Source organism: Thalassophryne amazonica, chromosome 21 (assembly GCF_902500255.1).
Source record: "Thalassophryne amazonica chromosome 21, fThaAma1.1, whole genome shotgun sequence".
NCBI lineage: Eukaryota > Metazoa > Chordata > Actinopteri > Batrachoidiformes > Batrachoididae > Thalassophryne > Thalassophryne amazonica.
In genome coordinates, this window is record NC_047123.1 from 30,606,061 (window position 1) to 30,884,127 (window position 278,067).

General features: G+C 41.2%; 2 protein-coding genes across 4 annotated transcripts; one reads left to right on the forward strand and one right to left on the reverse strand.

Annotated features, from left to right (window-relative positions):
* Nucleotides 1-7,744: 7,744 nt before the first annotated feature.
* Nucleotides 7,745-190,315, reverse strand: LOC117503614 (1-phosphatidylinositol 4,5-bisphosphate phosphodiesterase beta-1-like). Of its 3 annotated transcripts, none has more exons than XM_034162872.1 (33): nucleotides 190,030-190,311; nucleotides 166,884-166,961; nucleotides 122,790-122,858; nucleotides 85,174-85,314; nucleotides 84,319-84,398; nucleotides 80,358-80,411; nucleotides 76,132-76,207; nucleotides 71,161-71,261; nucleotides 69,476-69,642; nucleotides 61,221-61,367; nucleotides 59,876-60,033; nucleotides 56,344-56,426; nucleotides 56,099-56,183; nucleotides 49,479-49,653; nucleotides 47,368-47,451; nucleotides 46,925-46,995; nucleotides 44,315-44,411; nucleotides 43,933-44,017; nucleotides 43,411-43,535; nucleotides 42,776-42,930; nucleotides 42,511-42,675; nucleotides 42,020-42,119; nucleotides 41,833-41,937; nucleotides 41,636-41,751; nucleotides 39,392-39,530; nucleotides 38,290-38,343; nucleotides 36,792-37,011; nucleotides 36,360-36,528; nucleotides 35,191-35,267; nucleotides 35,015-35,104; nucleotides 34,843-34,900; nucleotides 34,657-34,743; nucleotides 7,745-11,275 (listed from the first exon to the last, which is right to left on the reverse strand). In XM_034162872.1, exons 1-33 carry the CDS (start codon nucleotides 190,126-190,128, stop codon nucleotides 11,051-11,053), a joined length of 3,735 nt encoding a protein of 1,244 aa, XP_034018763.1. In that variant the 5' UTR covers nucleotides 190,129-190,311; the 3' UTR covers nucleotides 7,745-11,050. The 3 variants fall into 3 exon arrangements, 2 of the variants coding, with proteins under 2 accessions (XP_034018763.1, XP_034018764.1); XR_004558591.1 differs by having other exon boundaries at nucleotides 11,220-11,275; nucleotides 35,026-35,104; nucleotides 190,030-190,315; XM_034162873.1 differs by lacking the exons at nucleotides 122,790-122,858; nucleotides 166,884-166,961; nucleotides 190,030-190,311 and adding exons at nucleotides 93,465-93,468; nucleotides 106,213-106,218 and having other exon boundaries at nucleotides 85,174-85,316.
* Nucleotides 190,316-234,169: 43,854 nt separating this feature from the next.
* Nucleotides 234,170-242,340, forward strand: bmp2b (bone morphogenetic protein 2b). Its single transcript, XM_034162545.1, has 3 exons — nucleotides 234,170-234,617; nucleotides 235,235-235,602; nucleotides 241,271-242,340. The coding sequence occupies exons 2-3, from the start codon at nucleotides 235,248-235,250 to the stop codon at nucleotides 242,182-242,184; spliced, it is 1,269 nt and encodes a 422-aa protein (XP_034018436.1). The 5' UTR covers nucleotides 234,170-234,617; nucleotides 235,235-235,247; the 3' UTR covers nucleotides 242,185-242,340.
* Nucleotides 242,341-278,067: the final 35,727 nt, after the last annotated feature.

Here is a 278,067-nt window from a genome sequence, read left to right on the forward strand (position 1 = left end):
CTCTCTGCCTGTAAGAGCATCGCTGCGCTGTGTCACACAACATGGAGCAGCGCACCCTTGTATTGTGGTTTGTCAGTCCTCTACCTCAGGAGATTTTGTTTTAAGTTGTGTTGTGTGATATTTTTTTAAACAAAAATGTTGAATGTGATAATAAAGTATTTTGTTGTCACATACAATGTTTGGCAAAATTGTATCCTAGATCTTTTGGATCCTATAGGGAATAGGGAATGAAAATTCACACTGTCAATGTGTACAAGAGTATTTCGGGAAGGCAACAGCTATAAAATTAGGCAGGGGTGGTGGCCAAGTGGTTAATGCACTTGGTTTCAGTTCAGAAGGCTCCAGGTTCAAATCCCACCCCTGCCACATTTCTCCATGTAATGTGGAGTTGCGTCAGGAAGGGCATCCGGCGTAAAACCTGTGCCAATTCAACGTGCAGATCCACCTTGGATTTGCTGTGGCGACCCAGAGTGCAAACAAGGGAGCAACCGAAGGGACTTTACGGCTATAAAATTAGGCATTCATCAAGGATGTGTTCTGGCTACTCCACTGTTCAATGCTGGGTGCTCGGTAGGGTTGTGGAAACCATTGGCTTGATTGTCCTTGATTTCATAGACAATACTGTAATCTTTGCAGAATCAAATTGCAATTGTCCTGGATCAAGTATAAGGTCCAAGATTTCATTAACTTTGTGGCCTCGGCCATCAGAAGTGTATTGTCCTAGTGTATACAGATGGAAATGGGTACCAGCCTTGACTGGGGAAGTAACCCGAATCAGACTGGTATCCCATCCCGGAAATCTGGGGATAAGCACCAGCACCAATGGGTCTCAAGGCCTATACAGGGCTGACCTCCTCAATCAATGACGAACTGTGATTTCCAAGGTTGCTAGGTGGCTGAGACAGCTCCTACATCCAAATACTCATACTAGCATACTATACGAGGTCTGTCAATAAAGTATAGGTCCTTTTTATTTTTTTCAAAAACTATATGGATTTCATTCATATGTTTTTATGTCAGTCATGCTTGAACCCTCGTGCGCATGCGTGAGTTTTTCCACGCCTGTCGGTGACGTCATTCGCCTGTGAGCACTCCTTGTGGGAGGAGTCGTCCAGCCCCTCGTCGGAATTCCTTTGTCTGAGAAGTTGCTGAGAGACTGGCGCTTTGTTTGATCAAAATTTTTTCTAAACCTGTGAGGACACATCGAAGTGGACACAGTTCGAAAAATTAAGCTGGTTTTCGGTGAAAAATTTTAACAGCTGATGAGAGATTTTGAGGTGATACTGTCACTTTAAGGACTTTCCACGGTGCGAGACGTCGCACAGCGCTCTCAGGCGCCATCGTCAGCCTGTTTCAAGCTGAAAACCTCCACATTTCAGGCTCTATTGATCCAGGACGTCGTGAGAGAAAACAGAGAAGTTCAGAAGAAGTCAGTTCAGCATTTTATTGGATATTCCACTGTTAAAGGAGATTTTTTTGAATGAAAGACATGCGGACGGATTGCAGCGTCGGCTCGCAGCCGCTGCGACGCTCCGCCACAGGAAGAACACCTCTGTTGGAAGCCTTAAGGACAAGTTGGAACATGTCCAGCTGTTAAACAATTTCTCATATACTCATCCAAAGCCGCCTGGATTTTACAAATGGTTATCAACACGGAGGTGTTTTTCCTGTGCCGCAGCACCGCGCCGGCTGATGCGCGGACCCGTCCGCATGTCTTTCATTAAAAAAATCTCCTTTAACAGTGGAATATCCGGATAAAATGCCGAAACTGACTTCTTCTGAAACTTCTCTGTTCTCTCACGACGTCCTGGATCAATAGAGCCTGAAATGTGGAGGTTTTCAGCTTGATACAGGCTGACGATGGCGCCTGAGAGCGCTGCACGACGTCCCGCTCTGTGGGAAGTCCTTAAAGCGACAGTATCACCTCAAAATCTCTCATCAGCCGTTAAAATTTTCACCGAAAACCAGCTTAATTTTCGAACCGTGTCCACTTCGATGTGTCTCACAGGTTTAGAAAAAAGTTTGATCAAACAAAGCACAGTCTCTCAGCAACTTCTCAGGACAAAGGAATTCCGACGAGGGGCTGGACGACTCCTCCCACAAGGAGTGCTCACAGGCGAATGACGTCACCGACAGGCGTGGAAAAACTCACGCATGCGCACGAGGGTTCAAGCATGACTGACATAAAAACATATGAATGAAATCCATATATTTTTTGAAAAAAATAAAAAGGACCTATACTTTATTGACAGCCCTCGTATAACAGGCAAAAAGCAATACATCATAATTCATATAGGTAATCACAGCACTCAGTAGTCAGGCAGTACTCGCTGAACCGTCTACTACCTCCACAGTGTGCAGACAGAGTAAACTACATGATACCTTGAGGCAACTGGAACTGAAGAAGTGGCACCCAAGAGGCCATCCATCCATCCATCCATCTTCTATACCCATTTACTCTAGTTAAAGGTCATGGGGGGCTGGAGCCATGGGTGTGACGCAGGGTACACCTTGGACAGGACACCAGTCTATCACAAGGCCACTTATAGACAGACAAAACCATTCACACCCCAAGCGGCCATGGTATTGTATAAATACACATTTATTAAGTATCAGGAACCCTTTAAAATACAGGTTTTCAGCAGCAGCGTGTGTATGTGTCACGTGTAAACTTCTGGGTCAAAAGACAAATAAGATGGCATGTAGGGTGGTACATCCAAACAGTGTCCCTACTGTATGCTCGCTTACTTCTGTGAGTACTATAGTAACGGTTGGGTAGTAGGTTAACAAACATGACCTCATCCTGAATATTTTGATGCAGGTTTCAGGCCCCTGTTCTGATTCCAGAGTTGTAAAAGGGAATCTAACAAAACCATCTCTCTAAAAGAAAGGTTCTTTTTTTTTTTTTTTTTTAGCTTTGAGGGCTATTTTAAAGACAGAATTGTTACCATACGTGATAGACTGACGGTCTGCCCAGAGTATGACTGCGAGGACAATGGCCAACCCCCTGTGATCCTTAATTGCAATAGGCGGGTATAGAAAATGAATGAATTGTCACAGAAATTAAATTCTGACTTAATCACATTACATTTTTGGTGAAATCTTGGATTAAGGATTATATTTGGATTAGACTTTCATTTAGTTTAAAATTGGGACAATAGAGATAGCTGGGATTAAGAAGTACAGACAATAAAGATCTTGTGAATGTGTGTGAGTGTGTGTGACTCTTCACTGTACCTTTCAGAAAGCACCACAAGGTCGACTTCTCTTCTGCTGTCCTGGTGCGTCTCAACACCTATTCCTCCTCCTCCTTTTCATCCCAGCAGTAGCAGCAGATGGACAGACACAGGGTGATAATATTCCCGGGACTTCGGAGGGGCGTCGCTGTTTGTATAACCCAGAGACTTTTATTAAAAATCCGCTCTCTCTTCCGTCTTGAACTTGAGGTTAATTAGCTCTCTTCCTCGCAACAGCGAGGCCTCTGGACGGTCACAGTGGTCGTAAAGGGCGACCGGGTTCATCTAATCTCCTGTTGACTGTTGGGATTCTGATGAAGAGCAGAGACTGAGAAAGATAAAAAAAAAAGCAGTGAAACACTCACAGGGTGACACACAGACGAATAAACGTTAAAGATGAAAAACGAGAGCGCATATTTTTGACAGTCGTGCTCTAACCAAAGGTATTGCACTACTGGTACATTTGTCTGTTTGTTCCCCTACACATCTCAGGTTGGTTGCCCATTTTCCATGAAATTTGATATGTGGATGATGGTCAACCCTCAGAAGTACCCTTCCATGCTTGATCAAATTTGCTAAAGGTCAATCACTGTCTGTTGGCAGACTCCTCCCACCCTGTTTTGCTGATTTCTACCAATCTTGGTGTAGCAATGAAGTTCAACCCCAAAAGTACCCTTAAAGAATGAAAAGTCAACCCGATTTGGACGAATTGTGGCACACACTTAGGTGGATTCCAGAACTGCCTTGGCAAGGTCAGCCAGAGCTCAATAATCATTAGGGTCAAATGTCAGATTGTTGCCTCTGGGTGCCTATGGATACTCTTACTGACTTGTAATAATGAAGGCAAGGCCATGATCATCACAGAGGCAATCTGACATCGTTCAACAGGATATTTGATAGAAAGACCCCATGTGAATTTTTAAACCAATATTCAGAGAACCAACCAACATTTCTACAATTCTGTAGCTCAGTGTGTGATAAAATTTGAATTTCACTGTAAAGTAGAAGGAACACATGGTATAGGGGACAAGCAGGTTTGTTTAAACCCGAATAACTTGTAGGGTTCTAGTGGGATTATGATAAAACAATATGGGTGTAGTATATTTTGTATTTTCCGGAGTATAAACCACTATTTTTAAACTAGTTTTGGAAGCCCTGTGACCTATACTCTGGAAAATACATCCATTCTGTGGGGGAACCACAATGCCAAATTTGAATAAACTCTGTATAAAAACAAAAAACCTCTTCGACCATAATGTATAAGACCCTCTGATTAACCAACCTGCACCAATATTTCCTCTCAACTTATAGGTGCAACCTCCAAAGGGGAACACGGCACGTGCATACTGTACCTGCATCAAGGCCAAGCAATCCTTGAATTTTGCATTGGGACTGCATTGGGCTTTGGAGCCACGTCACACTGTGTACACCTGATTCTGTCTGGTCTCCAAAGTTAAGAAGAGTCGGTCCTGATTAGTATTTAGTTGGGAATACCAGGCGGGCACACGTTTCTCCATGTAGAAATGGGGTTGCGTCAGGAAGGGGACATGGCATAATACCTGTGCCAAATCTCACTGCAGATGTCTGCAGGCTCTATTAAGATAGAATCTTCAATTAAATGTCCCATCTTGCCAAGTAACAGCCAGTGTTATCCAAATCAAAATTTCCGCTTCACAAGCTGCGAGTTTTGCAGCAATCACATGAAAGGCCTTTACGTAATTCTCATACAAGACAAATCCAGCAGGAAAATATGACAGCAGTTACTTAGCAGAGGTATGCACGCTGAAGGGTATTTTTTTCTAAATGCTGTTCACTCAGTCGTACTAGTTTTATGACTAAGTTTGCATTGTGCTGACAAATGTAAGAGCTGGTGCATAATTTAGACATGTATTTCAGTCTTCCAGTGATTCATGCAGGTGTTCAAACTCATATAGGTTCATTACCGAGGAGATGATAGGAAGTAATTTCCTACTCTTGAATTCTGATAAGACTGAAATGATGGTTCTTGGTCCAGCCAGACATCGGCATCAGTTGGCGCTTAATTTGGGTTTGTGTGTTGTGCATCATACGGACAAAGTGAGGAATCCTGGAGTACTTTTCAATCCTACATTGTCTTTTGGCCCCCACATTAGAGACATTATGAGGACTGCCTTCTTTCATCTGCGAAATGTGGCGAGGATTCGTCCCACATCCTGTGTTTGGCTGATGCTGAGACTTTGATACATGCGTTTATTTCTTCCAGACTGGATTATTGTAATGCTTTATTTTCTGGCCTGCCGCAGTTCGAGGTCTTCAGTTGGTACAGAATGCTGCTGCCAGACTTTTGACACAAAGTAGAAGGTTTGACTACATTACTCCCATTCTGGCATCTCTTCATTGGCTACCGGTTTCTGCCAGATCGGATTTTAAGGTTTTATTGTTGTTTATAAAATTGTTCATGGACTGGCACCTTCCTACCTGGTGGACTTGGTTAAGCCCTATGTACCTGCGAGGCCCTTGCGTTCGCAGGGTGCAGGGCTTCTGTGTGTTCCGAGGATGAACAAGAAGTCTGTGGGGTATAGAGCCTTCTCCTACCGTGGTCCGACTCTTTGGAACGATCTACCTGCTGTTATTCGGCAGTCTGACACGGTGGAGACTTTTAATTCAAGACTGAAAACCCACTTTTTTAGACTGTCTTATCATTAATTTAATCTGTTTGTGCTTGCTTTGTAATTTCTTTTTATTCTGCTGTGTTTTATCTTTTTATTGTGCTTTTCTTGCTTTTAATTTTGATTTTAGATTAACTTGTGTTGTGTATTGTGTGAAGCGCCTTGGGGTGACTTTGTCGTGAGTTGGCGCTATATATATTAATAAATTGAAATTGAAATTGAAGTAGGTAACTAAGGTTTCACCTTGCTTCCCTGTAACCACATATGTTCACACTTGCCACACTTGTGCATTACTACACACCAGCCCAGTCACATCAGGGAAACTAGACTTCGATCATGACACCATTGTGTGGTAGCCCATGCTGGAGTATTGTTTTTGGCGCTGTGTATATGCGCTTGTATCAGTAAATAAATAAGTAATCATAATTCAAATTTGGATCAAATTTGGTGGAATGATTGGGGGTCAGCTAAAATTGCTTGACTTTGAGAAACATCGGTTAAAAGTCGAGGTGGCAGACCAAGGTCAGACGCTTTTAGACTGGGGGTATGTATAATTGCTCTGTTTCAAGCAACTGGTCAAACACGGTTCCCTGGTGTGTTTATTGGTAACTTACCAATAAACACGCATATGAATATCTATCTATCTATCTATCTATCTATCTATCTATCTATCTATCTATCTATCTATCTATATATATATATCACCTTTTTCTTGGTTATATGACCTTTGACATTGGGTGACTTTGAAAGGTCAAATTCATTTAGAATGGCTAGTTTGAGTAATCGGTTACAGATTCACCCATGTTTACTATAAACACTATTATTAAGTAATATCTTATTATTGGTGACAAGACCTTTGACTTTCGGTGACTGTGAAAGGTCAAATTTAAGGTGATAACTCTGTAACTGAAAAATTTTAGTGTCATATCTCATCTGCGTGTATTTTCTTGTGGTTTTTGTTGTCATGTGTTTGCTCAGAGCTGGAATTTAGCTTGGAGGGTTTTGCAATATGCTTTTGCTGCTGTTTGAGTTTTGGTTCAGTTTCACGCACCTGTTTGGGTTTTATAGCTGTGTGTGTTTGTTTGGTTTTACCCCCATGTGTGCAACCATTTGGTTTGTCTTCACACCTGTTTCTTATTTCTAATCACACACCTGATTTGAGTTTTAATCCAACCCTATTAGTTCTGCTTATCTCAAGTCTTTGTTTATGATTTAATACTTGTGTGATATTTATTTAAAGTTACACAAAACCGTACGTTATGGTATTACTGAATCACAAACTTGTGTGAATCCATGTCAAAGGTGCAAAATGTGGATTTCTTCAAGTGTTCTAGTATTCACTTTGAAATGTGACACATTTCATCACATTTTTATGCCCTTAGTTTTTTTGAGTGTCTAACATTTCAGACAGACACTTGGACAAGCACATTCGAGTCTAGGATGTTTTGGCCAGAAAATATGGCATAAAGTGGATGTTTCAGCCAGAAATTACATCTTTCACAACCTTTATCTGTTGTAACCCTAATTCTTTGTTTGAATAGAAATGAATATACAGTATCTTTTCCTCATGATGGAAAAATAAGGATAAGAATGATTACTTGGGTTTTTAGTGTATTTGAATGACTAATTCTTATATTATACCAATATTTATCTACATGTCATGTCTGTGGCTGGAATATCCTAGGCTGGAATATTACAGGTGAAAATGCCCTATGGCCAAAATATCTTAGTCCAAGGCACCTGTGGCCAGAACTTCCTAGGCTGGAATATCATAGGCCCAAATGTCTTAGGCTGAAATGGCGGAAACATCCTCGGCCGAAACATCCACCAACCCATTTTTTCCACTTTCATTATTCACTCTTGACATTTGAAATTTCCATTTAATGATGACACAATAGAACATGAAGATGTACAAAATCCAAACACAGTCGACAGCAGACTGACCGAGGAAACGTGAGAATAATAGTAAGACATGCACTTACAGACACGCACGTTTAAGGCCAACAAATAAAAACTGAAACACTGGGTTGAGACCAGCGACAAATCAAAAGACCCACAACTTCACTCCGGCAAAGTACAATAATAGCCACATTTATTTGAATTACAGGCAAGTTCCCTTTACACTATATATATATATATATATATATTTTTTTTATCACCTTCATGTTTTAAGCTTTATGTTTTACATACATTTACATTTCCAGAGTGGATACACTTAGGGTGATGATAAGGAGGGCTGTTAAATAAAGTGGTTCGAGACAAAAAAGACGAACATCCGACATTTCTCATGAGACATCTCAAATACTGCTCATCACAAGCATTACTCAGTAGTGGTACTGTACTAAAAAAAGTGCACATGGTCTAGTCAATATCAGACAGCTTCATATCATATAATACAGTGGCAATTTAAACAGTGATGCATTTCACACATTCAACATCAAACAAGCCAAACCTATTCAAAGACACAGGACTCTCACATCAACATGACACATCTTTATTTTGCTAAAAATAAAAAGAAATTGTACTTACATGTTAGGTAGTCCTTTGCTTTCAACTTGTTTTCAAGAAAAAAACAATTAAAATATACCCTTGACTTAAATAGCTCAAGTTAGTTTGTTAAAGAGGAAACAGACCAATTATTCATAAGACAGAAATCAATAATAAGTTTTACTTTAAAAAATGTATTCCAGTAAAGTTATTTATTATTACTTCTTAAAGTATGGCCTCTTTAAAGTGAGTGTGTAGGACCTAGTGCCATCTAGTGGTGAAGTTACAGATTGCATTAGGCTACTGCCAGTCACAATTTAGTTTCCCTTCAATTTTTTGCTTTCTTGGTGTGGCAGATTCACAGTTCCTTTACTTCCTTTATGACGATAAGCAATATGTATGATCCCACACGTTACAAAAATGAGGGTTCTCAAACTTGCTAGCCCACACTAGCAACCAGTATACAGTGTATAGGGGATTGCTTTCCATGAATTTTGCATTATCTCAGTGCCAAATGTGCACTGAGGCAAACGACAACAAACGGTACACCAATTACATGGGTTCGTTATTTAAGACACCAAACTTTAACAAACAGAAGAATTAGCTAACGTGAACAGTAATGATTCCCCTTTCAATGGTGAAAGATTCACACACTGTAAGCATTTCCCCTCTCGCACTTGTGTGGTTGTTTGCATGTTCACAAGCATCTATAAATGTTGTGGATTAGAAGATTCTTTAAAAGTGTAGATCCCTTGAAGAGCGAAGCCATTTCCACCAAATTTAACTGCAAGATAATGTTCTATAAATGTTCAGTAATGTGTTGCAAGGGTATTGGACTGAAATTCATTCATGATTTGGCTCTACGCAGCTTTTATAACCAGGGAACAAATAATGGTTTGATGCTTTTTTCCACTGTTTTCTGCATTTAAATGGGCACAAACTGCACTTTGTCAAGGAAAAGGGAGCAGTGGATCCTTAACCCTGTGACATGTTTAGTTTCAATATCTGGTTATTAGCATTAGGTCAGCTAGTATTTATCCAGAGAACCACTGGAATGACTGTGTCCAATGAGCAGTTCCTTAGAGAAACCATTGTGAGGCAAACGGTCTTGAAACTTTGTTTTTAAGCTGCTTTCTTGGCCAGGCTTCCCTTGGAAAAGAGATCTTTGTGTCTCAATGGGATTGACCTGGTTAAATACAGTTAAAAAAAAAAGTTTACAATAATGTCTGTCCACAGTCTGTCTTTAACCCCCTATGTTAACATTGTTAATATTGAAATATAAATGTCATATTGATTTGGAGTCATATCGCCCAACCCTCCCTTGAGGTCAGCCTGCTATTATTTAGGATGGGTCGTGACAGACATTTGTTCGTGCACAGTGTTCAAAGCCCTTCTAAGAAGACAGTCTTCAGAATAAAACTACAGTTGTATCTTCTCAATCTCAACATCCTTGTTAATTCAGGCCAGTGAAAGTTTTATATATATATATATATATATATATATATATCAAATAATTCTCTGAGATCGTACATAGCAAAACTGCCAGTGTTAAATGAACCCCAGAAGTCATCTATCTGTGTCCATGCTTTTTAGTGTTAAATAAACACTTCAAAAGTGTAAATGCAATACTTCCTGTGTTAACACAGAGTGTAAGTTTAAAACGGACACTGAAAAAGTGTTAATTTAACACTGTTGATTTTGCTGTGTAACTAAGGGGAGCATTGGTACTTCCATTGCTCCACTTGTCACACATCACATTGGGGCCAGTGTTTTGTTTCGCAAAAATATTCGTGAGAAAATGGATTTACATTGAATTAATACTTCTGCTAAAGACCTACCAAACATTTAAAGTTGTTCAAACACATGCAGACACTGTACAACATAGTTTCCCTTCACCTTCTTCCTGGGCAGCGTTGCCCGTTTTTGTCAAAAGAGTGACAAAAAAAAAAAAGAACAACGGAACAATCACTACGCAATCATATCACTACGCCACATATTATACAACCCAGATGATGATTTAAAAACAAACAGCTAATGTGTATTAAAAAATAGCAGCAACACATAAGCTTAGTTCTGTGAGAACAAAATCGAGAACCAGTAAGCCACCAGTGCCTCTGGGTTAAAACAACGTTACATGGTTACGTAGTGCAAATATGCTAGGTGACTATTTCAACCTTCGCCAACTTTAAAATGAAACATTAAAAGCCTGAAAACGCAACGTTGGGCTTACAGTACAAGTTGACTCCACTTGAATGGTAAATGCCCACCAGAAAACGTTAGCTTGGCACCACACATCTTACGGACAGCCACTACTGTCAATATTATTCTAAAAATGATAAAAAGAAACAATTCTCTCTGTGCAGTAGTTCAAGTAAATTACAGTATTTTCTGTAAATATTTACTGCTTTGCAACACTTGGTGTGGCCGTACCGAAAGAGACGACAACATACAGTGAACATACAAATACACAAATAATACTATTTACATGACACGGTTTTCTGGACAAGACGGCACTCAAGGTAGAGAGGACCTCTACTCACCGATCCAGGCTGAGATTTGATCTAATCCTTCCAATGGTTAATACAAGGACCAAAGGTGGGGCCAGTCTCGTCCTACACGTGTGATCACAATTATCCACCAATCAGTGTCCCAGTGTGAAGCAAATCGCACGTGAGCTCTCTAAAGGGGCGTGTCGTAGACCCGTTCTGAAGAACCATCCTCTGTGTCGTCCTCTGACTGTGTTGCCTTATGGTTGAGCTTTTCCGCAGTCGTAGATGCGGACAGAGTTACATGGGGGCCGTCGTCGTTAAGTTTGGCCTTGCTGCAGTCCTGGACGAACTCTTGGATTTCAACAGGTAGCCGACGAAACTTGTCCTGGTATTCTTGGTCCAGATCGCTCTGGAGCTGCGGAGAGAGGATGGAAGCATCAACTGATATGTCAGCCAGGGGTTTGCAACTCTTGAAGACTGATAATTTGAAGTGAAGGCCACAGGTTAATAAATGACGTGAAAATAATATTGGGTCATGGACTGACTTGTCAACAAGTCATCTGGCTCTAAAAGTGTTGTTTACTGCAGTTGTGTTGTATTAAATGGTGTGTGTACTTATGCAATCCATGCTTTGTGTTTCATATTTTTTTATCGATTGCTTAAAGAAGCGGATGCCTAAATTTACTCAACTGACCAGGACAGGCTATAGATCAATTTATCTATGACTTTACATTTTATCTGAATGAACAGACATGATTTAAAAAATATATTGAGTCAAAAAGGGCAGTCTAATCTAAACAAAAGCTCTGTCCTGACGGACAAGTAGCTTCCCTGGAACAGATATTGTAGAGTCGAGGAAGAAGTGTTTGGGCGCTTATTGACATTTGAATACTTCTTTTTTTGATCCAGAAGAAGTTTGTCAAAAACGTGCACAATATGGCTGCTGAATGAAGCTATATACTAAATATCTTGTCTCTCCAATGATTTGGTGTCCTGTAGCCTAACTGCGAAGTTAAAATCTGATCCAGGTCTTCTATTGCATGTGTCATGTTGTGGGCTACAAGGGGTGACTGAGAAGTTTTGAGAGTGACCCAGGAAAAGTAGGGTGTGGCTCTCCATCTTAGAAATTCTGAGAACCAACATTTCTCAAGACTATATGAAGTTTTGACTCACTAGGTACAATGCTGAGAAATGTCGGTTTCTCAGAATGCAAAAGATGGAGAACCACGCCCTACTTTTTCTGGGTCAGACTCAAAGCTCCTCAAGTGCCCCTTTTATATATGCATTGACCCTGATTTGGTCCAGAAGAAGTTTATGCCCTCTGAACTCACACAAGAGGGTTGTGAGATTAATTTACAGTAGTGTTCAGAATAATAGTAGTGCTATGTGACTAAAAAGATTAATCCATGTTTTGAGTATATTTCTTATTGTTACATTGGAAACAAGGTACCAGTAGATTCAGTCGATTCTCACAAATCCAACAAGACCAAGCATTCATGATATGCACACGCTTAAGGCTATGAAATTGGGCTATTAGTAAAAAAAAAAGTAGAAAAGGGGTGTTCACAATAATAGTAGCATCTGCTGTTGATGCTACAAACTCAAAACTATTATGTTCAAGCTGCTTTTTTAGCAATCCTGTGAATCACTAAACTAGTATGTAATTGTATAACCACAGTTTTTCATGATTTCTTCACATCTGCGAGGCATTAATTTTGTTGGTTTGGAACAAAGATTGTGCTCCTTTACTAGTGTGCTTGGGGTCATTGTCTTGTTGAAACACCCATTTCAAGGGCATATCCTCTTCAGCATAAGGCAACATGACCTTTTCAAGTATTCTGACATATCCAAACTGATCCATGATACCTGGTATGCGATATATAGGCCCAACACCATAGTAGGAGAAACATGCCCATATCATGATGCTTGCACCACCATGCTTCACTGTCTTCACTGTGAACTGTGGCTTGAATTCAGAGTTTGGGGGTCATCACACAAACTGTCTGCGGCCCTTGGACCCAAAAAGAACAATTTTACTCTCATCAGTCCACAAAATATTCCTCCATTTCTCTTTAGGCCAGTTGATGTGTTCTTTGGCAAATTGTAACCTCTTCTGCACATGTCTTTTATTTAACAGAAGGACTTTGCGGGGGATTCTTGCAAATAAATTGGCTTCACACAGGTATCTTCTAACTGTCACAGCACTTATAGGTAACTCCAGACTGTCTTTGATCATCCTGGAGCTGATCAGTGGGTGAGCCTTTGCCATTCTGGTTATTCTTCTATCCATTTTGATGGTTGTTTTCCATTTTCTTCCACGCATCTCTGTTTTGTTTTTTTTTTGTCCATTTTAAAGCATTGGAGATCATTGTAGATGAACAGCCTATAATTTTTTGCACCTGCATATAAGTTTTCCCCTCTCCAATTAACTTTTTAATCAAACTACGCTGTTATTCTGAACAATGTCTTGAACGTCCCATTTCCTCAGGCTTTCAAAGAGAAAAGCATGTTCAACAGGTGCTGGCTTCATCCTTAAATAGGGGACACCTGATTCACACCTGTTTGTTCCACAAAATTGACGACTTCACTGACTGAATGCCACACTACTATTATTGTGAACACCCCCTTTTCTACTTTTTTTTTTTTACTAATAGCCCAATTTCATAGTCTTAAGAGTGTGCATATCATGAATGCTTGGTCTTGTTGCATTTGTGAGAATCTACCGAATCTACTGGTACCTTGTTTCCCATGTAACAATTAGAAATATACTCAAAACCTGGATTAATCTTTTTAGTCACATAGCACTACTATTATTCTGAACACTACTGTATTTGCCAAATATCCTGGGTCATTGATGACTTTGACTTCAGTAATCGTGGTGAAAGACATTAATGCAACACATATGCAAACACAGTAGGTGTCCGAATGTTGTACACTGACCTGTATTTCACCCAGAAAAAGAAGGTCAAGGTCAGTGCCTTCTGAACTCATATAAGAGAGTTATGAGATGAACTTATATCCCAAACATCTTGGGTCTGTGACAATTTGGTGTTGAACTCTTGCATGACTAAAGTCAATTTTTTTACATGCTGGACTGAATTTTGTCCAGAATAAGTAAAGTCAAGCTCATGCGAAAGATGTGAGATAAACATATTGTATACCCATAATATTTTACATCAGTGAGGATTTGGTGTTAAGTAATTGCATGGCAAAACTATTTCTAGAACTCCTGCTTTGTGGCGGGAGCAAAAACTGTATATTTAAAATTCTAAATACAGAAAATATTGAACTGGTAAAAAGATGGTTTTTGCTTTGTAATTCCCACAACACAGAGAACATTAAGACTCATCGCAATAAGTCAAAAAATGACCCCACCTAGTTAAAATTGTCCAAACCGCCACTGGTAAAAATCATCGACTGAGCCAATATGTCACTCACTCACTCACTCACTCACTCACTCACTCACTCACTTTCAAACACTTACACAGGACTGGGTCACGGGGAATTTGTTGTACACTTTGACAAAAGCAATGCTACATATTTTTATAGTAATGTTTAAACACATGCAAAACTTTTGGAAGACAGATTTCTGCATAGGTGCAAGTTCTGCTTCCTTCTATTACACACGACAGCCACTGAACACACAGATTACAGACAGAGTGAATAGATGCAAATACGGCCTTTAAGTGTAATATTCTGCACTGATGAGCCTCCATCTGCTGAGGTAGATGAGGGCCTCGTCTGTATTGGTACACTCCGACAGCTTGTGAGAAGATGCTGTTTTCTCTCAGGCATAGACGCCCCCCCAATGATTACAGATGACATGATTGTATTCGTCTCATTGTGAGCCAATAATTGCTGTAATGCTGATTTCTCTGTTTAACTACCCGGCCGGCTCCCACAGGAGAGCAGTAATTAAAGAAAAAAAAAAAGCCAAGATGAAGCGTGTCAGAGCCTCACAGCTCAATATAATCATGTCAGCATTCAGAGAAATAAAAATAAAAAATAAAAAATTCAGTGAGAATTTCGTTAAAATCTACACTTTTCAGAAAACTTTATTAATTTCTCATTATGAATGCACAGATGAATATATAAGAAAAGAAAATTATAGAAAAAAATAAAGATATATAAGAAAAATAACTATATAAGAAGAAAATAAAAATATCCAAATAAGAAAAAAAACTATTTGGCGCTGAGCCTGAATTATTGCACCTAACCTTAATGTTGCACATACAAATGATTTATTGTGCATTTTGAGTTGTTGCACATATGAGCAGCTGCAGCAGCTTGTTAATATTGCACATTTATATTGCGTAATACTTGTATGAAAGAAGTGCTGATGAGCTGCAGTAAGGCGAGGAGGGAGCAGCTATTGTGTGGATGAATGGCTGAGGTGGAGTTGGAACACTTAATGATCGCTACTCTTTTGCTAAAAGATCCACTAGATCAACTCGGGTCAATCCACTAGATTAGAGATCCACAGAGGTCAATATTGTAGCACTTCAAGTTTTTAAAACACTAAATCAAGTTAAAAAATGACTAGAAATGGGACGGTACTTTCTGAAACAACTGCTTCAGTCAGTGGTTTAAAGGATTCCAGCACCCCCCCCCACACACACACACACACACTCACACTCACACACACACTACCCTTAATTGGAGTAAGCAGGTACAGAAAATTAATTAACAAATTCTTCAGAGCATTTGAAAACAAATTTTCCTAAGCAAACCTTTTCATTCATTTAGAAGGAGAGAGCATATCTCACCCATATTGGTCTCTCTTCATTGGCTTCCTGTTAATTCTAGAATAGAATTTAAAATTCTTCTTCTTACTTATAAGGTTTTGAATAATCAGGTCCCATCTTATCTTAGGGACCTCATAGTACCATATCACCCCAATAGAGCGCTTCGCTCTCAGACTGCAGGCTTACTTGTAGTTCTTAGGGTTTGTAAGAGTAGAATGGGAGGCAGAGCCTTCAGCTTTCAGGCTCCTCTCCTGTGGAACCAGCTCCCAATTCAGATCAGGGAGACAGACACCCTCTCTACTTTTAAGATTAGGCTTAAAACTTTCCTTTTTGCTAAAGCTTATAGTTAGGGCTGGATCAGGTGACTCTGAACCATCCCTTAGTTATGCTGCTATAGACTTAGACTGCTGCGGGGTTCCCATGATGCACTGAGTGTTTCTTTCTCTTTTTGCTCTGTATGCACCACTCTGCATTTAATCATTAGTGATTGATCTCTGCTCCCCTCCACAGCATGTCTTTTTCCTGGTTCTCTCCCTCAGCCCCAACCAGTCCCAGCAGAAGACTGCCCCTCCCTGAGCCTGGTTCTGCTGGAGGTTTCTTCCTGTTAAAAGGGAGTTTTTCCTTCCCACTGTTGCCAAGTGCTTGCTCACAGGGGGTCGTTTTGACCGTTGGGGTTTTTACGTAATTATTGTATGGCCTTGCCTTACAATATAAAGCGCCTTGGGGCAACTGTTTGTTGTGATTTGGCGCTATATAAATAAAATTGATTTGATTTGATTTTTCAAGTGCTTTGATATGATGAATCATTTTCTGTTGTGTTTCTGAAGTATTATGGAACAACTATTTAATTTTTGAGTGTTTCAAAACAGTAAATGGTCATGATGCAACTGGTTTGTTTGGTTCAAAGATTCAAAAACATTTCAAAACATATTGAAATACAATGGCTGTCTGAAACAACTGTTTCATTTTTGAGTGTTTAAAAAAACAGTAAATGGTCACGATGCAACTGGTTCATTTGGTTCAAAAACATTTCAAAACATATTGAAATATAATGGCTGTCTGAAACAATTGTTTCATTTTTGAGTATTTCAAAACAGTAAATGTAAATTGTCATGATGCAACTGGGTCATTTGGTTGAAATATTAAAAAAAAAAGTCAAAACATTGTTTCAATCTTAAGGGTTATTCCGTATGAAATCATCAGATTTTACAAAATCTTCCTGGGTCACCGACTCGGATTGTCATGATTTTTTTTTTTTTACACGAGTACCCACATTCGTCTGATGAACACATGCAAAATATTTCTGCTTAATTCCAAGTAGTTTTTTAGATCTAATTTTTTAATCAGGGTACCCACAATCCTATTTTACACTCATGAATGCATTTTGAGATTTTTCATTTTTAAAAGGCATTATCTCAGCTAAAAATGCAGATTTGAATGCTACAAAGTACTTGTCTCTGTGCTATTAACGTGCACCTCACGTAGAGAAAGACAGGAAAGATGCATGTTGAAGTTGTGCCGTGTGGAAAGCAATCGCACTCTTAAACAGGCGGATTTTTAAAATTTTAACAGCGCTTCCACCTTCAAACATGCAAATGAGCAGCTAAATTTATGAGCTTTTAAAATTCAAGGTTTTGGAGAAATCCACACGCCCCTTTTTAGTCAAAGACTGTCCAAAGTATCACTGAATAACACATGAAATTGGACGTGCACAGTTTCTGTCAGACTAGATCCTGTAATTAGAATTGAGCAACATCTGCAGTCAGTGCACACATTCATGTGTGAAAACGCCAAACCAGAGTGTGATGCTGCTTTGACGTTGCATCCAGACTTTCCAAGGTTACCTTGTCGACCACACGTCCTTCTCCCTCTGCATCTCGCGGCACATCAAAGCCACAAGATGCATCGCAGCCTTCCCCTCCTCCTCGCCTGCACCACGTATGACCTACTTAAGGGCGGGACAGTCTGCGTACACCGTGTGTGTGTTTGTACATGTGCCGTGGCTCTGCTCGCTGAAGCACAAACAGGATCTGATTAAAACTGCCGTCTTTCTCCCATCTGACGACACCCTCACACGTGTGAAGGAGGTGGGAGCAGGGGCCAGGAGACTATGAGAAGGAGCAGGTGGAAGCAAGCTCAATGTGTGCATGAAATTAGCAGGGCAGAAACCAACAGAGGCAACCATCTGTTAGAGACTGAGGGCAGGCTGAACACTTTTACTGAGGAATTAAAAATCAAAAAATGATCAAGAAATCAAAGAAGGATGGATGGAAGAGACGGATGGATAACCAGCATTTTAAAGCTATTTCATGATCTGACGTCATGCAAAATACACGTGCCGTTGCCTCTACTGAGGTTATGTCCTCAAGAGTCAGTTTAACCACTCAACAAACCCCGTTTTGATTTTCATGAAACAGTTTCATGGAACGTATTGCAAAGTTACAAGATCCACAAATCTGGAGCCACGATGAAACTAATAATGCATCTGTAGTGACGGGACATAAGGTGCAGTCCAAGGACCATGCAGGTTTTCAGTACCACTTATCTCGCCTTAATATACCATGTTGTACACAAAAATGTATGGTAGCCATCCCAAAGTGCCAGCTAAAGCCAGGTAGGGGCAATGAAGGATTACACAGGGGTCAAATTTGGGAAAAAACTCCAATCATATTGAGAAGTATGCTGCATTATTAGTCTGATCATGGGATTCCAAAAAGCTATAGTTTGGACTATCTATAACTGAATGTTATGGAGTTATGGGGTGAAAACAAAGGTTGATTTCTGTTTATACAGGCGTCAAACGTTAAAGTTAATCCAGTTTTGGTAAAAAAAAAAGTGATGCAAATTATTGATTGAGCTAATATGATTAATAAACGGAACAGTTCTGACTGAGACTGCTCAACTGCAACTGACTGAGATTGCACCAGAAAAACTACTGGTTGAAGAGAGATTACATGGGATCCACAGAGACTCATGCATAGGGACTTTCTGCAACTCCAAAGGCTTACAAAGACAATCAAATATTTTCCAGCTCTGGCAGGGGAAATCAGCCGCAGTGGGTAGGTACCGTCTGTGAGACAGATTGATTTACAATAAGGCTGCAACAGAGCCTTTTGTTTCTACTTTAAGCTGCTACTTGGTTATACTAAAGTGCTGGGACACCATACCAATGCAAAGTCCCAATACCATGATATAATATCAGCAAAATGTATAATTTGGGTCTGTGGGCATTCTGAAGTAGAATATTATATGGTTTTTAAGTTTTAGTTCACCGAAGAACATTCATGATTAACTCACAGAACTGAATTCTGTCTTTGAGTTCAAAAGTCAACTTTAACAAGGCTAAAAATTCCGACAAGGCAGGATATTAATATTTGTGCCAACATAAATGTGTAAATTTATTCCTAGGCTTTGGAAAAACAAACCCCATATGTCTGACATTTGCTGGATGCTGGATTGATGATGGATTAGGAGCAAGTGTGGCTGTCAACGAGAGACACAGATAAACTGTTTGTGCACAGAAATGTAGTAAATCAGAGAAGTAAACAGTTTCTAATTATTTTGTAATAGTTATGATCCAAACCTCAAATCACAGCCATACCTCAACAAAACCTTGCAGAAAGGATGTTGTATGAAGTTTGCTAGCTGAAAATGAAAAAGAGAGCGAGGGAGATGATATGCAGAGACTGAGGTTCGTGAGCGAGAGAGCGTTTCTGCACAGAAATGGATTAAGTCACAAAAATAAAACGGTTATTTTTTTTCAGATTGTTTCACAGTGCTTCGAAAACACAGTTATAAATTCATATAGCTGTACGGAAAAGATTCTATTTTAGTGTAGCTGAAGCAGACACTTCTTCCTTCTCTCTCTGTAGCTTTTAACATGTATGTTTTTAAGTTATACAACCCCTGGCAAAAATTATGGAATCACCGGCCTCAGAGGATGTTCATTCAGTTGTTTAATTTTGTAGAAAAAAAGCAGATCACAGACATGACACAAAACTAAAGTCATTTCAAATGGCAACTTTCTGGCTTTAAGAAACACTATAAGCAATCAAGAAAAAAAGATTGTGGTAGTCAGTAACGGTTACTTTTTTAGACCAAGCAGAGGAAAAAAAATATGGAATCACTCAATTCTGAGGAAAAAATTATGGAATCACCCTGTAAATTTTCATCCCCCAAATTAACACCTGCATCAAATCAGATCTGCTCATTGACATTGACCCTATGCCATGACATTGACCCTATGTGTCTTTTTGCAAGGAATGTTTTTGCAGTTTTTGCTCTATGGCAAGATGCATTGTCATCTTGAAAAATGATTTAATCATCCCCAAACATCCTTTCAATTGTCCAAAATATCAACATAAACTTGTGCATTTATTGATGATGTAATGACAACCATCTCCCCAGTGCCTTTACCTGACATGCAGCCCCATATCATCAATGACTGTGGAAATTTACATGTTCTCTTCAGGCAGTCATCTTTATAAATCTCATTGGAAAGGCACCAAACAAAAGTTCCAGCATCATCACCTTGCCCAATGCAGATTCGAGATTCATCACTGAATATGACTTTCATCCAGTCATCCCCAGTCCACAATTGCTTTTCCTTAGCCCATTGTAACCTTGTTTTTTTTCTGTTTAGGTGTTAATGATGCCTTTCGTTTAGCTTTTCTGTATGTAAATCCCATTTCCTTTAGGCGGTTTCTTACAGTTCGGTCACAGACGTTGACTCCAGTTTCCTCCCATTCGTTCCTCATTTGTTTTGTTGTACATTTTTTGATTTTTGAGACATATTGATTTAAGTTTTCTGTCTTGACGCTTTGATGTCTTCCTTGGTCTACCAGTATGTTTGCCTTTAACAACCTTCCCATGTTGTTTGTATTTGGTCCAGAGTTTAGACACAGCTGACTGTGAACAACCAACATCTTTTGCAACATTGCGTGATGATTTACTCTCTTTTAAGAGTTTGATAATCCTCTCCTTTGTTTCAATTGACATCTCTCGTGATTCATGTCAGTCCACTTGGTGCAACAGCTCTCCAAGGTGTGTTCACTCCTTTTTAGATGCAGACTAATGAGCAGATCTGATATGATGCAGGTGTTAGTTTTGTGGATGAAAATTTACAGGGTGATTCCATAATTTTTTCCTCAGAATTGAGTGATTCCATATTTTTTTCCTCTGCTTGGTCTAAAAAAGTAACCGTTACTGACTGCCACAATCTTTTTTTCTTGATTTCTTATAGTGTTTCTTAAAGCCAGAAAGTTGCCATTTGAAATGACTTTAGTTTTGTGTCATGTCTGTGATCTGCTTTTTTTCTACAAAATTAAACAACTGAATGAACATCCTCCGAGGCCGGTGATTCCATAATTTTTGCCAGGGGTTGTATGTAGCTTGAAATGAGCTTGATTGTCTGTTCCTGCCTTCATTTCTGATTTCAACTGCCTAGGTCTGATGGCTTTGAGGCCATCACAGCCTGTGTGTGTACGTGTGTGTGTACATGATCCAGTTTTGACACCAAGCAGCAGCACCAACATCTCTGAAGACCCTGTGAATCTGTCAACAAACCGTATATGGGATATTTCTACCCTTCTTAAAATACAGCACTCGCTGACCTTCATCACCAGCTGTCCTCATTTTCAGACAATATCGAGGGAAGCAGATAAGGCCTCAGAAGAGCCAAATGAGTACATGGTTTGGAGTCACGACATAGCGCCTCGAAAAACCCTCCAGCTGGTCGCTCTGGCACTTGCATATCGCTCATTTTGAAAACCAGCAAAGCAGAACCGAGACTGTTTGATTTGTACAGATGTCGTGACACGGAGAGATGCTGAATCATCAAACAAAGCCCAATTAGGAGGCTAAAACCCAAGATCTCATATGCAAGGACCAAGACATGCTCATGATTCTGTCAGGATTTAGATCCACTGTACGGTGTGAGAGAAGTTTCATTTAAATTCTTTCTACTGTATCTATCTCCACTGTGAAAATGAATGGCAGTGGGCCATTGCAAAAGAAAATATAAAAAGAGAGAGACAGGAGCAGCTGTTGCTCAGAATGGAAACACTGCATGCAGCGATCCTTCTATGTTTCTGTGTTTCCCGAAGATTATTCATCGGCTGTCTTACATCACGTTTCCTTCAATTCCATGCGGCATATCTCGATCGCTGACATAATTGTTTCCCCTAAATGGATGGGTTCAAACTAGAAGGTTAAGTGTGAAACAGGCCTGGTGTTATCTTGATATTGTGTTTGTTTATTTTAATTAAGATGCTTAACATTATAAAATGGTGACATCAACAGTTTCAACTTCATTAACAAAGTGTGTATTTTTGGACTTTTCTGTGACATAATGCAAGTGCAGTATGACCACATAATATGGTTAAACAATCTGTTGTGCCTTAACAGAGACTCGGATGAGAACCACTTGCATTGTCAGGGAACATCAGCTATGACGTTTTTGGCCACGTGAGGCATTTCTTTGGGTATGATCCAGTATGTAGGTGCCTCAGCAACTGCAGAAGGCCAAGTGGGTGCCCACATTCCACCAGGTTGCAGCAGAGGTAGTCCATTGGCCAAACGGGTTTTTTTGGTACTACGTAACGGCACTAAACCACATTGGGTGGCAGTTGTAGGCAGGTAGGTACAATGTACATTTTGCAGAGTAAAATTTACTCTGCCTGAACTACATTTGGTCCCACTCTAAATATAGTTATATGAATGGTATGACAGAGTGAAATCAACTCTATCATAGTAGAAATGACTTATTAGTGTTGAAGAACTTAATTTAGTTCTATGACAGAGATGATTTCATTCTGTCATAGAGTATACTGCAGTTGGACCCAATGTTGTCCCGGTAGAGTAAATTTTACTCTGCAAAATTTCTTGCGTAGGCGTCAATGAAGGGGGTCAAACGTTCAAAATTCTTCAATCATATTGAGAAGTACAGCACATTACTTGTCTGATCCAAAAATAAAGATTCCAAAAAGGTATAGTTTGGACTATTTATGACTGAATGTTATGGAGTTATGCAGCAAAATTGGAAACAAAGGTCAATTTCAGTTTGTACAGGGGCCAAAAGTTAAAGTTGCTCCAATTTTTGTAAAAAGTGATGCAAATGGTTTAGGTAGTAGGATTAATAAATGGAATAGTTTTGACCATGTTGAAAGCTTGCTCTCCAAATAGTCAACCAACATTGACATCCATTGGATTCTCTGTCATATACTTGTATATTACCCCATAACATGACAACTAAGCATTGGTGCACTATTCCTTTTTAAGACTGCATTACCTCAACCAATAATTTGCATCACTTTTTACCAAAATTGGAACAACTTTAACTTTTGACCCATCTACAACCTAAAACTGACCTTTGGGACAATTTTAGCTGTTTCTACCCGACAACATTCATGAAATCAATGTCATAGATAGTCCAAACTATATCTTTTTGGAATCATTGTGTTCAGACAAATAATGCGTTATACTTTTAAATATGATTGGAGGAGTTATCCTTCAATCACGCCAACCTTGTTATAGCTGTCACCCTAGCTTGGCCAACATACATTTTTTGTAGGACATAATATACTGGCTGGATTGTAAGTGCCCTTAAGTGCTACCAATTACGTCAAAATTGGCTTCCAGCTTAAGGACTAAGGTAATGATGGACCGCTTGCCAGTCTGAGTGGTTGCCAAAGACCCATGATGATTCTGTAGTGTAAGCTCCCAGACCTGACCTAACCGTTGCCCCATCAACATTCGTTCATGCCCACATGTATGTCCTTGGTTCTGCTCAAAGCAATGGTTCATCAATCTATCCTCTTGAAGATGGTGCTGTATCTACAAAAACCCTTTCAATGCACATCCATTAACATTCTCCCGAGTGCCCTCTGGTTATTGTGTGTTCCCCTCTCAGGCTTCTCATTTGAACTTTGCTTTCTCCTGGGATGCAGACAGAAATCCAAAGAGTAATTCAGAGGGCCGTTTCAGTCAGAGTTAAAGAGCAAATGTTCCTCAGACAGTGAATAATATTGCAGAGTTTCATTAGCATCACCTCATGTTGCAGCAGGATAATGCACGGCCCCATGTTGCAAGGATCTGTACACAATTCTTGGAAGCTGAAAATGTCCCAGTTCTTGCATGGCCGGCATACTCACCGGACATGTCACCCATTGAGCATGTTTGGGATGCTCTGGACCGGCGTATACAACAGCGTGTACCAGTTCCTGCCAATATCCAGCAACTTCACACAGCCATTGAAGAGGAGTGGACCAACATTCCACAGGCCACAATTGACAACCTGATCAACTCTATGCGAAGGAGATGTGTTGCACTGCATGAGGCAAATGGTGGTCACACCAGATCCTGACTGGTATCCCCCCCAATAAAACAAAACTGCACCTTTCAGAGTGGCCTTTTATTGTGGACAGTCTAAGGCACACCTGTGCACTAATCATGGTGTCTAATCAGCATCTTGATATGGCACACCTGTGAGGTGGGATGGATTATCTCAGCAAAGGAGAAGTGCTCACTATCACAGATTTAGACTGGTTTGTGAACAATATTTGAGGGAAATTGTGATATTGTGTATGTGGAAAACGTTTTAGATCTTTGAGTTCATCTCATACAAAATGGGAGCAAAACCAAAAGTGTTGCATTTATATTTTTGTTGAGTGTAAAATAGCAGCTAGTGCAACAGAACAGAAGAGCACCCGAGCGTGCTGCACCTGCACGCATGCACATGCACGCACAATGGAATCAACTTCGCTGCCTCTGGTTTCCACTCACAGTGTTCCCCATAGGCGCCGTGTGCACGCGTGCACACATGCACGCACGCAAGTGCGTTACTGATGCCACCCTACTGGGCAGAGACGGCGCTGATCAAAGAGTGTGACGAGGAAAAATAACGTTCACACTACATCACCGGTCTCTCACACACACACTACTTCCTCCCTTGTTCTTCTGCAGGTCTCCAACCTGTTTGCTCCGCCCCCACCCCATCATCCTCCCTCCTCCCTCTACCTTCCACCTCCAGTAACCATCACTGAGACTGCATCACACAGACTTGGTTCCAAATTAACAGATTGCAGAGAGTCATGAAGGACAGCAGACGATATACGGAGGAGGAGAAAGGGGACCTGTGTTTCCATGACAACTGCACAGGACTCCCGTGAGTGTGAGGTTCTGTGTGTGTGGGGCCTCAATGGGTTTTGCCGTGGAATAAGGGAGAATCTGCACGTCTGTTACTTATTAACTGACAGTTCACAGCTCACACACACACACACACACACACACACACACACACACACACACACACACACACACACACACACACACACACACACACACATATCTTTGTGAGACATATTGCCTCATCACTATGTTATGACCACTTCACAGCTATAAAAGGTGGGCAGAGGATGACGAATACACACAAACCGGCTTTCCATCCTTACTGGAGTCTCACATCTACTGTACTGGGTCATAGTACCCATGAAGAACATGAAGACAGCAAGAGTACAGCAATTTGACATTTACATCCAATGTTCTTGACCTTCTCCCAAATGATTGACCTCTGGCTGATCTTGCCAGGACACGTCTGGAGTCAACCGAACTATGTGCTACATTTTATCCAAATTGGGTTGAAAATCAAATTCTTTGATCTTGACCTTTGCACAAAATGAATTCTGGGTCAACCATAACTGACATACTAGGTTTGGTAGAAATAAAGAAAAGGACCTCAGGGCCCCAATGATTGGCCGTTTGGTAAATTTCACCTGGCTGGGCTATTTTAGAAATGACCTCCATATGTGTGCCAAATTTGGTGCAAGTCAGAGTAAAAAAGTTACTTTTTGACCTTTGATCCCAATAACCTTAACCCCCTGACTGGCATAGGACAGGTTAGGATAGACAGAGTGGGGAAAAAAATCAATAGTTTGAGCTTTGACCCCAAAGACCTTGACCATTGCCAAGACTAACCCTAAAAACTGGTGGGGAGTTGGGAAACCAACAGACAGATAGGCATTGCCCAAATTATAGTATGATGAATAGCAGAAATCCATTAGACATGCCTGCTACAATCAGTGAGATTTCAAGACACTCTGGTGGCCCCAGACAAAAAAGATCTGGGAGGCACTACATACCCCCCACCGCTCCCCACCCCCCATCACAGAATTTAAGGGGGTTTTCATAAAAGTGTTAGTGGATTATGTAATTGTAGAGCTATTGTACCTGCATTAATGGTAATCATCCACCAGATGGAGATATTGCTCCATTTTGAGAACCTTAAGTACAGGCTGCTGTGGGACACAACAACAAATCAAGCATTCTTCGGAGCCCCCTTCCAGCACTGGGGCTCAAGGTAGTTGCCTAGTTTGCCTACACTGTTGCAATGCCCCTGTGTTTGACTGCCATCCTTTGAGTACAAATGTGTTACTGTAAAGCAGGAAATCCTGGTGCTAACAGTGGATTAGTCGTGACATCTGGCCATTTTGAACTTTAAATTTGGAGTGGGCATGGTCTGCTTTTAATTTGTCCCAGAGACTCAAAGCTTCCATTGAATTGGGTCTAAATATTCCTGTTAGCATTGCTATGAGTCTCGTTTGACTCCTGAGCCTCGGGTGGGGTACACTCTGTGAGTGTAAATTGTTGGTAGCACAGCAACCAGAGAGAAACAGGAATATGCTATGAATGTCAGTTGTTACGACAACAAACCACTTATGCGATACATCTTTATTTCCTTGTTTGTTTCAACCTCCGTGAAGGAGGATTTTATTTGAACTTCACAGGCTGTCTGTTTGCGGAGTTGACAGATTTGCTGTGTTATCTCCTTCTCACAAATGCCATGTCATGTTTGCCAGTATGAAAGCTTCATATTGCAAAAATCTATTGTTTTAACATCCTCACACTCTCACAGTTGTGTGTGTGGCTATGACTGGAGGAACTCTTCTGCTATAATCAAGGAAAAGCAATGTTTGGCCTGAAACATCTCCTTTTAGGGTTTTGAAATTATAATTGCGCTTGATCACAGAGAACATGCAGGAAATTGCCATATTTGAAATGGTGGTGCTATTTAAGGAGGGGTTGGACTCATTTATCTATCTATTCATGCAATGCATTTTACAGGGTATCTGCATAGGCTTTTGCTAAACAGTTGTGGTTTGCAACTTTCAATGGGTGGTAGATGACAACAGATTTGAGTCATGTGTTCATCCTCTGGCCCATTGGTTCTGGTGCTTATCCCCAGATTCTGTAAAGTGAAGCGGGTGAGGACGAGACACCAGCCCATCCCAGGCTACTTCCCAATTACATCTGGGTCGACTGAGATAATGCAAAACTGTCTTATTCAAGGACACCAATGGGTATACATGCCGAACTAGCTTCAGATGAATGGAAGCAGGGGAAGGGGGTTGGGTTTCAGGGCACTCCCTCCTGTATTATAATGCCTTGTGTCCATAAAGCAGTTAATTTTATGTATTTTTCTGGTGGAAAAACATTGAGACAGCACCCACAAATGTTTCACCCCAGTGGTTTCAGCATTTTCTCTGTGTGGGGGGGAGGGGGGCATTGCAGGGGCATGCTTCTCATGGGATTTGTTTCTATGACAATAAAAACAGCTATTGGCTAACTTATAATGTAAGGTGATAAAAAGTACTCACCCACAGCAAGAACCAAGCATCTGTCCAGTGTGCTATTAGAGATGAGGTTTGCTTTTGTTTAATTTTTTTGTTCTCGATTGTGATCGACTTTGCGTTACATATCAGCAAAAGAAATCTTTTCCTCCTGTTTGCCTGAAAAGGTGCTGTAGTGATGTCACAGTGTCTTTCTGAAAAGTTCAGGGATTTTCAAGTTAAAAGTGCTCATAAAAAAGAAATCCGCTGTGAAAAAAGAAGGTTGGGTGCTGCATTTTTTCAGGATCCATGCGGGTGCATATGCTCTGTTCTTATTTCGAGCAAGTGAAAGCAGAGGGTGGCGCCAAGGAAGAAAAAAAGACGCTATATGGACACAGGCTCGAAGGCAATCTGGGGAGCTAAATATGGACTCTCTTGCCATCATTAAAACACAATCTTCCCTTTAAACACTGTAAATCTCATTCTGAATGCAGCAGTGTTCATAAAGCAACATTTTTTTATGACCTTACGCATATCCCCCCACCTCACCCCCCCCAGATCCGTCACTAAGGTAGCGTGACCAGGAATCGAACCGAGGTCTACATACTGGTGTTCCACTGAGATAGCCGCTGTGAAACTGATGTTGGTTGCTCTACTGCACATATGAATAAAGAAAAAAAAAAAGAAAAGAAAAAGCTCTCACTGTCTCTTGGAACCAACCCTGGCGAGTTTCCCACCTCACAGCGCGCCCACCAGACAGACTTACAGTCATCAACTTGCAACTTACTCGAAGCTCAGACGAGGAACTGGGTCAGACATACTTCACAGAGAAATATGTTGCATGTCTGACTCATAAAGAATAACATTTTTATATTAGCCTGACCCTCATTGGCACTGTCTGTCTCCTGACATTATTTTACACATCTCTTCTACACATTTACAGCTGCTGTTCTCATTCATCTGCAGGTCTTTCTGCAGAGCTTTTCTTTAGTTGTAATATTGTTTGAAGATAGCTATGAAGCATTAATGATGTCACACTTCTTCTCCCTCATCTGGGTCTGAATTCACTGAGTGTGTCTCGCAACGCCATACATATGTATATGAGCTGTGCAATGTGTTTGCTAATCTGCATAAATCATTAATGCTTTCAACTTCATGGAATACGTGACAATGACGTACTTTCAGTTTGCAAGGACACCCAACAGCAAAACTGATGTCTATTTTTTTATTATTATTATTATTTTTAGATGTGCATATATTTATAGATGTGGATTTTTTTGTGGAAAACCTTTCTAGATCCACTTATAGCAACATTATTATGAAGTATTACATTTTTACACCTGTAAAAATGGACCAAACATGGTGGAATGATTAAGGACCAGCCCAGGACAAATGGATTTATTTTTAAGAAAAATTGGTTAAAAGTCAAGGTCACCAGCCAAGGTCAACATTTGGGCCCAAAACTTCTATATAGGAGATATTTAGAAATACTCTTCTGAGAAATTGGATAAACATACACCCATGGTTACTATTAACAATAATATGAATTCCTAGCTCACCTTTTTATGGGACTCATGATCTTTGGCATTGGGTGACCTTCGGAGTCTAACAGTTTAGAGCCTATTTGGATTAAACGTGATGGAACAGTTGTGTATTAGAAAGGATTAAAGTCATGCAATTTTAGATAGAGTAAATCAAATGAATCTATGTGTAACTTATATCGAACTTATCTCCAATGCATATTGACGTACGTAGACATATTTGACATGTTACGGACGACCACAGAAAGTACTGAACATGTCAGCTGCCGTATAATGACGCATTGGCAGCATTTTTGATGCGTCTGCATACGCTGGCTAAATCATCATAGTGTGACAGCTGCATAACGTATTCAACGTAGCCAGTGTATTCAACAAATTTTTCATAAGTCGACATACGCTGACTTATGTCGAGGTGTGACAGGCCCATTAGCTCGCTATCTTAGATAACAGGAGTAATAACAACCCCAAGCTGCATTTTTGATCCCAACCACAAATTTGGGCAAGGTCTTAGTCATGTATAATTTACAGCTGCTTGTTTCATCATGATCCGTGAAATCTTTGTGATGCTATTGCGTACATTAGGTTTGAGAAACTTGCGCCAATGATTGCCACAATTACAACAGAATCACCCCCAAGTAAAAATTTTTTGAGATCTTCAAATCATGTCCCAATTTTCCCTTTGATACATGAAGTCTTTGTTGAGATATTGCGTAGCCGTCAACCACACGGACACACCAACAGATGTGTATTCACAGGGTCAACCAGTTGTTAGATCTGCTCTGTCTTCGGCAATGTGGGTAAAAATAGTCACTGTTGACACAGTTGTGTTTATCCAACATATTTAGTATGTTGCTACTCAAATATTGTCATAGTAATAATCATATGATACAAAGAGAGACTTGAACAAGAACAGCTGATCCCACAAAGTCTATCAGTCACTCTGACGGGGTGCTGCTATTTGAGTCTCTTTGGGCAGACCTAAATTCAACAAATAGCCACTTCCACGACCGGAACCTCACACACACACACTACAAGGGTGAAAAACTGGGTGAAACATTAAAGTAGGGCAGCCAAAAGCTGCTACACACAATCTTCAGTGCACAGTTAGGAAACGTGAGGTACTTCAACAGTCAACAATCCCATCATTCACCAGGGTTTTCGTCACACTGGTGCACTGTGGACTGGAACCGATTATATGTGATGTTCTTGGGTAGAATTTAAAAGCACAATATCTTCATTTAAAAAAAAAAGCTTTGTGGTCTATATACAAAGGAATGATGATAAGGAAAGCTTGTTTTACGGCTGTGTCACTGAGGTCTACATAGAGCATGTGCGTCTTTATTCCATATTCACAAAATGCTATACATTACTAATTCTTTCTCCTTTGATTTAAAGACTATTAACTAATAAAGTACCAGTAAAGGCAGAGAAAACTCACTGATAAAATACAGCTGGGAAGATAGACTGTGCTATAAACTAACAATCAATGTGTATCAATGAAAATAAGGAGCTCTTACAACTGAAATATCTGCCTCCGAAAGTCAGCATTTAAGCAGAATTCGGCGATTTCATAAATGCCGCCATTGACACAATGTTAACCAATCAGAAAATATCCCTCACGGAAGTGCTGTGACGTAGCACGAGCACAGAAAGCTACACGTGGCAAACACGCACTGATGTAAATGCCGCAATTACCGGACTATAAGCCGCTACCTTTTTCACACGTTTTGAACACTGCGGCTTAAACGATGCGGCTAATTTATGGATTTTTACAGGGTTTCTCATAAGTGGAAATATGTCAGTTGATGCTGTCCATTAACTGGCTGAAAGCTGCAGCCCTCATGCGGCGTAAATTCACACACACAATAAATATCAAGTCTTACCTGTTAGTTTTAGTGGATTCATCAACACGTCTTGCAGAAAACAACGTCTTTTTATAGTCATTACAGTTGTGGGTGTTTCTGAAGGTGTCTAACAGAGTGCCTCTGATTAGGATCTTATTTGGGCTACTTCTTTATGCTGTTAAACGTTTATGATTCTACAAGTAGAGACATTTATAAAAAACATGCAGCTTCATCACGATGTTGAACATTAAGTCAAGTGGCATTGACACCTAATTAAATATGCCCAAAATTTAAATCATTTAATTCGTGATGAACACCATGTTTAATCCATATTGGCTGCAAACTGTTTGAATTCAACAGTTATGACCTCTAGTTTGATCTTTTCAGGTCACAAAAAGGTTAAAAATCATGTATCCAATGGAAAATGACATATAACTTCTTATTAGTGATTAATATAAACCACAGGTGCATTTTTAACCAGTTCCTTGGAATAGCCTTTCTAAATATACCCTATACATAAGTAATGGTCCAAAATCTTGACCTTAGCCTCTCACTTTGAATTTTAACTGATTGTTTCCCCAAAATCAAACCAGTCTATCCTTAGCTGGTCCTCAATCATTCCACCAAGTTTGGTCCAAAGTAGATCAGAACTGTTAACAGTGAAATCACCTGCCCAGGTGATCTGTTGTAATGACAACCTGCAGAATGTCTGTCCAAAGGTCAGCGCACAGTTGCCTGTCCCTTAAGAGCACACTACGACAAAAGGCACACACCACTGTGGAATTTATAAGTATGGTGGTGTAATCTGATCCCAAAATAAATACAATAAAAAAAGCACACAACTAGTTTTTCAAAGGTCACAAGCATGTCCATGATGACAGTTCCTTATACATGTTTCAATGTCTGGTGAATTCCCCAGTCCTGCTCTATATGTTAGCTCAGTCACCCTCTAGTGGGTAAAATGAAGCACTGCATGCACCTGCTTGCAATATTCATTTGTGACCAGCAAAATGATGATCTGGAGAAGTTGGATTTGATCCTATTTTCTTTATTGTGGTACTAATCCGAGCACACTGTGGAAAGTGTAGGGTTCGCTCTTGGCAGGTTGCCGGTCTGTGTATGCATAATCAACCATATCATACTTGCAATCATCAATTACACTAACCTGCATTGGCAACCACTAGCGAAGAAAGCTGGTGTATCTGACCCAACTATGGGTCAGGTTGGAACCCAAGAGGCAGTAATGCCAACTAGGGGTGCACAATACTAGAATATTAAACTTGATAACAATACTAAGGAAAATACTTAATACCATTTTCAATAACACAGGGGAAAATTACACAAAATTTAGGCATTATATATATATATATATATATATATATATATATATATATATATATATATAAGTTAGAACAATATAAACAATAATGCCATTGACAACACTATTTTTAAGTGGTCTAACGTAGTTGTTCCTGGGTACTTGGGGTTGTCATGCCACGTTGAGTACAGGTGTACATTGGTATTTGGCAAATTTCACTCAGGATGTCCTTTCGGATGCAACTCCAGTTTTACAGGGAGAAACATACACAGCCCCTGGTCTTCCCAAACTGTCTCCTAGCCAAGTACTAATCAGGACCTACCCTGATTCAATCCAGAGATCTGACGGGATCAGGTCTTTACAAAGCATGATGGCTATAAAAGTGGTCTGATGTAATGCAAAACAAAAATACAGTAAAGTAACTGTAAGATGTGTGTGTATGTACACACACACGTGCGAGCGAAATCACCTGCTCAGGTGATAAATTGTAATGACTACCTGCAGAATGTTTGTATGTGTGTATATGTATACACACACATATACAACCCCTGGCAAAAATTATGGAATCAATGGCCTCGGAGGATGTTCATTCAGTTGTTTAATTTTGTAGAAAAAAAGCAGATCACACACATGACACAAAACTAAAGTCATTTCAAATGGCAACTTTCTGGCTTTAAGAAACACTATAAGAAATCAAGAAAAAAAGATTGTGGCAGTCAGTAACGGTTACTTTTTTAGACCAAGCAGAGGAAAAAAATATGGAATCACTCAATTCTGAGGAAAAAATTATGGAATCACCCTGTAAATTTTCATTCCCAAAACTAACACCTGCATCATATCAGATCTGCTCATTAGTCTGCATCTAAAAAGGAGTGATCACACCTTGGAGAGCTGTTGCACCAAGTGGACTGACATGAATCATGGCTCCAACACGAGAGATGTCAGTTGAAACAAAGGAGAGGATTATCAAACTCTTAAAAGAGAGTAAATCATCATGCAATGTTGCAAAAGATGTTGGTTGTTCACAGTCAGCTGTGTCTAAACTCAGGACCAAATACAAAAAACATGGGAAGGTTGTTAAAGGCAAACATACTGGTAGACCAAGGAAGACATCAAAGTGTCAAGACAGAAAACTTAAAGCAATATGTCTCAAAAATCCAAAAATGCACAACAAAACAAATGAGGAACGAATGGGAGGAAACTGGAGTCAACGTCTATGACTGAACTGTAAGAAACCGCCTAAAGGAAATGGGATTTACATACAGAAAAGCTAAACGAAAGCCATCATTAACACCTAAACAGAATAAACAAGGTTACAATGGGCTAAGGAAAAGCAATCGTGGACTGTGGATGACTGGATGAAAGTGATATTCAGTGATGAATCTCAAATCTGCATTGGGCAAGGTGATGATGCTGGAACTTTTGTTTGGTGCCGTTCCAATGAGATTTATAAAGATGATTGCCTGAAGAGAACATCTAAATTTCCACAGTCATTGATGATATGGGGCTGCATGTCAGGTAAAAACACTGGGGAGATGGCTGTCATTACATCATCAATAAATGCACAAGTTTACGTTGATATTTTGGACAATTGAAAGGATGTTTGGGGATGATGAAATCATTTTTCAAGATGATAATGCATCTTGCCATAGAGCAAAAACTGTGAAAACATTCCTTGCAAAAAGACACATAGGATCAATGTCATGGCATAGGGTCAATGTCAATGAGCAGATCTGATTTGATGCAGGTTTTAGTTTGGGGGATGGAAATTTACAGGGTGATTCCATAATTTTTTCCTCAGAATTGAGTGATTCCATATTTTTTTCCTCTGCTTGGTCTAAAAAAGTAACCGTTACTGACTGTCACAATCTTTTTTCTTGATTTCTTATAGTGTTTCTTAAAGCCAGAAAGTTGCCATTTGAAATGACTTTAGTTTTGTGTCATGTCTGTGATCTGCTTTTTTTCCACAAAATTAAACAACTGAATGAACATCCTCCGAGGCCAGTGATTCCATAATTTTTGCCAGGGGTTGTATATATATATATATATATATATATATATATATATATATATATATATATACACACATAAACAAATATTTTGTAGTATATTTTATGTAGGTATTGCAAAAAAGCAACAAAAAAGTATTTTTAGGTTGTTTAAGGTATTGCAAAGAAACAAACAAACAAAAACCATTTAACAACTTATTTATTGAGAGTTTGAATATGTTACTGCAATCATCCATATTGTATTCTGAGTTCATGAGGTGAATGCTGTTTTTGGAAGTTTTCAACATCAGATTTCTGAGTCGTCTTGAAAACAGCATTAGTATGAAGCTGTTAGAGGACCTGGAAGTCACGGCTTAAAGACCAAATGATACTTAAAACACCGGTCTGTGACTTTTTTCTTTGGCCAGCTTTCATTTTTATTCTGAACGGATAATGTTGGGGAACAGCAGACCGTCTCTGATTCTATCTTACCGAGGTGTTGTGAAGCAACTGGTTCTTCATCGGCTTTGAACCAAAAGGAGAGTAATCAGTGTGGGGTATTTTTTTGTGTTTGGAATTTAGATTGTGGGGAGGGACTGTGTGTTTGCCTGTCTGTAGCGGCGCTATGTGAAGTTGTGTGTTCACTTTAGGAGGTGAAAATGGCACTGGTGGTATCAATTCTGTTGCAGAACCAGCAACGATCACTTCGTCATGTTTAAACTGTGATCAAAATGAATGTGGAATCTGAAAGTTTCACCTTTGGCCGTTCGTCTAAGATCTGCTGGCGGATGTTCTTGTGTTTCTCCAGTAGTCTTTCCTGTCTTTTACTCTGTGCGTCTTCCAACTGCACACATGCAAACAAATGATAAGGCCTTTGCACGTCAATAACAATACGAAAGTGTGGAGAGGGGAGGAGTCAGAAGGAAAGAAGACACACTCTTACCCGTTTGATGTACTGAACCACTTCATTGACAAACGATCTGTTGATCTCCAGCTTCTCTCTGTGGGGAAAATTTTAATAACGGTCAAATTGAGCAACCAGTCACAGCTATATTTTCTACTTTGGCGACATCTAGTGGCCATGCAGATACAAGAGCGATGGAGTTTCTCCTTACTCTTCTGTTACATTTTTGTCTTTAGATTTGACTTCATTAATCTTCTCTTGCCGCTTTTTATCCATTTTCTTCTTGAGATCTTTCTTCTCCCTATAGAGGGTTGAATGAAGCAGATGATGTGTAAGTATTAATGTTAAGTGTGCATGTGGCATTCAGCATGTTGAGGGTGGGCTTACTTCTCACAGATGTCTCGGAGTTTCTTCATCTGAATACTCTGGCACTCCTCTGCTATGGAGGTCAGCCTCTCAATCAGCTGGACAGACACACATCAACAACAGATGTACATTCTACTTTATGTGTCAAGTTGATGCCAATTAAATCACAATCAGCGGATGGAACATTGACCTGCAGGCGCTGGAGCAGCACATACTAATTTTTCCAACTGCACAAATGCACAGATGGCAAAATGACGGCTTTAATATCCAACAGTAGCGTCACTCTGAGTTTAGCGTAATTAATGTGTTCATTGGTCTGGTGTGGATTGCATGCGTTAGCCTTTCTGAGAATTAGGACACTGTCAGCAAATTATTAGCTCCATCGCAAGCCAGAACAAGTTCACAAACTGTTTGTTCTTCTGCGTGTGTGCTTGTTTATTCTGCAGCTACATATGCACGTTTAAGAAATGACTATCTGTACCAAATGTGTAGAAATGCAATATCAGGGTTGGAATGAATCAGGGGCACAAAGAAAATTACTGAAAAAAAAATCATATGTTTAATCAACAATAATATCTTACATTATAGCCCAAAATCCATCATACACATTGAGGTGATGCATCCTAAAAAAACATTTTCAGGTCTCTAAGAAACAACCAATTTATGCACCTGTTGCTTTAAATGTAAAGGAGATGCTACTTACTACATCCCCACTCCAAAAGAAGGGGAAGAAAGACCAATATCATGCCTTAACAGAAAATCTCAAACACACATTATGACAGAGCACTTCCAACATGCACAGACACAGAATTGTGGGATTTTGTCATTGTTTAAAGTAAAACCACAAACATGATTAACTGTAAAAGCTAGATATTAAACCAGTTTTTCCATAATATTTCCTTGAATTTCCCTCTGGGATCAATAAAGTATCTATCTATCTATCTATCTATCTAATATGACACCTTTAAACAATCAGCTTTGTGTCTGACTACAAAAACTGAGCCTTGAAAACACTTTGACCTCAAACAAGGTAAGTTAACCACTTACTGAGAAATTACTATGCAAACATTGAGGCACAGTGATAAATGTAGCAGTCATCAAACAACTCTCAAGCAGCCAAGAAATGTGGTGTGACAGACTGTAATGTTAAAAGACGGTGAGCCTAAAAGGACCACTACTCTTGACAGTACCTGCTTGATATGTTCTCGTTTCTGGTACTTCTCACTGTAGTACTGCTCTTGTCTGAGCGTGAGCAGCTGTTGCTGCTGCTGTTCCTTCAGTTCTGACAGTCTCAGGCTGCACTCCTGTTCCAGCTCATTCATATGCTGGTCCAGGGCTGACAGCGAGTGCTCGGACCGACTGGACACAAACAGAAAATGCACCGGTTATGTGATCTGCTTTAATGTGCGAGTGGCCTGTTAATTATACATTAGTGACGTAAATAAATGCCCGTGATAACCACCTTTAAGGTGAAATCAAAAACATCACTTGTTTTACAGCGTTCCACAATTTTTTGGTACCTATGTCTCATCTTGATGATTTCCCTACATTTGGTTAGTTTCCCTGGATGGTCATTTGTGAAGAGTTGAAGCTGCTGCTAAAAGGAGAGGAGGACCACCTACCTTTTCTTACCGTCTCGTTTGTGGCTCTTCTGCACTGAAGAACGTCGCCGCTGATACTGACTCTGTAGCTCAGACACACGGGCTGTCTGCTCCTTGATCAGCTCGCTGGTCTTGCGGTGGTGTTTCCGAACAAGCTCCTTCATCTCCTTGTACTGTTTCCTCTGTTCTCGAACGAAGCCTTTCTGCTGCTTCAGCTCCTCCAGTGTTTGGGCCTCCACTTCTGAAAAGCGGATGGACAAGGTGAAGAAAGTACACAGCAAAATGAGAAGCAGACTGTCAAACACTTGGTAAGGTTTTTTAGTATGGCTCTTGTCTCTCGTCTTTGATCTTGATTACTGGATCAAATACAGACAAATGGCAAAGAGAATATAACTTCATTCAAGGAACTGAAACGATCAGCGCTCAAGATCACAGCTCAGTAATCACGATCAAAGATCACCAGTCTGTTGTAATATCTATGATTAACATTGATGAAGAGCGATGAAGATCAAAGATGAGTGATCAGGACTGATGTTCCGCAAGTAGGATCAAAGGTTATGGTTAAAGTTGAAAGGTCATGTTTCCATGAACATCTAGCCATAGGTGTTCTTTGATCCATATCCAGATAATTGTCCAGATTTGGTGGACAAAAATCAATTTTTCAGATAGGGTGTTCCATTAGAGGAGCCCAGAGAAGTACACCCACATGTCCAAAAGGTAGTAGCTGATGTTTCCTCACAATGTCCACAAAATCTCCAAGTACGTAACCATTTTTTTGACAAAAAGTCATTCCAGTGGTACCCAAGGATTCTCCAAAATGATCTAGTACCAAATACATTCAGTCACTGCTTTAGGACACTGATTAGTGTCCAAGTCTCACAACCACATAGAAAGACAGGAACCACCAGGACCTCAAAGATTTAGACCTTTGTTCTCCTGCAAAGATAAGGGCATCGACAAATAACTCGGTCCAGAGAGATCAATTCCATAAGATCTTCCCAGGCATCTCTTTATCTTCCAGGTTGAGGCGCAAGAGACGTAAAAGTCTACGCGATCTCGACATGTTCAACACTTTCTCTGTATAGAGATGTGTTTCTGAAGTGTGGATCCAGGACAATGACCAGCACAGACACTCTGCCTCCTTACTCAGTTCTCCGAGTGCGTTCTAATTTTGCACTAAGTTTGCCAACACTGTTTCTTGCACTATTGTGCACAGCAAACAAGATGTCATAAAAACAGAATGATAGAAATCCAAGGAAAAAAATCAGTAAAAAGAAGAAATTTAGCCAAGACATTGAAGGAAAACATTGTTTTACGATGTTAAAGATGGAAATGTATTGAAAAGCTTGGAGGCAGATTCTCATTACCACCAAATTTTTATGCAAGGGCCATTATTCTACACCATTTAATCCAAATTCTTCATCTATTTTGTGTTTAACAAACACAAGTGATCTGGGACATGTCAAGTAAATTACAACAACCACAGAGTGAGACATGGCAGTAAATAATAAATGTTTACCAGTAAGAACGCTCTGAATAATATCTTCAGTCTTCACAGATGGTTTCAAAGAACCTGTTTAAAAAAAAAATAATACAAATAAATAAATGCAAACACTTAATTGAGTAGCTATGTTATTAATGGAGTTTTACTTAATGGTTCACTGAAGATAATTCTTGGAATTATAACTAATATTTTGTAGTTTCATCTTGTAAATTGAATAGTTTTTGGCTGATAGACTGTTTGTTAGATAAAATAAACCATTGGGTCAATGATATTTCATAATGAATAACAAATGAACTGACAATAAAAATAATTGGAATTTGCAAATTTAAGTACAAACACTATCTTTTCTGCTCAACATTATCTTTTTAATTAATTAATTAGTTACATTAATTTTTTTAATATTAACCAGCAAATTATAACTGCTTGGCATCACAAAAGATGATTTGCAACAATTAAAGTAAACCAAGTAAAGTTACCAACCCCTGGTTGTGGATACATTGCGAATTATTATTCAGAACAAGCTCAAGTCAGTGTAATTTTGAATTTCATAATTCAGGTATTTTTGGACTACAGATTAAGGATTTGACATTTCAATATAAACTGCCATTGTTAGTAAGAAGGCTAATTTTCAGATGGAATTCAGTGACAAGATATTCCAAAAAGCATACAGTTTTTGCCTAAACATGGTATTTGATTGACAGTAAGTTATTAACATACTGTATAAGCAGAACAGAGCAGGACCCAGAACAGATCCTTGGGGTGCACCCATATAAAGCGATGATAATATTTTGCCATCAGCCCTTTCACACTGACCTCTTCCTTTTAAAATAATGCTTAATCCATTCAGAGTACTCGAGCAAAATGAAAATGAAACAAATCTGAGCAAATGTTTCTGCAACTTTTAAGAACATAGATAATACCAGGTGTACACTTGTGCCAATTCAACACGCAGATCCTCCCCGGTTCTGCTGTGGCGACCCCGAGTGAACCACAAGGGAGCAGCCGAATGGACTTACTGTACTAGATAATACCAGGCTTATAAATAGTCACATTTACATTCAACTCAAAGCTTTAACATGCACTAAATAACTTTGTGGGTTGGATGAATACAAAGTACCTGCAGTCTGAGGTTGGTGTCCAACAAGTGAAGGAGGTTTAGGCGCAATGATAGGAGTGTGGCTCAGACCATTCTCTGCAGGCAACGCCGCCCTAGGGTCCACTTTAGATTCGGAGGGCGCACTGGTTCCTCCATCCACCTGTCCATCCCATTAAAGAGTCAATAATTAGCTCAATCCCACATTGGACACCAATGAATGCAGGTCTCTATGTTTTCCAACATTTCTATAATGCAAGCATGAGGACACCTTGTTACAACATTGTCTTCTCCTTGTCTTTGTTTAAACTTCAGCATATATACCTGTGTCCTGCAAGACACTTTGTAGACATAGCTTTGGTAGCCCACTCTCAGCATGGCGCCCGTTGCAGAAGCTCGGCTTAATTCCTGCAAATTCCAACCTATATGTTGTTCCGTCACAAACCTTAATGGAATTATTACTAATCTCTTCTGCTGTCACGCTGCTCAGACCTTCTCTCTTTCCTCGCTCTCTGTGTATTTCACCCTCACGGCTCTCTGCCTTCCCATACTCTGGCGCTTTGGATGACTGTTACCATGGCCACGTCATGAAACAGCTCTCCTTCGACCGTACCCGTGGGTAATTATATCAGCTGCCATAGATAAAAGAAGTCCCTCAGGACCGACCCTTCTCTCCAGCCCTCTCTTGAAATATCCAAAATAATCTGTTGTGTTGCCTTCACAAATTCTAGCCTTCTGTTGCTCCTCACTGGAGTCACGTTTGACAGTGGCTATTTGCCATTTGTTGCACATGACAAAATTCTTTCCCTTGGATATGTGGGTGTATCTTTAATTGCCTGTTAGGGTGGGATGTTTGCAGTTGTGTGAGATATTTCATGGGACATGTCCTGTGTAATTTTAAGACTGCATCTATGGATCTATGATTTGATAAAACTCTCTTGGCATTTGGGTTATGTTCAGACTCTAGTTTTACTGTTCATGGGTCATAGCATAGGTTGCACAAGTTGCTCATCAGCAAGTAACTAGGACTTAATGCTGTCAAGTTTGCAAACTGGACTGGACAACTCACACCAACCACCTGCACAGGAAGGGACACAGCAGGCTAGACTTCCTGAGGAGGCTGCGGTCGTTTAACATCTGCAGGAAACTCCTGTGGATGTTCTACCAGTCCATGGTAGCCATCGTCCTCTTTTACACCGTGGTGTGCTGGGGGGAGCACATCCAAGAAGGACACATTCAGGCTGGACAAACTGATCAGGCAGACTGGCTCTGTGGTTGGCATGAAGCTGGACTCTCTGGTGACGGTGGCAGAGAGGAGACGCCTGGACAAACTGCTGGACACCCTCTGCACACCGTCATCAGAGGAGCCTCTTCAGCAACACAGACTGCTCCTTTCCAAGTGCAGGAGCAACAGACTGAAAAACTCCTTTGTTCCTCAGGCAATCAGATTGTACAACTCCTCACTCAGGCTGAGGAGGAGTAACAGGAAGACAGTGGATGGGAAGGAGAGGAACAGTAGTAGCCAGTAGTGAGCAGTATTTCTGATATTTATATTTGTATTTACATTTTTGCAATTTGTTTTTACTCATCTTTTGATACTCTGTGTGCTTCTTACACTGTGTGCTGCTGCACAATGCTGCAGAAACCTCAGTTTTGCCGAGGGAGTTTTCCCAAGGGATGAATAAATTTCTATCTAATCTAATCTAATATTGATCTTTCCCAATGTACTACCACTGTAGTTACTGCAAATCAGGTGATCACGATTTCCTTTCCAGAGTTAGACAAGTACAGTTTTCCAGTTTATAGGGGTGATACCAGGCAAACAGGCAATGTATTTGTATACTTGCCAGTTTGTCATACTATTGAAGAAAACACTTAGACACTTACAGTGATCTAACAATAGCATTTCAAGCATGGACACAAAAACTGGATTTTTTTTTTCCTAGTGGATGGAAGCAGCTGAGTGGTCATCTATGATTAAAACGCCCTTCACTTGTTTCTTTTGAGTTATTTCCACTTGTTTCTTCCATTGAATATAATTTTAATGAATAAAAGCTTCTGTCCTTATCTTTCCTGCCAGACATTTCACATTTCTCAACTCCTTTTTCAAAATGAGGACAGCATCCAGTTGGCTGAGGGAGCGCTCATCACGCTCAGTGACTAATTCGCGGCAAAGCTTTTACACAGAACAAACACTGGGCTACATACGAGCGCATACACAAGCCAGATTCGTGTGTAACTGAGTGAACACCGCAAGCGCACACGCACCTCTTTGTCACCTTCCTCTTCCGCTCCCTCCTCCAAAGTGAGAGCAGCCAGCTGATTGGCTCTCTGCTCCATCAGGTTGACGTAGCGGATGGGATTGGACAAGGCTTCAATGACGTCTGACAGACACAGGAAAAGAAAAGGAGCTTGAAGATGAACTCGGCAGCGGTTTCTGGATGAAACGTTTCACCCAGTCGTACCTGCAAACGTGTCAGGGACATAGTCCTTCACTTCCACGTACACAAACAGGGCAGGCATGGTCAGGGACTGGTTCTTCTCATTCCTCAGGCTGATGTAGTGATAACCTGGAGGTGTTTGACTCACATTTAACATTTTTGGACAAAAATGGCACCAATGCAGCCAAATGAAGGAATACAATCAAGTCACCTGGACGGATGGCTGAGACAGGAATGATGCGGTGTCCAATGAACTTCCCTCCTTCTTCAAACACAGCTATCCTCAAAGAAGCAAGCGTGGGCAGAACAACCTGAAGAAAATGTAGAAAACATTCTCGTCATGGGGCTTGTAGACTGAGGTTCAAGTACAACGTCGGAAGGAAAAATAATTGGTCAAACAAGAGGTGAATTTAAAGTTTTAGGAAATTCTTCAATTTGGATAAAACTCGGTCATTGTGTCCGTGGGCACGAAGATAGTAAGTGTCACATAATTAATTTAATCCTCATTAATATGCAAATATATGCACCAAACAGCTCTAAAATCTAATCACCTCATCTGCAGCACGTCGAATACAGATGGTGAAAGTATCAAGAGTCTACCTTGTGTTGTTAATAAGTTATTACGTTCACAAGAAGGTGTCCACAAACAAGTAGATACACATACTAATACATTGCTGCAATTTCGGTGTCTTTCAGTCAGACCTTCTTAAAGACAATGGCCTCCTCGTCCCAAACGGGGTTGATGGCATTGCCCTGAGATGTCTTGGTCTTGAAAGCTTTCCTCTTGGTGTCCACAGGTAAGCCGAACATGTCAATTTCCACATATGTGCCCACTTTTTTATCTGACAGGAATTGACCTGAGATGATCTGGAAAGAAGGATTCAAAAAGAAGGAAATGGGCATTCAGGAAAATGTAAAATCAGAGAGATAGACGGGCACCAGCAAGAATGGCAAACGTTAAACGCACCTTCACTGACAGCGTGTTGGCGACGATGCCGTCCACCGTGCTCTCTGTGAAAGGGTCAAAGTGTTTGTCCGGCCGTCTCATAAACTCAGGTTTCAGTCTGTAGCCACACTTCCCGTTGTACTCATACATACCCAGGTTCAGCTGCATGGACAAATCTGAGGACAAATGGACAAATGACCCCAACCTGATATACTGAATGCAAGAAATGCTCCGCTTTCAAGCCAAACATTTATTCTGAGGGGGGAACCACTGACCATGAGACGTCACCATTGTGGTGTTTCAAGCAACTTGAATCATTTGGTAAATGAACAGCTTCGCAACAATAAAAGAGATCTGGATTCATTACTATTGCAAATAAAAAGTTTAAAAATAAGTACATGAAAAGTATGTAAAAAAATATGAAAATAACTCATAGTTAATAAAATTAATTTTGTTTCTGTGCAGATCATCTTCCTCATCATAAACAATATTTCAGCAAATGTCTTAAAAACATGTGAGTCATTTTAATGCAATGTGTTTAACAAACAGACAAACTGAGGCAAAAATAAAAAATAAAAAGAAAAGAAAAGAAAAATCCACCGCAGAAGTAAAATCCTTAACTGTTAAATACTAGAAACCCTTGTCCAGTCACTCACCAATTGTCTGGAAGTTTAAAGCCACCAGCTGACAGCCGGCGTTCCAAAACAGCTGAGGGTTGTAGTTGGATGAATCCACTCTGGTGCCTTTGGGATAAATCCGGCTGAGCTGCAGCTTATTGTACCTGAACAGCTCTGTTAAGGACGACACTTATTACACATACAACCAGCATTACAACACAACATCAAGCTGATTTCATATCTGAAAGATGTACATTACATTTTACTACTGAGGCTTTTTAAAGGGGCAATTTCATGCAAACTTTCTATTATATACAGGTACATATGGTTGGGGTTTGACATCAGCTGTTTCCAAATTCTTACAGATCTGTGACGATAAAAATTATACCGCTTTAAACAAAATTCGGGCCTGCAAAAGCTTATTTTAGACTTCTGTGACCTATGTCACAGAAGTCTTTGTCTGGAATTGCTTCCTGTCTGCTGTAAGACATAACCAGTGACCTCTTGATGTATATCAGTGAGATATGTTTTAAAAGTATATAGGAAATCAAAAAAAGATACTCCACAAACTCTACAGGCGACTTAGTCAGTTGCTCCAAAGCTTTGGTCTCCACAAAGGACGACATCTGGTAGCTGCGATTTATCTCTGTGAACAAAGACAACGATATGTTGACCACAGTGTGTTTTTTTAGGAGCATAAATGTATTTCTGTCCATGGTGTCAGATTGCTTTAGATCCAAACTTTATTCACACAGAATACGTTTGTGAAGAACATCACAAAACCTGATATCAGTCTTGAAAAAGAAACAAAAATCCCTTAATTTTTATTCTATGCAAAAACACATTTCTACAAAATGTGGAACTCGCTTAATAATTTGCCAAAATATTCAGTATGAACACAAATCTGGCTGCGTATTTGGGGTCAGGGTTTGTTGAAACATACTTTTGGAACCCTCAAAGGTGTTGAACTTTACTGGCTGGATGTAGATGACCAGATTGGACATTTCCTCTGTGGCAAATGCTTCACTGCCTGCTGTCCCCTGTTTCACAAGCACACAAACATAAATGCAATGCAGCATGCGTTTTCAATTGCATTCTCTGTGAGTGTTTTAAGACGGTTGAAATCATGTGCACAAGAGTAAACAAGCAGCAAAACCACTCCTGCTCTGAACTGCCATCATGCATTATTATTCTTTATTAGTCTGATCATTGGGATTCCAAAAAGGTATAGTCTGGACTGTGACTGAATGTTATGGTGTTATGATGGTCAATGTCCAGCGGATTCTATGACATGCAACTAAGCAGAACCAGATTCACTCATAAATATTAAATATTATTTGCATCATTTTTAGCCAAAACTGGAGCACTTTTACATCTTGACCCTTGGAGAAACAGATATTTGCCACCACTTTTGCAGTTTTTACCTCAAAACTGGAGTCTTTGTGATTGGACAAGTGTATACTTTTCAATATGACTGGAGCATTTTAAAATTTTGACTCCTGTGGAAACCATTCATCAACCTGCCTACATATAAAGCAAAGTATGGGTGGTAATTTTTGCCACTCTAGATGGTTTCAGGGGTCTGGGAAGCTGGGTCTGAGAAGCTCTATGCTGCAGTGCACAGAGAGGAATTAGGTGTAACTGTGCACACAAAGACGTTTCGAGATCTGTTTTGACTAACGATTAATTGTTATCTAGGCAACGATCCTTATACAGGTTTTTTTTTTTTTTAAATCAGACATCAAGATATACGAGGTCTGTCAATAAAGTATAGATCCTTTTTATTTTTTTCAAAAACTATATGGATTTCATTCATATGTTTTTACGTCAGTCATGCTTGAACCCTCGTGCGCATGCGTGAGTTTTTCCACGTCTGTCGGTGACGTCATTTGCCTGTGAGCTCTCCTTGTGGGAGGAGTCATCCAGCCCCTCATCGGAATTCCTTTGTCTGAGAAGTTGCTGAGAGACTGGCGCTTTGTTTGATCAAAATTTTTTCAAAACCTGTGAGGCACATCGAAGTGGACACGGTTCGAAAAATTCAGCTGGTTTTCGGTGAAAATTTTAACAGCTGATGAGAGATTTTGAGGTGATACTGTCGCTTTAAGGACTTCCCACGGTGCGAGACGTCGTGCAGCGCTCCGAGGTGCCATCGTCAGCCTGTAGCAAGCTGAAAACCTCCACATTTCAGGCTCTATTGATCCAGGACATCGTGAGAGAACAGAGAAGTTTCAGAAGAAGTTGGTTTCAGCATTTTATCCAGATATTCCACTGTTAAAGATTTTTTTAATGAAAGACGTGCGGACGGATTGCAGCGTCGGCTCGCAGCCGCCGTGACGCTCCGCCACAGGAAAAACACCTCCGTGTTGATAACCATTTGTAAAATCCAGGTGGCTTTTGATGGCTTTCAGTGGAGTGAGTATCTGAGAAATTGTTTAACAGCTGGGCATGTTCCAACTTGTCCTTAAGGCTTCCAACGGAGGTGCCGCGACAGTCCGTTCGCACGTCTTTCATTAAAAAAATCTCCTTTAACAGTGGAATATCCGGATAAAATGCTGAAACCGACTTCTTCTGAAACTTCTGTTCTCTCACAACGTCCTGGATCAATAGAGCCTGAAATGTGGAGGTTTTCAGCTTGAAACAGGCTGAAGACGGCGCCTGGGAGCGCTGCGCGATGTCCCGCTCCGTGGGAAGTCCTTAAAGCGACAGTATCACCTCAAAATCTCTCATCAGCCGTTAAAATTTTCACTGAAAACCAGCTTAATTTTTCGAACCGTGTCCACTTCGATGTGCCTCACAGGTTTTGAAAAAATTTTGATCAAACAAAGCGCCAGTCTCTCAGCAACTTCTCAGACAAAGGAATTCCGACGAGGGGGCTGGACCACACCTCCCACAAGGCGTGCTCACAGGCGAATGACATCACCGACAGGCGTGGAAAAACTCATGCATGCGCACGAGGGTTCAAGCATGTCTGACGTAAAAACATATGAATGAAATACATATAGTTTTTGAAAAAAAGGAAAAAGGATCTATACTTTACTGACAGACCTCGTATGTGAGGAATTTCTGATCCAATGAGGATGCCGCTTATAATCGAGCAAAAAAGGGAAACTACTTTGAGACCAAATTGATCATACAAACCCAACGACAAGATCAATGTCACTTTGCAGTTAGAAAAGCTCCAGGCAGAAAGACAATAAGGAGGACTGTAAAGAAATTTCAAACTGTTAGAACTGTTCACAATGTTAACAAAGAAAGGAGGAGCGATGCACACATTGAGCACATCTTGTGAATGGCAAAACTCTTAGAAACTGAGGTAAAATTAGAAACGAACAGCAGAGATAAAATCCCCTGATATATGCTTCAAAATGACATATGACAGATATCAGTATCCAAAAGTGTGTCTATTTTCTATGGCTTTCTTTTGGTGGCATTTTTTTTGGGACACCCTATATATTTGAATTGATGCTCTGAATCGTTTGTCTTGTAAAACAGCACACTAGAGGGCAGCATCTCCATATGTCATGCAAACTGTGCACAAATCAAAAACACTTACCTCATCCATTGAACCCTTCTTACAGTCATCATCATCATCATCTTCATCCTCACTTTCTGCCTCCACCTCACCTAAAATGAGTCACACACTCAGCGGCAGCTCAGAACTCACTGCTCACTGCCCCCAAGGAGAACAATGTGAGGATTTGAAGATTGACATCACACGTCAAACAGTGCTTAAATAATGTAATATGGGAATGAAAATAATTAGAATGAAGGAGAACGCTGGATTTCTATGCGTCATGAATCTGCTTCACAACTTCTGCGATGAGAGATCTGTTCAATATCTCGCGTCTGACTCTGAGGTGAAACCGAGTGCCGACGTTCATTAGCTGAGTAACAGCGGCACCCCGGCTGACCTCCAGCTTATGCACTAGCATACTTAAGGGATTTTGCTCTATAGATTTCCTCGTGGCTCAGAGGTCACAGTGCCGAGTGACTCACCGATCGACTTTCTGCTCTGCGGCCTCAGGCTGAGCTCAGCGCTGTCAGGCTGCGAAGAGTCCGCCGTCTCCTCTTTGGTTGAACCTGCAAGTTAGGGGCAAAAATAAATAAATAAAATCCCCCCAAAATGTATGCCAGTCTTCTGCAGCAACGCAAAGTCACGCAACGTGTACGTCAGTTTTGTTACGCCATTATCTCACAAATAGAAATCCACATTAAAGCTACAGCGTGTATGATTTAGTCTAGTGGTGAGATTGCAGAATGCATGATGGCATCATTTTGTTTCCCTTCACTTTTTCGCTTCTTTGGATATGGGGAGTCATCCTTGCTTGCCTTTAATGGTGGCCTGCGCTAGCAACCAGTAGATGAAATATAGGGGAGAAACCACTTGTTTGTTCCTCAGCCTTCGCTGCAAAATGTGAAAGTTGGAGTAAGTATGTCCCTTTTGGGCTACTGTATCAACATGGTGGTATAACATGGCGGTCTCCATGACAGAGGCTGCTCCCATGTGGACAAACGCACTCATTCTCACTATGAAAACATGCTGGTTATAAATGCTAACTCCTACACACTGCAGCTTTAAGCAATTCTATATGACTCAATTTATAGCAGTTGTGTTTCTTATTTACTGACACCAGGGGGCAGTGTGTGCCACATGTGCAAAGCTTGAAGATCAGCCAAAATTATGAATGAATGAAATCCTAGACATAGCTTAAACAAATGTTCTTTCACATTTTATAACATATAAAGCAAACATAGAATGCACACAATAACAGGAAAAGAACATTGATTAGTTATGAGGTCTTCATGTGTACGTCTGAAGACTGAAGACTCAAGATCAAGCTTTAACTTTATTACTTGTAATATCCCAAATAAAAGCTAAACAGAGATCAAATCAAGATAAAATATGCAACCTTTAATAGAAACATGAGAGAAATCAGACAATAAGTAAATCTCACACAAAATGAATAACTGCGATAAAAGATGCAAACATGTAGCTTTGGAAGTAAAATAAACTGATAAGCTAATTTTAAGCAAAATTTAACTTTCATGCACATGTGATTGAACACGATGATTGGTTTATTGGATTTTTCCCTGCAACAAACCCAGCTACATCCAGCAGGTGGCAGTCTACAGTATGGTATAAAAGCAAAATAAACTTATTTCCATTGCTGCGGTGCATCAGTTAATCAATGTTTTATTCTCATCATACAGTCTTTTAATTTGGAGACTCACAAGAATTTTGTATTTGAGTCATCATGTTAACAGACTGGAGGGTTGGACTCAATAAAAGGTGTATTCATTCACTAGGCTCTCAGGTCTTCCAACGGTCCAAGGACTGAACCTTGCAGAATCCCTAACATTTTTTTTTTTCAATTAAAGTATAAAAAACCCCAAATTATTAACATGACAAGACACACAAACTGAGGGTTAAAGGCGCTTGATTAAAAGATCATGACTGTCGATGTGAATAGAGGAAGTGAGATTGAGCTCTGGATTTAAAGATAAAATGTGGTGTTTGCTGAGAAATGAAAACTTTGGTAAACAGTGGGCCTGTAGTTACTAATTACAGAGCTAGAGGTGTTTTTTTCTGGAGGAAAGGCGACATAAGTGCATGAACAGGAAAGTCCCATTCACAAACAAGTGTTAAAATCATCAATATATCATTTGTAAGACAAGGCAGTGGGGGTGGAGTTGAGGGAGCTTAGTTGCTTGATAACTTCATCCAGATCAGATGTAGAGTGTGAAGTACAGATCTTCTCGCAAGAAATGTAAACATGAACAATCATAAAAAGTTGTGGGAATACGGAACTTCCTGAAGTGTGAGACTAGACCGCTACACTGTGAAGTGCACACACCGGCATCCACACAAAACTTTGACTGGCCAGTGTTTAAGAGGCTCTTGTGACAGGAAGTGTATGCAACAGCCAATAACACCTTCTGGTGATGAAGAGAGCCATGAAAATGATGAATGATACCAAAGCACTGTTTCGCTCCAGTGGTTCAGTTACTGGACAATGCAGATGTGTTGGGTCCAGAATACAGATGGCCCATCTGAGACATCATAATTCAAAGTATGACTCAGAGAGTGTGCGTGTCCTCGCGCGTACCTGCACTGGGGGAGGACGGCTCGCACACGCTGGAGGAATCACTGCAGGTGTTGGAAACCTGCTCGGACAGTTTCTTCTTGGTGCTTCCATCTGCCTTATGGTGTTTTTTCTTGTTCTTCACCAGGATCTTCCCCATCAGTTCCATCGGGCTTGGCAGCGGCACACCAGACTCCAACTGGATGGTAGAGTACAAAGAGAGAATTAAAAAACAAGAAAGACACAACACCGGCAACTTACACGTGACACCGTTATACAGTAGTGTTCAGAATAATAGTGGTGCTATGTGACTAAAAAGATTAATCCAGGTTTTGAGTATATTTCTTATTGTTACATGGGAAACAAGGTACCAGTAGATTCTCACAAATCCAAGACCAAGCATTCATGATATGCACACTCTTAAGGCTATGAAATTGGGCTATTAGTAAAAAAAGTAGACAAGGGGGTGTTCACAATAATAGTAGTGTGGCATTCAGTCAGTGAGTTCATCAATTTTGTGGAACAAACAGGTGTGAATAAGGTGTCCCCTATTTAAGGATGAAGCCAACACCTGTTGAACATGCTTTTCTCTTTGAAAGCCTGAGAAAAATGGGACGTTCAAGACACTGTTCAGAAGAACAGCGTAGTTTGATTAAAAAGTTGATTGGAGAGGGGAAAACCTATACGCAGGTGCAAAAAATTACAGGCTGTTCATCTACAATGATCTCCAATGCTGTAAAATGGACAAAAAAAACAGAGATACGTGGAAGAAAACGGAAAACAACCATCAGAATGGATAGAAGAGTAACCAGAATGGCAAAGGCTCACCCATTGATCAGCTCCAGGATGATCAAAGACAGTCTGGAGTTACCTGTGACAGTTAGAAGACGCCTGTGTGAAGCTAATTTATTTGCAAGAATCCCCCGCAAAGTCCCTCTGTTAAATTAAAGACATGTGCAGAAGAGGTTAGAATTTGCCAAAGAACACATCAACTGGCCTAAAGAGAAATGGAGGAATATTCTGTGGACTGATGAGAGTAAAATTATTCTTTTTGGGTCCAAGGGCCGCAGACAGTTTGTGAGACAACCCCCAAACTCTGAATTCAAGCCACAGTTCACAGTGAAGACAGTGAAACATGGTGGTGCAAGATATGATATGGGCATGTTTCTCCTACTATGGTGTTGGGCCTATATATCGCATACCAGGTATCACGGATCAGTTTGGATATGTCAAAATACTTGAAGAGGACATGCCCTTGAAATGGGTGTTTCAACAAGACAATGATGTTGTGTGGGCCGCTGAAGAGGAGGTACTGCTGGCCCACCACCACCAGAGGGCGCCCTGCCTGGAGTGCGGGCTCCAGGCACCAGAGGGCGCTGCCGCCTAACAAGAGCAGCCAGGGTGACAGCTGACGCTCATCATCCTCGACAGCTGTCACCACTCAACAGGATTAGCATTGGTATATCAGCCAGACGACATCTCCACCTCTTTGCCGAGATATCGTTCTACCTTGAAGGTAACGTACCTCAGCTGGTTGTGAGATAATAACCCTTTGTTGCTTGAGCGTTTTTTGAACTCTTTATTCGACGAGAGGAGGAGGTGGTTTTCCACCGTACGTTTTGCTGGGTGCACACGCACCCACTTCTAACTGTGTTTGCTCCTCGCCAGCAGTACCAGATCCGACACGCGGAGGCAGTGGCCACCTGGGAGTTCGGGACTTGGCGGCTCCAGTATTCCCGGGGTTCGGTGGCGGAGGAAATCGTGTGGTTCCGGTTCGACTTCGGACTGATGTCTCCTATCTTCGAGCCTGCCCACATGACATCTTGTATTTGACTCACTATTGTAATCTGTTGTTGTTGTTGTGCATTTTCACAACAGTAAAGTGTTGTATTTGGCTTTATCCATTGTCCGTTCATTTGCGCCCCCTGTTGTGGGTCCGTGCTCCTACACTTTCCCCAACAAATGACCCCAAGCACACTAGTAAACCAGCAAAATCTTGGTTCTAAACCAACAAAATTAATGCCTTGCAGATGTGAAGAAATCATGAAAAACTGTGGTTATACAACTAAATACTAGTTTAGTGATTCACAGGAACATAATAGTTTTGAGTTTGTAGCGTCAACAGCAGATGCTACTATTATTGTGAAAACCCCCTTTTCTACTTTTTTTTTTTACTAATAGCCCAATTTCATAGCCTTAAGAGTGTGCATATCATGAATGCTTGGTCTTGTTGGATTTGCGAGAATCTACTGAATCTACTGGTACCTTGTTTCCCATGTAACAATAAGAAATATACTCAAAACCTGGATTAATCTTTTTAGTCACATAGCACCACTATTATTCTGAACACTACTGTATATGGATCTGTGTGACATTTGATCAAGTCTGTCCAAAATTGAGTCACTTTGTTTTCAACGAATACCAGGAATGGCACAATACCTCCTTTTCTATGTCCATTACAGTACCGATACTGGAAGCTTTAGTATCTGCTGATATCGTCAAAGGTTTGACTGCCTGTGACCATGACTTTCAATGGCTTTCTCTCAATATAAAATTCCTTTGCCCAGGGCAGATCCTCATTATTTTCGTTCTTTTGCTTGTTTTTAGTTGCTAGGGGCCACAACAACGGACTCGGTAGAGATCTCCATTGGGATTTGGCAAAAAAATTTTTTTATCCAGCTCCAGTTCCACAAGGAGGAACACGTACATAGCTTCTGGTGTTCCTCAGTAGTCTCTAAGCCAAGTAGTATCCAGGCATACTCTAAGTCCTGAGATCTGGCGGGATCCGGTGTTCAGGGAGCAGTGCGGCTGCTTGGTTGGCGCCAAATCCCAGCATTGTTTGCACATGGATGAACATCATGCAGAGTCGAAAACAATTCCCCGCAAGATTAGATTTTGTGAATAATAAAGTAGACATGTACAAAGAGGATTGTGAAGTCTGATTTAAATATTTCTTTTTAAGAAAAAACAATAATTGCAAAGTTTTAAAAAGGCTGCAGAGCCATGACAAATTGGCTAATGAGAAGGAAAAAAGCAAATCTGCAGTTCTGCATGATTTTGTTTTGTGGAATCAGTTATTTTACATTAGCTTCATGGAAAAACTAAATCCTGCACTGTTCAACATTAAAAAGAGCATTTTTTGCAGAGTAGACACTGTTAGTGACCGCGAGGAGCAGCACTGATATAACAAGTCAAAAGTTTACACTTTCAACTGTCAAAAAAAAAAAAACTGCTTCCTGGAGGGAACTGACTCTTAAACACAAACACACCCTCTCAAGGGAGTTGGAAAGAAGTAGGCAGACCTCTGATTTATTTATGGGGTACACTGCTTTTGGATCACAGTGTTTAGGGATATTAATAATGCATCACTGAAGAAATCAGCAACGATGTAGAATGCACACACATACATGCAGAAGCACAGTGTTTACAGCCATAAACACAATCGCACTTCAAACATTTCTGACTTTTTTTTGCACAAACTCGAGCCAAGCGTTTCCCACCCAGCGACCTGCTTTCCCCAGTGTCACACCCCTATCTGTGCAAGGTTACCACCATCATCGGAAAGTGAGAAAATAAAGATCTATGATGTTTTTATGGATTTGATTCAAGCCCTCTGGATGCAAACTCTAAACCTGACTGTACTCAAATGCACGGTGTAAGCAGCCTTGGATTTACCTTTAATTCATATATTATATGTATATACTGTAAAGATAAACTGTAATAACAGGCTGAAAAGATCGCGATAAAGTCAACAACAAAGTTTGCAACTGGAAACATTTTGAAGTGCATACAAAAGACAAAATCAAGAATATATTTTTCGGTGTATGTGTATGACAATTTTATAAAATCAACCTTAAATGAAAGGAAAAGCAATCCTGATGCAAACCCTGAACAAACATGACTTCCTTTTATGACTTCATCATGACATCACTTATACCACTCAATCACATACTTTGATGATCAATATGAACCTTAGATCATCTCTGTAGCCCTACTGGTTGCGGAGATACAGCTGAAAATGTTTTTCGCACTGTGTTTTTGTTGCCATTATCTTTGTCCAAACCTTTACAAAAGTTAATCATCTCAAAATATATGCCCAAGTAAGAGTTCCACCATGTCTGGTGAAAACCCACCCAGTCGAGTTTTAGTTTTTTGTTCACAGACAGACAGACACACACAGGAATGATTACACCACCACTTCACTGGTACGCAGGGTAAATGTGTAATAGTACCAGTGACACTAATCTTCATCCATATAATTGACCGCCGTCTGACATTGCCAAGGCAATTCTGGAATCTGACTTTGTACCATATTTGGTTCAAAATGGATTGAAAATCGAATTCCTTGACCTTGAACTTTACCAAAAATAAGGACAACATTGGGGTCAACCTTCATTAACATTTTATAAAGAACAAACATGCAATAATAAAACAAATAAAACAAAAATCCCCCAAAACAATCAGGCAAGGGACCTGGGATGTGGGCTGCCTTCACCACATATATCCTCACCTTTTTCCTGTTTTCCTGGATCGCTCACTAGCTGACACTCCCAGAGACTTTGAGCTTCCATGGACTGCTCTTATGGAGCTGACAATCATGTGTGTTGCAAATAAAGACTTTGTATTTTACCCACTGGTGTTGTTCTCTGTGCTGGGGTCTCCAGTCATGTTATACCCATCACATTAAGTTTGTTTCTTCAGATGATCGACTTTTAGAACAGATTGATCAAAAAGACAAAGCAAGCTTAAAGACAGATTTACCATAATATCTCCTCTACCAATGCGGCTACAGATTTGATCAAAATATTTGTGTTGATTGGTATAAGTGACTTCATGGTGAAGTCATAAAGAAATCATATGAAGTCATATATATATATATATATATATATATATATATATATATATATATATATATACACACTAAAAAAAGCTTACTTGACTGTGTGTGGTCACTGCCTGTATTATTCAGTATTCATAGTTCACAATATAAACTAATATCTTTGCATGCAGATCGTGCGTCAGCCGTCTGATGCCTTTCATTTATTTTTGCATATCTGAGTGCACAAACAGGGATTGATATGTACGACGGGTGAATGAACGAAATCTGTGGTAGCTGCTCCCGGCTTGGATTACTTCCAGTCCCACTTTTGAGAGTACATTCCGCCTCGCCGAACTTGGTCTCTCACTGGATTAAAACCAAAGAGGCATGAGGCCAAAACATTATTATTTCTCAACTTAACTGTCACTTGTTCTTGAAATTTCTGCATAATGATTTGAATGATGGCATGTTTGCATGGAATCCAATTTTTTAAACAGTTTTTTTTTTTTTTTTTTTTTTGAGGAACGAAAAATCTGTTAAAATCTCCTTTCCTGCATGAGTCAAAGCTTCAGTGAGCTGAGATAAGATTTTTGTTGTTGTTGAAAATTGTAGCCCTCTTTCTTCCCACCCTTAGCTCAGCTGGAACCAATCTAACGATATATCTGTCGCTGTTCTCGTGGATTTATGGAGCTGATATCCCGTTCGCTTCACTGTTTACGTGGCTGTCATGGCGCCAGAGGGGAGTGGCTGTCATTGCGCTCACCTTTCCTGCTTATTACGCACTCAGTGATAGAAGTCTGATTCCTAAACAGATCTCTTTCTCTCACTCTGTTGTTTCCTGTAACTTCTCCTCTTGGTGCGTGACTCTGTTCCTCTGCCACTTCATTTGAAAGGCTTCACCCTGATAATACTTCAATGTCAAATCCAGTCATAAGATGGTAATTCTCGGAAGGCTCTGTCTTTGCCGAAGGAGCTCCCTGCATGCCAAAGATAATGCTGCATGTGACTACTGGGATTTTTTAGCGTGCATGCTAAAGCACACACATTGTTGTGCAGGATTGCAAGTGCTGCTAAGGACAAATATGTGCCACAAGTGTCTACATTTGGCTCACGTACTTGCCTGCGTCATTACACACAAAGATATCTTGGGGTTTGGGGGGGGGGGGTAGTGTTGGCCACAAAGGGACAAAACCAGCTTTTGATTGGTAGCCATAGCAACAGAGGCAAGACAGATAAATGACTGCCAAGAAAAGCTGGGTTTAGATTGCGGCGTCAAACATGTCCATTTAATCTCAGGCGGCTGTCGCTTGCTGTCTGTCCCGAGAATGAGGGAGGAGGGTTCTGTTTGAGGAACATGACTGCAGGTTCAGTCATTAAAAGTTGGCTCGAGAGGCGCGTAAACAGCCACAGGTAGCTGCGGGAATGAAAGCGGGAGTGACAAAGTATGCAGGAGGCCGCTTATAGTTTGAGGGCAAATAGTGATGGCACGATCTGAGAGGCGCTCCAGGGCATGTCGGCACTCTACGGGGAAGGCGAAGGAGGTGTGCAAATGCTGAAACGCGTAAAAAACTTTGTGTCGTGTTTGTCCCCTGGATGGACGTCTGCATAGTTTGCGTGCCATGCTGCAACACTTAAGGACAACTTTTTCAGTGCACTCATCTGGATGATATCTGCTGAATCCCTCGCTGCTGGCATTGTGTGTGTGTGTGTGTGTGTGTGTGTGTGTGTGTGTGTGTGTGTGTGTGTGTGTGTGTGTGTGTGTGTGTGTGTGTGTGTGTGCGCATATGAAAACGAGAGGGAGCATGTTTGTGTGTCAGGTACTCACAGGGTATTTTTCCAGTGGTTCTGTGAGTAACGCGTCTCCAAATATTGATCGGCAGTATTCTGCCATCTTGGTCTGCTGCTTTGGTCTGGGAGCCATCAGACATGTACACACGCACGTGCACACAAACAAAAACACACACATACACATACACAATCATCAAATGCAGCAGCCTATCTGTGTGTATCCAATGACAGAAAGCAGCGATCAGTGTGGATAACAATCGTCGCTTTGGGCTACAAACTTACGAGTCCACGTGGTTCTCAAACGAGAGGATGACCGGGAAGGGGGAGGTCTTAAACGCGCAGTCTGCGATTGCCTCAATCACCTCCTGTGTACACAAAAAAATGATTCAGCAACATATTTATCAAATAGTTTCATAACGTATTGATTGACATTCTTGGATTTTATAGTTGACATATTTATAGTAACAGATTAGGGGGCGGGGCTCTGCGTGCTCTCCAAGATGCTGCACAGCTGTGGTGCCGTGCCCACAGCTTCTGTTTAGGCGCATAAAGAAGTAGGGGTTTGGCAGTCGTGGCATAGACTGGACAACACAAAAAAATGACAGACAACAAACAAAGTCAGCCTGAAAAAAACAACAAAATGAGCGAGAGAATGAAGAAGTCGGTGCTCTTATTGGGATATTTTTATTTATTGTATCTTCATGATATTAAGCAGTAGTGGATTTGGAAATGAAAATGACAGCTCATTTCGAGCTACATGTGAGTTCCACCACACCTGCTCCTGATTTCTAAAAGGCAGGTCTTGATAAGTTTATTTCCTGCAACAAACCCAAACCCAAATAGTGATGAAGTAGTAAGTCATATATGCAGGTTGTGAAGCCCATCGGACCCGTGGTTATTGATAGATATCACAGTGTGAAGTAGATGAGCGTCTACAACTCCCCCTGAATGTTACGCCGGCCGATCACTGGTTACGCCCCCAGCCAAGACCAGTACCATGTACAGGTGGCTTGACTGTGATGACCAGGAATCAAACACAAATCTACATATTGGTCGGCCCACTGCTCTCCTGTCAACTGTCTCCATATGTGTGCCTGCTTGGCATGTTGAATAATGAAAAAATACTATTTGAGATTGGGTAAGGGCTTCAAATTTGAACTCTATATGCTCAATGTCACAGGATCATCCATATTGAGCAGATTTGTGCATATTTTTTACTGAAAGGCCTATTTCCACAGCAAGCATGGCGACCATCTTGGAAAATGGCTGCCATTTAGAAAATTTGAAGAACCCATGGGAATTTTCAAAAGAGTAATGTCTTGGGAACAATTTTTAGTGACTGTACCCCCATTTGAAAGATTCCTCTGAAATATTCTATTATCCATTACAGCAAAAGTCCCCATCAGGCTCCTCTCCTGTGGTAATTGTCCCCTTTCCCCTCTCTACCTTTAGCAGTACCTTTGAAACACTAATTTTGATAACGATTATGGTTAAGTGAGTCCCAGTGTCCCGAACCATCTCAGCCATCTCAGCCTCGACTGCTGGGGGATTTCAAATTCATACACACTTGATGCTTCTCTTTTCTACCAAAGGTCATCCAACAAGCAACAAAAAAAGCATGGACTGCCGTTTGCTCAGTCTACAACGTCCCACATGTTTTAGCTTCCATAAGACAAAAGGGAGCTGAGCCACAAAATGATGCGACTGCACGACTTCAGCATCCGACGCTTTCGCGGCGAATGATGATCTAAGTCGATTATGCCGTCGTCAACAGTGATATCGGCTCAGCTAATGCCTTCATTTCCATTCCTTTTAACTCGACGCTCTCCATCTGTAGCTCGCGATCTGTCCTCTTGTCTTCCTCTTTTGTGGGTTTAATTCCATTAGGCTTGCACTTCTTCTGTTGCTCTCATCATTAGATGTAAATTCTCTCCATCAATCATCCAGCCATCTCTATGATCTCCTTCTCTTCACAACTCTGCTGCCCCTGGGTTTTCAACCCCCCCCCCCGCTCCGTAAAAAGTGAGTCCCCCCTCAGCTTCTGTCTGTCTTCACATCTCCTGTGTTTCTGCTGAAGTTCTGCCCGACGTGTGTCTTCAGGGTCTTTCTGTGCATTCCTGTCTCTGACAATTTTCCCCAGTTTTTGGTTTTCTTCCTCAGACTTTGATTTCTTTCACACTCACTCTGCTCTTATGGAATGCTTTTGGAACTTTAAACAATATGCAGATTAACCATCCTTGAGTTATTAAAAGCTTTCTCTCATTCTGCTCTCTTCTGCAGGGTGAAATAAGTTAATCAGGTCATAGTAGATTCATGCACACTAGATGAGTTTAGTTAGAAGAGTATATAAAGATCAAACATGATTGTCATTTTCTTTAAATATTTCTGTTATACTGGTTAACTCCTTCAAATAGAAACCACCAGATGCACAATTTATGTGGAATTTGAGACATTTTATGTTCACTATTTCTCAACAAAACGAGAGCAGTTGAACATTTACGAAAAGCCGATCTGAGTTTTTATGATCCCAAAGAAAATCTTTAACTGAAGAAAAGCTTTAATTTTAAAGTCTTTCCCTCCAATTTGACAGACGACTAAAATAGGATATGTTAGATGGGTGTCAGACTTTGTTTAGCTGTGACAAGAGGCACAGTTTCCGATGCATAAAATATGGATCAAATGACCATCCTATGAACAAACCTTGAATGTTCAGTCACTTCTCAATGGCGTTGCACATTTCTGGATTTGAATCAAGCCTCTAAACTGATGTCTCAGCTGTTTAGCAACCTTGCAAAGTGCTTTTGCTTAAATGGTATAGGGCAACCATTCCCAAATTTTAGAATGGCACGGACCACTTTGAAATTTAAAAGTCAACAGTGGCCAATTGAAAAATGTTATCACAATTTTGACCCACATATGAGGGTGGTGGCCAAGCAGTTAAGTGTGTTTGGCTCTAGAGTAGAAAATTCCCAGTTCAAGGTCACCCCTGCTTCATAGAATGTGTAGATGCATCAAGAAGGGCATCTAGCCAAATCAACATCCAGATCCACTTTGGATCTGCTGTGGAGACCCTGAATGGAAGCCAAAGGGAATTACATATGAGAGTAAGACTAATTATTTTCATATATGTATGTATGTATCTACATATAAAACTACAGCAAATAAATTTAGAATAACGGGTAAACTCAATGCCCTGGCCTTTTTATAAATCAACTGCATTTTATTTACTTTTAATTAGCTCACATTTTGGGAATAATTGGTTTGGGTTTCTGATAAGGGTTTAATTTCTATGAAAAGCATAAAAAGTCAGAAAATTTGTAAATTACTTCCAAATCCTTGCATCGGATTGGTGGACTTCTAGGCGTCTTGCACTGTAGCAGAACTGTAATATGGTCTGTATCCAATTGTGGAAGTTTTCACCTTCCCAGAATGTGTGCAACATATTGAACAGGAAATAGTCTAAACAAATGACAGAGAAAAGACCCCCCCCCCCCTCCATCCCACCGCTTTTTTTTGATGGTGGTGGTGTGGGGGGTGGGTAGTGGTACCATATGCTATAATTCCTTTGTTCTATATTTCCAAATGTGTCTGCAAAGACTTCATATATTCAACAGTATCCAAAAAGTTATTCCAAAGAACTTCTGTTTCTGAATTCACTCACTTTGAAAAATGCATAACTTAAACCCAAAAACGTCAAAACTTGATATCAACTCACTTCCCTGAATTTTAACAATAATAATTCTTTCAGAATGAGTCCTAACTGTCGATATTGTTCGCACTACCTTACACGTCTATGCCAATCTCCTTGCGTTACCTTGAAGGAGATTTCACTCGTCATGGTGAAGCCGTGAGTGATGACAGGTTCTTCTTCAGTGGTGCGACCTTTCCAGCAGTCCAGCTCAATGCAGCGGCATCCGGCCAAGAGCACCTGCTTGTACATCTCCACCGAAGAATTCCCAGCGAGCTGCCCAGCTAACAGACACACAGAAACACAAATGACATCACACTGATCGACAAGGCTTTGGCTGCAGCATGTGCAGTCTGTGCACGCTCTGCCAAGCTTCTAACAAACTCAAACCCTAACTTGAAAATGTACTGCTTTCCACTTATAATTAGCACCAACTTTACAAGCAAGAAACAATTCCACAGTTACATTTCTGGGAGATTTTTCCTGGAAGGTGCATGCTGTGCAAGAACCATGCACCCTCTGCCTTACTGCAGCTACACGTTCTTGGCATTGGCCCCAACAGGAGCACAATCTCAGCAAAAGCATTTCCTCCCGCTTCAGAGCTCATTACGTGCATTGGCTCCTAGCATACAGTAAAACAATACAAACTCTGCTGCCTGAAGTGAGCAAATCTCATCACCTGGTCGCCATTAGCGATGGAATTATCAGTTGGCATTAGCAGCTTGCTTTCTGCAGCACGTGGGAATGGCGTCAACCTGCGAGGTGGATTTGTGTTCCCACTTCAGGTGGCGTCATCCTTTTAACTGCTCCTTTTTTCCGCGTCATTCACAGATGATGTCCTACCCTTCTGTTTCTCTGTCGCTTTCTGTCAGAACCATTTGCGGTTAAATTAGCGCTGAACAACATTTATGTTCACACATTGCGCTACAGAGGCAACATATATTTGCATCGTGCACCGGCACACTTTTATGACCCATTATTAATAATGGGCATAAACAGTGTCATGAGGAGAGAATCAAAAATGTCCTGTCTGTTTTTGTCTCCTTCTCTTTTCTCGAGCTATGAGTTTGGACTATTATTGAAATTTTATTTTCTCATCACTGGAGAAATTTGATCCACTTGAAAGATTCAATGTGAAATAGATTTAAATAGATGAATGCTAATATTCACAGCAGCGAAAACGGCCCTGCACTGTGCATGCCCGTGCACTGCCAGGAGCCAGTTACTGTGACTACCAGCTGGAAAAAAATTAACTCATGAATAGCAATGAACTGACTCTCCGTGCATGACTTGATCAGGTAACCATTTGATTGACCGCTGGCGATAAAAGTCAGGCATGCTTGAATGTGAGGCCAGAATTGTCTTTGTAAATGAAGCAGCGTTCGGTCACCACAAAGAAGAATAACTTCAGGAGTAAAATCAGCTTGTGAGCACACAAGAGGATTCCCGGTGTGTGTTTCCCGAGCGTTACCGGTGAGGTAGGTGTTGTGGGAGGAGTTGATGAAGTAGTGGGAGAGGGGGAAGGTCATGTCTTCACTCTGGTCCAACTTCTCGGGGGGGATGATACTGTTCTCCTCCCCACTCAGGTAGTGAGCGAAGCCTTCCATGGAGATCTGACCTGCACAAACACAACACAGCGATCAGACGTGATCATCACTGGGAATTTTATTTGTATTTGTAGGTTTTCCCAGGATGGCCGGTGTAACGGTATATCTTATACCCTGTATATCTAGGATATCTTCCCCCTGGGGGAAAGTTCTCTTAGGATATCTTACCCCCCACCCTGGATATCTTCCCCCCACCCCCTCCATAGCAGGTCTGCTGCAGTATTATCACACATTTCATACTCCATTCAGAAATGTCTGACCCCTTTTTTGTGTAAATTCTCTCAATTCACATTTATAATTTCTTCCCTGCTCATGTAATATTTGACCTCTCCACTTATGATTGGGTAGAGGGTAAGATATCCTGACTTGGACATCTTCTCCCCACCCCTGCAAAGCAAGTCTGCTGTAGCATTATCACCCATTTCATCCTACCCAGATTAATACATAGCTCAAACAGTAGAAAACAACATCTTCATCCTCCATTCTGAAGTGTCTGACCACTTCATCTGGATGTTTAAAGGTCACTCTATCCTGATTGGAAGGTTGCTACATCATTGTTTCATACTGCCAGGTTCATAGTGGGATGAATTTGGCAATATATAGTAGAGAATTCTTGATATCGGGGAGGAGAAGATATCCAGGTCACAGTATGTTACCCCCACCCCAACATGGAGAGATGTTCTGTCATATTTCAGGCTGTCAACCAGGTCCATATATGTGTAGAGTATATTTGGAAGGGGGATTTAAAGCTACTTCAGAATAGGAAATATTACTATTGTAGATAGCTACAGATACATACAGAAAGAATACCAATATCGTTCACCGTCAATGAAACTGTTACACCGGCACAACTTGGTGTAACTCAGGGGCAAAGTTGTTGGAGCCTTCATCCTCAACTCTTTTTATGTTGTGATAATTTGTTGCATGCTCAGCATGGTTATTGGGCATCGCTTTGTATCCTCCCATTCCTGGGATGCTCAAGAACCATGCCAAGCAGCTGCTTGCTCGACAAAACTTGCCACCAAACTCGGCCGGCAAAACTTTTAATTGCACAGAAATGCAAAAACGATGGGATGTACAGGAAAACCTAATAGTTTTAATAGTTCACTTATTTCCCTATGATGGACTATGATCTTCCTAGAATATTGCATGCATCAACAAGTTTGCAACAGCTTCGAAAAATTGCTACAATTGCTGGAATCGAAACTGTTGATACAGTAACCCAATTTACTCCATATTTACTCTTACTTGTGCATTTTGCAGCACATGCAGAAGACTAAAGAAAAATGAAAAGGAATTAACGGTTTGCCTTGTGGGACAACAAATGACAAGACAAGGCAAATGAGCATGAATCCCCATGGCCAAAGAAAGGAGAATGTGAAGGGAGACTATGGTGACCGCCGACATAATAATGTGATCTGCGACCTCACCACTAGATGACACTAAATCCTACACACTGTAGCTTTAGGTTCCTCCTACATTTCAATTAGCTGAGTTATGTTATTTTACCCCATTTCTTTCTGTAACACTGCCCCTCACAAAGTACAAACTCAAACTATTCCGCACTTTTAAAGATTAGATTAGATATACTTTATTGATCTCACAATGGAGAAATTACGTTTACACTCCAGTTACCTCAGACAGGAATTAGCCCACAATTATTACTTGTTTACCGTAATAATGGCACACATCAGAATTAAAGACAGCACATACACATTTGACATTGTTTATGTGCACTAAGTTTGAAGAAGTCCCTTATCTGAATTGAGGCAAGTGGGTGAAGGTCACGCAGCAACCCTGAGATGCGCCGCCATCTAAATTTAAATTTAAATTTATTCAAAGTCACGATGAAAAATCTCAGGCCTGGATTCTGCAGGAATGTCTCTCACAAACGTGATCCGCTCCTATAGAACCTTGAAAAATTGACGCAAACAGTTTTTATACAGGATTACATATGCGTGACAAAGGTGGACCTTATTTTGCAAAATCCTTCTCTTATTGGCCAATGTGAGCATTCGAGGGAGGTCCAACCCCCTGCCCGAGACCTGAGCAATAACGGAAGACTTATGATTTATAATTGTAACCTAACTCTCTTTGTTCTAAATAATAAAACAACAAATAACTACTTTAATACCAGTATAAGTACAGAAAACAAATAAAGAAAAGCGCAATTGAACACACACATAAAATATACAAATAACCTTGAAGTGCATACGAACACAGAGTGCACACATTTAAATGTATTGCATCCGCACACTGTGGATGCATTATCATGTTTATGGTGCAAAACCGATCACCTAGGAATCCATTAGCGCTTTATTTCATGAAGAACCATAATTTACTACAGTGCTTTCGATGCCCCCCATCGCTTGCACACATTCACGGTGCTACTGTGCATAAACGTGTACAAATTGAAAAAGTCACCCGCTTATAATACAAAGGGTCACGCACATGATTTACAGCTCCGGTGGCTTCCATTAGCAACACTACCGGCCGTCATAACTCAAGAGACTGTAAACGCCGAGCTGCCCTTGAAGCAGTTCCTTCTGTGTTTGATTGTTTGTTAATGTCACCTGTGTTAAGCTTTTTCCTGTCAGCACTGATAAAATATATGTAAGAAAGTGAGTCATTTCGATAACGCCCACTCCACACGTGTACATTTCATAAAGACACTGATAAACTTTCCTAATCTCCTCCTCTGCCCACCCACGTGTGTGCACGATCGCTGGATGTTACGCTTAATATGTTAAGTGATGCACGCCTGTCCCTCTGGCCACTTTATGGTAATTAATGCGGTGTCGCCCTCTGCAGATTTACTGGACTAATTAACGCTGGCTGTCAGTGACATCTGAGCTGAGTCGAGCTGAGCCGTGGCGTTTTGCATGCCAGGACCTCCCTTTGCCAATCTGAGGCCTCACCTCTGTTGCACACGTGCAAACACAAACACACACAAGGCAGCTGACAGGTGAGGAGTATATGAAGGGATAAAAACGTGGTGTTTAGAGATGATAAATCTTCACAGGAAGCTGCGGTGGTAATTTACTGCAACTTCAATGATAACCTGCAAGTCAAGAGAGGACCCAGAGTGACACAATCTGACAAAGAGTTTCCTCTTTACAGCGATGGAATATAAATTTCCAATGATATGCCACCTGGGGTGGGTGTAAAGTACCTCATTTCATTCTGCATTTTATTCAGGTGCTTAAAGGGGTCATATTACGCACATATTTGCAACCAGTTTTATAAGTCTTACATTTTTTTTTTTTTTGAAGGTATGCACCCCAAAAACATCCTCCAAATGCTGAGGTGGTACATCCTTTAATGAGGGCGTTACTTAACCTGCATTGCCAAGCCCAATCTCAAACTTTTGCAAGGTCTTACAATGCTAAAATCTACGGTAGCAAGTTTCATCATGATCCATGAAATCCTTGTGGCATCCTTGTGTAACACTAGGTTTCAGAGACTTGGTCTTGTAATGACTACAATAAGCAAAGTGCACATCTCGGGCCGTGCGGTGCATTATGGGTACGCTAAATTTTTCAGCTACCAATCCAAATGCAAAGACGGCGAAAGCAGCGAAGAGTGCTATGATTTGTACCATTTCAACTGCTGGAAAGTTGACGATTTAAAGCGTTTTTGTAAGCTCCGTGGATTGCCTGTTACAACCAGGACTGCGTACGGCAGTAGACAAACGGAAAGAAGAGCTTGCGTATGCGTCAACAATGACGACCAGTCCTTGTTGCTAGTTGGAGACAAACAAATTTCTGACCCCTTGACGTCAACTGATGGATGGTTAGACGAAGTCCAGGGTCAGAAACTGTTGATATTGCAAGAATATTTGCTTAGCACGGATGAGAAATCGCTACTCCACCGGCTTCATAATGACTACAAGGAAGGAGGGTCTCACATATAATCTCCTTGGTGTCATGTTTGTTTCGATAAGTTGACAGACATACAGTGATATGTGCATGCATGCAGTTCGTTTATAGAACATGTCAATATTACAATATTATGCACCACGTCATTCATGGTGCGAAATTACAGTCATAAGCCAATGCACGAAAATGGCGCCCTCAACCACATTATAATTCGGCACAGTTTCAGGATATTGACAAAATAAATGTGTGCAAGAAACTTACAATTTTAGTCTGTCTTTTACGTCCGTCTGGATCTTTCTTTTCTGTGGGGAAATTGTGTAGAATGAAAGGAGATTTACAACCACATTTCTTCTTCTTTCCGTCTTTGGGTAGACTCTGCGGAGCCTTGCAATCGTGTGTTTTCAGCCACCTTTCAAGCCTCTAAATTCCGTTTGAGCATTTGAAAAAGCACAATCTGCACCTGTCATTATTGGATGCATTGCTTAAGGCCTAAACCTTTGAAAGAATCCCTGTAAGCCTTAACTTTCACAGTCCGCTAATGCTACCGTATATGAAATTCAATGGTAGCGGTGTGAGTTTGGTAGCTGGAATTTTTTACCCTGTTTGACCCACGCATGCGCAGATGCGTTGCGTACTTCGCTTATTAGAATCAAAGTGTGTCCAACTTTGAACTTGTGTGAGGTCTTATTGAGGTGACCCTGTGTACCAAGTTCCACCTTGACACACAAAATTTTTGTAAAGATATTGCATACACAATATTTTAGTGACTCAGCCCTCTGGTGGCCACATTTAAGATCAAAAAGTGCCCAATATTGAACATGTCTGAAGTCTTACTGAGGTGACCTTGTGTTCCAAGATCTACTTTGATACGCAAACTCTTTGTAATGATATCTCATACACAAGATTTTGGTGACTTGGCCCTCTAGTGGTCACAGAATCAAAACCTAATATTGAACATGTCTGAGGTCTTAAACACAAGAAGGCAAGGGAGCATGAATTCCCATCGCCACAGAAGCAAAAACATGAAGGGGAAAAAAACCCTAATGACCAGCAACTGCATAATGCAACCTGCAAATTCACCACTAGGTGACACTAAATCTGACATGCTGCAGCTTTAAAAAAAAAAGATGCAATGGTTGCTTGGTGGAGCTCAGATTTCAAAGTGTGCATGTACAAGTGTCCTTGCGAGGGAAAAGCATGTGTGCACGAATTTGTGTGAAGGTAGCATGTGGCGTTCTGGACCCCTCTGCGGAACAGATGGCAGCACTTCCTCCGGCTAGATAAATACTTCACATGGAGAAATCTGTCAGTGGGACAGAAACGGGCACACATCCAGAGAGAGCCAGGGTCAGGATGAACACACACATCACCGCAGGAACTCACAGCGAGTCATCAGTGTGATCAAGGGGGAAAAAAAAACCCCAACAAAAAAAACACGACGCAGGCAAATTCTTTATCTGACTGTGGCTTCGGCACAATATGAACCCGTGATTCACACAAGAATCGGCACTTCAGTTTGGAGAGATTTTCCCAATGGCACTCCACTCATGCAGTGCGAGAGTCGGTCACGGTTAAGTTGTTTCGCTGTAATTGCTAAAAAATGTGAAATAATGCTGACACAAATAAATAGTCTATTCTCGAAGCTGAAATGTGTTCACTGTCGAGTAACTCAGTATTATGACATCTTTTGGAAATACGGATTTGTTTTGTGCTTGAGTAATGAAGGTTATTATTATTATTATTATTTTTTTTTTTTTTTAATGACAGCACACAATCTGTTACGCCCAAAGCAAAAACTGGAACTGTTGTCAGTTTATACAAGAAAAACAATTCCCTTCTGCCTTATGGGACCATATGCTCATCAATCGACATTAAATCGACAAAAGAGCATAATTAGTCAACGAGGTGCGGGGTAAAAACAACAATTTTTGATAAGAATAAAAAAAAGGTCAACTGACACGGAGTAATGTAAGACCAAAAATCTGCTGGGTATCCAGAATGCTTTCAAAGGGGAACTTCAACATTTTTCAGCCTGGGTTCTATTATTACATGTTTTGGGGTTCATCTCGTCACTCGTGACAAAAAAGAAAACAACAAAAAAAAAACACGTCTCATCATTCATGCATTCTGAAAACTGGCTGGCCACTTCAGTAGGTACACCTTTGCTAGTTCTGGGTTGGACCCACTTTTACCTTCAGAACTGCTTTAATTCTTTGTGGCATAGATTCAACAAGGTGTTGGAAACACCCCTCAGAGATGTTGGTCCATATTGTCATGATGGCACCATGCAGTTACTCATTCAACCAGCCTGCCCGTTCTCCTCTGACATCATCAAGGCATATTTGGCCACACAACTGGCGCTCACTGGCGAGATCTTCCCTTTGTTGGACTACGCTCTGTAAACCCTAGAGATGGTTCTGTGTGAAAATGCTCGCTTTGAACTTCAGAAAGTCACCTTCACCACATCTAGATACCTGAATGGATTGAGTTGCTCCCATGTGACTGGCAGATTAGCAATTTGCATTAACAGGGAATTGAACAGGTATACCTAATAAAGTGGCCGATGAGTGTAGTTTGGGTGCCTCCACGTTTGCATTCCATTATTTTGGATTTTTATTTAATTTATTTATTTATTTTTATTTTTTATTATTTATGTCATGTTGTTGAGATTTGTTATCCCTGTGAGTGTAGTGGGCATAATTTTAGATGGTGATGTTATACTTTAGTGAAAAAGACTAAAATGTCCACACTGGGTTTGGTATTCTCCCGTCTCAGCAGCACAATTTGGGTTTGATGCTCTGACACTACACCTGATGACAGGAGGTCTTGGCCTTTGTCTCATTTGACATCACTTAATCACCAATATTTTACTGTGTGGATGTACATTTTGTGACAAACGGGGAATAAAATGACATAAATCATGTAATAATGAAGCAGAATAATGGCGACCCTGCCTCCGTTTAGCTTGTTGCTGTCTGTCTGTGTCACGTTCGCTCCTCTGCAGGGCTGCGCTCGTGTAATCACACTCTTGTAAATCAAACAACGGGGAATGTACTTGGTAAAACAGTTTGGCACTGCTGAGACATTTTGGTGTTGTGGCGTGTTTGTGTGACATTTAAACACTGTTAACAATCAGTTGGTAGCCCAAGCATGTTGCCCTGCTTTTAGGATGCTTTCAGACGCCATGCTGCAGGGCTGTCGCCACTGGAACGCAATGGCGGGAGCTGACACGATGTCTAAGAGTGGATGGAGAGGTTTAGGGGGTCTGAACCTTTTAACAATTATTTTTAACAACAAAATGCACCTCGTACATCCCTGTTCTCACTTTCATGGATACGCAAACTGGAAGGTCAATAACTGTGATGAACCGGCGTGTGAAGATCGTGGTTTCTGACAAATCTGTTCTAGCTTGTAATTTGATGATGTAACTCACCATCCCTGACAAAAATCAACCATAACATGCCAATCGCACAGCTTTAGCTCAACCTTGGCTCTTCTGGAACACTGCCTGGTGATGTCACAGCAGGTACAGCAAGGCCTAAACTGGTTCCAACACAGATCTGAACCAGTCTAAAGTGATATGTGTTCGAATGTGATAGAAAAACCAGTCTAAACTGGTTTATGCGTGTACTGGAATGTGATAGAAAAACCAGTCTAAACTGGTTTGGGTGTATGTTGGAATGCGATAGATAAACCAGTCTAAACTGGTTTATGCGTGTACTGGAATGTGATAGAAAAACCAGTCTAAACTGGTTTGGGTGTATGTTGGAATGCGATAGATAAACCAGTCTAAACTGGTTTGTGTGTGTGTACTGGAATGTGATAGAAAAACCAGTCTAAACTGGTTTGGGTGTATGTTGGAATGCGATAGATAAACCAGTCTAAACTGGTTTATGCGTGTACTGGAATGTGATAGAAAAACCAGTCTAAACTGGTTTGGGTGTATGTTGGAATGCGATAGAAAAACCAGTCTAAACTGGTTTGGGTATGTACTGGAATGTGATAGAAAAACCTGTGTAAACCAGTTTATGTGTGTATTGGAATGTGATAGAAAAACCCGTGTAAACCGGTTTAGGTGTGTATTGGAATGTGATAGAAAAACCCGTGTAAACCGGTTTATGTGTGTATTGGAATGTGATAGGGAAACCAGTCTAAACTGGTTTGGGTGTGTACTGTAATGTGATAGGGAAACCAGTCTAAACTGGTTTGGGTGTGTGTTGGACAGCAGTTACAATACTGACCTTTCTGTGCCAGCGATGCGTTGGGTTCATATTTGTCCACCAGCAGCTGGACCTGTTCTGGTTTGAGAGGAGGGTAGAGAATCTCGTTCAGACGAGGGTCTCGCTGTCTACTGTTAATGAACTCTGTCATCTGCTCCACGCTGAGGTAGGGACGGCTCTTAGCTCCCCTGAGAGCGGGAGGAGAGGAGAAGGTTAGTTGTATAAATATACAATTAGACTAGAGGTGGGAGGTGAGATATGGGAGTTTGGAGAGAATTAAGAAACTGATTTGAGAGCATGACGGGGATGTGAAGAGAGAGCACAGGAGATTAAATGTTGTGTTGAGTAAATTATGAGACTTGATTAAAACAGCTTTCATATCTGAGGCTCTTCTGCTAAATTATCATTTTTGTATCCTCCTGACTCTCCTGCCATCTCACTTAGCTGTGATAAAATTCTAGATTTATGACCTGGTACGTCCAGGTCACGCTGGAATGCTTCCTCAGATGATAATATGAAGCTCTGTGCGACAAGGATCTGTTCTGAATCTGCAGCAGGATTGCAAGCATCTTAAACCCAGGAAACCATTATCTAACGACCGCGCCGGTGAGCCCAGATCAACTTTTCAGCATATTTCTATTAATAAATTAGTGAGGCAATGTCACAGAGATTTTAAATCGACCACTTCCTGAAACTACAATTTCTTAGCTGTAGTTTTAGTCTTCCCTCAAGATAATCACCCCTCAGAGGCAATCCTAGAAGCCAGAAAGGAGTAAATGACCCGTTGACGTCAGTTTGTGTCTCGTCATACAAGTGACTGAAGTGTGTATCAGTCTGGGATTCTCAGAAAAACCCGCCATTAAACGAACATAAAATAAAACAAAATAAAAACCTTTCCTACCAACCTGAAAACAGTTTCACTGTACACTGTAATAAATAAATAAATAAATAAAATAAAAAATGCACAATTGACAACAGAAGTGTCTATCTGGTCTTATCGCGGGTTGCTACAGCAGAGGGGATGAAAGATTTCTTGTAAGTCTTTTTGTGGGCCGGAGGGACTTTGTATCACTTGCCTGATGGCACTAACTGGAAGGAGTGGTGAAGGGAGTGTGAGGGGTCTTCAGTGATCAGAGTAGCTTTGGAGTTTTTCATCACTGAGGGAATTTATTCATACAGTAAGGGTTTATTTGAAGACACAAGACCCCCAGATGACACTGGTAAACAATATTAATTTTAAAATATGTTCTTTTGAAATGTATTAGCCCCATTCTGTACAACTTCTAGTGGGCAGCACGGCTGCACTGCACAGGCTATATTTTATTTTTATAAATTAATTATACAATGATCTAAAGTGTTTTTCATGTATTACATTATTTTTGTGACCCAAATAATTTGGTAAACCCATTTCTAACACCAAACCAGTTCATCTAAAAGCATATTTCATATTTTCAGGTTTAGAGCGAAATTATATGTCAAAGCCAATGTTTTAGACAAATGCATGCCTCACATTCAGAACTGAGATTGTTCTTAACATTTTGATATGCAACACATGGGCAATATGCTGTATGCAAGTATCTTAAAAGGGGAATTTCTCAAGGTATGGTAAAGTGACCTGATGCGTCGGTGAGTCCATGGACCCCAGGGGTTAATGCATTTCTGCAATAATTACTTCTTGCACACACAGAGAGAAAAAACTATCTTACACATCAGAGAAGATGTGATCCAGCTCAGAGCGTGGGCAGAGATTGCTCAGGAACATGTTATAGATCTCAGCAGTGAAGTCTTCCTGGGGTATGGAGTCATTCTGCAGAAAACAACGGCAACAGGGTCAGTTGCACGGTCAAATGCAAGATGCAACTTTCAGGCCATGGACCCAGTCTCTGGTCCTCCTGTTAAAGATGTTGCATGCACACACATCCCTATTTACAGTGCAAGCTGTACTACAGCTAATTAGTGGTTTCTGAAATCGGCTTTGGTTGTCTGTTTTTCATAGTTGTGCAACATAAATGACAAAGAGAACTGATGTGATGGTGCAATGATGTAATTTTCCTGCAAATATGGCAATGCAAAGTGATTTGTTGGTACTTTGCTGTACCATTTTTTGATGTAAAATGGGGATTTTTTTCAACACACTGGAAAGTAAAATGCATGATGAAAATATTCCTAGGCTTTGGAAAAGCCTTGGCATGTAGCCTGCAAAATACAGTCTATGAGTGGCTCCTCTCCAAATGGTCAAAACCATAAGTTAAGAACAATAAAATGCTGTTATCTTGCAACTCAATGGATCACAGGGGTCTATGTCAGGTCAATTAAAATTGTGAACTTTGATGCACAAGATCAATTCAAAAAGCAACCTCCCATAAATGTGTCTGCCACCTGCTGGATAGTGAGTAAATGCTGGATTGGTGATGGATTAGGAACAGGTGTGGGTGTCAGTGAGTGTTTCTGCACAGAAATGTACTAAATCTGAAAAGTAAACTGTTATTTTATGATTGTTTCACAGCAGCTGCATCCTTTAGGTGTGCAAAAAAAGACAGCAAAAGAGATGGTTGAGTGAGGTACACAGTGAGTGGAGTCCGTGAGAGAGAGAGAGAGAGAGAGAGAGAGAGAGAGAGAGAGAGGGGGGGGGGGGGGGGGGGGTTCCACACAACAATGTAAAATCAGAGTAATAAACTGTTATTTTTGTGGTTATGTTCTAAAATCTAGTCTGCACAACCCTCTGGAAAGAATTTTGAATAAATGTAGCTGAAGCAGACACTTCTTCCTTCTCTCTCTGTCAACATGTGTGTGCTTTCAAGTAGTAGCTTATTATGAACTTGTTCCTCAGTTCCTTTCTTTTCCAAAACCTTGGTCTGGTGGCCACAAATGGTTCTGCAGGAATTACACAACAACAACAACAGCTATGAAGATATTCTGACATGTAATCTGCTGGTGTAGATTTAATCTTGGCCCTCTCCAATTTTTACAGCAAAAGAGATATTTGAGGTGAACCAGTCAGATCATTTTTCTAAAATCGATATAACAGAGGCAGCAATATATCTGCTGCCATCTATCTGCTGTGGCAGATGGATGATTAATTTCAAGAGGTGCGGATGGATTGGTTGCCTGCCTGGGCGATTACCATCTGGGATCCGAGGCCGTTCTGTGTCGTGGTGGTTGAGCGACACGGGGCACTCACGTGTGCTTCCAGACTTGACTTGATTTGCAACATATCTAACAGTTATGGCATTGATTACTTTAACAATAAGGCTTGCAGCAAAGTGTGATGTGAACAGACTTTTAATATCACCAGTCTCTCCTTTAAAAAGCGCCACGTGCCTCTGCCTGCAGATTTGAAATTATTTCTGCTAAACGCTGCTGTTCTATGCTGTTAAGACAGTAATATTTCTTGGTGAAGTTGTGCTTCTATTCCGTCATCCATTTTCACCGCATAACTGAGAAAGCTATATAAAATCAGTATGATCTGCCTAAATGACTGATTATTCACAGCTCCCTCTGATTTATATTCCAACAAGGCACATTTTTTTTCTGTAATACATGATCTGCAAAATGTCTCTGAGGCAGATTTCTAAGTGGATTATGCTGTCAAAATATTCCCAACATAAAGAAATAAAGTTCTGACATTATGAAATACTATGCGGGGTCATTTTATCAGTTGAAAAGGTCATTTTCAGCAAAAATAAAAATGTTCAATTGTATCACAGAGAATCAGGCCTGGTTTCATGAAGCAGTCTAATCATTCAGTACTAAGCTTACTTAGTCGACTAAGGTTAGTCACCCAACATTAGCATTTCTGAACTTGTAGATTAGCCGTCTAACATTAGTTGATGATTTTCACGGGCATAAGGGGCCTCGCGAGTGCCGTTACCAAGAAACGCCTCCAATGCACAAAAGTTTTGTTTACTTCTGGGTTGGTCGTCTGCTACAAACATGGCCGAGTCCGCCGCACCAGAGGAGAAGTGCTCCCGGCCTCAGCGTCCGTTCTCCAATAGATTATTCCGGTCCTAGAACAATCACTCCCGCTGCAAGGCTCTCCTTCCTTCCTGCTCCATCAAGTGGTGGCACATGATACCCATCATTTTTGAGGTAAGACACTGAAGTTTTGTTGATTAAAATAAGATTAACCTCCTCTGTAGCAGGCTAAAAACTTTACTCGGCTAATGCTAAACTTTAGCTGACTAAACGCTTTGTGCAACGGCTAACGTCAAAAGATTATTTGACTAAGTGAGTTTAGTCGACTAAACAAGATTAGACCATTTTATGAAACGGCCCAGGTGTAAATTAAGAGTAAATTAAGACAAAAATTTGTCTTCCTGTTCACACTTACTGTGATACAGAAATGCCAAAACAGGCGGTTCTGGTCGTTTTTAGTAATCATGTTCCGAATTAGAGTGTTATTATGTGTGACACGTGTGTGTGCTGTATGCATTTATGTGCACGCCTCTTGTAATAACATCTATGTAAAAACACACTACGGACTTTATGATGTAATAGAGGAAATGCCATGCCGGTTGCATCTCAGAAGTTTTGATCATGCTCAAACTGTTGCATCGCGGTCTCATCGAACCGCATCGTTGTCTCATATATGGCGTGTTTTGGAGCCATGCAGCTGTGAGACTTAAGATGAACGAGCTGTGTGGGGGGAATAAAAGTCAAGCCCCGTCGAGTCTCAGTGACTCATTCTGTAGATCAAGGTGTGTAAGGCGTTCTGGATGCGCTTCTGTGTGCACCATTAATGTGGTTTAAGGGTTTACCAGCACAACCGTTTAACTGTAATTACTTACACGCTGGAGCAACAGCAAATCCCAGCAGACGGCAACATCGCTTTACCTCCTGCTCTCACTCCTTGTGCTAATTATGTATCGCTTGTCTGGCACGTGTGCGCGGTTGTGTGCACTTGCTTTTGTGTGAAAGAGGCAGAAGGGCTACAACATTTATTCTGTTCATATTCAGAAGTCTTTAATTCAAAGCTGAGATTTGTATGCCGTACAGAGGTGGTTTGATGTGCTGTAGCCTATTTGCACCTTGATGCACCACAGGATGCCAATCCCTGGTGATATATTAAAGAGGGAAACATAAAAAAGTAAGTGAGCCTAACACCGATTTTGACCAAATCGGGATCACTTAATGGAATTAAACAACATTGACAATCCAACCTCAGTAAACCATAATGACACACACAAAATGTATGGTGGCCATCCCTGGGTGGCAGCTGTAGCCTAAGAAGGGGTGGGAGGGATGGGGGGGTCACTGAAGGATTACACCGGGGTCCAAATTTAAAAATGCTCCAATTATATTAAAAGGTATATCTTATTATTTGTCTGATCACAGGTCTTGCCCAAAGGTAGAATTTGGACAATCTATGACCGAATATTCTGACCTTACAGGGTAAAAACAACAAAAATGGTGACAAAGGTTAGTACAGGGGTCAAAAGTTGCAACTTTTCCAATTTTCAAAAAATGACGCTTGGTCTCCAAAGTAACGGTCAAACAAAATCGGCATCCTCTGGATTCCATGACATAAGACATTATTCACAACGTGTGAGTTGTGCTTATCAAGAGAAATTGCTGTCATTCCGTCCATCAGTACGGCAAAACCTTCCGCGTCCTAAAACTCAAGAACAGCAAAACTCTCAAAATTGAAAATTTTATAGATTAATACTGGGAGGTCAAAGACCTGCTTGCCAAAAAAAAAAAAAAATCATGCATTCATGACATTTATAAATGCCTTTTTTTAATTTACTGTATTCTGAGTTTCAAGTATGATATGTACAGAAGCCCTGAAATGCTCACATCACCCGCTAGATGGCAACAAAAGCTGCTCAAATGTACGGGAAGGTCTTGACTGTTTATTCATTTGAGAAGTTAACTTTTGCCAAAAAGTAAGATATGCTGATAACCAAAAATCAACTTACAGTTGTGTCCCTTGCCCTTATGGACTATTTACTTGCGTTACCCTATAATGTGATAACTCAGCAGAACAGTTAGTGCAGACTCTTCATTTTTAGAACCCTATTGGCTTAACCGTTAATTTACATCATTTTTGTTTAACAAAATTTAAGCAACTTGAAATTGACCTTTGTCACAATTTTTGCCATTTTTACCACATAACTCCATAACATTCAGTTATTAATAGTCCAAATCACACCTTTTGGAGTCCCTATGATCTGGTGATATACTTTTCAATATGACTGGAGTGTTTTTAAATGTTGACCTCTGTGTAAACCTTAATTGACCCCTTGGATGGCCACCATACATTTCTTCTGCAGGCCATCATTTACGGAGGCTGGATTGTACAGTAAGAGTTGTTTAGTCCCTTTTAAGTGGTACCAAAAACCTGCTTGGCCCATGAACAATTTGTGTCATCTCCATTACGCCACGCTTGTTCTGTTTATTTTGCCGTAGCTGAGGCTAAAACATCGCTGAGCGGGACGTTGCACAGGCATCCAAAAAATACAACTCCAAGCAGAGGAGTACCATAGGAAAGAAGTCAGCCGCTGTTTGGAAACAACAAAGTGACAGAGTGGACAGGGTGACGAGCTGATGGATGAAAAGATGGATAACCTTGTAGATGAAAGTGACAGGCATGAGGCAAGAGCTGGTGCTGAGGTGCACAGTGGAAATAAATACGAAAAGACAGTATCGCTGAACAAAGAAGGACTGTAGTGTCTCACTCTGCCAGATGGGAGGTTACAGTGTTCCAGGGCCGTCTCCACACGCTTCCTGTCTGCTGAGAACATCCTGCAGATACTGTAGAGACAAAAAGCACACTGTTTCCAATAATAACACACCCAAAATGTTTTCACACTGGTCTCTGAGAATTTATTGCCGCCTTTAACAGATAATAAATTAATTCAAAAACAAGAAAGGTTACTCACCTGTCATACAGGTATTGGACCCAGACTTTGACCTTGGCCTGTGACCTAGACTTTTAACTGATTTTTCTCACGGACAAATCACTTTGTCCTTGGCTGACTGCCAATCATTCCACCAAGTGTGGTCCAAATTGGATCAAAACTTTTTGAGTTATTTTTCACACAGATGGACACACAGGACCCCTGCATGCGTGTGGGCATAACAAAAAGGCATATTTTTTCCCCGCAGTGCCTGGACTTTTATATCTCAAGTCAGTCTTAAATCTACTTTTTTATGGCTATTATTGTCTTTTATTTGGTGACAAATTATTCCCCAACATGCACAACCACTTCCCTTTTTCATGACATCATCATTGATTGGAAGACTGACATTAAACTTTGATTACTTTCTGTTACACCTGTCACAATAAAAACTTTCCTGTTGTGAAATACAGGAAGAGATCAAGATCAAAACACAGATATCCAGTCATTTAGAGGAAAAAAATTAAACTTGGGGTCTATGATTAATTTAAGTTCAATTGGGTTCTGTAGCCTTTGTGACTCTTAATATTTAAGTGGGTGAATTTAGTTGTTTTTAGGTGCTAAAATGGTAATGCTGCTGTTTATGACAAACTGCTTCATTACAGCCTATGGCGATAGAGTAACATACACAAAAGCATATGGAATATAGTGCACAATGCACAATATGTTTGTTGGTAGATGGGCTGTGGATAGTCAGAGGAAATGTACCTAATAACCCAAAACAAAGCAGATAATTCAGTATTATGTGGCAAAAGTTAAAGAAAACTTCACAGTGATCTCTATAAACATCCATGTTCATGTTTTTCATTGTTTCTGAACATGATAAAACCCCTAACGATTGCCTTGCAAAGACCACACATGCTGTTTCTCGTCATCATTATCTCCATTGACATTATCATCACCATCATCATTACTGTTGTTCTCGTAATGCCACAACTTATCAGAACAGTTGCCAAATTGGTCTTACTGCTGCGTTTGCAATTAATATTCATGCAATTAAAGGCTTTCAATGCATTCACATTTATTTATATAATGAGCCTCACATGCTGTCTTGCCCTGTCAATCATTCTGAGCGCAGCAAAGGAGGGCTTTAAGTAATATATGTGGTTAGACCACTTTTTTAAATGTGTAAAAACAATAAATGTGATTTATTGCAATGCACAACAGTGTTGCCGTAGCTACATGTGACTGTTTTGGCTTTAGTCAACTTTAAATATATGCATGAGTCTGTTTGTGCAGACCCATGTTTCAGCTTCAGTCTGTTTTATACACATGCATGAGTGTTTGTGCAGACCCATGTTTCAGCTTCTGTCTGTTTTATACACATGCATGAGTGTTTGTGCAGACCCATGTTTCAGCTTCTGTCTGTTTTATATACATGCATGAGTCTGTCTGTGCAGACCCATGTTTCAGCTTCTGTCTGTTTTATATACATGCATGAGTCTGTCTGTGCAGACCCATGTTTCAGCTTCAGTCTGTTTTATATACATGCACGAGTCTGTCTGTGCAGACTCATGTTTCAGCTTCAGTCTGTTTTATATGCATGCATGGGTCTGTTTGTGCAGACCCATGTTTCAGCTTCAGTCTGTATTATATATTTGCATGAGCATTTGTGCAGACCCATGTTTCAGCTTCAGTCTGTTTCATATACATGCACGAGTGTTTGTGCAGACCCATGTTTTAGCTTCAGTCTGTTTTATATGCGTGCATTAGTCTATCTGTGCAGACCCATGTTTCAGCTTCAGTCTGCTCTGAATGCATGCACAGATCTGTCTGTGCAGACCCATGTTTCAGCTTCAGTCTGTTTTATACACTTGTATGAGTGTCTGTGCAGACCCATGTTTTAGTTTTAGTCTGTTTTATACACATGCATGAGTCTGTCTGTGCAGACCTATGTTTCAGCTTTGGTCTGCTGTGAATGCATGCACAGGTCTGTGCGCAGGTCCATCAACCTGTCCTGGGTGCTCAGTTCGAGCACAGATTCTGACACTTGTGAAGCTGACTTGTCCTCCCAGTTAGGAGGTTATTTCCTTAAATGGCAAAGAAGTGTCTGTCCCTCAGCTTCTCTGTATTCACACCTACTGTTTTCCTGCGTGGCTCTGAGGGAGGTTATTGGAGATGCAAAGTGCTGACTGTCTGAAAGCTCAACTTGACTAATGGAGACAGAGAGAGAGAGAGAGAGAGAGAGAGAGAGAGAGAGAGAGAGAGAGAGAGAGAGAGAGAGAGAGAGAGTTTGGTTCTCATTGAAAATATGACACAGTGACAGACACCCCCCCCCACGTGTAAATCAGGTGCTAAAATGAAATGCTCATACTCTGGCACCTTGACACTGAAGATCAAAGCAGACATAAACGCTGCTGTCCCAGCGCAGGAGGAATAATGGTGCAACGTTTTGAGAGGGGAAGGTTTAGGAATAAACAGAAAGTGATGACAGATGGAAGTTCAGTAAATGCATGAAGACAGAGGCAAACAGTACAACACATTTTGGATATTCATCTTTAAAATATGAGATTTTAAATAAAGTTTTTTTTCCCAGATAAGCAGCGGACAATACTTTGCAAGAAATAGCCAAGACAATGCATTCTCCAATCCATATGACCATCTTGGCTGGTTTGTGCATCCAACCACCAGAAATAGTTTTCTTCAGTGTTCCGTATAAAATATGTGTGCAGTTGGCTTGAAACCAGGTCTTTGTGGTTGTGCATGTGCATGCTGCCCAGGTGCGCTGCCAGCATGCCACTGCCACATTAAGCAGAAGGAAGGAAATTTTTGTGATGGGCTGCACTAGTGTGCAGAGCAGTGGTGGGCACAGGTCCGCTAATCTGCTAATTAGTGAAGCTAATGTTTTTGTTAGCGTTTTAACTTTTCAGCTAACTTCAAAAGCCATCAGCAGACCAATTAGCTTCCGAAAGCTTTAGTTCGATAACTTTTAGACTGCTAACAATTTTTTACATAGTAAAGGTGAAAAACATTTTTAAACCCTGTTGGCTCTTGTCTGCTATGTATTTTGCAGCAGTGAGGCATCTGAGAGGAGCTGAGCCCAAATCTACCCCAGTAGAAGGAGCCTGGCTGCCAGGCTGCCAAAATAAATAAATAAATAAATAAATAAAAGTCATTATCCTTAACAGCATACAGCGTTCCAGCCATGAGGCAGACATCTTGAAAAGGAAAGCAGGTTTGACTTATGGTTTTGTTTTATAAATCAAAATAATCCGGATAGAATAACTACATTAATGTCAACTCTGTCATTTGTACAAAGTGAAAATATAACACATATCTTTTAATTTTAAAATAATGTACAAATTCTGAAGTTTTGAACATAACACACACAGATGCCCAAAGGGATTATGGGTAAACTGAGCCTGCACTCCCATTGGTTGATTCATTCATTCTATGTAAAAACCAACACAAGTTAATGTAACATGTGTGTTGGTGTTTACAAATAAATGTGCCTTTGTACAAGAAAGCATGCAGTACAAACAAACAAGAAGTAGCCAACTTAAATTTGATATATTTTTTAAAAGGAAGTTGTCCACATTTTCAATTGGAAGCAGTAATATTGCAATAATAATAATAATAATAATAATAATAATAATAATAATAATAATTTCAAAACAAGCAATATTAATTTAGATTTAATTTTAAAATTTTCAGTAATTTTCCCTTTTTAATGTTTTTGTTGTTGCTTTTTAAATTGTATTGATTAAATTTACAGTGAAGATAAATGTTTAACTGTTTTTAGCTAAATGTTAGCTTAACTGACAGAAATACAGAAATAAAAAGTAAAATAATAAAAAAAAGTATTTAACTTCATGCTACAAAAAACTAAGTTTTGTGTAGATATACTGTCTTATGAAAGTGACCATAAGCTGGAGTTGCTTGAATGTGACTTAGATCCCATACTCCCCTACATACTGTATGTAAAAGTGATACATAGGGGGGAAGAAATGCTGACAGAGAGATGATGGTAGTGGGGTGATGGTGGTGGGGTGGGGGTTCCTTACTTCTTGACAGGGATCCGGCCCTCGGGGTTGAGCTGCAGCTTCAGTCGAGTGTATCTGCATTGAACAGAGCACAAGCCGTACACAACACACAATCAATAGTTTGTCTGAGAGCTCATTTCTGCTCGTCTGAGTGAGTGTGTGACGGCATGTGAAGTGAAATGCACACAGCAACAGCTGACTGCACGCCGTGCGTACGAGGTGGGTCGGAATTGGCAGTCCGGCACCGTGCAGCAACAACAGTCCCGTCTATAAATAGCTTGACTGCAACAGGAGCCGTGATTACAGGCCGGGCCTTAAAGTGGCTGCTGGCTAATAATTAATATGCGCTACAGTGCCGACTTCACCAGACAGGAAGGCCGCACTACAGGCAAAGTCACAGGTGACTCCAGCAGCTCACAGGGCCAGACTCCAGGGTTTTTTTGTTTGTTTTTTAGGTGTTTTTCTGCACAAATTGGTCAGCATCCGATGGGGTGATGCCTCTCAAGGTAGGTGCAGGAAAGGTCACAAAGAAAGTGCGGAAGCACATGTAAGCTCCATAGGCCAAAACTTTGGATCCGACCCAGAGGCCAAATTAGAAGATTAATTTTATCTGCCCTGTGAGAAAATGTCAGTTTTATTACCCATGCAGTACTTCCTTTCAGTGTGTGTGTGTGTGTGTGTGTGTGTGTGTGTGTGTGTGTGGCCGGGGTCGCTTCATCATGCAAAAGCTATCACAGGTGCAACCTGCAATTCATTTTATTGGAGCAGCCACTGTCCACTAGATGTCACCATCGCAGCCTTGTGAAACTCATTTCAAAACACTGAAACTTTCCTGAAGCAATAGTTTCCTGTAGCATTTAAAAAAAAAAAATCATAACAGTGAATTATTTCCTGAAGCAGCTGTTTTACTGTACTATTTTAAGTATTTCTGAAGTGAAACATTTCCTGAAGCAGTTCTTTCCATCAGCATTTCAAATGTTTCACAACAGTGAAGCATTTTCAAAAGGAACCGCTTTATGTCACAGTTCAAGCCTTCTGAAAAAGTGAATCGTGTTCTCAAGCAATCTGATTTCGTGTTTTCTGTGTCAAGAAGTGCTAGGTATTTGTTTTGTTTTGTTTTTTTTAATCACTGCTGGGAATATCTACACCTTGAAGCCTTTTGAAACTCAGCTTGAAATTCTAAAGCAACTGCTTCATTTTGAGCATTTGAAAAGATTTGTGACAGAAGCATTTCCAGAAGCAACTGCATTCTTTCACAGAACAGCAAATCATTTGTTGAAGCAATTCTTCTATTTAGTGCTTTATGTGTTTCAAAGAAGTGAATCATTTACTGAAGCAATCATAACAGTGTCGCATTTCCAGAAACAACTGCTTTTTGTCACACTTCAAGCCTTTTGAAACAGTGAATCATTTTCTGAAGCAATTTTTCTATTTAGGGTATTGTGTGTGAAGAAGTACTAGGTCTTTGTTTTGTTGCAAGAACACAGCTGGGAATATCTACACCTTGAAGCTTCTTGAAACACTGCTTGAAATTCTAAAGCAACTGCTTCATTTTGAGTATTTCAAACACTGAATCTTTCCCGAAGTAACTCTTACTTTTAACATTTCTAAACATTCAATGAAGCAACTGCATTCTTTCACAGTGAAATAATTTCAAAACAGTGACTCATTTGCTGAAGCAGGTCTATTTAGTGCTTTGTACATTTCAAAGAAGTGAATCATTTACTGAAGCAATTGTTCCTTTGAACATTTCTAGTGCTTCATGACAATGAATCATTTCCTCACACAACTGTTTCTTTAAGCATTTCCAATGTTTCATAACAACTGCTTCATGTCACACTTGAAGTCTTTTGAAACAGTGAATTGTTTGCTGAAGCATTCTTGCATTTAGTGTATTGTGTGTTAGGAAGCACTAGGTCTTTTTTTGTGGCAGGAACATTCGTGGGAATATCTACAGTTTCTACGCCATTACCCAAGAGGGGGAACAGTAGAAGCCAAAAATGAAGCAGTATCACTTACTGGTACTGCTTCATCTTAGTCACAGTAATACAAAGAACCCTTTTTTCACAAAGATGCGATGCACAAATTCTGCTGCTGTGAGAAAGAACAGCCGCAGAGCTGGATGGCTTCCATTCTGTTCAGCTGTCTGTGTATGATGTGGTCCATGTCCACCTTTATTGTCTCATAAGTCAATTAGCTTCCTTGGGGGTGTGAGATAATGGCTTCTGCTCGCTGATAAACATCACACAGCTGGGAGTTGTCATGCAGCGACCAGCATTTTGGTCTGAACACCAAACAGGAGGAACACATTCAAGTTCACTGCACGCTTCACTTGCTGCACATGTAAATCAGCAGTGAAGCAAGGATTGCTTTGCGTGCTTAAGTCAGCTTCCTTCACACGTTGTGCTGCGAGGTGTCAGGTGTGGTTATGACACAGGATCAGCTGTGCTGTGATGGCGGTTGATGGCATGAAGAAAAAGGTCTGATAAGGGAACAAGCAACCGGCGAGAGATGAGGGGAAATCGCGCGGCGGGCTGGAACCGTTCGAGGCAAATGCTCCCCTTTTTCGTGCGTTATGTTTCGACTGTCACGGCGCCATCTCATCTCTGTAGCAGCTGCGTCCCATGAGTTTCGAGCAGCCTCTTTTTGAGGAGATCTGATGTTGTCACATTGAGTTTCACTCCGCACCTCACTCGCTCACGCGGTCGTTCACACGGGGCGGGTTTAGCCGTTTCTGTTCAAACTGTTCCGTTTTTGTTTCATGTTCATTTGTTTTTGTTTATTGAGTATATATGTGATGTCATAGGAAGGGGGCATTGCATTTTGAATTTAAGCCCCGCCTCATTTTGAGTGAGTGAGAGAACCAGTTGCTTCGGAAAAGTATTAATTGTGTTGAAACACTCAAAACTAGATCTGACATTTAACTGATATATATGTTGCATATTACCGTAAACCCAATGAACCAGTTGCTTCAGAACGTTACTTACCATTTTGAAATACTCAACATTGTCAATGAAATGTTTACTTTTAAGGCAAAACATATCACAGTTTGAAAACATTTGAAACATCAAATGAGACAGTTGCTGTAGAAAGTAATTCAGTGCTTTAAAATACTCAAGGCTATAAATGAAATAATTAGTTCAGAAATTAATCCACTTCTTCAAAATGCTCTGAACATTGTGATGGTGTCATCATGCAGGCAGTGGGCGGAGCTACCTTGGTTCATAAAATTCCAAATATTCTCAAAAGCAGATGAAAAAATTGCTTCTGACAGCAGTTTACTTCAAAATGCTAATATGTTTATAATATCAAGAATTCACCATATCAAACTACAAATACTAAAAATATAGGTGTTAAAAAATGAAGTAATTGTTTCAGAAAATAATTCACTGTGTCGATCCATTCGAAACACTGAATGAAGAAACTGGCTCAGACAATTTTTTTTTAAATGCTCGAAAGGCTAAATGAAACACGCACTTCAGAAAACTCTGATCACTGTTTAGAACCTCTTAAAGAATGAAGCAATTGCTTCAAAAAAGTGTCAATGTTTTGAAATGAAAAATGAAACAAATAAACAAGAAAACTCTATTCACTGTTTCAAATGACCTAAAAAGGATGAAGCATTTGCTTCAGAAAATAGTATGTTCTGAAAGAGCAAAAAAGAAAATTATTCATATTGACTCAATACTTGACGATGATGATTTAAGTGGACAGCAGTGCCCCCCCAACCCTCCAAAGAACTGCCTGGCTACACCCTTGTATGAAGAACAACTATTTAACTGCATCATTTACTGTGTAACTAAGGTATTATTCATCATAAATATTCATTTGAGGTAAATCCTTGGCTACTGTACAAAACATAAACTAGGTGTGTAACAGAAAAGAACAGTGCTGCTTCCAATCAGCTCCAGCACTTAATTACTGATAATTTTCAGCTTTCCCTTTGGGAGTTGAGATTTATATGTGCGCGTGAATAACCTACGCTTTCTCCAGGCAGGCCTCTCTGGACAAGTTCTGCACCAGGAGGTTGGATGCCAGACTGAACAGCTCCTCTGCCCATTCCTGCAGGAAATAAAACAAAAACATACAAACAAACAAAGGAATAGACTGATTAATCGCAGATTCAATAACGTGACGACAGCTACTGAGCTTGAATATGCTTTTGCTTTAATCCAACCCCTGCTTCCAAAAAGCAATTATATAAGAAATGAGTTATCAAATTAAAAAGTTGAGATAAAATCACTTTATATGTTGCACAGGCGCTTCATCATTTTAATTGAACACTGGAGTATTCTAACAACCAGAAAATTGTCAACCCCAAAATGACATTTTCTTTCATTTCTGGGGTGTTTTGTAATCTGAGGGGGTCTTGCAATCACAGCACAAGGATACCAAACTTTGCCCTTTTCATTTTGTTATTAAGTACAATTTGAGTGTTTAATGGTGGGTGGTATACCAGTTAGACCAGGTGTAACAGGTTAGGTTAGCCACCACTTAACTAAAAAATAGCCAAAGATGATTTGTACCCTGGAGCATATTTTGGGCTAAAAATTAGAAATAGCCGAGCCCCCAAAATACCAAGGTGCATAGTCCAGATGGGTATAACACAGGAGAGTCCAATTTAATCCAGGGTATAGTCTGGACAAGGGGTACGTCTTAGGTTATTATGTCTCAGTACTGGTTCAAAATCTAAACTTGCTTCAAAAATCGTGAATACATTTACATCAGTTTATAGTGAGAACATCTGTTTAAGATCTTGCTAAGTTGCAGCCAATCAAAATAAAGCAAAACACAAGCTCTTTCACTTTATATACTGGCTGTTCTGCACAAATTTCACCTTAGCGTTCTCCTCTTGAAAGGCCATGAAGTTCAGATACGTGATGTTGACCATGTCAGGGCCGCTCACCACCGTCAGCATCCTGTTCTCCATCTTTCCGGCCAGAGTGCTGACATCCAGGAGCTCCCGCAGCTTTGCTTCCTGAACAGAGAAACACAAAAACAGAAAACAAGCCATCTCCAATAAGCACATTGAATGTGTTGGTCATGAAAGTTGATCCCAAAACCGACAGTGTAAAGTTATACCATGCTAGGTGTAGTTTTGGGCATGAATTTCATATTTAAACTAATCCGGAAACATTTCAAACACAGTGATGGCAGAAGTGAAGCTTTTCGATACTTTCAATTTCAACAAACTAGTTGTTTTAGAAACTGTTTTATGATTTGATTTTTTTTTGAAATACTAAATTAAAGTTATTTTAGGAAATAATTCACTGTGTACAAATGAACAAAATATTAATTGCTTCAGAAAATGGTCAACTGTTTCGAAAGGTTCCAAATGCAAAATGCACCAACTGCTTCACTGTTTTGGAATGTTTGAAACACTACATCAAATTTACTTTAGAATATCATTGTTTCCAAATGTCTAAATATGAAACGAGTACTATACAAAATTATTCACAGATTTCTAAAGTTGAAAGTTGAACCAAAACTGTTTCAGAAAATGTTGTTTTGAAACATTTAAACATCAAATTAAATAATTGCTTTCTATAATGATTCTGGGTTTTTACAAGTACTCAACATATTAACTGAAACAACTGCTCCAGAAAGTTATTGCGTCAAAAGGTCAAAGTGCTTAATGAACCAACTGTTTCAAAAAATTATTCAGTTTGAAAATGCTTGCATAAGACAAAATTAAACAATTCTGTGAGAAAATTATTCATCAAATTATTCAGCATTTTGAGTGTTCTGAAACACTGGAAAAACCACAACACTATTACTTCAGAAAACATTAAGTGTTATCCAAAGCTCAAAACACTAAACAACTGCTTCAGAAAATGATTTAATTGTTCGAAACACAAAGAACTGATGAAACAATTGCTTGAGAAGATGATTAAATGTTTCTAAAATGCTCAAAACACCATGTCGGTGACATCCAGAGGTCGGTGGGGCTACAACCTACAATAAATTCCTAGATATCCTGCGCTAAATTACAGCTGCATTTAACAAGCTTGCAGAAATATTGAGAAAATAAAAAAGTGACATACAACAGGGCACGAAAAAAGAAAAGGTATGGTTTTCCTTTTTTGTGAGGAAGTTATGTCATGATGTCTTATCTGTTTAATGTTTCATAATTTCGAAAAGAAAAAAAAAACACACCCCTGACTGCAGCAAACTGAATCAAGTCCTGTCAGTGTTTTGCAGTCCACAGCTGATTTATGTGATTAATGGGAGGTCAGCAGTCTGGGGCAGAAAATGAAGAATGAGGTGAGAAGCTAACGACCCAGTAGATCCCAACGTGACTTCACTGTTCAGTAAAACATCCTACAAGAACAACAAACAACACGGGCTGACCGCCAGTGCAACATCAGGCATGAGCCGGTGTAGAATTTATGATGCTGACGGCAGAGTAGACTGCATTCAAAAAAGAAAAGAAAGAAATGGTTCTATATCCTGCGGCCAGTCATTAGTCTTCTGAATGATAAATACAACAAAAAAAAAAAAAAGAGAAAGACTGATGTGATTTTTGCACAGCAGTCTGAATTTGCCTGCAGCAGCTGGTCAAGGGTAAAGTTTGAATGACTACCTTCCTTTGCTACTAGCCAAATCTATATCAGGTAGAGCAGGTAGGTGAATGGATCAGGAGCTGGCCTGCCAGCATGTAGACATGGGTTCAAATTGTGCTCATGCGACCTGTCCTATAGCCTTTTAAAACCTCCTGTCCACATGTGTCCGGGTCGCTTGAGGTTGGGTTCCAATAGAAAAAAAATTGCAAAATGGTAAACTCACTGAATAAAAGGGAATGCCGCTGCAAACCATCTGTAAGCATACATGGTGATCCTGGACTGCACCAGACACTATCTGGACAATCTGGAATAAACTTTTGGATTGTTCCAAAAGTTAACACAATATAAGTCATGGGAACCCAACTGGGTCATCGCCAAGCTCGTGGCAACTTAACCAGGGCATCTGCAACATCCCGGGAACCCTGTGGCAAGCTGAGGGCATTAGACTTGTACCAAACACTGATGCAGATGATCTGTACCCGATCTGTTATCCCAAAGCTCACCACGGCAGCATGGCAAGCAGGCGGCGGAATATTCCATCCCGTGAACAAGTCATAGTCACCAGTGGCAAGGTCACTCCCAGCTTCAGTTCAGCCACTTTTTGCAACTTAGGATGGCGTTTGCTTCCCAATTTATTGTTTGGGTTTGTGGTCACCTTTGATGCTACCAGAAGTGATCGTGGTGTTAAAACTCAAAATCAGCTTGCAAGTGTACTGAAGACAATACTTAAAGCTATTGGTTATTGGTTAGCTGCAGCGTCCGATAAACTTTTTGGTGGTTTATCGGTTTAGCTTTATGAAAGATAACTTTTCAGTTCACTGATTGGCTGTTATCCAAGCTAACTTTTTGGTTAGCTGTGCCCACCACTGGCTGTGTCAGACTGGCATCCTGCCATGTTTCACGGAGCAGTGAAAACACAAGATGTGCACACATGAATATTTCATGCACAAAACATGCATGTATGACTAGATATAGAATACAAACAGGGAAAGAAAAGCTCAGAGCACAGAGGGAGATTTGCTTCATCCTCTGCACAGGACACAGTTACACCACAAAATCTCACTCAGTCACTCATCTTCAACCACTTACTCCAGTTAAGAGTCATGGGGTGCTGGAGCCTATCCCAGCAGTCATAGTGCATTAGACGGGGTGCACCCTGGACAGGACGCCAGTCTGTCGCAGGGCCACATACAGACAGACAGACACATTAACACCCACATGCACATCTACAGACAATTTAAAGCTTCCAATCCACCTAACCTGCATGTCTTTGGATGTGGGAGAAAGCCATCGCACCCGGAGGGAACCCACACAAACTCCACACAGAAAGGCCACAGGTGGAAATTGATCCCATGACCTTCTTGCTGTGAGCCAACAGTGCTAACCTCTAAGCCACCACAAAATCTTGAAATGGAAAATAGTGATCGGTCGTTATATTAATGCTAAAGATCTCATTCATAGCACATTTATATTTCAGCTCCCTTCACAGTTTCAGAAAATGCATGAGAAGAAATTATTTCCACCACGAACACTACAATTTGCACCAAAAATTTTATACTCTTTTGCAACCCAGAAATACAGCAGGTGAACTGAGTCTGTCTGTTGCAACTAAACGGTGTGCATAATGAGCTGGCAGAGCTCCAGCTCACACAATAACAGGTAAAGAATTCCTACTCAAATTGGGGTGACTTTATGAGAAAAATAAAACCTAAGTAATTTTAGCAAATATATATTTAAGCAGCCCATCTTTGGTGCAAATTATATTTGGAAACAACTGTACCTCTAAGGTGCAAGAAAAGAATAACAATGAATTTATTTTTTCCTTTCTGTATTTCTGCTGCCTGGTACACTCGCAGCATACGAAATGGTCTCTCTGGCTTAATTAACACGACAACAACAACAACAACAACAAAAGAAGGCCTGGAAAGGATTTTGCTGCTGCAATAGCAAACAAGCTTCCACTAATTTAGCCAATCAAACAAAGAGCATTGTGTCCTGTGTCACACTGATAAATGCCCTGTACACATCTCTCACGCTTCACTATCAAATTGCTCGGCTTAGCAGTGCCCATTATTACTGTGCTAAAGTTTTCTCTCTGTTTGTCTGCCTCTGTGCAAAAGTTTCACACACACATATAGATTTGTGCATGTGTGGGTGGGTGGGGTTTATTATTTTTTTTAAAAGCAAACTGCAAATTTTGCTTATCTGCACAGTTGATCATACAACAAACTGTTAAAACTTGCTTTCAAAGCAGAAAGTTCCTGAGTTCAAGACCATCTATGCCCGTAATGTGGAGCTGTATCATCAGGATGGGTATCCAAAAAACTCTTGCCACATAAACATGCAGGTCCATATCGCATTTACTGTGGCGAACTTGCTACCATTCCAGAGCCATCAAGAAGGTGATGTCTGATGATTCTGGGTGGAGCAGGTGGAGCATCAGGTGAAAAAAGAACCCATAAACATTGGAGGAGATACAATATAATATGCATTTCTATCACTGTATGTTACTACAGTGATGGAAATAAGCTCGGCCTTGAGGGACAAGTATTTTATGTTCCACTAGATACAAGCTTTTAATCAGAACTGCATTAAACCCTGCACATTCATAACAATACTTATACAAGCATTTGTTTTAATGAGGATCATTGTGATATTTCTTGACAAATAAGTCCTACTTTGCAAAAAAAAATAAAAAATAAAAAATAAATAAAAAATCATGACATTAATACATTATTCATTGGCCCATACTCCAACACTCCAACAAAGTATCATAAAATCAGCCAAGTCATTTTTGCATAATCCTTTTGAAAGACAAACAAAAGCAAACAAACTAACAAAGCTGTTCAGGTCAAAAGTTCCAATGGACCTTTGTAGGAGTAGTTATCTCAGTTTAATCAATGTGTGTAACAAATATGGTAAAAACAAAAAATGAAACATTTTTAACCATATACCATAGAATACCCTAGATGAGTGTAGTAGACCTAACAGTTGTTTAGTTGGGTCAACAGTCCAAAATTATTTACACTGATACAAAACAGAAAATAACCTGAAATTTGCGGTCAAACTCATAAAAATGATATGCTCCATTCTGCTATACTTTATGCAACATCAGTAGGTTTGCTGAAATTGCTGAGTTATCAAACTGGCAAATCTCTGTTCATGAAAAAAAAACAACAAAAGTCAAATTATCCCCCCTTGAAGATGTCAGACTGGAATTACTTTATCATTGTGCGAACCTTTACCTAAATCCTTATAGTGGTTTGGAAGCAGTTGAACTTCCAAAACATATCCATGGACATGTTGTAAATACATTTTTCCAAGTGGTAAAACTCATCTTGCCCATGAATATAATAGTACTGTGCAGAATCAGCAATAAATATCATCATAACCTATGCCCCCTCCATGGGTATGGGCTTGCAAAGGTCTAGATGAAACTACAGACTGATAGACAGTGTGTTTCCTATATACCTTGAAGTTTTGTTTTCGAGGGATAAAATGAAAAATTCTCATATCTAACAGACTTGACTGGTGATCTATATCACATCAAATCTCCTGCAGGTTGCCAATATTGCTGCTTTCCTGCAGCTGACCTCACAGAACGTTAAGAGTTGCATGATACTGTGCTTGGTGCAAAGTGCAGGTTTGTACGTGAATCCATCACTGCCCACTTGCATATACAGCACGTCGCCAGCCTCATCAATCAATCCTTAAAAAGCCACTTACAATTTGCTAAAACACACAAAGCCAAAGTTGGCTCTGAGAGGGGCATTGGCAGCCGGCCGAGGATGAAAGGTTTCTGAGAACAATGAGATGACATTTCATATTTTACCGAGTTCGAACGTCGAAACAATTTGATCCTGCATTGATGCTACTCAGAGCCATTAGCTGAGTAAAGGCATCTTGTCTTTGTAGGCAGGATTGACCCGTGGGGAGCACTCACAGAACATCAGATAAGTGCAGGCTGGATGATGGTGTGGTTAGTTCAAGACATGATGCTCGCATGCATCTTTTCATGTGCACAGTGGATGTTAGCAGCTACCCCGCGTAAATATGCAACCTCGTTGCGGCCACTTGGCATTCAAGCAAAGCTGCACAGGCTTCTTATTCCTGGTTGCCACACGGACCCATCCATCAGCAGACATGCACCAAACCTGTGCCACACGCCACTGGGCACAGGAGGAAGGATTCAGCTGGCAAAGGGGAGTCAGCCATGCCTCACAACATTCAGCTTGCAGCATGGCATCTGCTGAAACTGAAACAACTACAAACGCACAAGAACAGACATGAAAATCAGGCCGGCGTAAATTAAAATCAGTGCACTTCTGTAAGCAGGCAGTCACAGTCACATGTGAACCTGCACACAATGATATCAGATCAAAGCAATGTCAGGCTACTTACACACACTCCACTTGAGACTTTAACTTTAACAGGCTTTGTTCTTTGTATTTGGTACATCAGTCAAACTTTCACGAAAATCCATAGTATAGTTTTAATCAAGTGGCTACTCCAGTACTGAAAAATGACACCACTGTGTAAGTGCCAAATCCTGCAGTTCCTTCACTGGCCATGTGAGGCTGGCTCTAAAAATGAGTCAATTTCTGTAGAACCGCATATTAAAATGTCCAACTTTCCAGCAGAAGCGCCAATTTGTATCAAACGTGGCACATACATGGAGGTGGGTTCTGGAATTGTCCAGACAAGATTAAATTTACCAAAGGTCAATTGGAGTCAAGGTCACTGAGATCAAAGGACTAAATCTAAATTTTCACTCTGATTTGCACCAAACCTGGCACACCCATATGGAGGTTCTGGAATAACCCGGGTGAAGCCAAATTTGTCAAAGGTCAATCAAGGTCATGTCTACTTGCCTGTTTATTGGCTGACTCTATTTCTACCAAACTTGGTGTGTCAATGAAGGCTAACCCCGAAATTGCTCTTTAAGAATTTATTTGGGTCAAGGAATTTGAATTTCAATCCACATGTACGTATGACTTATTACCTAAAGTGTAAAAAATAGAAAGTTCTAAATTGAAAAAATCATTCTAATAGTAGTAACATTTCACTGTTGCAATTGCAAGAAGAATAAAGTTACTCATTTATTAGAATGCACACCTCCAACAAGAGGCAAAACACCTTAAAAATGTTAAATGTAACACAATGCTAAAATACCCTCTGCCGTATAAGCATGTAATCAACGAAAGTAAATGGACTGCATTTATATAGCGCTTTTCCATCTGCATCAGACGCTCAAAGCGCTTTACAATAATGCCTCACATTCACCCCGATGTCAGGGTGCTGCCATACAAGGTGCTCACTACACATCGGGAGCAATAGGGGATTAAAGACCTTGCCCAAGGGCCCTTAGTGATTTTCCAGTCAGGCGGGGATTTGAACCCAGGATCTTCTGGTCTCAAGCCCAACACCTTAACCATGAGACCATCACCTCCCCCAACGAAAGAGTGTGTAGAAAGAATCTGACCTTTTGACCCCTTAGAATAAGTCAAGGTTAGCCATCTTTGAACTTGTCCAAGGTCTGTGTCCCACAAATGCTCCCTGTGAATTTGAAAACCCTGGCAGTAACAGGAATGGAGTTATGCTGAGCACAGACAGATGGACGGATAGTCGGAGGGATGATGCAGTCTTTGCAAAACCCGATGGCTGTATTTTGGCCTCCGGTAAAAATGTGCTATCGAGATCATCTGTATCTCTGGCTTGACTCATACAATCCACTTATTGAAAATCAGCACCGTGAACAGATGCAACCTCTTCAGAAGAGGTTAACATTATTCTGGGGCCACTTAAATTACTGAATACGTGTCAAACTTGGGTTGATTAATAAGTCAGTAGTGCTGAGGTCAAGGCAGGTGCTGTCGCTGTGCAAACTGATGTGATGGTTTCTTCATAAGTCACAGCTAAAGTACTTTTCCCTCCTTAATGCACCATCTCTCTCTCTCTCTCTCTCTCTCATCGTTCAGGCAATGGTGTGTTTAAAAAAAGAAGAAGCAGAAGCCATTTTCGCGAGGATGAGTGCACTTTGTTGACCCTGCGAGGCTGTGCAGTTTAATCCGGCTGACATCGCATTATCTGAAGAGTGCACTGGCAAAACGCAAGCCTGCCGGAGAAGTGCAGAATCATTTAGGGGTTTAGGATTTTGGAGCTTCAAAATCCAAATTTTGCATAATCTGCAGAAGCCACATTTGGCATGTGGGAACCCATGTAACACATTTTAGCACCATCTGATGTGACTTGGACTATGTGATCGCACACAAATGCTTTCACGGGGGGTGCGAGCCCCTCAATTGTAACCAACAGACAGAATCTGAAACTGTAAAAGCATCTTTAACCACATATTCTACAGCAATCACAAAAAAAAACACAATACTATCTGTCTTCTGTCTTGTCATTCTATAGGCTTAATTTTCTTATCATCTCTTCTTGCCGTAAGATCTATCATGTTGTGGTGCACTCTTAACTTTGCAAGAAAAATGATTTTGTAGTGATTTCAGCACCACCATGAATTAGACAGCTCCTCCTTTGCTGTCAGATGCGATGATGAGCTATGTTGGCTGAAGACGCTTGTGCACGTTATTCAGAGCTGGGGTGTTAAATCTAGATTCTTGACCTCTTTTTACCAACACTCTGTTGGTAAAAATCTATACTGACCTCACACACACAAAAAATGGCTCATCGGATGAACTCAATTCAATTATGGGCAGAATTTCCATCTAATAAATATATGTAGCCCCAACTCAAAAAAGCACATCCATGCTAGATAATTTAATTTAGTTGGGACTACATATATTTACTAAATGGTAATCCTGCACATGAATGAACTGAATTGAGTTCATCCACTTATTAAATTTTCTGAGTGCAGTGTGTGTGGACGCGTGCATATATGTACTTGCGCACGTACGCCTAATAACTACACTCAAAAAAATGAGTCACTGGATGAACTCAATTCAATTGTGTGCAGGATTTCCATCTAATAAATACATGTAGCCCAAACTCAAAAAAAGCACATCCATGCAGGATAATTTAATTTCTTTGGGACTACATATATTTATTAGATGGAAATCCAATCCAGTGAGTCAGTTTTTTGCGTGTAGGGTCCGTCAATATATCTTGCACTGGGGCCCGTGCTGAGGTTGCTTCGCTACTCATCCGATCCATAATTTTGTCTGATGTCTAAGCTTTTCTGTGTCAAATCCTGTACAAAGTTTCATTTTTTTCCTCAGATTCTTACTACACCTCCATCAAATCTACATTTTCATAAAATCACACAATGCCCAAACAGATGAAATACAGCATAATCTTGAGGATGCAAAAATTGGACTTGAAAATTACACCCTGAACTTTAACAACCAGAGCAGAATGACTTACCATCCAGAACAGAGAAACTGCAGAGCCAAACAACAGGTTGCACGCAAGAAGGTAGTTCCACAGCTGCTGGCACTAACCGTGTTAACTAACAGAGCAGCAAGATTGTACTGGTGGGACGTTAAATAGCTGAAGGCATTTGGAAGGAAATTTAGGGAAATCAAGCTGGGTGGGGGGACATCATAACACCATCGCACTCTTACTGTGCAGGAGTTGAGAAGGTGCAGAGCAGAATTCACATTGCAGCGTGAACCGTATGCGTGCATTTGTATCTTTTTTAGCGAGGGCCTCCTTCAGCGTCTACTGAGCCATTTTAGCTCCAGGAAAACTAATGCAGAGACGACTGTTTCTCCTGGCATTGCAGTCATTTATTTAAGAGGTTCCCGCTGCATCTGCAGAGCATGTTTTAAACATCAGCCACATCATAGCTTCCAGAGAGAGTGAGAAAACACTGAAACATTGATTCCTATTAGAAGAAAAACCCTTGTTTTTCTTGCCAAGATAAAGCCGCCTCTAGCAAATAACCTTCCTAATCATCCGCACGCATCCAGCTTACAAAACTGAAGACACCACACAACAGCGCATCAATTAGCAAACATTCAGTTTAGTTGTAACCAAAGTGGTCAACATGCATGTAAGAACATCTAGGTTGTTATAATGTGCCGCGCACGCATATCCTAATCCAATCTGTCACAGTTCCAATCCTTGCTTGTTTAATCTGGGTTTTCTAGCTATTTGCAACAGCTTGTTGTCCACATTTAAGTCACCAGTCCAACATACAGTGTTGACAAAAAGCAGCTTGTGAATCACTGGATCCCAATGCAAAGTGAAGAAATTATTTTATTTATCCAAACTTTTATACAATTTACAGTAATATCAAAAAGCAAAATCAAAGCAATGAAAGTATGGCATTTACAACCCAAATCAGACAAAGTTGGGAGGTATGGAAAACGCAATAAAAGAAAAAAGAAAGAAAGTTGTAGTGATCCTCATATTTAACTTCACTTCATTTTTATTGCAGATGGTATAAATCAAGATGTTTCACATTTTGTGTGGTCAGCTTCATTTCAGGACATTTCAAAAAAAGTTGGGAGGCAAATGCATTTATCACTTTGTAGTGTTTTCATTCTTTGCCACTGAGGATGCCAAGTGATGAACCATTTCAGGCGCTATTTTGTCCCATTCTTCCTGCAAACAAGTCTACATGTGTACAACAGTATGGGATTGTCGTTGTTGCATTTATATCTCAAAATTCTCCACCCATTTCTTATTGGGGACAGGACTGGTCTGTAGTCAAACCAGTCCTGTATCCGTACCTTCTTCTTGTGCAGCCGTGCCTTTGTATTTTGTGCAGAATGTGGTTTTGCATTGTCTTGCTGAATAATGCATGGATGTCCCTAGAAAAATTGTCATCTTGAAGGCAGCATGTGTAATTGGGAGCAATATATGGCTGCTGAACAAGCTAAAGTGAAGCTATTTGCACATTGTTTACTGTAATTATTCAGTTGGCAAACATGGATATGCTCACTGGGTGCTGTGGTTTTGAATAAGTAGTCTACGCATCACCAATAAAAACAAATTTTATATGTCCCCAAAAAATATGCAGGTGAAGGTGGTGGCATTGCTTCAAAAAATTAAAATGAGAACCAATGACAGACATTATAAGAGGTTTAACAATAACTACGGATCCACATCTGGTTCAAAATTTAATCCAGGCTTCCTTGACCCAAGGGTGATCTTTTTACCAAATGTCACTGAAATCTATCGGCTGTTTATCCCTAGTTACCGTAGTGCTCCCCCTCTCTGGGACACCAGTCCATTACACATCCCCAGTCAAAGATGGGACCCAACTGGACTGGGACAGTGTCTCTCAGGACACAGACAGGTCACTTGGAATTGAACCTCTCTGTAAATTAGTAATCAACTCCTAACCAAACCACCTGCGCTACATGAATCAAACACTAATGAAAAATTATTTTTTTGGATTTGCATCTGATTGAAAAAGTACTCAGCTCTTCTCTGACCCAAGGCTGACCTCTCTACCAAATTTAATTTAAATCCGTTCATGTCTTTCTGAGCTACACATCAAAGTGAATGGATGAATCAATGGGAGACATTAAATAAATCTGGATGCAAACCTGGTGCACAATTGAATCAATTCTTCTGTGACTCGAGAGCAACGTCTCCACCAAATTTCATAGAAATATGTTTATGTCTTTTAGAGATATAACAATAAATGGAAATCAGTGGAAGCCAACCAAAAACACGAGTTAACCTTCCCATATATAGAGGATAACATAAAGGATTCAGATTTGAACAAGGGCATTAAAAACACGAGGGGGGGCATCTGTAGTGCAAAAAGCTTTATAAATATAATAACATAAGAAACAGCTTCAACGCTTAAACCTCATGCCTCTACAGTGGGAACCCAAGATGCAGTTCTGCTAAAGGGGTGGCCAGTTCAGCTTCAAAGTGTTTCTCCCGATCAAACAGCCTGTTTGATTCCGCCTTAATAGCATTTTTTTCTTTTTTTTTTTTTTGAGGAAGGAAAAGCTGCTTGCTCCCATTACAGCAGTTTCATATTTTAAATTTCTCCAGCAGCGAAGCTACTAAAAACAACAACAACAAAAAAATCTCAAAATGTTTTCCAGTCAGCATGCACAGTGTAAGCCTTTTTCTCCCTTCAGTGAAGGTACCCTGAATCCTGGGAAGTGATCTTGTTCTCACCTCCTGTCTATAAAAGTAACTGCTTTTTTTTTTTTTTTTTTTTTGTATAATTCTCCAACATCGCATGACTCATTTTAGCACAAAATCCCCAGTAGATGCAGATCACTGCAGTTTCAACCAAACAAGATCAGGAGTAAAGCGTCAACGCTTCATCAACCAGTCGTCACGCGATGCACCACCAACCAAAGTATAAAATGAAGGTCATCATCTCAAAGACTTTAATGAAGGTTTACAACTGTCTTATAACAGTAAAATGATGGTAATCTCAGAAAATGATAGTTTTCCCTGACTGCTGGCTGCTGTCCGTCTTGAGTTTTTTTTTTTTTTACAGTCCTGAAAGACTTTGGAAATATCTGTTTTACCCTTAAACAGGCCATCTGTATTGGTCATCTTTGATTGTGTTTAATACACTTAGGATCCATGGTCAAGGTCATCAGGATTAGTTGGTAACACTGGTATTTGATCTGCGTGGGATCCTAATGACTGGCGAACAACCAAGTGCAAGCTGGATCATGATTCGGAAAATACACACAGCAGCCGTAGTGTTGAAGCCTGCTGTAGTATTCTTATGGTTACTATCCAGGTCTCACATCTGTATAGTAATACTGGAAGCATAGGTACGCTAAACGTTTGGACCTTCATCCTGCTGTAACAGCACTGACGCCCTTGTTCAGTGACTTCATTACTTTGGTAGTTGTTCAAGACTAAACATAATCATAAGAGTAAATCCTTCCAGAGTCCACTGGCTCAATGTTTATGTTACAGAATTGTAGTGTTAAGTGAAGGTGTACGACTCCCCCATATGGGATCGTAGTACATCGCTGGTTACTCCTCATTTGAGGACGATAACCATTTGCAGCTGGGTGGTCTGCGACAGTACAGATGATGTGTCTCATCTAAAGACACAGACAGGTGGACAAGTGGACACATCTGGAATTTAACCCAAGGATTTACGTTGGTTTTTCACCTCCTATTCCGAAGAATATCCTGCTTTTCAACGAAACCCTGAAACACTTGAAATTACATCCAACAATGATTAGATGGCGGAAAAAACCCCCCACAGGAGTCATAGATCTTAACATGTCATCATGGTGGTTGGCGACAGCAATCCATGTGGTCAACAATCACCTGGAAGTTCTACGCTTCACAGTGACAGCTCTTTTTTTCAATGAACTGACCCAGCAGAAGCTTCACCCTGCATGGTTTATGCACCCCAACATTTCTTGCGTATTTGCACTCTGGTAGGGACGTAGCGAACTGAGAGTGAAGAGTCAATCAACAGTTACAGTATTCAGTTGTGCAGGAGTGAGTTCTGTTTATATCTGGTGCTACAGTATCAGCTAGGTGGGCATCTAAGCTATCAAAATGCTGTTTTAGACAAATTTTGGATGCTGGAATTTTAAGTAAACTAGACTATTTTGTTTTTCTTGAATTGGCGGGCCACTGGTTCGCAATCAGATTTCATCATCAGGCTTCCAATGTTAAGGATGGAATTTCAACACCGCCCAAATTCACAATCTTTCAGAAGAATTCCAATGATCATTCTTCACTTTCTTCCGGAATATATTTGTCGTGTTGCGTCACTGGTGCTCATGCATCGAGGGGTCTCCTCATTGGGGCATTTAATTAACACAAAGCAGTGAGGCGAGGCTGGCGGGTGGACACGGAACACATAAAACAGTATTTTCAGAATGCCAGCATCTCCACAGTAGCTTGCTCTGACAGAAGACCGAATTCATGCTGGGGTACTGGCCAATCATTCACACACACACACACACACACACACACACACACACACACACACACACACACACACACACACACACACACACACACACACACACACACACACACACAATGAGAAACTGTGAATCACAGATTTTACAGAGAAAATGACGGAACTTTTCTTTTTTTTGGGACTATTATGCAAGCACGCCATTACTCATGAATAATCGAATTGTATATAAACATCATAATTCCTCTTGACTGGACTCAAAATTCTAGATCACATATATTCATGTATTTATTATTTAAGTTTATTTACAACAGATGCAAAAGTGATAAATATTTTTTTTTGGGGGGGGGGGGGGGACATTTAATCAAAGCGCCCATGTCACAAAATCAGGCATGCAAAATGCTTCCATCAAGGAATTTCTTAGGAAACAAAATGGTAAAACTTGAGTGGCTCTGACTTTTAAAATATTAAATTTTATGCAGAAAAAAAGAATACATTTTAATGTAATTTGATGGAAAGGTAAGGCATGGGGTGTGGTTTAGATCAAGATTAAGAAGCAAATCCAGAGTATTTTATCTTGAATGCTGGGCTTTGTTCCTGATAGCTTTGAGTCTGTGATCCGGATCAACGGTAAACTCTCAGGGCCACAGCAATCAGTTATTCAACAAAGCTCAAAGGGCACAGATCAGGAAAACGCTTAAGGTCAGGAGCAATGTTCAGCAATCTGGATCAAAGTTAGGTCATCAGGATCAAACATCCATGTTCAAAATCAAAGATCATGGATTCTGATCAAGGTTCATCAACCCATATCAAAGTTCAGATGTTAGGATCAAAGATCAATAATCAGGGTAAAAGGTCAACAATAAAGAACATGTTAGATCATAACCAAGGTCACAGTCTGGACCAAGATAAGTAATCAGGCTCAAATGTCCATGCTCAACATCAAAGATCATCAACTAGGATCAAAGTTCTGCAATCTGTAATCAGTCTGTAGTCAAAGCTCAATAATCAGGAAAAAAACTCAAACTCAAAATCAAGATCAAAGTCCAGCAATCGGGATCAAAGATCAATCATTAGTAATAGTTTGCATTTGGCGAAGAGACCGGGGAGGAAAGATGAACATTTCCAACAATCCCATGTACACAGATGCAGTAACTGTAAAGAACCATAAGCCATTAGGGAGATAACATGTTTAATTGTTTTGTACTAACTGAAAAGTTGATAATCAAGTAAACCCCGAAGAGTGGCTTAATTTTCTCTGCAAACAAGGCTGTTAAATGGATGTTTGAGCCTTTATGAAAATATTCAGAGAAGCTCAACCATAACTTTCACCAACACCAGAGAAAATACATCAAAAGCCAAAAAACAGACTTCGACAGCAGATGCTGGAGTAACCAGGGAATGAGGAAACTACAGGAAAGCAGGCTGTGAGAACAGATTAAGTGAAAATAATAAAAGGTTGGAGGAAGGGACTTAAGGACCAATTACAAGGAGGAGACGAGCCACGTCTCTGTAACAGAGTCCAGTTTCCCTGGAATAAATGGGAATGCAGCACGCATACTAAACCATTACAAGGGCACACGCTCTGTGTGCCGATGCAAAATGAGGCTATGAATTTTACGTGTTCATACACATGGCGTGCGCAGACGGGGCACTTGAGTTTCAGAGAGCAGGTCAGCATCCGTGAGAGTGACGGTCGGCTGGAGTATAAGAAAGAAAAAGGAGGCAAGACGACACTTCACACTGCGTGTGAATCATTGCCAAGGAAAACCGAAGAGACAGAAAGGTCAAAGGGCAGGTGTGATGAGGTGGAAGCAGTCTAGTTGACATGCACGTTCCCCCTTACTGACTGAGCTCACATCGGGCCGACAGAAGGGCACGGTTTCGTACAGGGGGCTGACCTCGGATGAAGCCTGTGAACTCCTGCAGGAGAAAAATCATCAGTGACTGTGACTCAACAGCTCAGTGGTTTTCATTAACATAAAAAAGCAGCAATAAAACACAGTCATCACCATTCCAAGTCGCTGAACATGTCTTGGATTTAATTTAATTCAGTCATAAAGAAACACAAACACGATAGTCGAGTGTGGTAAACCTATCTGGAGGAGGCAGTTCTCAAAATCTGAGTGACCGCGCAACAAGTAGACATGTGGGGGAAGCTACAAGGACACCCATGACAGGAGTTCTAGGCATCTGTGGTTGTTTTTGGAGAAAGTCTGCATCGTGTAATGTTTCAGGATGTGAAAGCAGGATCAAATACGAGTGATCAGGATCAAAGATTCAGATCAACGTTCAGCAATCAGGATGGAAAATCAGCAATGATGTAAAGAAACAGAGTAGACCTGTAATCTGTACAAAAGATCAGGAATAAGGATCAAAGCCTTGGGATCAAAGATCACCGATCAGGATAAAAAAAAAAAAATCTGGATCAAAACCTGCTGATGCAGATCAGTGGTCAAAATAAAGGGACAGTGATCAAAGATTAGTGTTCTCAAATAACTGATGAACAAAAATCGCAGTTCAGCAATCAGAAATAAAGAGTGTTAAAGAAGAGAGTGAAGAAATAACCATCTCATGGTTAGTGCCGTTCCAGTTAAATATAGAGTAACTTTATTTGTGTAGCTACAATGTGTTTTTCAATGTCTATGACTAATAGCAAAGACTGGAATGACATGAAAACGTCTCCTGGAACCTGAGCAGCAAGACTTTAAAATTGCAGAGGACGCTGGATGTTTCCCCTGATGACACCTCAGTAAATAAAGTGCATCACAGCAATCCAGTCTGGAGGAGATTAATGTGTGAAAGACCTTTCTAAGGTGTGAAAATCTAACCTTTAAGATCAGCCCGAGATGAAGAAAACAGGACTCCACCGCGGTAGTCATAAGCACTGAACAAGGGCCAGGAGTCAAAGACTACCCTGAGATTTTAAAGCTTCAAAAATAAAAAATAAAGACCTTGTCTGCATCAAACCTTCAACAAACAAACAGGTGCAAAGTGGTCATATTTAGCTACATTTTTCATCAAGTGAATAAATTCCTGTGTGTTTTTAGCATGATATAAATGAAACCAAACAGATTGTCATGTGCCATTCCCTTTGAAAACTGGAGTGAGCTGGAAGCTGGAAAAAGTGAGAGGATTTCTGGTAAATTAATAGATCTGCATCAAAGCACGCAAGTTGACAGCAACCACCAAAGCTCCCTGAGGTGAAGCAATGAAATACTAAAGTGAAGTTTTGCATGTTTTCATTAGTGGTTTACTTTTAGTTTTTGTTAAATGTTATTTTCAGAGTGTACAAAGTTGTACACTCATCGGGAACCCTGAAGTATATCAGGTATACATGAATATTGCTTCATATAAATAGAAGATTAGCTAGGCTTTATACCAGGCTTTTGGTGGTCTATTATGCAATTTTTTTTCTGCTGTCTCATGATATAAATGCACAAATTAAACACAGATGCGTACAGATGACAGTTATTTAAATATCATCAGCACAGAGAGTGATAGAGAATTTTGTGTTGACTGGTGGATGAATTTGGTTGTTTTTGACCATTGTCATGACAATGCTTAGGGATGGGGATGGAGGGGGTGTGTGGAGAAAGTGTTCCATTACAGCCTATAGAATACTGTATTTTGCAAATAATTGTACACCAACATTAAACGTGTTATGAATGATTTTTCTGACACTATACGTTTCATTAACCCTGCATTTCAGGATGTAAGTAAAGCTTCCCTCCTGAGCCACGCCTCCTCACCCCTGCATCAAGCAGAAGGAATGGCAGTCGAAGCCTTTTAAACAGGTCTAACAGCATTCCATGTGGGAAAAGTCAGGTGTATGTGGATTCTAGTCTGACCACAGTCTTAATCAAAGGGATTTTTTTAGGCTTGAAATGTGATTTTGTTTTTTTGCTGTGTTGTGGGTACTGCAGCCTCTTTATAAATGTGGTGAAGGCCAATGGGTTGACATAGCGGAAGTTGCATGGACTTATCATGCACAGTCAGATGTCTCATGCACTTTGCATGTGCATGTGGCCAGAATGTAAGTGAAAAGTTGTTGGTTGCTGTATTAATGTATAAAATCTGAGCTTGAGTACCTTTAAGACTATTCAAACAGCAGATCATGAGGCATCTCAAAACGTCAATAACATACGTTTTTGTTTGTTTTTCTGGCTGCAGATAATAATCTGAAAAACACAGCAAATCCTCTGGGAATTAATGACATTTTAAGTAGAAGATGCACTTTAACATTTGTTCTTTCCCCTTGTGGTGCTTAATTGCAGCGCGCCCCAGGTAGCATGGCCACTACTTCCTCCTGCTCATTCTGACTCATACAGATCACTTCGTGAGATAGATGATTGCCATTCTGTTCAAGCTGTCCATCAAAGTGTGATCTTGCAGGGGCGGCACTAAAAACAGCTCCCGGGCACCAGAGAGTGCACATAAGTACAGTAATTATCTTTTAGTCTTACAGAAGCTCTAATTTTGCAGTGGAGATGCAGAGAAATACAGGAGTGACCGCTGACAGCAATCAACACGTCTGTGTGTGGAACCAGCGTACATGTGCACCGGCATCGAAGAAAGCACAGATGCAGGTACACCAACACCAAGACTAAAAAAAAAAAACAAGCGTGGAGCAGCAGCATGCTCTGTTGAGGATAACTTCCATAACCTCCACCATCCGTTGGCCTGTTGTGGAGCAGGATATCTCACCAAGACGTTTCAAGATTTTGGTTGTGCAGAAAACAATTAATACACTCAACAAAAATATAAACGCAACACTTTTGGTTTTGCTCCCATTTTGTATGAGATGAACTCAAAGATCTAAAACTTTTTCCACATACACAATATCAACATTTCTCTCAAATATTGTTCACAAACCAGTCTAAATCTGTGATAGTGAGCACTTCTCCTTTGCTGAGATAATCCATCCCACCTCACAGGTGTGCCATATCAAGATGCTGATTAGACACCATGATTAGTGCACAGGTGTGCCTTAGACTGCCCACAATAAAAGGCCACTCTGAAAGGTGCAGTTTTATCACACAGCACAATGCCACAGATGTCGCAAGATTTGAGTGAGCGTGCAGTTGGCATGCTGACAGCAGGAATGTCAAGCAGAGCTGTTGCTCGTGTATTGAATGTTCATGTCTCTACCATAAGCCGTCTCCAAAGTTGTTTCACAGAATTTGGCAGTACATCCAACCAGCCTCACAACCGCAGACCACGTGTAACCACACCAGCCCAGGACCTCCACATCCAGCATGTTCACCTCCAAGATCATCTGAGACCAGCCATTCGGACAGCTGCTGGAACAATCGGTTTGCATAACCAAAGAATTTTTGCACAAACTGTCAGAAACCGTCTCAGGGAAGCTCATCTGCATGCTCATCATCCTCACCGGGGTCTCGACCTGACTCCAGTTCGTCGTCGTAACCGACTTGAGTGGGCAAATGCTCACATTCGCTGGTGTTTGGCACGTTGGAGAGGTGTTCTCTTCACGGATGATGCGAAGGAGATGTGTTGCACTGCATGAGGCAAATGGTGGTCACACCAGATACTGACTGGTATCCCCCCCCCAGTAAAACAAAACTGCACCTTTCAGAGTGGCCTTTTATTGTGGGCAGTCTAAGGCACACCTGTGCACTAATCATGGTGTCTAATCAGCATCCTGATATGGCACACCTGTGAGGTGGGATGGATTATCTCAGCAAAGGAGAAGTGCTCACTATCACAGATTTAGACTGGTTTGTGAACAATATTTGAGGGAAATGGTGATATTGTGTATGTGGAAAAAGTTTTAGATCTTTGAGTTCATCTCATACAAAATGGGAGCAAAACCAAAAGTGTTGCGTTTATATTTTTGTTGAGTATATTTTTCAGATGTCTTGCATTGCAGAGTGGGTGGATCTGTGGCACAGGAGTTGGGGATCAGTTCCAGGTGTGTCCTCATCAGCCTACCTGTGTGAGTCCTTGCACAGGACACATCATCTGATGAGCCTCAGCACCTATATAGGATGAAATGAAAGCCCCCTGCTTACTTTCATGGATATGCATCCTGGAAGGTGAAGGTCACGGTTGCCTCTGAATGTGATCTACATTGCGGTTTGACAGTGTACCGTGCCGAACTTGTACACTATGATATGATCAACCTATAGTATAACGTCAGCAAACATGGGTGCTTCCAGAAAACCTCCTGGTGATGTCACAACATGTACATCATCATCACAAACCCCACAGAAATGCTAGGGATGACAAAAGTATGTTAAAATTTGTGATAGAAAGAATGAAATTTCTACCACAGTTAAAACAACACTACGGCCAAATGACAGAATATTTCAGTTCATTCTGAAAATGATTATTATTATGAACGTTATTAAAAAAAACACACAGAAATAATTGATCTGTGCTTACTTTGAAGGGAAGATCCTATTTCTTTCTCCTCTAATATCAGCATGTTTAGCTCAAAGATGCCTGCGCAGACTCACAGTACAGCCCCCAGGAACAAGGACCCCTGTGGGAGGAAGGCTCCCGCAGGGGAAACTGGGCCCACGAGTAAATAATTTACACAAGCCCCTTTTGGCACAATGCCTCCTTCGGGCTGGAGATATACTGCACCAAGGAGAGAGAACATGTCCTCTGGCGGTTTCCATTCTTGCCATTCTTTCATACACTCACCCTCCCCACAAATCCTGCTGGGTTCTTCACTGCGGAGAAGACGCCAAGCAGTTTTCAGTCTTGAAGATATCTTTAATAAGTCTGACTTGTTGGGTTTATTGGGGGACAGGAAGGACTGTGTATTATCAGACGCCGACAGGCTACAGTGAAGCTGAAATCATAGGGTTGTGATTTGTTGGAGACCTGGCCTTCTAGAATAATACACAGACATTCAACAACATTGTAGTATGTATCCTAGGCTTCTTATAGTAGTTGCCGCTGATGCATTTTGATGGAGGACATTAACCAGTGATATAAAGAGACAACTCAGTGCCTTTAGTATTAGGTTTCTTCAGAGGAACATTGCATATCGTTGGAATGTCAAATGAGCCATTACCTGGGGAGATTCAGATGAGATGTACTGCTTGCTTTAAGAGGGAATATCAGCTGTGACAATTTGTGCATTTCTCTAGACATGAGCTAGCATACTGGTGCCTCATTGGTGAGGATCCTAGCAACTGGGAAAGGCCAGTGGGACATTGACCTATCACCTGGCTCTGGCAGACACAGTGCATCTGGAACTTACAAAATTATTACAAAATGGCGTAAACTAATTTTTCCCCTGAAAATTCTACTCACAACACCCCATAATGACAACATGAAATTTTTTTTTAATTTTTGCAAATTTATTTAAAAACAAACAAACAATAAAACAAAAAACAACTAAGAAATCATGTGTACATAAGTATTCATACCCTTTGCTCAATAGTTTGTTGATAGCAGCAATTACAGCATCAAGTCTTCTTGAATATTATGCTACAAGCTTGGTGCACCTATTTTTGGGCAGTTTTGCCTATTCCTCTTAACAGTACCTCTCAGCCATTTTCAGATCTCTACAACATCACATCTAACCTTGTTGCCATGAAATATGGTGTTCCACTGGGCTCGTTTTAGGCCCCCTGCTTTTCTCCCTTTATATAGCACCCCTTGGGAATATACTGTGGCATTATGGGATTACTTTTCATTGCTACACTGATGACACTCAGTTGTACATGCAGGTTTTCTTTGCAGTCACTGACTCCAGCAGGTGATTTCACTGACGAACTCATCCCATCTGCTCAAAGTGATGTTAATCAGTGACATCACCTGCTGGAGTCAGTGGCTGCAAAGAAAACCTGCACCCTCTTGGCCCTTTCTGGAATACATTGGACACCGCTGATCTAGATAGCAAGTCCCTTCGGCTGGTCCCTTGATTTCATTCAGGGTTGCCCTAGCCAGATCCAAGGTGGATCTGCGTGTTGAATTGGCACAAGTTTTAAGTAGGATGCCCTTCCTGATCCAACTCCACATTACATGGAGAAAAGTGGCAGTGGTATGTGTCTGAACCAGGAACATTCCACCCTGAAACCAAGTGCAACAACCACTTGGCCACTATCCCTGCCACTGCTGGATCAACCTCAACAGATCAAGTTTGTTTGAGCATCATATGGTAGCGACGAGATCAGGAGGTTTCAGGCACCGCGGCATGCTGGCTCCCCCAGCGTTTCACAAAATCGTCTGGGAAAACAGTAGTTTAGCACCATGCAGGCAACCCAATTCACACACCGCTCTCCTACTTACTGGGTGACATAATTCTATGCGTAAACAAGACTAATCTGGCCCCAAATCCTTGTGCAAACATTTGATGATCATTATTAGCGTCATGCAGCAATAATTGTGATTTATCCTCTATCTGTTGTAGCCATTTATCCTTGTTGTTATCAATACCGCCATCCAACCAGCCACCCTTACACAACACCCTATTTGGTAATGCATCCGTGCGTTCCACTAATCCTTCACCAGAAACCCTTAAACAAACCTTTAGATTTCTAACAATATTCAAGTAGACAGGGACGTCAGGGCTAATGCACTGAGCTAACAGTGATGAGGGGACGGCCCATTTCAAGAAGTCACGGTGTTAATGGCACACATGATGGAACATATCAACACTCCCCGTGGAACCAGCCTTCAAATTTAAACCTGCGATTTGGTGTGACCAATCTCTGATTAGCAGTCAGTGGCTTACACAAAGACACCTATGGCTTGACGAAGCTTAATGAGCTCATCTCAGCTTCTAACGGCCAGCCGGGAGACATGTCAAAGCAAAACGCACGCTGCCTGCTAAGAAGGCTAAGACATAGTGTGCTTTGCCATAGTGTGCTTTCAACACCGTCTTTGTTTGGGTCAAACCAAAATATGTAGAATTGTGAAAGAAACCTGCCTCGGACCACGATGCAGACCAGTGGACCAAAATTTGTTTCATCAAACCGACATCTACATATTGGTAGTCTAACCTGTATCCCCCTGAGCTGCTTGCATGAAATTAAAGATGCATTCATAGAAATGACAATTTACTGCATACGAGTTGCATACAAGAGCGCTCTGAGGATAATCTCACTGTCTTTTTATTCCCAGCATTGTGAGCCTTCCATTAGTTCCAAGCCAAGGCATTAAAGCCAAATCAAACCAGACAGCCGTCTTCTTCCAGCCTCTTTTTTCTATCCTCAACAGTGGCATATGAAAATTGAAGTCATGCCTTGCGGGTGCAATCACATTAACTGTGAGTGCATACACTTGTGGTTAATGTATAATCCAAAATATACTGGGCAAATGTCATCAATGAATGTGACCAACTGGCAAAGGGAGAGTGCAACCGTGACAGAATTTAATGGCAGAGATCACATCATTTTGATCTAACTGAATGCCTGCCAGGTGCTTTATACAGCAGTGCTCCAGACTGTTTGCAGCAAATTTTGCAAAGAGTAATTTGAGAAAAACACTTCTAATATTGCAATGCAATGCATAGCAGGGCAAAATAATTCCACCTGTATCCACCTGACCGATCTGCTTTCCAGGTAAAGAGACTTGAGAATGAAATGGAGCTTCATTATTTGTGGCACTGAGGGTATCTACACAAAAAGGTTTCTATTTAAAACCTGATGGAATGGTTTCAAAGTGCAAAAGCCCATTTGGGGTGTGTCCAGCACCACAATGCTATTTAAACAATGTGAGATCTGAGAACAAACAGGTCACAGAGCACAAAGGGTTTGGATTTAATCACCAAATTAGCCATGGGGGGTGTTTGGGGCAAAATGTGAGATAAGCCAATCTGTCATCCCCTTCAGGAGTGGTGTGCACCTGAACCTGCCACCACGCTATTCGCAAGGCGAACACATCAGAAGTACCACAAAACACTCTGCAGCACTTGTATGAGTAAGATAAAAACTGTTTACTTTGACTCACATTGAAAATACATGTGCTGGGATGCAGACATGGAGTGAGTGAGTTTTTCTTTTTCTGTTAAGGTTGGATTGTGTAATTAGCAATGTGTTTTTGTATCAAAGCACAGATTGATTTATGATCACCAGTCTACAATTTTATTTCAAACCACATTTAGTGTGTGGATACCCTATGAAAATGGGATTAAATGGATTCTGGATCATTTGTTTCAGTCAAATAGCAATATGAATCATTTTTATTCATTTCAATCAATTATTCCAGCACTTTATCCTAAATTAAATTAGAACTAAAATGAAAGTAAAATAAAAAAGTTGGTCCAACTTATTTCAACTTGTAGAAACAAACCAAATAACGTCTGCTACACTACTTAACAAGATGCTTTACTAAACCTGAGTTCATGTGACCATAAAAGTCTAATAGCATTTATTCAGTAATGGCTAAATTGGTGTAACTTTAAATAATCCATGCAAATTGTTACTTTAATTGTTATAATATAGTGCATTCTTTTTTAAGAGTGTGGGAGGACATGAGAAAGGACGCCGTTTTCTTCATGTACCTTATTAGTGTTAATAAAGTCTCAAAAGGACAAACCTAAAGCTGCAAGAACGATCACACAATATTTCCGCTGGTCTCACTGAAGTGATTAACAGTGTCAGGGGCTAACGAGTGTGACTGAGGCAGCAATTAACACAATTCCCAAGAGCTGCTTTCTCATTCCATCCATCCTCTGCTATCTTTTTTCACTGATTTCAAACAAGATGATGATAACGGAGCAGCGGAAAATGGAAGCGATTTCCTAAAGTCCAACTAAATCAAAACCAATTATTAGAAATGTAGAAAGTTTGATTTTTCCGCCTGCAGCCACATCTGGATGTTTATTTAACTTTCCCCCCTTCCATATCTACAATTAAAATGATCAATGATCGTTAACATCACTTCATTAGAGTCTGCTTCATTAGCGCTCGTGCTCATTAGCGAGAGCGGCAGATTACAGTTTTCAATTAAAGCTATGACTCACTTGAGACATTTGCAATAAACCTTTTAAGGTAGACTCATTTCGTTGAAGATCTACAAAAACGGCTGCGCGGCATTGCCGACTTGCACCTTGCTGTGCATCAAATAGCTTTTTCGCTTTGCAGATACGCGAACGCTTGAAAGGACACCGTGCCTTAAAAGCCTGCATTTCCAAGTTTTAATTGAGAATAACAGATGCTGCAAAATACTGAGCAAAACCCTCAGCTGCTAAAGATAATACTCTGCTCCAATTACTGCTGTTAAACTAATGGCTTGGACTGATGGAGAAATATGCTTCAGAGTGTAGAAGTCTGAGGACCGGTGAGAGGAGAGATGAGAAGGATAGTTAATTAGCGGTTGGCGTGATGGTTGCTATGTTCGCCTGTTGAAGGGAAAGCTACCATTTCTCAGAGAACCTTTCCTGCCCTCGTTAAGTCTGCACACATACCCTCCTTCTGATAGTTTCCATGGCAGCAGACCCATCAACCTGGTTGTAACCATCTATGCAATAAGTGTGCGTTTGCCTGAACATCTTGACTTAAAGTTGGGTACACGGGATGATCGGTGTCATTTCGTCAGGCTTTAAAATGAGCAAAAACAGCAAAGAAGGTGTGCCACTCGTCAAACATGCTGAACAGCATTCCTCGTTAAGCTGTACATCAGGATAAAACTAGTCCACACAGAGGAGCAAATAAATCAATACCAGGATCAGTCGATAACGGCATTACTGCAAAGCGCCATTGATATGGACTGTACTCACTTATAAGTCACCTATCAATGTCAGAGTCTTTACAAGAGAGTCTTTTCATAAAAAAGAGTTAAAAAACGTATAGAGAGTCAATAATACAATGTGTTTACACTGCAGGTGTAATGTGGAAGTCTTCTGGCAGCAGGAATTAAAACGCCGCAGGTGACACTGCCGTTTTTCCCCTGTCTCGCCTCTGGCAGCCCTTTGGCGCTCTTTTTGCTCTATGGGTTCTTATTCTGTCAACTCCAGTTCCCCTAGATGACCTTTGCTGGGTTAACAAAATGTTACATCTGATTTCACAGCAGGCATCGAGGGACTTGGAGGCGCCGCGTTCCAAATTCCACCAGACACCGCCGCAGTAACTCAGCTAAGAATCACTAAGCGCCAACGGTGCAGGAATTCACGGCAGGGTTTTCAGTTTGGTATGTAAAATGCTGAAGTTGGCAAAACTCAAAATTTCAAGGTAACTTACAGCAAAATATTTTTAGTAATGTTATGGATACATTTTACCAACTAATTTTTTTTTTTCCTTTTCTTCTTTTGACAAATTTGAAAGCTGGAGTCATACCAGAATTCTACATTTCCAAAACTGTTGAGTAAATGTGCAAAAGTAAGTTTGGGTTATTAACTTAATATTTTTTTGTTCCAATAACTTTCATGTCACACAAAGAATTCTACTTTCACAAAATTGTTGAGTAAAGTCATAAAAATAAGTTACAGTTAACTTGTTTTTTTTGGGGGGGGGGGGGGGGGGGTTGGTCTAATAACTTACTTTTCTTCATTAGACAAATGTGAAAGTTACCGTTGTACTAGCTACAAATTCTACATTTCCAGAACTTTTGAGGAAAGTCATAAAAGCAAAGTTGGATATTAATTTTAATTAACTGATTTTAATAATTAATATTCTGCTGTTTGGATAACTTACTTTTCTTCTTTAAACAAATTTGAAAGAATTCTACATTTACAAAATGGTTGAGAAAAGTCATAAAAATAAGTTTGGGATATAAACTTAGTATTTTAAGTTAGAATGATTAACATTGTAAATTACAGCTCAAAGAATGACAACTTGTAGCTCACTTTAGACATTACAAGTAGCTCGGTTGATAAGAGCTGGACTACCAATATGTAGACCAGATGATTACAGGTGAACCCTCAAGGCTATCCATTGTGTCCTTGAACAACAAACGTCATCTGCATCAGTCCACCCAGCTGTAAATGGACACCAGCCTTGGGGAGGTAACCTGCGAAAGACTAGTTTTCTAACCAGGGCCTGGTTTCAGAAAACAGTCTAAGCCTACTTAGAAGACTCACCGTAGTAGACTATGGTTAGTCTCCCAACATTATCCATCTAATCACATCGATGGCTAAACTTGCAGATTAGCCATTTTACATTAGTTGACAATTTTCACTGTCATAGCGGACTCGCGAGTGCTGTTGCCAAGAAACAATTTTATTTACTTCCAGGTTGGTCCATCTGCTACAAACAAGACCGAGTCCGCCACAGCAGAGGAGAAGTGCTCCTGACCTCGGCATCCGTAAACATCTCCAATGGATTATTCCGGTCCTGCAACACCTGCACTCGCCGCACGTCTGTCCTTCATTCCACCTCCATCAAGTGGTGGCACATGATAGCCGCCGTTTTTTAGGTAAGACACTGAAGTTAAGATTAGCCTCCTCTGTACCAGGCTAAAAACTGTAGTTGGGTAACGTGAAACGTTAACCGACTAAGCAACTGTGTAACGACTAACGTAAAAAGATGAGTTGACTAAGTGAGTTTAGTCCACTAAATAAGATTAGACTGCTTTCCACTTCATCCTGTGGTATCTGGAGATAAGCGCCGTTTGTGTGAGCCTTAGTACCTGGATAGGATTTTCTAATTATGTTGTCGTAATGGCTATATGGACCAACTCCGTCAAGAACCGTTTTGTGTCTTTTTGCATTACAAACATTATTACATGACATGTTTGGTGTTGTCAGAAACTTTTAACAGGGTGTGTAGTGCCCTCTAGTGGAGGTCATACTTTTCATCCACCCCAGTATAAAGGACACGATGAACTATGTGTGCAGTGACAGTTATAGTTTGAAGTGCACGGCTATACTTCTGCGCACAGGGATCATAAAAGAATCCATTAGACTTGTAACATGTAACCAGCCATGTTCCTTGTGAATTCCTTTGACTCAACACACCGAGCACAGAGTTGACTTCAATAAAATCCTTTACAAGGACATCAGACAGACAAAGACAGACTGTGAAAGTGTTGGATTTTATCAGCTTGTTTGTGAAGCTCGAGGAGATGAATGAGTTTTGTTTTCTTTGGCTCATCTTTGAAGCAAACATCCAAAATAATACTCCGTCTTCTTTCTTTCCGCTGCCAATTCCGATCATGCACATAAAAAAAAAAAAAAAAAAAAATCAAAAAAGAACACCAAGGTTGCTGAAGTGGAACAGTTTTTTTATTCTGTTTAAAGCATTCCAGCTGGGGATAGGTTACACGGGAACGTTACCTCTACAGGTGCACCACTGTTCTCTTTCTGGCCTTTTCACCGCAACGACCATCCCGAGACACACTTAGGCAATTCTCTTTCTCAGGCTGCTCTATTCATCCTTAGAGTGCCTATTTCACCCGCTTATTCAGCTGCTAATTCGTTTCCTCATTCACCCACCCTCGCGGCCTGAAGCGAGCATCTCCGTCGCAAACATCTAGGAAGAGGAGGAACCTTTGATTTCTCCACGAGCAGTAATGAGATGGGTTGTTTTACACCGAGGGGAATTCATCCTTGCACAGGAATCATCTGAGTAATTGAGTGAGAAGCCACCAGGGTCCATCGCGCTGCGCTTTGCTTCTTTCTGTTTGTCTCGCTGCCGCTCGCCTTGAGATGACATTGATCGTCGCCGATCGATTGCTTATATTTGACAGATGGCAAACGGTGCAGCGATTTCTCTCATGACACTCATGCAGTCATTTACTTTAATCACCTCGGCAGCGAGCGGTCATTTGCACAGTGGCCAATCCCCCCCCAGTGAAACTGATAGTCAGGAGTAAAGTATTCCCAGCTTTTCTGGCACCAACTTAAATTGACTACTGATTCTGAGCGCCGGTGTGATAAATGAAATGAGAGAGCTTGAGCCCAAAAGGAGAAGGGGGTGACAGATGGTTGGGTAGCGCAATGGCATGTTTATTTCAACGACCACCAGAACACAATGTGTCAAATGCGTGTTTGTGTGAATCACGTCTAAACCTGGAGTGTGTGGGATCGCTCTCCATAGACGCACCAGATGACAGTTTCACGAGTCCATGCACGAAAAACGTCTCAGAGCAGAGCTCGCGGAGCAGTCACGCCCACGTTCCCTTAGCGCGTACAAATCTCTGCACTTTTTTCCTTCAATTACCCACAGCGGCGGCCCGCTGCACTCCACAAGAATTCCGAGGCACTGGCAAGAAAATCTGGAAGGACCTCATTTTCTGCAGACATTGACGCTAAATAATAAGCAAAAGTCTCGAAGGGCTTTGCGAGTGCATACATTTTTGTTTTCTATTTGGACTAGTAATACATAACCTGAGGTAATGCTGTCAAAATAAACAAAACTCAAATGTAAAAAAAGACAAAAAGCCAGTTCAAAATGTAAACTACTGAGAAGACAGCAGTGGGCACAGCTAATCTAAACGTTAGCTTCAATAAGTGCTAATTTGCTAACTGAAAAGTCAATAGTGATAACGCTAAACCTGAAGCTGCTGCTAGCTGCTAACTTTTACAACGTGCATTTTGCTTTGGCCAGATTTATTTGGCTCCAAAATCCTGACAAACATCTGAAATTTTAATATGTTGTAGCATAAACATGGAGCTTCCAAAAAAAAAAAAAGGGTTAGCATGCAAGATTGGAGGATGATCAAGAGGTACATAAACAATTAAATAAACAACTTTACAGTTTCAATAATCTAATTAATGTCAATTTTGTTGACTGGATCGGCGTGTTAGCTCCAAAAGGAACAAAAAAATGTATAATTTTAGGGTTTACAAATGTTTCTTCTCTGTTATGCTCTATTAAAAAAATGTTAGCTAACTTTAAGTTAGCAGAACTAAACTGAGTGGAAGCTAAATGGTTCACTAATGTTTTTCAAAATAAGATGAAAGTCAAATAAGCTAACAAAAAAGTTAGCTTTGCTCATTAGCTGTTAGCTGGTTATCTGAACTGGAGATGAACATAAAGTTTGTAACACTTCACAGCTGCACATGCTAGCAAAATACAAAAAGCCACGCTAGGATAGGCTCTAGCAGGGGTGCCAAAAATTGGAGCATAAGGAGAAGAATTCTAGCGGCCCATGACTGACAGGGGCCCAGAGAGGCCCGTAATACAATTATAATACTGACAAAATAATATGGGACGGTGGCCCAGTAAGATATCTTGACATGGGCCCCAAAATCCCTGGTGGTGCCCCTGGGCTCTAGCCCACATGTGGCCCTTAATTGGAATAAGCAGGTGTAAACAATGAATGAGATGTTCAGATGCCCATTTGACCCATGGAACATTTGTATCTGATACAGGTGGACATGGACGGTGAGTTTGGGGACCTCTTGCTTGGTTTCAGACCAAGCAATTTCCCCAAATGATATGGAAACTTGTTAGAATATGCCTCAGTCAGTGATTTCCCAAACTAATGAGGTGAAACTGATTGTGAACCGTCTCCAGTGAGAGCACAAAAAATAAAACATATTCTGTTTATATTCCTAATATTGATGGTTGGAGAACAAGTCAAAAATGGGAAGCTACACAAACAGGTGGGAAAGTACCAGAGATTTTCTTCTTCTTTACACATATGTGCGAGTCTTATAATGATGCCATCCTACAGCCCGAGCAAAAAAAAAAAAAAAAAAAGTTTTTTGTGTTTTTTAAAAGAATACAAGAACCATGAGTGTGGATAATCCATGTGGGAGTCAACCGTGTTAAATTTAATTTGGTAGAGCAGGTAGCTCAGCGGAATTAAGAGTTGGGCTGCCAACATGTGGACCTGGGTTTGACTCTTTGTGTCCTTGTTTAAGACACTTCACCTGCATTGTCTCAGTCAAGCCAGCTGTAAATGGGTACTGGTCTGTGCAGGGGAAATAACATACTTTGGACTCGCTAATCCTCATCCACTTCATGCTGGTGTAAGCACTAAGACTAATGAACGTCAGGGCCTATAGGACTCCTAGCCACCGGTGTTTGGCTCAGGATGGCCTGGGAACTCAATGTAACTCCAGGAGAATTTGGATTTGGGTTAGAGAAAACTCTTTTGGTACTTGGTGTGAAAACTGGACATCAAGGCATCAAATCTGCGCTGATCTGAGTGCAAATCTAAAGTATCGAACTGAGCACGCTGATTTTTTTGGGGAGTGGTGTGTGTGTGTGGGGGGGGGGGGGGGGGGGGGGGGGGTTGTCAGCCAAGTGTAAAAGCTACTTTAATTAAAATTGATCCCAGGGCTATGATTAAACAGCAACCGAAAGGACTAGACAGAATCATGGATCGTCAAAATAAAAGCATGGCCAATGTGATTTTAATTGAGATTGGGTGTTACTTTTTCTGGTAGAAATGCAACCAAGTATAATTCCAATATTTTGTGACCTGTGACCTCTGGGAGAAGCACAGAAACTCTGCTACACAAACTGGTAAATAAATGCCAGTATGTGTGCCCTATTTCACGTTTACTGACTCAACAATTACAGGCGGATGTTTGTTTTTTTTTAATTGCTACTAAATATGTATATTTAGTTTGCATTGTGTTCAGAATAGCTTGTTTGCACTTCCTGCTAAGTGACATACAGCTTTAGTCGGCACTGTTGTCCAGGCAGGGCGATGGTGATAATGTCCTAGACTCTCCCAGATCTTGTTACACTGGTGGGGACATGGAAGCTGCTCTGTATTTAGCAGCAATCTTCTGTGCCGCGAGCTTCATCTGTAACAGAGTTGGCAGCTCGCGTTGCAGTGCAATTCTGAACCAACACATAGCTCTGGAGGAAATGTCTGCTTTGGTTCTACAGCTGTTTCATCTCATTTGTTGTATTCACTGAGGAACGCCAAACGAGCAGCTTAATGCATTAAAAAGGATTCCGGTGCTGCCGTTAAGTTACACGGCCTGTGTGGCAGCATTCAGGTGTGTCTCATTCAAAAACAATCATTATGTAGTTTAAAGGTCCAGTGCAGCTCCATCATTACAGTGCGTCCGTTTTGCATTTGTGAGTAATTTGCATATCTCAACAGATCAGAGAATGTGTGAACAATCCTCTAACAGAAATCAATCGCTTGCAAAAGCATCTGTGAGGAAAATGCCTGCATGCTTGGAAAAAAAAAAACACAAACACTTCTGACATGATTCTCAGCCAAGGAAGTGTGGAAACAGAAAAAGACCCACTCGTCCACCTGGTACAAAGCGGCGCACGATGCGACACGTGTGTCAGTGCCAGTTTCCAGTTGTCATATTCATGCCCACTGCCTATGTTGTATTGTTAATCAAAAAAATGAGGGATAAGCCGATGCTGCTGTGGCACATCAGTGTTCTTTCTGAACAGAAGGTATTTCGCCTTTAGACTAGCAAAAACAAGGTCTGAAGTCCCGCGTTGTCTTGTGCTGTATTTAAAAAACACAGCACTCAGATGCACCTTACATAAGCGGGTTCACAACACACATACTTGCTGCACACAGAAATATGTATTACATAACACCAAAATAGATCCTTGTCATTTAATTGGTGGATTTAATATCACATGGCACTAATTATTTCTCCCATTGTATCAAAAAATAGGCCAATGTATGACTTACATTTTTTTGTGCAATTTGGTTCCATTTGCAAATCATTTTGGTTCCATGCGTTTCGCTCCATTGAATGACTCCACCCCCTTTTCATAAAAATCCATCCATGATATTGTTGTGAAAGTGTAGGAACACGGACCCACAACAGGGGGCGTTAAATGAACGGGCAATGGATAAGCCAAACAGTAACAATTTAATGTTGTGAAGTGCACAACGGAATACAGACAAATACAGTTCTTGGAACTACAAACAATTATATGTTAAGTGACGTGTGGGCAGGCTTGAGGATAGGAGACATCCGTCCAGAATCGAGCCGGATCCCACACGGCCCTCACTGCCAACGGATCTGAAGAACACCGGAGCCGCCAAGTCCTGGATCCCCAGGTGGCCACCGTCTCCAGCTGTCAGACCTGGTACTGCTGGCAGAGAACAGAAACAGAGTTGATGAGTGTGAGTTTGCACACTCAGTAATCCAACAGTCTGCGTTCTTTTGGGAGGGAGCACCTCCACCTCCAATCACACACTTGTGCAGCTCCTGTCTAACCACTTATCTGGTTGGAGTGTGAAGCGAAGCCGTCGCTGATCACACCAAACGCCAATCCCACAGATAAGGCAACACCACAGGAAAATGGCTGCAAAGAAGTTCAGACTATTACTCAATGTTTTAGTTCAGCAGAGAAAATTACCTCTTATCGTAGCTGATTTCTCGGCGAGGAGGTGGAGTTGCAGTCCGGCCTTTATGGTGATGGTGATGAGTTGTATGAGTGACAGCTGGTGCTGATGATGGGTGACAGCTGTCACTCCCCGTGGCTCCGGCGCCCTCTCGGGCTTGAAGCCCGCACTCCAAGCAGGGCGCCATCTGGTGGTGGTGGGCCAGCAGTACCTCCTCTTCAGCGGCCCACACAACAGATATGAGGAAGCTATCACATGGGCTTTGCTTTAACTATGAGCTGTTTAGGCTTAATATAAAACAAATAATGAATGTTTGCATTCATGCAATTTAAATAATGTCATTCACTTATAGCCTCATTGAATGGAGCATTCCATCTTTCAACTCATGCAAATATTCTCACCTTCATTCTCAATCTTCAAACATGTCAGAATTATGAGTCCATCTAGACTTTCTACTCATCCACAGGATTATGCCTCCAAATTTTACTGTAATCACATCTACACCTTTTATTGATATTTATACATACACACACACACATTTTCTTGAGGAGGAAGTTTCATCAGCATGTGCGTGTTTGCTTGTTGACACAAAGCATGTAATCCCGTGTGTCAGACACCTACTGCAAGCGGCATGTGGAGAGACTGATTACATTTCCCTCTTAGCAGTTGTGCATAAAAAGTGCAGCAAAAAAAAAAAAAAAAGGAACAGAAATCCCACTGCAGAACAGACCAGAGAGTACGCATATTATCTGCACACAGCAGTGTGGAAACTACTTGTATGGTAATTTACCCACATGAGATGAGAGAGGTGATTGGCTTTAGCTGTTGGGAGTTTCCTTTGAAAAGAGAACCCGCTGTTCAGGAGCACGCTAATTTGACAAGGTAATAAAGGCACAATCTATACGGGTGGTTTGGACCGCTGGTTTAAGAAGGTGAACAGTCACAGCGCTGGGAAAAAAATATTAGAACATAATTTGGTTTCATCTTAAATTTAAAAGAACGATGTCTTGCTTTCAATTATTCCATACCGATATATTTCCAACCTATTTAAAGCAAAAGGAGCTAAACTATTATATATATATATATATATATATATATAAAATCAGTGATAAACAGGTTTCAAGTGCTTTCAGGTGGACTCACTTCCATTAAAAAGGTGCTCCTTCATTATTATTAATTAATATTGAAATCATATTCACAGATTAAAAATAAAAGCAATACCATGTGACTGAAAACAAGAATTTAGGGATAATGTTTTGGACAATTAGAACAGTACTATATTTTATTTTATTTATTTATTGGGGGCTGTTCTTAGTACAAACATAATTTCAAGATGTTTCTTTGACTATTTTATTTTATTTATTTATTGGGGGCTGTTCTTAGTACAAACATAATTTCAAGATGTTTCTTTGACTCTTAAATTTTTTTTTAATTTAAGAAAGAATTAATCAGTTAATCTTTAACATAATCGACCGATTAATCAATAATGGGACTTTCCAAAGATAACTCACAGTATTTCATTTATATAGCGCCAAATCACAACAAAGTTGCCTCAAGGCGCTTCACACAAGTAAGGTTTAACCTTACCAACAATATGAAACATTTGTAAGGATTTTCATTTCATTTTCAATATTTAGATTATTCAATTGTTCATTCATCACTGGAAAACTGCAATGTGCATTTTAAAAAATGAACTGAAAGACAAACATTTTGACTTTTCATGCACAAATTCAAAGGTTGTAATTTGGTGTGCATCCAGCTGAGATATATTCCCAGTCTTGGTCCATGGCTGTCAACTGGATTTAATGTAAAACACATGAAAAACATGAAAATACAAATGTACGGTTGGATTTTTGCCCTTCGTTTTTAGCATCGGCCAGCTATTTGTGGGAAAGCAGTGAATGACTGCTGATGCTGTGCAGCAGTGTGAAGGGTGTGCAATTTATTTCTGCAAGCACCCTCCAAACAAAAGCTGCCTCCTGCCACTCTGACAAATTTAAGAACCTGTCAAAATCAAGCTTTTTTTTTTCCCAACAAATGAATTAAAGCAGTGGTTTTCAAACTGTGAGGTGTGCTCCCCCTGGGGGGTGATAGATTTCTTCGGGGAGCTGGGGGGGGGGGGGGGGGGGCATAAACAATTTAACTGTAAACACTGTTAACCAACAACAGAAGAAGGGGGGAAAAGGAAAAAGAAAACACTGCTAGGAGCAAAATGGATAATTTTTAGTGCGTAAATTTATCATTGAGAAGACAGAGTTTGGGGCAACCAAAAAAAGATGAGAGTAGAGGACGATCTTCATTTGCTCCTCTCCACAGTGCATCCACCCATCAGCTGCCTGTGTGCATCAAAGCACTGCATGTGCACTGAACAAGAGGTGAGACTAGATGAGGGACTAAATATGTATAAAATTTGAATTAATATTATTTATGTTAAAATGTCTTAGTTATTTGAAAATGGTGTAAAATGTGTGAAAGAATAGAAAGTTCCTTAAAACTATGTTTAAAATGTTTACAAAGGCTGTAAAATGTGTAAATGCACAGACAGTTCCTTAAAAACACAAAAATATATTTAAAATGTGTTTACCATGTGTAAAAGAATAAAAACAAAGACACAAAGATGTTGAAATTGTGTCAGTTGGGGGGGCAGCTACCCACACTTTGAAAACCCCAGATTTAAAGGATTAATCAGTTATCAGTGTAGGTGGTTGCCTTGCAGACCATCCTTCCCTGACGTTATTGTCTCGCCGTTCATTTACAGCTGCCTTCTGCTATCATCATGACATCTTCTCTTCCGTCCCGCCTCCTAACTCTGCTTTTTTTTCCTCTTGCTTTTTCATCCACCGCTTTCCATTCTCTCCTCGCTACAGTCTCTTCATCATTTCTCCTCCCTCCCCCCTCCTCATCTCATCAACCCCTCAGACTCTGTGTCTCACTGGCGTTCCCATTACAATGCCACGGGTGCATCAGCGCGCTCCATCTCCCGGTAATGGATTTCCAATGCTTCGACCGTCTTGCCCGTCACGCAGTCACATGTCTAGTTTCTCCGTAGTATCGCTCTGCGAGCCGTTTGGAAATGCATGAACCCACTCTGTGTTTACTCAGCCTCCAGACAAAGCAATAACGGTGTGCCCAAACATTTGATCAAACCAACCAGGACGGAAATAAAGAAAGGTCTTTTAAAACATGAGAAAAATTATGTATATAATTATGCAATATGTATACATGTACGCATTTTTTTCTCTTTGCTCACAAGCCCGTGCATTTAAATAGACCAAAAACAATAAATAAAAAATAAGTAATAATAATAATTATGAGTAATTCTTTTAAAATTTTTAATTGCATGATACGAAATAACAAATGTCTCATTTAATTTTTGTTGTGTCTAAAAGCAACAGTATATAATAAATAATATAAGCTTGTTAGTCCAGCGATATGTGGATCATGGCTTGTTTTTTTTTTTGGCAGCCTGTTCCACCAAAATAGCACTGAAAGCCAATATTGAATTTGAGGTTCATTACACCAATATTAGGTTGAAGGTTATGGCTGCTGAGCCATTTTCCACCAAGCGTATGTTATTCCCTCATTCTTTCATCCACAAATCAGCAGACAAAAAGGTCAGCATTTGGCCACATCAGTGTTTGACCAAAATAACTGAGGCTTTTGATCTGATTTGGACCAAATTTGGTGGGATGAGTGAGGGTCAGTCACAGACTTGATTTTGAGGGGGGGGGAAATGGGTACAAGTCAAGATTCCAAGCCAAGGTCAAAACTGGGCTCAGTGTTTATATACATGAGATATTTACAATAGGTACCCTAAGGAATCGGTGAACAATACACCTATGTATCCCGTAGGCCAGATTGATTGATCACTACCACCCATGGTTGCAAAACATTTGATATGGAATTTTGGTTACCTATCTATAGGGACTTGAATAAAGTATGATAGCCATCCAAGGTGGTAGATGAAGCCAGGTGGGAGTTAATGAAGGATTATACAGGGGTCAAACTTAAAAAAATGCTTCAGTCATATTGACAAGTACACCACATTATTTGACTGATTGCAGAGATTCCAAAAAGTTATCATTTTGGTTATCTATGATTGGTCTATGATTATCTATGATCGGTCAATTTCAGTCTGTACAGTCTGCTCCAATTTTGATTAAAATATGTAAGTTACTGGTTGATCTAATAGGGATTAATAAATGGAATGAATATATGTAAATTACGGGCACTACATTTTGCCAACCTAGGTTATAGTGACACGCCCACTTCCAGGGGTCTGGCCCAAGGCCTAATGTTACTAAATGGTAAATTGACTACATTTGTAATGGGCTTTTCCATCTTCCCACACAACAGTGCCAGCATGCTGCACAGTGGGAGCAGCTTGGGGTTTAAAGGACCTTGTCCAAGGAATTATAGTGAGATTTGTTGTTTGAAGGGGGGAATCAAACTGAGGATCCTGTATTCACAGCCCTGCCTGTGTAAGCCTGAGACCTCCACAAATACAGTTTACTATTAACTGGGAGGTTCAGTTGTACATTAGATAGAAATAAAATCATACCAAATGCAATTTGGGGTTCAGTATCTTGCACAATGAACAACAACACAATTATAAGTCAGCAACTGGGATTCAATTCCATGACCCAGCAGTTTGGAGGGCAACCACTCCACCCACTGAACTGTGGTGTCTCCATAGAAAGGTATTGTTACAAAGAAAAGTAATAAATCTAGCCTAAAATTTGCCAAAGACACATGGAAGATGAAGGCCAGTATATCTAGTATTTGATACAATCAACTTCAAAATAAAGCTGACAATCTGCACTACAAGTTCATATTTTTTTGCTTGCTTCCATCTCTAACACGTTGTGACAGACAGCTAAAATAATTCCAACTTACCTTTGGAAGTTTGGTACATTTTCCGTTCCTGGCATCTTTTATGTAGGCTATATCCAGTAGGTCTGTTTCCTGTAAACAAACAAACAAAAAGAAGCACAACAATAATCAGCATGTGTGCCGCTACCATGTTGATTCATAGGCTGGAAAGACGGGTTAGGACACAAAGTCATTCAGTGCCAGTGGGAGCAATTTGGGAACCCGGGGGAAAGAAATGGTTCAGCAACATTTTCCGTCTTCAAACCTGGCACCTGTGGCTGGAGACATTGTGGATTTGCGCATGTGCTTAAATTTTGCACATTAGCCTCAACATGGACATGATGTGGGAGTCATTCACCGTTTGGAGATGCAAGCGTAATGACACTTTGTCCTGCAAACATGTGGCCCGGTGCACAAAACTGGGACATGTGCAATGTTCCTGTGTTGGCTTCTTGCGGCAAAACAGAAAACATCTGGCACAGCACTGTGACATTTTTGGCCCAGCTCCACTGTGCACACTATAGTTAAAAAAACAAACAAAAAAAAACTGTATAACAATGTGAGCATCATGAATATTATAATGATTTAACCAGAAAAGTTTGTCCCAGCACCGCTGCTCATCCAAATAGAAACCATTGCTGCACAACTGATCCATTATTAATAAAACGGGGAGGAACAGTCATGTCTGACCTCCCTGTTCCATCTTACAGATCCAGATCAGCATCTCACAAAGCAACTTGTTATGAGCGGCAGCACAGTTGAAGAAAAATCAAAATTAAATAAGTGAAATGTTGATGCTGGGATAAGAACTGGGCTACAGTGATGGATAGTTGGGTTCCAATTCTAGGCAGGCTAACTTTGTGCCCTTGGACAAGACACTTTGTGTGCTTTGTCTCAGTCCAACCAGGTGAAAATGGGTACAGACCTTGGCGGGGCAAGTGTCATGGACATGCGAGTGCTGTTGCTGTTATTGTTCCTTTCATCCTCCCTCTGTGTTGTGTTATTTGTTTCATTTTCCCCACAGAACACTCTACTGGTTTCTCTGAGTTTATTTTCACATGGATGGCTACTTTCACTAGATTGGGATGGACTTTCTGTGTGGTGGCCATCCAGGACCCAGGTCAGTTCCATAGTGTGGAGGATATGGTGACATGCTGGACCAGTGTACACTCCCAGAATGAAATAGTTGTTTCAGAAAATGGTTCATTATTTCCAAATACTGTACCTTGAAAAGCTAAATAAAGCAAAATCTTCAAAAATTAATTAAATGATTTAAAACACCTGAAATAGTTTTTTTAAATGATTTTGAAAAATTCAATACAAAATGTTTTAAAAGATGCTTCATAACACTTGAAACTCTGAGTCACCAGTAGCTCCATAAAAGGTTTCAGTGTTTCAAAACACAGATGGACATTTCCAAACCAATTCTTGGCTACAACTACATATTCATTTGCTCATCACTCATTCATGAACCAGCTTCAGTTCACGCTCATTCCTTAAACATCCACTTATGTGATTCACAGTGAATTCACGTGTAACCAGTCGTCAAAATGGTCACTGGTTCATTTCATCGTTCACCGGCCGCGTTTATCGGTCTGGATTATTGCTTCTTCCATCTCTGTGACAAGGAGCCAGAACATGAGGTTGAAAATTAACCCAAGTGAAGTGTGTATCGACTCTGCATTATAAGCGTGAGACGAAGAGAAAAGGGGTCTCGACTTAATCTCCACCTGCACCCTCGGTATCTGACCATCTCACTGCCACGAGGCTGGTGGAAAATTGCAGCGGTATTATCTCCCAAATTCATACCAGCTTTCATGCTTCCTGAAAGTATTCTGAATTTACATTTTAATGTTTATTTTATTTTATTTTAGTCAAGTCCTGAGTTCCTTTGTGCTGCTCCAAATTCCATTATATCCAGAAGTCAAAAAGCACCTTTTATTCAGATGCTCAAGCCTCTTATGCTCATGGGGTATGAGGTGTTTTTGCATTTTAATTTTACATCAACATTGACAGTTAACATTTCCTTCAGATTTAAATAATCTTTATACTGTCAAGAAACAAAGAACACAATAAGTGCACATGTTCTTGTTACACTAAAAATTTTAACAGGCACATTCACTGGTCAGTTCTTTGCTGCACCTGTTCAACTGTTTATTAAAGCACAAAATCTAAATCAGCAAACCACATGGAAGAAACTTGATGCATTTACATTGTAGTTCAAGCATCCAAATGCAGGTGAAGAAGTCCTATAAAAGCCCAGAGGTCCATTGGTGCTGGTGCTCACCATACTTTCTAGAGTATAAGTCACACCAGAGTGTCAAATGCATCTTGAAGAGAGACAGAAAAAATCTTTATAATGACCTTTTTTTTCTCAATGTGGAACTCACTTTTTAAGGCAGCGTTTCACTGGAGGTGAGTTTAACAATGGTCAGGAACTCAGTAGCACATGTACACACCACAATCTGTGCTGTTACTTAACTAAAGGACTTGTAAATTCCAACAATAGGCAAGATGGATAAATAAATATCTGTTGGACAATATATTTTGTTATTTGACGCAATTTGGACAAAAGGGATTATCAGATGGGACAGGGATGGAGGCATGTACTGTGGATTCTTAGAGGAAAGCTCTCAGTGTGTGGTGTGTACCAAAAGAATTTCAAATGTCAGAGATGTAATCTATTTAATAATGGTCATAATTATGAAATAAGTCAGTGGTATGTGACAAGTTAAAGAAATACATTCTGTTAAATAATGTTGAAAAATGACGCTGGATATTGAAAGATTGTATTGTAAAAAGGGGCAGAAAATATAAGACTTGTTCTTCTCTCTGCTCCTTTTCATTCTGGTAATGGAGATGCTTTATTTCTGCTTTTCTGTTTTTTTTTTTTCTTTTAAATGAATGAAATAAATAAATAAATGAAATGAATGAAAATGAAATTCCCAAAATAAGCAAGATAGACAAATAAACATGCACTGGTTACCACAGCGTGAAGGGACGAAAGTCTTCAACTCCCGTTGGATGGGATGCCAATCTGTTGAAGGTTCCTTCCTAAGCCAAGGCAAGTGCCCATTTACATCTGGGTGGACTGGGACAATAAAGATGAGGTATCTTTTCGAAGGAGAGCATGACTGGAACTCAAATCCCGTCTACAGACTGGTAGTCCAACGCTTAAGAAATGTCATTGGTTGTTGGTGCCAGATGGGACTCATTTGAATATTTCACTAAGTGCTGTTCTCCTTCACACACAACAATCTCTAAGGTTTATAGAAAAAAGGTCTAAAAAGTAATGGATGATGGAAATTAGGAGCAGGTATAGTTGAGCTTACATGTAACGTGTCTGTCACATGTTGGACATGTCTGACCTTGTTGCAGGGAATCTTATCATCACATGCATGATGGAAATTAGGAGCAGGTGCAGTTGAGGTTACATGTAGTTTGAAATGCACTTGTTTGTGAGTGTTTTTCCACACACACACACACACACACACACACACACACACACACACACACACACACACACACACACACACACACACACACACACGCATACACTGAGAGCATATTTACACTCAACAAAAATATAAACGCAACACTTTTGGTTTTGCTCCCATTTTGTATGAGATGAACTCAAAGATCTAAAACTTTTTCCACATACACAATATCACCATTTCCCTCAAATATTGTTCACAAACCAGTCTAAATCTGTGCTAGTGAGCACTTCTCCTTTGCTGAGATAATCCATCCCACCTCACAGGTGTGCCATTCCAAGATGCTGATTAGACACCATGATTAGTGCACAGGTGTGCCTTAGACTGTCCACAATAAAAGGCCACTCTGAAAGGTGCAGTTTTGTTTTATTGGGGGGGGGGGATACCAGTCAGTATCTGGTGTGACCACCATTTGCCTCATGCAGTGCAACACATCTCCTTCGCATAGAGTTGATCAGGTTGTCAATTGTGGCCTGTGGAATGTTGGTCCACTCGTCTTCAATGGCTGTGCGAAGTTGCTGGATATTGGCAGGAACTGGTACACGCTGTCGTATACGCCGGTCCAGAACATCCCAAACATGCTCAATGGGTGACATGTCCGGTGAGTATGCCGGCCATGCAAGAAGTGGGACATTTTCAGCTTCCAAGAATTGTGTACAGATCCTTGCAACATGGGGTCGTGCATTATCCTGCTGCAACATGAGGTGATGTTCTTGGATGTATGGCACAACAATGGGCCTCAGGATCTCATCACGGTATCTCTGTGCATTCAAAATGCCATCAATAAAATGCACCTGTGTTCTTCGTCCATAACAGACGCCTGCCCATACCATAACCCCACCACCACCATGGGCCACTCGATCCACAACATTGACATCAGAAAACTGCTCACCCACACGACTCCACACACGCTGTCTGCCATCTGCCCTGGACAGTGTGAACCGGGATTCATCCGTGAAGAGAACACCTCTCCAACGAGCCAAACGCCAGCGAATGTGAGTATTTGCCCACTCAAGTCGGTTACGACGACGAACTGGAGTCAGGTCGAGACCCCGATGAGGACGACGAGCATGCAGATGAGCTTCCCTGAGACGGTTTCTGACAGTTTGTGCAGAAATTCTTTGGTTATGCAAACCGATTGTTTCAGCAGCTGTCCGAGTGGCTGGTCTCAGACGATCTTGGAGGTGAACATGTTGGATGTGGAGGTCCTGGGCTGGTGTGGTTACACGTGGTCTGCGGTTGTGAGGCTGGTTGGATGTACTGCCAAATTCTCTGAAACGCCTTTGGAGACGGCTTATGGTAGAGAAATGAACATTCAATACATGAGCAACAGCTCTGGTTGATATTCCTGCTGTCAGCATGCCAATTGCACGCTCCCTCAAATCTTGCGACATCTGTGGCATTGTGCTGTGTGATAAAACTGCACCTTTCAGAGTGGCCTTTTATTGTGGGCAGTCTAAGGCACACCTGTGCACTAATCATGGTGTCTAATCAGCATCTTGATATGGCACACCTGTGAGGTGGGATGGATTATCTCAGCAAAGGAGAAGTGCTCACTATCACAGATTTAGACTGGTTTGTGAACAATATTTGAGGGAAATGGTGATATTGTGTATGTGGAAAAAGTTTTAGATCTTTGAGTTCATCTCATACAAAATGGGAGCAAAACCAAAAGTGTTGCGTTTATATTTTTGTTGAGTATATTTCCAATAAACCTTGTACTCCGTCTGTCTGCTCCTCTCAGGCCCTTTTGCCGATGTCTGCCATACCTGATGTGTCAGTGAAGGTTGACCCTGAAATTTCCTTTAAAGAACTAACTTTCCCAGTTCCTAAATCTAGTAATCCTACATCCTTGAATGATTTTAGGCCTGTTGCTCTAACATCAATTTTGATGAAGATCTTTGAGAAATTGGTACGGTCGGTAATGCTAAAAAATACTATGCATGCACTCGATCCGTTACAATTTGCTTACAGGCCTAATAGAGGAGTGGAGGACGCCACACTCACTTTGCTTAATCTGCTTCTCAGGCATTTGGAGGGCAGCGGGTGTCATGCCCGGCTTTTATTTGTTGACTTCTCTTCAGCTTTTAATACAATTCAACCCTGTATTTTAACCCAAAGGCTTTTAGAACATTTTAAATTAAGTAATAATCTCGTGGGTTGGATTTTAGACTTTTTAACAAACAGAACACAGAACGTTAGAGTGAACGGGATTTTATCAAACACAGTGTGTTCTTCTACTGGTTCGCCACAAGGGTGTGTGTTCTCACCTCTGTTATTTATTCTCTAGACCAGTATGTGCCAGAGCACTTTTAAAAACAGGTTCATTTTAAAATACGCGGATGATACAGTGATTGTCAGTCTGCTGCGGGATAACGAGAGTAGCCACCGTCCTGTAGTTGACCATTTTGTTAAATGGTGTGAGGACTCATATCTTCAGATTAATATATCTAAAACTAAAGATATGGTCATTGATTTTAGGAAGAATGGTAGCACACCTGGCAACACAACAATGAATGGTCAACCAGTTGGAATTGTGAAAACTTATAAATACCTTGGGACTATTATTGATGACTCGCTGAAGTGTGAGGCAAACTGTAAGGCGGTGTGTAGGAAGGGACATCAGCGCTTGTTCTGTCTCAGGAAACTATCGTATTTTCACATTGGCCGAACCATGTTAACACTATTTTATCGTGCTTTTATTGAATCTGTTTTAGCTTTTTCTTTGGTGGCATGGTTTGGCAGTTTGACATTGAAGGATAGGAACAGACTGAGTCAGATCATTAAATGGTCCAGTCGGTTGAGGTGAATTGCAGCTGAGTTTAGAGTCCCTGTACACTAAACAATTACAGCGGATAACCAACTGCATTATAGTTGATGACTCCCACCCCCTGGCTAATGAATTTCAGCTTTTACCTTCTGGCCGTAGGTTTAGAGTCCCAAGGTGTAGAACAAAACGCTACAGGAGTAGTTTTGTCCCAGCAGCAATTGTGCAACTGAACAAATCTTAGTAGGTTTGCATATGGTTATATATATTTAGATATTTATATACTTATTTATTTATTTGCCCTTTGCACACTAGTTTTAAGCTGACCATCTTTTTAGTGGTTTTAAGGTTGTGAGTCCTTGGTGGTGTTTGTTAACTTCAATCAATCAATCAACTTTTTTCTTATATAGCGCCAAATCACAACAAACAGTTGCCCCAAGGCGCTCCATATTGTAAGGCAAGGCCATACAATAATTATGAAAAACCCCAACGGTCAAAACGACCCCCTATGAGCAAGCACTTGGCAACAGTGGGAAGGAAAAACTCCCTTTTAACAGGAAGAAACCTCCAGCAGAACCAGGCTCAGGGTGGGGCAGTCTTCTGCTGAGACTGGTTGGGGCTGAGGGAAAAAACCAGGAAAAAGACATGCCGTGAAGGGGGGCAGAGATCGATCACTAATGATTAAATGCAGAGTGATGCATACGGAGCAAAAAGAGAAACAGTGCATCATGGGAACCCCCCCACAATCTACGTCTAAAGCAGCATAACCAAGGGATGGTCCAGGGTCACCCGATCCAGCCCTAACTATAAGCCTTAGCGAAAAGGAAAGTTTTAAGCCTAATCTTAAAAGTAGAGAGGGTATCTGTCTCCCTGATCTGAATTGGGAGCTGGTTCCACAGGAGAGGAGCCTGAAAGCTGAAGGCTCTGCCTCCCATTCTACTCTTACAAACCCTAGGAACTACAAGTAAGCCCGCAGTCTGAGAACGAAGCGCTCTAATGGGGTAATATGGTACTACGAGGTCCCTAAGATAAGATGGGACCTGATTATTCAAAACCTTATAAGTAAGAAGAAGAATTTTAAATTCTATTCTAGAATTAACAGGAAGCCAATGAAGAGAGGCCAACACGGGTGAGATATGCTCTCTCCTGCTAGTCCCCGTCAGTACTCTAGCTGCAGCATTCTGAACCAACTGAAGGCTTTTTAGGGAACTTTTAGGACAACCTGATAATAATGAATTACAATAGTCCAGCCTAGAGGAAATAAATGCATGAATTAGTTTTTCAGCATCACTCTGAGACAAGACCTTTCTGATTTTAGAGATATTGCGTAAATGCAAAAAGGCAGTCCTACATATTTGTTTAATATGCGCTTTGAATGACATATCCTGATCAAAAATGACTCCAAGATTTCTCACAGTATTACTAGAGATCAGGGAAATGCCATCCAGAGTAACGATCTGGTTAGACACCATGCTTCTAAGATTTGTGGGGCCAAGTACAATAACTTCAGTTTTATCTGAGTTTAAAAGCAGGAAATTAGAGGTCATCCATGTCTTTATGTCTGTAAGACAATCCTGCAGTTTAGCTAATTGGTGTGTATCCTCTGGCTTCATGGATAGATAAAGCTGGGTATCATCTGCGTAACAATGAAAATTTAAGCAATACCGTCTAATAATACTGCCTAAGGGAAGCATGTATAAAGTGAATAAAATTGGTCCTAGGACAGAACCTTGTGGAACTCCATAATTAACTTTAGTCTGTGAAGAAGATTCCCCATTTACATGAACAAACTGTAATCTATTAGACAAATATGATTCAAACCACCGCAGCGCAGTGCCTTTAATACCTATGACATGCTCTAATCTCTGTAATAAAATTTTATGGTCAACAGTATCAAACTTGTTTTGTGTATTTTCTTTGTTAGTATTTTTAGTGTTTTTTTATTGTTTTTTTTTCTGTTTTCTGTTTGCTGCAAGCCAAATCTACCTACGGGTACAAATAAAGTTACCTGAACCTGAACCTGAACTTTGGCAAAAGTCAAGAAATTTAATTTTCAGCACAACTGAGAGCAAATGTAACACATCCAAGATCAGGCAAGATCAGCCACAGAGCTCTAATTTAAGTGAAAGCCAACGTGATTAGGGTCAAATGTCACAAGTACTATGTAGGACCTTATAACAGAAGCATGTGATCAGTTATATTTAAACAAAATGAAAGCACAAAACAAATTAGGTTGATTTTTTAGACCCTAATCTGGGACAAAAAACTTGTATTCCAGGCACACGCATGTTAGAATGTACAAAAAAAAATGAAGAAGAAGTAAAAAATATATATACATTATGTGCATGAGAACATTGCACGGCAGCATTCTGCACTCTCATTGGTTTAAGAGTCTCAAAGTTGGTGGAATCACAAAATAAACAACGCTCGTACTGCAGAGGTCCCTTTAAGTGGCACTCCACTGACACGCTGCCCCCACAAAACGTACTCTTACAGGTAAAAATGGCCAGTGGAGAGCTGCGATTAAATGTGTTTATGGTGCTCTGTAGTGTGAACCAACAAAGAGAGGACAGCCGGACATCAGAGACAAAGCGTTTCATTTTGATTAAATTGCACATTTATGTTCTCCTCACTGTGTGCGCGCAAACATATGGGCAGACTCCAAAGGCTTTGTTGCAAATCGAAGTGCCACTTCTTCTCTTGCCAATAGCTAAAAGATGGCTAAAGCACAAGAGGAGCTATTACGCTTGGAATGATTTTCATGGATTAAATGCTTTATTATGCAGTATGCAGTTGTGAGCGACTGGAAAAGTGGGAGAAGCAATGAGCTATGGTAGGCGACAAAGGCCATGAGCCAAAGCGTAGAGCCTGGCATTGCCACGAGGCTGCCCGGGGGTCTATTAAAAACTGAGCAACGAATTCGCTCTTCTTTTCATCTGCCTACTCTCTCCTCTGCTTCAGTGCTTTTACATCAAGCAATTCCCAAAGCGTTCAAAGGAATCAACATTCTTTCAGAAGCAACAAAGGGCCATTTCTTTTCTTCTGGGATTTTTTCCCTTAGTATGACAAACTAAATAAAACAGCATCTAACCCAAGACACTGCTTCTTTCCTCTGAAAAGCTCAGATTGCACAGCAATATAATAACAGAAATCAATAGCACACACTAGATTGGTAAAGTGGACTCACAGAAACACCAGAATCCAATAGTGTGAACCTGTTTTATGTGCTGTTCAATGGGATTTTTGAGAAAGATGGATGTTTCGTGTTAATGGAACAGTCTGTAGGCATTTCTAGAAAATAATCCTTTAGAGATTGTCTGCTTTAAGATCTTGTCATATCCGGTCATCCACCTAAATATGGTGCATCTGGAAAGTATTCACAGCGTTTAACTTTTTCCACATTTTGTTATGTTACAGCCTTATTCTAAAATGGAGTAAATTAACTTTTCCTTCAAAATTCTAAAAATTCAACAAAAATTCAAAGCCTGATTGGTGGATCGTTGCAGAGATGGTTGTCCTTCTGGAAGGTTCTCCTCTCTCCACAGGGGAATGCTGGAGCTCTGACAGAGTGACCATCAGGTTCTTTGTCACCTCCCTGATGAAGAATCTTCTCCCCAATTGCTCAGTTTAGATGAGTGGACAGCTCGAGGAAGAGTCCTGGTGGGTCCAAACTGCTTCAATTTATGGATGATGGAGGCCAATGTGCTCATTGGGGCCTTCAAAGCAATTAAAATGTTTCAGTACCCTTCCCTAGATTTTTTAAAATAGATTTGCCAAAATCTCAAAAAAAACCAACCCAAAAAAACACAACTTTTTTCACATAGTCATTATGGGGTATTGTGTGTAGAATTTTGAGGGGAAAAAAGGAATTTAATCCATTTTGGAATAAGGCTGTAACATAACAAAATGTGGACAAAGTGAAGCGCTGTGAATACTTTCCGGATGGACTGTATGTAGTTTAGGTAATGCAGTAACATTGCAGAACCAAATTTTAGCAGATTTAAAGCAGAAGCTGAGCCCATAACCTTGGCAGAAAGTCAAACATGTTCTCAGCGGGTGTTGGACTCAGGTAGTGTGGTGCATCGCTGCAGATTTGAATATGATTTTCATAAACAAAAGGCAAAGCCTGTAATCCACCAGTTATGGTCATGCCATTAGCCGTAAAGGTGTTTAGCTTTAAATATTCATATTAGTATACCCATAATTGCAACAACTTGGACTAATAAGATACACAAGGTCAATAACAACAGCGAAAGTTTCAAAATGTGACTCACAAAACAAGTACTAGTAAGTGGACAACCAGTCCATCCCCATTTTTCAAAAGTCACCATCTACAGTAGCCATGAGGGTCCAGCGATGATGAATGGAATTTAGCAGCACCATCAACAAATAACACCTTGGTTTGCTTCCTCTGACAGCTTGTTTGGACTCCTGAGTCCAAAGTACTCATCAGATGTAATAACTTTCCTACAACCGTGTATTGCGTCATGTACTGATTGGACAAGTCAGCTGTAGCTTCAGTCCAGATAATGCGGAACATTAATCAAATTATTTTTTTCCATGGCCAGACAAAAGATGAAAGAACATGAAGGTCAGTCAGAGAACACATGCCTCTGTTTAGATCTCTGTTGACATTTTCCTTTTGTGACTTTTTTATTTTGAGCAGTTGGTTTGTTTGATAGTTTCTTTAACATTCTTGCAGTTCATTGCTGATCTTTGATCCTGTCCGTTGAGCCTAATCATTCACGTTGGAATAACGATTCCTGAACTTTGATCTGAAGCCCTCATTATTGGTCCTGATTGCAGACTTGAGCCTGATTGCTGATCTTTAATCCTGACATTAGAATTGGATGGCTGACCTTTGATTCTGCTCAAATATCTTTGAACCTGTCCTTAAATCATGACTGATAAACTTTGACTCTGAATAATCGATGCTGATCGCAATGGCTGATGTTTACACCTTGCCAAGGAGGTTAGGTTTGGTTACTATTTGTCTGTTTTTCTGTCTGCCTGTCTGTCTTACTTTGATCCTCTCATCAGGACCAAATAAATCAGGATTAAAGTACAGAGCCTGATTTCTGAACTCATCAAGAATCCTGTCTACATGATCAAAAAGAATCAAAGTTCAAAGGCAAGATCAGGAACAAAGAAATCAAGACCAAATATCCAAGATAATGATCAAACAAAAGATTCACCCTTTGATCTGGAACTGTACTAAAATTAATCAGCTCTTCCTTGACCCAAGGTTGACCTCTTCAACAAATTTCAATGAAATTTCTTCATGACCTTTTGAGAAGGTGTACTAAAAAACAAATCATAACATAAACACAACCTCCTTGGTGATGGTCACGAGAAAGTATCATTACGATGAGAAAATCAACAAACTTAAAAGTTAAGTTCTCATCACTGCTTTTTGCAGATGATGTGGTCCTGTTAGCATCATCGGCCTGTGACTTCCAGCACTCACTGGGTCAGTCCGCAACAGGGTGTGGAACAGCTGGGATGAGGATCAGCATCTCTAAATATGAGGCCATGGTTCTCAGCAGGAAAACGATGGATTGCCTACTCCAGGTAGGGAATGAGGTCTTGCCCCAAGTGAAGAAGTTCAAGTACCTTGGGGTCTTGTTCACGAGTGAGGGGACAATGGAGCATAAGATGGGCCAGGGAATTGGTGCAGCAGGGACGGTGTTGCATTCGCTTTACTGTACTGTTGTGATGAAAAGGGAGTTGAACCAAAAGGCAAAGCTCTCAATCTACTGGTCAATCTTCGTTTCTACTCTCACCTATGGTCATGAGGGTTGGGTCATGACCCAAAGAAGTAGATCGCAGGTACAAGTGGCCAAAATGGGTTCCCTCAGGAGGGTGGCTGGGGTCTCCCTTGGAGAAGCGCAATCATTTGTGAGGAGCTTGGGTTAGAGCTGCTGCTCCTTTGAATTAAGAGGAGCCAGCTGAGGTAGTTCAGGCATCTGGAAAGGATACCTCCTCGGTGCCTCCCTAGTAGGGAGGTGTTCCAAGCATGCCCAGCTGGGAGAAGACCTGGGGAAGTTCCAGAACTAGATGGAGAGATTATATCTCCACACTGGCCTGGCAACACCACAAATCCCCCAGTCAGAGGTGGTAAATGTGGCTTGGGAAAGGGAGTTGGGGTCCCGTACTGGGGTTGTGACCCACATGACCCAATCCTGGATAACTGGTTGAAGATGAGTGAGTAAATGAAATCGCCAAACTAATCCACCAGTATCCTCAGTTAGTATGACTAGTTAAGTGTCAAGAGGCAGTTTAATCCATTCCTGGTCCATAAGGTGTAAACTGGTTTGGGCTGGATCTTTAACAGCGTGGGATTTCCCCGCACCTCAACATCTTGAAGTTATGTGCCACCATGCCACCATGTGAGATTGTGTGACTATGGTAGTCAGTTTGAGCTGGCTTTATGGTCAGACAGATTGACAAAGGACGCAAGGATTAGAGGTGATGAACAGGGGGAAGCCGGCCAGAAGGAAACAAGGGAAGGACGGCTTGTCTGGGGAGTTAAGAAAACTACTCGGGTTGAATGGTGGAGGAGCGCGTCGGCCGCTGATAGTGACTATCAGCAGCCGACACGCTCCGCAACACCGTCAACTATGAGATAACAGCTGCAGAAAGATTTGTTCTGTAAGTTAGTGTGCATATTCACTCTATACACCCAGTAAGGTGATGCATGCTGCACGTGCACTGGGAAATGCATCAACTTCAAGCCCTCTTCATCATCAATCTGCAGCATCTGCTGCGTTCTGTAGTTATAAACACTTGGGCACCGAGAACGATGGTCACAGTTTCGTAAGAGGACGCTCGACCAATCAAATCACTCACACGCACAGTGACAGATGGAGTGTTTTGCAGGATTCTGGGGGGGTGCACTCATCTTTGATAGATAGCAGAACCAAGTGGGATAACAGAGAAAGCAAAGCCATTTCCCTCATGTGTCCATCATCCTCTGTTGTTCTCCCTCTTTCCCCCACCTGCCTCACTGTCTCACCCGTCTCACCTGTCTTCCCTACGGACATCTGGCTCCTCCATTCCCTTTTGCCCTCCCTCCCTCCTCTCTTGCACCCTAACAGCAGCTCTGCTCTTGATGCGTGACGGCTCACGTCGTCTCTTGTCTGAGTTCCCACAACACACGTGCACACGCTGCCCGCCATCCTCCCCTCCATTTCCCTCCCACGCATGCAATTTAAATTTGCTCCTCTGTCTTCCTTTTCCTCTGTGTGTGCGTGTGTACACGCATAGCAACATGCATTCACGCGTGCATGCAAAAATGAGCAGGAAATAATGAAAATAAATGAAATGAAAATCCAATAAAAATGCCGCTCTTTCCATCTCTATTAATACAGTGTCTGCAAATGTTCATCTTTGCCCCTGCAAAGATGAAGAAGCCAATTATGTCTGATTTTACACACAGTGATCCAAGAAACTTGACTTTTTGATACATTGAACCGAATGAACCAGTTGAGCCAAATAAATAAATAAATAAACAGTTTTGAAACACTGAGAAACTATCTAAAAATGTTAAAAAACACAAAATGAAGCATTTGACTGATTCAGTGTTTTGAAATGCTTCAAACCCTAAATGGTCCAACTGCTTCAGGAAATTATGTTTCTAGACAACATTTTAATTACACCCACAACACAGTTACACACACAAACCACCACATTCTGCCTCATCACAATCCACCCATGCAACACACAAAACTGTAAACACCGCTATTTGTTTAAGTGCAAATTATTTTTATTACCGCAAAACACAATGAAAGATCTGTGGCAGAAAGAGATTCAGTTTTGAAATGCTCAAAACTGTAAACGAAACACTTGCTTTCTAAAATTAAAACACCTGCTTTAAATGTTTGAAATGCCTGTTTCCAAAAGTGGTTCACTGTTTTGAAATGCTCAGACATAAAATGAGAAGCAACTGCTTGGGCAAATGATTCAATGCTTTGAAAAGCTCCTAACACAACGGAACATCGGTGGCAGAAAGTGATTCACTGTTTTGAAATGCTTGAAACTGTAAATGAAACACCTGCTTTATAAAAATAAAACACTTACTTTAAATGCTTGAAATGCCTGCTTCAGAAAGTGGTTCACTGTTTTGAAATGCTCAGACATCAAATGAAACAACTGCTTGGGCAAATGATTCAATGCTTTGAAAAGTTCCTAACACAACGGAACATCTGTGGCAGAAAAGTGATTCACTGTTTTGAAATGCTTGAAACTGTAAATAAATCACCTGCTTTATAAAAATAAAACACTTGCTTTAAATGCTTGAAATGTCTGCTTCAGAAAGTGGTTCACTGTTTTGAAATGCTCAGACATCAAATGAAACAACTGCTTGGGCAAATGATTCAATGCTTTGAAAAGCTCCTAACACAACGGAACATCTGTGGCAGAAAAGTGATTCACTGTTTTGAAATGCTTGAAACTGTAAATAAATCACCTGCTTTATAAAAATAAAACACTTGCTTTAAATGCTTGAAATGCCTGCTTCAGAAAGTGGTTCACTGTTTTGAAATGCTCAGACATCAAATGAAACAACTGCTTCTGCAAATGATTCAATGCTTTGAAAAGCTCCTAACACAACGGAACATCTGTGGCAGAAAATGATTCACTGTTTTGAAATGCTTCATACTGTAAATGAAACACCTGCTTTATAAAAATAAAACACCTGCTTTAAATGCTTGAAACGCCTGCTTCAGAAAGTGGTTCACTGTTTTGAAATGCTCAGACATCAAATGAAACAACTGCTTGTGCTAATGATTCAATGCTTTGAAAAGCTCCTAACACAATGGAACATCTGTGGCAGAAAAGCGATTCACTGTTTTGAAATGCTCAGAACATCAGGTGAAACTGCTTGGGCAAATGATTCAGTATTTTGAAAAGCTCCTAACACAACGGAACATCTGTGGCAAAAAGTGGTTCACTGGTTTGAAATGCTCAGAACATCAAATGAAACTACTGCTTGCGCAAATGATTCATCATCAGAACACAATGAAACACATGCATCAGAACTTGGTTCATTGTTTTAAAATCATCAGAATGGTAGCTGAAGGAGTTGCTTTCTAAAAATGAAACAAAGTGCTTCAGAGTATGAAACTATTTGAATGCTCAAATTCAAAGGTTACAGGGAGTTACAGTTGGACACCCTCAGAACAAATTCAAAGCTGCACCTTTGAAGAGTCACATGGCTAAACTGGCATTTGCGCCCACAGAGCGCTGTGTTCAATGACCTTTCACCTTACACCCGATTGGACGATGCTCATGTGCACACGCTGGGCAGTGCTAACTTTGTTTCAATCCAGCTGTGAAAAACTGTTGGTTCATCCCCCTTATTTTCCTCAGCGTGCCGTCATCAGTTCCAGGTGTGACCGCAGTGAAAAGCTTGTTACCGAAGTGGATCGAAGACTGAGGCCCCTCTTTGTGCCGAGTGGCCTTTAAGTGGCCAGCGTGCCGGGGTGTCCTTGTGCTGTGGTGCTGCGCTGAAGTCTTTTGAGAGTCGGTGCCTGTGGCGGATTCAGCAGAGCTCCGGCTCTCGTCGCTCACCTCATTTAGACACCTCCTGAGTGCAATCCATCGGCTCTTTGAAGCCACGACAAAGGGGGAGGCAAAGAAAAATGTATTTTCCCCACTTTCTTTTTGCAGAAAAAAGCTCTCTTCCACACTCCGACATCCTTCATGAAACACAACTCCCTACTCTCACGTCGCACTTTTCTACTTTAATCAGTGACTGACATCAGCGCTGTTGACAATTAAACAATAAAAGTTGTGGGAAGATGATGACGAGACAGACGAAGACTCGACACTGACTATGTAAAACATAAAACTTCCCCCTAAATTTCTAAAGGAACATTTACTCCCACCTGGTTGCACACGGAACAAAACGCTCCTTTATGCAACTGTGTTGTAAAGGCAAATAAAGACTTGTTAATCACTCAAAATGTCTGTGTACACTTCACACTGGAACTGTGACATCATCATACGAGGCTGGAATCTACACTCACCTGCCACTTTATTAGCTACATCTGTCAGTTGCTTGTTAACAATCGCATGGCAGCAACTCAATGCATTTAGGTATCTGAAAGACGACATGCTGATGTTCAAATGTAACATCAGAATGGGCAAGAAAGGGGATTTAAGTGATGTTGAATGTGGTATGGTTGTTGGTGCCAGAGATCTACTGATCTACTGGGTGTTAAATGGTTTAGATCCCAAAGCAGAGATAACACCAGCAAGTTCAAGAACAGTCTTTAATGACTCACGTGGGGCAGGGATACAGACTATCAGTCCAAACAGTTGACAGTGTCCAAAAGGGCATAGGTAGGTGGGAGGTCCAAAAACAGAGCAAGAAGTCAAGGCACCAAAGCAATCAGGAACAAACAACAGTGTCCAATTAGTGGTAGGCAGGCTCAAAAATACACAAAGGAAAAACAGGTTCATAACAACAAGTCAAACACAAGGAAATAGAAATATTTGGCAAGAAGAAAGCACCAAAGTACAACATTCAGGCAACACACAAGAGGAACACGGGGGTATAAATACACACTGAGGTAATCACGCACATAAGACACAGGTGAGGGTCATCTAATTGACAACAGCTGGGGAGAGACACAGGAAGAAAGTTAACAAAACACACAAGGAAACATGACCTCCAAAATAAAACAAGAAGAACTAACTACAATAAATACAGAAACAAAACAATGACAAAATAAACACCGGAATGAAACAAAATAAAACCACACTGCAATAACTCAGGAACTAAACTGCCGAACATTTAAAGAAACACCAAAAACATACAAGGACGCAGACATGAAAACCTGCAGGGACCCCCAGATAATATCAACACTAGGAACAGTCACAAGGAGGAGGCAGAGAACAAGGACAGATAGGGATCGTGACACTGGGATTTTCACATACAACCATCTCTAGAGTTTACAGAGAATGGTCCAAAAAAGTGAACATATCCAGTGAGCAGCAGTTATGTGGTGAAAATGCCATGTTGATGTCAGAGGTCAGAGGAGAATAGGTAATTTTAAAAAATTACCTATTAATCTACAAAATGGATTCACCAAAAGAGAATGTAAATATGAATTGAAAGGAACTGGTTTTCCTAAAACCCAGGTATAGAACTACAACTAAAGAAAAGTGTATTTCAGTCAGAGGTGTTGATTTATGGAACAGTCTTGACAATGAAATAAAAAATTCTAAGTCAATACATGTGTTTAAAAAGAACTTGAAATTGTCTGTGTTGAAAAAATATGAAATTTCAGAGTAGTGCTTTTTAAACTGCTCTGTGTTATGTGTTATGAGTATTGTGGCTTTAAAAAAAAAGCCATATGGCTGTTAAAGTTTGATGGAATTGTTATATTTTCTTGTGTATAATGGGGGCAGATGTCATAAGTTATTACTTCTTTCTGCTCCTTTTCATTCATGGTAACTTGGTAATTGTATTTACTCTTGTGTTTTTGTTTTTATTTTATGAATGAAATAAATAAAGAAAAGAAAAGAAAGAATGGGCAGATTGGTTGAAAGGGTGACTGCGTGATGCTATCATGTCAATATGGACCAACATCTATTTCCAACAATTAAGGCAAAAGAGGGTCCATCCCAGTACACACATACACACACACACACACAACTCTAAGATACTTTATTTTCTGGGTTATAAATCGCACTGTTTTTCTGTATTATCAGCTCTTTAATTTGAGATTTTTGTGCATTGTTGTAGTGTACTTTTTATTATTGGCATTTATTCTTATGTTATTAAAGTTTATTTTGTTTCATGCTCTGACTCCTGGGAAAGCCCTATATAAATAGTCATTATAACTATTATTATTAATAATGAAAGTCTGATTTTTCAGGATATACGTAAGTTGAAGGGCGTCCTAACCTAGTGAAAAAAAGTGACTTAAACTCCGGAAAATATGAGAATTTTAATGGAAGAAAACAAATAATATTTCATTACCACCCTTGCTTAGATGAGCTTGTCTGTCAGTGTACTGAGACGAATTCTCCGCGTCCCGTCTTGCCATGCACGTCTCTCAAGGAATGCTCTTGGAGACGAGCTGGTATTTTTGATTTTGGCAGACTGCTGTGCGTCTCGTCTTGCCTGGGAGCACCTCCAAGATGTTGAAATTTGATGCCTACTCATCTTTCCACCAAACTGAAATGACTTAAGTAGGGGAAGAAAGGCGACTGTCCCACATTTGTGACACACTTAGCCGCTCGAGCGGAAATGAAACAGCGGGAGAATTCTGAGATGGACAACAGCGATGGTCCGCAGAAAACACCACCATACCTTACTCTCACTAAGAAATCAAAAATTCTGGCTACTGAGACAAAAAGTGTTACATGTGATACTTGAAACACCAAGATGATGATGGATAAAATATCACCATAGCATCTATGTGACCTGCTTCCAAGCCAACGATCTTCTTTTGAAGTTGGTCTTTTCTTGATTTGGACAAGATTTCTACAACCGTCCTGGCTCTTTCAATCTCCTCCGTGTGTGTACGTGGAGAAGTTAATCTATAATAAAGGACAATGAGTCCCTGAGTGTGTGCCTTAATAAGCTTTCTGAGCATTTGGAGATGGAGAGATGGGAGCGAGATAATTGCTAGGGGCTACAAAGGAGTTCAGCTTAATATAAAAAGCAGCAAGGCAGCACAAGGACCCTGAAACCCAAAGCAGGGAAGAGAATTATGATGTCATTAGCACGCCTTTTATGTTCAAAGAGAATGACATCTGCAATGTTATGGGTCAGACTGACCGACGTGTGTAAATGCACCCACAAACAGGCGTGTAATTATTCAAAGATTTCCAGTTCTCCTTAATTGGACTAGATGGCATTTTCCCGATGAAGGTTACTTGTCAGTACAATTTGATGTCTGTGAAATTTGTTTTTTCATTGGGAGTGTTACACAGGCTGGTACCCAGTCACACCTGGTTAGACTGGGCCAATGCAGGTGAAGTCCAAGGACACAGGCAAGTAGTGTGTGCAAAAGTTTAGTCCAGTGCTCTTACAGCAGTCAACATTGTTCATTCCAACACCATTCTTATTTTCCTCTGGGAAGCATGAAATGATATTTCAGAGTGTTGAGAAACGCACAGATCTGCTTTCTTTCAAACTTGCCAAAAAGTTCAGGTTTCTTTTAAATCTGACTCTGATTGTGGGCCGTTCTGCCTTCTACAGTAATGCTGTGGGGATACGATATGAGGGAGTTGTCACATGCAATCACCCCGTAGGGCTCCGATACACAGCGTCTCAACATGCTGCTCCCATTTTAATGCCAGACATTGAAGGCTTCTCTTCTCTGCATCGATCTGTGAAATTCTCAGGGTCAGCACGACCTGCAATGTTGATCTTTTTATGGCAAAATGCTGACATTCCATATTTTATAAGAAAGGTCACGACCCTAAATGAAAAACAGTCATAATTGCTGGAAGCAAATGAGAAGTGACCTCGTATTTCTGACAACGGCAAAGTGGAAAATGTAATAGGTTCTAAGATAAAAAGCTCCTCTTAATTACAATAAAGTGTACAATCAGCACTGTTGCCTCACAGCAAGAAGATCATGGGATTGATTCCCACCTGTGGCCTTTCTGTGTGGAGTTTGCTTCGTGATTCTTAACTGGGTAAGCGGTTGAAAATGAGTGAGTGAGTACAATCAGCCTAAATGTGACAAAATCAAACAGTCATTTAGGAGTTTTCAGAGAGAAAATGACACACGCAGGTTTGTAAATGATTAACAAAACAAACTAGTGGAAAAAACCCCACGCTTTGCTCCATGATTATCCATACTTATCACCTTATTGACCAGTCTACTTTTATCTCTTTGAAATAGAATTAATACATCTCAGAGTCATTCATTTATGCAGACGACGCACTGGAAATTGTTAGAAAGCAAAAAGCCTATAATTGCCATTTTAGAAAATGGGAATGTCCTGATTCCACCTTCAAAGCCAATTAGATAAAGTTTATTCAGGCTTTTAATAATTGTGGGGGAAAATCTTTTTGTAAACTGGTGTCACAGACCAAACGGTCTCCCCCCTAAAAATTGGTCCACCCTGCCTTCAAATGTTACGGTATTTGGTATCACAGTTGTCCGCGTTAAATAAATTTTAAAAAATGAATGTTTACGAGTGTAATGAGAAGCATATTTGCAGGAGATGAATATTCTTTCCATTGCATGGATGGAAAACATTCATTATTTGTTTTATATGACACTTAAATGTGTCCTTGTCACTTGATATTTTACTTGAAATTAGACAGGTGTTTCTTCTCGGAAGAGGAAGCCAAAAGCAGCAGGGCAGAGACAGTTCTGTGTCCCCCAGTGGGCGAACCACCGACAGGCTGCTGAGCTCAGCGAGAGCCACTGAGGATCCTTGAGGAGTGTGTGGAAACACACGTCTGCTTTCCTCAATCCAGTGAAAGTTGCAATAGGAATTGTCCAATTTTTTTTTTTATCTGACAGAGCTTCTACACCCAGTAAAGATATCCAAGATAAATAATATTGAGTAAAGTATTATCTGGCTTATGGTGTACTGGACTTGACTTCCTCTTATTTTGGATGTATTTTTTATAAAAGCGCAGTGGAGTCGTTCAATGGAGCAAAATATTTAGAATCAAAATGATGTCAGTCATACAAGTGGATTATTTTTCTGAACAATGAGACAATTAATCAACGCCATGTGATACACAATCCACCAATCAAATAACAAGGAAATATTTAGGTGTTATATAAATCACACATATTTATATACAATAAAAGTTGCCTACATGGCTGAAAACTGCCACATTTGTTTGCTTATATTATTCTATTATTGTTGTTATTATTATTAGTAGTAGTAGTAGTATGTCCGCCAAGGATGTAATAAAATCATCGGCGTTTATTTATTTATTTGTCTGTCTGTCTGTTAGTAGGAATACGTCAAAACTACTGCACAGATTTTGCCCATAATTTTCAGCACCATCGATACTACGCCATCGAAGACTCCATTAAATTTTGGAGGTGATCCAGAGCCAGATCCGGATTCTGCATCAAGATTTCACTTTATATAGGCTTAGAAGAATTACATTGACACTACTTCACAGATTGTCACCAAATTTGCACCACAGATAGATAATAGAGCATGGAAGACTCCACGGAATTTTGGAGGCGATCCTCTAAAAATTGGTCCGCCCTGCCTTCACTGCGCATTCGTCTGAGACTGACTCTCTGAGTCTGACTCTCTACACCCAAAGAGATCAAGGGGAATAATGTGATTGTTAACCATCAGATGACAAAGTAAAACTTCTTAAATCATTCTAAAGTCAGTTTTAAGCAGAAACAAGGTGATAATTGGTGAAATGCTGCTGATGCTCCAAAATGACACATGCACAGTGAAGGCAGGGTGGACTGTTCGGGCCGCGACACCGGATTGTTGGACGTCAGAAATCTCTGATTGCTCTTGTTATTTATTTCTTTTTTTCATATTATGGCCCAGAAGTGTGAATAAGGTCAGATATGATATCCTTTGGTCACAACATTATTGATTGGACAAAGAAAAATCAAAGGCTTTAGCAGTTCAGTAACCGTGTAAATGAAAGCGTGGCGGAGATGACGATGACAATTTCATTCGCGGGGTGAACACTGGACCCAAGTCGTTGATGGCGGATCACACATTAAACGGAAATCAAGCAACCTAACATGACTAAGGATTTATTACTTTAATTTGCCTTTAAACTCAGCATGAATATGGAAATAAATGTAATTTTGAATGTGTTTCATCTGAGTTAGCCTGCACGAGCGTGAACATATTTACATTCTATTTATCCGTCCATATTTTAAACTTACGGATGGATGGCTGCTGTCTATTCAGGAAAGATGACAGATTTTGAACAAGTCACTTTAATTTGACAACCGAGAATTCAGAAAACATTCTGTCACCTTCATTTATGGAGGATAAATGAGACAGATTTTTTTTTTCTCCACCCTGGATTGACAGCGTTAATAAACTGATGAGCAACATGAGGCTGTACTCCAGCTATGCTTCCCGCCAAAGTGAGGACTAAAACAGGAAACTAAGTGTGTTTTCTTATTGAAAGCGTGTCCACAGCAAGACTTCAAAGACTTTTGGTTGAATGCCTTTATTTGAAAAGGCTCCCTGTGGAAAGCAGCCACCTGGCGTGGTGCGGCGATGGCAGTCATATCACAAACAGCCAAGTGGTTTCTCTTTTTTTCCTTTTCCCCCCTTTTTCTTAGTACTTTGCGGCATCAAAAAACAAGCTGCACAGATTACACTGTCATGGAAACTACACTGGCTTTGAAGTGGAAGGAGCGCTGATTCTTCCCGTTTTAAACATCATCTTTTTTTTTACTGTAATTGTCTGAGCGTAATTAAAACTAATTGAGCAAATCAATTACTAAGAAGGATTTGATTCATCCCCATCTGATTTATGACTGTAATATGCTATCGTGCTCAGTGAAAATGATAATCATCAATATAGTCCCTCAATTTTTTATGTCTGATCTCACAATCAAGAAGTGTCAAATCAGCGAGCTGGAAGATGCAAACTACACTTTCCACGGATAAAATGGAAAATAACTTTTGTCAATTAATAATCTGGACAATATATTCACAATTAAACAATGGATATATTATTTAGTCCATAAAGCGCAAGAAAAGCATTCTTTTAGTGTTTCTTTTTCTCACTTATATAAGATGCTTAGTGTCCTTGCTCAAGGAGATTTTGGCACTCAGCAATCACCTAACAGTGAAAAATGTTTTACACGAAGCATTGGATTTTTATTGAAGTTCAGTATAAACAGCTGTACTGCTAAATTGACTTTGCACATTATATTACTGATGGTCCATATTAAAGAAAACACTAATTGCAGAGAGCTAATGCTAATGCTAACTGCAAACATGTAGCTGTGTATGCTAACAATACGTAACTACAGTTTTCATTTTTTATACACTGTGGTTAGCACATTCTGAGAGCCTCTACCTAACGATGACAAAATGATCCTCAACTAAATCTAATGCTGACCTTAACATTCAGCTAGCTATTAGCTAACTAATACAAATCTGCAGGAGTGTTTAAACTGGGAACTTCCCACTAGTCCTAGGGTCCACTAGTCCTAGTCCTAGTATTAAGGAGAGCATGTTGAAGTTGTATTTACCTTTATGGTAGACTATTTGTTGCACTAAAGTAGGTTAAGTAATGTTACAAAAGTGGGACAATTAAAAAAATATTTTATTATGGTGAATTACCATTATTTGTTGATTTTCAATTCAACAGATTTTAGACAACAGTTCAGTTAAAGGTGATTAATGGTGTATGTCAACAATATTGCATTAATTTGTGAACTTTAAAATCAGTTTGGGGTTGTAATATATACCAACAAATAACATAAAGAGGTTAGGACCAGTAGATCCTAGGACTAGTGGATCCTAGGACTAGTGGACCCTTCCCGTTTAAACCAATATTTCATCAAAGAAAGGGTCATATACATGAGAATATTACTGGGCAACTTTAGGATGTTTTTCCTTGTTATAAACTCATTTTCTTTGTTACTGTTCAAAAATATTTTGTTAAAGCCTGCATTTACAGGCAACATTGTAGCAGGTGTAAAACTGGTGGGTTTTTTCAAATATTTTTCCCTGCCTTGGCCAAAATTGTGCCTTTTTGGCTCTTTTAGCCATAGAATGAAGAATTCTGCAGCCTTGAGCCCAATTCATTCATTTTCTATACCCATTTATTCTAATCAAGGGTTGCGGGGGCCTTTAGCCCAATGCTAACTATAAATAAAATCATGTTGATGAGCACATCAGCACACAAGCATAATCTGGTGACTGATTCAGCTCATGCTACAGTCCACGGCTCCACTTTGTGCTGTTAACAGTAACACAGTGCAGGCCTCAGTACTGCATCTGCCATGCAAATACTAATATGACAGCTGGAAGAGCAGCCTGCTCTCCGCTGCACATTTAAATCTATTCAAATCCATTTCTGGTTGACATGACAAACTTCTGGTAAACATTAGTGCTGTATAATCTATTCTAGAGAGACAGAGACATACTCAACAATTTCATCAGAAAGGTTCAATGGCTAACATACTCTAAGCAAAGTGAGTGTCAGTGTGAGCTTCCAACTAACAGAGTTGTCATTTTTACATCTAGTGGTGTCCATATTGTTAAAATAGTCAATAGACTTGCACTCCTCTGTGCACCCACGGGTGTGTTGGTCATAAAATGACATAAAGTCACTCATATTGTTGGTGCATTGCTATTGCGAGGCAGCAGCAAGATGAACAAAAGCCTGTTGTAGACTCAAGTGCAGAGATTTTCCACAAGAAATACAAGTTAACTAGCAACTGACAAGTCATGAAGCAAACTTTAAGCTCATGGTAATAAATGCAGCAGAGTCATCAAACAACTCTCAAGCAGCCATTAAATGCAGTGTGAGAGTGACATATCAGAAAATGACATTTAAAAAATGCTAACAGAAAAGCTTACTGTACTCCCAAAAGCAGCAGCATGTCAGTACAAGGTGGAAAAATTAAATGTGACCTTCCAATAAAACATTATTTTTTACTAATATCTTATTTTTTGTGTGTATTATGCATGAGTGTGTTTTTATAGAGATTTGCTCTTCAGAAAGTCTTTCTGAAAAATATTTATTCAGAACAAAAAGGTATGTGTTATTATTGCTACAAAACCATCATGTGCATCAAAAGAGATCATGAGTGATTGAATTTTAATGAGAAGGAAAGGCAGCTATGAGAGAGAAGTGATAAAGCCAATTTATCGTCTTCACATCTCAGTGATCCACGTCACAATTTCATTAAGCTCCTTCACCAACGTCTTTAAATTTTCATGCTTGAAATAGCAGAGGTTGTTTTTTTAACCCCGCTCCAGTGAGTGAAACAAGATAGAGAAAGTGAGTGCAATTATTTGAGATGTTCTCATACAAAGATAAGTTTCTCTTTCCTTCCTACTCAGCTGACTGTGTGCAATATCTCTGAGTGCATCAATGTCAAACTGAATGCTCCATGAGCTGTGTAGGCATGAATGCAATCAACACAATAGGAATCCGTTTTGAATAAGCAGCACAGAAATAGGCCAGCATAAATGTTATAAATACTTGGACCCATGAGATAATGAGAAGCTTAATCAGCCTCTTCATTCTCCACTGCCATAATTTAACCACACAGTCACCAAGCATTTGCATCACTAGCAATTTAATTTTAAAGATAATAATCAATGCTTAATCAGCAGTGATCAATATATATTGTATGTTTTATTTCTTGGTATTTATTTATAACTCGTCAATAAAATCCACAACCGAAACCTCTCTCTTCATTCGGTCATTTTCTAAATCGCCAAACTCATCACCCATTCCTGCTGTGACTGTTGATTCTGAGAGATGCAGATGATCAAGGGAGCGATAATCAGGCAGTAGATGTTTCTGCATCACATGATTAATATGACCATGTCGGCCCCCGACAACATCTAAAAATTACCTGACAAAACTGTATAATTGACAAATCTCAGCCAATTGACATAAATCACCCACTGAACAGCTGGCATTAAACAATGCAGAACACAATACTTTTTGTATCAGACCAAAAATATTGGAACATGAGTGACAGGCATTGCCAGATTTATTATTTAAATAGCTCTGAATTAGAGCCCACCTTTCATATTGATATCAACGTTATTTTTTTATCAACATGAAGACTTACTTTATCATATAAACAATGCAGAAAAACAACTTGGCTGTTGGAAGTGGATTCATTGCCTTATGTGTCCAGTACAGGGTGCTCTTACAGCATTGGTTCTAATGCTGTTGAGCATGGCTGGGACCCCATCACCCCTTGGATATATTAGCTAAAAGAGACAGAGGCAAAGCGACTAGCTGGCATTCAGCTTCAAATAGAATGGGGATTTTAGAGTGACAAGAGACAAGTGTTCAATCACTCTGCTGCCAGCTAGGTGGGCTCAAAATAGTGGAGAAGGCTATTTTATGCTAATGCTGAATAATGTTACAGGGTGACTGCAAATCTGCGTGAAGGCAGTCTGATGACAGCATGACATACTTTGGTTGGTCATTGTATTTACGGTTATTTATAATAACATTCATGTCTAAGCTGTAAAACATCAAGCCTCCATTATGTTTCTTTGTTGTAAGGATTTGATAATGAAATAGGAATCACTACCATTTTTATGTATACAGTAGAGTTCAGAATAGTAGTGCTATGTGACTAAAAAGATTAATCCAGGTTTTGAGTATATTTCTTATTGTTACATGGGAAACAAGGTACCAGTAGATTCAATAGATTCTCACAAATCCAACAAGACAAAGCATTCATGATATGCACACTCTTAAGGCTATGAAATTGGGCTATTAGTAAAAAAAAAGTAGAAAAGGGGGTGTTCACAATAATAGTAGCATCTGCTGTTGACGCTACAAACTCAAAACTATTATGGTCAAACTGCTTTTTTAGCAATCCTGTGAATCACTAAACTAGTATTTAGTTGTATAACCACAGTTTTTCATGATTTCGGCACATCTGCGAGGCATTAATTTTGTTGGTTTGGAACCAAGGTTTTGCTCATTTACTAGTGTGCTTGGGGTCATTGTCTTGTTGAAACACCCATTTCAAGGGCATGTCCTCTTCAGCATAAGGCAACATGACCTCTTCAAGTATTCTGACATATCCAAACTGGTATGCGATATATAGACCCAACACCATAGTAGGAGAAACATGCCCATATCATGATGCTTGCACCACCATGCTTCACTGTCTTCACTGTGAAATGTGGCTTGAATTCAGCGGACAAAAACGGACTGAGGAAAACAACTAAGGTCATATGACCTCAACTCCTTTGTAATGGTTTTACCACCAATTTAAACTGGCTGTGAAGGATGGATGCTTTGAAACTAATGAAACAGCCATATAATAGAATTGAGAGGCTTGGTGAGCAAATCAACTGAGCCAATTTTCATTATGATTTGACAAAAATTGGTGGTTAGTGCAAATTTGTGGAATTTTCTCATAAAATCCAGTGTGACAGAAAATCTGACATCATAGAAAACACCGAACTCAGCTTGATAACAGGGAACAACCCTACCTTATTTTTTGTCCATTTTAAAGCATTGGAGATCATTGTAGGTGAACAGCCTATATTTTTTTGCACCTGCGTATACGTTTTCCCCTCTCCAATCAACTTTTTAATCAAACTACGCTGTTCTTCTGAACAATGTCTTGAACGTCCCATTTTCCTCAGGCTTTCAAAGAGAAAAGCATGTTCAACAGGTGCTGGCTTCATCCTTAAATAGGGGACACCTGATTCACACCTGTTTGTTCCACAAAATTGACGAACTCACTGACTGAATGCCACACTACTATTATTGTGAACACCCCCTTTTCTACTTTTTTTTTTTTTTTTACTAATAGCCCAATTTCATAGCCTTAAGAGTGTGCATATCATGAATGCTTGGTCTTGTTGGATTTGTGAGAATCTACTGAATCTACTGGTACCTTGTTTCCCATGTAACAATAAAAAATATACTCAAAACCTGGATTAATCTTTTTAGTCACATAGCACTACTATTATTCTGAACACTACTGTATATCAACAGATATATCTGCATCATAAATTTCTTACTCCCTAATATTGGTATCAGTGCCCAAAACCTCCATATCAGTCAGGTTCTATTCTGAATGTCTACTCTTGGTTTTATCCTCAGGTTTCACCCATGAAGATAACAGGTGTTGTTAAAAAAGAAAAGCCTGGATGAAGACTAGACAGCTGTCTATGAGAGAGAAAAAAACAAGCCATTTTGAAGCTGACAAAAGGGGGAAACAACAAAAAGCACTGGATGAAACTAGTCATTGGCAATTAGAATGTTCTGAAAATGAAACCACTGGAGCACTGAGCAATGAACCTTCAAAAAAATTCAGCCACTGATGGCTGTGAAGAAAAACACCAAAGCAGTCAGTGTCATTACCACTGATTTCAACAGGTCAGGGATGGAGGTATTACAATTGACCTTTCGAGAGCAGAAATATAAAGGCCGTGCCCCAAGATGCGGTATGAGGTTAAATGGCATTAAATGACCCATTGTGATTCTCACAATGGGTCCCAAACCAATGAAAACGGACTGAGGAAAACAACTAAGGTCATATGACCTCAACTCCTTTGTAATGGTTTTACCACCAATTTAAACTGGCTGTGAAGGATGGAAGCTTTGAAACTAATGAAACAGCCATATAATAGAATTGAGAGGCTTGGTGAGCAAATCAACTGAGCCAATTTTCATTATGATTTGACAAAAATTGGTGGTTAGTGCAAATTTGTGGAATTTTCTCATAAAATCCAGTGTGACAGAAAATCTGACATCATAGAAAACACCGAACTCAGCTTGATAACAGGGAACAACCCTACCTTATTTTTGTCACATGGGCATTTGCATGCATAAGCACACTTCCAAATTTGACCCACTGGTGGCACCGGTGCACTGGAGGTGTAGACATGAAATTTGGTGATAAGAATGACAGGACTGTCCTGAGTAATTGCATGAAATAGCACAACCTTTTTCCAAACCATTAAAGCGTTGAAATGAAATGTGACAGACGACAGAGAGGGATAGTACGGCATATCCATCATCCTGACCTATCAGCCGGCAGAGGATTCAAACAAAAACATTGGCCTGACGCTAATGTGATGATTTAGAAGATGTCTAGATGAAACAATCTGTGCAAGCCAAATATTTCCATTACTGGATTCTGAAACAAACGGCATTCAAAAGAGATGCTTTGAGTTTGTTGCAGATTGTGTGGGGGTGGACCATCTAAACCATGTGTTTGACACAAACTGTCGCTGCAGTTTTTGATAATGGAGGCGGGTTCCAACAATGGAACATCAAAAAAAAAAAAAAATCGTGAATAATAGAAAAGAAGGACACTCTGTCATTTTGGTTTACAGAAACAAAGACTGATTGGATACACGGTGTCTTTGAGTCTCTTTTGAGCTGCTCGCTCAGGGCTGCTTACATCATAAAGGCACCTCTGTTGTCCTGGCAAACAGAGCTGAGTTGGTGCCAATAGAGCCTTTAATCAGCCAAAAGTCCCCAAACAGACAAAAAGCTCTGTCTCCCTCCGGATCTGCGCCTTCAAGTTTTGTGAAGCGACAGCAGTTGTTTAGGAGAGGAAATGAAAAGAGTTTTTCTGAGCACTTTCTTGCTTCCGTACCTTTTTTTTTTTTTACTTGCAGACCAGCAAAGGCCAGAGGAAAAGAAAAGCCTTATCTGAATTCAAGGAGAGAAACACAGGGCTAACTCGAGCGCAAACAAAGCTTTCCGAAGTCGCCTGTGAACTGCTAATCCAAAAGAGTCTGCCGATGCTTTTCTTCTTTCAACACTCGCCATTTGTTCTGCTTAGCTCACAGATCAAACATTTACATTCTCTTATTTTTTCGGATGCACTGTCTGGGCCAAGCCGTTGTTCATCCCACCTAATAAAAATTGGAAGATGGAAAAAGAAATCCTGCTGTTATTGTTGGAGACTTTGCCGTTCCCAAATAAGACGCCATGGAATGACTTAACTGTCACAGTGTTTAACTGCTATGTGCAGCGGTGCCAATAGCCCCCCATCCCACCTCGCCACCAATCTCCAAACAGTAAAACTGTTAAACATCTGTAAATACACTCAACAAAAATATAAACGCAACACTTTTGGTTTTGCTCCCATTTTGTATGAGATGAACTCAAAGATCTAAAACTTTTTCCACATACACAATATCACCATTTCCCTCAAATATTGTTCACAAATCAGTCTAAAACTGTGATAGTGAGCACTTCTCCTTTGCTGAGATAATCCATCCCACCTCACAGGTGTGCCATACCAAGATGTTGATTAGACACCATGATTAGTGCACAGGTGTGCCTTAGACTGTCCACAATAAAAGGCCACTCTGAAAGGTGCAGTTTTGTTTTATTGGGGGGGGATACCAGTCAGTATCTGGTGTGACCACCATTTGCCTCATGCAGTGCAACACATCTCCTTCGCATAGAGTTGATCATGTTGTCAATTGTGGCCTGTGGAATGTTGGTCCACTCCTCTTCAACGGCTGTGCAAAGTTGCTGGATATTGGCAGGAACTGGTACACGCTGTCGTATACGCCGGTCCAGAGCATCCCAAACATGCTCAATGGGTGACATATCCGGTGAGTATGCCGGCCATGCAAGAACTGGGACATTTTCAGCTTCCAAGAATTGTGTACAGATCCTTGCAACATGGGGCCGTGCATTATCTTGCTGCAACATGAGGTGATGTTCTTGGATGTATGGCACAACAATGGGCCTCAGGATCTCGTCACGGTATCTCTGTGCATTCAAAATGCCATCAATAAAATACACCTGTGTTCTTCGTCCATAACAGACGCCTGCCCATACCATAACCCCACCGCCACCATGGGCCACTCGATCCACAACATTAACATCAGAAAACCACTCACCCACACGACGCCACACACGCTGTCTGCCATCTGCCCTGAACAGTGTGAACCGGGATTCATCCGTGAAGAGAACTCCTCTCCAACGTGCCAAACACCAGCGAATGTGAGCATTTGCCCACTCAAGTCGGTTACGACGACAAAGTGGAGTCAGGTCGAGACCCCGATGAGGACGACGAGCATGCAGATGAGCTTCCCTGAGACGGTTTCTGACAGTTTGTGCAGAAATTCTTTGGTTATGCAAACCGATTGTTCCAGCAGCTGTCCGAGTGGCTGGTCTCAGATGATCTTGGAGGTGAACATGCTGGATGTGGAGGTCCTGGGCTGGTGTGGTTACACGTGGTCTGTGGTTGTGAGGCTGGTTGGATGTACTGCCAAATTCTCTGAAACGCCTTTGGAGACGGCTTATGGTAGAGAAATGAACATTCAATACACAAGCAACAGCTCTGGTTGACATTCCTGCTGTCAGCATGCCAACTGCACACTCCCTCAAATCTTACGACATCTGTGGCATTGTGCTGTGTGATAAAACTGTACCTTTCAGAGTGGCCTTTTATTGTGGACAGTCTAAGGCACACCTGTGCACTAATCATGGTGTCTAATCAGCATCTTGATATGGCACACCTGTGAGGTGGGATGGATTATTTCAGCAAAGGAGAAGTGCTCACTATCACAGATTTAGACTGGTTTGTGAACAATATTTGAGGGAAATGGTGATATTGTGTATGTGGAAAAAGTTTTACATCTTTGAGTTCATCTCATACAAAATGGGAGCAAAACCAAAAGTGTTGCATTTATATTTTTGTTGAGTGTATATTCTCCACTACCAACTGAAATCAATAGCTGCAACCAAATGATATCTAATACCAATACAGTCAGGTCCATAAGTATTTGGGCAGTGACTGTTTTTGGAATTTTACATTGGTGCACCACCACAAATGAAGTTAAAATGTAACAATCAAGATGTGCTTAGAGTGCGGACTTTTAGCACTAATTCAAGGGATTCAACAAATATATTGCATTACCCATTTAAGAATTACAACCATTTTTAAACAGTCTCTCCACATTCAGAGCTCATAAGCAATTGGACAAACTACATGTAAGGATTACTGTTAATACAATGATGAAACGTCTTGTCCAAGTACACAGACAGGTAGAACGACCAGAAATCGAACACAGGTCGACATGGCACATTGGTTGAGCAACTGATTATCTCAGTGGGTTGTGCTATGTGCTCAGTTACAGCAATAATTAAGAAATGCAAAACAGGACAGTATTGTATGGTAAATGTGTCTGGAGTACACACTCAAAAACTGTGCAAATTGTGCAAGAAGGACACAAATGAGGGAAGCCACCAAGACACCCTTGACAAATCTAAGAGGTATAGGCTTGTGTGGCTGTAATTGGAGAAACTGGGGATAGTGCAAATTTTGACTGTTGCACCACCAATCAAGCTTCATGGTGGAATGGCATAGAGAAGAAAACCAAATCAAATCTATGCTCTAATATCCCATGTGCCTTCTTGTTTATGAGAAAATCCTTCTCTATGATACTGGACCACAAAGCCATATAAATGGTGAGGCCAGAGACACAAGCTCTGCTATGCACAGTTTGTCCAGTCACAGCCGTGGAAGGCTATATATATAGCGCCGATGTATCTTGGTGGCTTCCCTCACTAGTCTCCTTCCTGCAAAGTCACTCAGTCATGGAAATGTTCATGTATCCATCCACTGACTTGTTGAAAGAAAACCTCTGCTTGCATAGAGTCAAAATTTGCAAAAATGGTCACTGCTCATATATTTATGGGACTGAGTGCAGATTCTCACAGTCTAGAAGTCTGCAGCAGGGATGAAATCAGGTGTAAAAATAATATCATCTTATCGGGAAGGGAGGGTGGCTGAGTTTTCCACAGTTCTAAATGAAGGAGCAATAGAAAATGTGTGGGAACAATTGGTTTAGTGATATAACAGCCACGTCCTCAACAATATATCTGCAAAATTTCCAGACTCCTCATTATCGATGAACATGTCAGGTCTCAATGCTCGGGTGCCAGGCTGAGCAACGTTCACGACCGCAAAAAGTCCACAAAAACGTGAGCGAAAAGTCCAATCGCATACAAGTCGGTCAAATTGAAACATCAGCCTCAATGATTTCACCAAAACGCTAATGCACCATGAAAGAGACTTATTAGTCAAATGACTTGATGCCCTGGGCATAGCTAACCAACCTGGCAGGCTTCATCTTCATCACCACCTTGGTGTTCTTGTTAATATTCTCTGTTTCCCTCTCTGCTGTTACAGAGAAGAAATAGGGCCGCAGTGTGCCAGGCAATATTTTAGCATAGGTCACAATTCACTTTCAGTAGATTGGCTGCAGATTTATGTCTCGCCTCTCACTCCCACACGGTGCTGACAGATGTGGAGGAGCAGCGGCGGCGGTCGCAGTGGCTGCAACCACAGAGAATAGCTGCGTTGGGGACACAGATGTGCAAAACTTTGCTACGACACGATCGAGAATAGATGGTTTACCATGAACCCAAAAACAGCCTTTCTCACGCTCCGTGATTCGGCCGATTCAAGCCTCATTCACAAATGCTGCCTGCGCACACGCACCAGCTTCGAGTGGCGGCTGTGGCCCGGGGGCGATCTGTCTTTCACCTTTGCAGCATCATTCAACGCCATACACTGAGTGCTTTCCAGCAAATGTCCTGAAATTGGCACTCTGCTGAAACATAAATCTCCAGGGAGAAAGCGTTTAACCTTTTGTTATCACCGCGGCTCACTCCGGAGGATGCACGCAAACACACACACACACAGGTAGCGAGGGTATCGCTTTCAAAGGGGCAGCACTCTCTGGAATATAAGCGGGGGGCCGAAAGAGAGAGTGACATTTCCAAGGTTCGCGCTGCTGCACGGCCACCATGGCAACCAGAGCAAAAGGTTGTGAATTTGACAGAGTCGGTCCACCTCAAAGTGATGGATAACTTCTCCTCTGCAAGTCCGACTTCAGGAAGAAAGATTATTTTTCATTTCGCAATTTGAACCTGTTGCGACTGAACATGACACGGTGCTGTGTGGGTGGACAAGTCGTCGGTTCGAGTATGTACGTGTGCATATCATGTCTGGTTACCATGGAAGTATAAGTGATATATGTAAATTAGTCAGTAACAGAGTGGAAGCAGTGATTTAATGAATGTGGGCACAGATCAAACTGGTGATGATTTTGATGTTGATTTTTGACAGATCTCTAATGACACTTAAAAACTACATGCATTTTCTTTCCCGTGACTGTTACTGTTATTTAAAACAGGATTTTGATCAGGATATGTCATTCAATGCGCATATTAAACAAATATGTAGGACTGCTTTTTTGCATTTGCGCAATATCTCTAAAATTAGAAAGGTCTTGTCTCAGAGTGATGCTGAAAAACTAATTCATGCATTTATTTGCTCTAGGCTGGACTATTGTAATTCATTATTATCAGGTTGTCCTAAAAGTTCCCTGAAAAGCCTTCAGTTAATTCAAAATGCTGCAGCTAGAGTACTGACAGGGACTAGAAGGAGAGAGCATATTTCACCCATATTGGCCTCTCTTCATTGGCTTCCTGTTAATTCTAGAATAGAATTTAAAATTCTTCTTCTTACTTATAAGGTTTTGAATAATCAGGTCCCATCTTATCTTAGGGACCTCATAGTACCATATCACCCCAATAGAGCGCTTCGCTCTCAGACTGCAGGCTTACTTGTAGTTCCTAGGGTTTGTAAGAGTAGAATGGGAGGCAGAGCCTTCAGCTTTCAGGCTCCTCTCCTGTGGAACCAGCTCCCAATTCAGATCAGGGAGACAGACACCCTCTCTACTTTTAAGATTAGGCTTAAAACTTTCCTTTTTGCTAAAGCTTATAGTTAGGGCTGGATCAGGTGACCCTGAACCATCCCTTAGTTATGCTGCTTTAGACTTAGACTGCTGGGGGGTTCCCATGATGCACTGAGTGTTTCTTTCTCTTTTTGCTCTGTATGCACCACTCTGCATTTAATCATTAGTGATTGATCTCTGCTCCCCTCCACAGCATGTCTTTTTCCTGATTCTCTGCCTTCAGCCCCAACCAGTCCCAGCAGAAGACTGCCCCTCCCTGAGCCTGGTTCTGCTGGAGGTTTCTTCCTGCTAAAAGGGAGTTTTTCCTTCCCACTGTCTCCAAGTGCTTGCTCACAGGGGGTCGTTTTGACCGCTGGGGTTTTTCCTTAATTATTGTATGGCCTTTGCCTTACAATATAAAGCACCTTGGGGCAACTGTTTGTTGTGATTTGGCGCTATATAAATAAAATTGATTTTGATATTTTTTTTATTTTTGATTTAAAACTGTAACGAATGAATAAACCAAAGCAAAATGGATGCATTTTAAAACATTTAGGATGGGGGTTTGAGGAGCTAGGGTTTAGGGATAGGGTCAGGATCGGGGTTAGGAGGGTTATGGGTTAGTGTGACTCAGGTAGCAGTTGATCCTCTTATAGCTGAAGTAGAAGAAAGGGGCCCATTTAGAAATCTGAAGTTTCCACTGGCAACTCAATCGCAAATGACCACAACACAAATTAAAGCCTTATTCAAAACTGAAGCTGCATATTTTACACTTACCTGTTTATTTTTCCTCCCTTGAAGCCAAACCATCATAACTAAAATTACTTTTATGGTAATTGCATGAACCTGACTATAAAGGTGATAATGTGTACTTATAATAATATATCATATTTAGGTTGTTGGATTATTTATGGCCTCTAGAAAAAAAAATAATGGAGGTAACGTGTGGATAAAAATGACTCGGTGGCAGATCTTGCACCTGACCCACTGACCAGAGGTGTGAAAAAATATGGGAAAGATCTTCCATAAACATGGATTTGAAGACTTCCGGTGTTTAAAATAAAATTGTGTATTAAAAACGATGACGACAGAGTGAGTATTTGGTTTCCCAGATTGCCTTTAAATGCAAGATTAAGGCAAGAAATTTTTATAATTTGTCCGAGGTGCTCCGAACCATGCACTCACCCACCATTCATCTGTAGCTAGATCTGCCCCTGGATCTGTGGCTACATGGCTTTAGTTCAACCCTGATGAATTAAATGTGAAAGTTTACACTGCAATCACATCCTGATTGTGTCATTTTAAGTCGAGATGAAAAATTACCCCCCAAAATTGTGTCACTGTCCAAATAGTTATGGACCTGACTGTATGCAAGAAGGATAAACTGGATAAAAGTGATTTTAAGACACATTAATTGATTTAAAACTTCACCTAACCTGTTTTCAAACTGCTTTTCCCAAATAAGACGCCACGGAATGATTTAACTGTCACAGTGTTTAAATGCTACGTGCGGCGGTGCCAATAGCCCTCCATCCCATCCTGCCACCAATCTCCAAACAGTAAAACTGTTAAACATTTGTAAATATATTCTCCACTACCAACTGAAATCAATAACTAGTTCTGCCCTTGGATCTGTGGCTACATGGTTTTTGTTCAACCCTGATGAATTAAATGTGAAAGTTTACACTGCAATCACATCCTGATTGTGTCATTTTAAGTCGAGATGAAAAATTATCCCCCAAAATTGTGTCACTGTCCAAATAGTTATGGACCTGACTGTATGCAAGAAGGATAAACTGGATGAAAGTGATTTTAAGACACATGAATTGATTTTAAACTTCACCTAACCTGTTTTCAAACTGCTTTTAAACATGATAATACTGGATAGCCAAAAATAAATGGACATTTTTGGGGGGTTTAGGGATACTGATTACCTATTCGTAAAATTTTATAAACTCGATTAACTTATTTGCTGCTTCAGCATGTAGCCTGAGTTTGCGTTTGCAGTGAACAGAAGTAGTGAGCAAACAGAAACTGCATGAAGAAATAAATCTGGCCAAATGGCCTCTAAGATAAACACATACATACAAATTATGCCACGGACGTTTACACAGCAACGGTGTGTTTAAAATGCAGCCGCCGTGCACGAATGGAGACATAGCGTGAGTCCATTTCACTCAACAGAAAATTAAAAACAAAACACACATTGCATCTTGCAAGCAATATAAAATATCTTCAACAAGAGTTGCACGAAAGCGAGCAAAAAAAAAAAAAAAAAAAAAAAAAAAAAAAAAGCGTATCACTGTATCTGCATGTCTTGGCTCCTCTTTTGAACTGCCCAGTCAGAGCGCAGTCACCTCAATTACTCCTGAATGTCTCCGATCAATAATCAATAACAGGATCTTATTACAGTTCTAACAACTCTCCAGCTGAATCTTTTTAAGACTGTCTTCTCAATAAGAGCGACTACAACAAAAACCAGATCAATCTTTGAGCTTCAGGTCACCGGTGAAACAGTTACGCGCTTCCACAGATCTGACGCCGAGTTTCTGCTGTTGTCCAAACTGTGGTTTGCTTTTCTGACCTTAATATGTGGCCGATATCCACTTGTGGATCAGCCGCGGACAGATGAACTCATAGCGAGATGGAACAGGCGAACCTTGGGATTAGCAGTACAGTCCTATAATCCATCGCCACTGTCGACATTATGGGGTCAGACGCAAACGCGTGCACTAGCAACGCAGCCGGAAAAAAATGACATTATTTCACGTTTGTACATGATTTCTGTAGCATTCATAAAATCGGAACAGAATCAGCATCTAGTGATGACAGCGCGGGTTTGAAAGAAAGCGCAGCAGGCACACGGAGTGCAGCTCTGCTGTACCTCCAAAGAATCCAATGAATGCTTTTACTCTGCAGGTCATCAGAGCAAGTCTGCTTGTCGCCTGTTTAAATACCGTACAACAAATCAGGAATAAATGTGGGCAACAACATCGAATTCAAAGCTGTTCTGGAATGTGGTGGGTATGTTTACATGGGAATGAGAGTTAAAACAGATGTCCAGTGGGAATGCTGAGACTGAATGGTATCAGCAGACAATATGGAAGCTGGAGTGATGCGCTTCGAAATAGGACTTCTGGGACAATCTGAAGTAATGTTCTCCTTGTTGTTCTTCCAAAATGGTTAGCGGATGGTTTATGGAGAGAGCTTGTTTTTGTAACATCCAGTAAAGTATGAAAGCGTGTCACATACTGGTGGGGAAGGACACCTTCAGCCAGGAGTTCAGCAGAAACATCAGGATTTGACAACTTTGAGATAAGACCATATATATAGCATATATATATATATTCTGAAAATTGCAAAAAAAACAAAAACAAAAAAAAACCTTTTTTTCACATTGTCATTATGGGGTATTGTGTGTTGAATTTTGAGGGGGAAAAATGAATTTCATCCATTTTGGAATAAGGCTGTAACATAAAATGTGGAAAAAATGAATACTTTCCAGATGCACTGTAGCTTGTTTTGTAACCAACAGGCACAACAAAATGAGGTATGGGTTCATATAGAGCACAGATGATGTGCACCATCCTAATTACAGGATAAGTCCAATCAGCAATCATGACTGAAATTCAGCAATCATAATCAAACACATGATCACAGATGAATAATGTGGATCAAAGAACATGATAACTCATGCATAATCAGGCTTAAAATGCAGATATCAGGATTAATGTTCAGCAACCAGGATGAGTAGCATGCATCAAAGATTAGGATTAATCATGCGTAGTTAAGAATAAATTCAGCCTTCAGGATCAAAGTTCAGAAACATGATAAAAAATGATCGAAAATCAATCATGCACAATCAGAAGTTAAGGTCAGCAATCAGGATAAAAAAAAAAATCAACAATCGGACTCAAAGTTCATAAATGTGATCAGAGATGAGTGCTCAGCATCAAACATGAGTAGTAATTATGACCAGACAGTATCCATGGTCAAATATCATGATCAAAGATGAGTGATAGACATCAAAGATTAGGATTAGTAATGACCATTAAGGATTAAAGGTCAGATACCATAATCAAACTTGAGAAATGAGGATCAAAGCTCATAAAGAGATGACAAGTGAACAGCCTCAAAGACCAGGACTAACTATGACAGATCAGTAATAGAAGTCAGCTATTATGATCAAAGGTGAGGATCTAATTTAAAAAAGCATGATCAAAGATAAGTGATAGACATGGAAGGGCGAAGAGTGATTGGATTTAGTACTCAGCACAGATCTTAGTTCAGAAGCATGATCAAAGATGACTGATCAACATCAAAGATCTCAAATGAAGATGCACAATCTGGATTAATGTTTAGCAATCAGGATTAAACACCATGATCTCAATTTAGCAATCAGGATCTAAATTCATAATCATGATCAAAGATGAGTGATCATAATAAAATATGAGGACCAAAGACGAGTGACAGGATTAAAGATCAGGATCCAGATCATTATCTGGGTCTAGTGGACAAAAGTGTATTTGTGGAGATGAGTGATGCACTTAAATGGGCTAAAGACTGGAATTTGGTTTCGGATTAAAGGGAACTGTCAGGCTTTGGACAGACACACACACACACACACACACACACACACACACACACACACACACACACACACACACACACACACACACACACACACACACTGTTCCTTTCTACAGCAAGTTAATAAGGCGCAGGTTTCACCGTTACCTAACACGAGTAACAGTACACTCACAAATGTGCGTGTGTGTGTGTGTGTGTGTGTGTGTGTGTGTGTGTGTGTGTGTGGCGCACAGAGGTGAAGCACGGCCATCTCATAACTGCAGTGTAATACTCTCATCATAGACCAACATAAAATCAATGGCAGCTTTTAATTAGTCTGCATCAGACTACTGCTGCTGCATAAATAGAACAGACACGTGCGCCGTCGCTCGCTATTTGGAGTCTGAACATGTAATAAACAATAAAAAAAACATTGTTATCAAATGTAGCAGATTTGTACACACGCTGTATGTACATAACATGATACTGAAGTGGAACATTATGTACACACCATCAAGGTTGCACTGAAGGTCACCTGCATGGCGAGGTGACCGATAAGATCTTGAATCTTGTGTTCCACAACCTGGTTACCGCTAAGGACCAAAGCTTCTGATATAACGAGCGAGAGAGAGAGAGAGAAGTGATAATACATGGTGGAATATTCTCACAGGTGTCGGGTAAACCATTGTAGGTTAAGCAGTTCAGATTTCCATCTCTTTTCCAACACTCGTCTTTCAGTGGCTTAAGTCGGAAAACTCACAGGGGAAAAAAGCCTCATTGTCCGTGTGTGTCAGTATGAAAGACCCGTCTGTTCTCCTCAACAGCTCCTGACCCGTCAGAGAGTCCAGGATGATTAACAACCGGAATGAGGAAAGCTTGATTTATGGTGTCCAAGAGGGCATAAGCATCCACGAGTTAAAACGGACAGATGGGAGATGAGTGAAAGGCATTTCATATGACTGACAAAGACATAGCTAAAGATCACCCCCCCCACACACATACACTGCTGAAGGTGTCTGGACAAAATCTGAGACGGGTGGCACAAGAAATCAGGCAGCCGTGCAGAATTTGTGGGGAAAGAAAATGTGGGAGCCTGCATTGGACGAATCCGCCACACTACAGAACTGCCTTGTGTCGTGGACGGGAACCACTCAGGCGGACAAACAGTCCATCCCCAACCTTTGAAAGTCAGATGAAACCCAAGCCACCAGAAATGAGGCTTACCCAGAAGATGAAAAAGATACAGTTCCTTGAACGGCCACTAAAGTCTGGCTCCAAACGTGTACAGATTCCCATAGAAGCCCATGTTAAAATGTCCAACATGTTTACATGCTGGTACAAAAAAAAAAAGAACAGTTTTGGTGTCTATAGCTAGTTTTACCTTTCATGACAGCTAGAACAGGGTGAATTTTTTCATAACTCATCACTTTAACATATTTTATTGTAGGCATGGTCACGTTGAGTGTCAAATTCTGTCTCATTCTCAGAGCTCAGGTAGCAGAGAGGGCCCTAGTTGTTGTGAACAACCTTGTCTGTCCTTTCTGAGCGTTTTATTTAACATATCTGTAATAACATGGCTTGTTGTGTGGTTAATTGACTTAGCAGCTCATCTAAGACATCTGTGCTCCAGTATTTCCATCCAGTGAAATTTTAATCTTATTTCATTTTGTACATTAGCAGTGTTAGCTCTATTAGCAGCTATTGATAGCTTGATGACATTAGGTCTAGTTAATCCGCGGTTACTGGAAATAGTAATAATTTTAATACCCACACCCAAGCCACCGCCCAGTCCATAAAAATATGTTGTTATAAAACACTCGAACCAAGGCTAGCCTGTTGGCTTTAGCCAGTTGTTAACTCTGAGATGGGGCATGTTCAGGGTTCACCCTGGTTACACAGGATCTTGTCCACACTCTATATCATTACCCAGGGTTGTAGACAGAGTAAGCACCAATGACACTTTCTGATCTTCAAAAGGGCTCTTCCAGGTCTCTTCAGAAAACCTATGGGTGACATCATGGAGGTTTTTTTCCAATCTAGTCTATGGATGAAACTCCTTGACATTTTCCACTTGCTGGGGTCCTCAAGATAAGTTGGATCATGCCCAGAAAAATGTCACATTGCCAAAAAGTCAAAGCTGGCATTCCCTTGCTATGTATCTTATTTGAGTCGCCAAAGTAACCTTTCTTTAGACTCAAAGTCATTCCAGTGGTACCCAAGGATCTTCCAAGGAGACCTGGTAGCAAAGGAAACCAGTCATTGCCTCAGGTCACTGGAAGTCTCAGAACCACACAGTAAGAAAGCACCAAGATGTTAAAGACTTGGACTTCATTCTCCTGCAGAGATATCAGCATCCGTCTGGGGACCTCCTGATTCCATAATGTGTTCCAAGGTGTCCCTTCATCTCAAAGGGAATTCCAACATTGGCTTTACTTTTAACCAGTTGAGGTTGCCTCTTGGCGGAGATGACAACGTTTGCTCATCACGCTTTAGCAGTCGGCTCACCACTTGAATTCTGAGTCCTTACCACGGACACCATAAACTTCAGGAGTGTATTTACGGCAGAATCAGTCACTCGATCCACATTTAACTAGAACGTTCGAGTGATTGTGAGATGTGTGGACAAACGATGCCTTTTCTGTGGTTATACATCAGCACTACAAGCTTGGAGCCCCGTGACAGACTGAGATACCAGACTTCAAATCCTGCTGAAGACAGTTCTCTGACAGCTGACCTCAGCTCATGGCTGAGGAATGTTTTGTCCTTTCTGTGTTTTTAACAGTGGGCCTGCACATCCACACTCGAATATATTGTGCTGACAGCTGCTCCGATTCACGGCGACTAAAAAGACAACTGCCGGCGGTTTCACTTTCGCTGAAGATACAAACAAAATACCAGCGTACTTTAGGGCTTTCCCACAAAGATTAAGGTTGTCAGTCACCTGGGTTTTAACAAGTCAGTGGACACTTTTATCCAAAGGTCCGTGTACTACTGCAAGTGCAGGCAAAATATTTCATCTTTGACTTCATGAGCTTTTCTGAGAACTTGACAGACTCTACACGTGAGAGTGTGTTCCAAGCTGCCATACATTACATTATTAACATTTTATGGAAGTGAAAGTAATAATAAGAACGGCACCCGTTCTTCTGTAGTCATTTCAAATAATGAGCAGCATTAACACAGCTGCAGGGCCCATTCCATTGAAAGTAATACACTAAAACGTCCACCAGTAATCCTTAGTCTGTTTTTTTTTTTTTTTCTGCCAGTGAATTTTATTGCACTGGCAGAAAAATACAAAATAATAAAAAAAAATCCCATAAGAATGCCTTGTTGCAAGTACATAGAGATAGAGGCAAAAATAAACAGTATCCTGCCAGCTCTCAAAATCTGGACCCGAACGCAGTATGGAGTTGGATTTTAAAGGTTCAAAAAAGTCGATAAATGGAGTGAACCAGATTGCATTTCACCCCCTTTAGTGTTCTGAGAATATAAACCCTCATACTAAGTTGCTAAAGGGCAAACTCAATAAGTCCTACATAGCCACGGATTCCATGGCATGAAGCACAGGAATCTTCGACTCCCTCTGGATCGGACGCCAGTTGTACACAAGTCACTTCCCCGGTAGGGCTGTTCATGTTATATAGTGAAAAAATAAAAGTTGTGAGAGACTTCGGCCCACATGTTGTTTTTATTCCACTTGGGGTTTTATAGCTGCAGACCAAATTTGAACTCAATCAGATAAGATTTAGAGGTCCCCCAGAGTGACATGTTCCTCTCCCCCTCCGCTGGCAAGGCAACGTCACCCGAACAGGAGGAGACTCTGATACCATTATTTTTCTTTTACAGGTACATGTGATGGATTCTAATTGCAATAAGTGGTGGTTGACTGGTCACCCAGAGAAGAACATTGCTGGAAGTCGTCTCCACTTTTTGCTCGTTTGGGGAAAATTGTTGCTTTGTGGGGAACCCCTAAACAATGTCCAATTACAATAAAATTTGGCATAGATCTTTTATTTTATTAGTGGAACAAGAACAACATGTGGCCCAAAAGATTTTGTAACATTTAACAGTTTGAACAGGTCTATTCCCCACCCAAGGTTGGTGCCATTGTCCAACTGGGGATATAGATGGGTATTGGGTGTGAAAAGTGCATGGTCTGTTAGCACCTAGCAATGATGCTTGCACTGCACCATGCAATGTGTTGCGCTTGGGGTAACCCCAAAACACACAAGATCTGTCTGCATTTGACTGGATGTGCTTGCAACAAGTCAACAGAGCTGTAACGCTTATTAGTTATAAGTGTGCAGACAAATTCTCTGCAAGAACAATAAACTACATTTTATTCGGTTTTATTGATTATTAGCTCACAAGCAGTTTGGTGCTTCACTTCATACAAGCACCGAACCTGTTTTTGTTGAAGGATGTCACCGCTGGTATGATTATGACTTATCAGTAAGATATTGCTTTCTACAAGAATAGAGAAACGCTAGCGTAAAAACGCATCCACCAGCATTTGATCCAAGCCATTCAAGTTGGGTTGAACTGCTTTGTTTGTAGGCTGCAGCAGAACAAAGTAGGAAATAACAGAAATAAACACCAATAGAGCAGAGTACTTACCCATTGTTGAAACCGCAACACAACAATACACTCTACAACAAAAACGTGTTGAAAACAACCTGTTTCAAGCTTAAATTTGCCTCAGAGCAGTGGAGGTCCAAGAGGAGTCTTGTAGAATTGCGGAACGTGGAGGATACTTCACTTGAAGCCCAAATCACATAACTGTACAAGGTACATCGAGTACCAATCATACGTTTGGACACAATTCTAGTGTACGTAAAAACTAATTTTGTACAATATGAACCTTCTAAGGGTTTAGCAGTGAAATCATTGCATCAAGGTTGGCCTTACCTTGTTCTGGTCTGTCCAATAAAGGAAGTAACCCTTGGGGTCAACAGTTAGCGTCACTGGCGTCACAGTGGTTGAATCCTGCAGGACACACACACACACACACACACACACACACACAAAACCCATCAAGGGACCAATTTGTGGTTGTATGTGAGTTTTTCCAGAGATATTCTCAATAATACGGTGCTTTCCCACTCGATTCCAGCCTGACCGCAATGACCCACACAGGAATTGTACATTTGAGACACTCGCACATACCCACACATTTCATGTTTTGTTTTGTTTTTTTCTGTTTTTTGAAACAAATGCTTTCCCATCATTGCCACATACAGGCAAAGCCAAACTTCATGCAGCGAATACACACACACACACACACACACATACACTGACCTCGAGGCATACATGGCAATGCGGATATTATTGGACGCCTCTATAAAAAGAAAAAGCCTTGCTCTTTATTTTCCGCGTGCACAGCGGCTGTGGTTCGGCTGAACAGTAGCATATTGTCCTCGATCAGCGGTGGCTGTGAGATCAGAGATACGAAAAACCGCATCGGGTGCACACAGCAAGTAAATCTTCAAAGTGTCTTCATGAGGCCGCTAATGATGCTGCCATCGTGGCTTTTTGAGACACTACTAATGGTCTGAATCCACTACATGTTTATCACGCTTGGCCGCGACCCCGGTGACACGCGGTGTAGGATGCCAGCAAAGGGCTTGAGCTGAGATACAGCAGACTGGGCCCGCTGGCGTTCAGTCATCCTGATGCTAGATTCTTGGAGAAACACAAAGAAACGCAGAAAGGACAAGAGTGACAGGCTGAGACATCATTCTGTGACGTTTACTGTGGCAGCCTGTGAAATGTTTGAGCACCTCAGTCGGAATGGTTTTGGTTCTGTTCTCGTGATTGCACAGTCTCTGTAGGCCTGACTGAGTGACAATAGATGCAGACCACACTGATGAACACGTGCACGTACACGGTGGTCGCAGCCAGGGGGAAGGAAAAAAGAAAAGAAGGTTCATATTTACAGTTCTTCCACGTAGAATCCAGCTCCAGCGCCTGCATCGTGTGTCGCTGCAGATACAATCCAAACCCGACAAGTCACATCCAGATTTAGATCAGTTCAATAGTTTCTTTTGCTTTTATTTCATTTGATTCATTTAATCTGTTGTAGTGTAAAAGATTCCATGTTTTACGTTTTGTCTGCTTGCATGCACTGATTTTGTCTTTGGGTTTTGTTTTGCTTTTTGTTTTTTACATCTGAGAAGCATCTTTTTAACTTGAGCCAATATTTTCCCTCTGAGACAGTAAGTAGAACATTTAAAAAATGTGGCCAATTAAAAGCTTTACATCAATGAAAAACTGTAAATGTAAATGGGTTACATTTTTGTTTAAACTGTCCCCATTTTTGACTTTGTTCAATGATAGAATCATCATTGTTCCTTGTGTTCTTTTCTTTCTTGTTCCTGTTCTTGTTCTTCTTGTTGTATTTTCTTGTTCTTCATGTCATGTTCTTGTTCTTATTCTTCTTTGTCTTCTTCATCTTCATCATCAAGAGCATAGAACAAGACGAACAAGAACAAAAACAAATGGAAGTACAAGAACATAAAAAAAGATCAAGAAGATGACCATGAAGAACAAAAATAAGAGCATGCAACAAGATGAATGAGAACAAAAACAAATAGAAGTACAAGAAAATGTTGTGAAAGTGTAGTGACACGGACCCACAAAAGGGGGCGCAAATGAACAGACAATAGGAGAAGTTAAATTTGAACACTTTACTGTTGTGAATGCCACAACTACACACAGCAGATTATAGAATGAATACACAGTCAATTAATAAAGGTGTCGTGTGGGCAGGCTCGACGATAGGAGACGTCCGTCTGGAGAAGAACCGGAACCACACGATTTCCTCCGCCACCGAACCAGGAGGATACTGGAGCCGCCAGGTCCCAAGTCCCCCAGGTGGCCACCGTCTCCGCGTGTCAGATCTGGTACTGCTGGCGAAGAGCAAAAACAGTCAGGTGTGGGTGTGTGTACACCCCGTAACAAGTATGGTGGTTATTCCACCTCCACCTCTAATCACACACTCCTGCAGCTCCTGTCTAATCACTTATCTGGCGGAATGCAGAGCGAAGCAGTCGCAGCATACGCCGGTTCTTCGGGAAGACAGCTGCAACAATGTATTTACTGAAAACAACGTTAGGAATACTCAGGCTGAGAAAGTTACCTCCTTGGTAGAACGATATCTCGGCGACATGGAGGTGTCGTCCTGCTTTTATTCGGGGTGAGGCGCAGATGATTGGTGACAGCTGTCATAGCCGATGAGTGACAGCTGTCAACCCGGCCGCTCTTGTGAGGTGGCAGCGCCCTCTCGTGCCTGAAGCCCGCACTTCAGACAGGGCGCCCTCTGGTGGTGGGCCAGCAGTACTTCCTCTTCTGGCGGCCCACACAACAGGACCCCCCCCCCTCAACGGGCGCCTCCTGGCGCCCGACCAGGCTTGTCCGGGTGGCGACGGTAAAAATCGGCCAGGAGGGCCGGGTCCAGGATGAAGCTCCTCTTCACCCAGGAGCGTTCTTCGGGTCCATACCCCTCCCAGTCCACCAAATACTGGAAACCCCAGCCCATTCGACGGACGTTCAGGAGCCGGCGCACTGTCCAAGCCGGCTCCCCGTCAATGATACGGGCAGGAGGCGGCGCCGGACCGGGTGTACAGAGGGGTGAGGTGTGATGTGGTTTTAGTCTCGACACATGGAATACCGGATGGATCTGCAGTGAGGCCGGGAGTTGGAGCCTCACTGCGGCGGGACTGAGGACCTTGAGGATCTTGTAGGGCCCAATATACCGGTCCTTGAGTTTGGGGGAATCAACCTGGAGGGGGATGTCCCTTGTAGATAGCCACACCTCCTGCCCGGGCTGATATGCGGGGGCTGGGGACCGTCGACGGTCTGCATGGGTCTTCGCCCTCGTCCGGCCGAACGGGCGGTGCGCCACACCCGACGGCATCTCCGCAGGTGGGCCTGGACCAAGGGCACACCGACCTCTCCCTCCACCACAGGAAACAAAGGGGGCTGGTACCCCAGACACACCTCGAATGGGGAGAGGCCGGTGGCAGAGGACACTTGGCTGTTATGCGCATACTCGATCCAGGCCAGGTGTTCACTCCAAGCCGTCGGGTGTGCAGATGTGGTACAGAGCAGGGCCTGCTCCAGCTCTTGGTTAGCCCGTTCTGCCTGTCCGTTGGTCTGTGGGTGATACCCAGACGAGAGGCTCACGGTGGCCCCCAGCCCATGCAGACGTACGACATGGTGGACCAGGAGATCCGCTGTCTCCTGGGCCGACGGGAGCTTCGGGAGGGCCACGAAGTGGGCCGCCTTGGAGAACCAGTCCACTATCGTGAGGATGGTGGTGTGCCCCCAGGACGGCGGGAGGCCCGTGACGAAATCCAGACCAATGTGGGACCAGGGGCGATGAGGCACAGGAAGCGGCTGAAGGAGTCCCTGTGCCTTTTGGTGGTCCGCCTTGCCCTTGGCGCAGGTGGTGCAGGCCTGGATGTATGCCCGGACGTCAGCCTCCAGGGACACCCACCAGAAGCGCTGCCGGACCACTGCCACGGTCCTTCGCACCCCTGGGTGGCAGGAGAGCTTGGACCCGTGACAGAAGTCCAGGACGGCAGCCCTGGCCTCTGGTGGGACGTACAGTTTGTTCTTTGGCCCTGTTCCGGGGTCCGGGCTCCGTGCCAGGGCCTCCCGGACGATCTTCTCCACGTCCCAGGTAAGGGTGACCACGATAGCGGACTCCGGTACGATGGGTTCCGGTGGATCCGACAGCTCGGTTTTGACTTCATTTTCATGCACCCGGGACAAGGCATCTGACCTCTGGTTCTTGGTCCCGGGGCGGTAGGTGATCCGGAAGTCAAAACGGCCGAAGAACAGTGACCAGCGGGCTTACCTGGGGTTCAGCCGCCTGGCGGTCCTGATATACTCCAGGTTCCGGTGGTCAGTAAAAACCGTGAATGGCACTGACGCTCCCTCCAACAGATGTCTCCACTCCTCAAGAGCCTCTTTCACCGCTAGGAGTTCTAGATTGCCCACGTCATAGTTCCGTTCTGCTGGGGTCAACCTGCGGGAAAAATAGGCACACGGGTGAAGAACCTTATCGGTCTCTCCGCTCTGGGATAGCACGGCTCCTATCCCTGAGTCAGAGGCGTCCACTTCAACCACAAACTGGCGACTGGGATCGGGCTGCACCAAGACGGGTGCAGTCGAGAAGCGCTGTTTCAACTCCCTGAACGCGGCATCGCACCGATCCGACCAGGTGAAGGGAATCTTTGGTGAGGTCAGGGCTGTCAGGGGGCTAACTACCTGACTATAACCCTTAATGAACCTCCTGTAAAAATTTGCTAAGCCGAGGAACTGTTGCAGCTTCCTACGGCTCGTAGGTTGGGGCCAGTCTCTCACCGCCGCGACCTTAGCCGGATCCGGGGCGACGGAGTTGGAGGAGATGATAAACCCCAGGAAGGACAAAGAGGTGCAGTGAAACTCACACTTCTCGCCCTTCACAAACAGCCGGTTCTCCAACAACCGCTGCAGGACCTGACGTACATGCCGTACATGAGTCTCAGGGTCCAGAGAAAAAATTAGTATATCGTCCAGATATATGAAGACGAATCGGTGCAGGAAGTCCCGCAAGATGTCATTTACCAAAGCTTGGAACGTCGCGGGGGCGTTAGTGAGGCCGAACGGCATGACCAGGTACTCAAAATGACCTAACGGGGTGTTGAATGCCGTCTTCCACTCGTCTCCCTTCCGGACCCAAACCAGGTGATATGCGTTTCTAAGATCCAGCTTTGTGAATATTTTGGCTCCATGCAGGGGGGTGAATACCGAATCTAACAAAGACAACGGGTATCGGTTGCGAACCGTGATCCGTTCAGCCCCCGGTAACCAATGCATGGACGAAGACCGCCATCTTTCTTGCCCACAAAAAAGAAACCTGCTCCCATCGGGGAGGTGGAGTTCCGGATCAGCCCGGCAGTTAAGGAGTCCCGGATGTAGGTCTCCATCGATTCACGCTCAGGTCGTGAGAGGTTGTACAGCCTGCTGGACGGGAACTCTACGCCTGGAATCAAATCGATGGCACAATCGTACGGACGGTGCGGGGGAAGGGTGAGTGCCAGATCCTTGCTGAAAACGTCAGCAAGATCGTGGTACTCAACCGGCACCGCCGACAGATTGGGAGGGACTTTGACCTGCTTCTTAACCTGGGAACCGGGAGGAACCGAGGATCCTAAACACACCCGATGGCAGGTCTCGCTCCACTGAACCACCACCCCGGATGGCCAATCAATCCGGGGATTGTGTTTTAACATCCATGGGAACCCCAGAATCACACGGGAGGTAGAGGGAGTCACAAAAAACTCTATCTCCTCCCGATGATTCCCTGACACCAACAGAGTTACTGGTAGTGTCCTGTGTGTGATTAAAGGGAGTAGGGTGCCATCCAGTGCTCGCACCTGCAATGGCGAAGGAAGCGCCACCAGAGGGACCCCTACCTCCCTAGCCCATCTGCTGTCTAGCAGATTCCCTTCTGACCCTGTGTCTACCAGTGCTGGGGCCTGAAGGGTTAAATTCCTGCTAAGGATTGTAACTGGGAGTCGTGTGGAAATATGTGTGTGTCCCACGTGAATGTCTTGGCCCACCCTAAGCCCAGTCTCTAGGGGCGGGCGTTGGTGTTTAACCATTCGGGGCAGTCTCTCATTTGATGCTCAATTGAGCCGCAGACAAAGCACGCCCCGCGGGGAAGCCTCCTCTGTCTATTCGGTGGTCTGAATGTGGCCCTGCTCGTGTCCATAGCTTCATCAGCAGGGGGAGCTGTAGCCACACGGAGCGTAGAGGCCGTGGAGTGTGGGAAGGGCGGAACTTTTTTGGACCCGGAAGGAAGAGGGACGGCGCGTGCCCGGCCACACCCCTCGTCCCGTTCCCGACGGCGTTCCTCCAACCGATTGTCTAACCATATAACGAGGTCAATAAGCCCATCTAATTCCCATGGTTCGTCCTTGGCCACCAGGTGCTCCTTCAGGACCGACAACAGTCCGTTTACGAAGGCGGCGCAGAGCGCAGCGTTATTCCAGCCGGACCTCGCAGCCGCAATGCGGAAGTCGACTGCATAAGCGGCTGCGCTCCGGCGTCCCTGTCTCATTGACAGCAGCACAGTTGAAGCGGTCTCTCCCCTGTTAGGGTGGTCAAACACGGTTTTAAACTCCCTCACAAACCCAGTGTACGTATGAAGGAGCCGTGAATTTTGCTCCCAAAGTGCCGTAGCCCAAGCGCGTGCCTCTCCTCGAAGCAGATTAATCACATAAGCTACCTTACTAGCATCAGACGCGTACATGACGGGACGTTGTGCAAATTTGAACACTTTACTGTTGTGAATGCCACAACTACACACAGCAGATTATAGAATGAATACAAAGTCAATTAATAAAGGTGTCGTGTGGGCAGGCTCGACGATAGGAGACGTCCGTCTGGAGAAGAACTGGAACCACACGATTTCCTCCGCCACCGAACCAGGAGGATACTGGAGCCGTCAGGTCCCGAGTCTCCCAGGTGGCCACCGGCTCCGCGTGTCGGATCTGGTACTGCTGGCGAAGAGCAAAAACAGTCAGGTGTGGGTGTGTGTACACCCCGTAACAAGTATGGTGGTTATTCCACCTCCACCTCTAATCACACACTCGTGCAGCTCCTGTCTAATCACTTATCTGGCGGAATGCAGAGCGAAGCAGTCGCAGCATATGCCGGTTCTTCGGGAAGACAGCTGCAACAATGTATTTACTGAAAACAACGTTAGGAATACTCAGGCTGAGAAAGTTACCTCCTTGGTAGAACGATATCTCGGCGACGTGGTGGAGGTGTCGTCCTGCTTTTATTCGGGGTGAGGCGCAGATGATTGGTGACAGCTGTCATAGCCGATGAGTGACAGCTGTCAACCCGGCCGCTCTTGTGAGGTGGCAGCGCCCTCTCGTGCCTGAAGCCCGCACTTCAGACAGGGCGCCCTCTGGTGGTGGGCCAGCAGTACCTCCTCTTCTGGCAGCCCACACAACAGAAAATACAAGATCAAGAAGAAGACAATGAAGAAAAAAATCAGAGCATGCAACAAGACAAACAAGAACAAAAACAAATAGAAGTACAAGAAAATACAAGATCAAGATGAAGACCATGAAGAACAATAATAAGAGCATACAACAACATAATCAAGAACAAAAACAAATAGAAGTACAAGAAAATACAAGATCAAGACGAAGACCATGAAGAACAATAATAAGAGCATACAAGATGAACAAGAACAAAAACAAATAGAACTACAAGAAAATGCAAGAGTACGATCAAGAAGACCATGAAAAACAAAAATAAGAGCATGTAACAAGACAAACAAGAACAAAAACAAATAGAAGTACAAGAAAATACAAGAAGATTAAGAACAAGACCATGAAGAACAAAAATAAGAGCATACAACAAGATAAACAAGACGAACAACAACAACAACAATAAGAAGAAGTACATGAAAATTCAACAAGGAGTAGATCAAGAAGAAGAACAAGAGGATCAAGAAGAACAAAATACAAGAAGAAGAACAAATGGAACGTGAAGAGCAAGGCAAAGAAGAGCCTGAAGAACAACAATAACAAGAACATGAAGAACAAGAAAATACAATAAGAAGACCTCGAAGAAGAACAAGAACAGGAAGAATGAAAAGAACACAAAGAATCATGACAATTCGGTATTTTTTCCTGAGATGAAATAAAAAAATGTTTTTGAACATATTAAAATGTCAATCCAGCTCCAGCGCCTGCATCGTGTGTCGCTGCAGATACAATCCAAACCCGACAAGTCACATCCAGATTTAGATCAGTTCAATAGTTTCTTTTGCTTTTATTTCATTTGATTCATTTAATCTGTTGTAGTGTAAAAGATTCCATGTTTTACGTTTTGTCTGCTTGCATGCACTGATTTTGTCTTTGGGTTTTGTTTTGCTTTTTGTTTTTTACATCTGAGAAGCATCTTTTTAACTTGAGCCAATATTTTCCCTCTGAGACAGTAAGTAGAACATTTAAAAAATGTGGCCAATTAAAAGCTTTACATCAATGAAAAACTGTAAATGTAAATGGGTTACATTTTTGTTTAAACTGTCCCCATTTTTGACTTTGTTCAATGATAGAATCATCATTGTTCCTTGTGTTCTTTTCTTTCTTGTTCCTGTTCTTGTTCTTCTTGTTGTATTTTCTTGTTCTTCATGTCATGTTCTTGTTCTTATTCTTCTTTGTCTTCTTCATCTTCATCATCAAGAGCATAGAACAAGACGAACAAGAACAAAAACAAATGGAAGTACAAGAACATAAAAAAAGATCAAGAAGATGACCATGAAGAACAAAAATAAGAGCATGCAACAAGATGAATGAGAACAAAAACAAATAGAAGTACAAGAAAATGTTGTGAAAGTGTAGTGACACGGACCCACAAAAGGGGGCGCAAATGAACAGACAATAGGAGAAGTTAAATTTGAACACTTTACTGTTGTGAATGCCACAACTACACACAGCAGATTATAGAATGAATACACAGTCAATTAATAAAGGTGTCGTGTGGGCAGGCTCGACGATAGGAGACGTCCGTCTGGAGAAGAACCGGAACCACACGATTTCCTCCGCCACCGAACCAGGAGGATACTGGAGCCGCCAGGTCCCAAGTCCCCCAGGTGGCCACCGTCTCCGCGTGTCAGATCTGGTACTGCTGGCGAAGAGCAAAAACAGTCAGGTGTGGGTGTGTGTACACCCCGTAACAAGTATGGTGGTTATTCCACCTCCACCTCTAATCACACACTCCTGCAGCTCCTGTCTAATCACTTATCTGGCGGAATGCAGAGCGAAGCAGTCGCAGCATACGCCGGTTCTTCGGGAAGACAGCTGCAACAATGTATTTACTGAAAACAACGTTAGGAATACTCAGGCTGAGAAAGTTACCTCCTTGGTAGAACGATATCTCGGCGACATGGAGGTGTCGTCCTGCTTTTATTCGGGGTGAGGCGCAGATGATTGGTGACAGCTGTCATAGCCGATGAGTGACAGCTGTCAACCCGGCCGCTCTTGTGAGGTGGCAGCGCCCTCTCGTGCCTGAAGCCCGCACTTCAGACAGGGCGCCCTCTGGTGGTGGGCCAGCAGTACTTCCTCTTCTGGCGGCCCACACAACAGGACCCCCCCCCCCCTCAACGGGCGCCTCCTGGCGCCCGACCAGGCTTGTCCGGGTGGCGACGGTAAAAATCGGCCAGGAGGGCCGGGTCCAGGATGAAGCTCCTCTTCACCCAGGAGCGTTCTTCGGGTCCATACCCCTCCCAGTCCACCAAATACTGGAAACCCCAGCCCATTCGACGGACGTTCAGGAGCCGGCGCACTGTCCAAGCCGGCTCCCCGTCAATGATACGGGCAGGAGGCGGCGCCGGACCGGGTGTACAGAGGGGTGAGGTGTGATGTGGTTTTAGTCTCGACACATGGAATACCGGATGGATCTGCAGTGAGGCCGGGAGTTGGAGCCTCACTGCGGCGGGACTGAGGACCTTGAGGATCTTGTAGGGCCCAATATACCGGTCCTTGAGTTTGGGGGAATCAACCTGGAGGGGGATGTCCCTTGTAGATAGCCACACCTCCTGCCCGGGCTGATATGCGGGGGCTGGGGACCGTCGACGGTCTGCATGGGTCTTCGCCCTCGTCCGGCCGAACGGGCGGTGCGCCACACCCGACGGCATCTCCGCAGGTGGGCCTGGACCAAGGGCACACCGACCTCTCCCTCCACCACAGGAAACAAAGGGGGCTGGTACCCCAGACACACCTCGAATGGGGAGAGGCCGGTGGCAGAGGACACTTGGCTGTTATGCGCATACTCGATCCAGGCCAGGTGTTCACTCCAAGCCGTCGGGTGTGCAGATGTGGTACAGAGCAGGGCCTGCTCCAGCTCTTGGTTAGCCCGTTCTGCCTGTCCGTTGGTCTGTGGGTGATACCCAGACGAGAGGCTCACGGTGGCCCCCAGCCCATGCAGACGTACGACATGGTGGACCAGGAGATCCGCTGTCTCCTGGGCCGACGGGAGCTTCGGGAGGGCCACGAAGTGGGCCGCCTTGGAGAACCAGTCCACTATCGTGAGGATGGTGGTGTGCCCCCAGGACGGCGGGAGGCCCGTGACGAAATCCAGACCAATGTGGGACCAGGGGCGATGAGGCACAGGAAGCGGCTGAAGGAGTCCCTGTGCCTTTTGGTGGTCCGCCTTGCCCTTGGCGCAGGTGGTGCAGGCCTGGATGTATGCCCGGACGTCAGCCTCCAGGGACACCCACCAGAAGCGCTGCCGGACCACTGCCACGGTCCTTCGCACCCCTGGGTGGCAGGAGAGCTTGGACCCGTGACAGAAGTCCAGGACGGCAGCCCTGGCCTCTGGTGGGACGTACAGTTTGTTCTTTGGCCCTGTTCCGGGGTCCGGGCTCCGTGCCAGGGCCTCCCGGACGATCTTCTCCACGTCCCAGGTAAGGGTGACCACGATAGCGGACTCCGGTACGATGGGTTCCGGTGGATCCGACAGCTCGGTTTTGACTTCATTTTCATGCACCCGGGACAAGGCATCTGACCTCTGGTTCTTGGTCCCGGGGCGGTAGGTGATCCGGAAGTCAAAACGGCCGAAGAACAGTGACCAGCGGGCTTACCTGGGGTTCAGCCGCCTGGCGGTCCTGATATACTCCAGGTTCCGGTGGTCAGTAAAAACCGTGAATGGCACTGACGCTCCCTCCAACAGATGTCTCCACTCCTCAAGAGCCTCTTTCACCGCTAGGAGTTCTAGATTGCCCACGTCATAGTTCCGTTCTGCTGGGGTCAACCTGCGGGAAAAATAGGCACACGGGTGAAGAACCTTATCGGTCTCTCCGCTCTGGGATAGCACGGCTCCTATCCCTGAGTCAGAGGCGTCCACTTCAACCACAAACTGGCGACTGGGATCGGGCTGCACCAAGACGGGTGCAGTCGAGAAGCGCTGTTTCAACTCCCTGAACGCGGCATCGCACCGATCCGACCAGGTGAAGGGAATCTTTGGTGAGGTCAGGGCTGTCAGGGGGCTAACTACCTGACTATAACCCTTAATGAACCTCCTGTAAAAATTTGCTAAGCCGAGGAACTGTTGCAGCTTCCTACGGCTCGTAGGTTGGGGCCAGTCTCTCACCGCCGCGACCTTAGCCGGATCCGGGGCGACGGAGTTGGAGGAGATGATAAACCCCAGGAAGGACAAAGAGGTGCAGTGAAACTCACACTTCTCGCCCTTCACAAACAGCCGGTTCTCCAACAACCGCTGCAGGACCTGACGTACATGCCGTACATGAGTCTCAGGGTCCAGAGAAAAATTAGTATATCGTCCAGATATATGAAGACGAATCGGTGCAGGAAGTCCCGCAAGATGTCATTTACCAAAGCTTGGAACGTCGCGGGGGCGTTAGTGAGGCCGAACGGCATGACCAGGTACTCAAAATGACCTAACGGGGTGTTGAATGCCGTCTTCCACTCGTCTCCCTTCCGGACCCAAACCAGGTGATATGCGTTTCTAAGATCCAGCTTTGTGAATATTTTGGCTCCATGCAGGGGGGTGAATACCGAATCTAACAAAGACAACGGGTATCGGTTGCGAACCGTGATCCGTTCAGCCCCCGGTAACCAATGCATGGACGAAGACCGCCATCTTTCTTGCCCACAAAAAAGAAACCTGCTCCCATCGGGGAGGTGGAGTTCCGGATCAGCCCGGCAGTTAAGGAGTCCCGGATGTAGGTCTCCATCGATTCACGCTCAGGTCGTGAGAGGTTGTACAGCCTGCTGGACGGGAACTCTACGCCTGGAATCAAATCGATGGCACAATCGTACGGACGGTGCGGGGGAAGGGTGAGTGCCAGATCCTTGCTGAAAACGTCAGCAAGATCGTGGTACTCAACCGGCACCGCCGACAGATTGGGAGGGACTTTGACCTGCTTCTTAACCTGGGAACCGGGAGGAACCGAGGATCCTAAACACACCCGATGGCAGGTCTCGCTCCACTGAACCACCACCCCGGATGGCCAATCAATCCGGGGATTGTGTTTTAACATCCATGGGAACCCCAGAATCACACGGGAGGTAGAGGGAGTCACAAAAAACTCTATCTCCTCCCGATGATTCCCTGACACCAACAGAGTTACTGGTAGTGTCCTGTGTGTGATTAAAGGGAGTAGGGTGCCATCCAGTGCTCGCACCTGCAATGGCGAAGGAAGCGCCACCAGAGGGACCCCTACCTCCCTAGCCCATCTGCTGTCTAGCAGATTCCCTTCTGACCCTGTGTCTACCAGTGCTGGGGCCTGAAGGGTTAAATTCCTGCTAAGGATTGTAACTGGGAGTCGTGTGGAAATATGTGTGTGTCCCACGTGAATGTCTTGGCCCACCCTAAGCCCAGTCTCTAGGGGCGGGCGTTGGTGTTTAACCATTCGGGGCAGTCTCTCATTTGATGCTCAATTGAGCCGCAGACAAAGCACGCCCCGCGGGGAAGCCTCCTCTGTCTATTCGGTGGTCTGAATGTGGCCCTGCTCGTGTCCATAGCTTCATCAGCAGGGGGAGCTGTAGCCACACGGAGCGTAGAGGCCGTGGAGTGTGGGAAGGGCGGAACTTTTTTTGGACCCGGAAGGAAGAGGGACGGCGCGTGCCCGGCCACACCCCTCGTCCCGTTCCCGACGGCGTTCCTCCAACCGATTGTCTAACCATATAACGAGGTCAATAAGCCCATCTAATTCCCATGGTTCGTCCTTGGCCACCAGGTGCTCCTTCAGGACCGACAACAGTCCGTTTACGAAGGCGGCGCAGAGCGCAGCGTTATTCCAGCCGGACCTCGCAGCCGCAATGCGGAAGTCGACTGCATAAGCGGCTGCGCTCCGGCGTCCCTGTCTCATTGACAGCAGCACAGTTGAAGCGGTCTCTCCCCTGTTAGGGTGGTCAAACACGGTTTTAAACTCCCTCACAAACCCAGTGTACGTATGAAGGAGCCGTGAATTTTGCTCCCAAAGTGCCGTAGCCCAAGCGCGTGCCTCTCCTCGAAGCAGATTAATCACATAAGCTACCTTACTAGCATCAGACGCGTACATGACGGGACGTTGTGCAAAGACGAGCGAACACTGCATAAGAAAGTCCGCGCACTTCTCCACACAGCCTCCGTACGGCTCTGGGGGGCTTATGTATGCTTCAGGGGATGGTGGGAGGGGTTGTTGAACAACCAGTGGAATGTTTATATCCTGCACAGGGTCGGCAGGAGGAGGAGCTGCAGCAGCGCCCTCAGCGCTCTCTGCCACCTGTGCGGAGAGAGCCTCCACCCTGCGGTTCAGGAGGATGTTTTGCTCGGTCATCTGATCCAACCGAGCCGTAAAGGCGGTGAGGATGTGCTGCAACTCACCAATCACGCCTCCTGCAGACGCCTGTGCACCCTGCTCTCCCATTGGCCGTTCAACTGCTGGGTGACGCCCCTCGGAGTCCATGACGCTGGCCGAGATATCCTGTTGTGAAAGTGTAGTGACACGGACCCACAACAGGGGGCGCAAATGAACGGACAATAGGAGAAGTTAAATTTGAACACTTTACTGTTGTGAATGCCACAACTACACACAGCAGATTATAGAATGAATACAAAGTCAATTAATAAAGGTGTCGTGTGGGCAGGCTCGACGATAGGAGACGTCCGTCTGGAGAAGAACTGGAACCACACGATTTCCTCCGCCACCGAACCAGGAGGATACTGGAGCCGTCAGGTCCCGAGTCTCCCAGGTGGCCACCGGCTCCGCGTGTCGGATCTGGTACTGCTGGCGAAGAGCAAAAACAGTCAGGTGTGGGTGTGTGTACACCCCGTAACAAGTATGGTGGTTATTCCACCTCCACCTCTAATCACACACTCGTGCAGCTCCTGTCTAATCACTTATCTGGCGGAATGCAGAGCGAAGCAGTCGCAGCATATGCCGGTTCTTCGGGAAGACAGCTGCAACAATGTATTTACTGAAAACAACGTTAGGAATACTCAGGCTGAGAAAGTTACCTCCTTGGTAGAACGATATCTCGGCGACGTGGTGGAGGTGTCGTCCTGCTTTTATTCGGGGTGAGGCGCAGATGATTGGTGACAGCTGTCATAGCCGATGAGTGACAGCTGTCAACCCGGCCGCTCTTGTGAGGTGGCAGCGCCCTCTCGTGCCTGAAGCCCGCACTTCAGACAGGGCGCCCTCTGGTGGTGGGCCAGCAGTACCTCCTCTTCTGGCAGCCCACACAACAGAAAATACAAGATCAAGAAGAAGACAATGAAGAAAAAAATCAGAGCATGCAACAAGACAAACAAGAACAAAAACAAATAGAAGTACAAGAAAATACAAGATCAAGATGAAGACCATGAAGAACAATAATAAGAGCATACAACAACATAATCAAGAACAAAAACAAATAGAAGTACAAGAAAATACAAGATCAAGACGAAGACCATGAAGAACAATAATAAGAGCATACAAGATGAACAAGAACAAAAACAAATAGAACTACAAGAAAATGCAAGAGTACGATCAAGAAGACCATGAAAAACAAAAATAAGAGCATGTAACAAGACAAACAAGAACAAAAACAAATAGAAGTACAAGAAAATACAAGAAGATTAAGAACAAGACCATGAAGAACAAAAATAAGAGCATACAACAAGATAAACAAGACGAACAACAACAACAACAATAAGAAGAAGTACATGAAAATTCAACAAGGAGTAGATCAAGAAGAAGAACAAGAGGATCAAGAAGAACAAAATACAAGAAGAAGAACAAATGGAACGTGAAGAGCAAGGCAAAGAAGAGCCTGAAGAACAACAATAACAAGAACATGAAGAACAAGAAAATACAATAAGAAGACCTCGAAGAAGAACAAGAACAGGAAGAATGAAAAGAACACAAAGAATCATGACAATTCGGTATTTTTTCCTGAGATGAAATAAAAAAATGTTTTTGAACATATTAAAATGTCAAAAATAAAAGGTCCCTCACCATTGTGAAAAAGAAAGTTAAATAAAAGCATATCATAAAATCCCAAACACCACCAAAATTTTATGTGATTTTAGTCATCGTTGGATTGATCATTCCACCAAGTTTTGTTGAAATTGTCTGAAAGCCTTTTGGCAAACAAACAAATGCTTTTGATCTTATAACCTCCTGGGTGGATGAGAGAAGGACTGATGGACTGAAAAAAATAAAAGCTTGAGAGCATGTCTAATGATGTGGGAGCCGTTACGTTCACCCGCGCCTTTCTTAATGTACTAGGTCTCTGTGGTCAACACGCCATCAGACACATTAAGTCATTATAGACACTTAGCATGGAATTTCTCTCAGAAAAAAAACACACAAGTGTGTACAAATTTATAGGTTAGAGGTCTTTTGTTAAGATTAGCACATCTCAAAGGAAACCAGAAAAGTTTCTGCATTGTGACTGGACTGCCTTTTTAAAAATTAATTGTATTAATTTATTTTTTACAATGATTTGTGAATTGTGTAAGAACATCCATGTTGTGGCCAGCCTTTTAGCTGCCTCTCTCCCCTTCCCTTTTTAACCTCTTGTGTGTAGTTTGTCCGTTTTCCCTCCAGGTGGCGTGCTGCAGAGGCGAGGAACACCTGCTGCTCATCAGCTACTTGCACCTGATTCTCATCTGCGGCTCATCAGGAGTGGGTTACTTAAACCCAGACTTTGAGCTCAGTCACTTCAGGATTCTAAACGTGTCTCTCCATGAGAAATCCATGACCGTGTCTACACTGACGCTTCCATGTGCTCTGACATCTGAGCTTTCCACAGCTCATCTCAAGGTAACCTGGCCAACTCTAATTTCCACATTGGAGCTCCTTGATGTTTTTAGTGTTTCCAAACATTCTCCTGTGCAGTTCCCTTCTCACACTCATTCCTGACTCCCACACCACATTCTGCACGACATCACTTTGAAACTCTCCGGCTCTCAGCTACAGAGCGCGTAGCTCTGCCACACTTCAGTTAAGTTCCTGCATGTCTGTGAGATCCCGTTCTCACGCTGCTCCTGTTTGTGACTGTGCATGACTAAGAACTGTTTTCCAAAAACTGTCTCAAGAACTGTTTTCCAAGAACTGTATGAACTCTGACACTGAACCACTAAGAACTTTCCAAGTTGTTTCTAAAAGTCAAGTCCTGCATAGCTGGAACTGCTTCACAAGACACGCAGCACCTGACCTCTGAAGATATTCATGAACTGTGAATAATTCCTGAACAGCAAATCTCATTTCCAGTTCTGTCAACATTCCTGGTTTAAACCTTCAGTGAACTGTCTGTTGTTAAAGGCTTCATTGTTATGAGTGCGATCACACACTTTTGCTCTCCTCCCTTCTCCTAGTTCCTGTTCTTGGCTATGTGCGTCCCACCTAGCCCCGGTTCCAGCTCCATATACTCCAGGATTGCAGCTCTCTTTCTAGACTGGCCCGGGAACCTGCAGCTCCCTAATTTCCACCGCTACAAGCGGGCTGACTCTCCACTCTGCAGGCACCCCCAGCGCAGCATTATTATTTTCTTATTTAAGGTAAATAAATATCTTTACATTCACAACCAGTTCTGTTCTTTGCTCCCGGCATTTAAGTTCATCACCTGTACCGCTCCGGTTCCGTCCGGACCTCTAACCATAACAAACCATCCTAAAAGAAAACTATTCCAGGCAGGAGATCCTGTGATTATTTTAGAGAAAATATATAAAATTTGCATAAAAACACATCTTAGACATCTTACCATTTTTAAAAGATTACAGAGTTCCCTGCTGAGTTCTGATTAATATCTTATTCAAGACACACCACACCAAAAAAGCCTTTAGAAAGCATAAAATATCAGGATTCAGTATTCATGCACCCAGCATCATCTTTCACATATTTTGCATCACACCAGAGTTTGTAAAACAAAAGGTCTCTTTCTTAGAAGCTGTGCACGTCTACATATTCACTCACTGTGAGCAGGAAGCAGTATTATGACAGTTCCTGAATTGCTTTTCTCGAATGAGGCACAAACATGCCAAAATGTATACAGGAAGGAGAGTATACGGGGAATGTACAAGATAAAGCAGGAGCCAAAAGTTTGGAAACACCAGATTTTTCTTTATTTCTGCAGTTTTGCACATTTTCAATTCACAATAAAGTCATTGAAATATCAAAATAAAAGTGCTGTCTAAAAAATATAGATTTTTCTACAATTGCAAAATAACATCTTTGTTTTTGTGTTTAGGCATCATTCTTTATATCATAATGTATCAGTCTGGTACCTTGGTTTTGCCTTGGTTTAAACCTGGATCATACTGGGTGGGGGTGTTCGCATTACTTCCCAGTATGTTTTTTCTGGACATACAAATTTGGGGCCCAGTGTTGGTCACCCTTGTTTTCAATTGCCTTTGATTGTTTATCTCGATCTCTTTTCTGTTACACAACATGACTCACTGATCAACTAACCCAATGCAGGTAATTAAGCAAAAATTTAAAAATTATGCAAAGTTAACCATATTTGGTATGTCTGTATGGCCGCTGGCTGTACGATCTTAATTTTGGCATCAAATGATATGCCTCATACATGTTTCTACAGGTTCTAATGAAACATTTTATCCAAAAACTGAAGCATTACCATGGGAACAAGAAAACACCTATTTTGATCTTTAGCTCCAATTTAATTATTGCATGTTAATAACAAGCCGCAAACAAACATGAAAATAAAAGAACCCTTGTTTCAAATCCATCTTTTAAGATAATCCAGGACAGAAAAGGTATCGGATTAATAATTTGACACCAAAACCAAGACCCAGTCCAAAAGTCTTCTTTCGGTATGGCTTGCAGCATCATGGGTTTTGCACTGCAAGGGAGGAAAAAAAAAAATCCAGCAACCACAGGGTTCCTGTTCTGACACTCTGCTCCTGATTTTGGCACAGTTTGCCAAACATCCCCAGTAATAAAAACTCTGCACTTAATTTCTCTGCAACATTAACACCAAAGCAAAATCCAAAAAGCAAAGTTGTGGCATAAAGAAATGAACATGATTAAATTAATGGACCTGGAAGCCCGTAATATAAAACTATATAAAATGACGCATGAACTGAGTGAATTTTTAATCATATTTTAAAATAAAATGCTTATATATATATATATATATATATATATATATATATATATATATATATACACACACACACACACACACACACACACACTTGTTATTTGTATTAATTATTATGACCCTGTTGTCTTACTTACAATTTGTACATGTTCAATAAAGCCTCTATCAATCAATCAATCAATCATAAACAATATTTATGTTTATGACCTTTTGACAAGAGCGGAAGTTAGCTTGGAGTTAGAGGAAGTTTGTGTGCACACTAACATCTGCGAAATGTGTTCTAAAATCACTCCACAGGTGTTATCGGGTTACAAAAACAGCATTTCCAGTTTTAAAAGTGTTTATTTCTCACTAGCTTTTACATAATATATGACAAAAATGTTATATTTAAACACAAGCGAAGCAGTTAGCAGCTAGCTAGACCAGGAAGTGACATCACACACACAAACACACACACACATTTGTTATTTGTATTAATCATTAAGATCTGTTGTCTTACTTACAGTTTGTACATGTTCAATAAAGCCCCTCTATCAATCAGTCATAAACAATATTTATGTTTATGACCTTTTGACAAGAGCGGAAGTTAGCTTTGAGTTAGCGGACGTTAATGTGCACGCTAACATCTGTGAAGTGTGTTCTAAAATCACTCCACGTGTTACTGGGTTACAAAAACAGCATTTCCAGTTTTAGAAGCATTTATTTCTCGCTAGCTTTCACATAATATATGACAAAAATGTTATATTTAAACACAAGCGAAGCAGTTAGCAGCTAGCTAGACCAGGAAGTGACATCACCATGCTAACGCCTGCTAGATGTCTTGTAAATCACTCCAAGGGTGTTATCAGGTTACAACAGCAGCGTTTCCAGTTTTAGAAGTGTTTATTTATTTATTTATTTTGCTAGCTTTTACCTAATATGTGATAAAGGTGTTATATTTAGCCAAAAATGAAGCGAAGTTAGCAGCTAGTGACACCAGGTAGCAACACGATGTCCGCAAGATTATACCATAAAAATTGATTAGATTAGATTAGATTCGATTGAATTTTATTCATTCCTTGGGAAGATTCCCTCTGGGAAATTGAGGTTCCAGCAGCACTGTATAGCAGCACACAGGGTAGGAAGCACACAGAGTATCAAAAGTGAAAGTAAAAAGAAAAACAGTTTGCAAATATAAATACACAAATATAAATACCAGCCATAATGATCAATACTGGTTTACTGGCTACTACTATAAATAACAACAGAATAGGAACAAAATGTGACTTTTTATAGCCTCTTAAAATAGGTCCAGGTTAGCCATCTTTGAGCCTGTCCAAGATCTGTGTCCCAAAAATGTTCCCTGTCAATTTGAAGTCTCTGGCAGTAATAGGAATGGACTTATGCTGAGCACAGACAGACAGAAGGACGCAAAGTCTTTGCAATACCCGATGGCCATATTTGATGGCCTCGGTAAAAATGACTGTCGATGTCTCTCTCAGTTCTGTGATTATTTCCATGAAATGACACAGAAAGGAAAGAGGAAGGAAGGCAAACGAAGCAGAGAAAGTATCTGTGCGTACGTCTGTGTTTGTTTCACAGGAAAGGCCTGGTGGGCATTTGGTTACGCAGACAAGCCGTACAAGACAAACACGGCTGTTCGCCTGCCTAAAAAGTGCGCAGCAGGATGGATGCACGCTCATTAGTCATTATGGTGCCAAAATCCTCAGATTCTCTTATTAAAATTCAAAGAATGAGGAGTGAGCGTGCACACTTTTGCTGGCTTTCATCCTCGCCGGCCAGATTCACACTTTTATTGCACTCACCCATCGAAGCCATCTGTGCTGTGCTTGAATCACCTGAGCTTCTGTGAATACGATTTAGCTTGTTAGCGTGATGTCATTAAATTATTATTTTTTATTTTTTTTAGCTTCAAAATGTCACTTACATAAAATCAGAACAACACCGGCTCATTTTCACAACCGGACTGCCTGCGTGAGAGCTAAATGGATGATTCATGCAAGACATGTTCTTTTATGGGGAAACAGCCGCCGTTGTCTTCCTTTGTTTGTCGTGTACAACACAACAATGCAATTTTTTTCTTTGAGAACAGCAGGTAGAAAACATTTTTCCACAAATAATCACACATTTCAACATGAAAAGAAATACTCTCAAACCGTTCCAAACAAAGTTTACGCTGGTTTAAATAACAGCTTAATAACACTCTTACTGAATGAGAAAATTACGACATGCTTTAAATGGGGCAATTAAAAGATAGCATTACAGGTCGACATTAAGGATCAAAGAAATCAGAATTAAACATCAGTGACAGTGATCTAAGATATGCATTAAAGAACCAAAGGTCAGTGGTCACTATTACAGGTCAGTGTTAAGGATCAGAGTTCAGCGATCAGGATCAAAGATTAGTAATAGTGATCACAGATCTGTGATTAGCAACCAAAGGTCATTTATTGCTATCAAAGGTAAGCATGAAGGATCAAAGTTCAGCAATCAGGATCAAAGACCACCCATAGTAATCAGGGATACACTTTTAGAAATCAAAGGTCTGTGCTCACCAAAAAGGCCAGCACTAATGAATAATGTTCAGCAATCGGGATCAAAAGTCAGCATCAGTGATTCAAAAAAACTGTGATTATGAATCAAACATCAATGATCCCATTCAAAGGCAAACATCAAGGATTAAAGTCTGTAATCAGGGTCAAAACCTGTGATTAGGAATCAATGGTTGGTAATCACTATCAAAGGTGACCATTAAAGATCAATGTTCACCAAGAAGGATCAAACATCTCTGATTTGGAAACAAAGTTCAATGATCACTATCAAAGGTCTGCAATACAGATCAAAGTTCAGCAATCAGGCTTAAAGGTCAGTAAATGTGATCTAAGGTCTATGATTAAGAATCCAAGATCAATGATCACTATCAAACATCACAAATGAAGGTCAAACATTTGATCTCAATGTTTGACCTTCATTCATTCAGCAATCATGATAAAACATCTGTGATTAGGAACCAAAAGTCAATGATCATTACCAAAGGTCAACACTCAGGATCAAAGTTCAGCAATCAGGATGTCAAGATCAGGACCAAAGATGAGAAACAAGGATCAAAACTCAGAATGATAGTCAAAGATTAGTGGACGTTTAATGTTCAGCAATCAGCATCAAAGTGCAGCTGTCAGAATCAATAATCAATATTCAGGATAAAAGGTGAAGGTTTGAACTCCAAGTGCCAATTTAGATTTTGTTTTGCATTAAACTGCCCACTGCAACGTCTTTAAACCTTGTGTTGACCCTGTCCTGCAGCTGAGTGCGTTGAATGGCAGTAAGCTGATATTAGTGTGTGTGTGTGTGTGTGTGTGTGTGTGTGTGTGTGTGTGTGTGTGTGTGTGTGTGTGTGTAGGGGGGGCATTAATGTGAGGCATCATTACATATCGCTTTGAGCGTGTGCACTGGATGGAAAAGTGCTGTAAAAACATAGTCCATTTATCACGTCTCTGCAAGAAAAAACTCAAATTATATGCATTAAAAATGGTTATATTGTTCAGCGTGATGGATTTCTCCTCTGAACGTACTTTCAAATATCAGCAAGTTGTTTTAATGGCATCTGAAAATGAACTGTCCCCGTCTCTAACTCCAAAAGGAGGGTAAAAGTTGCTTTTACTGTTTAATACTTTTGAGAATGGATGTCAGTAACGCAAAGTGTATGATACTTTATTTTAGGGCCAAATGACAAAACGACCAGTGCGGCTCTTTTAAATATGTATAAACTGCTACAAAGCTGTTTTAAGATGCAGATTTTAGCTGTTTTTGAACGGGTTCAATTTTAGATAAACTGGGTTTGACTGGTTGTCCAAAAAAGAGTATTTTACATTTTGTACATGTTGTTTGGACGACTCATAATTTCAAGTCCCATTTGTGTTTTGTGAGACAAACTGTGTGTAGCATGTTTGTTACATTTCAGCCCCAGCAAAATGCATAATTCCTTCAGTGTTAATATAATATTTTTTAATGAATAAACAGTGTAAGAAACTGGGTTGCAGCCCTAATTTAAACTATTCCAGACTGGATATATATATATATATATTCCTTCATGCATGTTTAAAATTCCTAAAAATGGCTCTGTTTGAAATTAGACCATCAAAAACCAACTGATTATTTTTGGATTTTCAAATATTTGGCAAGAAAAAAGTGAGTTTAAAAGCTGATTTATTTTGGGTTCAGACAAACACAATAGACATTTTTTACTCTTGGGACATTTTCCAGAGTAAATCATTAGTTATGAAGTATTCCACAAATTATTGGAGAACAATAACTGATGCACCCACTGATACTCTCAATAAAAGATAACTTCCATTCCACAGAATGGCAACAATCAATCACCACATTTACTGTTTGCTCTAAGTATGTAAGCTGGGAAAGCCATCCAGAGCATGAATTATTCTGAAACCACTATTTCCTGACTATACACTGGAAGTCTCTGCAGGATTGTTGTTGAATTTCAGGCACAGGGGGTGAAACGCGGGCAAATGAAAGCCAAAGTTACTGTATCTTACTCAACAGTATTGTACAGTCACTTATAATCAAGGTTATTTCAATGCACCGAGACTGCCTAAATAAATAAATAAATACACCATTCACCTCGTTCCTATAACAGTCCGTGTGCGTAAATACGCGCAAAAGGAGCTCAAATTATAGCAATGAATTAAAATAATAATAATAAAAAACATTCTCAGAGAACAGACACCTTAATTCAAACGTTTAATGTCATTTACCCCGTGGTCTCATACGCACAGGCACAAACTGTGCAGCAAGCAGCCAACCCGCATATGTTCGGACCATATACCGCGCAAGCCAATCCTGCAAAAAAGATACCCCGCGCCCTAAAGGAAAAAAAAACAAAACAAAACAACAAAAAAAACAGCCTTACTTACATCATCCCATTTCATAAATTTACTGCCCTTCCTGAGGCTCTCGGGCACGGACACGGGTTTGAGCTGCAGAGAATGCACTCCAGGCTGCGCCCCGGCCATTGGCGACTCTTCTTGACGCACTCCAGGGGTACGAATGAGTCACTTCGCTCTCTTCTGCGGCTTATTTGTCTGCGTCTCCTTTTCTACTCTGTTCAAGAAAACTCGCTGAGCGGAAGTCCACTACTGCCGCCGGTGTGACATCCCCGCATTGACGCTGGCGCGGCGGCACGTCTCGGCTATGGAGAGCTCGTGGAGGCGGACGCACAGCGCGGACCACTGACTGGCTGCGCGCGCGGCATGCAGCTATAAAGCAAAGACCGGGAGACAGGGAGTGATGAGTGAGAGGGTGACGGAGGCTCTGACTTGGTCCGGTTTCAAATCCAAGTCTGTGCTTGGGTCGGTGGGAGAAGTGATCTGGCGCCGCCGTGCGTCTGAGGTAATAGATTGAGAACATGCGCCAAATTTGGTTCAGATGACACGGTGGTGTGAAAATCAGTTTTCAGAGCAGGTGTGCAACAGGTGCCTGAAAGGGCAAATACCAGAAGTGAGTTTACTTTTCACTGTTGGAAGATCTAAGTGCAGGAATTTGTGCACATGTAACTAACGCAGGGGCGGATCAAGCGTCAAATGAAGGGTGGTATTTCTTGGCTGGGTGTGCTGACTCCCTGCAACTAGTGTTGTACCCCACCAACCAACAACAGGTTTGCAATTTCCTCATCCCCCGCTCTAGATCTACCACTGTCACATGTGCAGTACAATTACTTATATTGTAGTTATTCTTTAGGTTGCGTTCACACTGGAGGCTATTTTGCATACTTTTGCAAAGTTTCCTTCTAAAAGATGGTGTTCCAAGCTGTGCCAGTCACCTCCATCACACTGCAGCCTGGATGTCATCCGCTCAAGTTCATGGGATATAAAACTCCTGAACATAGACATCTATCTACCCCAGGTGAAATGTGGGGTGTCCCCGTAGTGAATTGAAACCCTGTGAGATATTTTGATCAAACGCAAGCAGTTGGATACATTGGACTGAAAACAGTTCACCATCTGCATGTGTGTACTGAAGAAAAAAAACTTTTTCTCTCTCTCTCTCTCTTTTGTGTTTTTTTTTTTTTTTTTTTTTTTTTTACATTTTACACAAGGTAAGCGTCCTCTACAATATGGACCAGGAATTTATTTATTTTAATTATTACCTATGGTTGCGATTTTGAGCCTTTTTTTTTTACATTTTGGCAACTATCTTTGAAATGATGACTAATTTGAAATAAAAAGCCGGAACACACTCACTAAAATCAGTCAATGTACAAAAAAAGATCCAGATTTAAGCATTTGTGGTTCTGGTTAGCAGCAACCTATGTGTCTTATTGTGTCGCTCCAAATGGGGCTAAAAAAAACAAGTTTGCGAGTATGTGAGATGGTCTTCGCTGCCTGTATGTTGATTTATTTAAGAAATGAGCCTGTATGTTCCCACGGAATGAGCACAGTTCATCGGCCTCATTCCTCTGCCCACACATGGCTGTGGGCATTTTTACTTCATGACTAAACTTGTAAAGTTTAGTCATGAAGAAAATAAATCAAGAGTGCGTCGCTGCCTTTGGGACTTTTATTTTTTGTTTCCTTGCAGGCATTATACCACACAAAGTTTATTTTCTACTATTTCCAGAAAAGTAAGTCTTCAGGTCCTCGGGGCATTTGCCTCAGTAGTCCGTCACTGTTCGCCACAATGTGTCAGACACGTCAAACTAGTCAAATTTTGACTTTAGGTGTCAGCTTTAATAGTGCTTTCTTTGAGCTCGCCTCATGTCATTGATGATTGATTAAAAGTGACAGTTTGGGGACCCAATAGAGTGTGCAGAGGAAAGTGAGAGAGCGATATGTGTGTGTAGATCCAAAGGCATGCCAGAAACTGATGCTTCCTTTTAAAAAGAATAATTTAATTTGAGCCAATTGTAACAAAATACTTTTTTGAAATATATAAAAAAAAGAATCAGAGGAAATGTTGAACCAATGAGACACAAATGTCTTTACTTTATACCATCTCAGATTTATGCAACCCTTTAATTCCTCAAACCTAAAAGGTTTTAAATCTAAAATGCCAAAGGACTACATCACTCCTTGGTCCATAAGTATTTGGACAGTCATCTTTGCTGCTTTTTTTTTTTTTAATCTTGTCATCAGTAACTCAACAAATAACCACTTTTACAGCCAGCTTTCTTTGGACAAGTCAGAGGATGGAAACATGAACATTTACAAGTCATTGAGCATTTCTTGGACTTCCTTAACATTTAATATAGGCCATAAGGACCATTGGTGCCCATACTTATGTCTGGATTCCGTACCAGGAAGTTGATGAGAGACTGAGTAAAGATATAGCCTGTAGCACAGTTTCTGCAATCGCAGTAGACTAGATCTCCTTTTAAGAGCTGTCATGGGTTTTTTGGTGGCTTCCCTCACTTGTCTATTTAATGCAGTTACTCAGTTTTTGAGAGCTACCATATCTCATGGCATGTCGTGATTCAGCATCACGAAATATACATTCATCTATTGGTTTGTGATATTGTCACGAAAATTGACAAATTTTCATAATGGGTGCACAAATTTATTGTGATACGTTCCGTGATGGGTGCATAAAATTAAAAGTGATGCGGGGGGTGGGGGGGGGGGGGGTGGTATGGTTAGGGTTAGGGGAAAGCGTAGGGTTAGTAATAGTAAGATAAAAACAAAACCCAGTCACGAAAATTTGACTCATTTCGTGACGGGAGCATGAAAAAAATGTACCGTGTCGTATCATACTGTCTGTATTTCTTTATGGCTGATGTAAATGAAGTGCAAGACATGTTGAGAGACTTGTTCATGTATCCATCCCCTGACGTGCAGAAAAAAAAAATTAACTAAAAAAAATCCTGAGTGTAGATTCTCATAGTGAGGAAATCTGCTAGAGGGATGAAACCTTTCGGTTTTTTCCTCATCTGACATATTGATGGTAGTGATAAAGTTTGATCAAACATGTCTAAAATCACCCACTGGTTACAGATCTGTTGTGGCATTGTTGTGAGTTAGAATCAAAGTTTTTTGTTGGTTCAACAAAAGCAAATGTCAACGGCTTGAGACGCAGAGACAGAACTTGTCTCTTCTGGGTATATTCATGCAAACCTACATTCTGATCATCAGGGTTGATTTCCATCTAAATTCATAGGATCATCGCTCTAAACACTACAGGTTGTAAAGGTCATGTCTGTCCAACACCAATTCTAATAACCATTTATCTAATGTTGTATAAAGAAGCTGCTTGATTCTTGAAGCTGATGCCGACACTTCCTTCTCAATGAATTTGAGTATCGTGAAACAGCTACACCTTCTGGATCTCTGCTGCAAGTGCACAATCATTAGCAACAAATGCATTATTCAAGTCATATTCTTGATGCACCCCAGGATTCATTTGGAAGAAGTCAGAACCTCTTGTTTCCCCATAGTGCAACAGTCCCAGTAGCACCTCATTGGGGATACTGCAAATTCTCACTATGTGCATGAAGCATGTTAATCAACCGATTTGAAAGATGTGATACGCTGTCGACTGGGTGTCTTTGATAGTTGATTGAATCCATGGGTACAGCTAGAATGACTTTGTGAAATGAGCAGTTACATAAGGTGACCAGGATGAGACATTACTGGCATCATGAAGCAATGCTACAGTCACATGGAACATTTTTTTTCTGTGTGTGATCATCTGTGTATCACTGGTAAGGAACCCTGCAATTGGAGCGGTAAAGGGAGGCCCATGTATCACCTGGCTCTGGCAGATAGATGATTAGTTTTAGGAGACTGGGATAAACTGCAGTTCTGCCTGGGTTGTTGCACCTGCGACCCAAGTCAGTTACAAAAAAGATGATTGTAAAGTGTGGCTCGAGCCTCCCCGAATGAAGTGCCAAGACGCGGTTTCAATCAGACGAGGTGTTCTTTAGTTGTTGTGCAGAAATCAAAAGTTTCCAGACGAATGCCTGAACAGACTGGATGAAAAATTAATGTCCCCTTGAAAAACTTCATTGAGCAGGGACATAAAAAGGAGGGTAGAAGCCTGACCTAAAGTGGCCCTTCAAAGGTTTCAAACTGACCATAATCTCACACTCCAAATCAAAATGTTACTGTTTTTCATGCACAATAATGGTTTTGAGTGTAGTTCAAGCAGCTTCATAGTTTGGCACACTGGGATTTGGTCCCCACTGCAATCCATCTGAACATGAAAGCAGATGTAGAGGAACACCTGCAACATTTGGGTCATGTGCCATGTTTATCTGGGCACAATCCAGCACACAGGTACATCCAGCAACAGAAGAAGGTCAAGAGAAGGCTCACGTTCCACCTGGCGGTGGCAGATAGATGGAATGGACAAGTAGGGGTGGAGCAAGACCATAGGCGTAGGAGGTGGGGTCTATTTGGGGGGGGCGACACCAAATTTGCCCGAACTTCAGAAACCCCCATGACTCTTTAAATTACCATATATTTATATACCCATATTTATATTTATATTGGTGACCAAATAGCAGTTTGATTGTTTACATTAATTGCGAAAATAAGTCTGACAACATTTTAGGTCATTCTATTCTGTATTCAGAGTCTACATGGCCCATGCCCAAATTTCCCAGCCCATCTGCCCGAATCAGAGCATTTTGCGGAGCCCGGGGGGGCGGCTGCTCCCCCTGCCCCCCACCTCCTACGCCTATAAGCAAGACCACCTATATCGAGACTGAGTCAAGACCAAGACCTTAAAGGATGGAGTGTGAGTCACACACACATATCTGAACCAACAGATCTTGCATTCTGCACTCTGCTTCTTTTTGAAATTCACTCTGCAAATGAAGTTTTTCTGATTGATGAAAATAAATTTGATGACAACGGATTGTTGGCTCATTCTTGGTCCTCAATGGCACCAACGGATTCAAGAGAGCATTGCACCATGGGAATCTCCTTTGAAATATTGCACCACAATATTATACTATATATTTGTTAATTAATGTGTATGGTTATTCTAAGCAAAGACGAGGCCAGTTAAGTGAAAAGGTGGTCTTGAGACCAAGACTGTACTGCCGTAGAGTTCTACAATACTCCAAGGTGGTTCCATGGTGTGGTGGCCACACCAACCAGCACATGCTCATAGACTGAACATCCATGCCTAATTATTTATCATCTATTTATTACTGTATTTTAAAACCATCTGTGTCTGGATTGTCAATAGGCGCCGTTCAAAGCGTCCCTCTACTACTCATAAAACAGTAAGTACTACTTGGTGAATACAAGGGCTTCAAACATGCCAAGGATGTGGTTTCTTGCCTATTAAAAGACCAAGCACCCCAAACTGGATTTTCAAGGTACAATGCACCTACCTCACCAACAGAGAGCACTGTGGCATAACTTTAAGTCACCCTGTGGCTTCTCTTCTGCTTACAATTAAGAGTAATCCCTCTCAAGGTTCAGGAACTTTGTTGTCCATTCAGACCAAATTCTTGGTAACTAACATAATGCAGAACATGTGCAGTGAAAAATTATATGTTAAAAAGTCAACAGCTTGCAGAGAGGGATTAGGTGTTGTGGTTCAGGTGGAATTATACGTATAAGGGCTCATAGGTGCATTAACCCGAGTCTACAGGCCTGAAAATGTGGGCTTTTATTTGACATTATTCCCACCTGCAGTGTTGCAGTGACCTTGATCCTTTTCAGTGTGTAACCGAACACCTCGAGCGTGCTTATTGTCTTATCCGAGATTGAAGAGGAAAAGACTGGCAGGTGTCCTTTCCCCTCAGGCGAGACTTCAGAGATGGAGAAAATACAGGGTGGGAATGGGAATGAAAGAGAACACACGTGCATGTATACATACGCAGGCACGCACATGCATATATGCACAAGCGCACTAAGTGTGTTGCAAGATCACACACACACACACACACACACACAGCGCTGTTACATGCAGTGTAAACATGTCTGAGGGTGTGCATTAAATAGTCATTACGGAGGACTGGGTAAGCTCTGGGACAGACCGGGAGAGAAAACAAACAAACCCCACAGGGCTGTTGAGTGGGGTGGCAAGGTGCTGAGGGAGGCCTCTCCCAGTGTAATTCAAGTTCACCAACTGACCCTTGACCTGGCACTACCTCAGGTTACACAGTTCTGGTGAGACAGTTACCTCACAGCTGTGCGTGCCGCGCTTCCGCAGAAGCTTTAGAAGAAAACAAGGAAAGGTCAGAAGTTAATGGCGACAATCAGCTGAGTGTTCTTGGATATCAAATGGCATCATGCATGACAGGTTTCTGAACTGTGCGATGATGTAAAGAAACCGGGACCACGCGGTGCCCTTTCACCACGGGGAAGACATCACTCACCTGCACAACTGCAGCTGGGCCAGTTTCACTCTGTCAGATGAACTCATTACCTGCACGTCAAAGTGATCACAGCAAGAAAACGCAGCCACTTGGAACCACTGACAAGCAGTTGTAATCATTTGCTTCACACCTCTGCACACATGGCCACTCCGTCAACATTTTGGACCCCGCGCTAATTTGCTGCCGGTACTGTAAGAAAACAGGATCCAAACATGCACTGATGTGGTTGCCACTCTTGCATGACACGCGGTGCTGCAAGCTGCCCCAAACAAATGATTTGAACCAACTGTATTGTCTGTTTAGTGTCAAACATACACAGCAGGTTCCCTTCTGCATTACACCACCGAAAGTTAAAACGATAGTTCTGCATCTTAAGATGGATCAATTTACATGTGATGTTAATCCAAAATCCAACAATTTCCCTTTTTTTTGGGGGGGGGGGGGGGGGGGGGGGTTGAAACACAAACCAGGAATTTCCAGTTATTTGAAGGAAAAAAAGTTCATTTCTAATTAAGATAAACTTGGTGTCCCCAAGTAATTTAAGCCAAAAACCAGTCTGGGACCTCATTGTTAGTGAGATACAATGAAGACTGATTTCACTGATGTCAGAGCTCAAAACAGGCATTTCTGGTCATTTTTTAAATGCCAATTGCAGCAAACAGAAACTTGGGGTCCCTAAGGAATTTAAGCCAAAAATACATCTGGCACCTCAGTGGTTACTGAAACACAGTGTAGGTTGATTTCATTAGGTTTAGTGATCAAAACAGGTATTTATACTCATTTTAAAAAATACAAAAATTGCAGCAAACAGAAACTTGGGGTCACTCAGTAATTTCAGCAAAAAATTAGTCTGAAGCCTCAGTGGTTAGATACAGGAAAGGGTGATTTCATTGGCATTACTGCTCAGAACAGACATTTCTGTAAAAGGCCATTTGCAACAAACAGAAACTTGGGGTCATTGAGTAATTTAAACACAAAATCTGCTGATGGGACTGACTGGTTACAGAGATACAGTGAAGCATTATTTATTTGGGGCTAGAGCTCAAAACAGGTGTTTTTGTAAAAAAAAAAAAAATAAAAAAAAAAATTAAGGCCAGTTACAGCAAGCACAAACTTGGGGTCATTGAGTAATTTAAGCAGAAAATCCACTCACTAGCCTGATTGGTTACTAACATACAGTGAAGCATTATTTTTTAGGTTAAAGGTCAAAACAGATTTTTCTGGCCATTTTAAAAAAAAGGTCAATTGCAGCAAACCAAAACTTGGGGTCACTGAGTAATTTAAGCACAAAATCTGATCACTTGACTCACTGGTTAATGAGATACAGTGAGGAGTTATTGTGTTGGGATCAAAGGTCAAAACAGGAATTCCTGGCAATTTTCATGAAAATTAGAATAGGAGCAATGAGGAAACTTGGAGTCCTCAAGTAATGTAAGACCAAAATCTGCACTCTAGCCTCAGTAGTTAATAAGATACAGTGAGAGGTGAGTTGGGAAGAAAAAAAAAAAAAAATTCCAACTGCAGCAAACACAAACTTGGGGTCATCAAGTAATTTAAGTATAAAATCAGCTCTCTATCCTCATTGGCTACTTGGGTACTGTAAGAAAAAACTTGTTGGGGAACAAGGTCTAAAAAGACATCCTAAGGCCATTTTCAGGAAAAATTACAATGGGAGCAAACAGGAAGTTGGGGTCCCCAAATAATATCAGAAAAATCTGCACTCTAGAGAAGCATGTCATTGTGGTAAAACATTAAAACGGATATTTACTACATTTTTCAAGAAAATGCATAACTGCAGTATTAAGAAATCTGGAGTCCCCAAGAAATGTCAGCCCAAAATCTACATTCTAACCTCAGTGGTCACTGAGATAAAGTGAGAAGCAACTTCACTGGGGTCAGAGCACAAACTTGGTGTTTGTAGTAATTTTCAAGAAAAATGTTAATTTGGCTCAAGTAAAAACTGGGAGTTACTGAGTAGTTAAAATTCAAAACCTGCTCTCGAGCCTCAGTTGTTATTGAGAATGAACAATGGGCGAGTTCAATGGACTCAAAAGTTGAGACAATTGAGGGTCACTGAGCATTTTTTTTTGGTTGGTTTACCATGGTGACATGCCAGTTCCTGACAACGTCTTCCACTACAACCTGTATAAAGTTGCATTGCAACAATAATTTGATATCAAAATTAAGAGTGTATGACCAGCCATTTCACGGTACGGTGAAACGGGCACGTTAGCATATGGACAAAAAGCCAGAATATACTACAGTGCAGGTATTTTATTTGTTGGTATGTGTGTCGTGCAGTTCAAGTGCAAAATTCCAGGGTAGGTTGGCTTTGGTGGAGGCACACACTCTATGACTTCCCTTTTGGTTTTGCATGAAATACTTCTGTGCCTTACAACGGTTATGTTTTCATGGAACAGTATCCAGAGTGTTCAGTGTGAGGTTGCCAGAATGGTTGCAGTTTCCAATTCCCTTGTTTTTCTGTCTTTGAATTAATATCAAGTTAAATATATCCATCTACCACATGGATCTCGTTTTGCAACTTCCAAATGAGGCCGGTGGAAGGGTTGCAGATGCCATGGCTGTGGCCGTGGCCTAAAAATGGTTCGCATCCCATGCTGTGTTAGCATAACCACGGTCACATGTTTGAGGGAGAGACTGAGGGAATTAGAGTGAGGCAGAGAAAACTCTACTAAAACCTTGTTTTTGTTTTGTTTTTTTTACAGCACAGTTCTGGGTAATAACAACACATGACAAACAAGAAAGACATGTCTGGTCAACACGGGTTGCTATTGGGTTTGACCACCTCCTGCCCAGCGGCTAAATGCTTTGGTTTCAACAGGGGCTCAGCCAGTCATTAGCGCATCTGGACATGTTTTGTTCCTAATGTGTGGCACAACAGTAGATGAGCCTGCAAGTCTGTGACACTACAACAGAAAATACGGCTTGGCAACCCAATTTTTAGCGATCATTTTAATCTCAGAATTCCATCCACCAGCCACTATGTGCACAATATTTATGGGGCGGTTACACGGAATGGAGAATTGACCAACATATCAAGTGTCAAGGCCTTAAATTTGCATCATTACGTTGCATCCTCCGGGGAGCTGGTGAGGTTAATTCAAACCATCTCCACACAGCTGGAAGAGAGAAGTGAAAAATGTTTAACGTTTCCTCTGCCATTTATTACTGTCAGAGTTATAGCTTGTACTCATGGCACTCCCGGCATCATCTTTCAGTTGCACAATGACCAACAGACGCTAGTTTTAAAACTGACTAAATGCATCTCTAGCGTTTAAATGAAAACCGGGATTTATCAGATTCCTGCACTTTCCTAAGTGACTTCGACGTGTTTGTTATGAGTAAATCTGCAAATCAGTAATGCACAAAAGCTCTATTGTCCAGGGCGAGCTATGGCACAGGTCCAAAAGGGGTGAAAAACTCCCCGTCTGCTGCTCTGATAGTCATCAGCTAAAGCCCTTCTCCCAATCCTTACATGCAGCAACAACAGTGCTGACTAAGCCAAGCCTGCACCAAGATTCAAATCTAAGGTCAGTTTTGTGCCACACAAATGGTTTCAAATTGAGGATTATGCAGTGGTAAGCTGGTCGTAGCCCTGCGCCTAAGGCCAGATGTAACATTAGGTATCAGGCTATATGCTGGGGTGGAGCTTTTTCCCCTTTCAAGTGACCCTAAGTCCTTTTAAGAAGGAAAATGTTGATGTTTACATCCTTGCTGTAACCCCATCTTGGCCTCTCTGCTTGAGCATTCCTGCCGTAGCTGTGACATCTCGCTAAGCTTGTGGACACCAGGTGGACAGAGGAAACAAGGCATAATAACAGCCACAGGGGGGCCCCTCCAATAAAAAAATGCAACCATGTTTGTGTGTGCATAAGTGTGTATGTCAGACCTGTGTGCTTAGATTCCTCAGTGGAATGGTGCATACAGTAGTGCTCAGAATAATAGTAGTGCTATGTGACTAAAAAGATTAATCCAGGTTTTGAGTATATTTCTTATTGTTACATGGGAAACAAGGTACCAGTAGATTCAGTAGATTCTCACAAATCCAACAAGACCAAGCATTCATGATATGCACACTCTTAAGGCTATGAAATTGGGCTGTTAGTAAAAACAAGTAGAAATGGGGTGTTCACAATAATAGTTTTGTGGCATTCAGTCAGTGAGTTCGTCAATTTTGTGGAACAAACAGGTGTGAATCAGGTGTCCCCTATTTAAGGATGAAGCCAGCACCTGTTGACCATGCTTTTCTCTTTGAAAGCCTGAGGAAAATGGGACGTTCAAGACATTGTTCAGAAGAACAGCGAGCTTGATTAAAAAGTTGATTGGAGAGGGGAAAACTTAAAATTATAGGCTGTTCATCTACAATGATCTCCAATGCTTTAAAATGGACAAAAAAAACAGACGCGTCGAAGAAAATCGAAAACAACCATGAAAATGGATAGAAGAATAACCAGAATGGCAAAGGCTCACCCATTGATCAGCTCCAGGATGATCAAAGACAGTCTGGAGTTACCTGTAAGTGCTGTGACAGTTAGAAGACGCCTGTGTGAAGCTAATTTATTTGCAAGAATCCCCCGCAAAGTCCCTCTGTTAAATAAAAGACGTGCATAAGAGGTTATAATTTGCCAAAGAACACATCAACTGGCCTAAAGAGAAATGGAGGAATATTTTGTGTACTGATGAGAGTAAAACTGTTCTTTTTGGGTCTAAGGGCCACAGACAGTTTGTGAGACGACCCCCAAACTCTGAATTCAAGCCACATTTCACAGTGAAGACAGTGAAGCATGGTGGTGCAAGTATCATGATATGGGCATGTTTCTCCTACTATGGTGTTGGGCCTATATATCGCATACCAGGTATCATGGATCAGTTTGGATATGTCAAAATGCTTGAAGAGGTCATGTTGCCTTATGCTGAAGAGGACATGCCCTTGAAATGGGTGTTTCAACAAGACAATGACCCCAAGCACACTAGTAAACGAGCAAAATCCTGGTTCCAAACCAACAAAATTAATGCCTTGCAGATGTGAAGAAATCATGAAAAACTGTGGTTATACAACTAAATACTAGTTTAGTGATTCACAGGATTGCTAAAAAAAAGCAGTTTGAACATAATAGTTTTGAGTTTGTAGTGTCAACAGCAGATGCTACTATTATTGTGAACACCCCCTTTTCTACTTTTTTTTTTACTAATAGCCCAATTTCATAGCCTTAAGAGTGTGCATATCATGAATGCTTGGTCTTGTTGGATTTGTGAGAATCTACTGAATCTACTGGTACCTTGTTTCCCATGTAACAATAAGAAATATACTCAAAACCTGGATTAATCTTTTTAGTCACATAGCACTACTATTATTCTGAACACTACTGTAACCCCGGGATTTCAAGGACCGCAACACTCTAAATCAGGATGAGTCATCAAATTAATTTTCACCGAATCAGCGTCAGACTTGTGCTGGAATCCTGTTCTGATAATCACACGTAATTCCACACAGATCAGGTATGTTTACTGTACACCTGGAGGGGGGATTCCCAGCATGTTTGTCTTATATGGGCTGAATAGAGCTTTGAAAAACCAGAATGCTCCAAAGGTCATGCAGTTCTCAGCAACTCCCAGAGACCCGATCACACACGGGCCACACGGTTATGGCATCACATCGACAAAGCAATATGAAGATTTAACCAATCTCTAAATCAATCATCCTTGAAGCTTGGCATCATTCCTGCCGATGGCAAAGGAAGGAAATAGATCACACGATGTTCCCATCAGTGCTGTAGTAAGTTCAGTTTGGTTGGAGGTTGTGTGATGGTACAAGACAAAGCTCTCGCTGCTGCCGGGTTTGAGGACACAGGTCATTACAGATCACCAGCTAAACAAACACACGCTATCACAAAGGAAATTTCCTGTTCAATGTTCACATTTTTTCCTTCGGTTCACATATAGGAGAATGGGTTTAAGTCCAAAGTGACATCATGACCATCCCAAGATTGTAAAATGGCTAAGAGTAGTCAATCAGCCATTTGTTTATTAAGCATTTTGATACCAATAATCTCTTAGTCCATGAGCCAAGCAGGTTTTTGGGACTATATAAGGGGACTAAACAGCACTTAGAATCCACCCTTAGTATATGCTGACCTACATAAACATGTATGTGACCATTCCAAACATTAGCATATGAACAGGAAACTTAAGGTTTTTTAATATACAGTAAATAAAAAGTACTGACTAAGGCGTTGTTTATTTATTTATTGGCCTAGATGGCAAATTCAGTTCATATTCTACACATTTTCACTCAGCTAAACACAAACAGACTCAACAAGCTCATCAGGAGGTTGAGCTGCAGTCTGTGGTGGAGGTGTCCGAGAGGAGGATGTTGAGGAAACTGCTCAGTATCCGGGACAACACCCCCACCCCCTGCATGCCACACTGATGTCCTGTCAGAGCACCTTCAGCCATAGACTGAAACCACCAAGGTGCACCACAGAACGCCACAGGCAATCAGACTGTATAATTCCTCCCTCTTTTGCAGGATGAATACATAACAAACAGTTATTCAGTCATGTGCAATATTATCGAACATCTTGTGCAAATGTCTTCCAGTCATTTCACATAAATTTATTCTACTTATTGTAAAAACAAACAAAAAAACACTTCACTGTTTATTGTTTCAGTATTTTTCAATTTATTTTCATTTATATAGCGCCAAATCACAACAGAGTTGCTTCAAGGTGCTTCACACAAGCAAGGTCTAACCTTACTAACCCCCAGAGCAGCAGTGTTAAGTAAAAACTCCCTCTGAGGAAGAAACCTCAAGCAGACCAGACTCAAAGGGGTGATGCTCTGCTTGGGCCATGCTACAGACATAAATTACAAAAAAAAACAAAAAAAAAAAACAATACTACAACCATATTACAACAGTACTCTGGCAAAATAATTTCCTTCAGGATAAATAAAGTTGATCTTACGTAATCTTATCTTAAGCTAATATAGACTGTGGTGTCATACAAAATAAATAAATAAAAATTTCAGGTGGTGCATGCCACGCCCTCTACTGCTTTGAAAAGGAAGCATCTGTCCATTTCGCTCTTTAACACACCACGTAGGAGTGTCACACAGAATACAGATGGACTCAATGGGTGTGTCTCAAATATTTAGCACAAGTCCAGATATAGATTTCCATGACCAATGTTGCACAAGTCCAAAACCAGCCATTCTGAGACAAATTCACACAAAATTGTGTTTAACGTGAAACCTAATGTTATTTAACCTTCAAACTTAATAAAACTGATTTTGTATTCAACAACCTTTTCAAATTTCTGATGAAATGATCAGCGAAAGTAGATCAGCACATCACATATGTTTTAGCATCTATTAAAATGTTCTGTTATCAAACAACAACAAATTTTAAATCAATAAATTGGTGATGGGTGGAAAAATTTATTCTTTATTATTTTTTTTCCATTGAAACCTCCAACTGAAGTTCTTGTCTTTATTAATATTTAAGACTCCAGTTCCAGACTGACTGACATCATTCTCAGGATTATTCTACTCTTTCTTGGTGTTGCTCCAAGTGTGAAAGAGTACATTTGAAAAAGTCAAAAGCGCGTGTGTGTTTGTGTTTAGGTGGACCTCCCCACCACACTGCAGATTTTTCATTACATGAAAGCCAACAGGGGGTGGTATGCACGCAGGGCGAGTCGCTTCCATCTGCCTTGTCCACTTAAATTAGTGGGGCCTCGCATCCAGCAGCATCTGGTTCCAATATGGAGCCAGGCGGAAGGGTGGGTGCCTCAGTGTGCGGCGGAAAATACAGCCTACTGTACCTTTAAATAGCCCTCAGGAAGCTAGGGATGGATTCTGACCCTATCACCCTATCCCAAGATTCTTTATATTTGGGCTAACACTTCATCCCTTTGAAAAAGGACCAATGTACAATTAGGCAGGAATGCCTGCAATGCCGTTTCCAAAGCGTGCGTTCGCACAGCAAATACCATATCGACCCGTGAGAGGTTACAGTTCGGCGGTGCCATGCACCGTTTGACCCTGGCTAGGCTTGGTTTCTCTGGTTCTGTTGGTCAATGTTTGGGTTAGCCTCTTGTTGTTCTAGTCCTGCTGCAGAGAGCCGAGCCAGGTCTCTGTCAGCACTCCTCTGTGGCACAAGTCTGAAACCATCCCTCCTCATCCTCCTCCCCTTCTTCTTCATCTTTCCCTGGACGAGAGGCACTTCAGTGCTTACACATAATTCAAAAGTTTCCATCTCAACCATAATTCACACAGTGTTCTACCCTAACTAAAGGGGCCGTCTGTAAATGCGGTGATTGCATGTTTGTCAAACGAATTGTCAGTGCAGCAGACTCAGGAGGATGAAGAGAGCAGAGTTAGAAATATGATGATGACACGCTTGCACACAGGAACGTGCACGATATTATCATCTAAGTCCTATGTAATCTGTAGGATGGACATTAAAGAATCCAAAATACGCCACTGTTCAAATAAATACATGCACAAGTGTACAATCATATCATATGGGTGTAAGATGCAAGTTGCTGCCAGTTGGGTGGTAGTTATAGCGTTTACAGGATGTTGAGGAAGGCAGGATATGCACCATTTCAGCCGTACTGGTGGGAAGATTCAATTTACCAACCCTACAATCACATCGCACATGGCGCACCATGAGAAATAAAGACCAAGTTTGCAAAGTATCCAAAGTTGTTTCACAATACATCATGTATCTGCAGATTCCGGGGAATATCTCTCCTGTAATACACTTTTTTTGAGAAAAATATTAACTGGGCAACTATCTTTTTGTCTTCAACAAGCATGTTTAATTGATTAAAAAGAAGATTTTATCGCATTCAAAGAAATCTGAAAGTGTAGCCTCCTGCAATGCCTTATTGGGAGGCAGATGCCTGTAAAATATTACTGTGGTTTGTGCATTTTATTTTAAAAGCAGCAAATTTTGCAGACTTGTTTGACATACAAAAAACAAAATGAACCCATAAAAATAGTAATAAATCCTCCAAAGGATTATTGTTCTAATCTTACAAAGGACTACTGTTCCAGTCATCTTCCCCAACAGGTCTTGGTTAACCAAGGAAAATATATTCTGCCTATTTTGGCAACAAATCCTACCATTTGGAGCATAATTTTGAAAGAACATGACTTTTAAGAAAAGTGACCAAGGTAATTGAAACTTTGGGGAGTGATTGTACACAGACTGAAGTTTAAGACCAATAAATTTAAAAAATGCAGGTGGGGGCACTGTTTTGCCTAAATAACATGAAAATCACTGAGCGATATGATAAAATATGGATTACAGCTTATCATGGATCCAGATGGGGATAAAAACATAGCTCCATGTCGTTCAAACTGCAGAACATCTGGTCACAAAATTGTATTGAAAGTATCTGGTGCGTTTTTGAGATATCTTGCAAATAAACAGAAAAAATGCGGCAGTGGTAATAAACTGTGACAACACTATATGGAAAATACACACCTCTACTACACAAGAGTCTAAAAACTGTTTTGTGGAGGACTTTCCAGAGCATAGGGAGTGTGTGTTTCCATTAGCTACGAGGGAGGAGAACACGCAGCGAGAATCCCAGTGCCATCAGATAAGACCGATGACAAGACGGAGAGAACCGATGACAAACTTTTGACAACTTTGGCTCATGTCTTCATGCCTCGTCTGAGTGCTGAAATACAGATCACCTCCAACGCACGCACACAGACCCACGTTTCTTTATCAGGTCTGCCGGGTAACGTGTGAGCGCTTAGCCAGACAAATCACAGGGCGGCATTATCACATCAGAAACGATACGGCCCTCTGACGTCTCTGTGTTGTTCTCCATTCTTCTTTAAGTGTGAGAAAATGTGAAATATCAGCTCTGTGTTTACACTCCAAACCCTTGCCCTTTGACCTTACACACTGGAGCGTACGCTTACGTACGCGAAGCAACAACCTAAGGGTGTTCCAACCAACCAGATGCTTGATTCGTATTGTTTCACAAGTGGTAATAGTGCAAAGATCAACACCAACAAGTGTGACCCACATAAACACTGTAACTGCTGACCGGCCAACCACCGGGTAATTTTAACTTCCTTTTTTTTTACCCCCCTCCTTACATCAGGGGTTCAGAGGTCAAGAGGATCTGTCAGTGGTGACAGAGAGGATTATGGGTGCAGACATTCCATGGCAGTCATTGCGACTCTCAGTCAACACCACAGATTCTCTGCCGAGCTCCGTTTTTCTCATCTTCTGTCTTTTTGTCTCTTCTCCCTTTCGTCCTCTGACAGACTAAGAAGCAATTACTGTCACATTAGTGATGGAGTATAATTCTGATTTACGTTTCCTAATCTGCTGCTTATCCATTCCAAAATAAATAACTCCTGTTTAAAAATGTACAACTCCTCGTATTAATAATATTAACAATATCACATATTTCCACTTTGACATTATAGATTTGGAATTATAAGATGATTGTAAATATACACAAAAAGTAACTTCATAATTTCAATGTTAAACTTCTGAATAAAATAGTAACTGATTGGCAGCCTGATTTTATTCAATCAACAGTTACAAGCAGAAGATGTTATTGGCTCATGACTGGGCTAGACTAGTGTATTCACTATCTGGCTATGTTGATTAAAGCTACAATGTAGAATTTAGGGGTGTTTATTAGCAGAATTGGAATATAGCATTCACATCCATCTGTTCATTAGCGTATAATTACGCTAATATCCCAGTCTTCCCGTTTTTCTTTATGTCAACACGAATGCAGTGGTCCCTCGTTTATCACAAGAGTTCCGTTCTAAAAAAAGCCCGCAATAGGTGAAATCCGCGAAGTAGTCAGCGTTATTTTTTACAATTATTATAGATGTTTTAAAGGCTGTAAAACCCCTCACTACACACTTTCTCACTTTTCTCTCGTGTGTAAACACTCTCAAAGTTCAAACCTTAGTAGAAAAATAAGACCAACCTGTTTTCAGGCCCAAACATTTGTTTGAGAAATAAAAATAGAACGTTTTCCTATAAATAATTATGATGGCTTTTAGAACTAATGAATTCAATTTTAACGATCAACCTACGAGGTTGGACACATAAGAAATTATTAATAGTGACTGACCATTATTTCACAGTTCCTCTGATCGCGCCTCTTCGTCCTGGTGCCGCTCCGCTGTCGCGTCTTTTTCCACTGAGTGACATCTCGGTGCAGGTGTCTTTTTCCGAGTGAAGAACACAGTTATGGGTAGTTGTTGGCACTCTTTTTTCTTCTGGGTGAGAAGATTCTTATAAGACACGCAGAACACAATGCACATACTCTCCCTTTGCGGTGCCGTGACCAGCCTGCTTGATGATGACGCAGAACACAATGCGCTGTAAAAATAAAAAAAAATTTTTAAAAAGCATGCAAAATTGGACTAAAAAAATCTGCAAAACTGCGAGGCCGCAAAAGGTGAACCGCGTTATAGCGAGGGACCACTGTAATGCACTTACCTGGACTTTGTCTAGCTAGGCAGTTTTATTGCTGCTTTACTTAAACTATTGTTATTCTAAATTATTTATCATTTATCATATCATTTTTAATTAAAATGTTAAAAAGATACCAGTAGACAGAAAGGAAAAAGCCGTTTACAATGTGACACAAGGCTAAAACTGAAAAAGCAACATGTTTACAATGTGTTACGCAGCCTGTAACTTCACCACTAGATGGCAGTGTATCCTACACACTGTAGCTTTAAGGGAATTAATTTGTGTTATCCAGTCATGTATTACACCTGACTGCAAACTCTATTAATCTATGTTAAATAAATAAATAAATAGTTTACACTCTAGTAGAGTGGATTTCATAAAACGTATAAAAAAAAATGATCTTACATTATGAACCAACATCCAAAGATGCATCCATTTGGATTTAAAAGTGGAAGGTGCTCAGTTTAGAGCAGATAATAATGCCAAAACCCAAACATCCCAACTTGTAATGTTAAAAAAAATATAACAAAAATTCTTATTTCCTTGTTTTTGTCCATGTAGATCCATCTCAGAATCAGACTCTTGATCTTTCCATCAAGTTTTGTTAAAAAAATAAATAAATAAATAAACTTTCACTATTAAAATTTTCATTTAAAATATTGGTTTCATTTCAATCATCGGAAAATTCAATGATACAAGATGTCATAAAAATGTAAAATTCTGTTTATTTGTAAAGCCGTGTTTAAGCTTAAAATATACAAGCGGTTCTGTGATAAACCAGAAGGATTCCCATTAGAGTGCATACCACCAAGACCTCAAACTATATTTAAATTTCCTGGATCCATCCCTTTGTCCAGATGCAGCCTAAAAAAAAATTTTATGTTGGCCATAGCGGTTGAGATGTAACCCATTTGTTCAGTTTCACCAAACGTGTATGATTAATTTCTGCTGACAGTCCACCAAACTGACAAACAGTCATGGAAGAAAACATAACCTCCTTGGCAGATTTGACCAAAAGTGAAGGAAAAATGAGTGTGAGCAGAAATGTGAGGTTTGGACCCCTGCACTAGAACCCCAGCCCAGTAGGATTCCTTACATTCCAGCCTGTGCTGGAGCTGGAAGTGGTAATACAACCAAGCACGCCTGCTGGGCTCAGCATATTGTGGCCTGTCCTCCCTTACTCAGTTTTCTGCTTTTGGAAAACGGACGCGTTTTCCTGGTTGGAGTTCTTCCTGAGAACAGCTTCAGGTACCGACTTCCCCTCCCTTCCTCTCCGTTTCCCCAAGTCATGCAAATGTAACAAAACAGTGGAAGTTTACATCATAGCAGAGCGAGACACCGGTTCTTTTGACGGTAACGCTACAGACGCTTGTTTACTTAACCTTATGGGTCACAGTGCAGTTTAACAGGGAATGAATGACTTCATTTTAAGGGTTTAAATTAAAGGGTTCCTCCTCTCTTGAACTTAAAAAAAGATTTGTGCACGCTTTGGAATGAACAGTCCTCGCTCTCTACATAGATCTTCCTCTCGTATAAAAAGTGTCCAGAAGTATCTCGGCAGGAGAGAATGTTACAGTAAAACGCCTGCGTTTACACATGCATGCACAGAATTATAACACCGCCATTTTTAGTCTCTTGGCGGTTGCAGTTACTTCATACATGGGATAAAAAATTTCTTTCATTCACTCTGACATGGTGTCAGTTTCTTCAACGGCGATTGGGCTATGCCATATTTGAGGGAAATTGCTACCTTATGTGCCTTCTTAAAGAAAACACTGGGCTTTGAATGAGACCCTTAAAAAAAAAAAACATGGGTGGGGTGGGTGGGTGGGTAGTGTTTCATTTGGAGTCGGTGGTCATTGTGGCAATGTGATTTTACCACCAGGGAGCCTTGGAACCATTTATGCTCACACATTGCATTATGGCCCGCTGTGGCAGTGATCAAGAGTGTTTGAGAAGTTCAGGTTAAGTCTGGAAGCATGTACTAGTGCTGCACATCACTGCATCTACCATCCTATGTCCTAGCCACCCAGGAAGACCACCAGTCCATCTCTACCTACCCACAATACCCTCTCTTTATTGTACCCAGCTGATATGTGCGCATCCTCTTGGCTTCTTCTGGTTGTTGTGGTCCTGAGGAATGATGTACCTGCACACTAGCCCGTGCTCAGGGAAGCGCACCACATAGTCATAGTACTGCAGCTGAAAGTCCCTCACAATGCAAGTTGTATCTCTCACACAAAGTCATTCTTGTGGTGCACAGGTATTCTTTGGTCAGACTGAGTGCTAATGACTTCCAGTCATCATCTTAACTCACTGGTTCGAGAACCATACAGTAAGGCAGGAAGAACCAAGACTCTTGAGACTTGGGCCTTTGTTCTTCCTGAAAAGATGTCAACAAGCCCAAACCTGTGTTGGTTGAACTCATGACGAAGTCCTTTCCATAATCTCTTGACCTCACCAGCTGAGCTCCCTGGCAAGATAAATTAATCTCAATTTCAACACTTTCACTCCATATAGACACACTGCTGATGGCAGAGTCCAGGAAGGCATTGAAGACTCAGATCTTGGTCTTTATCCAGAACCATTGCAAATGGGGATACCTATTATTTTCACAGCATTATATTCTAAGTCAAGATCAATGAGCATTTCCTCACCAACAAAGGCACCCATATTGCTGGACACCATGATCCATGTATGGGTAGCATGAAGGTCCCCGAACGAATTGGGGATGTCGCCGATTCTCAGACTGTCCGTAAAGTAGTTCAATCAGCCATGTAAATCAATAAAGGCTGCAAAGACGCCCTGCTGATATTCACACTTGTGTTCATTAAGTATTTGTAGAGTTAGGATGCAGTCAATGGCTGACTTTTAGAGCACGAATCCAGACCAGGTGATCACCCTACAAGTCCTTTCTACATTTGTTGGGATGATGACACCTGTCTCCCAAATGGACACCATGAAAACACAAATGGGAGCCCATTTCTTCTGAAGTTCCCCAGAAGACAGTCATATCTGCAAAAAACCAGCATGCACTCCCAATCACTCCAGCTTTTCATTCCACTTCTTCCTTTATTAAGGCTCTTTTAAATGACTTATTTTCAGAGCCATTATTTCTTAAAAACCAAAGGAGTGAAGATTGAGAATCGATAGTCTAATCTGTTGTTTCCCTCTTCTTCGTTATTGGTGTTTTTGTTTGAACCCAGCAAAGTTGCTCACCCCATTGTTCCCGTCATTCATCGGGTTGTAATACTGGGGCTCGCGGCTGTAATTTTAGACTACTGGAGTGGTGACGCAGAGAACAGAGTGAAACGAGTCACCCTCCGAAGCCTTTGACAAATAAGGCATGCCACAAAGAGCCGGTAATGGTGACGCTTAAGAAAAATGCTTTGAAGCCACAAGAGAAAGGATGACTTCTTCATGACAGCCGGTGTGATGGCGGGTATAGCAGCTGAAAGTCACCACGATGGGAGATAATAGCAATCTTTGGAACAATAGAAATCCTTGAACTCTTTGTGCTCCAAACAAAAACACCACGATGGGTGAGGGATTCTTCCTCTGTATTCTGTTGTCCCCGTCAAGAATATGTTTGGATCCACAATATGTTCTGCTCCCACAGTACCAAAGCAAATTGAAACCCAAGACCAGTTTGAACAATAGATAGCAGATTGAAGGAAGAAATAAAACCCAGGGTGGCCACTGACTGGGTTAGAAGTTCAGTCAAAAAAGAAAGGACAGAAAATCACCAACGCTAAAGCCGACAAATGACAATACACTGTGATATATCAAGTAAGTGAAGGCACAACTTCGTCCACTTCAACAAGAAATACAACCAAATAGGATATGGTATTTTTTTAGCACTGCATGAGCTATGGTAACTACTACAGTGAAAGACGCTGGAATATCCGAAACCAATGTGCATAGGAAGAAAACTAAAGAGCTACCAATATATAGACCTGGTCTTGCTATCTGTCTGTGTCCATGGACAAGACACGTCAACTGCCTTTGTCAGTCTACCCAGCTTTAAATGGGTACCACCCTTGACAGGGCATGTAGCCTACATTGGACTGGCCTCCCGTCCAAGGGGAGTCATAGATAAGCACCAGCACCAATGGGTTTCACGGCCTATATGTAGGTCTACATTATTGGTGATCAACAGAATAAAAGTGTGGTCTGTTGCCAAAGAACTTCCAAGGCTAAGATCCTTCTCCAGTCCTAGAAGAAATGAAAAGATAAAGAGGCTTTTCTTTCTGTCAGCGGCAACACCTACAGTGTCTGTCTTCTTTGTCGCTCTAATCGGAACACGCCATCTCCCTTCGACTTCAAACACTCCTGTAAACACCTGCTGGTATCTCGCCTCTGCATCTGTGTGGGTAAATACCGCCCATTCTTGTTCCCATATGTACAGACAAGACCTCCAATAGCACAGTTGTGCGACCGTGCATCGCCTCTCAAGATGAAGAGCTTGTAGAGATGAAAAGCAGGCTGGCTTCGGTGCTGGTGGTGGGTGGGTGTGTTGGTGGGGGGGGGGGGAACCCCGTTGTAAAGAGGAGACCTTCAGGTGAGAAATGTGCGGTTTGGGCACACAGACGTTGCATTCATCCAGGTGGTCCCAGACACCCTGTCAAAACAGACGCCACAGACTGAGCTGCATCCACAGTGTGCAAAAACAATGCAGGGGTATGCTCATATCTCACACTTTAATGATCAATCTGATCGGGCTTTCTTTCATCTGTTGACGCCAATGTTAAAGAAGTTCTTTTTGACTTGTTATTGAGACGAGTAAAAACAAGAACTGTTGTGTCTCTCAGCCACCTTCACAAGCAGCTGAGGCCCATCTCATGCAGTTTAATCTACTTCTGCGTGATGGTTGTCAATATCTCCGTTTCTAGTTACAGTGCGTTCTTCAAGTGGGCATTTTTGAGATGCGTCACCTGATGATCTCTGGGTATTCCTGAGGGCAATCATCTGTTTTTAAGATTTACCAAAAAAAAAATAATAATAATCATAATATCATAATATACACCTGAAAAGGTGTATGCTAAAGAGCTTTTTACAAAATGTCTTACAATATACAAAAGTTAAGACTTTTCATCTAGAAAAATGCATGGATTTAATGTCCTTGAAGTGCAATTTATCAGAAAATTGGGTTGCATTACGGTTGTTTTGTTATACTCGTAGAGTGATCGTAAGCAGACTAGACTTTCAGCCTTAATTCAATTCATATAAACATTTAGGTATTATAGCCATTTTTACGCACAGTCCTGCCATTGTTAAAGTCAAGTCAAATCAAGTTAAGGAGCATTCATTCACTACACCATGAAACTGCTTTGGGTCCTGGATGGGAACCACCCAGGCAGACAACCAGTCAATCCCCAACTCTTGAAAATAACCATCTATCTGACACAGCCTGGTGAAACTTGGGCATGCCTGTAGCCTTACCCAGGCACTAGTATCCTCAAGACAGAAGCACCTAAATTCTAGATCATTGTCGTACCTGACAAATCAGAATGCTACCAAGGATCCACAGAAGAGACATCTAATCTCCTCCTTAGGCTGCACTCAAAAAACTGATGCATTGTATAAACTCAATTAAATTACAGGCAGGATTTCCATCTAATAAATATATGTGGCCCCAACTCAAATAAAGCGCACCCATGCAAGATAATTGAATTGAGTTCATCCAATGAGTCATTTGTTTGAGTCACTCAAAAACTGACTCATTTGATTGGCTTCCATCTAATACAATTAAATATATGTAGCTCCAACTAAAATAAAGCTCATCCATGCAAGATAATTGAATTGAGTTCATCCAGTGAGTCATTTTTTGAGTGATACACTCAAAAAAACTGACTCACTGGATTGGATTCCATCTAATAAATATATGTAGTCCCAACTCAAATAAAGCACATCCATGCAAGATAATTGAATTGAGTTCATCCAGTGAGTCATTTTTTGAGTGATACACTCAAAAACTGATTCATTGGATTGGATTCCATCTAATAAAATTAAATATAAGTAGCTTCAACTCAAATAAAACTCATCCATGCAAGATAATTGAATTGAGTTCATCCAGTGAGTCGTTACTCAAAAAACTGACTCATTGGATTGATCCCATGTAATAAATATATGTAGTCCCAACTAAATTAAATTATATTAACTTGCATGGATGTATTTTATTTGAGTTGGGGCTACACATATTTATTAAATAGAAATACTGTACATAATTGAATTGAGTTCACCCAATGAGCCATTTTTTTGAGTGTGCTGGTTAGTGTTCAAGTGAGACAGGAAGCACCAGGAAGGCTTCGGTGGTTGTGATTGAAGAATGTGTAGATGGTTTAATTTCTCTATGTTGTGTCAGCAATCACAGCTTCATGGTGGAGCGACACAGAGAAGACGTTTCTTTAAAAGAAGACATGAAGTTTCATGTACAGGTTGCCAAAATGCACATGTAAGACTCAAGTCTAGATTTGATCTTGTTTCTTGTATGAAAATGCATCTCTGTTACTTACAATAGTGACATAATAATACCAATAGTGAATGTTGCTTCGAAATCATGAGGCAATTTCATCACGGCATTCACACACTAAAGGAAATACAAGAATGTAAAAAAAAAAAAATGCTTTATATGAGGGGCATGAACTTGTTCAGATTATCCCTGTACTGTGCATATGCAGTAACCAATGGGAAATGTGGAGCATACAGCTAGCACCATACCATTATTTCTTGTCCATTACATTTCCAACACTGGAATCTTCAGTATCTCCCAATGCAAAACCAATCTGATACCTTTTTCCTCAGTCTTAAAACCATAAATCTAACAAATACATTTGTTTGGAGGTACTGTGAAAACCTCTACATCTAACAAAACATCAGCACAAATTAAGAAATACTCTACTCCCTGAAAGGAAAACATACACGACCACCTGCAATGTGACTCAAGTGTGCAATAGAAGACAGATCTGATTTAGCTTTGTTTCTGTTCATTTCTAATATCTGACATAGTAATTTTGGCCAATATCAGCCTGATACTGATACAAATATCAAATCGGTGTACCCCAAGGTGTACTATTGGACCTCCAGTCTTCTCAAACCACACACAAGAGAGCCACTTGTGCTCCGCACCACTGAGCAGTGACATGTGACTTTTCTTCCTGAAATGCTGTGTTCTACATTGATTTCAGGTGCAAGGACCCACAGGCAGATTTTCTAATGTTGAAACAAAGCTGGCATTCGTGCCTTTAGTTGTGGGAGGCCGCTCACTCTTGTCATCTACATGTGAAATTAATTAGGAGGAAATACTAAAACACTGGGGTGGAAATTGCTTTTCAGCAGATGTTCTGCATATGAGGATCAATTTAGTATTCTTAGCATGGTGAAATAACTACATAACTTCTTTGCGCGCCCCTTTAATGAAAACCAATCTGTCAGTCAAGGCACATAAAAAGACGTCAGGGTTATATGCTACTGTTTGTTCCACTTTATGGAGTCTTAGGTAATGTGATTACTTAACCAGGTTAGGAAAACAGAATGTTTCATTCTAAGGTAAAATATGACATTCTGACAAGAGGCCCAGTGTTCCTCGCTGATCCGTGCATAAACCCAACGACTGGCCTTTTCCTCGTCTGTTGCCCCAAATAGAGAGAGGCCAAATAATCAGAGATAAATCACTGTCGGATGTGAGATAGCCATCATAACAGAGGCGTTTAGGTAAGTCAGCTGCTGATGTCTCATATGTTACGCATATGCTTTAGTGTGTTTTGGAAAAGGACCAGCCTTCAAACGCCTGTTTGTGGTGCACGGAGTGAATATAAAAAGGAGCCGCATGCAACAGACGAGATGAATGGGGAGATCTGAAAGTCTCATTTCGTGCCTTGTGTTTACACAGGCTGCTCCGCTGCACAATGTCATAGACGTGTGAGGGGAAACTACACCGATACAACTGCCAGCCTGACAAATTCAAATACCAACCACAATGGGCACTCAGAAAGTGGAACACCCACGCCGTACATGTTTAGCAGCGGTTCATGCAAATTAATTCTTTCAGATTCGGTGTTACCGTGAGATATGGATCTGTGTGGTCTTGACATTTGATTCATTCTGTCCAAAATTGAACAATGTTATCCATAACTAACACACAATCCTTCAGGTCAGGTCAGGGCTGGGCGTATGTGCTGGTGCTGCATCCACCACCCTATGGAACCACTCTGGGTCTTGGATGCCAGGCAACCGGTTCATCCCCACCTCTTGAAAGTTGGCATTAATCTGCCACACCAAGTGAAATGGCAGCATCCCCTTGGTCTCCTCCAGCAGCTGGGTTTGTCTACACTGAGGACACCGAGAACTGCTCAGAGAAACATACCATTTGTTTGACATAAAGTCACTCCAGAAGAATGCGATGATCCTTCAAAGAGACCTACTATCATCCAGAGACATCCAGTCACCACCTGAGGTCACTGGGTAGTGTCCAACTCTCACAACCATAGACTAAGAAAGGAAGCACCAGGATCCTAAAGACATGGATCTTCATTCTCCTCCAAAGATATGAGCATCAGCAAACACCTCTGTCCAGCAGCCCCATGACCACTCAAGCTCTTTCCAAATGTGGAGGACCCAGAGCCACAAATGTCACTGGCAAGATAAGTGAACATCTCCATACGTTCGACACTTTTGTTGCATACAGATAAGTTTATGATGGCATATACCAAGATGTCCATGAAAGCCTGGATCTTGATCTTGTCCCAGGACAACTGCAAACCCAGACACTCAGACTTCCTCACTCAGCTTCTCAATCAGGGTATCAGGTCAGTTCACCTTTCCTCAATGGACTCCATAACACAAAGTCAAGTCAAGTCTGGGAGCCTGTGCCGGTGCTGTACTGCACCGCATCCCCAATACCAACAGAACCGCCTTTGGAACTGGATGGCAACTACCATTACTATTCTCTGTGTAGCTGGACCTGTTGTAGGTTCTTGGAACATTTTGGTGGTGCGGGAGTTTGCAAGAAATGGAATATACTATAAATACTAGTAATAGAGCTCTAATGTAGACATAATAACCGTGTCATAAAACCAGCATAAACTCTGTGTCAGAGTCTATTGCCAAGCTCACAATTGATATACAACCCTAATTCCAATGAAGTTGGGATGTTGTGTAAAATGTAAATAAAAACAGAATAGAATGTTTTGCAAATCATCTTCAACCTATATTTAATTGAATACACCACAAAGACAAGATATTTAATGTTCAAACTGAAGTGTTCCTGAGCCCATGTGGTAAGATACTTTACACAATGATGTCGGTTTTTAATGCAGTGCAGCCTGAGGGATCGAAGATCGCGGGCATTCAGTGTTGGTTTTCTGTCTTGCCACTTACATGTAGAAAGTTCTCCAGATTCTCTGAATCTTCTCATTATATTATGGACTGTAGATGATGGAATCCCTAAATTCCTTGCAATTGAACATTGAGAAATATGTTTCTTAAAATGTTGCACTATATTTTCACACAGTTGTTCACAAAGTGGTGATCCTCGCCCCATCTTTGCTTGTGAACGGCTGAGCCTTTTGGGGATGCTCCTTTTATACCCAGACATGACACTCACCTGTTTCCAATCAGGTGTTCTTTGAGCATTCATTTTGTTGCCCCGTCCCAACTTTTTTGAAACATGTTGCAGGCATCCATTTCACTATTTCACTTTTTTCACGCAGATGTTCACAAAGTAGTAATCCTCGATCCTTAGTGTCCTCAGTTCCCAAACGCTTATTGAGTGTTGTTAGAAGCAAAGGTGATGTAACACAGTGGTAAACATACCACTGTCCCAGCTTTTTTGAAACGTGTTGCAGGCATCCATTTCAAAATGAGCAAATATTTGCACAAAAACAACAAAGTTTATCAGTTTGAACATTAAATATCTTGTCTTTGTGGTGTATTCAATTGAATATAGGTTGAAGAGGATTTGCAAATCATTGTATTCTGTTTTTATTTACATTTTACACAACGTCCCAACTTCATTGGAATTGGCATTGTATTCCACTCAAGCGATTCTGTCATCTGGACTAACCAATCCAGTCAACAGTTGTGTTTAGCACAATGAATCATCAAGTATCCCCTAGATATAAACATTGACCCCAAATTTTGACCTTTTACCCATTTTTTTCCCTCAACATCAAACCACTTTGTCTTTGGCTGACACTATCATTCTATCAAATTTGATCCAAATCGGAACAAATAAATGCCCTCATGAACAGCCACTGTGCACGGGTGCAATGAGCAGCAGAAACACGAACAGTGTCTCTGCATTTAAACGTAACAGAAGCTTTCTGAGTGCCAACAAGTCTTCAAGATCCAACGCCGAGTGCTGGCTGTCTAAAATACAGCAGCTCTCTCTCCATAGCTTCTGTTGCTCTGTGTATATTCAAGAAAATCCAAGCCATCTGCGCTCTGTTTATTACATTACAAACGACACATAATGGTAATCTGGCATGTGATGAGAGAAGGTGAATTAGAGACGGGGGGGGGGGGGCATGAAAAATTCATTTGATTTCCTTTTAGGAGAGCGTTTAATTTAAGGCTGCACTTTATCTACCTGATTATTCATTACAGTGAACTCGCCCATAACTGTACGGAACGGGATAAACAGAGGAAACCGCCAATTAAATCACATTCCACTGAAGATTGGGGGGGCTTACTGTATACAGAACAGTTAGTTTAGTGGCGGAAATATTTACACAAACTGCCACGAATTAAGACAAATGTTACCAGGAAATAGGCTGCATCGCAAAGGGGGCCAGAGCGAGGGTTCGTCTAACTTTATTGGACTCAGACAAGCAGCACTTTTTTTTTTAAATGCAGTCCCAGTTTTTAAAAGTGCAAAGAGCAAAATTTCATAGGTTGATGCAAATATTCCTATTCCATTTGCAGTCAATACAAACATGGATCATGCATCTAAAGCACATGGAGAGAAAGATAGAGAGATGGGCGGAGATATGAATAGTTGCATCAGACGGGTCTTAGTTGAAGTTTAAAGATACATACTGCATGCTCAGGGAGTGGATGTCAGTTAAATGTTTACACAGCTGCTCTCAAGATTATTATTATCGTGAAACCACACAGCTATAATGTCATTCTGTGGATGCCAGAGTACAATCAGGTCCTCCCTATAGCCTACGAGCCCCCTCGCTCCCGCTGTCAGACAAACCTCCTGCTCTGCATCCCTCCAGGCGAAACGACTGGAATCAGACGCTGCACGACAGCATGGCAATGAAATGTGACAATGATACCCAGTGTCTGATTCTGCCTGGAGCTGCACTGTCTATATAGATGTTGTGGCGCCTTTTTCCCCCAACTCCACCTGCAATGCACAGTTACTCAAACTGCATCAATGTTGAGAATGGGCCTGTTTTCTCTGCATGCATTTAAACTTCACAGCTCACATACGATATTTTATTATTTATGTAAGAGTAGCAGATAATGATTGGCGTCAAGGATTTGACCTTGTCACTTCCCGTGGCATAGATTTAGCTTGCACACACGCATTCCGGGGAATGACAATAATACGATAAAGAAATCTGCATGCGTGCAGTTGTGCAGAGTCAAGTAGATGTTTGCATGCTGCAGACTGTATTTCTTGTAAGGCTGCATTAGTCAAAAAATAACTGGGGCTTACTGTTGCAATATGCATGTGATACGATGGACCCTATCTTGATGATCTAAGATGCACGCTCTACAGTGCGTAACACAATACAATTGCATTTGGGGCATGTCCAAATCAACTTCGATATATGTATGTGTGGCACGCAATCCGATTGCACAGTTAGACGCAGAATGTCATCTGTCATTCCCTTTAAGATACGTGCACCATGTCCTAGCACATTGTTATTTAAGGTAGACGTGAACTCAGCAGTGAGAGGTTTTCTGGTGAGGAAACAATTCTGCGTACAAAGTATCAAAGTGTGCAAAAGAGAGATGCAGTCATCCACCACAGGTCCCTGAGGTGAAGCATTTGAGCACCATGCTCCCAAGCAGCAACCTCCAGTGCTGAAAAATGAAGCCAGTGCTGAAGTGCCAAAGCCTGCAGTTCTTTGAATGGCCACTTAACACTGGCTCCAAAAGTGACCCAGTCCCCACAGAGACACATGATAAAATCTCCAACTTAACAGCAGAAATAAAAATGTTTACATCATGGAACAATATTGTTTTATATAGCTAGTGTCTGCATTCATGACAACTGTAGAGGGAGTGAGAATATTTATATAACACATTCATTTAAGCTATGTTCAGCCATAAAGTTGCAAATAATTACAGATATGGGTGCTTTGAGGACAGCTAGTGTCTTGGGTTTAGCCACTAGCAGTAGCATCTAGCTACTGTGACATCACTGTGTTCATACTTTCTGAGCATTTTATTACAAATATTTGAGATAATATGAGATGCCGTGTGGTTAAGTGTACTGACAGACCATCAAAGACGTCACTGCTCCAGTATTTCCACTGAGTGAAATTTTAGTGTTATTGAACGTGCTAACACATTAGCACTAGTTAGCGGGTATTGATAGCTTGGTGATGTTGGCTACATGCATGCCGCCATGATCAATGAGGCAAACTACCGGTCATACTTTTTATTACCTAAGCCACCCGTTACAAGAATCACCACCTATATGTTAAACACCTGAACCAAATGACATAGCCTGTTAGCCACTGCTAGCTTGGCAAGTTCAAGATATGTGGGTATGTTTGGGCTATATTCATCCCATACAGATCACATCGGTGTTACCTACGCTCCACCTCTTTACCGTTTTGCATATATATATATATATATATATATATATATTCAAAACATGCTAGCTGGACATGTGACGGCTCCCTGTCCTGTATAGATACTTGCTAAATGTCTTCCTTCCTTCCTCAGCCTGTAAGCAGCTGCTTGTGCTTAAGAGGTAAAATGTAAATCTTGACGCTGGCTGTTTACGTAGCCCAAGCTTCTAATCATGCAGACGTATAATTGAGTGACGCATGGTGTCTTTATGAGTGGAGCTGCATTCAAAGGGCAGATCCCTGTATTTAAGTCTCTCTCTCTTTCTGTAATGGAAGTAGCTTGTGCTCTTCCCCTCTATTCTGCTAAATGGAGCGTGTGTTTATATTATTTCTATTGCAAGTTGTTAACACATAACACTAAACTGCTTAATGATTCACGAGATTTTACAGCGGCGGGGTGTGATGACTTTACAAATGCAAAGCGCTTTAGGCCTCGACATGTTTTTAACTTTCCTCAGAATTTGCAAGAATGTGCAAAAATGACTTTGTTTTAAATATAAAAGCACCACAAATGTAAGCAATGCAAGGAATAAAAAATAAGAAACAAAACCCAAAACCCATTCAAATTGCTGTTACAGATCTCAAGTATTGTGCAGGTTTTAATAATTCAATTCATGATTTCATAAAATAATCCAATCAATTATCTTTTCCCAAGCATATTTAAACATTTCAACATGTTATGAATGTTTTAGGCACATTAAATGGAGGTTTGTACTTTTATGTGTTGCCTGTCGCACTGAAAGCTCAGAGGGGCCCATCTTACACATGGTGTAAAGTGACGCAAAGTGCAGTGTCTGAATGCTTGTTTCAGACTGGCGCACTTTTCATTTTCACATCCAGTGTCCATATTTTTGTTTTTAAACCGCAAATGTACTTGCACGTATTTGTGGGCCCGTACAGACGATTGATTACATGACTACATAGAACCCCTTTGCACTCATTACATGCCATGTAAAAAGCAAAATAGAGCTGGATACGCCCCAAACACACTGCACTATGCAGCTTTAGATTGTGCAGGAAAGACTTTGAGGCTGACAGATTCACTGTTGCAATATTCTCCACAACAGTAGATGGCAGTACTGAGCAACTACTCACTAAAAGCAACTGGCATTTGAAAACAACCAATGGTAGAAGGAAGATTACTGTCATTACAAGAAATTAACTAAAAAAGACAGCTCAGCTAAACACAAATAAAATTTGTATTTGTAAGATTACAAGAAATTTGAACTGCAACCATATTAATTTCTCTTAAAATTACTCACTTTCAGATGAAAGAGAACTGGGCATGCAAATGAAGGATGCACTGTAGGATAATGCTATAGATAGGATTAGAACCACTTCCTCTTGTGCACGGCTTGGACTTACCCAATTTAAAGTTCTACACAGGGTTCAGTTTTCTAAATCTAGACTTTCAGAAATATTTCCTAGAAGACAAATGCGATAGATGTCATGGCTCCCATTGCCATTTTAGTCATATGTTCTTCCTTTGTCCAAACCTACATCGTTTTTGGCTTAGTTTCTTTAGTGTTATGTTTAAAGTTCTTGGAATCACTCTGCAGCCGTGCCCATTGGTAGCTACATTTGGGATCCCTGATAGTTCAGTTGCTTTAACCTCCATACAGAATGATATTGTAGCGTTTGCACCATTGATAGCGAGGCGGACTATCTTGTTAGACTGGAAATCTATTTTTTATAAACTACTTTTTGGAATTTATGGTGGCTGATTTTGCACATTACTTTTGTTTTGGATCTTTTCTGCCCTTATTCCACCATATACAAATAGTAGTGCCATTTTTTTTTTAACTTTATATGCTTAAAATTGAGATTTGTTTCATATTGTTTGGTCAAACTGTTATTTTTCTCAATAAAAAACAAACATTTTTTAAAAATACTCAGTTCCACTGATGTTTTTGCATGCATTTACTGTAAAATGTTGCAAAAACAGTGCACATTTTAATCAACACAGCTTGTGTTGCATTAGCCAACGCTTCAAATGTTGATGAGTGTGAAAATTAAGTTGGTTCAAATGTGGAGCTTTTTAAACATGCCTAGAAGCCACACAAACTGATATGGCAGTGGTTAGCCTTATGCGAGTCTCGCATTGATATCCACCAAGGCTAGCTCTGGCTGCATAACATCGGAAACCCCAACTTTATCTTGAACCATCAACGAGAAATATTTGCCACCCTTCCACCGCCCTTCATCGCAGAAGTCCAGAGTGGTCTACAACTTATGCATGGTACCGTATAGACATAGGCGACTATAATGTGCAAACCGAGATCAGGTTCAGATCAAAGTTCCATGTCCTCCCCCAAAAAAGAAAATAAGCAAATAAACATTTGACCAATTTGCCAGATTTCGCACAGTTGCGACCAACCTCAAAGTGCTTCTCAATATTTGAAACACTGGAGCAAGCTTTGGACCCTCTCCTGTGATCTCTGAGAGGCCATATAATCTGGAGGTGGACTTGTTGCTCAAATTAGTGGGTAGAGAAGTGTGCCACATGTTCAGAATCCATAAATATTGACTCTGGCTTTCTAGCTGGCCATCTCTGACCTTGGTGGGTTTCCATTTTGGGACCAACCTATATGAAATATGCCCCATTTCCTCCACAATCTCTTTCATGCGTCATGTGCATGCACGCTGCATTGCCCGACGGTCGTGCCTTCGCTGTCAAACTCGTGTCGGCTGATGAAGATTTTATGAGTTTCCAAATTAAAAAGACAACTTTGTGCCACTGCTGAATTAGAGGTGCGTCACAGCAACAAATTGTTTCATGTTTCAAGCAGCATCTCCAAAGAGTATGTCTTCAGGCATGTTAGTGTGTAAGACGGCATCTGTCTCAGGGTGCAGGAATGCAGGCCCAGCGTCTCGCCAAGTTGCTGTTAACAGCAGGTGAAATGCTAATAGTCAGATCTGCGGTGTCATCTCAGGGCTTCGTCTGCCCTCTGACTCTTGGAATGTACGCGTTGACAAGAGAAGCCCGCGCCATCCACACCCACCGGGCGAATGATGTGCCATGTGGCGAAATGAGAGTGCACCGCAACCCGAGTGAGCAGAGGACAATAAACCATGTCTTCTTCTCTTCCTTTGGAGCCACATAACAAAAAATAACAAACAAGACATTCTAACTTTCCCTCAAATATCCCCTAATTATGTCTTTTGTATAACTTATGTATTAAACATTGTTCACCCTTAAGGGGTTTTCCATGGTGGTCAAAGATACTGTACGGTTATGAGAACGGCTAATGTTGATTTACCGTATGTGGGATTCCGCAGGTTGTTATCCAGAGATGAAGAATGAATGTGAAGGGGAACAATTTTCTTCCTTTGGCTTCTCTAGTTTTGCTCAGGAGCGCCACAGTGGATCCAGTATGGATCTGCATGTTGACTTGGCACAGGTTTTAAGCCCAATTCCCTTCCAGACTAAATTCCACATGGGCAAGGAGGATGGGCATGGTAGACTTTGAACCCTCAACCTTCTTTCTACAACAACACACACACACACACACATATATATAGTATTTGCCCATCTGAAGTCTCAGAGCCAAGCATCAGCCCTTTTTTGAAGAAAGTTGGTTAAACACCCACCTGAAATTAAATTACATGGAATACATTTCAAGAATGAGAAAAGGACTAAAAACAGACACAATCAGTTGAGTTATTTGTGATTTTTTTTTTTTTTTATTTGTGATGAAATTAAGCATTTTACTGAAATTGGCATTTCAACATACATGATATTGCTCATGCATCGGCCCGCCCCCTCTTCAGCAGAATTTCGCATGGAGAGCCCTGTGCCCTCTGATGAAAGAACAGGGTGTGTGTGTATATATACACACACACAGACACACACACGAGGTCTGTCAATAAAGTAACGGTCCTTTTTATTTTTTTCAAAAACTATATGGATTTCATTCGTATGTATTTATGTCAGACATGCTTGAACCCTCGTGCACATGCATGAGTTTTTCCACGCCTGTCGGTTACGTCATTCGCCTGTGAGCACGCCTTGGGAAGGAGTGGTCCCGCCCCCTCATCGGATTTTCATTGTCTGGAAATGGCGGAATGAAAAGGACTTTTTTCCATCAGAATTTTTTCAGAAGCTGTTAGAGACTGGCACCTGGAAACCATTCGAAAAATTTATCTGGCTTTCGGTGAAAATTTTACGGGCTTCACAGAGAATAAGGACTGTTACTAGCTCATTCCACAGTCTGGGGCCAGCTACCGCGAAAGCATGATCACCCCAGCGTTTATATCTTGACCTTGGAACATCTAAGTAAAGCTGGCCAGACGCCCTTAATGTCCTACTGTAGGTGTGCAAAGTTAAAATTTCAGACAAGTAGGGAGGTGCAAGGCCATAAATAGCTTTAAAAACAAACATTAAAATTTTAAAATCAATTCTAAAACGAACTGGAAGCCAGTGGAGTGAGTACAGGACGGGCGTAATATGCTCATGTCTAAAAGTGTTTGTTAAAAGACGAGCAGCAGCATTCTGCACCAACTGGAGACATGCAAGAGACGACTGATTAATGCCCGAATAAAGTTCATTACAATAATCAAGTCTGGAGCTGATGAAAGCATGAATGGCTGTCTCAAGATCACGTCTACTGAGAAAGTACTTTATTTTAGCCAAAGGGCGAAGTTGGAAAAAAATAGCTTTGAAAACAGAGTTTATCTGTTGATCAAACCTCAAACAGCTGTCAAATATCACTCCCAAATTCTTGACAGCTGGTTTTACATAGTTAGCCAAAGCACCAAAATTTGGTGTTACCACATTTGGTATGCCAGAGTGCTTAAACACCATGGTCTCAGTTTTACCATCATTCAGGTAAAGTTTTGGGACAGCCACTGCTTTACATCACGAATACAATTAAATAATGATGATAATGCATCACAAAGCTATATGATTTATTGTATCTTTCAGAATTTATTTGATGAATTTTTAAAATTTCTGTACGATTATAGAGTACAAGTGATACCACAACTAGGACTTCAGAGAATTTGGGTAAATGTAAGTTGAGAATCACAATATATGCAATTGAATGGTTGTGACTGACGCAATGCAAAATGGACGTGAAACTTCAGATGTTGTTTTACAAGTCATATATCTCTGAAAGTAAAATACCTAGCCTTTTCATATTCATAGAAATATTAAGACAGCCTGTGATATTTTATAACAGTAATGCAATCAAAGACCTGGTCATTGCAAAAATTTTTATTAATTCATAGAACATAGCGTAACTGATACAACATATAATGTAACTGACGCAACAGTGGTTTTAGCTTAATCCAACATTCACTCATTAAATGTTTGCTTATATTCCAAATACATCCCAGCTTTTACATCTCTTGTTAAGTCTATCCAGTCATTCAAATGCCTTCTGCATAAAGCATTTATGAAGTACGAGTAGTGAAATAAATGCACTTTTAACAGACTAGCATTCACATTTATAGAATTAATAGTAATCTTCCCAACTGTCACATAAACACCCTCTTGAACAACAATACAAAATCACTGAAACATTGAAGCATGATCTCTAGACCTATAGACAGTAGTTCTAAGTAGGCAATAATTGCTCATTCTTAAAAAGGAAAATCACCCCTGAGGTAACATTTTCCATGGAATTGCCTCCTTAAGTTTTGTGTAGTGGTTCCAAGATCGCAGTGATTCCAAGACTGATTGCTGGTCCTGGGGTCGCGTGGTTCTGAGGTCTCTAGAAACCATACAGCACTAGTTGATGGCCACTATAGAAATGATCTTGGGGCGCTGATGCTGTTGCTTCCTGATGACACTCCAGGACACCACGAATTGTGCAAAATCTTGGGAAAACACTAGATAGAGTCCTACATCTGAGCGATAGGGATGGATAGTTAGTTCACTATGATGGTTGCCAATAAAGACTAAGGGAGGTGCCATCGTATGGTGCACCCATGTTAATCACCAATACCTGACCTGATCTGAAGGTGGGAATACTGTGTATTTCATCTGATTGCTTGTTTGTAATGTCAAAAAATATGTCAGAACCAATCTGTTGATGATAGGTGTGGAAGGGAAAGCCCTGTTAACTCATTTAACCTTACAACTACAGAACTTTCATTCCTTGGTCTCATAAATTGAACTTTGCTCATGTGACTCCTTGCACAGATCTACATACACAAGACAATAACAATGAAAAGTGGATCACAAGGATTAAAAATTTAAAATTTACTCCGCCTCCTGCAAGATGATGCCCTACACTTCAAAACAACTATGTCTAGACTATAGGTAGAGCAACATGACAGAGCTGAAAGCAAGGTATAAAAAGGGACAAAGCAATAAAAGTTGGATCATGCAGGGCAATTGTTGATTTGAAGATAAGAAATTTCAGGTGTTTGGTTTGCACGCAGACTGGAGACCTCGGGGACTGGAATCACAGTAATATGTCATTGGCTGTCCTATTAGCCCCTACTCTTGGGACAAAAGGATTTCCAAGCTCTCCAGTTTAAGCTGATAACAACCGTCTATTGCTAGATGATAGTTATAAGGATGTACAGATGCTCTAATATTTGTTTTTCAAAGTCAGGGTCATGACCCGTGTTTGGATCATGAGAGATTTTCAACAGATCATCAAGGAGTTGGAGAGCAGCTGTAAAATTGCTTCTCTGCAGCAGACAAAGTGTTACTTTAAATTAAACATTCCTCATTCCCTTTAATTTGCAGTCTGAAATCAAAATCTTTTACACAGTTGACACTGTTGGAGTGTCTTGAATTTAAAACCACAGAAATGCTTCGGAATTGGACTGTAGTCAATTGACAACAGACATGCTTCGATAGAGCTATTTGTTTTCCCCTGAATTATGATTTGTACTTTTTTTTGAATATGTGTCACCAGAAGAAAGAAAGAAAAAAAATAGCAACAACGGTTTGCCAGAAATCAATCAAAAATCAAAGTTATCTGCAAATTTCCAGGTTTTGGGCAACCCTGATATTGTTTTTTTTTTTTATCAATGTGGTGTCTTTACCTAAACTGAAAAAAGAGAATGTTTGAACCAACTTAAAAAAGTGTTATAATTTGTAAAAATCCTGAATGAATTAAGTTGTTTGAACTTAAGTTTGAAAGTTAAATCAACTCTAAATTACAAACTCAAGTTCAAACAACTTAATTCATTCAGGTTTTTACAAATTGTAACACTTTTTTAAGTTGATTCAAACATTCTCTTTTTTCAGTGTAATGATGAGCTATACTATACCAAATGCTAACTGCGGTTTGGGTTACGCATGATTAATATTAGTCTCAGACATGACTAACAAGCGCATATGCTAATTAGCATTTTCTTTTAGATGACCCATTATCATGTAACTTTATCTGGTATAAAAAATGACCCACCACAAACTTGGAAATCCAGTAATTTCCAGAAGACGCTCAGCTCTGCATTACTTTAATGAACGGAGTGCCGTTTCAGTCAAAATAAAACTGAAAATGTACTATTTATCTTTTAATGGCTATTTGATATGACCAAAAACACAAAAAAATCCCCACAGTTAGGAATAGAGTACTTGATATAAGGGCATGTTTTGTGGATTGTCTTCTGAATGTTCCAGGAAACAAAGATAAACACTGACATCATTTTAGAAGAGTAACAAAAACATAATATTCACAAGCAGCGGTGGCCTTGGTAGCCACCATTACCCAGGCTTTTGGAAATCAAAGAAACTAACAAAGAAGCTCATTTCAAGCTTCATGTAAAACCAACCGCACCTGCTCCTAATTTCTATTCTGTGTGCGATAACAGGATTGTTCCCTGCAACAATCCCAGACATGTCCAGCAGGTGGCAGGCAGGCTTATGGTATATTACATAAGGAAAAACAAGCCTGCTTTTTTATGGGTCTGATGCATCTAATTTTGTCAAAGTTTAACCAGTTTATCTGCATTATGCGCACTTTTAATGTTGAGACTTACAACATGAAAGCATTTCTTATTTTAGAGTTATTGTGATTGCAAAATAATTTTGAAAATGAAGGGAATGGAACTTTGCAGGCTCAGAAACAAAGTTGAATTTCACATTGTAAATTGGTCGTAATTACAATTTCAAAACTATATAAGCTTGAGTATATAGTTTTTTTAACCTAAGTTGATCCAAGCAAAGTTTTTAAGTTGACTAAGGTCAAACCGTGCATGCAAGCCAGGTCAACTTCAATTTTAATGTTTTCCATAGGTTTTCTTTGGACAACAAATAAATACCACCCTTCCGCCCTTCACCTTGGAAGGAAATAACGATGATAGCGATGCCGTTTGTTGCACTGGATTAACGCTCTCTGGCTGAGGCACAGTTCAAGCATTCACAACCAGCTGGAGCAGGTCGTTCATTTAGGCTTTTCCAGACAGCGATATCTGGAGCTGCCTCCTCTGGCTGCCAGGATTTCACTCTGTCATGTTGTCCTTTCAATCAGCGTGTAATTGGATCAGAGGTGACGATTAGATAAGCACGATGTATCTGGCTCAAAACAATGATAGGGACGGAATCAGTCTGAGAAAGGCACAGAAGGCATGTGATCTTCTCACAGCACTCCGGGCATCGCTGATCAAGTCCCTCAACGCAACCTTGGCTGCACACATTCCGGACTCCCGGCCTGACGTTCGCCGTGCCAAGACACATACGTTATTCAAACACTTCAAGGAAGAGTTTGAAAGCATTGGATAAAGCCCTCTCTTTCTAATCCTCTCACACTTACAGCTCACAGTGTCAGGCTTTATCAGCCAATCTAAAGCCACGCAGCTTTTACCTGGTTTGGGTTTAAAGCACCACCTTCACCAAGTGCTGTTTTGGCAACAGCAGAGACCCAACTGTCACTGCCAATGCGTTAACATGACAGTAGCTAAACTCATGAATTAGCATGCCAATCCCCCTGCTGTCGTTACAATTGAATTAATGAATGAATGAATCAGACAGCGTAGATCTCCAACAAGGCTGAACTGTGTGCTTCCTTATCAGCAAACTATTTATCAACCTTTGTGATGTCATAAGGCAGGTTTCTATGATGTGTGGCAATGTTGAGTAAAGCCACAAAAGAAAACATATTGAAGTAGATCAAATCAACTTTTTGCTTTCTCAAAGATCATCTCACTACAAATTTCAGAAACAGCTCTGTAAAATGCAAATTATACCTTCCATAAAATAAAACACAGGGCTGATAATACACTCAAATAAAAATATGATGTAATTAGCAATGTTAACTAATATCTGTAGTTTCTCCAAAAATATTTGTCCTCTCAATGTTCTGATTTGGTGCCACAAATGTCAGCAGTCCCCAGTCACATGCGAGCTTTTTTGGGGGGGGTTTCTGCATTTTGCAACAAGCAGGTGCTTTTAATTTTTACACACGCACAAACAGAGACAGACGGAAGACATCAAAAGGAAAACACTTTTCACTCATGGTAACAACAACATGACACTTACGTAACTAAAGTGACTAAACCAATTGAATGACAAAAACACAATAAATCAATAACACTAACAACACTATTAAACTAACATGAACCATAATAAGAACATTTAAAACCCCCAAACCCTGAACTCCCATGGTGCATTGCAGCACAATGTCCATTGTTTACTGCTTAGCTAAAATTGCTCATTTCTCCAAAAATATTAGTTCTATCAACTTTCCGTTTTCATAGCATTCATCCTTGACCCAAAATACAAAAGCATACCAAACGGAAAATGTCAACCATCTCCGGATTTTGCGTGATTGAAGCCATACACATGCATGCATACACCTTCACAAACATATCAGCATCAGCAAACACCTCCATCCAATAACCTCAAGACTTCATAAGCTCTTCCCAAGAGTCTCTTGATCTCAAAGGTCGAGGACCCAGAGACCCTAATGTCACTCCCATGATAACTGAATGTATCTACAAGTTCAACACTTTCACTACAACTAATGGCCAGTTGCTGGAAGTCACTGAAATCTTGGATCATAATCTTGATCCAGGACTATCGCAAACCAAGACACGTACGCCAATTCCTCACTCAGCTTCTCAAGTGCTGCAATCAGGATATTCATTGATTCTGCAAAGATCACAGCAAAGATCACAGCACTAAACAGTCAAGAAACCAAACCAAATCCCTGATGAACACCATTAGTGACTGGGAAAAATGTTCAGAATAAAATGCATTTTTCACCTATCTTTGTCAAAAACATCACAGAAACTGTTTTTTTTTTTCATGTTAGAGTAAATTTCCTGAAGAAAACAGGAAATGACTTGCACTATAGTTATGATGTAAACCCCAATTTAGTTTACTCACTGAATTTCATACGTCTTTTTCAAAGCCTATAAATAAATATTATTGGCACATTGTTGGCATACATGATATTCTTCTAGCAAGATTTTTTTGTTGTAAAATTGGATATGACAATATTTTTATCTCATATCATTATAAAAATAGAGATTAAACTGTAAAATGGAAAACAGATTACCTTCAAACAGCAAGAAGGTCATGGGTTTGATTCCCACCTGGGGCTTTTCTGTGTGGAGTTTGCATGTTCTCCCCGTGTTTGCATGGGTGTCCTCCCACATTTAAAGACATGCAGGTTAGGTGAACTGGAAACTTTATAATTGCCCAGGTCTCCATTGCAAAAGAGATCTTGATCTCAATGGGACTAACCTGGTTAAAGGTGACATTAAATTAAAGCAGGTATAGAAGATGGATGGATTTTTATATAAAACAAAATAAATATATCTAATAAGGCAAAATATTTTAAAAAAAATGTTGGATTGAGCTCAATAAAAGGGCCACTCAAGGAAGAACCACCAACAGGTCTCTATGTTATCATTACAAAGTGGATGATCTGAGGTTATCCCTAATAAAATGGCAAAGTCCTAAATGGAGACAAAGATATCTCGTATCTTGAGATCTCAGAGAGGTTTTAATCTACAGCCATCTCTCCAATGAAAACAATCCCCGTGCTTTGGCCAAAACACAACCCCCTGCCCACCGTCATCACCTAATGGAAATCACTTCAGGGAATCAATTGGGGTTTTTTTTTTTTCTTATGGAGATGACCTAAACATTAATGCTGTTGACTTCAGCCCACAGGCTAATAACAAAGCAGCAAAGGCTGGCTGACACATTTGAGCCACTGGCAGTGTGCGCAGAACCGTAGGACAGCAGGAACAACTAACCCCTTTTTCATTTGTCAAGTGATGTTTCTCCCTACTCTGGGTGATTACCTGTGCGGGCAACTGAAGGGGTTTCGCTTAACGCGATGTCACTTGGCTCTCACAAAACCGGCACTGTGTGGATGTGACACAGCAAGTCTGGCTGCCAAAATTCTAACAATGACTTGCTGATCGAGGGTTGTACATTTGCAATGAAATAAAAAGATGAATGCAGCCACAGGAAGACGCACAGGCACACAAGTTCAGCAGGAGGTTGCAATGGTCTCTCTGCAGGATCTAAATTGTTAAACCATAAACATAACACATCGGGATGCTATTAGCGTTCCAGCTTCATCCAACGTCATGTTCGATCCAGCTATTGATGCTTCTTGATCAATAGTTTCCATCTGTGTGAAACAGATGAAGTGATGTGGAATTTGCTTGGTGTTGTCAAAATGTTCTTTAAATGTATTTAAGCAAACAGACTATTGCTGTTCTTACGAATGGAAATCATCCAAACATGCACAACGTGTTTTAACTGTTGACATTGTAATAATAATTGTGTGGATGTGCAGGGAATATTAAGATGCAGTAGGAAAAATAGACCTAAATTGGTTTGAGAGGAAACTGGGAATCAGTCATATGAATCTCCAACAAAATAGATAGTTTTAGGGAATCTTTGGGATCAAACCAAAGAGGGTTGTAGTCAAGGCTCAAACCTTCAATGCCAAGGCTAGGCTCTGATGCCTTGGTCTTGTGCGATCAATGCCTTGACCTAGGCCTTAAACGATTGGGTCTTGACTACAACATGGATTGATATGACCCCAAAAATGTCCAGATACCATCTATATTACTGGAAATCAAGACCAAGGCCCAGGTCAAGGATTGAAATGTCAGGTTCAAGGCCAAGGCGTCATTAAAGAAAAATATAAAAATGGATCATACAAAAATGGAAGTTACAAAAAACAAAGACAAATAATTTGTAATCCTGCCAGCTGTTTTGTCATGAAACACGCCCCATTTTTGTGACACTTTTTTTTCGCGATTTATAATTCTCCCCCTCTCCTAACTCTAACCGTAACCATAGCGTGAGTGGCTAATCTCCCTTAACCATAACCCCCAGACCCCCATCACCCCACATTTCGAGCCCCCGTCACAAATTAATTTGTGCCCCTTCACGATAAGCGCCCCATTTTTGTGCCTCCGTCATGAACCCATAGATTAATGTACTTTTCGTAATGCAGCCATGAACTGCCGTGAGACTGAGTTGGCCTGAAGAGATTCTAATGAAATCAAACCTCAGTAACCACTGACAATTAACAGCAAATTAAATTACTCAGTAACCCTGAGTTTCTATTTGGTCCAATTAAATGTCTTTTCTGGGGAAAGCTGTAAAAATCTGTTGAAATCATCCCTCATCGCATATCCACTGACAATATAGCAAGCTGTGGGGTTAATCTGGCTGGAGACCCCAAGTTTCTATATTTGATTAAAATATACTTTTTCTGAAAATAGCTGCAAAAGCAATTAGCAACATTGATCTTAAATTAAAGCTTAAACTCTGGGATGCAAAGTCTCTATATTTGAAGCCAATTAAACATTTTTAAGGGAAAAAAGCTGGACAGCCTGTTTTAAGTAATCAAATCACTGAAAAGTTTGGTCTTAAATTAATCAGGGACCCCAAGTTGATGCAGTTAAACTTTCTTCTGTTAAAAAAGAAAAAAAGGGTGTCAGACTGTATCCTAATAAATAAAGACAAATAAAAGAATGATTTCCGTATTTCCGTATTACCGAGTGAAGATTTTAACAAATTCATCAGACATCAATTTTCTATTTGGTTTGATTAATCAATTTTCTTGATACTTGACCAAAAGTGCATGTTTTCACCTTTGAAAACAATGAAGTAGCCCCTTGTTCTATTTCATCATAACAGTTTAACTGAAATTGAACCTTCATGTGAAGAATCACAGTGAATATCTTTGAAATGGTTCTGCTTGTTTGAAATAAATCAATAACAAAATAAGCACCATATAGAAAAAAAAGGCTGGGGTTTCATTATATTTTAATAAGAGGTTCTCCAAATGTGTGAATCAAATAAGTGAATCTTCTGATAATTTTCACTGGGTATTTAAAAACGCAAAGGAATATTCTATGCGTCCTCAGAAGTCATGAAAAAGTTTTGAACCTCTAGATTATTAGAGGTCTGCAGGAGGTGCTTCATAGTGGACAAATGATTGACAGTCTTGCCTTGGTGACATCACTGGAGGACAAATAGAGTCACCGGCGGGAGAGAAGGCACCGATCCATAGAGGCACTGCGCAGTGGCGCACAGAGCAGAGCGCTGCGCAGCTGTCAGCAACAAGGAGCGACGCTCCGGCGCGCAGATCTCCTCCCGAAAAAACATCCAGCTCCTCTTACTATATCTTCTTTCTTTCAAGCAAAATGTCTTTTATTTAGATCGTTCCCGTTTCGGCGCAGCCGCTTCCTTAGGCGTTTTTTTCCCTCCTTTATTATTTTTTCTTCTCTCTCTTTTCCTACACTGACTGACCCAAGACTAAAACCTGAAGTGCAGCTGGCGAGAATATGTGTGTGAGGAGTTCGGCGGAGGGCACGGACTGTCTTTGGTCCCCCGAGAAGAAGCAGCGAGGATTAAACACGAGTTAATGTGGAATTTATCGGGGCCCAAAGGTGGAACGACGACCGGTCACAGCGTTTCCTCGTCAGGTAAAACACACCAGCTGGACTTCTTCTCTTTTTTCCCCCACCTCTAACTCTTTATAAAATGACTCTCTCATCGAACAAATATGTTATTTACAACCGCAAACCGACAGCTCTGCAGCTATATATGCGCACAGGGTGCGTGCGTAAAAGTTCCCATTTTGGTCAGTGCGGGAAAGTCCAATAAAAGTTGCGTCTTTAAATCGCTGCATGCTTCTCAGATGATTTTTAGATGTCCTGGTCCTGGGTACATCTGGTCCTGGGACGTCAGATGTAACACCTGCTGCGTTTCTAACACCATTCTTTCATGCTTCTTGTGATCTTTCAGGCTAATTTTCCGCACTAAACATGATTTTTTTGACATCTTTGTAATTGGAGACTTTATGTCTCCGCGGTTTCCCAGTGCTTTCTTTGATTTGTCATCCCTCTTTTTTGTTCTCCACTTTGATATTTTGGTGTTTTAGTTTCCCCCCACCAAGATCAGTCTATCTCAGATAACCGCCGAAGGGGGTGTTTTTCTGTTCACATCACTTTTTGTTCCTTTTAGCCTGCGCTCTGGAGAGATCTGCTCCCCTCATGTCAATACCACACAGCCAGTGTATTGACACAAACTTTCTCCACAGGGACTGACTGATCATGGTCGCCGTGGTCCGCACTCTCATGGTACTGCTGCTCGCTCAGGTGTTGCTGGAAGGTGCTGCGGGACTTATCCCCGAGGTCGGCAGGAGGAAATACAGCGAATCCGGGAAGCAGACCCCTGAGCAGTCGGAGAGCTTCCTCAACGAGTTTGAGCTTCGGCTACTGAATATGTTTGGACTGAAGCGCAGGCCGACCCCGAGCAAGCAAGCCGTGGTGCCGCAGTACATGGTGGACCTTTACCGCATGCACTCAGCGAACGGGGACCGCGGCGCGAGACGACCCAGGAGCATGGGGAAGCACGCAGAGAGAGCAGCCAGCAAGGCCAACACGATTAGGAGCTTTCACCACGAAGGTGCGTATTAGTGACATACCTTTACCTGTCAGCTCAGACAAACCAAACCTATATTTAACGGTGAGTCAGCGCGCAAAAGGCTGAACTTCACAGCGACACGAGCGCAAGCGATCTGCGAAGCAGCAACTTTAGCGCGTGATGCAACCTGCTGTCACAGGCTTGGAGGGCTGTGACGGATATGTTATTTTTTAATTATTGATGATATCTGCGCACGTGCTGAAAGTTTTTCCAGACACGCGCCGCAGCAACAGGATGAAGGGCGGTGCGCCTTTTTGCGCAGGTGATAGTCATCGTTCTTCACGAACGCGCGACGTCACACTACACTAACACGCATTACGACAAAGTCATCTTGTCAGACTGGACTCTGAGTCATTTCGAACAGGGCTGAAATTAGTCGGAGGAGGAGCAGCGCGCCTTTACCGCGCCATGCGCCATTACGCATGTTCCAAAAACACCATAACCGCTCCTTAAAGGGGTGATATTGCACAAAATTATTTTTTCATCTCCCTTTTACATTTAAAAATGTTATGTTAAAGATCTGAAAAATAAAACTGCACAGGTAGAAACTCTCCAACTGCATAGAAAAGTTACATTTGAAATGGTTTTCGGATTAGATTTTGTAATATACATCATCAAAATCACAAGTGGAATTCTGTTTACTCCCATATGAAAGAAAAGGGGGCGTGGTTAGCAGCAGATTCTTTCCATTTAAAGCAACAGGTCAACATATTGTCGGTGGCCTTGCATGTGTATGCAAGCACAAAGCAGAGTTCGCATTTATCACTCAGAAACACACATTAGGCTATGGTTAGGGTTGGAATAACAATAGATACAGGATGACTTACCACTCACATGATCTGACAGCTTGTTGTCAGTGATATCATCACAGAGGAGGAGCATGTGGAATACGTGAAAATCTGGCTGAAAAATATATAGGATATGTACAAAATCTGTGCATTACTTCTTCACACATTTTGCGACAAATTTTTCATGAAAATAGGCTCAACAGGTGCAGCAATATTCTAGTATGCACGATAAAAGGCATCAGAGGGCTGATGCATACCCTTCACACTTTACACACCATTATATAAATGTAAATATACATGTATATTTGTATATATATGTACAAATATATATATATATATAAATATATATATGTATGACTTCATTATGTAACTTCTGTGTGACACCATTATGAAGTCATTCATATCAATCCAACAGAAATATTTTGCTGATCCATATATGGTTTAGATAAACGTTTCTTGGTTGTTGTGACATATATTTTTTAAAAAGTGTTTATAAAATGTAATCACCTTTAGATATCTATCTAAGTAATATTCCCACCAGATATGAAGGAAATTTATCCAGCTGTTTTTGAGTTCGCTTGTCCACGTACACACACATATACACGTTTCACCAATGTACATGGTAAACAGGGGGTTATTATAGGTTGTATCTAAAGTATTTTTTTGCTCCAACTGTTAATATCTGTTGTTAAACATGAAATCTTCAGAGATGGATCCAGAGGTGAGGATGGGGGGGGGTCCAAACCCCTCTTCCCCCTTGAGCTGCTGACCAAAGGTGTGGTAAAATACAGGCAAGGTCTTGCATAAATGGAGGCAGACCGACAAACACTGCTGTATGCAGAAGTAGAAAATTTCCAGTGTTTAAAATAAAATTGTGTATCAAAAATGATGACTAGAAAGTCAGAATTTAACTTCCCAGGCTGCCTTAAAATGCAGGAAAAAGGCACACTCCACCTTGTCGCGCCCCACCCCCCCACCCCCCCCCCGGCCCACCTTCACCTAAAGCTAGATTCACCCCTGATTTTGCAGGAGTAAAATTTACTCTTTCAATACTACACAGTAAACCCAAACAAGTTATCAGAACTAAAAAATACAGAGGTAATCAGTTGCCACAATATTTTTGAGTTCATAAAGTTAAAGTCAATTGTTCCCAGAACTCAAAATTTTTGATTATATGCTACTTGTACCTCATGATTACAATTAAATTAAAGTGTTCATTATGTCAAAGTAAGTCCCTTCAGGTGCTCCCTTGCTTTTCACTCAGGATCACCACAGCAGATCCGAGGTGGATCTGCATGTTGAACAAGTTTTACACCGGATGCCCTTCCTGACGCAACTTAACATTACATGGAGAAATGTGGCAGGGGTGGGGTTTGAACCAGGAACCTTCTGCACCAAACCAAGTGCATTAACCACTTGGCCACCACCTCTGCTAAAGTGTTCACAAAGTCAACTCAAATATTTACATATATAATGACTTAGTCCTTTTAAGTTGTGCTTAAATTATACTTTGACGTTTTGCTTACTTAATATACAATTAGTTGAAGTCAATCAAAAATTCTGAGTTTAATTTACTGAAAAAGTAAGAATTTTACACAAACTTGAAGTATTTAAGTAAGTCAAACATTTTATTAAAACTTTGAGTTTACACTACTTAATCTTTTTAATTAATTTGAACATTTGGGTTTTGAGTGCACATTTGGCCCCACACTCTAAGAAATAAAATCTAGAATTTAACTGATAAAGTTAAGGTTAAGTGCAAAACAATATTGGGATTTAGTGCACTCTAAGAGCAACATAAATTCAACCATGGAGCAAAATCAAGCTGTATAATGAGTCTGGTCCATATGTACTGATTGTTCCGTTTGGCTCGTTTGGATAAAACAAGTGACAAAAAATGAACAACTTAGGGTTTACTTGTGCTTTAAGTGCAGCTATTATACAATCAGAATTGAATTTAGTGCCAAGTAAGTTTGCACATACAAGGAATTTGATCTGGTGTTATTGGTGCATAAACAATAACAAAAAGGGAAGAAAAGAAAACTTATGTAAGAAGTAAAAGAGTCAAATATATTCACTGTAATGGAATGGGGCTGTGCACAAACAGGTGATTGGAGTACAGATGTACAACACCTTTCAGTGCAGTGCAACGTAAGTGCATTATAATGATTTATGCATGATAAGAGTTCACAACCTTATAACAACGCTGCTTCTAATTTTAAATGAATCATGTTGCAGCTTTAATAATAGTACACATGTTGCATGCATGCATGCATATAGGGCCTTTACACAGAGTCCTTATACAGAGTCCTAAATGTTTGCGTGGGGAAGTTTCCATCAGGGTGAGTCAGAAGGGTGGTTGAGTGGTTGCTTGGGTGCTCTCCAGAGGCCTCGCGCAATGACACCCAGTGGCTACACTGACACACTACAAACAACCCCAAACCCAGGCGGCCAGTCGGTCCACTGCTGGAAACCTCTGCAGCGGGCCAGCAAACACCTCACCACCACAAACAGGTTCAGTGTGTGTGCGCTGACAAATGTTCACCTGGCTGCTCCCAAAAAAAAGTGCTTTTTAGAAAAGGGCGACTGATGGTTTCCTTCTTATACAACACGTGCCTCCACGCAGGTGTAAACGCAAGCACATCAAAGCCAAGCCAGCTTTCATCACATCTGCTGGCTGATATTAATTTCACTGGGATAATTAGTGTCATGACGATCAGCTTTCAAAAATAAGTCATTCCGTGCCAAATAGAACATTTCCACGATCGCGCAGGAAGTGGCTGCCAAAGACAGGCTTGTGATGCATGACCTGATGTTAGCCTGAAGAAAATAGGAATGTTGACACATCATATCTGTCGTTCACACTTTTTTTTCTATTATTGTTATTATATTTGACAAGCTTCAACTTGCTCACACAGCAGTTCCTCCACAGAGAGGAGGGGAAGGGGATTTGGGAGGTGGGGAAGGAAGGAAAGAAAGAAGGGGATTGGGGACATAAGGGAGGAGAAGAGGGGCGAGGGGGCTTTCCCACATCAAATGAGGAGTGATAGACCTAATTGAGGTCTTTGTACCTCTGGAGGGAGGCTTAGGATGAGATGGTGGAATTTCCTAAATGCCTCCTTTGAAACAGCACAAGTTCAAAGTTTGTGTTTATTCTGCCACACCGAGCAGATTAAAAAGCATACGTTCATACATCATCTGTGATCTTCAGAATGTGAGAAGATCAAAGTGGAGCTGCATCAAAGACACAAAAAAGCTGCACTTTTATGAGCATTTTGTGTCATTTACTGTACAGCATAAAGACAAATTAAACTGTGATCTGTTTGCATGCACCAGATGGCACAGCTCTGTATTCGCTGCCCAGATTAGACCAAAAAAAAAAAAAAAAACAGTTTAGCTCCAGCTCTTATTAGGATGTGGGTTAAATATATGTCTCTGCTGAGATATTATTTTTGGAGAAATATAGTAGTTTCAGAGTTTTTAGCAAAACCCAATTATAAAATGTCAAACTAAATTTTTCCCATTTGCGGTCTATAGTTTCCAGAATTTCCATAGCGATGACAGATCTCTTGGCAACGGCTTGTGCAAATAGTTATTAACCTTCAAATTGATACATTTAGTATTAAATAACATTTCAGAACAGGCTGGGCTCCAAAGGTTAACACAACAGCTGGCATTTATCATCCATAATGATTTTTGTTCTCTTTTGTTAAAAATCAGCTTGGTGATATTAAGGATTTTTCCCGCAGGAAAACAAAAATTCCATGAGTTGGGAAAAAAAGCCGATATGATGAAAAGGTGGCGGCAAATGAAAACATTTTAAGAAATGGTATGTTGCCATGCTTGTTTTCAAGATAAAGATCATTAATTGAGTGGGAACAAGCAGGAGTAATATGCTTATGTGAATTTCCAAAAGAAAAGGATTGTTAAAACGGAATCAAAAGTTGGATTATCTGCAGAATATTGATGCAAATGGCAGATAAAAACATTTATTTTTCTTTATTCTCCACTGGCTTTGTGAATCTTCGGCTTTACCTTTTTACCAACAAAATTCATGTTCAAATTCATCTCAAACTCTTTCGCAATTCAAAAATGTTCTCAGTGCCAGAGGTTTGGAGAAACACTTAAACCACGCTCCTCCCCCAAAACAAGCATGGTAACATACCAGTATTTTATTATTTTTTTTTTTTTTACTTTTTCATCTTCTTCTTGTCTTTTTCATAGAAATCAAATGGATTTTGGTTTTCCTGTGAAAAGCCTTTAAGAAGATAAAGTTATACTTTATGTGCAATAATATTTGGAATTGTGCGCTGCAGCCAAGACCTCAAAGGTCTCTCACACACACACACACACACACACACACACACACACCGCCGTGCACTGAGACTGACCTGCATGTGCAACTTATCAATTAATTTTAGCGGCGTTCTTTCATCTTTTGGCGTTTAAGCGGGTGAAGTCGTGAGCGTGGTTCTAAAGCTGGCATGACATCACCGCTTTTCCTGACTCACACATGCAAAAAGCTGATGTGCGCGTTAGGGCTGCGTGACGACGGCGTGCACCCGCTTACTATAACCACGTGGCGGATTGTCCAGCTGCAAACTGCAAGACAGAAATGGATTTGAGATTTGCGTGTGTGTGTGTATGAGAGAGGGAGAGAGAAAGAGAGACAGAGAGGAAAACAAACTGTAAGAAACATCTTTGGCCAATGTTTCACAGCTCCCAGAGGATCCAGGAAGCCAACTAGGATGTAATCATAGATGATGTTTCTCCTGCCTAAGCCCTTTGTTTCACCCTTGGCAGTGGCTTGACACTCTGATCCACATTTGTTTCTGTGCTTTCTTTCTCTCTCTCTCTTGTAGAGTCTCTGGAGGCCCTGGCGAGCCTGAAAGGCAAGACCACCCAGCAGTTCTATTTCAACCTCACTTCTATCCCTGAAGAGGAACTCATCACCTCTGCAGAGCTCCGTATCTACAGGGACCAGGTCACAGTTGCTGTAAACCCAGATAACAGCTCCAGAAACGCCAACACGAGTGACAGCACTCTCGCCGGTGGCTTTCACCGTATCAACGTTTATGAGATATTCGGAGTTCCCGCTGCACAAGGCGGGGAACCTCTGGCACGTCTGCTGGACACTCGGTTAGTGCAAGACACTTTCAGCCGCTGGGAGAGCTTTGACGTCAGCCCCGCTGTGTCTCAGTGGACGTCAGGGAAAGGCCACAACCACGGCTTCATGGTGGAGATGTTTCACCCAGAGGAGGGGGGGACTGATGGAGAGCACACTCAGGCACGTAGCAGGCATGTCAGGGTGAGCCGGTCCTTGCACCAGGACCAGGACTCGTGGGTTCAGGCTCGGCCGCTGCTAGTAACGTACGGCCACGACGGCCACGGTGACTCTGTCCTCCATACGCGGGAAAAACGCCAGGCTGCGCTCCGCAAACAACGCAGAAAACACCAGCACAAAGCCAGCTGCAGGAGGCATGCCCTCTACGTGGACTTCAGCGACGTGGGGTGGAACGAGTGGATAGTGGCGCCCCCTGGCTATCACGCCTTTTACTGCCACGGGGAGTGCCCGTTCCCCCTGGCAGACCACCTGAACTCTACCAACCATGCCATTGTGCAAACGCTGGTCAACTCAGTTAACTCGAACATTCCCAGAGCCTGCTGTGTGCCCACCGAACTCAGTCCCATCTCGCTGCTCTACCTGGACGAGTATGAGAAGGTCATCCTGAAGAACTACCAGGACATGGTGGTGGAGGGGTGTGGCTGCCGGTGAGAAAACGAAAGTGACTATAAAGATGGCGAAAGTGACTGAAAGATACTTTAGAGGTTATTATGGACACCCGGTTTCCCAATGAAGATGTTTATTTATATGAAAGACAAACAGAGCTATTGTGGAAGACTTTTTTAAACTATATATATAAAAATATATTTATGTCTACATAAAGTTGGGAAAATAAATATTTTAATCAGAGGAATATTCCTTTACTGGTTTTGAAAATGTATTTCCAATGTACATTTTGAAATGGGTGCAATACCACATGAAGTATAATGGTCAGATTTTTATTATTATGTATTTATTTCTATTATAACCACTTTATTTGTAAATAAATACTGTGTATTTATCGTGAGAAAATGTGGTCACTTGCTGCCCACCCTGCCCCAACGCACCCGGCTGCCGTCATGCAAACAAAAGGTTCAAATTCTCACTTAATTCGCCGAAGGAGCCGAACACACATGATTGGGCTCGTTTGGCGAACGTAACTGGAAACCGACAACAATAAGAGGCGCAGACAGGAAAAGTGACGGGGCCGGGTCAGGGTGCAACTGGTGTAATGAACTGCTGGAAGGTGTAGGGTCACAGGATGGGAGTGACATGTAACAAGCCGTGAATGTGATCGACTCCCGTGGGAGGATTAAACAACAGAAAGGCATGCTTTCGTGCACTGCAAAGAAGGTTCTTTGGATGTTTAAAAAAAAAACTGCACTACTTTATGACATCACCAGGCTTCAGAGGAAGCTGAAGGCGTGAGGCTTACTTCGAGTGTAATTTGAGATAAAAATACTCTTGCAGACAGACTTGGCGCCCAGCCTTCTGCACCGTGACACGGAGAGTCAACGCATGATTTAATTAATAATGACAAACAACCATACACCTGCATCTGTGCACATGCTGCACATGCACGGGCAAAGTTTGCCTCCTCTGACTCATAAAGGCTGTGATCTTTTTGGCTCTAAAGTAAAAAGACACTGGTTGGGTGTGTTTGACAAGATGAGACAACGGCAGGGCGACCAGCTGTCAAAAATAAAACATCACATTTTCGCTCACATGTGACTCATTGTTCTGCAGTGACGATGCAACACGGATGCCCCGGATGAAAATTTATATTGCAATCACAATAGCAGATCAGAAAATGAAAGGTGGGGAGAGAAAGAGAAGAGCGAGGGAGAGTTTGGCCGAGTGTGTTTTCCGCTGTGTTTGCATTAGAAAGAGTTTGGAGAGATCACAAGGCGGCTCAAAATGCTCTAAATAGAATGGTTTCTTTTCTTTTCTTTTTTTTCCTCGTGAGTGCACATTGGAGCCATGGAATGTCGGTTTTCTATCTCAGACGCATGCACGGAAAACCATGACGGTTGTTTTTTCAATCATCTATTCAAGGGTTTCCTGGTGGGCTTTTTTTCTTTGAAAACACAAGCAGCAGTGGCCTTGGTGGCCACCAAACCTAGGCTTTGGGAAATAAAACAATGCATTGGATGAACTCACTTCAATTATGAGCAGGAGTTCCATCTAACAAATATATGTAGCCCAAACTCAAATAAAACACATCCATGCAAGATAATTTAATTTAATTTAGTTGGGAAATCCTGACCATAATTGGGTTGAGTTCATCCAGTGAGTTATTTGTTTGAGTGATACACTAAAAAAACTGATTCATTGGATTGGATTCCATCTAATAAATATGTATATGTAGTCCCAACTAAATAAATTACATTATCTTGCATTGATGTGCTTTATTTGAGTTGGGGCTACATATATTTTATTAGATGGAAAGCCTGCACATAATCGAATTGAGTTCATCCAATGAGCCATTTTTTGAGTGTATAGGCTTGTCCTAGGGAAATGCAGGTCAAACAAAGATGTGCTAATAAAATGCAGTGGCACTTCAACTGCAAGCAAAAATGCAATGATCTGCTTCCATTTTTGTTACATTTTTGATTCTCTGTCACATGAAATTTTATTGGCCACACCTGGTGTCCATTTCTGCTGTGCAGACCCAACATTACCACGATCCGGTTTGTGCATTTCTTGCAGGAGCTCCGCTGACACACTTAATGAGCATTTGATAAAAAAATAAATGAACAAACACAAGGAGGTTTCTGCCAGAGCTTCAGTAGTAGCTGAGGTCTTTCTTTTCTGTTATCCACCTTTGTAGTTGAAGTCCATAAAACTTGTTTTGGGTTGAGTGGAAGCACGGCTCCTAGGGCACCTGACTTATGGGTACCGCTCCTGAAACTCGCCATTCCCAACTGAATTATAATCCGGTTGCACTCCGACTTGGCCGCTGGTCCTCGGGTTTCTCGAGCCGCATTAGTAGCAGACGGCTCCTGAGGGACCACTCCTAAACTTCTCACTAAGGCGAAAGATCAAGGGTCAAAGTAAGGAAGGCCTATGATCTCCATCATGACTGACTTTCAGGCTCATCGTGTCCTCACAGTGCGGTCAAACGTTTCCAGCCGTTTTATAACGTTCGTCCATAACCTGAATTTGAAAACTATTTTGGTGACTGTGAGTTCAACATTTACTCTGAGTGTGTAACTGTGCATTTTGTTTGAAAAAGTGTATCGGCACAATATATGTGTGTTTTTTGGTGCAATTCTCTTCACCTGCTCCACAGACCTCTGCTGACTTGCTCTCTAAAAGCAGCCCCCCCAAATATCTGGCAAATCAGTTAAAGGTGTCCTTCGCCGTCTTTGTTTACGCACAAACACACAACAGAGCAGCCGCACAACTGATGAGCAAAACACTGGAAGCCGGAACCCGGCTGGCGTGGCAGGGCTCGTGCGTGTGTTTGGCGTGCACGGTGAACCACACCAAAACTAACTGCAGCTCCAAACAACCCAAATCATAAGGGCTATAAAATGTCATTCCCAGATTTCTGGCTGGACCAGAACTGGAAAGTATGTGGCGTGCCATGCGTGTTTGATGAAACGTGGGGCCGCAGTCGCTATGGGAGATCGAGGACTGACTCGGGGGCCAAAGCAGGTCCTGAAAACATAAAGTGAGTAAAGACATCGGATACTTTAAGGGTCTTTTTCTCCTTCGTGTGCTGCATACGCGCTAATTTTAGAGGTGGCGCACATGGTGTTTTTCTGTGTTCCGAGAACAACCAGCAAGATGACGTCCAGCGTAGTGAAGACTGTGGCATCTGTGCTGCAGCGCTGCACACATCAAACGCACAGGCGTGCACCGATTCAGAGGCAGAGCGAATACGGAAATTTCTTTTCCAGGATGACTAATGGTACATATGAACATACATATTATAAGTGTAGCGACGCAGTAAAAGCCTCAATGTTAAATTAACAACGTAGTGAGTGCACATGGTTCCATTCAAAAGAGAGTTAAATGAAAAGCATCAGGGGGCCGCTGCAAACCCTGATGCACTCCACACGCCGCAATATAAATGTACAAGGAGATGTCTGAAATGGTGTTTTTGACCATGTGTGACCTCATCATATGATTTCTGTGTGACTGCATTAGGAAGTTATTCATACCAGTCTTTCATGAATATTTTTCTGATAAATATGCTTTAGATCATCCATCTAGGCTTCTATGTTGTTGAGGCATACAAAAAAGGTGCTTTTCAGACCATGTTTTCCTTGATCTTTGAGGAAACTACTCCAAAATCTAATCACCCCTAGAAGTCTCTCCGAATAATATTCCCACCAAGTCTCACCACTTCTAGATATCTATCCCAGTAATATTTGAACCAACTTGGAAGGAAATCCGTCCAGCCTTTTTTGAGTTATCTTGTGCACGGTCACACGGCAGTGTAAACAATACCCCGCTATCACTGATTTACAGGGTAAAAATGGCTCACTGATTCAAAATGCTCTGAACAGTGAACACTCAAAGCACTACAGTGGTGATGCAGTGGACATAATTCAAGGTTATGAAATGGCTAAAAACCTAAATGAAACAGCTGCTTCAGGAATTGATATCTGTTCATAATGCTTGAAACACTACATTGCTTCAGAACAAGATTCATCATTTAGAAACACTTAAATCACTGACTGAACAAACTGTCTCAGAAAAACACTCAAAGTGCTGAAAGCTCTATGATGGTGTCATCCAGTGGCCACTTGAACCCCCCCCCCCCCCCCCCCCCCCCCCCCAACAAAACATTTCTGGCTACGCACCTGTTTCATTTATATAATTTCATCCTGCTGAGCCCATAACTATGCACATAAAAAAAATAATCCTTAAATGTGTACACATAATTATTTTGCCTATTTACGATGAAAGAGGCATGTCGGGAATGGCAGCAACATGACTGAAAGTTATCGTTGCTTTGCTCCTGATTTATGCCCCTGTGACCGCCGTTACAGTATTACTGTACGTGCTAATCATCCATGCAATCGCAGTGGACTTGGCCTGCAGCGACATGCTGAAACCATTACCTTGGACTCCGTGGAACAGACCAATAGACAGCCTTATGCTTATAGCAGAGGAGTTGGGTTTAAAGCTCAGATGACATTATGGTCCTCTCGAGAACAAGGCAATGAAACCTTAGAGGAAGGACAAGACTTTGTGGTAGACGCTTTTTATCGAAGGCAGGCAAGTAGCAGAGGAAACAACCCGCTATTGTTAGAATTGTTCATCTTTCACGCAATTCCTGCAATGCCGGAACTTTGTTTCTTTCTCGCCGTTGATTAAAAAAAAACCCAACGTGATCGAAGGGGAACGGACGACCTCGCAGTAAAGCAGGCAAACGCATTTTCACAGATGACACAGGAAAGACTTCCATATGGACCACATGTGGGCTTCTAAAGCGGGCTCTGAGATGGAATTGCTGCTGGATGCTGATCTTAGGTCAGTGTGATGGTTACAGTTAGGTTTGGGGGTGGGGTGAACCCATCTGATCCCGGAACCCTCGCCAAAGGGCGTCTCCACACCCTGAGCTTGAAAGGGGTAGTGTGGTTACAGGACCGGCCTCCGTTTTCGTAGCAGGAAGTAAAGAGATCAATCACAGGCGACTACATGACGTCTACCAGCACGCCTGTGGAAAAAATGTCAATCTCAGACACAGTAAATCTAAAGCGGTACCACACATACGAGCTCAAATCAGCAACGTACTCAGAATTAAAGGCAGCGATGCTTCCGTTTTACTTTTCCATGTATTGTGCAGCAGTACATCAAAGAAACAGAAGTACAGTGGTACTCTAAGAGCACATAGCGCTTTGACAGTTTCTTATCTTTGATCCTGATCACTAACCTTTGACTCCGACTACTCATCTTTGATCATCATCTGTGATCTTGATCACTGAATTTAGATTCTAATCACCAAACGTAGATTCTGATGGCTCGTCTTCAATATGGCTGTACTTGATAGTACAAAAAAAACCCCAGCAAACTTTGACACTAATCTTTTACCTTTGATATTAATTATCACTAATTATGATCACTGTGCTTTAACCCCAATCACTCATCTTTGATCCTCCTCTATGATCCTGATCATTGAACTCGGTGGTGATTTCTAAAATCTGATTCTGATCACTCACGCAGTAGATCCTGACTGCTAAAGTTTTATCCTGATGTTGATCCTGAGATTTAATACTGATTGTTGACTTGATTTACAGACTTTATTGTTTCTTGTTCATCTGTCTGATATGAGTACATCAAAGTAGAAACAAAAATACAGTGATACTCTAAGAGCACATAGCGCTGTTTACATGGTGACTTTGACAGTTTCTTATTTTTTATCCTGATCACTAACCTTTGATTATGATTACTCATCTTTGATCATCATCTGTGATCTTGATCACTGAATTTAGATTCTAATCACCAAACGTAGATTCTGATGGCTCATCTTGGATATGGCTGTACTTGATAGTACAAAAAACAGCTAGTACAAAACAACATAGTACAAAAGCTAAAGTTTTATCCTGATGTTTGATCTTGAGATTTAATACTGATTTAATACCCGTTATGGAGTTCAGGTCTCACTTGGTGGTCTATGAGAACAAGCTGGCCCTGAACGTTTTGTACTTAGTGCAGATTACCAGAAGGCTGCTTCCAGATGCAGTGCACCAGTGGAAACAGGCTCTTTCCCTGCGTGTTTCGGGACAATTCCGTCGCCCACACTTTTCTCATTAGTGTAATAGGGTTTTGCGTAAACATGGAACTGCCATTATCAAGGACACACGCGAAATCTCCATCCATCTATTCATCACTTAGCCATCTATTCTCATACAGCTGAGGCCAACTTTAAAAAATCAGCCTAAAAATGATAGCTGACAGACATAATTCAGTTTTTTTTTTCACTATATATCAAGTTGTCTGCGTCTATAAAGAGTCCAAACTTCCATGAATGGAAGGAATTACTATTCAAAAGCTTTTGAATAGTACAAATAACATAATTGGTGATTAATTGTGGCATCTGTGATTGTACTTAAGGGCCTACCCGTAGAACCAATGCCTTCCTTCGTTTAAGAGTTCAGGAAGGACACAAAATAAAGAATTAAGATTAGATAGAACTTTATAAATCCCTTGGGAAGACTCCCTCAGGGAAATTGAGGTTCCAGCAGCATTGTATAGCAGCATACAGGGTAAGAAGCACACAGAGTATCAAAAGTAGAAGTAAAAACAATTTGCAAAATGTAAATACAAAAATAAATACCAGAAATACTGCTCGCTACTGGCTACTACTGTTCCTCTGAGTGAGGAGTTGTACAGCCTGATGCTCTGAGGGACAAAGGAGTTTTTCAGTCTGTTGGTCCTGTACTTGGGAAGGAGCAGTCTGTGGCTGAAGAGGCTCCTCTGGTTGATGATGACGGTGTGCAGAGGGTGAATGGCATCGTCCATAATGTCCAGCAGTTCTCCAGACATTACAGACTTGACGTCGCCGAGGAAGGAGACCCAAATTAACATCCAGGATTGACTGGATTTAAGTATGAACGGTCCAATAGAAGCCCAGAATCACAACAAAGGAACTGATGAAGGTTGAGGAGGCATCAGGTTGAGACATTTCATCTTCCACCATTAAGAAAACAGGTCAAGTCAAGTCCCACACTGTGGAACTGACGAGATGTCCTAGATGACAACCATCAAGGCATAAGTGAGCATGTTATCCAATATAGGCCCCGGGGCCTGTTGGTACCGGTGCCTATCCCTTGATTCCATAGCATAAAACTTTCCTTTTTGCTAAAGCTTACAGTTAGGGCTGGATCAGGTGACCCTGAACCATCCCTTAGTTATGCTGCTATTAGACTTTAGACTGCTGGGGGGGTTCCCATGATGCACTGTTTCTTTCTCTTTTTGCTCTGTATGCACCACTCTGCATTAATCATTAGTGATCGATCTCTGCTCCCCTCCACAGCATGTCTTTTCCTGTTCTCTCCCTCAGCCCCAACCAGTCCCAGCAGAAGACTGCCCCTCCCTGAGCCTGGTTCTGCTGGAGGTTTCTTCCTGTTAAAAGGGGTTTTTCCTGCCCACTGTAGCCAAGTGCTTGCTCACAGGGGGTCGTTTGGACCGTTGGGGTTTTACATAATTATTGTATGGCCTTGCCTTACAATATAAAGCACCTTGGGGCAACTGTTTGTTGTGATTTGGCGCTATATAAAAAAATTGATTGATTGATTGATTGATTGATTGATTGATTGATTGATTGATTGATTGATTGATTGATTGATTGATTGATTGATTGATTGATTGATAAAGTGGATTAGAGTCTAGATTAGAGTCTCTGAGATTGGACACCAGTCCAAGGTAGGCTACTTCCTCCGCCCAAGACCAGTACCCATTCTGGGTGGACTAAGCAAATGCAGCTTGCGGCAGTGGGATCTGAACCCATGCCTCCTCAGAGAATGGAATATAAATACAGTGCCAATTTCATCATCATAAAAAGCTGTCCACCAAGAAAGAAGCCATTACCCCAAAATGTACTTTAAAAAACTTGCGTAAAACTTTTAAAATCATATATAGTGTTGGTTTTATATGTTACAAACAGGTTGTTTTTCAAGTGTTTTTCATTAAAGAAGACAGTAATTCTACAGCAGTTTTCCATCTAAAGCACTGATGCCTCACATTCACACACTGATGATTTAGGACTTTTTTTAGTCTTGAGGATAAAACAAGTACTGTTTTTCCACCCACATTTTTTATGCATCCAGTCAAGGAATCAAACCCATAATATTCTGGTCAAAAGGTTGCCTTCTTTATCCTTGAGAAATTATTACTGGTTGCCATCAACCCATCACTTTTCCAGTACAGCTGGATTACCATCATTACCTCCACCAATTGCCAGAACAAGCTGTTTTGATTGTAAAGCTTTGTGATGTCATAAAGTACCAATTTGTAAAGACTTCATTCAACTGTCTTGCCACTAATCTTTTATACTTTTTGAGATATCTTATCGTGCAAAACCTCCACGCTTCTCCACACTCTTTATGCACAAATTGGACCTGATAGTTTGCACGTTACTGTGCACAACGTGTTCACAATGCCAGCGTAAAGAAAAACAAAAATGTGCGTGACTCAGTTGATTTATGTTCCCGCTGGTACTTGTGCAGCGGTATGTGGGAGGCTAATTTTTGGTGGCAGTCGTTTATTTTGACAGGAGGCTTGATCAACTTGATTAAAGAGTTAGATGAGAGAAGAGTGTTTATGTGAAAAGCAGCTCCGCAACCTGTTGGTCCGGTCCGGTCGGGGTCAGCTCAGTCTCCTCCTTCGGCCCGCTCTCCCACAGCCTGTCATGGCAAAGTCTGCATCACCAAGCCTCCTGTGACTCACTTCCTGTCCCAGCCCTGCACCTGCACTCCCCTGGGTGATGTCATGGCAGGTTTTCTTCTCGGAGTCGCGCTGCCGAGCCCACTCCCTGTCTGGCATTACGTGCACGCATGGGTCTTTACGTGTGTACATGCGCCACGCGTCTGGCTCCGACATCAGTCAGCGGTGCATACGGTGAATGCAGCCCTTCATTATTTCACGTGATGACCTCCTCGATGAGGCAGCGCAACGCACAACAGAGCGGCACATCAAATACACAGTTCCACCAGCCAGTAGGCGGAACATGGATTTCATCCTGAAACTGAATTATTGCCACTTTGTTCTTCTTCTTCTTTCACAATATGCCCTCTTTGCTTCCATGTCTGTTGATTCAATTACCTTGTATGAGATTCACGTTATGAAAACTTAACCTTTATTTTACAGGAGTTGTTCTGTTTTCCAGTGAAGAGAAACAACCTCTAGATGTCCGCAATATCTGTAGGAATAATTACAGCAGGCCTTTCTACCCTCAGTGACCACAGTGAAAATGATAGATTGAGGGGAACGCACTACTTGGACAGGCCCATGAGTAAATGGAAATATTGTACGTGAATGAGTGCATATTTTTTCTCCTCATCCTGGCCCGTAAGACGTGATGTTTTTTCTAGGCCAACCTGCTTTTTTTTTTTCCTGCTCTTTTCTCCCTCGGATTGGGTCGAGAATGTACATGAAAGGGCAGGAAATGCCTTACAGCTCCCGTCAGCAGAGGAGAAACCCATTCAAGGTCAAGGGTTACAGGAGAAAGGCAACAGGCGTATATCAATATTCATTTCCTTTTCGGGTACCTTCATAGACCTCTTGCTACTTTCTCTTCTTTATAGGCTGTGTTATGGATCATTAGTTTTATTTTTAGACCCCTGTTGACAACATTAGCTGCTGTGATGATGGTCTGTGGGAATGTCAGCGCTGTTGGCGTGTAGAGCATCCAGTATCTGCTGGTGTTGGAACAGACTGCAAAGGCCGGAAGGTTTGATATAAACCAAAGACTCAGCATGTAGTGAAACGCTGAACAAAATCCACGAGCGGATTTGTTAATTTGACTCTCGTTATAGTTTATCTCTACAACGCAGGACACATTTTTTTTTTTTTTACCTTTGTTTTTTACCTTTGTTTGTTTGCCAGCAAGATATCTTCCTGGATTTGAAGGTAATTTGACAGTGAGGCCTTGCAGATTGCAGATTGTAGACTGATTGTGGAGTCAGATTAAAGAACAGATGTTGCCGTTAATCATTTATCTGTGATCTATGATCTTAACTCCCTTAATCCTGATTCTACCATCTTTCATCGCTGACCCTGACTGATCCTGTAATCAGGATTGCCGATTTGTTCAGCAATCGGCATCAAAGGTCAGGAGCTTTTCTTTGCTCCTGTTTCCAAGATCAAGTTGAAAGTTCAGCAACCAGACTAAAAGGCGAGTGATCCTGATTCATGATTAACAATTAGGATCAAAGTACAGCTATCAAGATCAAATAACATCAGAAAAGATTAAGGCTTGAAGGGTTGAGATCAAAGAATAGCAAACAGGAGTAAACATTGAGAACACCTGTCAGCAATCAGAAACATAGGTGAGTGATCAAGATCAAAGATTAGACTGAAAGAACAGTGATTAGGATCAAATTGAATGAAAGATAAGTGATGAGGATCAAATATTAGAATCAAACACCAGCAATTAGGATAAAAAGTATAATGATGAGTGATTAGGGTCAAAAGTTGGGATCAAAGAACAGCGATCAGCCACAAGCATCACAGTCAAGATCACTTGTCAGAAATTAGAAACGAAGATGAATTCAACGTTGGGATCCACGAGTCATTATCAACAAACAAAAGGGTCAGGATTGCCTGACAGAAATCAAAAACAAAGCTGACTGATCCAGATCAAAAGCTAGGATCGAAGAGGAGTGATGAGAAACACACAACAGAAACAAAGGTCACCAATCAAGAACAAAGTGTGGTCGAGATTTGATCAAAAACTTTAAATGCCAGACGTATAAACAAAGGACTATTAGACGTAGACGGAAGTACGCGCTCTCTCTCACACACGCCACAGTAAATGAACCATGTGACACCTCATTCATTTGTCACCATACTGTCGCTGCACCACATTAAACCACATTTGCCATCGAGTTGAAACATAACAAATCTGTGCAGAAACGCGCCCAGTAAAACCAAACTGCATCTTGTTCCTCTCGAGAAGTAGCGGAGAATGACAAGACCTGCTGCTTGGCGGTGGCGTGTACGTAAATAACCAAGAAGTGCAAACGAACGTAGTGATAAATCGAATGTTTTAAGTGAAATGAACCTAAAGAACTCATCATCATCATCAACAGCTCAACGGGGTCCGGATGGTCCCAGGTAAGATCAGCTATATTGGCGAGTTATTATTAAATATCCGCAGTTGTGACTGGGGGAAATTGATTAAGTAAACTTAGAAACTGCTTTTCCTCAACAGAGCAAGCAGCATTTAGACAGCCACAGTTTACCAACATCCAGGGGTTGACATTGGCCTGAATCTCTGTACTGTCACTGTGCAAACAGCGAGCGTTCTGTTGACTGGGACATAAAATAGTGCTGTTGGGTTTTGGGTTTCCAGAGCGGGATCAGGGCTGCAGTATATTGAGTCCATGTGGGGAGTGCGTTTTTAATCTGAGCCTTACCCACAGTCCTTCCTGTTTCTAATTTGGCGCTGCAGCGGTTTTGTCCTGAGGCCAAGAGCCTCTCCTCCACAGAGTGTCTATTTCCTCTGAAGTGAATAGTAGCAGGTGTGTTGGCCCGCGATCCTGGCGTGGAGAAAAACTCTGCTTATGAATGGCCCACATCTCCCTCTTTCGCGCTTGTCTTTGTTTTTTCCATCCTTTCATTATTTTTCTTTCTATCTCACTTTTTCTTTGTGTGTCATTCTTTGCCCGTCTTCTATGCTCGTTTCTTCTTGCTTTAAAGTTCAAAGTGCTGCACTGTGATGTCATAAAGTGTCAGCTTGTGCTAGTGAAAACAAAGCGGGGGGGAAACAAAAAAAAATAACACGGGCCACACAGACGTTTCTCTCCGATAAATTACACAAAACAGAGAAACCGTCAAAACATCTGCTTTTGCTTGTAAATCCCCTTTTGTTGGAAGTACTTTTGTCATGGCAGATGTATTACAACAAATCGTTTAGCAATAACAGGATTACTGCTAGAAAAACAAGTGAGGAATAACAGTGAGAATGAAACAGACACAAATTGTCTGGTAGTTGTCATCAGACCGGCCCGACGTCCAAAAACTTATCCAATCTGTGAGCAAGCAATGCAACTGGAATTAGCCTCCAGTGACCTCTCCATCACCCCAAAACACACAACATCGTGAGCTGGGCTTGGGGGGAGGAGGGGGGCGCACAACCTTTTTTTTTTTTGCGATAAGGCAAACAAATCTCCATCCAGGCAAAGTCATACTTTTCTTGGAAGAGAAACAAAAAGCAAAGAAGCAGCGTTGGTTGCCAATGATTTGTGACTTAACAGCGGAATGAAATATAGCTGCAAAGCCATTAAGGAAATGAGAGTCTAACCAAAGGGTTGTTTAACTGGAACACATGAACTTTTAATGATGTTTGTGTTTATTCAATTTTGCAGTAAAATTTGGCGCAAAGGTTACGAGGACAAGTGGTAGATTATGTTCCCAGAGGTGGTAACGTTTAATAAGTCTCACATTTCCTCGCGGTTAATTAGAGAAGATCTCGTATTATATTTGCTAAATCTTATTGGACAATTAGCAAAATTACTTGAATTATTTTTGTTTCTATGTTTTTTTTGTTTTTTTTTACCATGTGCGTCATCCATCACCCATCACTATGGTTTCACAACTCTTTTTTTTTTTTTTTTTTGTCTTTTACCCTCTCAGGAACAGTGGAAACTCTCCAACCTCTGTTCAAGCCTCATTCCCCCTTCTGGTCATGCAAATGTCTGCCAAAGTCAGCCATTTGACATTTACGTTTCCAGTCGTGGCATTTCCGGCACGTGCACATGCTTGTGTTTGCACAGGATGTTCAAATGATAGAGATTAAACTAATTGAATTTGGAGTTCTATTCCGTATTAAGCAGATGAAGCTGTGGGCCGGCAGCACCGTTTCCAAAGGCATTGGGTAAGGGGAAACAATTCCTGAACCAATAAGTCCAGAAAGTATTTTGAGAGTATTTATGGGTGGATACATGTCATCTGCTACTTCCCACAAAGTTGCATATGGTTGGATTTCTTCAATGTGGTGTTGGGTGTTTTTTTTGCAGAAAAATCTCCAGCTTTCCCCGAGCTTTCCCTGGCAGAGTGTCGTGGGCCTTCTCAGAGCTCATGGGTAGTTTGGCATCGATTTTGTTCCCACACTTACGGTGTAAACGGGGGACTGGCTTTGCACTCACATGTCTAGACCAGGCACACATAGCACAATCCACGGCTACGAACATTTAATTTTACCAGACATCTTGCATCAGATAATCACCAACTGCTTGAACTCTTAAAATACAGCATAGATCAAGACGCCGATTGTGCCAAGTTCACTTTTTCATCCATCCTTTCATTCACCTATCTGAGATTCTTCCAGGACTGGGACACTTGGGGTCTACATGAGTCTATGGGTTAGGGGGCAATATATGGAAGAAAACTAGAGAATATCACCTGTCATGACTAATATGAGATCAATACAAACGCTGACACACGAGTTATAGTTCATACCAGTGACACTGTGCTCTTCAACTCTTGGTTGTCTTTTGAGCCATTGGCCGTTTTGACCATTGGAGTCTATATGCTTGTGGTTGCTTAGCTGCAACATTTCTATACCTGCATGTATGACATTTCCTTGTTGTGCTTTTGTTTTATTTCATCATTTAGTATGCCCAAAGCAGATGGTCACCTCACTAAGCACAATCTACTTGAAGTTTCTTCCTTAAATCAAAACATGCCGAAGGAGTTTTCGCCCTCACACTCTTCCCAGTATGCTTGCTCACAGGGTGGGTATGGTTTAAAACTTACTTGTGTTCAGAACCTTGAGGTGATTTATGTTGCAATTTTCCACTGTATGAATAAAGGCTACAGGGAGATGCGCAGGGATCGAGCTGGGGGCCCTAACCCTAACTCTGCACACACACACACAACTCAACACATTCTGGGTTTTGTGTGTGTGTGTGTGTGTGGGCGGGGGGGGGGGGGCAGTTAGGGTTAAGGGTTATGTTTGTGTGCTGGCGGGTTGCTGTGGTTACTGTTCCGAAACAACTGATGAGTCACATTTTTCACTGGACTATGATCTTGACTGATCAATACTTTTATCTAGTTCTTATTAGGAGCTAATGTTTGCTAAGTATTTGGACAATGTGGACAGACAAGAAAGAAGGAAGGAAGGAAGGAAGGAAGGAAGGAAGGAAGGAAGGAAGGAAGGAAGGAAGGAAGGAAGGAAGGAAGGAAGGAAGGAAGGAAGGAAGGAAGGTGGATTATATTTGGGGGTTATGTGCATGTGTGGGGGTTCAGGTTAGTGGTTGCATATGTGTGTGGGGTTGCCACAGTTCCTGTTGCTAAGCAACAGTCCAGTCATAGGTGCACAACACATACATACATCTGATTTTTTATAAAACTGAAACCGAAAACTGATTGGAAATCATATCTGAGGAAGGTTGGCTTCCACATTTGGATAAGGGTGATCAGTTGAGCACTTTGCATAGCAGCACCCTGACATAGGTGTGTGTGTGTGGTGGGGGGCTTGATTGTGAAGCATCAGTGTGAAGTGCTATGAGCTTCTGATAAAGATGGAAAATGCAATATACATGAAATCCATTTATCAATTAGCCAGGATTAAGATGGGATGTGAAATGTACAGTAAGTTATGTAGTGTCCTACAAACGGAGCTTCTCTGTGTCTACTAAAATTGCGACTCAACAGGATTTAAATTGTTTCCAAGTTCAGCTATTGTCCCCACCTGGGACCATTTTCTAAATTATAAAAAGTTCTGACCTTCTCTAACACATGTTTGGCTGACCTCAGGCTCCCCATCGGCGCTTAGCTCAGCTATCCCAGTTCCATAAAGCAACTCCATTCAGGATGGACAGATGTCCGCCTAACTGTATCACATTCTACAGGATTTGTCCTGGCACCCCTTCATCAGCTAAAGGTTGGCGAGATCTCATCCGCTACATCAGAGGAGCCCTATTAACCCTTGACCCCCAGTTGATGCATGAGGACAAGGTCGCTCCTCACACCCAACGCCGAGCCCATTAACACGTTGCCCCACGGCAGAAAAACAATTTTGACGGGCTGTAATTGGTGCTAAGTGATGGTGGACAAAAGCCCCCTCTGTGCTACCTGCTGGACTGACCACTCTCGGAGCTTCACGCTTGACTTTTCCTTTCTGAGTCCGTTGTGAGAAGAGAGGAACAAGGGAAGCCTTTTCCTGCACTACCACCTCCTCCGTTGCTCCATCCCTTCATCCTCTACATGTTATTTGTTACGGCGCTCCTTTGAAAACGTGAGATAATGAGGTTCAGGGGGGGGGGGGGGGGGGGGGGGGAGCTGGTCAGAGCGGTACTGCACGGACCAGATCTGTGGAATTTGCTTAATCCATTGGTCATTCCTTTCAAAGCCAATCTAATTAGTTTATGTTAGCTGGAGAAGGTCAGGGTGCGTGTTTGACTGAGGTCTTTTTTTTTTTTTTTTTGTAAATGCCACAGTGGTGTGATGATTTGCGGATGCAGGTGTAGCAATCGGCTGCTTTAATGTTGATGAGCTGCTTTGGGTTTTTCTTGTACAGTTGGCTTCCATGCAAGCAAAGACGCCTTTTAGATTTGAGTGTATTTGATTGTGTAGTAAATTCAAACCATCTCGATCTTGCATTCCAAACTCAGTAGTCAACTTAACTCTTATAATGCTACACAAATAACAAGGGAAAATCCCTCAGTATCATATGCAGGATAGCTATTTTGAACCTGCAAAGATAACAAGCCTAGATGTAAATGCAAAGAAAAGCTATGGATATTCTTTTTTTTGTGGGGGGGGGGGGGGGGGGGTATTAAATGACTTACAAAACCACTTAGCACACAACAGTATGTTACAGTACGTGGATTTGCTGCCACCCTCACAGTTTACCTTGACAGAGCTGCTATTTATAGCAGATGGAAATCCCTTTTATAATTCAGTGTGATCCCAATCCCCCCCCCCCCCATGCTGTATACAGTGCGTGTCCAAATCCCAAAGGAACCCAGCCAGGCTTCTCTCACACAAAGCTGTATAGTTAAGACAAGGTCAGCCTCCCTTCCCCGTAGGCCATGCCATGTTCACATCCCCATATTTAAAAAGCCTGACGTCAGATAGGAGCAGTGGAGGCAGCAAAGGAGACTTGAATACTAAATTTCTCCCCCTGTCATTACCGGACTGTCTCACCGCCTATCAGAGGCTCTTGAGTGATGTGGGAAACCCTGGGCCCTGTCCTCCCAACCCCTTAGGCCAGGCTGCCAGTTCCGTCCAAACCAAACTGAAACTACAGGACAGGCGCAGCTCGGGTTGACATCAATGAGGCGCCGGGCTCTTTATGCCCACTCTGTGGTCACGAGGAGAGAAGCATGGATATTAATCTCTCTTTCACCCGCTTCTTTAGGCTTTCTTCCTCTCTCTCTCTCTGTCTCTCTCTCTCTCTCCTCACCACTCCAGCCGTATTACTGGGCTCTCCGTCCAATTAATGTTCAAGCAAGTGAAGGCAAAGACTGTTCCTTTTGATGCCATGGTGGTCACAGCTGGAGGAAGCATCCTTTCAAACACCAAGAGTGTGAAATGCATTGACCAGGACTCAAATATGTTCAAGCAAGAGAAGCTAACCCTGCCCAGAACTCCCAAAAATTGATTTTTGCAAGAGATTTGTTGAGTTTATTTGGGTGAAACTGTTGCTGGTTTTTCACCATTATTATGTTCTTCTGAGTAGATGTGAATGTTCTTCTTAAGGTCCATTGGTGCTGGTGCAAATTCCACAGCATGATGCTTCAACTAGTGTACAACTCCTCCTGGACAGGTCGACTGACCATGAATTTAGTTTGATTTTATGCTTCAATATTTGAAAGCAAAACCAAATTAATGAAATAAAACCTGCATGAAACTGTCTCCAACTGTTCCCTCTTTGGTGCACAATCTGACATTTACAGTCGTGTTCAGAATAATAATGGTGCTATGTGACTAAAAAGATTAATCCAGGTTTTGAGTATATTTCTTATTGTTACATGGGAAACAAGGTACCAGTAGATTCAGTAGATTCTCACAAATCCAACAAGACAAAGCATTCATGATATGCACACTCTTAAGGCTATGAAATTGGACTATTAGTAAAAAAAAAAAAAAAAGTAGAAAAGGGGATGTTCACAATAATAGTAGCATCTGCTGTTGACGCTACAAACTCAAAACTTTTATGTTCAAACTGCTTTTTTAACAACCCTGTAAATCACTAAACTAGTATTTAGTTGTATAACCACAGTTTTTCATGATTTCTTCACATCTGTGAGGCATTAATGTTGTTGGTTTAGAACCAAGATTTTGCTCATTTACTAGTGTGCTTGGGGTCATTGTCTTGTTGAAACATCCATTTCAAGGGCATGTCCTCTTCAGCATAAGGCAACATGACCTCTTCGAGTATTTTGACATATCCAAACTGATCCATGATACCTGGTATGCGATATATAGGCCCAACACCATAGTAGGAGAAACATGCCCATATCATGATGCTTGCACCACCATGCTTCACTGTCTTCACTGTGAACTGTGGCTTGAATTCAATGTTTGGGGGTCGTCTCACAAACTGTCTGCGGCCCTTGGACCCAAAAAGAACAATTTTACTCTCATCAGTCCACAAAATATTCCTCCATTTCTCTTTAGGCCAGTTGGTGTGTTCTTTGGCAAATTGTAACCTCTTCTGCACGTCTTTTATTTAACAGAGGGACTTTGCAGGGGATTCTTGCAAATAAATTAGCTTCACACAGGAGTCTTCTAACTGTCACAGCACTAACAGGTAACTCCAGACTGTCTTTGATCATCCTGGAGCTGATCAATGGGTGAGCCTTTGCCATTCTGGTTATTCTTCTATCCATTTTCATGGTTGTTTTCCATTTTCTTCCACGCGTCTCTGTTTTTTTTTGTCCATTTTAAAGCATTGGAGATCATTGTAGGTGAACAGCCTATAATTTTTTGCACCTGCATATAAGTTTTCCCCTCTCCAATCAACTTTTAATCAAGCTCGCTGTTCTTCTGAACAATGTCTTGAACGTCCCATTTTCCTCAGGCTTTCAAAGAGGAAAAGCATGTTCAAACAGGTGCTGGCTTCATCCTTAAATAGGGGACACCTGATTCACACCTGTTTGTTCCACAAATCTGACGAACTCACTGACTGAATGCCACACTACTATTATTGTGAACACCCCCTTTTCTACTTTTTTTACTAATAGCCCAATTTCATAGCCTTAAGAGTGTGCATATCATGAATGCTTGGTCTTGTTGGATTTGTGAGAATCTACTGAATCTACTGGTACCTTGTTTCCCATGTAACAATAAGAAATATACTCAAACCTGGATTAATCTTTTTAGTCACATAGCACTACTATTATTCTGAACCACACTGTATGTTCAGGATATATAGCCTAGCACTAACTCTAGGAGCAGACTAACTAACGTGCCATATCAAAGCTCTCCTGAACTTCAGCTGCTTTAATCCTGACTTTAGTTTTGCTTTTTGTTTTTTCGATACCAATTGGTAAGAATTTATATAAGAAGATTTCTTTTGCAAACTCTGCAAAGTTGTGGCCATTCGAACAAATTTTGCAAAAATGAAATCATTGCACAAGTCATTGTATGGTATCTATTTACTAAAAAAAAAAAAATGTATAGTGCCCTGTTCTCAATTTCACAGATGTACATCCCAGAAAGTCGAGGTTGGTAACTGCAACAAACCGGTGTGTAAAGATCATGGTTGCCCATAAATGTGATCTAATGCTTGGTTTAATGATGGAACACGTCAGATGTGCACCATGGGACATGTACAAAATCACCTCTGGAAAAACGTCCAGTGATGTCACAGCTTTTCAGGCTTCACGAAATGCAAGGGATTACCAAAGCATGTCTAAGTTTGTGAAGGAAAAAAGGAACTTCCAAGCATTTTGAAAATCCTGCTGGTTAAAAGGACGAAATATCCCGGTTCATCACCTGGACTCTCTAAGGCTTTCCAAACTCTGGACAAGGTTTCCAACTGTGACCTTCCAGGGATGCATATCTGTGAAATTGAGAACAGGGCTTTAGTCTTTACTCGGTTCTATGCTACAGTACTTCAGGCCCACACACTGTTATTTGATGTTCCCAGAACAATATTGATTCTAACTTAGCATGTTTATTTCCAGTTAAAATAAAAATAGTAAATTTACTAATCATACTGTGCAAGTGGGACTTCATAATTGTCTTGATTTTTCCAACACCTGTGGCGAAAGAGAAAAAAAAAAAACCCAAGCACACTGAGTCAGTAAACAAGGCCATGTGACATGGGCCTTTTATGAGAAGACACCTGCAGTCCCCACTGTCCTTTGTGAAGAGGGTGACAGAAGGGAGAGCTGGAGGCCCAGACCTAGGTTTGGCCCCAAAGGGCTTAACTATCACTCCAGTCTATGGGTTGCCTTTGGCCTTGCTAACTGTTCCATGAAATGGGCCTCAGGAACACTGCAAACCTCCCAGAAACAGGCTGCTCACTGTTAACCAACAGTGCTCCCTTTGTGTGAAAATTGTCAAAGCTGGCCCTTTTCTGCACCAGTCCTGCCTTTCTTCTGAACCTCAGCTGTGAGCAAACAAAGCCGACTTAAAGTTTTGCATGATGGTTAGCTAGCTGGCTGGCTCGGGAGCATTAGTGTTTGTGTCAATGAGAGCAATAGAGTTTGCGCTTCTTGTTCTGGCAGGTGGGGCTTTAATGGCTAATGAGATGATTCTATCAATGCCCCACTGATACGGCCCTCAAAGAAAAGCCAATAACCCAAATAATGTTTTACTGGTGAGAATGGAAAGAGTCAACTCAAATGCATTTTTAAAGATTGAGCCAGTTTATGATTATTGAATGGCTGCAAGTAAGATGTGCAATGGAATTTCTTTTTTCTGTAATCTGCAAGCAAAATTACTGTGATTAGTTTGATGACAATAGTACCAAAATATTAATGGAAGGAAATGAACTTGCTGAATTTCATTGACGGTGGTACAGCTGGTTGTAAGAACTGGCACATAATCTCTGGGTGACGAGTATACTTTGGCTGAAGATGGCCGAAGTTTATCGAGCAGGACCCAGAACTTTCCCACTTGCGTCATTGACAACAACACACATGAGGACGATGCCATTTATCATGATACAGATTGCCGATAAGGCCAAGAAGCTGAAGCCATGGTATGGGGTGAGTGTTCTCCGCCGAGGCGACCATATTTACAGCCAGTATGCATGTGGTTATGCTGGACAATGGCGGTTAGCTTGGACACTAAGTAGAACGGCTTGCAAGGTGAGTTTTTCCTCATCCATTTCTTCTTCTTCTTGGTAGTTCCGTCCCGCTTGGTCCAGCCCACCTCCTAGAGGAGTAGTTGGATGACATCCGTGTTTATGTGGATTTTAATCAATATTATTGTAGAGTTGTGAAGCTGGGTTTGTCATGGTTAAGTTAAGTGAAACAAGGGGGAAGTTTCATTCCTAACTACAAAATTTTTACTGGATTGTTTGTAAGAAAAAAAAAATCCGCCTTCCCTCATCACTTTTTTCTGATGTCAAGGATGATAAAGTTTTTTTTAATAGGGCCTAATAGGCTATGTCACTCCCCGTATGTCAAAGTATATGTGTGCCAAGTTTGGCTCAATTCCAAGGTGCCATTTGGACAGGAGACACACACACACACACACACACACACACACACACACACACACACAGAGAGAGAGAGAGAGAGAGAGTTGTATCTTAGCATATACAGTAGATATGTATGCATTATAAAGTAATGTGTAATATATGCAGTGTACTATGCACTAGTGCACCTATCTGCAATGTACAAATACTTATGGACCAATGTGCATAGCATGCCCAGATGGACCAAACTTTGTGGGAATATTGCTTGAATAGATATACGGAGGTCATTAAAATTGGGAGTAGTTTGGTCACAGCTCAAGGAAAATATAGTACAAAAACGTTTTGTATATATGAACAACCAAGACGCCTAGCTTATACTAATTGATCCGCAAAATATTTGTGATTGGATAATATGAATGATTTCATAATGTAATGAAGTCACACAAAAGTCATATATAGTCAAAACTCCATTACAGATGTATATGTAAATTGTACACTCAAAAAAAAAAAAAAAAAACTTGCTTAGTGAACATAAGTATTTCCACCCAAGTAAAATATATTAACCTAGCCAGAAACAATTTTGCAGAGTGACCCAAGTGTAAATATGTTGGGTCAACATAAGAAATTTGCGTTACTATTACCTAATTACCATGGTTCAGGCCAACTAGATTTGTAAAGGTAAATGTAGAGCTAAATGTAAATTTGTTGGGTCAACATGATGAATTTGCGTTACTGTTACTCAATTACCATGGTAGGGCAACAAATTTACATTTAGGTCACTCAACAAAATTGTTTCTGGCTACGTTAACGCATTTTATTTGGGTGGAAATACTTTCCATAATTTTATTATGTCATGTTAAATTTTAAGCTGTTGCATGTTATGTTAAAACTACATGATTTGAATGTGTTTTCCAATAAAACTTGATTCTATATCATAGAAGCTACCTGTTAAACTTACACTCATGTAACATAAAAACCAACAACACCCATGTTGTTTTTTTTGAGTGTATGAATATTACGGTGAACAGAGAGCACGGAGGAGATGCAGCAGCTCTCCAATGCCTTTTATATTCATCTTGAGACCACCATGGAAATGTACTTAATTGTGTCATAAAACAATAACCGTGCAGTAAAAGTCCAAGGGAGTGTGTACTCTTTATTTGCCCTGTGTATGGCGACAGGAGCCATACACCTTTATTATATCACAGCTTCTCAACAAAGAATTTTATGAACTCGCATGACATCCATCTAATATTACACCACACAGTCGTGCTTTTGCAGCTGTTTATTTCTGCCACCTCACTGTGCGCACGTTGCCGAGACATTCTGCAAACAAATTACATAATGTTTGCTTGAGATTTGCTTATCACCAGCGATAATGTATCAATGCAAACTGAACAGTATCAGTAAAATATTAATTGCACACCCACATCGGGATTCCCACACCCAGTGGTGGGTGAGCGTACGGCGATAAGGAGAGTGACAGACATCTCGGTTTCAGCTGCAGATCAAATTAAACTGCAATGCAATAACTAAGAAATTAACAGAGGTATGACTCAAAAGGTGTGTTAATTTCTATAATGTGTGTACAGACACAATGTACGTCAATTTTGCGGCTGCAGATTTTCACTTTCCTCCCGTTTGGATGGGAAGGAAAACCAGTAGCACTTTGCTTTAACATTGTTTCACAAGGTTTCTGTGCCAGTGTAATTCACTTTCTGTGGCCAAGCCAAATATTTGCATGATGGCCTGCGTTACTAAACTGTGCTCGGTCAAAAAGGAGCCGTGCCTTGCTCGGAGCAGTGCACAAGAGAGGCCATAAACAGGTTCAGAGCTCATCAACAACAACTTGGCTTCTAATCACTTGTTACTTAACGTATTGTGCAATGAATTCTGCAGCAAGCGCTGAGAAAAACGTCGGCCGTCCAAGGCTTCGGGGTTTTTAAGCTTCACTCTGCACCTTGCCTACGTGCAGCACGGTTTGATGGTAAACCGACTGTTTACTACTGCTTAGGAACAGATGACACAGACTGGAGGGAGTCAGAGTCATTTACAGTTAGTTAAATTCCCCGCTGAGAGGCCCTGCTAAATGCTTCTTCCACAGACCTTGCTGGGAAATATTTGCAATGGTTTCCATCCAGATCTGGGTCACTCGTTTCCACATTCGCTGCACAGGTGAGCTGGAGCAGGTTTGTTTGGCAGTGGTCACTGGCTGTCCTTTCCTTTCCACAGGGCTGGGAAAGCAGCACCACAAACAGCTCGCGACAACAAGAGATGCTTTTGTCCACGGCGAATCGACACCGCTAAGCCGCCTGCTGCCAATGTTGTCCAGGTCTCCCAGGACAGTCCCGCGGGGGCTTCGAGACCTGCCGCAGGCCAGCCTGACAGAGGCAGAAGGAGAATGAGAGCCCCCGGGAGAATGGGTTACTCTGTCAGCCAGCTGTGCTGCTGCAGCGTGCAGATGAAAACGTCGTCTTTCACATGGAGTGTGTTTTGGCTTCCAACGCTGTAATCATGGATGATTAGCCTAAGAACTCAATTCTGAGGCAGGACCGTTCCTTATTCCTGTCACACTGTCAGACATTATATTTACTTACCAGTTTGCCCGACCGTCCCAAGACATAAAGGTAGACGTGACTAATCAGTGCAACTCCAACAGGTGTGCAGTGGCGGATCTAGAGGGGGGAAACCACCTCAACCCCCCCCCCCCCCCCATGCTCACCGAGCTGTTGAAGGTGCGGTAAGATTTGGGAAAGGTCTTGCGTAAACAAAGACTTATTGGCGAAATGCTTGCTGGATGCATATTAGAAGATTTCCAGTGTTAACAGAGAGAGAAAAAGTGTTGTACTAGAAATAATGCTGAGAATTTTTTTAGTTTTTCCTGTTTTCTCTAGTAGGGGCGTGCACACCCGACAAAGCACCACACACCCACCCACCCCCAACCCCCCACCCCCTCATCCCCACACTCTAAAAACTGTTATTGTGCGGTACTCAATTTTTTCGGTGAAACATTTTTACATGTTTTTACAAAAATAACTGTGAAATCATTTAAATATACTTGATGTTCTTGGTAAATCTAAGTAAAAATATTAAGTATATTAGGCCTTTCCAAATATTCTGAGTGAAATTTACAAACAAATTAAGTATATTTCAAAAAATATCATTTGTTAAGCAAATGCAAATTTATTTCAATGAAATAAACTCAAACAATGAATGTAAAGTTACGATAAAATTAACTGTTAATTTTTTTTAGGCATTTCATTTGGTATATACAAATCAAACAATCGATTGAATGTGTATCAGAGATTTTATTAAAGTCAGTATAACTGTTTCTTACTGTGATCTATACAGTACAAAGCCACTGAATTACTAGATCCGCCCCTGATTTGTGATATTTAAATATTACAAAGAAAAGGTGATGTAAAAACAAGGGGTGTGCATTTACACAGCACTTTCATGCTCAAAGCACTTTACAGTGATGCATCATATTCACACACACACACCGATGTCAGGGTGGTGCCATGCAAGGCAGGAAGCAACTTGGGGGATTAAGGACCTTGCCGAAGTACCCGATGAGGATTTGAACAGTGAATCATCTGGTCAGGAGCCCACCGCTTTAAACACTTGACCATCACCCTTCCTGACCCACTTTGACCTTCTTCTCAGACCTACGACCTTAATATGACCTGAGTTATGAGGGGACAGCCTGCTAAGTTGAAGCTATGATCGCATACAGTAGACAGTGACCTCTGATTTGACCTCGACCTTAGTGCTGTGACCCTGGCATGACCTGCGTTGTGAGATGACAATTATAACTTTGCACTCTCTCATTCTTTGGATGCATTACAGGGGCTGAAGTCATCTATGCACAAATAATCACCTCACAACAGGTGCAAACTCTCTTCTTTCTTCAAGCAGCTTAGTTTCCTTCTGCAGCACATGTGGAAAACATCTGCATAGGTGGCCTCGCTCCTTCTTCTTCCTGCCCCCATTTTATTCCCACCTCCCTTTTACTTTCAGTCTCTCGTGCATTTTTTCCCCGCGTTAACACAGTGAAAAGTGAAGTGCTGAATGTAAATATAGAGAGGTGAAAACAAATTCTGGATGCAAGCTGAGAGGTTTACCGAAGCATATTTTTATCATGAAAAGCCAACATGGAATGGGACGGCCGTGCGCAGCTGCTGGTCTAATTTTCTCTAAGCATGTACAAATAGGACGGCCCACACAGACCATAAAAGTGGAGTGGAGGTTTTGCTCAACGCGGCACTTTTGTCTGACCAGAAGGACAGGGATCCCTTCCAAAGAACAAACAACTCACAAAAGAAAAGAGAAAGAAAAATACATCCAGCACACGCATGCACATGATGGTTTGAAAGACAATGGAATACTTCAGAGAGGACGGAATCCTGCCGCTGTTTCAAAGACTGACAGCTGTTTCAAAGACTGAAGTTTTGGAGGAACTCCTAAAATAAATAAATAAATAAGTTACATTTTGAAATCAAAATCTAAAAATCTGACAAAATATTTTAATTAATGCCAGCAAACAAAAGCTTTTAAACATCAAATAATTTACCAGAAAGACAGCAAGGGATGAGGACAAGTCAAGACCTAAAACAAACATGCCTGTTTTCAAGACCATTAATTTAATTAGACTTAATTCAACCTGAACATTGTATGAGGTCAAAAGGTTTAAAAAGTATACAAAAACTGAAGATTTTAGATATATATTGATCCCTTTTGGTGGCTCACATTAGAGTGTGATAATAATTATGAATATAATCACAAGTAAGTTGCCCATAAGGTGAAGGGACACAACTTTAAGTTGATTTTTGGCTCTCAGCCCAACGCATTTTCACCAAAAGTTAATTTCTCAAATGATTAAACAGTCAAGACCTTGCCGCATATTTGAGCAGCTTTTGCCGCCATCTAGTGGGTGATGTGACCATTTAACAGCTTCTGTACATTTCTTACTTGAAATCGAAAACTGCATGAAAAAGGCATTTATACATGTCAGATATACCTGATTTTTACATTTATTTATTTATTTTACTGGGCAAGCAGAGCTTTGACATCCCCCTATTAAAAATATAAAAATTTACTGTTCTTCAGTTTTAGGAAGGTTTTGCCATACAGAGGGACGGACAGAGGAACACCAAGTTGTCTTGACAAGTAAAACTTAAAGCTGTGAATAATTGTTATTATAATTTTTAATTAATGTGTATATTCATTCTTTCATGAGACAGAGATGAGATTGAGTAGAATCGCTTTCAATTCCGAGACGAGAAAATGTGATAACACGGTCTCAAGACCAAGAACACATTTTAATACTACAAGACTAATAAATATTTTAAAATATTTTTGTACAACTACCCTATTTATTTATTTGTTGTTTTTTTTTTGGGGGGGGGGGGGGACTATCCTGTTTAAACAAAACAACAACAACAACAGCATGCGGATCACTTCATTATTTACTGATAATTATCCAGATTTTTTGGTTTATGGAGTAATGCATTGAGGAAGTAAAGCTACAAAATCATAATAATAAGAACAATAATAATGCATCTATTTTTGAATTAAAGTTTTCTTCAAACATATTTTAGTAGTAAAAATTAAAACATTTGAAATGTCTGATTTGGTATTTTGCTGGCATTTTAATTAAGAACTGTGCAGAAATTCTAAGCTGCTTAAGACTTTTGCACAGTTGTGGATCACATCCTTATGTATATATTTAGATAACAAATTTTCACAGTTGCTTCCCATCATCAGAGGTGCACTAAATACTCCCACCCTGTTTGCTTTCCATACATTTATTGCATGCATGGAAACTTTCGTTTGCTCTGGAAACCCCCCGTTGATCCACAGAGTACTGTGAGTCTGCACAAGTACACACTCTGTGTCCGTGCGTGGATATGCACGTGCATTCACGCCCACAGGTCTAAAGGGGTTGCCCCTTAGACATGGGATAAATAGCGGAACTTCAAACAGGTAAACTAGGTGCTAATGAACTGGATCCTGACAGGGTTTGCTTTCCCCCGATGAGAGAACCGCCCCACAATGGAATCCATTCACAGGATCCAGCCTGGAAAGTGTGGGGTAAAGTAATCCTGCTACAGTTTGCACGACCTTTGCTAACTCTCAGTACGTTCTTTCTCCCCTCGGGCCTTTAAGCCTCGGCCAAAAACAACAGTGACCTGCATCATCTGATACAGGGAGAGACAAGCCACAATTTGCATGTTCAAAAATGGCACCCATTCACAACCAGTTGGCATATTGACACGGTAGAGGAACAGAACACAACACTCCACTTCCTTTTATGCTGTACCTGTGAGATCAGGAAAGTTCAAGGCTGGCATCGTGGGTTGTGATCCACAGGCTGCACAGTCGGACAGATAACAAGCCATCTCTGCATGCAAGACCGGAAAAAACTATGCATTATTGTTTAATCAAAAATAAAGGCTTATGGCTTTTGAATATATGTAAAGGACACCTTTACATTGTACCAACTGACAGAAAACCCTTTAAATTTTCAAGAAAATGAGATGGTGGTGCATTTCTCTGTGCATCGCCCAACACACAGGTGCCTCAGTGTTGAGAGTGCTGGAAACGGTCAACCAGATGCCCCCATTTCACCTGGTTGTAGCAGATAGACGGTTAGTTTCGAAGGATGGAGATAAACCGGTTGACTGCCTGGGTGGTTGCCAGTTCTATCCTGTGGTAGATTGATGCAGCAGCAGTGTACGCTATGGCCATGGCTAAACAAGAGCCAATACAACCACCGATCCATCAATCAAATCCTCTGCATCTCTGCTGTCGATTTAAAGAGACGGACTTCAAAATTTAAGATAGTCTCAGAAGTGATGACATTAAGAAGCAAGGACACTACACTTTAGCCAGGAGGCTCTGTTGTACTTCTGTTGGATTCATCTCAGGATAACCGTGTTACAAAATATCCTGCTGAGGGCTCATTTAGTTCGCATGGGTCTTTGTTATTTAGACAGATGAGCAAAAAATATGCCTTTTGTTGAGAAATAATAATTATAAAGCACCACAAATGCTACATTGAGTGCACGAGACCTCCCTCTGGGTTTCTCTGGTTTTAATGGATTAATGTGTTCCTACTTTCATGACCTCTGGAAAAGAAAAAGAAAAAAAAAGCTCTAACAAAAGCATTACATATGGCAATAAATTTCCCAACAGCACTCTGCTCCAGATTGATATTTTGTAAGGTACCAGAAACGCTGTGCTTTAAATTTTCACGCACACCTGGTGAAAACTGAAACAGAAGACTCAAGACTGTCAGACATGAGCAACATTGTGCTGACGCCAAAAAAACGAAAAAAAAAAAAAAAATGGGGGTAGTGAACACGTCGTTGGGCTTAACTTGTGAACAGAAGCGACAATCCGTCTTGCTCTTGTTTGGAAGAAAAGAATATCTGGTTTTTGCAACTCCAGGAGATGAATGATGTCCATCTCCCCACGCGGCCATGCTGCTCATCGAAATCTTTTATGCTTCTGGGCAGCATTGAGAAGAAATACAGCCAGTGACGGGTAAAGCGATACACTGTAACGTAATTTGTTGTACAGTAGCCACTTTTTTAGAACAGAAGTGTAATATTTAAAACATGTTCTGCCCCATTCCAAAAGTCGTGGACAGATCTGCTCGTCTCTGGATGTGAGGGTCACACAGCGTAGACCATCAGACAACCTGGCCGTCTGACTAAACACCATGAAAAGTTTTGTTTCTATCATGTTTCCACGCAGGAAGAGGTGAACAGGAAAAAAGAAAAAGGCTATCAGACTTGGCTGCGCCAACGTGAGTTCTAATTTGAAATGAATCAACGTCTTCTCTCGCTTAACCTTTTTTTTAAAAACAGCACCGTCCTTGGAGTGGTAACGTTTTCACAAGCTTTAATGGAAATACCCACAAGCGAAGACGTAGGATGACATTTATTGAAGCACCTGTGGCTCCACCCACATAAATAAACAATTAATTTTAGAAAGAAGAGTCTTTATGCTGAGGCTGTACTGCAGCGGCCGGATTACACAGTGGATGGGAGCAGAAGTCTGGGACTTTAAATACACTTTTTATCAGCATCAAGACAGACACACACGCAGATGTTCTCCTGACTGTCACACCTGGATCTTCTTGACTGAGTGTCACATTATGTTGAAGTTTTTAAACTCAAGCATCCTGCCGTGTGATGGTTCTTGACCTTGATCTCGTTTTGGTGCAGCTTTTGAAGCTTCTAGTTGTGAACCAAATGTGGAAAACCAATAACTGATGGAGGTTTTGATTAAAAGGACAAGTTGTCAGTAATTAGGCGTTTAATTGTCTCAGAATGGACAAAAATTGCTTTTTACACAAATTGCTAGAACAAAATATGCATGGGTATTTGAGCAGGTAGCTCAGTGGGATCGGAGTTGGACTACTAAAGTAGACTTGAGCTTGATTCCCAGTCACACCACCCATCTGTATCCTTGGACAAGACATTCCAACTGCATTCTCCTCCCTGACCACCCAGCTGTAAATGGATGGGGAAGTGACCTGCGTCAAACTCGTGTCCTGTCCAGGGGCAGTCATAGACTCCCATCGGCTTCACGCTATGGAATCCAAGGATAAGCACTGACACCAATAGGCCTCAGAGCCTATATAAGACTTACGTAGACCTTCTTGCTACACATGAGGCATTACTAATTTTCTAGAGGGGCTATGTAGCCACTGGTGGTAAACGTCTGCTGAAGAGTCCAACGTTGCCGAGCAATAAAAGTGGTTGGAAAGCCGTGTGTTAGCTGATTTGGCTAATAGTAAACATGTCACTTCTGCCTTGGCTAGCTTACCAGAGAGGCTCGCAACACATTTTGTTTTGTTCCTATCTTGTTTATATTGTGGGTTTGCCAATCGGATATTTTGGATTGGTCCAATCCAGGCCAAAATTACTGGATTGGATAACGGAAAGTAAACTAAATTTGAACTGGGTTTTTCACATATGTGCCACGTTGTGAGCCAGTATGTGTGTTTTCCTTTGGGGGACTTGAACATTTGTTTCACACTTTGACTTGACGTATTCTTAGATGGCTAAGTTAGCAAAGTACATCCAGATAATATATTTAACATTAGTGGTTTCAAGACAAGGAAAACGGTATTGGACTGGTATCAGTATCAGCAGATACCGAAGGTTATAATTTCGGTATTGTATCGAACATATACAAACTAGTGGTAACGTGGTATCCTTACTTTATAATGCCTTATTTTGTTTTTTCTTCTATTGTTTGCTAAACTACATTACATTAGCCCATCTGTATGTAAACAAATGGACAAACCTTTGGACCAAATGTGGGAATGACTGATGGATGGTCAGCCAAGAACAAACTGATTTGATTTAATCAGTTAAAAGTCAATGTCACATGCCAACGTCAAAACCTGAGCTCAATGGCTGTAATATAGGGGATAGTTAGAAAACAAATTTGAGGAATTGGTTACAGATCCACCTATGGTGACTATTAAATGCTAATATGAAGTCAAATAGCACCTTTCTATTGGTACAGGGTCTCAAAATCCAACCCTTCATTTACATCATGATACCTGGGTAATGGATCACGTAGGGCAGGGGTATTCAACTCGTTCCAGAAAGGACAGAGAGGGTGCAGGTCTTCTTTACAACCACCTACTCCACCAGGTGATTTCACTGATTAACATCACTTTGAACAGGTGGAATCAGTTAAGTTAGGAACAAGATGGCTAATAGTGGAATTTGGCACACATATTCTAAATTAACTAAGGTTGATTTTCAGATATGGAGCCATCCTGGAGCTGACCTCTAATGAGCTACAGGGGTCAATAAAGAATTACACAAGAGTCAACATTTAAAAATGCTCCATTCATGTTGAAAACTATACCACATTATTTGTCCGATCATAACGATTCCAAAAAGGTATAATTTGGACTATCTATGACTGAATGTTTTAGAGTTATGAGGTAAAAACAGCAAAAATGTTGCCAAAGGTCAGTTTCAGTTTGTACAGGGGTCAAAAGTTAAAGTTGCTCCAATTTTGGTAAAAAAAAAAAAAAAAAAAAAATGATGCAAATTATTGGTTGAAATAAAAGGATTAATAAATGGAATAGTTTTGACTGTGTTGAATGCTTGGTCTCCAAAGTAGAGGTCAAACAAGGTCGACATCCATTGGATTGTATGACGTATATGACATATGTTACCCCGTAACATGATAACTAAGCATGACAGATGGTGCAAACTATTCCTTTTTTAAATGCTATTAACTCAACCAATAATTTGCATCATTTTTTACCAAAATTGGCGCAACTTTAACTTTTGACCCCTGTACAAAACTGAAACTGACCTTTGCCACCATTTTTTGCTGTTTTCACCCCATAACTCCACGGAATTCAGTCATAGATAGTCCAAACTATACCTTTTTGGAATCGATACGATCAGACAAATAATGTGGTATAGTTTTCAACATGACTGGAACATGTTTAAATTTTGACCACTGTGTAATTCTTTATTGACCCCTGTAGCTCATTAGAGGTCAGCTCCATATCTGAAAATAAACATTAGCTAATTTGGAATATGTGTGCCAAATTCTAGATTTTATCACAAAATGAACATTTTTAATGGAAATTTTAGTTAAGCTGCACCACTATAACGGATCACTGAATCACCACAGATTCACGAGGAGGGTTGTTAAAAAAAATTTATCCTATGGCTCCTCAGTCGAGGTCTAACTGCTGTGCATGCTGCTGCATCTTGTGCCCTGCACTCCACCTCATCCCCCAAGCACTGGGGAGACGGGGGGGGGGGGGGGGGGCTCTGCAGCATGAATGGGGCATTGTGATGCATCTCTGTCACGGCAGCAAATGTTTTCACTTCCATTTGATCCGTCGGCGAGGCCGCTAATTGGGTAAGCGTGTTCCCAGGTCACCGGGAGGTTTCTCTTTCCATAAATACCGAAAATCCAAAGGCTTCTACAGATGTTGTTTCCCACCAGTGTCCAAGTAGGTTCAGACCAGCTCCAGGCAGTAGATGTAATTTATTGTGTCTGAAACCACAGTCCAAAAGTTTTCCTTCTCTCTCCTCATCACTCCAAACACTGCATTTATCTTTCTCCCATCCACAGCCCGAGAGCCGAAGAGATATTTCTCCCTCCGTTTAGCCTGTGCTTCATGCGCACAGTGTTGCCTTTAGAACCGCAGGTGTCAAAATGACACCGACGTGGTGTGATTTTGTTTGTACTCCCTCCAGGCCTGACGGATCCAAATGATGTTATTTTCCATGTTTTGGTCCACCAACAACACATGGTTATTTATTTGTTTCTGTCATGGAATTGACATTTCCGCTCTTACACAACAGCTCCAGAGGCGAGCTCCCGTGCCAGCACTCGCTTAGAAAAGAGCTTTTATTATGGACTTGGACTCATTTAATCTGGCAGGGCGTGGTCAAAATGTCAGAATGGTCAGAGGAACTGTCTTTGGCTCGAATCTGGTCAAAGCGCCTGTGCTGGCACTCAGCCGTCCTGCTGAAATGTCCTTGAACGCTGACCAATTTTGAGACAGTTCATCTGCTGCTAATGATCCTCCGCGGACGGGACAAACGAAGCAACAGTTTCTCCACTTCATCACTGTGCCATGACATCATCACTTTAAAAAAAAGGGAAAAAAAAAAAAGACACCACACCTGTGATAGTTTGTACATTTTTTCAAGTTAGATTTGTGTAACTTTGTTCTTCACCTAATGAGAAAACATCATGAAATTAAAGTGAAAATGATATTTTATAATATACACTCTAAAAAAAACTGAACCGCTGTCTCAACGAGGAAAAAGTGATGTAACAATTTGGATAGATTTTTTTTTTAAGTTATTTCAACTTAACTGGAGAAGTCATAACTTTTTTTAAAAATCTATGAAAATTGCTACATCAGTTTTTCTCATTGAGACAGCAGTTCCATTTTTAGAGTGTACAGAAAATTATGAACATTTTCAGAGCAACTAAAAGACTTGAAAAGTGATTCAAAACCACCCTGGCATGATGTGATGGCGCCACTGTGTGGCACCAACACAATTGGCACATTTTGCACTTGACGGTTGTGCATAAATATTTTCAGTCACAGACACAGACACACACACACACACACAAAATTCACATTATTAAATATGATGGGTGAAGTGTCAGGGGATCAAATCCTGTTTCAGAGCAAGACACTGAACCCAGAACTGTCCCAGCATTGGCTCTGGATGAACTCAATTCAATTATGTGCAGGATTTCCAAACATATCTATGCAATATAATATAATTTAATTTAGTTGGTCTACATATATTTATTAGATGGAATCCAATCCAATGAGTCAGTTTTTTGAGTGTATCATACAAATAAATGACTCATTGGATGAACTGTATTCAATTATATGCAGGATTTCCATCTAATAAATATGTGTAGCCCCAACTCAAATAAAGCACATCCAAGCAATATAATTTAACATAATTTAGTTGGGACTACATATATTTATTAGATGGAATCCAATCCAATGAGTCAGTTTTTTAGTGTGTCACACAACCAAATGACTCATTGGATGAACTCTTTTCAATTATGTGCAGGATTTCCATTTGATAAATATATGTAGTCCCAACTCAAATAAAACACATCTATGCAAGATAATGTAATTTAATTTAGTTGGCAATACATATATTTATTAGATGGAATCCAATCCACTGAGTCAGTTTTTTGAGTGTATCACACAAACAAATGACTCATTGGATGAACTCAGTTCAATTATATGCAGAATTTCTATCTAATAAATATATGTAGTCCCAACTAAATTACATTACATTATCTTGCATGGATGTGCTTTATTTGAGTTGGGGCTACATATATTTATTAGATGGAAATCCTGCTCATAATTGAACTGAGTTCATCCAATGCTTCAGTTTTTTTAGTGTACCATGCACAGATGTTTCTGACATCAATGCATCAGTCTGTGAACACTGAAAAAAGAACCAACTTAAAAAGCTGTTTCAATTGGTAACTACTGAATGAATTAAGTGGTGTAAACTTAAGTATGTAAGTTAGAGTTCTACCTTGCAAACTTAATTCCACAACAACAACTAAACAACTAAATGAATTAAAAACTAAATGAATTAAGTTGTGTAAACGTAAGTATGTAAGTTAGAGTTCTAATTTACAAACTTAAGTTCACACAACTTAATTCATTCAGGTGTTACCAATTGAAACAATTCATTTAAGGTGGTTCAAATATTGTCTTTTTTCAATAAATAATGAGGTGTGTGAAATGCATACATTTAAATAAAATGGAACTCAGGCATGTCAATAGGATATATTTGATACCGGTTCCTTTAACCTTGATCCTGCCCTTGACTACAATCCTAGTTACAGGTCATCAATTAGTAATATCAACTCTTCCTCAACTTTTAAGGTCGGCCCCTCCACTAAAGTTCATTAAAATCTGTTCATGCCATTTAGAGACATTCTTCAGGAACAAAAATAGAAACATATTGATATTGACAACACCACTTTTTTCCTGCAAGCTGCATCTCCCTCTTCTGGAAATAGCTTGTAAACACAGTTGTAATGTACTCTAAGATTATATACTGTTGAAAATATACTTTAACAAGTTACTGTTCAAATCACAATCTGTTGTTTGGAAACATTGTACTTGTAAAAGCACCTAAATGATAAAGATTATTTCAATCCATAAGCAGAAACTGGACAAGAGTAGTGTCAGAATTTATAAAACTGTAATATCATACTTTTAAATGAATAAATAATTAATAGCAATGATACTAAATGAAAGCCAGATTCCAGCAGCAGACACAATTAGTAGAAGGTCTGGCTGAACTTTATTTGCATGCAGGTGTGTGCAAAAAGACACATTAATATCAGGAAGTCCAAAAGTTGTTCTTGCTAAATATTTATCTTGACTGAACCAGACATGTAAATATTCCTATGGTGGTACTACGTCATATGCACCAGTATACAGTTTGTCATGTATGTAACAGTATTTAATATTGTTTTTAAGCATATTTTTTCTTATACAGTAATTTAAAAGGAAAACGTCATATCTGACACAGATCACACATATATATATATATATATATACAGAGAGAGATAGATATATATACACATACATATATGTATGTGTGATACTGTAATTAAACTTCATTAACTTCTTCATTTATATCATGTTAACTGAATAAACTGCAAGTTATTTATTTAAAAACAGTAGATAGTACAGTTTCCATTTACTCTAATGAAGCAATACTTACAAACTGTAAATAAAAAAAATTAAAAATAAAAAACCCAGAGGTGCAACACCTTTAATTCCCAGAAAGCACAAGGACTCGAAGTGTGTCCAGTACCCGTGTAAACCAGGTGGTGGCAGGCTTCTCACAAAGTTGAATACAAATCCTGGCAGGATGTGGGCATTTAAGAAGGCAGGCTGATTCCTCGGAGGTGAGCCATTATTATTATTTATCTTTATTTATCATTATTCATCTTGTTGTGGGCTTGTGTTTATTCACACATTTACACACAGGCTATTTATTCACATTAAGTAGAACTTTGACTCTGTGTTTTTTTAGTACTTATTATCCCTTTGCTGCTGTAACATCACACATTTTCCCCGTTGTGGGACTAATAAAGGATTATCTTATCTTAAATATTTAGCATGTTGAGTCGAGTCAGTATATGCAAAAGTTTAGCTACATATTTGTACAAATGTATTTTATGTAACTATTTAGGGAAATGTTTTGATATCTAGCTAGGGGGATAGTCCACTGGTCCTAGGGCCCATTGGTCCTAGGGTCCACTGGTCCTAGCCTCTTTACATTATTTGATGATGTATATTACAACCCCAAACTGATTTTAAAGTTCACAAATATGTTTCAAATAGCTAACAAACCAGATCCAGTTTTGTTCCATTTACAAAAAATAAAACATATGATTCTGTTGACATACACCATTAATCACCTTTAATTGTACTGTTGTCTATAAATCTGTTGAACTGAAAATCAACTAATAATGGTAATTCGCCATAATTAAAAGTTGTTGTTTTTTTTTTATTGTAACACTTTTGTAACATTACTTAATCTACTTCTGTGCAACATGTACCATAAACATAAAAACAACTTCAACATGCCATCTTTACAACTAGGACTAGGACTAGTGGAATCTAGGACTAGCGGGAAGTTCCCTTTAGCTATGCTTAGCTACGCATTTACCTCACTAATTAGGTAAATGTTTAAAAT

Excerpts from the sequence above, each read along its gene's own strand:
- LOC117503614 (XM_034162872.1), bottom strand. The coding sequence starts at position 190,128 with ATGGCCGGGGCGCAGCCTGGAGTGCATTCTCTGCAGCTCAAACCCGTG. Across the intron at positions 42,931-43,410 it reads TTTAAACTTCCAGACAATTG|ATTTGTCCATGCAGCTGAAC; the intron begins GTGAGTGACTGG and ends ATTTGTCCTCAG. Across the intron at positions 42,676-42,775 it reads CCAACACGCTGTCAGTGAAG|ATCATCTCAGGTCAATTCCT; the intron begins GTGCGTTTAACG and ends CCTTCTTTCCAG.
- bmp2b (XM_034162545.1), top strand. The coding sequence starts at position 235,248 with ATGGTCGCCGTGGTCCGCACTCTCATGGTACTGCTGCTCGCTCAGGTG. Across the intron at positions 235,603-241,270 it reads TAGGAGCTTTCACCACGAAG|AGTCTCTGGAGGCCCTGGCG; the intron begins GTGCGTATTAGT and ends TCTCTCTTGTAG.